At 40.6% G+C, this 243,793-nt stretch overlaps 2 protein-coding genes and 2 long non-coding RNA genes across 6 annotated transcripts; 1 reads left to right on the top strand and 3 right to left on the bottom strand.

The window, feature by feature from the left end:
• Positions 1 to 397: 397 nt before the first annotated feature.
• Positions 398 to 167,850, top strand: stab1 (stabilin 1). 3 transcript variants are annotated; one of them, XM_062544711.1, is made up of 69 exons: positions 398 to 635; positions 6,725 to 6,858; positions 10,488 to 10,603; positions 10,920 to 11,005; positions 11,734 to 11,803; positions 11,965 to 12,060; positions 12,159 to 12,269; positions 12,582 to 12,769; positions 14,020 to 14,150; positions 14,735 to 14,850; positions 15,027 to 15,103; positions 15,207 to 15,329; positions 15,428 to 15,562; positions 15,724 to 15,795; positions 16,436 to 16,549; positions 16,687 to 16,740; positions 17,017 to 17,097; positions 17,178 to 17,336; positions 26,650 to 26,712; positions 26,831 to 26,926; positions 27,013 to 27,099; positions 27,199 to 27,310; positions 28,963 to 29,149; positions 30,909 to 31,002; positions 31,180 to 31,338; positions 50,198 to 50,293; positions 50,497 to 50,592; positions 50,697 to 50,744; positions 50,863 to 50,987; positions 51,253 to 51,364; positions 52,677 to 52,754; positions 54,217 to 54,318; positions 54,423 to 54,527; positions 54,607 to 54,741; positions 54,844 to 54,972; positions 55,259 to 55,312; positions 55,612 to 55,725; positions 67,262 to 67,457; positions 76,411 to 76,512; positions 77,981 to 78,026; positions 86,094 to 86,170; positions 89,136 to 89,261; positions 89,507 to 89,580; positions 100,351 to 100,422; positions 101,564 to 101,683; positions 101,789 to 101,836; positions 102,180 to 102,260; positions 109,662 to 109,814; positions 110,754 to 110,885; positions 110,967 to 111,026; positions 111,696 to 111,872; positions 118,832 to 118,918; positions 119,043 to 119,189; positions 119,307 to 119,363; positions 119,462 to 119,642; positions 121,785 to 121,934; positions 126,228 to 126,332; positions 126,495 to 126,602; positions 142,662 to 142,852; positions 144,139 to 144,283; positions 145,067 to 145,200; positions 146,496 to 146,661; positions 147,152 to 147,258; positions 152,084 to 152,203; positions 152,309 to 152,458; positions 153,442 to 153,555; positions 153,861 to 154,004; positions 157,123 to 157,227; positions 167,660 to 167,850. In XM_062544711.1, exons 1-69 carry the CDS (start codon positions 582 to 584, stop codon positions 167,705 to 167,707), a joined length of 7,632 nt encoding a protein of 2,543 aa, XP_062400695.1. In that variant the 5' UTR covers positions 398 to 581; the 3' UTR covers positions 167,708 to 167,850. The 3 variants fall into 3 exon arrangements, with proteins under 3 accessions (XP_062400695.1, XP_062400694.1, XP_062400696.1); XM_062544710.1 differs by having other exon boundaries at positions 153,439 to 153,555; XM_062544712.1 differs by lacking the exons at positions 398 to 635; positions 6,725 to 6,858 and having other exon boundaries at positions 10,490 to 10,603; positions 11,736 to 11,803; positions 153,439 to 153,555.
• Positions 167,851 to 185,786: 17,936 nt separating this feature from the next.
• On the bottom strand, positions 185,787 to 219,021 carry ccdc71 (coiled-coil domain containing 71). The gene is made up of 2 exons (XM_062544706.1): positions 218,884 to 219,021; positions 185,787 to 188,247 (listed from the first exon to the last, which is right to left on the bottom strand). The coding sequence occupies exon 2, from the start codon at positions 188,192 to 188,194 to the stop codon at positions 187,178 to 187,180; it is 1,017 nt and encodes a 338-aa protein (XP_062400690.1). The 5' UTR covers positions 188,195 to 188,247; positions 218,884 to 219,021; the 3' UTR covers positions 185,787 to 187,177.
• Positions 219,022 to 240,035: 21,014 nt separating this feature from the next.
• Positions 240,036 to 240,423, bottom strand: LOC134092317 (uncharacterized). Its single transcript, XR_009940200.1, has 2 exons — positions 240,367 to 240,423; positions 240,036 to 240,153 (listed from the first exon to the last, which is right to left on the bottom strand). It is a non-coding gene; the product is annotated as an uncharacterized LOC134092317 (long non-coding RNA).
• Positions 240,424 to 240,653: 230 nt separating this feature from the next.
• Positions 240,654 to 242,580, bottom strand: LOC134092315 (uncharacterized). The gene is made up of 4 exons (XR_009940199.1): positions 242,455 to 242,580; positions 241,227 to 241,278; positions 240,937 to 241,007; positions 240,654 to 240,722 (listed from the first exon to the last, which is right to left on the bottom strand). It is a non-coding gene; the product is annotated as an uncharacterized LOC134092315 (long non-coding RNA).
• Positions 242,581 to 243,793: the final 1,213 nt, after the last annotated feature.

Raw genomic sequence — 243,793 nt, 5'->3', positions numbered from 1 at the left:
TATGACTGTAATCTGAAAGAAGCAAGTAAAGTAAGTAATAAAAAATAACTTTCACCTCCTGTCACACAATCCAGTTACTCATGCAATAAAAGATTCTTGAAGTTTAGTTGAAAGTTTGATGATTGTTAGCTTATTACAGAACTACTAAATGGAAAGGACATACTGTATGTAGCCTATAAGCACTTATAATTTCAACAAAGTTCAACAAAATATGGTGCTAAATGCATGTTTATTTTCTATTAAATTGTGCTGAATATCAAAATTCAGTCAGCTGATCAACCAGGATATCCTCTCCAATCATGGAGGTGCTTCTAAAGAGGAAATCCGTTGACTTTCCTGTCAGGAAAACATGTTATTTCTCACAGTCATTCTCTCCCTAAACTCTTGTGTGGTGAGTTCTACCACACGTCTCAATGTAGTGATATTAAGTCTGTTAGCTTAAAAAAGAGAGAGAGACATGAAATGAAGACAGAAGACGCATTTTGGAGAATTTGGATGATTTTAGTAGATCTGTAGGGAAAAGTGAAGAAGGTCTTATAGAAACTCCTATCGGAATTAGACAAGCTCTTCGCTTTCCAAACATGCTTTATCTTCTCGTTCTAGGAATAGTGGTGCCATGCAGTTTCCAACAAGAGGTAATGATTTGAATATATCTGGTGTGCCACTGTGTAGCTCTTGAATTTAACTGGCATGGTGTCTTGAGTTACAATAATTGTTTCACATTTTTATTATTTGTTAGTTGATGTTTAGATAAATATCATTAAAAGCATTAGGCCTACTGTAATTACAGTAACATTTATAGTCATTTCTGTCAAGATTGCATTTTCAAAACAGCTGTGATATCAGAAGAGGTAGACAGTTATATTAAATATACTGTAGCGTAAATATGTGAGGTTTTGAGTCTGAGGAGGACATCCCAAATCTCTCTCAATCCGGCCCACAGCCATAGCCTACCATTTTGATCCTCCCAGGCGTGTGAGAAATGAGGGACAACATTTATCTGGTGTGAAGCAGCGTGCAGTGGCCGTACGTTTTGGTGGGGCAGAAACATACAATAAAATTACATAGGCCTATTTTACAGGAGTTTGTTGTATGCTTAAATCATGTCACAGCCAGAAATGTAAGTGGAATATTTTGTAGATTAGTAGCCCAGTTGATAAAGTCTGCAGTGCACCATTCTCATCACGTTTAAACCAGCAAAGCTACCTTTGTTGCTATGGGTAGCCTAAGCAAAACTAGTTTTATAGGCTTCTTCCACTTCTTCTTCTTCTAATGCGTGCAATTCAGTTGAAATCCTTATTGAAGCCGCCAGGATTATGCCATAAATATACAGAGGAATTTGGATGTCGAGGTGCCCTTCTACTCAACTAGAATCGCCACGCCACCATTCTCCAAAAGTTGATGTCAACAGACAACGATATTTGGAAAGCCTTAACTATAGATAGTTAATATGACAATCATATTACTAAAAATAGACTTGGAGATGTGATTTACTGAGGAACTAGTTTTTGTGGAGGATGCTTTAGGTACTGTAGGTCGCTGCCCCACCTGCCCATATGGCCCGCACACGCCTGAGCAGTGGAGGAGACAGAGTTGGTCAGGTGTCTTCAGCCCTACGACAGGGTGGGGGAAAAAACGTTTCTAGGCCTACTCTTTTCAAAATGTCACTCATCAATTTAAAGCCAACTTAAAGGTTCACACACTTTAAAATAGCAAACAGGAAGAACAATTTGGAGGTATTGCATGATATTATTATATTTGAAGGTTCACTATTAAGATTCATGTCGTTGAAAGGGATTTCCACTCGCTGTTTGCGGGAGGCGCTTTCACTCCTTCAATGACTACGCTGTGAAACCTTATTGCGTAACCTAGATTGAGTTTGCATCTGGGTTTTTTTTTAGTTATTGGTAGGCCTACTTAGGCTATATGAAACATAAAAGGTGAATTCTCATTTGACCATGCTATGCAGTTAACCGAAATGGTTAGTCTCCACAGTAAGCCCCTTCTTCAAATTGAGCCTGGTTGCTGCATTGATGAGTTATTATGCATACAGCCGGGCCATCTCGCGACAACATTGCGAATGCGTTGTTATCGCAAACCATTTGAGAGTTTAGAGCTGTAGGTTAAAGGAGTCCTAGAATTCAAAACCACATTCACCTTGTTCCTGTTGAATTTAGGCTGCGAGCAGTGTCCAAAGGACAACACCAAAGACTTTACCGCGTCCCCCGCCTGCTTTCGTATGCAAATTGGGAAATAGAAACAGCCGTGTTGAAATGCTCCAATCTGAACAGAGCTCAGATAACACGTAATAGGCGCCCATCCCCCTTTAGATACACCCCCTCTCATTTGCATACCTTCGATTAATAATTCTTGTTAAACTGCACGATGCTAGTATCTAGATATAGGGTCTATGGCAGAGACGTTGTAATGCTAGCGTTATTACAGCTAACTTTGGAGAGTTACTATACTAAGAAATGTACTGATAAAACTTACCAATCTAACACATTCATTCTGTTGGGGAATCTGCTGCACTTCATCTTCGTCAGAACCTTCTTCTGACTCGGTTTATACATGTACGGCTGTATTCCTTATTTAAATCCATTGTTGATAGCTTTATCAAAGACTTTGGCTTTATTTACTAGCAGTAGTAGTTTCACTTTGCTCTAGCTTCAGACCGGTGGATTGAGCCAATCAACTTTCAGGACATATCGGCCAATAGACCAATCAGCGCGCATCTCATTTGAATATTCATGAACTTGCTGAGTGGGCGGGAAAAACAAACTGTTTCATTGCAAGGCTTATTTATGACCTTGTATTAGGCGATCTAGCAGTGCTCCTGGGGCGTTTTCAGCCCCACAAATTTACATATGACATTATTTAGGCTCAAAGATCAATTTGTAATGTTCAAAAAATGCGTTCTATGACTCCTTTAACATCAGAAACGGCAATATTATATATAAAAACGAATGTTATTACTTAGTAATATGATTTGAAAACGTCTGCCCCTATCCGACACACTAACATGCATTTCACTGGCATTAAAGACAGTTGTGACATTTTGTAGCCTACACCGCACACATGCATTTTGCCTGGTTAGGCCTGTTTAGGCAGACAAAATACGCTAGTCTAGGCTAGTCTTACCCACATCGATTCGTAAAGGCTGGAATGCGCACGGAGCTATGGAATGTGGGTGTAGAGCCCAGCATAGTTTGTCCATAGTTGGGCTGAAGTGTGGCGATTAATAGGATTATTTTTGCTCCTCCGTGTAATTAGGGCCCGAGCACCAAGGTGCGGCCACTGAAGTGGCTGCACCGTAGGTGCAAGGCCCTATTGTTTTTGCTCAGATTAAATTTCTTCTGGGCCACGTTTTGCCTTTTTTCACCAACTTGGCATGCTCTAAAACTCTTGAAATTTGGCAGCTATGTGTGGAATTGGTAACGCTACTCAGCGACAGAGCTCTGGCCTAGGGCGTGGCTCAGGGACTCTATAGCGCCACCTAGCGCGTTGTCTGTTGTGGTTGACACATACATGCATGGAAATGAACCAAATTTGGTAGGCATGTGTGTTGTATTAATCTGAACAACTTCTACATTTAAACTACATAGTGAATCTTAGAGGAATTTGAGTTATGATTATGATTATGAATTTTGCACATCATCTATTTTGAAACACTTCTTCTAGACGGTTTATCGAAATCATGTCATATCAGCACTAAAATGATCTTGAGGGGTTGCTCAAGAGGAATTGGAACCAGATTATTGAATTTTCGAAGTATATTGAAATGGCGAAGGTTTGAATTGTGGCGTCTTATTAAGAAACAGGAAGTTGGTGTTATAGGCAGAAAAAAGGCTATAAATTGGATGTAATTTAGCAGCTACATGTGGAATTGCTTCTGCTAGTCAGAGACAGACCTCTGGCCTAAGGTGTGGCTTCGGGACTCTACAGCGCCAACTAGCAGCACGTTGTGGTTGACACAAACATGCATGAAAATGAACCAAATTTGATGGGCTTGTGTGTTATTGCTATTGCTAGTCAGAGACAGAGCTCTAGCCTAGGGTGTGGCTTATGGACTCTATAGCACCTCCTAGCGCATTGTCTGTTGTGGTTGACACAAACATTCACGAAAATTAACCAAATTTGGTGGGCTTGTGTGTTACTGCTGCCGCTAGTCAAAGACAGAGCTCTGGCCTCAGGTGTGGCTTGGGGACTCTATAGCGCCACCTAGCACATTGTCTGTTGTGGTTGACACGTACATTCACAAAAATGAACCAAATTTGGTGGGCATGTGTTTGCTATAGCTATTCAGAGACAGAGCTCAGCCCGAGGGTGTGGCTTAGGGACTCTACAGCGCCACCTAGTGTGTTACCTGTTGTGGTTGACAGACATATTCATTCACGAAAATGAATCAAATTTGATGAGCCTGTGTGTTATTACTGCCGCTAGTCAGAAACAGAGCTCTGGCCTAGGGTGTGGCTTAGGTACTCTATAGCGCCACCTAGCACATTGTCTGTTGTATTTGATACATTCAAGGAAATTAACCACATTTGGTAGGCTTGTGTGTTATTGCTGCCGCTAGTCAGAGACAGAGCTCTGGCCTAGGGTGTGGCTTAGGGACTCTATAGCGCCACCTAGCCTGTTGTCTGTTATGGTTGACACATACACCTCTGTCCAAAAGTATCAGAACACATGCTTGAAGTTAAATATAAAATCATCTTTTGGAAATGTATCTTAATGCTTTAAATGAAATAATGAGTAACTATGCAACCTTTAAGGACATTCATTTTCTTTGTGAATGAATAATGTATTGTAAATAAATAAATGTTTTCCTTAAATACAGGGGGTCATAAGTATTGGAACGCCCATGTTAAATTCCCATAGAGGATTTTTATTTTTATTTTTAAAGGCCAGTTATTTAATGGATCCAGGACACTATGCACCCTGATAAAGTCCCCTTGGCCTTTGGAATTCAAATAACCCCATGTCAACACTATACCCTTAACATACTAAGAGTTTGGCATGCTTTATGTCAGTTATTAGCTGTTAGCTAATTAGCTGGTTTCATTCTCATTGAGCTCAATGCAATTCAAACCAGCTAATTAGCTAACAGCTAATAACTGACATAAAGCATACCAAACTCTTAGTATGTTAAGTGTATAGTGTTGACATGGGGTTATTTGAATTCCAAAGGCCAAGGGGACTTTATCAGGGTGCATAGTGTCCTGGATCCATGAAATAACTGGCCTTAAAAATAAAAATAAAAATCCTCCATGGGAATTTAACATGGGCGTTCCAATACTTATGACCCCCTGTATTTAAGGAAAACATTTATTTATTTACAATACATTATTCATTCACAAAGAAAATGAATGTCCTTGAAGGTTGCATAGTTACTCATTATTTCATTTAAAGCATTAAGATACATTTCCAAAAGATGATTTTATATTTAACTTTAAGCATGCGTTCTAATACTTTTGGACAGAGGTGTACATTGATGAAAATTAGCCAAATTTGGTAGGCATGTGTGCTGCTCATGCACATGCCCACCAACAAGTATGTGTTGCTTTGTTAGATTCCGAAATGTCATGGGTCCGCACCGCAGGTGCTCTGGCCCACCATCGCCGCTTGCGGCTATATTGTTCTATTTAATTCGTGACAATTGATTGATTGACTGATTTAATGTTATAAATAGCATAGGCCTACTCAATAAGATGAGGGCAGATTCAGATTTCCACAAAAGTAGCCTAGACTATTTCATGATATATTTCAACATTATTTGCGTTTTATTAAAATGTAGGCTACTTTACATTTCCAACGTTTTTTAGCACTTAGAGTGCATTTAGCCACAAGAGTCATAAAAAGTATCCCGTCAAAATCCTGAAATGCGTTAAGACTGTTACGACTGCATCTGCTGGGGTAACACTCGAATCTGATTCTACATCATCGCCAATCTAACATGATCTACCTGCATCAACGTAATTGGGCAACAAGTTTCTTGGAAAAAGTTGTTTGTACGGGCACTGCACTAGTATTGTTATATTCTAGAAGACCTCAACAATAATGATATGAGACTAAAGTGGATGTAATGAAATTTGTTTTTATTATAATTCAGTGATGAGCATGGTCGCAAGACTGCAAAACTTTCTGTTTGTCAGTGCCACCGACCCGCGCACGCACACACACACACACACACACACACACACACACACACACACACACACACACACACACACACACACACACACACACACACACACACACACACACACACACACACACACACACACGAGTATTGAAGTAGAATTATTTGGCTCTCAGTCTCCGCTCTCATTCATCCCAAAAGTGTTCTATCGGGTTGATGTCAGGACTCTGTGCAGGCCAGTGCAGTTCATCGACACCAAACTCTGTCATCCATGTCTTTATGGACCTTGCTTTGTGCAGTGGTGCACAATCATGTTGGAACCAGAAGGGGCTAACCCTGAGCTAGGCTTGGCCCTGTATAGTTCCAAATGAACATTCGAATCGTGCAGAGAGCACATATGGCGTACTGACAGACCTGTTTCATTCAGCAAAATCCTAGTGTCTTATATCCACTATCGACTATCTCACTTTTCTAATGACATCAAAATGGAATGCAACAGGAAGTGATAGATTAATTTGTGCTTCACCAATCTTGCCTTATTTAGGTTGTTTTGGTAATGAATTGCTCTTTCAAACTGCATTTCAGAGCCCTAGCCGCTGTGATGAGCACAGCATTATTCAGTATTCCACTCCCTGCACTGCCTGTGCTGCAGCCTCTACAGTGACATGTCCAAGGGGCTTCAGGAAGATCACCACAGACACGGGGAATGCAAACTGCAGGTATTTTTTTAAGACAATCTACTGACCATTGTATTTTTGAGTGATTTTAGTGTTTTAAATGTTATTTTTAAACATGCAAGGTTAATCCCATTTAAAACAAAATACAGGGTTATGGGTTAGTAGCCTAGTAGGACAGATTTGATGGTCTGTTTATGGTACCGATAATCATTCTTTACAAATGTAACATTAAGAAATGACAAGGACCCAAGCTGCAAGCTGTACAATTAAGTTACATTTATTATAAATAAATCAGTTATTCAAACTTACATATATTCAGAATGGGGAGGTATATCAGGTAAATCTTAATAGACTGTAAGAGTTAGTACCTCAATGACAAGAAACTGGTGATTGGTTGATTCTATGGAGTTCTTTGCTTTGTGTCTGTAGAACAGGACACACAATACAACCCCAAATCGGAAAAAGTTATGACGTAAGGGTAGTTGACATCTGGCCAAGAAAAAGTACTTTTTTGGGAAAACATAACTTTTTAAGGAAAAAAAAAACATATTTATGTAGTATGGAAACTGTAATTTCAGAAAATAACAGTGATCACTCCTTTTGTCAATGACTTCACATATTGTTGTCCACGTTTTCACTCGACTGTTCTGTGTATGAGTCCTATGGTGTGACATTTAAAAAGTACTAAGAAATGATATTGAATAACATAAACTTGAAACAAAATTGTTCACATTTATTAAATCATTATTTAAAAAAATATATATTTATGTCACATAGAAATACTAATTAGAAACATTTTCACCATGAATAGATGATCTTGATTAACTTTTTCCTATGAATGTCGATAAAAGAAATTCCACCAACCTTTGTACCTATCTAAGAGGAAATTGGAGCTCCCCTAATACCAAACCTGACTTTTTTTATGTTTGTCACACCATAGGACAAAATGTCACACTGAAGGACAAATATAGTTATTGCATAAAGAGAGTCAGAATATATGTAGTGTTTAAAATTGATAAAGGAGGACATTTGCGTCGCTTCTATCAGGCTATTTTCTTTTTGTCAGTCAATAGTAATAGTACTTAACTGTGTTGAACTGTTTTGTCGACTATGAGACCACGGTGAAGTTTCAGTTTATCTATGAGTTCTAATAATAGGTGAGTGCAGATGCATCTATGCTATATTCTGCTAGTCACAAACAGGTTTTGGTAAAGCAAGGCCTCTGTGGAGAAATACTATTTAAATATGTACAGAATTCATTGTTTTCCTGAAATATTGAAAGTCTTCTCTGGAAAGGACATTGCCTAGATGTCAGTATATGTTGCTCAAAATCTGTATACATAATTCAGAATTGATTGTGCTTTGCCAAATGTGCAAGATGCCCATTCTGTAGGCACCGTCACAGATGTTGGGTTTCAAACTGAGCACTAAAACAAGTTGGATAGGTTGGATACTTGGATAGGAGTCCATGGTTTCCAAAAAGAGTGGCACATTTTGATTTGTCTAACCACAGGACCTTTTTCCATGTTACCTCAGTCCATTTTAGGCACAGATAAGACAGTGGAAGACGGCCCAGATAAGACGGTGGAAGACCTTTCCTGTGTCATGTCTCAATACAATTTTGGCTGTTTTAGCTATAGCAGGGTGTCCGCGTGGTAGTAAAAGGTAGTAAAAAGAATCTACCAAAATGAAGGTAGTAAAAGGTAGCAAACACAATTTGATTTTGTGTTAAATTTTTCATCACCACCCCAATATACAGTATTAATTTATATGATAGTTTCCATTTTTTGCTTGATATTTGTGTCTACATCTTTGAACTTAGTTTAACCTAGTTTAACTACAGGACCTGAGTGAGGCGGAGTTGATAGCAATGGTTCTGTGTTTTTTGCCTTTTTGCCTTTTTGCCTCAGTTGATATTAGCCACTTGCCACTTGCCACTTGCTTCTATTTTCTAGCAAATTTACAGTTTGAAATGGGAATTGTAAGTTTTTGCAAACCAGTAATTTAAAGCCTGGCTTAATAGGCCAGTCAATCTAGCGTTTGACCCATAACTAATTGCAATAGTAATCATTCAAAGTTTTTTGTGATCCCTAGGTATATGTGATTAACATATAAAAAATCTACCCATTTATATTTAGTGGAACATACTTTTTTTCAAGGTCAAAGGTAGCAATTTCCAATGCATTTTTCCATTGGGATTTACTACTGGTGAAATGGGTAAAATTTTAAACTATAGATATCAAATTGAAACTTTCACAGTTGTTTACTCACATTAAGGCAAAGATTTTTTGTATTGCAAGTTTTCTGAAATGTGATGTTTAGATATGCAAATGAGACCAGTTTTACCTAAATATGCAATAATTTGCATATATTTCTAGAAAACTAAATCTGAACAATAGGTACAGTCAGCTTCAAAATAATTGCTGCAATTTGCTTCTATATTGGATACCAAAAGCTTATGCAAAGGGAATATTAGATATTACTTCATATCACCTCAGAAATGAGGAAATCAAGTCAAGTCAAAATCAATGCGTTTCAATGGAAGTACATTATAGAACAAATGATTGTCAATGATATGGTATGATGGAAGTATCTCAGTGCATGCCAACTCACTTGATATGTTGTCTAATGGTCAATATCTTCCTTATGTGACTTGGCATGCATTGAGATACTTTCATCATACCATATCACTGACAATCATTTGTTCTATAATGTACTTCCATTGAAACACATTGATTTTGACTTGACTTGATTTCCTCATTTCTGAGGTGAAATGAAGTAATATCTAATATTCCCTTTGCATAGGCTTTTGGTATCCAATATAGAAGCAAAATGCAGCAATTATATTGAAGCTGACTGTACCTATTGTTCAGATTTAGTTTTCTAGAAATATATGCAAATTATTGCATATTTAGGTAAAACTGGTCTCATTTGCATATCTAAACATCACATTTCAGAAAACTTGCAATACAAAAAATATTTGCCTTAATGTGAGTAAACAACTGTGACATTTTCAATTTGATATCTATAGTTTAAAATTTTACCCATTTCACCTGTAGTAAATCTCAATGGCAAAATGCATTGGAAATTGCTACCTTTGACCTTGAATAAAAGTATGTTCCACTAAATATAAATGGGTAGATTTTTAATATGTGATGCAGGAGGGTTTAAGGATCAATAAAAAGTATGAACCATTACTATTGCAATTAGTTACAGGTTTGGCCCTTTTTTGAGCTAGATTGACTGGCCTATAAGCCCATCATGGGGTCATAGTGTGCCTGCTTTAGCAAGCACCAGAGGTGGACATTCCTTGTTCCAGAGAGTAAAAGTCCTGCCATATATTCTTTCTACCTGTGCACTTAAAACAGGTGATATCACTAATTATCTGATCTACCTGGCAGCTAATTAGGATGAGCTGATTTACTAAATGGTTGGATCGAAGACTTTTACTCTCTGAACCCGGGCCTCTGGCAAGTGCATTATTCACAACAAAAAAAACAAAAAGCAAATGTAAGAAACAAAATGCAAAATTGACATGTGGGCTGAATCTCATTACAAATGTCTCACGGGATAGATTTGGTTCATGAGCACGAGTTCATGTTAAGGAGTTAAATCTAAGTTGAATACAGTACTGTATGCCCTCATACTGATGTTTCTCCTTTGCTTCACAGTTATAATGTGCAGATTGGACAGCGCACATTTAACCTACCCGGCTGCTCCCACACCTGCATAAAAACGGTCACAGAACGTAGATGCTGCCCAAATTTCTGGGGCCCTCGGTGTCTGCGTAAGTATTACAGTTTTAGTTTTTATTCTTCAGTCAATGAGTCTCAAAGGTCTCAGTGAGTACAATGTTGAGAACTGTGCTTCAGTGGACAGACATCTTTTATTACAGTAAAAGAGAAGTGTAAATGTCCATTCACAGTAAAATGTTTCACATACATTATGTGCTACCAGACTATATTTAATTTGTCGTAAGTGGATCATATACTGTAGCTTTCAGATAGTCAAAAAGCGTAAATGTTGTCCTCAATTCACTTAGAAATTAAAATATGATTAATTAAGTGACCTATGCTATCATAAATGCTTGTGTATTTTCTTAGCCTGTCCTAGTTGGTCAGGCAAGGCATGTAACTGGCATGGCACCTGTTTGGATGGAACCACAGGAAATGGTACCTGTGTATGCAAGGTGAGGCCTATATTTTCACAATTACACATCATTTCTTGTATTGGGTTGAAGGCAAGACATAAATGGTTTGCACTGGCTAAGAAACTGCATATCAGTTATACCTGCCACATTAATTTTGTGCCTCTCTGGACACATTTACACATCCCTGACCCTGTGAACATGTGGAGGCATTTTGTGGGATTTCGGTGGGCCTAGTGTTTTAGGGCAAACTGAAACATGTGGCCTCTGTGATTTATTGTGGACAGACCCACAAAGGCTAGTTGCAGTTAAAAACCAGGGTCACTCTGTGACCCTTGTCACATTGAAACATCCAATGGAAATAGTGCAGTTGTGGTGAAACTGGAAAAAGGAATATTTAAAAATCATGTACATTTCATATCGCCCTCTTAATCTCCATGCAATATACTGTGGAAGTGGGGATTGTAGGTTCACTTGGGGTCCATGTTCAAGTTCACCTATACCAACCTATTCATGGGTTTCATCAGGTCCTTTTCCACAGGTGTATAAAATCAAGCACCTAAGGTGTATACTGTAAAATCAAGCACCTATGAATGCAGACTGCATGGTGCTTGATTAACACACCTGTGGAAAGGGACCTGATGAAACCCATGGCTATCACCTCACCAGCAATGTGTAATATCATTAGGCTACATGTGAAATGGTATATAGTCAGTGTAAAACTGATTGTATACAGTACACGCATTGTCATTAACCATGCTTGTTTTTAGAGTGGGTTCAGTGGTTTGGCATGTCAAGAATGCACAAACAAAAATGCTTATGGAGAACACTGCAATTCAGGTACACCTTTTTTTCTAACAGTACATTTGAATTCAAAGATCTTTGACTCTTGACCAATTTGTTTACTGCTGTATCCTGCACCCTTTCATTTTTAGTAATGCAATCCATCTTGATATGAAGTCATTCTGTCCAACTAGTCTTAATCTGTAATGATTTAATAGGATGTATCTGTGTGAATGGAGACTGTAACTCTGGACCAGATGGTGATGGAGAGTGCTATTGTCAACCACCATTTTCAGGACCCAAGTGTGACATTGGTAAGATGTGTTGGACTGTGTAGGCCATGTGTTTGTGCATTATCATGCATATGTGCATTGTGGATAATGAGGTGATTATGTATATTTTTTCCTTATAGTATCTGAATCATGTAAAAACTGCACTGACTATCATTACTGCAAAGGAGAGGGTGCAGGTGCTGTATGTGAATGTCGTCCAGGCTTTAAGAGGATTGGTCGCATTTGTGCACGTAAGAGGCTGTATCTTTGTCATCTTGAAGATTATGTAGGTTCATGTTGGTTTATTTAGGAGATGCTTGACCAGGAATGACCAAAATAACAACGAAATAGAGGAAGATCGAGTCTTCTAACAGCGAGTCAGAAAATATTTGTGGATCTACCCTATACCCTTCCCCTTTCAAGTTTCATGAAAATGAATCAAGCAGTTTGTTGATTTTATCTTCCTGACAAACAAATCCAACCAAAAAAATGACAGAGGTAATTACTAAGACCTCAGTTAAAATAATGTGGGACCAACATTTGATTTTTATGTTTGCCAACAGTTGTATGTGTTCCTGGCTCCTGTGATAAGAATGCAGAGTGCTTAGTCAAAGCTGGACGCTTTGAGTGTAAATGCAAACAGGGTTATGAGGGTGATGGCAAAGTATGTGTCCCTGTGGATCCCTGTGCACTAAACCATGGGGGCTGCCCGGCCGACTCCACCATCTGTGACTATAAAGGTCCAGGCCAGGTGAGATATCGTCAATAATAAAACTTATTTCCATGTTGAGTCAGATAATTGAGCTTCCCAGACACCAAAAGCTGCAGGGAGAGGCCTAGCCTACTCTGATGGTGGCCTCCAGTGTTGCTGTATGTCTTTTCCTAGCCTTGGTCTTAGTTGTGGCCACAATTGAGAATCCTGATTCACACAAATATGAAATACTTCTAGAAAGAGCCCAGGTCTATGTTGGCCCACTACAATTTCAAGATGCTGACAGCCTATTATTATTTTGTTCACTATTCACTTTACTACGATAAAAGAGCTCAAATGTGTTTTATTCGCAATTCCGCGGGAAAGGACTTCACTACCCAAAATCATGTAAAAGCTGGTTAAAGCAGAGATTGGTTGAAATCACCGTTGCCATGGAAATGTTTATACCTTAAAGGCCAGTTCAAACACAAGATCCGCGACGAGACGAGCTGCAACATTCTAAAAACCAGCAACTTTCTGCAACAATGTGTTCTAAAACTGGGGCGTTCAGACCAAAGATTCTAGAACTTAGGATTCTAGGCTTGAAACTGCTTGCAACTGCTTGCAACTTTTGATTCACACCGCCGCAACTGCTCTCCACAACCGTCTCAGACCGTCGCAAATCTTCGGTTTGAACTGGCCTTTACTCTCACCACTGTTACTCTTACTCACTCAAACTGCTCAAACCAAGATGGAGGAAGAGACAGTCAGACGCGATGCATGGCCACCCGATTAAACCTGTTTATCTCAACTTTGAAAGTTGAATTTACTCAATGTAAATAGTAGGAAGTTAGTAATCTTGTTGTCTTACAATCAAAGGAAAGCATGTTAAACTATCATTAGGCTGGAAAATGTTCTAAATGTATTTCACAATGTCTGATTGGTCTCATCTAAATTCTTAACATGTTGGGATTTTTAACATTTGCTTTCTTCATTAAGGCTACGGAAAATACTTAAGTTGTGATTAAAACCAGGCTGTATGGATCAATGGTTGAAATGTCTCCTTTCTAACAGATTGAAATTGGCTTAAGGAATGGTCTTCAATATGTGGTAGTCGAATAGTAAGAGGGAGCCGTCTTCAAATTGGACTTGGGCTATGTTCAAAATAACCCTCCTCTTGTCTCAGCCAAGTCTAGTTCAATGATAATTCACTGTATCTATCTTTCAGCACACACATACAGTACATGCATGCTAAGACGTTTTTCACCAACCCAAAAACTAAAGCCCTGGATGCTCTGTTTTCTTTACAGGTTGTATGTTCTTGTTTGAGTGGAATGGAGAGCTCTAACCCTTCTGCTGGCTGTGTTATGAAGTCTGCCTGTACTGACAGCACTTGTCACAGTAGTTCCCTGTGCCAGACTGGACAGGATGGGATTGCCAGGTTGGTATAGGTATTGTAGTGTGCAAGGTAGAAGGATGAACCAATAAAGTCATTCTTGCTGTCTATTACAGTTTTTTACAATCACTTTGCTATTATTTTCAGAACCTTGATGTCATTTTTCACACAACCAATGATCAAAATGCACATTTTTTAAAACTCTTACCCTTTTCTCAATTGCTTGGATACTATACACATACAACTTAATTTGTTCATTCAACAAAAACCGCCTGTTCAACCCCCTAGTGCACCTTTTGGTCTTTAAAACTATGCTACCTAGGCTCTATGGAAACATAAAGCTTATGTTCATATCTTTATCAGGATAATCAGGGTAGCCATTGCAATTTCAGTCATTTTCAGCCTTGAATTGTTGGATTTTTGAGGGTCTCTGAGAGGGGTCCCAGAACTCCATAACAAAAAAGCTGGAGGGTTTTTAATTATGTGGCTGTTCATAGTTCCACATACATGTACTTATCACGTATACAAAGTATGAGACGATTTGGCCGACCCCATGTTCCGACCTCTGCCTGGTTTTCTCATGCAATGACTCCTAACTGTTTTATGGTGAGCAAATGCTTTCTCTACAGGTGCATATGCAGTGCCCAGCAAGTTGGTGATGGATATCGTTGCTTTGGCACAATCATGGAGAGGATTGTGGAATTGAACCATGCTGGGAACTTTACTGGTGCCATCCAATTATTTAGTAGGATATGAATTACTGTTACTGTCACTCCTGCTATATTGCTTAATTGTCATTTTGGTTTACAGATTTCAGATTTAACAATTAACTTAAAATCATTCCATAAATCCAATCTATAAATAAACACAAAAGATTCTACTGACTGAATGTGAAAAATTAATTATTCTTTCTGCTCTCAGGGAAAGGATGTGAATTAAGCTTGAGCCAGCGGGGGCCATTTACAGCTCTTGTGCCTTATCTGCGCTTTTCATTACCAGTGAGTAAAGTGGCCTAACCAGTAAGATATTTGCTGTAGTTAAGTTCAATCTTACACTTTGTTTTGCCGATACTTTTGTTTTGAATATACTTTTGGTATCTAGGGAGTGTCTGAGTCCTCCCTGTGCAAACACCACCTCATATTGGGCCAGTATCTCTCCAGTGAGCTTAAGGGCAAAGACATATGGACATATAGTGGAGAGACAATCAGGTTCAAAACTGAAAAGGTACATTTGCTTAAATATTGTCATTTAGTCATGGAATTCAATGAAATTTGCGAAGGCTCATCCTGACGTATCTGATCTTTCCCTCAACTTAACTACAGGAATTTATCTTCATGAGGGACCCAGACACTTTGTTTACAATAAAGGAAAGTAATATTGTTGCATCTAATGGAATAATTCATATAATCGACAAGCCCATCACAAATCTTCCAGCTGATGCTTCAAACAACATCCAGGTATATTTAGTGAACAAATCTTGATTTTATGAACATCATAATTAGCCATTCCTATGACTGAATAAACCAGAAAAGGATACCTGTTTTTTAAATGTTGTCGCATTTGTTAAAATGTCCACATTGTGTGTGGTGTTGTATCCCTTTATGTTTCATGTTTATAGTTTGCCAGCAAGACTATTGGAGACATCCTTGCAGAAGACACTAAATTTAATCGATTTGTATCTCTAATTGACGTAAGTAAACAAAAAAATATAAGATGATCAAAAAACATCATCAAACGTCATTGGAAATATATCAAAGATGCCATATGTGATTTATTCAGACAGACAGACAGACAGACAGACAGACAGAATTCATCCTCAAAGTTAAATGACATTGTTCCTGCAGCCATACAAACACAGTACTGACAAATATAGACATATAATTATATAATCCACAACTACAACCTGAATAATCTTAAAAAGATGATTCTGAAAATGTATACATTCTGATGGACAGTATTCTTTCTCCCTCTACTTATGAGGGAGTCCTTAAAGTGATGATGTAGTTGTTTGAGCTCAAGATCCAATCAAATTATTTTCCTCACAGGATCATATATGCAGTATACTTATACTTGAAGCAACATTTTGATTAGTGATTGAATAGATCAAAAGCAGTCATCCAAGATTTAAATGGATAACGGCACTCCTATGAGAGATAAAGTGTAGCAGGTTTGTGAAAAGAAGGCAGCCTGGAATATTCGAATATTCGAAAACTCTGGATTTCCAGGGTAAAAAGAAGGGCCTGTTGCTTTTGATTATTTGTCTGTAAATAAAGACATGAGATTGAAACATATGCCTTTGAGATTGACAAGTATTTATGTGCCCTTGCTAGAATTGTGGCGCATCCATGCCCCTAAGAGGTCCTGGACCATTAACAGTGTTTGTTCCCACAAATAATGCAATCGACAGATTCAGGGATGGCAGTGTCTTGTACATGCTAACAGATGTGAGTACCTAGGCTTCTTTATTTCCGTAGTATTTACCCTTTATCCTTATTTAAAAGATTTTCAATGGGGTAATTACTCTTGGTTCCCTTCCTTTATGTCACAAATATTCAACAAAAAAACCTGACATATCCTGAAGGCCAGACACAAGCTGCAAGAACTTCTAAAGCACCACATGTTCTCAGAGGCAGCGGTAATATCTTGTCATCTTTGTAACTATATCATCCTACTGCATATTTCATATGGAATGTGTATGTGAGAGTTTTGTAGATATCATGTATTATTACTGTTCATTTTGTGAGTATGAAAAGACTGGTTATTGATCGGCCACTGAAATTGAACGAGTCTGGCATTCCAAAGAGATTGGTTAAGCTGAATCACCTTGTCTGTCAGACTGCCCATGCCATTGTGCTGTGTGCTTCTTTGGTTATGCTGTGCTCTTTTAATTTGTCCTGCTTTTGTTCTACAGCTCACAGTGGACCAACTGGCAAGTATGCCTGCGATTCATACCATGGCCAAGCAAGTGATCAACATCAAAATCACCAATGATGTATGTGAGAGACACTTAATTACTGCAATATTCTAATATTTAGTGTTGTGTTCTCCCATCACCTCTGTTTTGTTTTACAGGGAAGAATTTTGTTAGGTGAAAAAGAAGCACCCCTTGAGACAAGGGATATTATTGCATCCAATGGGGTCATCCATCTCATTGATGGAGTCCTTGTCCCATCCTCCATTGTCCCTATATTGCCACATAGATGTGATGTCAATGAAAGCAAGATCATTCAAGTGAGTGTTTGGTTTGAAGTACATCTGACACACATAACCATTGTTTGAGTTCACTCTCACCCTCTTTCAATATGCTGAACCCACATAGAAATTGGAAGATAACCTCCAAATATCCCCATCTTCCAATTTTATGTGGGCTCAGCTTTTTGGAGGAGAGTGATGGTCGTGGTCACAAACATACACACACACACACTAGGGCTGTTGGAACTAGTGTTGCTTTCGTCAACGAAAATTATGACTAAATATTGTCGTCAACAAACTTTTTTCACGTGACGATAACGAGACGAGACGCAACGTAAATGCTGGCCATGTGACGATGACTATAATTAAATGTATAAGGCAATATCGTTGACGAATAAAAACGAGACTAAATGTGGTTTACAAAATGAAAACTATGCTAACATGTCTCTTCATTTTCGAAGACCTGAAGGACAGGAATGTTATAACATTATTTTGTGTCGTTTAGTCGTGTTATTATTTTGCAGTATTTCTGTTTCCTGCGTCTCACTTCAGGGGCGCATCAGGTTGAATGGTCTGATTATCATACCAGAGGACCAGCGTTTCTCGCGTGAGCCTGTTGGTCATATCCGGTGCTTCTGTCACTCATCTGATAATATTTGATCATGTAGCAAAGGAGCGGTAGATGTATAGCCTATCGTTATCGCTAATAGAAGCTAAGAAATATAGGCTACGTTCAGTCCGTTAGATTGGCAACTCTCTCAGTTCAACTTTGCACTAGGCTTCTTATCTCACCTCCGCATGTAGATCTAGTTCAGATGAAAATGTTAACAGGCAACTGCAGATTTGATTAGTGTGTAAGCTTCTGTCCAGCTGATGCTGGCGCTGTCATATAGCCTACAATAATAACATTATTCCACCGATCAGCAACGAAGTGCCTGTGTCGTTTATTTAAACGGTAGAAAAACTGAATCAAAGACGGCGCTGTTCATCAACAAAATCAGCATGGAGTTAAAACGTAATTTAAAGTCCCACGCATTTAAAGGGGCAGCGATCACTCAAGGCATAGGCCTGTAGCCTACCAAAACTGAGTGATGAACGTGAAATGCGTTTTATAGGCTGCAAAACACTGCATTAAGATGACAACTGTGTGTAACCACGCTTATAGGCTACCTAGTTAATGGTGAAATAGCATCCACATCTACAGCATTCAATAGCCTATGGACAACTTGATCTTCAGTTAAATTGTTCTCAGAAAAGGAACAGCAGGTCTACAGAATATTCCAAATAGTCCTTTCATGGTGACAGGGGGAGACCAAACTCTGTGTAACATACCTGATTCCACTGTCAATGTTCAGTGCCTATGTAACCTGTAATATTTGTCATTTTTTAATCCATGACAATTAACCAAAATGTATCATTTCCTATTAAAGGGGTAGTTCAGAATTTTGGAGATAGGACCTCATTTCCAGGTTAGCCAGTGTGATATTTATCAGTGGAGACCGTTATCTGCACATTTCATCCAGTTTCAGAGTTCGCCGGTGCTATAGTGCCTGCCACTAAAAACAGTCTTACCCTATGGAGGAACAACCCCTTTAAATAGAATTGCATTAATAAAAAGATGCTAAAATCCAATTTTCATTGACTAAAACAAGACTAAAAGTCATTCGTTTTCGTCAACTAAAACTAGACGAAAATAATGCTCATACTTTTAGTCGACTAAAACTTGACTAGACTAAAAGAGTATGAACGTGACTAAAACTGATAAAAACTAAAATGACAGCTTGACACAAAGACTAGACCAAAACTAAAACCAAAACAGGCCGCCAAAAACAACACTAGTTGTAACGAATTTCGGTATTCGAATATAATTCGAATTTGAAAAAAATTAATACTATTCGAATGTTAAAATTAAAATTCGAATGTGTTTTCTTTTTTTTTTTTTTTAAGTGTTGACTATATTTAGCAAACGACAGCTTTAGGTGCTGCTGAGAGCTTGTGAGAGCTCCCTCCTCCTTTTCTCAGTGCTTCGGTCAAGTGTTTATTGTTGCTATGTTACCAAAACCGTCTGACAGTAAGGCCAGCACGTCTTTTTGGAATGTTTGCCTAATGCTAGCTAACTAGCCAACTAGCCAACGAGCTAACTGAAATGGCAGCAGTCGTTCAGCAGTCGGCCTCAGACAACCTGGGACCAAAACACGTCTACCTTTCACACTGCGAAATCCCCCTGAGCCCGTTATTTCTGTAACGTGAATGTAATGTTTCTCAGTCAGAAAAGGGCTATAATTTACTTAGCAAGACAGCTATCACGTAAAACAAGTCAACTACGATGTCATATTGGCAGTGGCATAGGCTAAGCCAGTTTTTACAGTGTGAGTAGATAGAAAAATAGTAAATATTAATAAATCAAAATTGACCATTAAATATTTGAAAATAATTCGAATTTAGAAAAATAATAATGAATGAAATTCGAATGGGATACTAGAGGAAGATTGACAGCCCTAACACACACATACACACACACACACACACACACACACACACACACTAAACACACACACACATATACACACACACACACACACACACACACACACACACACATATAGATGCTGTCTAACTGAGTGCAAATCACAGGCCATACATCAGTGGTCCCCAAATGGCGGCACAGCATTTTTTTGGCCCGCGATGTCTGAACAAGGTAAACAGACATACACTATCTATAGCCATGCGTTAGCGATCTCTTCACTTCAGTGTAACATACAGTAGGTGTTGAAATGTGATGGCCGTTTCTCTCTGCGTGATCCACGCCCTGCGTGAAATGTATTACAACTTACCGCCATGAGGTGGCAGTACAGTCCGCGGTAGCACTTTAGCGTTTTAGGACTCTTCATTTTTTTCACTTAAAGTAATTCACGAGGCATAGCCTAGGACAGCTTAAAATAATTTGAGAAGACTCCTAACTCACTAAGACATATTTACAAACTGCTTTTGGTGGCATCTCACGTTGCGATGTATAGTGAAATGTAGGCCTACGTGCTGTTACAGCTGTCATGCGAGGGAATAATTGCATTGCAACTAAGGGATACAATAACGCCACCGACAATCAAAACCACCACTGCATGTAAACTAAATGTAACGTCTCATTGTAGGCCTAAATTAAATTAAATTGTTTCTGCTCTTTACGAATGTAGGCTACGTGCTTTCATATACAGATTCATTCAAAGCATCTGGCAAAGAAACTGCACCTTTTCGTGTCTGCAATTGAGTAGCTCAATGGGTAGCGTTGCGCTCTTTGACATGAGGATTCGAGGTTCGCGTCTCACTTGAAGCGCTCTTGCACGGTGTAGTGCAATGCAAGAGAAACATAACGTTATTTGTCATCATCAAACAGTGAGAGAAAACGCCAATGAGGAATACTAAAGCCAATTTATGTAGCCTATTTATCTAAGCATTCAGCATTCACTGTTCTGGGCTGCGTTTCTAGCCTGGCACGTCCTCCCAGAGCCTTTGAAAGTCGATGGCAATCAGGCTACTGCATTTCTGGAAAGCCTCGTATGCTAACTTGCATCGCAACCTTGAAAGTTCCCTGGATTTTGTGTTTCTAGAAAAAGTCTCAAACTCTCAATCGCAAACAAGGACTGGGCAGGCACACCTGTGGCGTAGGCTACCTTGGGAGTTGCGGTTGGTGATGTCGTCAGTGTCAGGAGCGCCTGACCAAAAATCACAAGCGCCCAACCAAAAATCACTAAGTTGATGTTTTTCTTGTGACTCAATGATTGCGCTTTACTGCAGGCTAATAGGCCTATAAATTAAAAGACCGACTCCCCTGTTGGGCTCATTCTTGCTACTTGTGTTACCTTACGTTAATTTGCGTGTTGGTTTGAGTCTTGGTGAGCTTCTATTATGGAATGTACAAACCCACATTTCATGCATACCAGCAGGGCTCCGAACCGGTTCAAGGAACAAAAACGAAAACCGAAAACGGACGGAATTTTACGAGGAACGGAAACGGAAACGAAAACGAAAACGAAATGGTCTTCAACTGTTCCGGAACAGAAACGTTATTCTGAAATCCATAAAACCGGTTAATAACGTTTTTTTTTCGTTCTCTAGGCCCTATATATTTTATAAAATTTCACAAAAGCATAGCCTATGTCAGGGGGAAAAAGACTATTTCCGGTTGTGCGTTCACTTCGCCACCCGCTAGGCTCAATCCAGGCAGCTGTCACGATTTCCTATTTCCACCACAATCCTGGCCAGAGGCGATTTGGAAGCAACTGAGCTATCCGCTGAGCTATATCAAACGTCAACAAAGGTAACTGAGTTGAATTAACCGAGTCCACAATAATACTGTTAACTTAGCAACTCACTAAGAAATTATTTATCATAGAATAGGCCAGTAAGCTGTAGGCTATGTGGGATGGATAGCCCATCTGAATGTTTTTAGATGCCGTCTGTGATTTATTATTTTTGACTAGCTGCGGTGTAAATCAAGGGCAAATAGTAATCGAAATAGTAATAGAAAGTTTGTCTATTCTAAGGTATAGACCACAAAAATAGACTTAATAGGCCCGCCAAACACTGCCGGAACGATAAGAACGAACGATATTTTACTTTCCGAACCGGTTCAGGAACGATATGTCGGTGACGGAAAGCAAGAACGAAAACGTTAAACATAGCTGAACCATTTGGAACGGAACGATTGAAAAATAATTTCGTTTTCAAGCCCTGCATACCAGTCCTTAGTGCAGTGGCTAAAGCAGGTGACTTGTTATCGAATCATTGCAGGTTCTAATACCGTATGCAATCAACATGATGTTGTTTCTGACTACAGTGAAACGTGGAAATAACCTTGTAATGCCGTGGAGCTATTTTAAACTGATATTGTGTTCCTGGCCACTCGATGTAAAGTAGCCTAATTAAATATATTTAGGGTCTAATCCATTGTTATGTGTGGTATGCCTCCTTTTACTCAAAAGTGACATGGAAGGCTGAGATGCGAACCTAGGCCGCGCACGCAATGTACTGACGCGAAACAGCTGAACCACTGTGCTTTCGTTTCCGTGGTCTACCGAAGGGAGCTATCTTTCCCCAAATCAGTAAGAGCTGCAGGCTGCACTCTCCCAAATCAACACGAACTTAGGGCTGTGGAGCAATAACTTGTCTTCAACTGATCGCAGAAATAAGGTTCGTTTTTGTAAATTGTACTATGGACACGTCAATATAATATTATGTTCGCGCAGACTTCTGTATCGCGCAGAAGTAGGCTTGTGGTTTTATGATTGACTATTTGTCGAATCAGAGTCACATCTGCAGTAAATTAGATAAAACTGCCTGCTCGTGATGACGTGCTATTTGTTTATCTATGGTTTATCCTTGAATTTTCAATAAAGTCTCTATCTATCTATCTATCCTCAGTTAACATGATCATCCCATCTAGATCCGTAACACCGACATTCCTAACCCTGCTCACAAGTGCCACCTGGTGGTTGTTTGGGTCATTGCAGCTTCACTAGGGAATAAGGTGCTGTGTCCACCAAACACGTTTTTTACAGCCAGAGCGTCCACACCTCCTCCTCTCGGCGCTTCGATAAGTGTTTATTGTTGCTAAGTTACCAAAACCAGAGACGGTTTATAACGAGAAGTGCCATTGACGTAGCCTGACTCTCGCCAGACCCTTGTAGTTCCGCCATGCTCCACTAGAGGCGTTTCGCTGAGCTCCACACAAGGGTCTGGACGCGAGGGCAATCCAAACCCCTGGCGGTTGCTCAAAAAATGAGCAACCAATCAGGAGCGCCGAAGCGAGTGTTTGATTCAAATAACAATGGCGGCACGCAGCGAGGAGTCTTGTGCTGACATTGATTCTGCTATTTCAACCGTTTTGTCGGATCTATCGAGTATTCATTCTTTAAAAGATTAACAGAGAATAGTTTTGAAGACGTTTATTGGTGGCAAGGATGTTTTTACTCTTCTTCCGACCGGGTTTGGCAAGAGCTTGAAGAAGCCGAGCACGTCATTCAAGATAACAGGCAAGTGGATGTTTTCACATGCGAGGATGTTTTACAAGGACCCGCCTTCAGAAATACATACCCTATCGAGAAGTCCCAGATCCTTGTGTGAAGCAGACAGCGAACTACAGGATCTGGCGAAAGTCAGGTTACCATTGACGAGCCCGGCGCTGTTCTAAAAGTTGAACAGATTTCAACTTTGAGCGCTCTGAGCGCTGCGACAAAAAAGGTCGGCGCCGACAGTTTTTTTCCGCCGAGGGCGCTCAGCGCTGTGAGCACTGAGCTACATAGACTTTACATTGAAAACTGTCGCCGTCGGCGCAAAAAACGTGTTTGGTGGACACAGCACCTAATCAATAAAATAAGCGTGATTCACACGTGAGGTCTCGTGAGGATCTCACGTGAAGCCGGCCAATTAAATCCAACACCTATTGTACATCTCTGATAGTCATTCACATTGAGTTAAATGTTATCTACAACAGTCTCATAACAGCCTACAAAAAAATGTAACGTTGATAGCCGTTTTAAAACTGTTCGCAATATCTCCAACGTCCAAGTCAAATCCATTCCACTGGATTACAAATGCTACAATGAAACACCCTCTCATTCTCGGGGTTTCATTGCTACCTGCTCCTCACAACATGCATAGCCTATGCGCACACACACACACAGATAAATGATCGGTCAAGCTGAGGTAACCGCTAGAAGAGTCTACAAATAGGACTAACTCAAAACACTCACAAAATCCTTCTCGTTTTGGTTATGTTAAATAAAACACTGCTAATATAAATGAACAGTTTTTGTGAGCGCTACGATACTTTATTGATATTTGTGAAACTGATAAAGGGTGACTGTAGGCCTACTGCTGAGGTGTCACGACGGCACAGCAAATGAGCTTCAGAAACAATCTTGAAACTCACGACATTCAGACTAGCCCAAAACGTTAACGGAATCCGAAGCCTGCATTCAAAACATTCAAGAAGTTAATTTAACCGATATTGCAACTGCATGCAAGATTAGGCCAATCATGAGGTTATTAAAGCTGGTTCCAAATTAGTCATTGAAACAAAAGCTTTACTTTGTTAGATAGAAGTAGCCTATCTAACAACCTGTTAAGATGTACCAGAATCAAGGAAATTGTGTCTAGCTCATGACTTTTTTTCAGGGAGAGAGCCCCTATGACCCCCACTGATCTGTTACACCCACTTTCAAAAAGCTTTGATAAATGTGTGGCAGCTGATAATGCTTAATGAGTTTGATTTAGCAAATTTGTACAATTTGTTTTTTATTTTTTTGCTATTAGGGGTGGTTGTTGGCCCTCAGCCTCACTTGCTGTACATAATTTGGCCCTTGTGGAAGAATAATTGGGGACCACTGCCATACATCATATCGTAACACTTGACTGGCTTAACCCCTTCAGACCCGCATTTTTTCTGTTGGGCAAAAAAAATATTATTCAGCTGATTCTTACTCCTATCCAATGTAGAAATAAATGTGAAAAAAAAAAATTAGAAAAATTATTTCTTTCTAAGATTATTTTAATGTCCATTACAATGGACATCTCGACTAAACGGGTGTGAAAATGACGTGAGAACTTGACGGGGAAAAACACTATGTTTTTAACATAGTAGTCTTGAAACAAATACTCCCACATGACTTATGCATTTAGAACTGAATGTTTTCATGTGTCTAAATGTTTTTATATGTCTGAGAGCAGGTCAAAACATGCACATTAAGTAAAATAATGTATGATTGTGTTTAAACTCTTATGCATATGCCCCATTTTTTGCCCGGCATTGCACATCATCTACTTATTGCTCCTACATACTTTGGCCCATCAAATTACCTCTTTGGAAAGCTGAGTCCTTGTAGTTTCTTAGGAAACAATCAGGATAGCTGTGTGATCAAGTATGTGTGTTTCTGTGTGTGTGTGTGTGTGTGTGTGTGTGTGTGTGTGTGTGTGTGTGTGTGTGTGTTTATGCGTGGTTCTGTATCTGTGTGTGTGTGTGTGTGTGTGTGTGTGTGTGTGTGTGTGCCTACATGTGTGTGCATGTATCTTTATGTGTGTTTGTGTGTATGCGTGTGTGTGTAATGTACAGTCGCTACATGCACACTACATGGTCCCCCGTGAACCAAATTGCACCAAACTTGGCATACATTCAGAGGGTCTCATAATGATCCTACACTTAAAATTGCATGCTGTTTGGAACCTGTCAACCAAAGATACCTGCGATTACAATGCCTCGCTTTACTTTCTCAATTTTGACTAGGTGGCGCTATACATGAAATTAGTTGTTATGGGATGGGTTGACATGGCCCCTAGGCCCTATGGCTTTGGAGATATTCACAGAAAACTGTGTCTGGCCATATACAGGCCAGTTGGTGTACAGTCACTAAATGTACACATAAATTCATTTATTACATGGCCCCCCATGAACGGAGTTCCATGAACCTTGGCATGCATTCAGATTCAACATCTCAATTTTGCTTCATCATTTTTAATTAGGTTGCCCTATACATGAAATGAGTGGTTATGGGATGGTTTGACATGACCTCTTAAGACCAAAATGTAAAAAAGTATGGTCCTCCTACATCCTACGGGGCTCAAGATATTCGCAGAAAACCATGTCCGCCCTACCCTCCTTTTGGGGGGTCCAGTCCGGCAGGGGGGTCACGCATCAAAACAAAAAACTATGGTTCCATGCTATCCTTGTGGGCCTACTGTACATGCCCACCAAGTTTAGTGCACCCTGGTCTTTCAGTGTCCCAGGAATCCTTGACAGAAAATTACCCATATGAAAACAACTAGGTGTTGGCTAACATCTCCGAGTACCTGATGGCCATTGCAATGGACATTCAACTTTAAAAAAATCCTGTACTACACTGTTATGAAATATTTTCAAATTTACTTCATATATCATCACTTAACATGGTTAAAAGTATAATGAGTCCAAAATTATTAGGCTAGCATACACATAAATTCATAATTATGAGGGTTAAAACACGCTTACCCCTCCTCCTGTCAAGCTTCAGTGCCATGCTTGTCTTATCTGATGTCTGAAGTGCTCTTAGATCAAGTTACAGGTCAAAACTGCATTCTGATTGGATCATCAGTATCCAATCAGTAACACATAATTTTTCAAATGGTGAAATGACAGATTTTTATTGGTTTAGACCCAATTAAACATCATGTCCATTACAATGGACGTGGGGTCCGAAGTTAAACAGACTATCGAGCGGGTTTTAAGAGATTAAATACAACCTGAAACTAAAAAAAAAAACAGAGACAAAAATGAGACATCACATCATCAGACTTGTTTTAAATTATTATTATGGTTTTGCAGGGTCCATGTGTGCGGTGTAGTTATCTTTTCAGCACTGAATGCCCTTCTGGAAGCACAGAGCTGGTAAGAAGCACTTCACAAGAATTATAATATCTGTTGTTTATAATTGCAGTCATGTCAGTTTCGTCCAAGATGTTTGCATAGATTTTGTAGACACATTTTATTCCTCCCACTGCTACAGGAAAAACATTTGAAGGGTTGTGAAGCTCCCCCTGTACCTCCGTTTTCTACCACCAAGATCATGGGATGTGCCAAATATTGTACTGTTACCAAAACGGTGGGTTGTCATATGAAATGTCAATACTTCCCAGGCCCTAGCATGTTTTGATTCTTTAAAACCTATGTGTGGTATGGGTTTTCCAGAGACCAGAATGCTGTAAAGGATTCTATGGGCCAGACTGCAAACCTTGTATTGGAGGCTTCACTCATCCCTGTTATGATAAAGGAATTGTAAGTACAGCTCTCAAAATGCTCTTTATGCCATGTTCCATAGATCAGCTCTACTTACAACATATTTTCCTTTGCATCCATTTTTTTGTATGTTTGTAGTGCCTTGATGGTATCCAAGGCAATGGCAGCTGCCAGTGTAACCCAGGCTTCACAGGGATAGCCTGCCACATCTGCTCAGATCCCAACAAACATGGAGAAAATTGTGATGAAGGTTTGGCTCAGATACATGTACAAATGTTGTAGTAGCATTTTTGATAATCATATGGTCTGTGAATGCCCTCTCTCTTGGTCTCTGTGAGCACTTTGTAAAGAATTGACTTATATTGGCAAAAATGAAGCTTATGGGTCATTCTGTGCCAAATCAGCCAAAATCCAGAAAAATGGTTTCTGCACAGTCTCAGATTTTGCTCAAAATTTGTCTGCCTAATATTTAGGTCCCAAAACTAAGACATATTATTTTTATTATATTTTTGTTTTAATTCCAATATTTTCATAAATTTCAATTTACACTTTTAGAAATGCCTTACCTCGGAGGCCATTTGGGCATTAATATCTTAAATACTATTCCTAGCCTGCCCAAACTTTGTAAGGTGGAAGACAGATTTTTTGTATTCACAAGTCACCAATTCTTATAGTTTCAGTGTTCAGCATTCTCTACTCAAAAATATAAATCACGCTAGTCAATTTGTCTCCATCTCCTATTCCATCCCTAGACCCTTACTCCTGCAATTCATGCTATGTGTATGTGTATGTGTGTGTGTTTGATTCTGTATGTATGTGTGCTTCTATGTGTGTGTGTGTGTGTTTGTGTCTGTTTGCTCATGAGCGTGGGGTGATGGGCTCAATGGTGTTTTTTTCCCCCAACGGCACCTTCCAGGCAGCACAGCCTAAAAGGGACTACCTTTACCCTATTCCTAACCCTAACCCCCTCAACCCTCATCCTACCCCTAAACTGAGGGGAGTAGTGCCTTGAAGGCAGCGCTGCCTGGAAGGCACCGTTGAGAGCAAATAATACCAAAGACCGGGTGATGGTGTATGGGTGTGTGTTAGGGTGTACCTGTGTTTGCGCTACTATGTGAGTGTGTTCATGTGTTCAAATGTATGTGTGTGTGTGTGTGTGTGTGTGTGTGTGTGTGTGTGTGTGTGTGTGTGTGTGTGTGTGTATGTAATTTCTCACCATACCCCTCGCTCAACAGCACCATTTACAGGCCAATGAGTTGTACAGTCACTAAATGTACTCATAAGTTAATTTATTGTATGGTCTCCCTATGGATGGAATTCCACAAAACTAGGCATACCCCCAGAAGCTGTCAGAGTTATCATACACATGCAATTTGGTTCTGGTCTGAACATCTCAACCGAAGATAGTGGCAAATCTGGCAATGAAAGTGGAATGTTATTGCATTTTCAATTTTTACTGAGGGGGTGGAAATCACAGATAATGGTTATGGGCTAGGTTGATGTGGGCCCTTGAGACTAATATGTCATAAAGATTTTGTCATCTTGCAGCAACGGTTCAGGTACAGTAGTTATTTAGCAAAAACAGCATTTTTTAGGTTTCGAGGGGCCCTGCAGGGAGTGGGGAGTGGCCCCTGGGACCAAACACTTTGCTGTTAAAGGCTAATGGGGCTACATGCTGGAATTCCATGCTGCTAGTAGTATCACCACAATCCCTAGTTTTGTATTATAGTTTTTGTGCTTTTTAAAAAAAGATTTTGCACAGCAAAACCATGCTTATAAACAGTGCTTATAAATGCCAATTGCACCAAAGTCATCATATCAGTTATTTGGCGATTGTGATTTATAATTGTGTTATAGTGTACAATTTCCATAATGCTCACTTTGACCCATCTACTTTTGCAGACTGCCATTGTGTGCATGGTGAATGTGACAACAGACCAAACAGCCAGGGGATCTGTATAAGCGGCTCCTGTCTGGAAGGGTACTCAGGGGATCTCTGTGATAAGGTGGCCACTCCCTGCAACTCTGATGGTGTTTTTGAACACTGTCACATCAATGCCTACTGCAGTTACAGTGGCAGTAACACTATGTGGGTGATCATAAATATGCATGATTTTACTCCAAATTATTTAACTTTTTCTTTTTCCATTTACGTTTATGCTCTTTACCCAAATCTGCTCTCGCAATCTGCATGGTGCACTGAATTTCCCATCCCACTTTGATCATACACTGAAGGTATACCCAGTGCCGGTTCAGACCTCCATGGGGCCCTAGGCAAAATCCTGCTAAGGGGCTCTCCTTACTACCTGAACTCTGAGGGCCAAAATATAACCATTTTTTTTAAATATATATATTATACTGTATATATATTTAATATATATTATGTGACATAACAGTGCTACTAATACAATCATTCCAAAACAGAAATGACCAAATATAATGTTTTTCCCCATAAAGGACCTTCACAGCAAATGTAAATATAATGTATAAATAGCCAATAAAACTACGGTTTTGATACTCAGAAATTTGTGGTTTGACACGTGAAGTGATGCAGTTCTTTTTTGTAAGGGTCTAGACCGTTCTTCACCTGTGTGTCTGCAGTAGGCTATGAGCCAAAGACATAGCTACTGAACTGGCTCCCCTGATTCCCTTCAATATTTTGTTAAACGTAGACTATTTTAAACAATAATTGTAATACTTCATATGTCTAATGTACGATATGTATCTATTGCCCATGCGGCACAGCAAATCAAAGTTAATAGGCCTAAAGGCTACTTTCCATTTTGCATACGTTCAGTATGCAACTAAAGCTCGACTAAAATAGTGTAAACCCATTTATTTAAAATGTATGGGAAGAGTGAAATCACAGATTTGTTTCGACCTGTTCTCGCATGTGTCTGCTGAAAAACTGTTTCATCCCAAGCTGCACGTAATTATGAGCGCATTTAAAGAAGCGGGTCTTTTTTTTCTTTTAATGTAGCCAGTCGCTCCATTCAAAAACGGAACATGGGATTATACATTATCACAACTTTGCCATGACTGGTAAAGGCTGGCAAGCAAGCCGCAGACAGATTCACTTCAGATTCAGGGGATTCACTTCCTTGTGTGGTCGACCTAAGCTAGGTCAGCAACACGCGCTGGAGAGATGTGTATAGACATCAAACCATGAGACGAACGCAAGTTTACCCGACTGCTGTTCCTGCTTTTCATTCTCGTTAAGTTTCTTCTTTTTTCGGATTCACGTTCATCTTCTTGTAATGTAGCTTATGAAACACTGTCGCTGTGTCTGCCTGTCTGTCACTAACTTGGCTCAAGGGAAGACAGAGGAGGGGGCCTTCATTTACTTGCGGGGCCCTACGCAACTTGCATAGTGTGCGTATAGGGAGAACTGGCCCTGGGTATACCCTTTTATCAGGGGGTTCATGATTTAAAGACTAAAGCCCTATTCGGACTGGATTAGTTTCACGTGGGGACGTGGGGTAAAGTAATTATTAGTCCTGTCCAAATGTGCCATGTCAGCAATGTCAGTAGAAATTACAGCGACTTTTACCTTTTGTAAAACGGTATGGGAAAAAATACCCAAAATCCTGTGCGAATGCAAAAATGTGTGTAGATATTCCATCATATCCTGTTTTAAACATATTCTGTGTTCTTTTTAAGCACAGAGGTGTTTGTAGAAGTACTTGGTAATAAATAATGCAAGGCAACTGGGTGATGATAAATCTGTATTTTGATCATATTCTGATAAATAATATCTTGAAACCCCTGGAAAATGTAGAACATTTGGTAACTTGTAATTTGCCATGTATCATTTTTAAGTGACTCTCTGGATGACTTTTATGTTTCAGATGTTTGTGTAGACCAGGTTATGAGGGTGATGGACACTCCTGCACTCCTGTTAACCTCTGCTTGAAGCCTGCCAGAGGAGGCTGTGACTCAAATGTATGTTTCATCACTCGATCCCTATTACACATCCAATTTGCCATTAAATTAAATATAGAGAGCAGATGTTAAATGTGTTGGATTTGTGTGTATAAAATCCAGTATCCAGCCCAACTCAGCCATTTCTACTGTAGCTACTGTGCCTTTGTAAATTTGTCTCATGTGCCTTTACTGCAGGCCCAGTGTATGTATAATGGCCCAGGCAACATATCATGTATATGCAATGAGGGTTGGACGGGAGATGGTGCGGTCTGTGTTGAAATCAATAACTGCCTGCTGGAAAGTCGAGGAGGCTGCCATAAAAATGCAGAATGTGTGTCCACTGGCCCTGCACAGGTATTGCCATAAAGTTTAACTTTAAGTTCTGAGCAATTTGGTTTTATTTTGTTCACATCTGTTGCCCCATATATTATAGGAAATATTTATTGTGTTGATTACCAGTTTGTTTATGCATTAAGTACTGTAATTTCCAGCAAGACACATCGTGTATAAACCACATTGACAGTGAAGGCATTAGCTGCAGTTTATTAAACATTAAACTTATTTGCAACCAATACATGAAAACCATATCACAGTGAGACTCTCAGAATACCTGTAAAGACATTTTCAGATTACTTTGTTTGTATGAAGTTTTCAATGGATTCACAATGCCTGATGTGATGGGGAAGGTACAGTAATTCCAGAGCTTTGAGGTTCATGTTTGGTATTTTGAGTAAACCTGCTGAGGAGGATCGCAGTGACCAAGCAGGGGTTTAATTCTCCAACAGGTCAGTGACCCAAGTGGGAGCATGATTATGTAGGGCCTTACATGTGGACAAATTAAATAATGTGTCTTCAAGAAGCACGCTTGCTACAGTAAGTGCAATCAATCATGCAGTTGTTGTATTAGCCAACCATGATCCACCAATGAAGCATTAGAAGTAGGGTCAGGATAATTGAGTTCCTCTGGCTAAACCTTTTTGATATTGAGATATGACAAATCAGTTGCTGATTTTTTGTTGCATGATAGGCAAGTAATTGTAAAATAGCACAACTTTGTGATCTGAGATGGTTAGTCCAGCAGTACTGAAACTGCAAGGTGTAATACCAGAGCAACAAGATCAAATGGTTAAAATATCAACATATTGGGTGATGCCAAAGCAAACAAGATTGCCCATGCTGTTGTAGCCCACATGATTTGCCAAATCCATTATAATGTACCAATAATTCTCTGATAGCCCCTAGAGTACGCATGAGACAAGTGTCAAACAATCAAATCAAAATGAACAACTACCACTTGAAATTAGAGTTAGAATATCGGAACTATCAACTAGAGATAGATGTAGAGATGCTCCGATCAGCATTTTTGGGGCCGATCACAGATTACTGATCACCAAAATCATGATCTGCCGATTGCCGATCACTGCCGATCACAGAATGGCAGGGGAATGTGATTCTTTTAACAATAATCTACTGTAGCAGAGTTTGCATCATTTGTAGAAATTAAATTAACTATGAATTAATGTAAGTGGCATAAAAAACAGTATAGGCTAGTCAAGATGTTGAAGAACCACCATTTATCTCTTTTTATTTAGAAAATGAAATAGCTTTGGCCATTTTTTCCAAATAGGCAGAGTGACATAAAATTATTCGGTAACACTTTATAATAACTACACACAATTCATCATCTATTAAGCATTTGTTAACTATTAGTTAATGGTTTGTTCATCATTAGTAATTAATTGTTCATGCATAATTTATAATCACTTAAGCATTTGTTCACGAAGTTATGATTGGTTTGTTCATAGTGAATTCTCCTATTTCTAAAATATGTTTAAATTGTTGCTAATACTTCATATAACATGCAATAACATTTTGTTAATGAAATACTATTAATTATTTAGCAGTTGTTACATATGCACTAATGATTAGTAAGGATGTGAATACATGTTTTATAAACCACTTCCTAATACTATAATTCATGATTAACTCAGGAGTTACAAGTGGTTAGTTAATGATTTTTGTGAGCTCATCTAAAGTGAGGACTTGTTATGCCTTGCTACACATTTGCAAATAAGTTGTACTACATTCACATTCATTCATTAAGCTGACAATTTTATCCAGAGCGACATACACATGTCAATTAAATTAAACACAACCGCAGAAGGTGGGATTCGAACCCCCAACTGAACAGGCATCAGAATGCTAGCCCTGCTCCTTAACCACTACACTACCTCTGCTACTATTCTGAAAATAGATGGGATCTACTTTTACTTGTTTTCAAAGGACTACTTTCCTGTTATGCGTATGACTACATTTGATGTAGCACTAAGCAGCGCATTGATACAATAGTTAGAGAGTTAAAGCATACAAGTAAATAATTGACTGACGTATACTGAAGTGAAGTTAACCAAGTAAAAACATTGTCACTTTACTCTGGTATTTATTGATTGTTTGTTGTGAAGTGAAGAACATAACATCCGCTCAGTTAAAAACACATAAAACTATGCAAGAGTGTCTTCTACTACACACTGTTAAGCATGTTATTAAATGCTGTGTTCTTAATTTTGAAGCAGAATTCCTAAATTAACTCTCATCTGTAAATCCTATACACAATTATAAATGTTTGTTCATAGCAAACCCGCGCGTCTGTTTTATATTTTTACATTTATAGCCACGACATCCATGGGCAGGGGTAGTGTAGTGGTTAAGGCATTGGGCTAGCATGCTGTAAGCCTAAGGATTGGGGGTTCAATTCCCGGGTGCCACCATTGTGGCTTTGCTCTTTAATTTCATTGATAGCGTAAGTCTCTTTGGATGAAAGTGTCTGCTAAATGAATAAATGCAACTGTAACCTTTATAACTCATTTGTAAATATGTAGCAATGCATATACAGTCCTCACTTTAGATGAGCTCACAAAAATCATTAACTAACCACTTGTAACTCTTGAGTAAATCATGAATTACAGTATGAGAATTAACATAGGAGTAATACTTAACAAATGATGATCAAAGCATTTACTAATAGTTTGTAACTGGTTCATAATAGGGAGATGATTTCATTTATAAATGGTTGTTTCATTATTTATAAGGTATAAACCATGTATTTACAAACATGTGTTTTATTTACTATGAACAGGGATGGGCACAAATACATCAAAATGTATTTCCAAATAAAATACCAAATACCCACCTTTAAAATGTATCAAAATAAGATACAAAATACAGCAGCCAAAAAATGTATCAAAATAAGATACAAAATACAGCAGCCAAAAAATTTATCAAAATAAAATACTGTATTTTTGTATTTTCAAAATACTACAAAATACTTATTTCTAAAAGCCTTTACTATAGGCTTTTAGAAACTATACTATAAAACAGAAAAAAGAAAGGAAAATTGCAAACTCAAGTGTTGCGATATAAGCTTGTGAACTCAAGTCTTTGTGCTGTCCTTGTGTGAGCTAGTGGTGTCTCCTCAGTTGATGCCTTTAAGCACAACTAACTTCTCAAACAGTGTTGCATTCAGACGACACCTATTGGGCCTGGCCTGATGATGGTATTGAAATTGTGTTGTGAGTGCAATATGCCTAAAGTGGCATCACAGGGGCTTGACTATGCGAAGGTGCCACAAACAGAGACAGAGACTTGGTGCTACTGTAACCTGCATTGTGTTGAACCACTGCTGTTCAGACCTGCACACGCCCAGACTCGAACCCGCAAAACAGCAGCACTTTGGATCAGGACTCGAGCATGCTAAGGCTATATCTTTCATACCAGCAGCACTTTTGAGGCGTCGGGGAGTGAGTTTTACCAATGTTCCTTCCACACGTACAGCTAAGCAAGCTGGCATCCGTTACACCACACTATATTGGTGCACAGTCATGTTGGAATAGCTGGGCTTAGCCCCTTAGTTCCAGTGAAAGGATGTCTGAATTCTCTGAAAACAGTCTAACAGTCAGTTTTTGAGACAGTTTGGGGATGGCCCCTTCCTGTTCCAACATGACTGTGCACCAGTGCACAACGCAAGGTCCGTAAAGACAGAGTTTGGTGTGGATGAACTTGACTGGCCTGCATAGAGTGCAGTACATCAACCCAATAGAACACATTTGGGCTGAATTAAAGCGCAGACTGAGAGCCAGTCTCCTCGACCAACATCAGTGTGTGACTCCTCACAAATGCGGTTCTTGAAGAATGGCCAAAAAATCCCATAAACTCTCCTAAACCTTCCCAGAGGAGTTGAAGCTGTTATAGCGGTAAAGAGTGGACTGACCATATTAAACCCAATGGATTAAGAATGGGAGGTCATGTGAGTCAAGGCAAGTGACCCAATACTTTTGGCTATATAGTGTATATTGATAGTTAGATAGATGTCATCACATCGTCTCACAGAAAGTATTTTACAGTATTTTGAAAATACAAAAATACACAACGGCGAAGTATTTTGATACAAAATACAAAGGCATTTTCATCATCTCAATAAAATACAAATTACAAAATAGTATTTTGTATTTGAAATACGTATTTCAAATACATGTATTAGAAATACTGCCCATCCCTGACTATGAACAAACCATTCATAACTTTGTGAACAAATGCTTTACTGATGATGAATTATGTATGAACAATAAATTACTAATGATTAACAAACCATTAACTAATAGGTATTAAATGCTTAATAAATGATGAATTGTGTGTAGTTATTATAAAGTGTTACCAATTATTCCATACAAGGAGAGGGTCAGGCAGACCAACACACATTGGATCACCTAAACGGGATGGGATCAAATTACACATTGACTACTGTAAAGTAGCCTATTCGGTTATTAAGTGATGATGTAATAATGGGATAATAACGGCTTTCAAACTCACATGTTATTCTCCATAGACAGTAAAATAAACTAATATTTTCCGCTATTCTGACTAGCCTTTAAAAAAAATGTCATCTTATACGGACTTGTTGCCTCAACCTAATCAAATCTATATTTTTCGCGGAAGCCTGGACATTACCCATTCATATATCATCTGGCTGCATAGCTACAGTGATTACTTTGTTAAAGTTTAGCAATTTTGTTTTAAAACGGCTAAAACGAAGGTGGTGATGACAAAGTTTACAAGTAGCAAAACCTGTCTGGCTGCGCTAATAAACGTCTTTTCACAAAATAGCTGCTGGGTCCGTGACGTCGGACTTAACAACCGAATAGCCTCTTACACTGACTACATTAAATGTAAAACCTGTTACACCAAACTGGCTACTGCCACAAAGTGCAAAACTATGGCTTTTTCTCTGTTCCAAATAAAAAATAAAAAAACAATGTAAGCTACTGTAAGCAAAAAATTGCATGGCTTTTTTCTCTTGGAATCCCCCATGACTGAAACATGCCGCTAAATGCCACCAAAGTCTTCACAGAATGCGACCCCGTCTTTCAAAGTTTGAGTCAATAAAGTGCGCTGTTAAGCTAGCAGGGACATTGGACCCGTTTGTGCTTGGGAAGCTAATATCTACTGTTATGTACCCTATTCTTCAGCTTGTCAATGTGTGCGCAGCGCACATAGTAGGCTACACTGTTTAGTAATGCGGGGAGATACACATCAGTTAGCCTAGTTCATGCCTGCGGGGTCATATGGTGGATCAAGGCAGGTTAAGGCCGACTTACATTGTACGATAATGGCATGTTTTTACAGTCGGCGACTAAATATCCAAAGTCGGTACAGAAATCATGGGAGTTGTACTGGAATCGTAGCGCGCTCCTGTCAACTAGATTGTTTAAAGGGATATTCCGCCATTTTTGGAAATAAGCTCATTTCCCACCTCCCCTCGAGCAAAACAATCGATATTTACCTTTTTCCCGTTCATCCAGCCATTCTTTGAGTCTGACGATACAACTTTTAGCTTCAGCCTAGCATAGATCATTGAATCGGATTAAACCGTTAGCTTCTCGCCTGCTATCATCATGCTTACAAGTGACTAAGATTTCTGGTAATTTTCCCATTTAAAACGTGTCTCTTTTCAAGTTAGAAAGTGCAATAAGACCAACTGAAAATGAAACCTGCCGTTTTTCTAGGCTGATTTGACACGGAACTATACACTCTCATCTGGCGTAATAATCAAGGCAAGTGATATCACGCACTACTTCCTGCTTGTTGCCTATGGGGACTATTTTCAGATATCACTGCGCCCATGGTACGGTTGCAACTTGCCATTTTTGCCACTTTGACATTTGAAAACAAAAACACCATGAATGTGGACTGGACACACCCTAAACCTGGATATCCCAGGTTCCAAAAATTGCAACAAAAACAACTTGGTCCAACCTGAACAATAAAAAAAAGTGTTCCAGCCAATCACTGATGTGTGTTTAGGAGAGTTTCAATAGACCTCTGAAGTTCGCCTACAAAAAAGCTACCATCTTTGCCCAAATAAGGAGATCCGGTATCTTGAGATTTTTTAAATGGGAAAATAACATGAGGATTTCTCTCACGGGGACGAAGAAATCATGCAGATGTTGAGCTCTACATAGTTTTGTCCTTTGCCTTAGAGTGGATACTGTGATCTTCAGAATGTCAAGACAGCACACTTTGATCTTTGCTATCCCAGAGCTAACTTACAATACAACTTGCCATAGCTAGTTAGCTTCAATTATGGGTAAAGATGGCATCTTTGGCTCCTTTTTGTAGGCGAACTTCAGAGGTCTATTGCACGGGAGGGCCGGGGAGGGAGTAGCCATTACGTACAGGGCCGATGGTCTACACCCAAATAGAGCTGGGAAAACAAAATAACTGATTCAAAATATCACAAATTGCATCAGTTTCAGCTCGCCATCGCTATCAGACTGACTAGGCCCATGTCATACCTCAGCATTTCAGCCAAACCTCTCCCTTTCCCCTCCGACACCACAAACCCCCAAAGTTCAAACACGGCCGCTAGGCTTGTTTCCCATTGCTGTCAGAATAAGTGACAGGTGTCCCTGGCCTGCGCTCAGACCAAATAGACCAAGAATGCTTCGCTCACTGGACCAGCAGCCTGCGTCATTGTTGCTGCCATCGAGAGGAGATGTCAAACCAGTCAACAGCAGCGCTCACCTCCGTCCCCTCTTGTCCCAGCTCAGTGCCCACCGAAGCTCTAAAGTTTGCACTTCTGAACATTAGATCGCTGTCCAGCAAAACAGTTTATATAAATTATCTTATTGCTCAGCATAACTTTTTCATCCTCACTGAATGCTGGCTTACCACTACTGCCCAGACAGTCCTCATAGAAGCTTCGCCCCCAGACTACAATTTCTTTTTCTCTGTAAGACAGGAAAAGAGAGGGGGTGGTATTGCGGTTATACCAAAGATCATAGCGCTCTATGATCTTTGGTTATACTATCTAACCGCTTTTGGTAGTGACCAGAAAGTGCCAGTGCGAATTCTACGTGATACGGGAGCATCTGAATCATTCATTTTGCAATCTCTTTTGCCTCTCTCACAGGTGTCTGACACGGGGACATGTGTCCTTATCCGGGGTATCGGAATGTATACAATTTCTGTTCCGTTACATCGGCTGGTTTTGGAGTCAGAACTTGTAAGCGGAGAAGTGGTTTTGGCTGTACGCCCATCTCTACCTATAGAGGGCGTCGATGTGATCATAGGTAATAACTTGGTAGGTGGGCGTGTGTGGCCTGAGCGCTTACCGCCTCCTATAGGAAATACAACATCTGTTTTGCCTGTTGAGTCTAATTCATGCTCTGATGATTTTCCTGAAGTGCTCACCTCCTGTGCAGTGACTTATGCTAGTTGCACCCAGGGAGGGGAACAGGGACTAGAGTCTGAAGATTGTGCTAGTTTGAATTTGCCTTGGTCACAACCTACTCCTTCCTGTGAGGAGGTTGTGGCAGCACCGAATGAAGTCTGTAGTCCTTTGTTTCTGTTAAAGGACTGGTTAGAGGAGGTTAAGGCTCAAGTGAGTGTACTGAACTGTACCTACTCTGTTGCTTGGCGAGTGTCTGACTATGACTACCTGTTAGATACCCCTGATTGGAATAGGTCAAACCAATTGTGCCACATTAATTTGCTAAGGCCTTACTATTGGCAAAACCCTAGTCCTGCTCAAGGAGGTGGGGAGGTGTTGCCTGTCATTGACACGGGGCCCTCGTCAACCTTTGGTGGCAGCAGGGGTTGGGGAGTGTGGCCCTGATGACTGTGCCGCAGCCAAGGCTTGATAAGTCTGCAGTGTTGGTTAACTTGGATACCTTGACAGACCATCTTCCAATAGATCAAGTTGAGGCTCTCAAGGCTCTGATTTTGACTCTCTCTGTTCTGTTAGACACGCTGAGGTGCACGGATCTCATCAAACATGGTGGTGAGGCTTTGCTGTTTCGCCAGCATTTCAATCGCGTGGGGCCAGATAAATGTAAGGTTTTGGGTGCTGAGGTACCTTTGGTTTGTCTGCTCACAAACCTCCTGGAAGGGGGGGGTAAGATTGGGTTGGGCTGTTAAATGGAAACCATTTTTTGTCATTAAATCACTCCTCAGCAATGCACCTGTGCCGGCAGCCCTGGCTGGACAGGCCATTCCAACTTCAGATGGGTGCTGGGGCAGTGCTGCAGCAGGCTGATGGTAACATGCAGCGTCCGCTTTGTTGCTTCTCAAAGAAGTTTTGTGAACGCCAGCATTGTTTAACTCCTGGATCACCAGTGTTGGAAGTAACAGCGTTTAAGTATAACGGCGTTACTAACGGCGTTAATTTGTCAGTAACGAAGTAATCGAATTAATTACTTTTCTCATCGTTGGAACGCCGTTATCGTTACTGAGAATTTGAAGCGTTGCGTTACTACAATTTGGCTGAATGAAGCGCGTTCACTGGATAGGATCATATAGGATGGAATACCCTCCCCTGAGCTAATAAATAAATGTATATTAGCCTAATCACCCTTGACAGACTAGGCATAGCTACCAAGATACTGTACATCAGAGTGGAATCTGGAAATAATTTCATTATAGGCCCACTTCCAACGTCAGGAGGGGAAAAAAGACTTGAATAGGCTAGGCTTCTCACCAAATCCAAGCCATTTCATTTGCACATATGTAGCGAACTTGCCACGATAGCTTATAGGCATAATGACAAGTAAATGTGCACTTTCTCTGTCTGTCGGATTTCTATAGTTTCTCACAGGGCTATACTTCACTGAAACTGAACGTTATCTTCAAAGGTGGACCCTGTACATTTTAAAGATGGCCTATTTTATTTTTGAGGGCTTTTGATATCGGGGGTTACCTTACAGTATAATTAATTATTAGCCTATTACATGTCTCTGCTGCATAGCCTACATTTCGTCAGGGCCGTTCAACTGGAGAAGGGGTTGTTCATTTACTCCTGTAGATTGCAAATATAGACTTGGTTGCGACTTCCAAACAGTTTTGTGAGTGCTACTTTGTTAATATTTGGGAAACTGCGAGTAAGGGGCCGCGAACGCACAGCCCTGGCTGCTGAAGTGCCGCAAGAGCGCAGCAAATCGTCAGAAACAATATATTTAAACTCACAATAATCAGACCGGCCCAAAACGTTAACGGCCCACCGGGAATCCTCCCGCATCTCCCGATAGCCACCCCGGGCCTGGGCTGGGTGGGCGGATGCCATGCGCACGTTCTGACTTCCACCCACTAGTTGTACCGAATAATTGTTTTTATTCTTCAATCAGTTAGGCTATAATAAATATGTTTGACGTTAAAGATGTTATAGAATGTAATAGCGTTATAGAACATAAAAATTCACGTCAGTTACTTTGCTGAGTAACTAATTACTTTTATGGTTATGGTTATGGTTATGGTTATGGTTATTTAGCAGACGCCTTTGTCCAAAGCGACATACAAATAAATAACAATACAAATTAAATAACAGTGAACAATTACAAAAAGGGAGAATAGCAATATTATCAATAAAACAATCAATTAAGCACTAACCTAATGAGAAATAAAACAAAGAAATGAGAATAGCAATCAAATAAGTCACTCAGTTAATTATATAATAACAATAACTATAGACCGGTTTCAGCCCCCTACCAACCGTCGTCAAGAACGAACTCAGAGGACAAGCGAACTCAGAGCCGCACGGTCACGCACGGTCCGTGCGGCAGGACAGCACAAAGCAAGCGTGCTGAACTTAGTTGATGAAACTCATCGACTGATCATACGGGTCTAGTGACCACTTTTTATCAGGTAGGCTAAAGTAAACACTATTCTAGGCTATAACTAATGGCTAATAGTGTTCTCATTTTAATCTAAACCAGTCCGATCCTATGCTCTACTGGGACGAGGAGCACTGCACACCGGACCCCACCCCCCTTCTAAAAAAAAAAAAAAAAAAAACCCAGACTTGCATGCACGACCATCATAGCACCCACACTCACAAAGCGGTCAACCAAACAGCTGAGTGTGTAGGCCAGCAGAAAAGACCAATTCAAAATAATGTGAGACGACATAAACAAGCAATCATGCCACAGCGGGCTATTGTAAAGTCCTCCTTATCTTACCTTAAACCTGAAGCCTGTGTTAGCACTTGTGGTGGATGCGCTAGCATCATTGCTATCAGCCTCAGTATCTGCCCGAACATTAATCCAGAAATCGTAGGCTTATTTGCGATTTTTTGTATTATCTACCTTACGTTTCGTTTGTGTTCTTTGTTTGTGTGTGGCCACCAGATTTGTATTTGGTATTGTATTATTTGATGAGGATTCATTAATAGACCACTGAGGCCAATTTCTCATGACCAACACTTTTCTAGATGTCATCACGAACTCATGTTTACACTCTAATATACACTAATCCAGCGCGAACTTTATGGGCGCTGCCATCTTGAATATCGCCATTACTGCGTGCCTGCGAGTGTGACGAGTGACACTTGTCTGTGCTTTTCAATGAAAGCATCCTGTCAGAGAATGTCTAACGAGAGGACTGCTAATGAATGAAAATGTCAGGTGAAAGGGAACATTGGATCAATGATGTCAGACTGTACCAAAACTTACCAATGAAGGTAATTTATTAACACCATAAGGTATTAAGACGTGTATTAATGACAGCTAACTTCTGCAACAGCCGCCTATGGAACCAACGAGCTAATTTCTTAGCAGCCAGGCACGCAGTAATGGCGGTTTTGTGTTACTTCCGTGTTTCGCTGGATTAGTGTATACAAGACTCAGGTCCGAACTAATGAGGACGCCACCAACAGGCAAGGAGTGTTTATTACAACTAACTACAATTTAGGCCTACATCTCTTCTTACAGTAAGATAGAGTTCTATCCTATCACTTAGGTTAGGTCCTATGTTCACTGACTTTGCAAAACGTATAATTTCTTGTAGCCTACTAAATAAAACATTCTTACTTCCTTGTTTTTAACCTTACAAATACATGTGACTTTGCAATATTTCTTTTTTTTCTATCACCTCAAATTCACAACTTAAACAATGCTTTACTGTCACAGAAGTTGCAACGTTTTTTTCCACAATAAACTCAAGTTCATAACGTGCACTTACAGCAGAATCAGCACAAATTGGGACGTATAACATTTGTGGTGTACAGAAAGATAGCATAGAAAGACACCGTAGACTGCAGCAAAGAGTCGACAAACGGGTCAGGAGTGAAAGTGCTTTGCTATTGGAGATGCACACTCGTGTGAATGTCTGTACGGGAGATGTTGCTGTTACAGGGGTTTCTTGTCAGACTGAAATGACAATGAAACATTGTGAACAGATACAAAACGAAGTGAATGGGTTGCATGAGGAACTGAGTAAAAACTGAACATAGCTGGATTTATTGGAAATTATGAGAAAACTCTTCACTTCACTGGCCTTCCCAACTGGCAGTTACCGTTTTCCCTGTATGAATACCTCAAAGGGCACCTTGAAACAAGAGTTCCGTCTTCATCAGCTTTGCATGCATTCCAAAAACGTATTCTCACTATCATGCAAATTAAACTTCATCTTTATGGAAAAGACTTAGCCTATAGATTTGAGAGGGATCAGTAAAGCAACTGTATCAAGAACTTTTAATCATGTTTTACATGTCATGTGCTTGCCTCAAACCCTTGATCATGTGGGCAGAGAGAGATGATTTCATGAAAACAATGCCAATGGACTTTCGAAAACACTCTCCAAACTGTGTGGTGTGATCATTGACTGCTTTAAAATTTTCTTGGAACGAGCCACACATCCACTAGCCAGGGCCCAAACTCATCATACAAACATCAATCAGGTGCCCTTTGAGGTATTCAAATGTTATACGTCCCAATTTGTGCTGATTCTGCTGTAAGTGCACGTTATGAACTTGAGTTTATTGTGGAAAAAAACAAAGTTTATGTAACTTCTGTGACTGTAAAGCATTGTTCAAGTTGAGAGTTTGAGGTGATAGAAAAAAAAGAAATATTGCAAAGTCACATGTACTGTATCTGTAAGGTTAAAACAAGGAAGTAAGAATGTTTTATTTAGTAGGCTACAAGAAATGATACGTTTTGCAAAGTCAGTGAACATAGGACCTAACCTAAGTGATAGGATAGAACTCTATATTACTGTAAGAAGAGATGTGGGCCTAAATTGTAGTTAGTTGTAATAAACACTCCTTGCCTGTTGGTGGCGTCCTCATTAGTTCGGACCTGAGTCTTGTATATTAGAGTGTAAACATGAGTTCGTGATGACATCTAGAAAAGTGTTGGTCATGAGAAATTGGCCTCAGTGGTCTATTAATGAATCCTCATCAAATAATACAATACCAAATACAAATCTGGTGGCCACACACAAACAAAGAACACAAACGAAACGTAAGGTAGATAATACAAAAAATCGCAAATAAGCCTACGATTTCTGGATTAATGTTCGGGCAGATACTGAGGCTGATAGCAATGATGCTAGCGCATCCACCACAAGTGCTAACACAGACGCTTCAGGTTTAAGGTAAGATAAGGAGGACTTTACAATAGCCCGCTGTGGCATGATTGCTTGTTTATGTCGTGTCACATTATTTTGAATTGGTCGTGTCTGCTGGCCTACACACTCAGCTGTTTGGTTGACCGCTTTATGAGTGTGGGTGCTATGATGGTCGTGCATGCAAGTCTGGGTTTTGAAAAAAAAAAAAAATTAGAAGGGGGGTGGGGTCCGGTGTGCACAGTGCTCCCCGTCCCAGTAGAGCATATCGGACTGGTTTAGATTAAAATGAGAACACTATTAGCCATTAGTTATAGCCTAGAATAGTGTCTACTTTAGCCTACCTGATAAAAAGTGGTCACTAGACCCGTATGATCGGTCGATGATAAGTTTCATCAACTAAGTTCAGCACGCTTGCTTTGTGCTGTCCGTGCGTGTCCGTGCGGCTCTGAGTTCGCTTGTCCTCTGAGTTCGTTCTTGACGACGGTTGTTAGGGGGCTGAAACCGGTCTATAGCATGGTAAGGCTAAATTTAAGGACAATAGCAGAATAAATGTCAAATTCAAACAATGGACAAATTATAACAAAACAATACTATTATACAAACCATAACACATAACAAACGCTCAAAAGACTAAGTGCATATTAAACAAATATGCCTTAAGACCCCTCTTGAAAGATCCAAAACTGTTGCTGGAACGGAGAGCACTGGGCAACTCATTCCACCAACACGGAACCACTGAAGAATAGGATCTACAGTTTGACCTAGCATGAATGGTTTGTCGACATAACAGACGCTCCTCAGAAGATCGCAATGGGCGGTTGGGAATGTACATCTTGATCAAAGAACTGAAGTAGCCAGGAGCAGATCCAGTCAGTGTCCTATAGGCCAGAGTGAGAGATTTAAATTTAATTCTGGCTACTATAGGGAGCCAGTGGAGAGTAACTAGGAGAGGGGTTACATGTGTCCTCTTTGGCTGATTGAAGACCAGTCGTGCTGCAGCATTCTGAATCAACTGTAGTGGTCTTAATACGCAAGCAGGTAGGCCAGCTAACAGGGAATTGCAGTAGTCCAGCTTGGAGATAACCATTGCCTGTACAAGAAGCTGAGTGGAATCTTGTGTCAGATAAGGTCTGATCTTCCTAATGTTGTACAGGGTATACCGACATGACTTTGCAATTGAGGCAACATGCTCAGAGAAAGTAAGTTGGTCATCAATTATGACACCCAAGTTACGTGCCGATCTAGTTGGAGTCAATGAGGATGAATCAAGCTGGATGTTCATCTGTTGGGGAATGGCTGTTTTTGCTGGAAACACCAAGAGCTCAGTTTTTGAAAGATTAAGCTGAAGGTGCTGATCCTTCATCCAGATTGAAATATCCTTCAGGCATGCAGAGATCCGATGGGAAACACTAGAGTCCTCAGGTGGGAAGGATAGGAAAAGTTGAGTGTCGTCCGCATAGCAATGATATTCAAATCCATGAGAGCGAATAATCCCACCTAAAGAAGTGGTGTAAATAGAGAAAAGGAGGGGCCCTAATACTGATCCTTGAGGGACTCCTGTAGTGAGGTCATGAGACTTCTGAGATATCTGTCCCTGCCAAGACACGCTGAAAGAACGCCCTTTAAGGTAAGATTTGAACCAGTCAAGAGCTTTCCCAGAAATTCCCAGTTCATATAGTGTAGAAAGGAGAATGTCATGGTTAACCGTATCAAAGGCTGCAGATAAATCTAACAGAATTAACACTGATGACTGAGCAGAGGACTTAGCTACTCTCAATGCTTCAGTCACAGATAGAAGAGCAGTTTCAGTAGAATGACCACTCTTGAAACCAGACTGCATAGGGTCTAGTAGGTTATTCTGATAGAGGAAGTCACACATTTGCTTGAAGACCACTTTCTCCAAAACCTTTGACAAGAAAGGAAGAAGGGAGACAGGTCTGTAGTTCTTCACATCAGTTGAATTAAGTGTACTTTTCTTCAGCAAAGGTGTAATTCTTGCCTGTTTAAAAGAAGAAGGAACTATTCCAGAACTGAGTGAAGTATTAAATACATGTGTGACTGCCGGTATAATAGCGGGTGCTATAGACTGCAGGAGAGTAGACGGGACAGGATCCAAAGGGCATGTTGTTGGACGGCTTCGCTGAAGCAGTTGAGAGACCGCTTCCTCATCAAGAGGAGAGAAAAAGTCCAATGATGGCATCATGTTGACACCAGGCAGAGTCCTTCTTACAGGGTCATCAAACTGAGCACTTATCTTAGCAACTTTCTCAGTGAAAAATGTTGCAAAGTCATCTGCTGACAGTGAAGTAGCTGATGGCGGTGGTGGAGGATTGAGAAGAGACTTGAACGTAGAAAAAAGTTTTCTGCTGTCAGTGGCGTTCTCAATCTTACTCTGATAGTATGTCCTTTTTGCAAGTGTGACAGTGGATGAAAGCATAGACTGGTATTTACTAAGATCATTTCTATCTCCAGATTTATGCCATTTCCTTTCAGCAGCTCTAAGTTCCTTGCGAACTGAGCGTATACTGTTTGTCAGCCACTTTTACTTTTACTAACTCAATTACTTTTTGGCAGAAGTAATTTGTAACGGTAACTAATTACTTTTTAAAAGTAAGATGACCAACACTGTGGATCACTGAGTAATGTTCTGTCTTGATTTCCTCTGTTCTTTTTCTTCCCTGTTCTCCTGTTATCTATTCCTTAAATATGCTTTCCAAGGTACCAGTGGAGCAGGAGTGGAGGTTTGGGAGGGGTGGTGGGGAAATTGAGATGGGGCATTTTCACTTGGTGGTGGTTGGTGTGATTGGACATATAACAACAGTCCATAAGACCTATGGCTGGATGAGTGTTGTGTTTGGTGGTTTGCACACTGCGGTGAAATAGGGTTTGTGGGTTAATTAAGCAATATAGCACGAGTGGGAGTGGGTTGTTGCTGGATATTCCCACGGGTGTTGTTCGGCCGTAGCCTCGAGGCCGGAGGCCGAGTGGCGCAGGCAACAACACCCGTGGGAATATCCAGCAACAACCCACGACCACGAGTGCTATATTGCTTTTATACAACAATTCTACCACTTGTTTTTTGCGCTAATTTCCCATTATAATGTAAACGTTTAAATCGCTAAAACTGTCTCGTTTGTGGAACTACTTCTCTCCGCCACAAATTTCTATTACTTGCAGGACAAACTGCCGTTACTAGTTCTAAATGGATGGTTGCTATGGCCAAAGGCCAGTCGTTAGTTCTAAAAGCACGTTGCTATGGCCAAAAGCCAGTCGTTAGTTCTATCTCCCCCGTTGTCAAGCAATGTAGCCTAATAAACGTTAGCTCGCATTGCGTCTGGTTAGGACATGCTTTTAGCTTTGAAACATCACTATTTTACTTAGCCTATATGCCATCCAACTAGCTAATATCCACCTCTGTCATATTCTATGTTCTGAGCGTCTGTATTTCAGCTTGGATGCAACGTTTTACACTTCACAACTTGACATTGTATCGCGGAGTGATTTGTTATTAGCTGTGAAAAGTCCGAGTGGATTATCGTGGGATATTTCAACTCATGGAACGTCTCTCGGCCAATCAGAAACAAAGAAACCAATTGTTGTATAAATCAAAATTATTCCACTGCTCGGTTGAGTTCCCCATTGTCCTGCGTTCTATAAGGGTGTGCATTAACTTTAGATACACGCACGGCTATGAAGTAGTTCCAATTTGTTGGCCGTATCACACTTGAATGTTAATTCGCCAAACTCGTTGTGAAGTTTAATGCACTGTCACGTTACATACAAGCTGTAAAATACAGACGTTCAGATCATAGTAACGTTTAGCATATGACAGAGGTGTCATTTAGCTAGTTAGGTGGCAGTAGGCTAAGAAAAATAGCAATCTTTCAAAGTTAACATTCATCAGAATCCTGGGATATGCCAGCTTGACAACGGGAGATTAGAACTAACGACTGGTTTTTGGCCATAGCGACCATCCATTTAGAACCAGTAACCGCAGTTTGAGAAATTGGTTGAAATGTGTCTGGGGAAAAGTAGTTCTACAAACAATACCGTTCTAGCGATTAAAACATTTAAATTAGCACAGGAAACGAACACAACGCAAGTGGCAACAGTGGAATAAGCGGGATAATGGACTTCACGCCGTGCGGTTATTCAAAGTTGATCCGCTTCGCGTCGGGCCGTATCACCGTCTAGAACGTGCATTAACTTTGAATAACCGCACGGCGTGTCGTCCATTATCCCGTACTTATGCCTATTCAAATGTTGGTAAATGGTTATGCCTTCCAATTTATTATGCCAGTCATGAAGTAGTGTGCTATAAGAATGCGGATTTTAATAGGCTTTGAAATAAAATGCTGAATTTTAGAAATATTTCGTAAATGTGAGGTTTAACTGTGTTGGGTGGCGCAGGACAGTTGTGCCAGTTAACATGGTATGGTTGACTTGGGTGTTTTGTAGTACCTTACAGAGTCCCACTTGGTCTCTGTCTTTAAGGGAGGGGGAATGTTAAAGAGACCCTATGCAACTTTTTCATAGTCATTTAATCGCTTAGAAATCTTTGTTTTGCTTGACTGACCAGTTTTATTGAAAACAGTCACATTTCCTCCCGCCCCTAGTGTCCCTCTCCACTATTACAACCTTGCAACTTTCTGATAAACGATCGTCTGCTGTTTACATCTGGAAGTCAGAGACGCGAAAGAAACAAGAAGAACCACACTTGCAATTTACATATTTATATATAGCCTATATATGTATAAATATACACGCTAAAGCTGTCGGGGAAGCTCTGCAGAGAAATGCAAGCATAAAACGAGCGAAAACGAAAGACGAAACCGAAACCAGAGATGAAATCGCCAATCCTGCATTATTCCTCTTTAAGACCCTGCTGGTCAGTCCTGGGGTTGCGCCCTCTGGTCTAATGCCTGTGTGGGCTCTGCCCCTTGAATCTGTTTCCCTGATTTGCAGAGCAAGGACCCCATTGGTGTTATTATGGGTAATGGGTAATGGGTGGTGCTATATAACGACCAGGATGAATGGACGCGTTCTCTCTGGTCTTGGCTCTGCTCTCTGCTCTTCGCTTGGGCCTGCTCTCTGTGCCCGATGGCTGCTCCTCTGGGGAGAGCCACAACCCGTTGCCAGCTTGCACATAGACTTTGCGTTTTTACACTCTTTGTTTGATCACCCCTAGACACTTTGCATTTACACTTTCCTATATACTGACTTTACCTTTTTAATTTTTCAATAAATATTATATTTTAAACCTTTAGCTACAGTGTGGTCCCCATCCTTAATGTCACGGCTACCTTGAGCCCGGTGGTTGCGACACTGCCCTGAACGTAATTTTTGCGAATTTGTGACGTTTGAATACCTGGCCTTTACTATCGAAGCCCAACAACACATGCTTGTTGTGTCAATATACAGACCTCCTAAGCCTAACTCTGCTTTCCTTTCAGAACTTTCTGAATTATTGTCCATAGTAATAATCAAGTATACGAAAGTGCTCCTTCTTGCCGATTATAATTTCCATATCAATGACAGCTCTGATGTAAAAGCTTGTGATTTCCTTGACCTTGTCACTAGCCTCAACTTTGTCCAGCATGTTACGACCCCAACTCACAACCACGGGAATATGCTTGATCTAGTGTTTTCCATGGGAGAAAATGTTGATCACATGTCTGTCGAACCAACGCCTGTTTCAGATCATTTATATATTTTAATATTTATTTCCATGTTTCTGAGTCCTCTGATTCCATCACCTACTCATATCGTTGTATTGACAATGCAGCAAAATCAGTGATCAGTGATCAATATTTTTAAAAGCAAACTAAAAACCTTCCCTCTTTTCAAAGCACCATGGCCTACCCTATAACCCATACATTGGTTATTTTTACGATGGTTTTACACTTGTTTTATATTTGTTTTACATTTGTTTTTATTTGTTTTACGTTTGTTTTATATTTGTTTTACTGAAACTTTTATTTATTGTTTTATTCTTCTTCATTTTAATTGTATTACTCATAACTCATTACTCATAACTCCACATATTACTCTCATGTGGTTGCTCATGAGCTCATCTGAGTACAGTGTTTTGAGACCACGCTTATGGTGATACTGCACTTTAAATATCAATAAACTTGAAACTTGAAATCCCCTATGTACCGCACAAGGAATTGAACACCTGTTCTGTGAATACCTGAATTTACAGGCACAGAACTGTGGAGTAGACACAAGATATCATTGGAAAGGGTAAAAGGTGATTCTCAGAAAATGGATAGCTTTTCATTGGAAAAGCAGTGTGTCACAGGTTTGTGTTGTTTTGCAGAATGATTGCTCCTGCAAGAAGGGATACATGGGAGATGGAATTTTGTGCATCATGGCAAATCCCTGTCTAAAGAACAATGGAGGTTGCCATGAACTGGTATGCAAATTTCACTCACGAAATACTCTTTGCTCAAAACTTTAAGATAAGAAGGCAGCGAGGAAAGCCAAAATTATACAATATCAAATCCTCAGAAAACATCACCTTAGTCATTATTGTAAATTATTGTGTGTATTAAGCAGAACATTATTTAACTATGCCTATTCAGCAATGAATCTTTGATGTATTGTATTTCATTATAGGCAACATGCAAGCAGAATGGTAGTGGATTACGTACTTGTGTTTGCCCAGAAAACTACCAGGGTGATGGGATCTCATGCTTTGGTAGCATGCTGATGGTACAGTATATGCATTTTTTGTTTTAATTGCAAAACACTCCACTGATTGCTGTTTCAAGGAACTATTAAATGTGTTCTAATCTTTTCCATCTTTGTATATGCAGGAACTGGATGGGAATTTTGAATTCTATAATTTCAATCGTTTAATTCAGGTTTGGAAAAACAACTTTATTAGAAGTGGACTTACATTTATATAATGCTCTGTTTCAATTTGAAATGTTATTTAGTGTCTTGTAGGATTATTTAAGTGTTTGTTTTTATTTGTTGTAGACATCCCATTTATATCTTGATGGAAATATCACAGCTTTGGTGCCCTCCAGAAGTGCTTTCAAAAATTTAAGCAGTGCTGAAGGGACTTTTTGGTTTGACTATTACAGACTTCCACACCTTCTAAAGTACGGATTTGTATATGGCCTCTAGTTCAGCTATCTAGATGAACAGTACATGTAGCTGCAATATTCTATGACAATAATGTGAAAAGTATAATTTATTTGACTATAGTGACTGTATCCCATATAGTGTGTCATATTTCAGTCATCTTTTTTTTATTTTAGTTATCTAATTTCAGAATTGTAAGATGTACAATATATATATCAAAATGTTTCATTAGGTGGTAGCATATTGGACAAAAACGGCAATATGTTATCTGTCATTTTTCAGAGCACACTTTTTAGATGGTGTGTTTTCCTATGAGGATTTACAACAGCATGTCAACAAGCAACTACCAACTCTTCAGACAAACACAAAATGGGACATCAAAAACATGAGTGGAGTGCGTTCACTGTATATATTTACACTTTATAACAAATATCATATTTCATTCACTGTGAAATGATTATACCCCTCAAGGAATTCAAGGAAGAGACTCATTGATTTCAAGTGAAGATCTTTATGGTGGAATACACTCAATGATAAAGCTTAAAAGCCTAGCATAATGACTTAAAAACGTAGTTAACTTTGTGGAAGCATCCACACGTTAAGCTTTATTCAGTTATACTTTCTTATTCTGGTTAACATGAGTGTAACTGGAAAGTTTTCAGTCCCTTTCAATTTTTCCACATTTTATTTCAGACTTAAAGAGTCTGAAGGGAGTTTTAAATGCATTGAAAGAGTCTTAAAGTGCTCTCAGTTTTTTTTTTTTATCAATCTACACACAATACCTCAATGTGCCAAAAAAGCAGGTGTTTGGAGTGTTTTGTAAATTTGCAAAAAGCAAAAGAATGAAATATCCGATTTATATAAGTATTCAAACCCTTTGGTATGACGCTTGCAATCGAGCACTGGTGCATCCTACTTCTATCAATGGTCCTTGAGATGCTTTTACAACTCCCATCAAGTCGCATGGTTTTCACTCTGACATACACCATTAACTGTGAAACCCTATATGATGTGTGCCTGTCCAATAATGTCCAATTAGTTCATTTAGGCACAGGACTCCAATCAAGTTCTAGAGAGCAGTAGGGTGCACCAGAGGTCAACTGCAAGCGTCATAACAAAGGGACTGAATACTTATGTAAATGAGATATTTCAGTCTTATTTCTTTTTCATAAATTTGCAAAACACTCCTAACACCAGCTTTCTGTGGAGTATTTAGGTATTTTGTGTAGATTGATGAGGGAAAGAAATGAATTCCATTTTAAGAGTCTGAAGCGTAACAAAATGTGGAAAACTTGAAAGGGTCCGAAAACATTCTGGTTACACTGTGCTTCTGCCTCTAGCCACCACTATCAACTAGTGAGGTTTTTGGTCTGAATATACTGTGTGTCCTTTTCAAACAACACAGAATTTCATACTTAATTCACAACTTCATCATGCTATTATAATAGTCTTTAAACTTTATTTGAAAGTTTGGGTGTCACTTACTAAATTAACTGTTTTTGAATATGTAAACATTAAATTGTGACTAACTTGCCCTTTTATTCATAGTTAGGAGCATCGTCAGTGACATCAGTTTCACTGATGATGTTACTACGCAAATCCCACAGTTTTGCTATCTATTTATGTTTACCCTCTATCAGAAATACTTTTTATTATAAACATTTCATCATGTTTCGGTATTTTCATATGTTTTCCTCTCGCTCCAGGAGATTGTGGTAGGAAATGCGACCATTCTTGTTCCTGACATGCCAGCAGTGAACGGATACATCCATATCATCAACACAGTATTTATTCATTATTTATTCTGGTAACACTTTATATTAGCACACACATATTCACCAGTAATTAGCTGCTTACTAACATGTATATTAGTAGCATACTAGCCATTTGTTAGTCATTATAAGTCACTAATTAATACCTTATTCAGCAAGACCTTATTCTACCCTTACTAGACCCTTAATTAAGAATTTCCCCTATGTAAGCTCCTAATTACCCCTTATTCATAGTTATTAAATAAGTTGCTGCATATGAATTATGACCTAAATATGCATGGCTCAGTATGGGGCTTGTAAGGTGGTAGTATCACAAGAACAGTTATTCGCACCGAATAGTACTTATCAAAGATGGTCTATTCAAATGGAACTAGACACTAAACCACCAGTGCTAATAGTGTACAAATAACTAATAATTAAGTCTTTGTAATGCCAAATATGTTCCCTATTCTAAAGTTGTGTCTTTGTTCACATTTAATTCACAATTCATTTGGCACTATTAACCCCCATGTGTTCCCTAAACTAAAGTTGCCTCCTATTCACACTTATTAACTGTATTACAACACATAGTAGGCTACACAAGAAGCAGACAGCTAAGTTAGCACAAATACAAAATATATAATGAATACGAGATAGCGAGAAAGGCGAACCTGGATATATTTGTATGCTAACTTTCTTGGCTCCTGAGTACTCAAAAGTCTCAAACTCAAAACTATTTTTTTAAGTGTGAAGGGTCACATAAATAAGACTTCCGGTGTGAATAAGTTGTGGGTTTGCTATTTGGTCTACTGTATGTTGTATCAAATTCTCTGTTCTTTTCCTTACGGACAGCATCTTATTCTTCCCTACTGACCTCAAACAGCAGAGCTAAGGATTGAATCACACCAGATTTCTCCTTTAGTATGAGGCAGTATACATACATGGGGGTTAATAGTGCCAAATTATTTGTGAATTAATAGTGAACAAAGATCCAACTTTAGAATAGGGAACATATTTGGCATTACAAAGACTTAATTATTAGTTGTTTGTACACTATTAGCACATGTGGTTTAGTGTCTAGTTCAGTTTGAATAGACCATCATTGATAAGTATTATTAGGGGTGAATAACTGTTCTTGTTGTACTACCACCTTACAAGCCCCATACTGAGCCATGTATATTTAAGTCATAATTCATATGCAACAACTTATTTCATAACTATGAATAAGGGGTAATTAGGAGCTTACATAGGGGAAATTCTTAATTAAGGGTCTAGTAAGGGTAGAATAAGGTCTTGCTGAATAAGGTATTAATTAGTGACTTATAATGACTAACAAATGGCTAGTATGCTACTAATATACATGTTAGTAAGCAGCTAATTACTGGTGAATATGTGTGTGCTAATATAAAGTGTTACCTTTATTCTTTACTTGTTCTCACCAAAGTAAATTGTAATAGCAGGACTATGCCAATTGTTTATGAACCATTTATTTTAGGTACTGAGACCTCCAATTTCAGCTCTTCCTCCTGTGCCACCTGACCTCATGGACTTTCTGAACAAGACACCTATGTTTAGCCTTTTTAGAAAAGCTGCACTAGTAAGACATACACACAATTGCCTAGATTACCTGTTTTCTTTGCAATTCAGTTGAATTATGTTGAAAGCTGGATGTGTTATGCCCTTATTTTCATTGTTCCTCAGCATTTAAACTTAACAGATAACATATCAAAAGAAGGCCACACTCTTCTCATTCCATTTGATAGTGCCATTGAGGAATTCTTGAAAAAGACCAACTCTACAGAATTGGTGAGTTACATTTAATGACTTTAATATTTGGAGGCAAATTGATGACTTAATTTACCAAAACTATTCCCAATCCTTACAGGGTGAAGATGTATTCAAATATCACATCATACCCGATGAGCAGATTTTCCCTGATCACATAAGGGATGGGACTTTAAAAAGCACACTACTTGGAAAATCATATCACATCATGTTCCATATTAATGGTACAAATCAGGTATGCTATTATGATAGCAGCTTTTACTTACCACATCATAGTAGAAATGTTTGGGGATATAATAAAGCACAGTTACATAATGATGTCAGTTCTGTGACCTAGACACTGGCAAATGAAGTTCCTCTGGATGGAACATTTAATGAAACTAGACGGGGAGTCGTCATTGGAATCCCACAAGTTCTTGAGATTCATAAGAACCGCTGTAGCAAGGATGTGTTTCTGGAAGTTTCGGTAAATTTCATTGATTAATATCTTTCCCCTCATTCATCCATATCTCTTCTGTTATTTTTATGTTGCTAATGTAAGGCGACTAGATGTCCCAGACCAAAACCGGGGACATAATCTCAAAAATGTGGAAAAAAACATGACACAGACATTTTCAGTTTGACTATCAATCAAAAAACGGGGACATAGGTAGTTTTTCTGTATTTTCCTGGGGACAGGCAACCAAAAACGGGGACTGTCCCCTGAAACCGGGGACGTCTGGTCACATGTACATATATCTCCCACTATTTAGGGGCGATGTGTGGCTTGTGATTCAACACCTAAGTGCTACAGTGGTGCCAATCCAGTAAGGCTTTCACTTTGTTCTCCTAGTAAACCTACACAAAAGTCATCATAACTTCTGATGTTGTTCTGCTAACATTGTGATGATTTAAGAACAGAAATCTTGTGTTTTACTTGTGTGGAACTAGTAGCTTAGTTAAACGTTAACAAACCATGGTTCAACTGCTAAACACTAAGATCATCGGGTTAATTCAGGGAGCACACATGCTGATTAAAAGAATAACCTTCATGGTTATTCTTTTAAGCAGCATGTGTGCTCCCTGAATTACATGCTAACAATACGATTATTTGCCCTTTTTCTAGTTGAAAGAAAAGTTCCCACCTAATATGAAGTCGAACTGTAAATACAGAAAGAAGGTGGGAACCAAAAGGAAATCTGTGAAAGGCTGTTCGATTAAGTGCTTGAAAAAAACATCAGTAAGTATTCTTTGACATTGTATTGAAGTACCGTATGCAATTTTCCCATGCACTTTTGTATGATTGCGTGTGTGAGTGTGTTTATACATGTGGGTGCGTGTGTGTGCTTATGTGTGTGTGTCTGTGTGCGTGCGTGCGAATGTGCGAGTAATTGTGTCTTAGGACCCACTAAACACTAAACTATTTTGCACTTCAGAATGTTAGGTGGAATATGATACTGAAATAAGTTTACAACCACAAAACAAATTTGCTGAATTTCACAGTTTAGAAATGGTTGAAAATAGTGTACATTTCAGCGCTCCATGAAATTATGCAGCAGTGGTCACCTGTGTTGTTCAGCTAGTTAATCTAATAGTTGTTATCTAATAGACCTCTGAAGTTCGCCTACAAAAAGGATCCAAAGCTGCCATCTTTGCCCATATAAGGAGTTCCGGGAGTTAATAAAGAGCGGGGAGCCTCGATGGCAAGTTGCATTGTAAGTTAGCTCTGGGGTAGTAAAGATCAAAGTGTGGCGTCTTCATCTACTGAAAGTCACAGTATCCACTAGACGGCAGTGGACAAAACTGTAGCGAAAAACGTCAGAGTTGAACAGTTGTATTTCCAATGTCATCATCCCTGTGAGAGTTTAATAGGTGCGATAATTGAAAATCCCCATGTTATTTAGAAAAAAATATCAAGATAACGGATCTCCTTATTTGGGCATAGATGTTTTTTTGTGGGAGTTAATAAAGAGCGGGGAGCCTAGATGGCAAGTTGCATTGTAAGTTAGCTCTGGGGTAGTAAAGATCAAAGTGTGGCGTCTTCATCTACTGAAGGTCACAGTATCCACTAGACGGCAGTGGACAAAACTGTAGCGAAAAACGTCAGAGTTGAACAGTTGTATTTCCAATGTCATCATCCCTGTGAGAGTTTAATAGGTGCGATAATTGAAAATCCCCATGTTATTTAGAAAAAAATATCAAGATAACGGATCTCCTTATTTGGGCATAGATGTTTTTTTGTAGGCGAACTTCAGATTTCTATGGTGCTAGGGGCACTAAACATTGTTGTTATGTATGTGTTATCACCAACATATATTATATCCCCCAGTAAATGACCTCTGTGTGACTGATCAGCAACTGTAGTAGGACAGTCACTGTATAAAATTAGTAAACAGCTAGGTTGATCTACAACAAATATGCCTAAAATTAGATCACTGACCTCAAGCTCATATTAGGTGCAGACATGTTGGTCACCATCTTAGCAAGAAGATCAGTTGTGCATATTTCACGAGAGCCAGATTTTGGAAATGAGACAGAGACTGTCCAGTATATTCATCGTTTGTCTTCTTGTTATATTAGTAAATATGGATTGGTCTCACAGTCCTCATGTGAAGTAGTTTATGCAGTTTGTTACTCACCTGTGTGGACTCTTGATATTCAAGACTGGACCATGTGCTCTTTGTGGGATACAGTCAGGCAGGCTTCAGGCCCATACTCTACTGCTTCCTGGGTACATTCTTCCCATCACTCTCAATTCATGGCTTTTCCAGTCGCTGTTCTCCATGTAAAACAATGAGAAATACATATAAAATAATGAAATGAAGGCTACATTTGTAAGTGCATGCAATCAATGTATTTTATTTGAGTGTAATGTGACAGTGGTCAATGGGATAATAAGACACTATTATAATTATAACAATCTAACATGTGCATGATGTATTGGTAAACTAGGCCTAGCACAAGTATATCACATAATCCAAAAGACTAAATAGGCAGTGGGTTTCCATTCAGCTCATATGCATATTATACATTTACTTGCCTGTTCATGAAAATGTTATGCTAAAATATGCACATCGTCATGTTTCTATCCACAGTGTTACAAATTAACATTATTCAAATTCTAACTTGGAATCAAAACGTAACATTAGTTAACAATAGCCTAACAACTAAACTTAAACAACCATTCTGGGGTGCGTTTCTAGATGAGTTAGCAACGGCGTTGCTAAACCACTGTGGTGTGACGCAACTTGCGACCAAACAACGACAGTGTTACACCTGGGGCCTATTGCACAAAACTAGGATAAGGGATTAAGCCGGGATATCTTGGTTATCCTGGCTCAATTTATCCGTGATCCAGTTGCACAAAAGCGGGATAGAGGGCAGCAGGATATGTTATGGTATAAGTTACCATGGCGATTTATTCTGTGGAGCTAGCCTGCTCCAGACCAGGCTAAGAGCCAAGCTAAGTTGATTCTAATGGTAATTACATTATCTGATTGCTTCAGCTAGCTGTCATTCAAATCAGACCTCCATGTGATTTTTATAAAGAGCTGTATTCCATATCATATATTATTTGCTACTTGCATCTAGCCTACTCGCAAAACACAGCAGAATGTCTGCCTAATACCATATGGATGTCATTTAAATTATGGTGGCCTTATAATTAATAACATGGCTTACTCGTTGTTTGCTTCTTTTTTGACGGATGTTTGATGAATAGCCTGCTCCAGTAGTTGATTGGAAGTGGAGGGGACATTTTTCTAAGGTGTTTTCAACTAATTCGGCTTCTAAGACATACTTTGTGCATCTTTGCGGTGGCAAAGCGCTTTCTTATGACGTTGCGTGCCGAGACAAGCAAGCTCTCACACGTGGGTGCATACGTAAATTTGCATTCAGTTGATCTGCCACACCTACTCCCGCTATGTAACAGAAATAATCACGATCCCCCATCCAAAAAAAGTAAAACTTTACCTCGTTGTTAGTCTATATCAAAAGTGGTTGTTCACTTTGTGTGCAAGACGCTATTTTTTGCATCTTTTTTATTCCAACTCTGAGTTATTTGGGGGAGAACGCGCACACATACGAATAACTTACACCTGGCTTGATGAATCCGTGTCTGCTCATCCTGGATTGGTCTTTGTGCAACTAATTAAGCCGGTATGCTCTTGTTTTGGATTCATTGAGCGCAGCTCAGTAACTTATCCCGGATGTCTTAATTCTGCTTTTGTGCAACGGGCCCCTGTTTCGACAAAGCATCGTACCTTTGTCGCAATTCGCTACCTCCGATGTTTGAACACGTTGTTCCAACAACGTTGTTGAGGACGCAGCGGCATATTTCATTGGTGGAAAAAGTGGCAACGTATAATACCCCACCCACTAGAAATTCTCTGTCACTGGGTGCCTATCATTTGTCTTTTATACACTAATCCAGCACAAACTTTATGGGCGCTGCCATCTTGAATATCGCCATTACTGCGTGCCTGCGAGTGTGACGAGTGACACTTGCCTGTGCTTTTCAATGAAAGCATCCTGTCAGAGAATGTCTAACAAGAGATCCCGCTCATGAAAGAAAATGTCAGGTGAAAGGGAAAATTGGATCAATGATGTCAGACTGTGCCAAAACTTACCGATGAAGGTAATTTATTAACAACATAAGGTATTAAAGGGATATTCCGCCATTTTTGGAAATACGCTCATTTTCCACCTCCCCTCGAGCAAAACAATCGATATTTACCTTGTTCTCGTTCATCCAGCCATTCTGTGAGTCTGGCGATACAACTTTTAGCTTCAGCCTAGCATAGATCATTGAATCGGATTAGACCATTAGCTTCTCGCCTGCTAGCTTCATGTTTAAAAGTGACTACGATTTCTGGTAATTTTCCCATTTAAAACGTGTCTCCTCTCAAGTTAGAAAGTGCAATAAGACCAACTGAAAATGAAACCTGGCGTTTTTCTAGGCTGATTTGACATGGAACTACACTCTCATCTGGCGTAATAATCGAGGCAACTTGCAAACGTACCATAGGTGCAGTGATATCGTACGCAGCATCTGAAAATAGTCCCCATAGACAACAAGTAGTAGTAGTGCCAGTAGTGTGCAAGTTGCCTTGATATATTACGCCAGATGGAAAATGAGCGTATTTCCAAAAATGGCGGAATATCTCTTTAAGACGTGTATTAATGACAGCTAACCTCTGCAACAGCCGCCTATGGAACCAAGGGGCTAATTAGTGTATAGATCCTCCTTCCTCGATCCTCGTCCTCACTGAATGATGATGCGGCAACAATGGGATAGTCTACCCTGTGTTCATTATAGATCAGTGGGAACGAGTCTGGAGGACTGAGCATCGAGGATCAAGGAGGGATATTGAGAGGCACCCACTATGACCATGTCCACACGTAGCAAAACGATCCCCCCCCCCCCCCCCCCTCCGTTTTACCTGGCAGCGTTTCAAGAGTATTTGCGTCCAAACGGATCCATCTCAATACGACTCAACACGCTACTTCATATTCCAGGCCTATACTGTATGTGCCGCTGTTTCAGTTCACCAAATCACCAAAAACGGAGAGAAAGAAGTTTAAATGAGACGTCGAGGTGAAAACAATTTTTACAGTTTAGGAGTGGAAGGCTAGAGCATACCTGCCAAAAACTCCCGTTTCCCCCTTGTTTCTCTCCTATCTTAAGGTCATCTCCTGCCGCCCTCCCGTTTTGTTGTTTCTCCCGAAAAACTCAATTTGCATGGCCATCATACTTCATTCGAAAATCACTGATCCATTCATTTTCTGACAACAGGTTGCCATACACCCGACACATAGCCTACGCAATCACTTACTTTCAATTTATTTCAACCGCTCTGTCATAGGCTAACACCTGAGGTGCGTTCAAGTTCACCGAACATAGGCGAACATGTTCATCACGAACGTTTGGTGCGTTCAAATTCGCAAACATAGGCGAACGTTCGAGGTGAGCATGTTTTCTTTGAACTGTTAAATTTTAACGATTTGGTGTTAACCTTCCATTCTAACAGTAATTGCATTGTTGCGTTCGTCAAACTCACGTCCAGTTCCACTGTAAGTTCGCGGCGCACCACCTTCTCAGACTGGTAGCGATTGTTAGCAAACGTTCGCCAAAAACTCAAGGCTAACGGAATACTGTTTGCGAACGTTCGCAAACGTTCGCCTATGTTCGGTGAACTTGAACGCACCTCTGGCAACCCAAATAAGGAAACCGGTGCAGTTCACAGCTGAGTCTCGCAAGCAAGCGGGCTAGTTAGCCTAGGCTACTCTAGAATTAGCTGTTGTGAAATGGTTCGAAATTGAATTGATTAACACATCACAAACTGTTCTTGAGTGTTGGTAGCCTAACTTGTGTCCTCGGAGCAAAATCTGACAGCAGCTTTGGAGTTTTGAGAGTAGGCTGCAGGCAGCAGTTGGATAGGCTGCATATAGGCTCTAGGTAAGGTTACAACATTGCATTACATTACATTTCATTTGGCTGACGCTTTTTAACCAAAGCGACTTACAACATGGAAAAAAACCAATTCGTTTTTTTAAGAGCATTTCTAACAACAATAAAACAGCCACAGTAAGTGCATCAGTGGGTGTAATAAGTGCATAAATGAGTGCGATTGTCTGAAGTAGTGCTATGAGAGGAGATGTTCTTTGAAGAGCTGGGTTTTCAGACCTTTTTTGAAGATGGCTAGGGATGTCCCTGCCCTAGTAGGAACAGATAATGCGTGGTGCATTCCACCGACGAGGGACGACAGATGAGAAAAGTTTGGATTGGCCTGCGCGTGCTGGCGGAAGAGCTAGACGTCGCTCAGCTGAGGAGCGCAGCGGTCATGTGGTAGCATATGCCTGTATTTGGGCATTCAGATAGGTGGGGCAGAGCCGGAGAGTACTTTGTAGGCAAGCGTTAGAGTCTTGAATTTGATGCGGGCGGCCAGTGTAGTTGGATGAGCAGTGGGGTGACATGCGCCCTTCTGGCGTGCTGCTGCATTCTGGATCATTTGAAGGGGTTTTACAGCACAGGCTGGGAGACCTGTCAGGAGGGCGTTACAGTAGTCAAGTCGAGAGATGACTATTGCCTGTACCAGGAGTTGGGTAGCATCTTGAGTCAAGTAGGTCCTGATTTTCCGTATGTTGTATAGCGCGTCGCGGCATGACCTGGCTACTGAGGCTACATGATCGGAGAAGGTCAGTTGGTTGTCAAGAACGACTCCTAAGTTTCTTGCAGTCTTGGTGGGTGCAACACACAAGGAGTCGATTTTGATGTTGATGTTGATGTTGTGATGTAATGTAGGTTTGGAGGCTGAAGGTGGTGTGCCCACATCCATGTTGATATGTCTGAGAGGCAGTTTGAGATTCGTGTGGAGACCAAGGGGTCATCCGGTGGAAAGGACAGATAAAGCTGTGTGTCATCAGCATAGCAGTGGTATGAGAAGCCATGCGAGCGGATGATCTGTCCCAAGGAGGTGGTATAGATAGCAAAGAGCAGGGGGCCCAGCACTGAGCCCTGGGGGACCCCTGTGGAGAGGAAGTGAGGTGCAGGAAGTTGTCCAAGCCATGATACTTTAAATGAGCGGCCTGTGAGGTAGGATTCAAACCAGGAAAGAGCTGAACCAGAGATGCCCATGTCTGAGAGTATAGAGAGAAGGATGCTGTGATTTACCGTGTCAAAGGCAGCCGATAAGTCAAGCAGAATGAGCACTGATGACTGAGCGTTCGCCCTGGCCTCTGTTAAGGCTTCTGTTACAGCCAGCAGAGCTGTTTCGGTGGAGTGGCCGGTCTTGAATCCAGATTGATTTGGATCCAGAAGATTATTCTGAGACTTGTTTAGAAACTGCTCGCTCTATACCTTTGGATAGAAAAGGCAGTAGCAAAACAGGACGGTAGTTCTCGACTTGAGCCGCGTCGAGTGAAGGTTTCTTAAGTAGAGGCGTAACCTGGGCCGCCTTGAACGCTGCTGGGAACGTGCCGGATGTTAGGGAGGCATTGATCACATGTGTGATGGCTGGTGTGACGGTCGGGCCGATGGACTGAAGCAGGTTCGTCGGTATAGGGTCCAACGCACACGTGGTAGGACGGCTGCATGTCAGGAGTCTAGCTACATCACTCTCGGAGAGGGGCGCAAATGTTGAAAGGGATGTTCCAGAAGCCGTCAGAGATTGAGAGGTTTTAGCAACTGCGCCTGGTGAAGAGAATTGAAGAGAGTTATCTGACGAAGAGAATTGACTGCTGATTGCCGCCACTTTGTTTATAAATCACCAAATGCACTAAAATTGTTTTTAAAAAAGCATCGATAAAGTATCGAAATCACAATTCTTGACTTAGTATCGGGATCGAAACAATAATTTTGCTAATTTTGGACAAACTTTTGGTCACCCCCGACAGAATCTCACTCCAAGGTTTTTTGAAAAGTTGGCAGCTCTGCATTGGTAAGTCACCGGCCTTAACCACTGTACTAATGATCGATGTGCTTGAATTGAGGGTTTATAAATACCATAATACTAGCCTACCAAAATGCAAACCAACACACAAATTAACGCAAAGTAACACAAGTAGCAAGAATGAGCCCAATATGAGAGTCAGTCTTTTAATTTATATGCCTACAGCATAGCGCAATCTTTGAGTCACGAGAAAAACAATAACTTCGTGAATTTTGGTTAGGCGCTTGTGATTTTTGGTTAGGCGCTCCTGACACTGACGACATCACCAGGTCAAGGTCAAGGTAACTTTATTGTCCCCAAGGGGCAACCGGAAATCTCAAGGTACGCCATAGGTGCAACTGCCCAGGAGCAGTCGTTCAAATGACCAGTCGATCAAATGACCAAACTTTGCGTCCTTGTTTGCGATTGAGAGGTTGAACTACCTTTTCTAGAAACACCAAATTCAAGAACAACGGAGCGAACTCCCAAGGTTGCGACTCCAGTTTTTTCAGGTGTCTGATTGCTGTAGTAAAAACATAATTGAAAATCTATCAAATCTATCTTTTTATTAACCGTTATTAATTCATCATCTTTTCCTTCATATTTTGCTGTTGGTAGGCTATAAGCCAGGTTGATTGTTGTGCTACTAGCAAACGAAACTGAACGTTTGGTTGTGCTGGCTCTCGTCTCGTCGAGGCTTCTTTATTGTCCTACAGCGCCATGAGTGGGTTGCTTCCTGTAATGCGTGTGATTGATAGCTCGACGTGTTTTTAAATGTAACATTTACTGACTTGTAATGTGAGCTACCATTGGAGTGGGGTGTTCATTAGCTAAGCTAAGCTATCTGTTGCTGGAGCAAAAGGCCTATTTCCCTCAAATATTGTTCACAAATTAGATTAGAAGTCTTTATTGTCCACTACTGTGGAAATTCATCTTTGGCCCCACAACATACACGTATAGCACACACAGGCAAGACTACACAACAAGTACAACATAAAGCAAACACAGACAGAGACTACACATCAAGTACAACATAAGGCAGACATACACAGAGACTACACAGCAAGTACAACAAATCTGTCTGTCTCAGTGCTAGTGAGCACTGCACAAAATGTGCAGTTCCATCACACAGCAAAATGCCACAATTGCCATGTTTACATGATGTTTTTTAATTCTGAATTAATTATTCGGAATGAAATAGTTCGTAATTGAAATATTATCCTTCGATTTTACATGGAAATAGTAATTCCGAATTGAAGTTTACATGGAAAATGGAAATTCAACCTTATTTTATTCCGCTCAACGTCTGGGGGTTGGGAAGGGTTCTGATCGGGCAGGCGGCGCACAAACGTAGCCTAATTAAGGTCTACTGGAAGAAAACAAACTCTAGCTGGCTACCGGCTTTTTTGTCAACTTGGGTTAATGCTATAGCATGGACACAAACATAATAAAAACTGTTTTCGCAGTCATTCTGATAATAGCAGCAGCTTAATATTATTACTGTATATTATCACTGTACTGTATGTCAGCTGAGGAGGTGAAGAGAAGAGTGTCGGAGAAGGGAAATTCTAATTCTGTTGTGTTATATTAGGCACATACTGTTGAAAAAGTACTTCCGGGATTTCGAAAATCCCTGATAACAGATGTACTTCGCTGCTAAACTTGCTATAGAAGATCATTGAAGACCAGTAACCACTCGGTGAGCTGCACACGAACGTTTAGGGGTGTTTTAAGGACAGAATAGAGCATGCACAAAGCGAGCAATGTTAAAGCCATACAGAGCTCCATTCTAAATCTGACAAATTCCACAAACGGGCTCAATCGTCGAGATTTCGGTCTCAAACACTCGTTTTCATGCTTGGCAATACAGAAAACGGACTTAAAGTGTAAAATACCGAAATATTCCTTTAAGCACCTTTCCAGTTACGCACTCCGGAGTAGGGATGGCGAAAACTACAAATTTTCTTGACCGACCACCGAGCCTCATTAGCCGGTTGAAACCGGTTAACTGATTCGTTTAAAATATGCAACGCTATTTGAAACAGCCACGCAATTTCGCAACTCTGTCGCATCTCTCAGTCCCCCGCTCACACACACAGCCCCGGCGCCGTCCTTTCACTCACGTCACTTTTTTTTAAAGTCCCCTACAGCGCGAATCATGAGTCCCGCAAACCAAGGAGCTTGCAAGTAAGTGGAGGACAAATGGCTCCTTCGTTTCGAAATGGTTTGGGTACAAGGTGATCGCGTTGCAAATAAAGGCTTTTGTCTAGCGTTAGAAGCTAATTGGAAAAAGAAATGGCCGATTAGAAGATTAGAAAATGACAGCTCCGAAGAGACGCAGCTTAGTTTGAGGAAGTGCTAACAATAATAAAGAAATATGATTACCTTATTTGTTACCATTGATGACCCTTCCTGAAATGTATATGTAATGTATTTCCAAATCTAAGCCCATCTTATGCGGAAAGTTGCCTAATAGACTGCAACACGAGCAAACCAATGGATAAACAGGCACCTCCAGATTGCAAAAGACGCGTCAGCCAAGGCAGAGCGCTCAAACCTCGTGCCAAATGTTTTTATTGGTTTATTAAGTAGCCTAGCCTACAAGCAGGCGAGTTATGACAAATTGAGTGTGAGGTATAATTTGCTAACACACAAAAAAGATATTGGAATGAGATGGCTAGCTGTAGTAGCACTTAGTCCACTGTCTATAATAGCCTAATTTAGAGATCGTTTTTTTTTCTTTTTAATCGACTAGCGAAAACTTTGATCGGTTAACGTGGATACGGTCAACCATCGGTCAAACAGTCACCGGTTAACATCCCTACTCCGGAGGGCTGTATTAGATTGAGTGCCACTACAAGGTGAAACAGCTCGATGTCGGCAGTATGCCTAGTTCTAAATACAAGTAGGCAACACGAAATGTTACAAATTGACATGACCGTATCAAATATGATGCTTAATAAGCTAATACGGCTTCATGTTTTCCGCTTTACAGTGACACACGGTGGCATGTTTTCCGCATTACAGTGTCACACGGTGGCATATTTCCCTATCCATGAGGCTACATTTTTAAATAGTGGAAACTATATATAATCACCCACTTTGAGTATGGAGCTTACCAATTGTGCATCTTCAGTATTAATTTGACTTGAAGTCATAATCCCAGAGCATACTTCGTTCGAATCTGTCCGTATCTTTCCAACTTGAAGTCATCCATACATTTGCACAGACGTCTGCACTATTGCCGAGCAGCATAGTTTATATTCTCCTGTCTCTTGATTCGTTGGAGATTGACGTTGTTAAGCCAGTACAAAAGGTGTCAGTCTACAAAATCGTTACCATAAATTGATATTATCAGAAGCAGCTGCCAGCGAAACTTTCCACATCAAGCATGTCTTGACTCTTTATAAACAAACTTCAAAGCAAAAGTGACATTTTGTGAAGTAATTTTTTTGTCAAGCTATGTGATGACACACCATTTTACTGTAGGCCGTTCTTTATTCGGTTCCCCTTGCTTACGTTTTCAAAATGAAAGACTGGTTGGTGTTTTTTCTGGATTTAAATGGCATTCAGAAGGTCAATGAGAAAGTCCATGTTCCACGTTTTCACATCAACCTAAATTAAGGAGGTGGTGGATTAGTCTGGTTCTTTTTTAAATAAATCATGCCTCTTTCATAAGGCCGCCTTGATTTCGAACTTGTGCAATGTGGGTGTGTCAGAAGCTGGGAAGTCAGAATATGCATGAAATAGAAGTGCGCAACTGAAATGCATTAAAAAAAAAAAAGCTTACGTGCTGTTTACCTTCGAAAGGGAGAATTCCCTCCTGTGTGTTTACATGGTATTTTTTAAAGCGGAATTCATTTTTATTCAGAATTAAGTTTGTTTTATTCAGAATTAAAGCTCTCATGTAAACGCAGCAATTTGTATTTCCATCCAACTCTCTCATGCTCATGTGAACTATTCACATAGATGCACATATTTGGGTAACACTTTACATTACAGATCAGTAATAAGTGGGTAATGTTATGGTAATATATATGCAATTTCATGGTAATCATATTTTTAAACAACATATTACAAATAATGAATGTGTAATTTCTAGACAATTACTGTGCAATTACATACAACAGCATTGCAATGCAAATAACTTGGTTTAAGGGTAAAATAAGTAAGGGATAATGTATAGATCGCCGGTCATTATCGGAAAATAATTCCCGACAGGATGAACAGAACCCCAACGCGCAGTCGGTACATGTAAATGTACAACACTTATGATAGATTTGTGATAGATTTATTTTGATCATATTTGTACACTGCAAACCTGATACCTTTTTTCTTTACACACAGGATCACTCATGTTGTCCAGGCTATTATGGACATGAATGTTTTAAATGCCCAGGAAAGATAGACAATTGGTGCTCTAACAATGGATTGTGTATGGATGGTGTGCAAGGCACTGGAGAATGTAAATGTAATGAGGGATTTCATGGGACTTCTTGTGAAAAGTGTCAGGTAGGACGATATGGAAGTGATTGCAAGTCAGGTAAGATTGATTTCCTTCTCATTCACACCAATGAATTAGCTTATTCATGTTTTTATACTAATGTTTGCATCACCCCAGCAGTTACAGATGGTACGGGTTGAGAATGCTCCTTTCGTTGAAAGCAGTTCTGTATAGACATTGCAAGTTTTCATGGTGATCATCGGCGCAGCTGTAGCTGATTGTGAAAGCCGATTGGAAATACATAAGTGTTGAGCGAACGTTTCAACTATGTTTGCCATGGTAGACAAAAACACTCAAATAAAACAGTAGCCTAAAAAATAACTGTAGTGCGTAATGGACACGGCTCTATATCCTAAATAATTTTCGAGGTTGGCCATTCGTTTTGGGCACGAATGAATGGGTTTGCCCTTAGTTTAAATGGAGGCCGGGGAGAGCGCACGGCAGCTATTGCTATGTATGGAGCTGGCTTAACAAAGTTTCGTGCGTTATATATATATATATATAGATTCCTGCATGCTGCATTACCGTGATCCTTAGCCTACCTTGCCTTTTATCTAACAAACGCAAAAGCTGAGATTGTTGGAAGGACTAGGCTACTCAACAAACTTGTTTTTCGTTTTTGGGAGATGTCGTTATCGTTTTGGATTGTCGGATTTTTATACTTATTGTTTGGACTTATGGACAATGAACTTTGAGGGGTGGTTGTTAGTGCTTTACAAAGCTTTGTGTTAATAAGTATCGATCCTCCTTCAGCTCACTGCGCGATGCAGTTGCGCACTAGTGGCCACAAACTCATTATCTGTTTACGACACAATACAGTGTGATATTTGTGTTTTTCGTTTCTTAGATTTAATGCATGTTTGACATGTAAACAGGCCTTCTGCCCGTTAACTTAAGGCCTCCTTTTGCATGGGGTTGCTCGCATCCGCCCGTAACCTTATATTATGTGCGTAGTGGCAGTATACTCTTGATTATAATAAGAGGCAAATTGTTACAGGACAACCTAAACTGACTTCCCCAATGCTTCCCCGCAGCACATTTCATTTTAAAAGCATATAATATAGAATGAATAAAGTCTATGGACTTGCTATATTAAATCCAGTAGCCTAATAATTAGGCTATGTGCCACGTCCGATTTCGCAAGTGATGTAGTAGGCTACATTTAAAAATCGACAGCCGTCTGTGAGACTATCCATTAAAGCATCATGAAGAGCAATTGTCTTGTGCGATCATTCCCCCTCCCCCACACTCGTCTAACCAGTTCACTTAGACATTAAAGCAATAGTTCGGAATTTTGGACATAGGACCTCATTTCCAACTTAGTCGGGATGATATAGGTCGGTGAAGACCATTTTCAGTGAATTTCTGCCCTTCCTTGAGTTGCAGCGTTCATCTCGTGCTAACCTAGGTGCTGAGATAACGCAAGTCAACGGTAACATCCAGCCTGCCACTGAAAACACTCCACCGCACACCCGAGACAAGTCAATTAAAACGTCAGACTATCAATGCACATGCCTGTGTTGATAGAACAATGTTAAAAATAAAACTAACCTTGCATCGCATTGCAATAGCCTACTTTGTTCCCTGTATGGCAGTGGCGGATTGATATTGAGAAACTAGTCCCTCAAAATGTAATAAATCATTGAGTTGCAAGGTTAGTTTTATTTCTAAAATTATTCTATCAACACGGACATGTATATCGATAGTCTGACGTTTTAATTGACTTGTCTCGGGTGTGCGGTGGAGTGAGCAAGACTGTTGTTGATGTCAGACTGATGTTACCGTAGAAATGCTTTAGCTCAAAACCAGCGTTAGCAAAGGGGGACGCTGCAACTGAAGGAAGGGGCTAAACGCGATAAAAACGGTCTCCACCGACCTATATCACCTCGGTAAAGTTGGAAATGAGGTCCTATGTCCAAAATTCCGAACTATTCCTTTAAAGCCTATCTATATGCGGCATTGAGGACGACTGCCTCCCCCCCCCCCTCTCTCTCGACAGACACTTGAGCCTGACACTAATTGTGGTGTTCTACACACAGAGATATTGCTTTAATAGTTTTTGCCATCCTGATTGGTAATGAGATAGTGGAGGTCTCTGATTGGTCTGTTCTTATAAGTATAAATACGAGTATCCGCCTACTGGGGTGCTCTCTTGAAACTGCCATGTTGGCTAGTGATATAGTGATGTGTTAAATAAAAGATACTTATTCTTCGAGCTGCTCTACTATTCCAGTTGTCTGCTTAAACAGTTACTTTATTACTTTATTAGTGTTCAATACACGACACTAATTATGTAAATGTAGAAATGTGTGTGTGTGTGCGCTGAACCACGAATTCACATATTAACTTTTCTTTTCAGCAGATATTGCAAACATAAAAAAATTCGCCAAACTGAGAAAATCTTTCATTTTGGGTGGGTTTTGAACATTCTAACACAAGATTCCATTCCGCAACAATTCAACGTTCTAAAATTCTATGTGGAATTCAATGAACCCAGACATTCTTTAGAATGTTAATTTTCCAACACTCCAAACACACCGGTGTGACCATAGATATATATAGGTAGATACCGCATTGTCCGCTGAGTTCTATTAGAACGAACGTGGAATACGGCCGCCATATTGGTAGGGGCAACATTCCCCCGTAAATGAATGGAGACCTATGGTGAGCTGAAGGAGTTTTGGGCTATAAAGTCCTCATAACTCATAAATATTTCAATCGATGGGCATAAATTATATGTCATGGTTACAAGTAGCTAAACTAAGTTAAGAAAACAAAAAAATAATACTATTTACGTGGAGAAAAAATAAACATTTTGATGAGATCAATTCAAAAGACACACAAACTCATTAAAATATATTGTCGGATTTATTTAAATATTTGACATATAATCGTTTCATTAAAAAACTATGACTTTTAGCCGTTTTGATGGTTTAAAATAGGAGATGCCGTCAGTTCTGCCACTTCGAACGTTACCATTTCACTACTACTGCAAGCTGTCTGACAACCAACATACAAATGACGGCATTTGACAACAGTAACAGGACACAGATCATACGGATATCGTTTGACAAGTGGAAACGTTTACCTTTACATTACCCCAGAAAATGGAAGGTTTAACAATTCAATAGGGCAAAGAAATTGACACTTTTCTGAAGTTATCCGGTCCTGGACCGGCTTACGTTACGTTATGCTATGGCAGCAATGAGCTAACAGGTAGGCTAACTTACTTTCATAAAATTAGACAGGTTAAGGCTGTATGAATACTATTATAATAAAGTGACTACATGAGTAACGTTACGTTTCAGAATTAATTTGCCTTCAATTCACAACAAAACCATAGTTAACTGACGTGAAATTAGCCTTGCCACACTAGTCAGTACTATTAGCCAACTCAAAACCTGTTCTCTACAAGCCTTTATAAGACTGTCAAATGCAACAACAGAAAACATAAACGTGCGATTTTACATGTACAAGGCCATTCCCATATGGTTAGAAGGCGCTACGATTTGTACAAAGCCCACAGGGTCTGTTATCCTATCATTTCCACTCAGAGACACCTGTTTCTCCATAGGCTTCCATTGATCTATCGGTCGACATTGCCCCTAGCAATATGGCGGCGCTCTTGCCGTACGTTCTAGAGTCCAATGCGGTGTCTATGTATATATGTCTATGGGTGTGACGGTACACTCATAAAGGTGCACTATGAGATCCTTTTTGACGTCACTTCTGTTGACGTTCCATAAACACCAAAACAAAACAAACGCAAGGTGCACAGGATTTTAGAATGTTCCTTGTGGAGTCGGAATAAATTGTTGCAAATCCGACATCAGCGTTCTATAATTCCCCCTTCCGTCGGACTGACTGTCAGCTGAGTTATAGCCAGCCTCTGTAACTTGCTAACTTTAAGACCGTTCATTTGGATAACAACGAGATACACTTACTCACGTAACCTTCGGCTGTAGGATAGATTATTGAAACACGTTCTGCACAAACATTTCGTTTTCCATGAACTTGTTCCATTAAGTCTAAGTAGTCAGTCTTTTTAAAACACTGCTAGCTGGTATAAAACGAGTGGAAAAGCCAGGCCACAGGCAGCCCTAGGCAAACATACCAATGATTTCCATGCAAACTGAAAATCGGACGAGGAGTTGTGTTGGATTAATCCATTTACAGTTAGCGATTACAGTGGCAACTGGAAATTATGCATTCATTCATCATGTCACGGGCAGACATTTTTTGGGGGGTGTGAGGTCTCTGTTAAACGATTTCCCCCCTCTTAACCCCCCATAAATACCAGTGGCCTAGGTCTAGTGAGGGAAATTAGCTTTATTTGTTAAAATATGACGAGGAGGATCCCAACGAATTTCCTTCCACAACATCGGAAATCCTTAAATAAACAGTCTGATAGTATATGGCGCTGCCATATCCTACTAAACATGCCTTAAACTTCGTCAAACTATTTTAAGTCCCGACTCGACTGTATGTGGCCTCGACACTTTGCGCACAGTATACTACTGTAGGCCTAGAGATAATGAAAGGGCGATGAGCGAAATCTTTAGCCTACTGTCTATGAACGACACAGCACAGCAGCCAATTATGAAAAAGACGGATACCGTAAGACCAAGTTAAGGATACGCTAGGCTGTCGTGGTTAGTAGGCTAGGCTGTCTGTCAATGTTGCAGTTGAGAGAAATAATATGGGCTACAATGAACCTATTCTCTCAAGTCAGTCGACAACGAAAGATAGGTAGGCTACAATATGATGCAATCGGATCGGTCTTAAATTAAGCTTCTTGCAAACGACCGCTACAGGCATCAAGCTTGTGTTTTTTTTGTGCTTTCACAGACTGCACAACAAGCTTTCACTGGAGGCAGCATGCGGCGTGTTTTACGATTATGATTATGATCTGCTTCTTCATTACTCACAACACTTGTTCGGTCCTGTTCTGGACTCCCGTTTGAAAAGTAGGCTTATACTGCGTTCATGCACCTCGGACCTTCGGAAATTGCTGACCTCCGATAGCGGAAAAATGACATGAACGCTGGGTCGGGTTGGATTTTTTGCTCGGAGACTCGTGCGGAAGTTTTGTGCCCCGAGGTGTCCGACTTGACGTCACTATCATATTCTCCAACCACGACGGCCTCCCTTGCAACAACACAAGAGGTGAATTTCACTGTCATTACCAATAGGCAAGGTAATTTGTCACTAAATTAACAACACAGATAGAAACACTCGCCCAAGACATTTTCCTTCTTGCTCAACCATACTAAGCACTTAGTAAGCAGTTGTAATAACGTATTTATGCGTTTCCTGTATTTATTTTCCGAACTGATCTCATGAACACAATTTTTTCGGAGGTCGGGACTTTTTAAAGGCGGGTCCTCCGAGGTTCCGGGCTGCATGAACGCAGTATTATAGCCTAGTGGTTGTCGTACCATGTTACTTGACTTAGCCTAGGCCATAGTGATTGGTAATGCGCCAATGGCCGTAAACAAAGGTTACTTAGCCTAGAAAATAAGAAAAAAGATGATAAGATAACGTAGCTAAGTTAGTTTGCCTGCTAGCTAGCTTAACAGAATCTCCCAATGGGAATTGATGTGATCTATTCACCAGCGCACATTATCTGACTAAGTAAAGGCCTATGCTATTACCTCCTTATTCAGTGGAAAGTTGAAAAATAATAAATCGTGCCTTTCACACGGCCAGATCTTGCAGTTCATTACCGTGTAAACAAAAAAAAAACAGCTGACAACGGCAAAAACAGCTGTTTAGGTGTTATGATTGAACTGTGTCTGAAATGTTGCGCTGAGCTTACCACAGTGGCGCGCCTGACGTCGAACTCAGAGCTTCATTCTTTTGACGTAGGCTAATAACTGATCAATCTGGCTCTGTTCTAGAATCTTTGGTTTGTTATTGTTTTGGTGCACATCCTGTGCCCCTATTGTTGTTACGTTTGTTTTGAGGATCACAGCCCCTGTGTTGCCTTTTGATATTGGGTTTTTTCACATCGTATTCAGTGGACAGACAGCAAGCTGATCAAGGGGAGAAACATACGATTTGAGATACAAATGAAATCTCGCTAAGATCAAGCAGGATCTCATAGTGCACCTTTAAGGGTTAATAAAACAATGCCTTTTGCCTTGATGGGTTCCGGAGAGGTTCATGGAGTGGGTTTTGAACCCCGGTCGCCGGCGTGCGGTACAGATGCCTCAACCAGTTGCGTCACAGCTCGAGTCTTGTTACCTTCACGCTTAGCCTACATTTTAACACTTGCCAACAAATATAAGGGGGGCATGTATGTGGGTATGTGGGGCAGCCGTGGTGTACTGGATAGGGCAGCCGTGGTGTACTGGATAGGGCTTCGGGCTTGTAACTGGAGGGTTGCCGGTTCGATCCCCGACCAGTCCACCACGGCTGAAGTGCCCTTGAGCAAGGCACCTAACCCCTCACTGCTCCCCGAGCGCCGCTGGTTGGGCAGGCAGCTCACTGCTCTGGTTGTGTGATTCACCTCACTGTGTGTTCACTGTGTGCTGTGTGTTCACTAATTCAGTTAAATTGGGTTGCAGAGAACTGAATTTCCCTCACGGGATCAAAAAAGTATACAAAAAAATAATAATGATAAATAAAAAAATTAAAAAATAAGGGATTCAGTCAGTCGAGTTTATTTATTCGCGGCATGCACTTGAAACACCGATCAAAAGTTCTGACATGTTAAACTGACGTTAGTCATTAATTCACCACATGATAAAATGCTGTCATATAGCTTGACGCACAGTAGCCTACGGTAGTTTATGCCTATCTCTGAATCAACATGAACATGCATACCGAGATCTATATAAGTTGCTAGAAATTTATTTTGCGGAGCTAGGCCTACTTGTCGATGGTTACAATGAATCACCCTCACTGCCCTATCGCATATCTGACCATCCATACAATGTTACAAAATGCGCGATCTTCTCCATGCATGTAGCCTACGGTTATAAGTAAAGTGACAAGCATAGGCATGTATTAAAGTGATTTCTGTTTCTTATTTTCAGTTGTCAAAAGTTGTGGGAACAAAATCTGTGATAACAAGTGCTGGGTACATGTACCCAGCGTCGCCTGTTAAAATGAACATGCCTCCGTTGTAAAATAGCCTATAGGCCTACACATTTCTAAGAATTCCTAGCATATAAATGTTGCCTAATGTCCATCTTGTCCATCTCTTTCGTTTTCAACTTGACAATAATAGCCTATTCACGGAAAAGCGGTCTTGTAACCGTAATGAATTAATGAATTAATCTAAGGTTGCCTATCGAGTCTTTCAGACTATTTCCTTCTGATAGGCCTATAGGCGATTTTCTAAAACCATTTTCATTCATTTCAACAATGGTTTATTGAAACGTCGTTTGATTAATTTCGCCAGTCATCACCTTAATTTCAATGATTAAATGAGACGGATATGCGGTCTTCATCATTAAGGGGGGGGAATTCTCCCATGCGCGTAGGGTGCGTAAGTCCAAAAAAACGCTTAACTACGCGCATTTCCCTCTAAGCGGATTCTGCCATCCACTTAAATCGGTCATTAACGCGTGGTAGAGAGAGTTGCGCGTTTTGGGTGGAGCAACCCCAAAATCTGGGCGTTTCTTATATATACAACTCTTGCGCGCATTCTGCCATGGCTTAAGCACTTTTCCAGCTTACGCACTCTGGAGGGCTGGAATAAGGTTGAGCGCCACTACAAGGTGAAACAACATATTGCTCATGTCGGCAGAAGGCCTAGTTCTAAATTCATGTAGGCAACACGGAATTTACAAATTGACATTACAGTATCAAATGTGATGCTTATAAGCTGATACAGCTTCATGTTTTCCGCATTACAGTGTCACACGGTGGCATATTTCGCGCCATTACCGTCACTGGCTTCATAGGTTGCATTGTTAAATAGTGAAAACCCCGTTATAATCACCCACTTTCAGTATTGGATCTTACCGATTATGTATCTTCAGTTTTAACTTGACGAGAAGTCATAATCCCATAGCATACATACTTCGTTCGACTGTCCGTTTCTTTCCAACTTCACTGAAGACATCCATACATTTGCACAGACGTCTGCACTATAGTGGAGCAGCATAGTTTAGGCCTATTTTCTCGTCTTTTAATTCGTTTGTAATGGAGATTGAACTCGTTATGTCAGTCTCTCTACTGTGTTCGAAGCTGCAGATGTCAGTCTACATATGTCTTAGCATAGATAAATTGATATTATGCGAGGCAGCTGCCAGCGAAACCTTTTTGACAACTGTGAGTTTTTGAATGATAAATCTACACACCTCAAACACGTCTTGACTCTTTGTAAACAAACGTCAAAGCAAAAGTGAAATTTCGTGAAGTAATTTCTTTGTTAAGCTATGTGATGACACCATTTTACTGTAGGCAGTTCTTTATTCAGTTCACCTTGCATACGTTTTCAAAATCAAAGACTGGTTGGTGTTCTTTCTGGATTTAAATGGCATTCAGAAGGTCAATGAGAAAGTCCACATTCCACGTTTTCATATCAACCTAAATTAAGGAGGTGGTAGATTAGTCTGGTTCTTTTTTAAAATAAATCACGCCTCTTTCATAAGCCCGCCTTGATTCCGAATTTTCGCGGTGTGGGTGTGACAGAAGCGGAGATGGGAGAATCCGCTTAACAGAGAGGCGCGCAACAGAACCGCGTAAAAAAAAGCTTACGCGCAAATGGGAGAATTCCCCCCTTAATGCAGTTGAAATGCGGGTTGAAACTTTCTGCCACCCGGAGTCCCGCGGCAAAAAGTGCATTCTCAACCCGTACTCACTGTGTATAACTAACCAAACTCTAGGGTAAACACTCCATACACATTTGTTTATCCAGGGCATCAAAGCTGATTTGATGATTTGAACTTTGTAAACAGTAGTTTGATCTGGTTATGTCCCTCTTGGATTTCAACACTTAGTTTGTGTTTTTATTGTGTTTTTGCTGTTACCCCTACAGAGTGTAAATGCAACCTGGCAAATGGCAAATGTATGGATGGAATAGATGGTGATGGGACATGTGTCTGTCTTAAACACTGGAAAGGAGAAAATTGCACTATTGGTTTGTATAACTATGACTAAATTTCATATGTAAGGAAAGTGTCTAGTTGTAATAGACCTCTGCAGTTTGCCTACAAAAACGAACCAAAACTGCCATCTATGCCCATATAAGGAGATCCGGGTGTTTATTAAAACTAGCTACCTATGGCAAGTTGCATTGTAAGTTAGCTCTGGGGTAGCAAAGATCAAAGTGTGACGACACAGTATCGACTCAGAGGACAAAATTATGTCGAAAATGTCTTCATTTCCAATTTCTTTGTCCCCGCGAGAGTTTAACTGGTGTGATAATTCAAAAACCCCATGTTATTTGGGTATCTCAAGATACCTGATCTCCTTATTTGGGCAAAGATGGTAACTTTTATGTTGGCAAACTTCGGAGGTCTTAGAAATGTGTGGCGTCAAGTTAACCTCAACATATTATATCTTTCAATTATAAGATGATTTGATATGTAGATGCATAAGCTATGACTCTTTTCAGAAACAAACAATATTATGCAATGTGATGTAATAAGGCCCCAAAATGCAATACCGTTATTAACATCTGGGAAAACCCTTAACATGGTGCAATTTTACCAACGTATGATTATGATACCATACTAGCAACATCGAAGATTTTGGAGGATGGTATCCAGGATTTTGCTAGGGGACAGTAGCCCCTTTTCCATTAAAAAGTTATATCGCTTAAAAATGATGCGCATCGAAAAGTTAATGCGACACAGTGCATCCAGAATGTTGCAGGGATGGTATCAGAATCTTAAAGGTGAACTAGATGCAAGTTTTTTTTAGCTTAATTTGCCTTAACTGATCAGCTTCGGAATCATTGGAATGTTTTTTTTTACTTATTTTGGGTTGAGCGATGGCTGTCTTGCCTCCCCCTACCGCCTATGAGTGGAAAAACCATGCTTGCAAGTTTGTGCCACCGAGTTGGCACTGACCAACAGAGAGTCTCCAGCTTCGCGGTCATGCTCATGAAAAGACAGATTGACCGATTGAGAAGTGTTAAATATACACGCTAAAGCTAAGTCTGCAGAGAAACCTGCAAGCGTAAAACAAGCAGAAACAGCAAAGAAATCACCAACCCTGCATATTTCCTCTTTAAGTTGGTGAAATTTCACCAATTGAACAAACATCAAGGATGTTTTGAGTGCACCATGTGAAGGGTTTTCCTAGAGCGCATCACATTTGTTTAATTTCAAATTTGATTTCCCATTCTAAATTTTGTATTCCAATCTATCCTATTCTAGAAATTAAGATCGAATAGGTAGGCTGTAAAAGACTGGGGAGTTACTGGGGGATTATTTCAAAGAATTGGGTTGACACAAGGATTTGATTGATCTGTTTGTGTACTGTACGTAAATGTAATGGCCACAACTGTAACATGCATGTGTAACTAGGCATCCTAAAAGTCCATGCAATTAAGTGGGTTAAATGTTTAGAATGATTTTTCTTCTTTCATTTTTGTCTTGAAGACATTGGGCAAGATAAGTGTGAAGGAAAATGTAATGACAACGCCAAGTGAGTAATAAAACACTCAGGAATCGGCAAACAGTGAGTGTGTTTACATGGACATTAATATTCCGATATTAACCCGGTTAAGACAATATTCAGAATAAGATACTCCCATGTAAACATCGGTAACACGGCTCGCTAATAAGGTGGTAATTGTATGGTAATTTCCATGTAATTTCATGGTAACAATCCCTTGTTACCACTTGTTACCACTTATTACCAGTCATTTCTATGCAGTTTCTAGTGCAATTACTTTGCTGTTTCTAGGTAATAGCAATGCAAACATCATTAATTAAGGTGGTAATTTCTATGGTATTTTGATATCATTTTATGAACAATCCTTTGTAGCCACTTATTACAAGTTATTTCCATGCAGTTTCCAGTGCAATAACTCTGCAGTTTTTAGGTACTAGCGATGCAAAGTTTCATTTTAAGTATAATAAAATGGTAATTATTTGAAACTTTACTTGTTACTCGTTAATTGTTTTTGTTTAGTTACATGACAAACAAGGAGGTAATTTCCAGGAAAATACACAGCATCAGGGCCGTAAAATACATTATCACTTATTTCCACCCAATTACTTAGTTATTAGCCTACTAAGAAAGAGACAAACCAAGTCATTGTCGTAGTAAGCTGGTAAAGAAGACGTTATGTGCCTGTAACTAAACTGGAACAAGTGAAGTAATTTTATGGAAACTATGGTATCAGAGCTGTAAAATGCACTATTGCCTCTTCCTATTTAATTACCTAGCTGTTGTTAGAAGAAAATGCTTTTCTTCAGCGTGTTGGTTCAGGGAGAGAGACGGACACAAGGATTGTGTTAAGAAAGACGGTTTACTGGTTGTAAGACAGAGAGTACAGCAATCACAATGGGCTGCTGGGGAAGGCGTTCCTCCAGCTCACAGTTACAGCTAAGGTTTTATACTTAGCTGTTATCAGTCTCTGGCCTATAGGGCCAGTGCATACATTGTTGCTACTCTGGGCTGGTTCCCAGAGTATCAGCGTTTCAGAGTTAGTGACATTCTGTTAGGACATAATGTTAACTCATATTATTCTAACACTGTGTTGATAAACCCATCAATTATCCTTATTTTTTAGTGTTGTTTTTGTTTAATTACCTGAAAAACAAGGAGGTAATTACCAGGAAAATACACAGCATCAGGGCCGGAAAATACATTATCACCTATTTCCACTCAATTACTTAGTTATTACCATATCTGATCTGAAATAGGCTATTTGGTAGCCTACTGACATTCAACACACAAACACATGTTGAGTACGACCTTTATTACTTTATTCTGCAAAAAAAAAGAAAGTTAACATTTAACATGCAACATTTAAAGTAGCCTATTAGTCAACGAAATATTATAATATTTTCATCTGTAACAAACACGTCACCTCTGTAGCCTACCTGTATGAATGTTTTGGTAGGTTTAGGGTGCACTGCAAATAAAATATTTAGCCTACTGTTTCAGAATTTGATTATGTTGTTAACAAAGTTAAGGTTGTGCTCAACATGTGGTTGTGTGTTGAATGTCAGTACACGGTAACCTATTTCAGATCAGAGATGGTAATAACCAAGTAACTGAGTGGAAATAAGTGATAGTGTATTTTACGGCCCTGATGCTGTGTATTTTCCTGGAAATTACCTCCTCGTTTTTCAGTTAATTAAACAAAAACAATAAGTAAATCCTGGACTATCATTTCAAGAGCTAGATTCATTTTAAATCATTACCATTTTATTAAACTTAAAATGAAAGCTGTTTGCATCACTATTACTTAGAAACTGCAGAGTAATTGTACTGGAAATTGCATAGAAATGACTAGTAATAAGGGGCTACAAAATATTATTACCATGAAATTACATAAAAATACCATAGAAATTACCACCTTAATTAATGCTGTTTGCATTGCTATTACCTAGAAACTGCGGAGTAATTGCACTAGAAACTGCATGGAAATTACTTGTAATAAGTGGTAACAAGGGATTGTTACCATGAAATTACACAGAAATGACCATAAAATTACCACCTTATTAGCGAGCCGTAATGTAAAGTGTTATCTAAACATCATTTTCCGATTACCTTAACCGGAATAAGGTCATTTTCGGGAATAAGCACAACCGGAAAAAAATAGGTGGAGTATTCCGATCATATTCTGGTTATTTAGGTCCATTCTAGACCTTGTAAAGACCTTATTCGGAATAATGACGTTCTTTTGGAATCTTCACGGTATTTCCCGACAATTTGCATTATGGCAAATAACAACAAACTGTTTGACGGCCCATGGTATTTCTTCTGTCGCGACAGTTAAAGAAAAGAAAAAGACCTTCTGGCGGCAAACTTTTCAAAGTTATTTATAAGCGAAGCCTCAGAAAAGATGTCGAGAATGAAGAAGAAGGTAGGCTACACTTTGAACAAGGGAAAGAAACACACGTTAGACAGCATAGTAGTGACATATGTGGTAGCTTAGTAGTGATAAAGTTACTATGGAAACATTCAGGGAAGGAGCGTTAGAACTTTAACTAGAAATGCAATTCCAAGGAATTACCAGTGCATGAAAATGTAAAAAAAGGTAGATATGGTTACTAAGGTGTAGCTAGGGTAAACATGGTGGTTGCATCGTTTACAGAGAGTTGATAGTGTGAAGGTAGACAGTTTAAAGCTGAAACATTCCAGTTCTAACTTAACTAATGATTTCTATTCATGTTAAAATGTTGATTAGCTAACTTAGCTAATGATTTCTAGCAGTTGTGCTAAAAATGCTAATTATGTTAGCAATGCTAACTTTACTAACAATGCTAACCAGGTTGATTAGCTAACTTAACCGATGATTTCTAGCAGTAATGCTAAAAATGCTAACTATGTTAACAATGCTAGATTTGCTAACAATGCTAACCAGGTTGATTAGCTAACTTAGTTGATGATTTTTTGCAGTTATGCTAAAAATGCTAGCTATGCTAACAAAGCTAACCATGCTAACTAGATAACTTGCTAGTGAGGACTTTTATTTTGAAACATTTGTTGTTAGGGTATCCATGGTGGCCACTATCAGGAAACAAGAAGTTACTGCAGTATAATCATGTTGGTTGCTATGGAAACGGTCATAAACGCTTAATTTTAATGGTTGCTATGTTGGTTGCTAGGTACATGGAGGTTTCATGTAGTTGACTGGAGGCATAGTTGATGATAACTGACAGTTGGAATGGTTGAACAGTTAAATAGTTGAGTAGTTTCAATGGTCAAATGATTTAATAGTGTATTATTGCAGTGAGGACTTTTATTTTGAAACAGTTGTGGACAGAGGAAACAGTTAACAGGATCTGTAGTCTTAATGAGATTGTATGCTTAAAGCCTGAGACAGAAGGTGCCTCTCATATAGCGTTTACGCGTCCTCTCTCGCTCCTCACTGATCTACATAAAGAATGATGGAGCGGCAACAATGGGATAGTCTAGCCCTTCTTCTATCTTTCTTTATGTAGATCATTGAGGATCGAGGAGCGAGGGAGGACATATAAACGCTGCTTGAGAGGGACCCACAGTAAATACTTTAAAAGTTGTATGTAGATAGTCTAATTAATGTTGATAGACAGAATGTTTAATGGATGTTGATAGGCAGATTGTTTAATAGATATTGATTGACAGTTTAATGGGTGGATGAGTGAATGGTCTGAAGAAGATGAATGGATAGAAGGTTGGATGGAATGTGCCTTATATTCTTGTTAAGAGAGACACTGATACAGCTATCTGAGAGTAGTTGATACAGGTGTAATCAATTTAACTGGCTAGTCTTAAGAGAGCCAGAGTGTACTCTTAAAGCCTGAGACAGAGTAAATAATTTAAAAGTTGAATGTAGATAGTCTAATTAATGTTGATAGACAGAGAGTTTAATGGATGTTGATAGACAGGTTGTTTAATAAATGTTGATAGACAGTTTAATGGGTGGATGAGTGAATGGTCTGAAGAAAATGAATGGATAGAATGTTGGATGGAATGTGCCTTATATTATTGTAGAATGGAGAGACAGCTCTCTACTGAGAGTAGTGGATACAGATACAGGTGTAATCAATTTAACTGGCTAGTCTTATGAGAGCCAGCCTGAGACAGAGTAGATTGTTTAAAAGTTGAATGTAGAGCGTCTAATTGATGTTGATAGGCAGACTGTTTAGAATGGGTGGATGAGTGAATGGTTTGAAGAAGATGAATGGATATAAAGTTGGATGGAATTAGGAGGACTTATTTTGATACTGTTGTGCGCAGAGGATACAGGGGAACAGAATATGTAGTCTTCAGAGAGATTGTAAAGCCTGAGAGAAACTGACAGTTGGTGCCCAGGTGGCTGACCAGCTGGAGTAAGATTCTAATTGCTGCCGTGATGTCATAATGAGCAATGTTAAGTCTATGGGGGAAATTGTAATAGTTTTTAACTAATAGTTTAAAAAGTATAAAAGTTACAAAGTTGAAAAATATAAAGCAGGCATGGCATAAGCAAGACCTACGCAACAACGTTTGAATGAAGTTTCTACGTTAAACGGTTGAAGCTGAATTGGCTGCGTTAGAAGAAGAAGTTTAATAACTAGAAATGCAATTCCAAGGAATTACCAGTGCATGAAAATGCAAAAATAGATAGATAATGTAGATATGGTTACTAAGGTGTAGCTAGGGTAAACATGGTGGTTGCATAGTTTACAGAGAGTTGATAGTGTGAAGGTAGACGTTTTAAAGATGAAACGTTCCAGTTCTAACTTAAGTAATGATTTCTATTCATGTTAAAATGTTGATTAGCTAACTTAGCTAATGATTTCTAGCAGTTACGCTAAAAATGCTTATTATGCTAGCAATGCAAACTTTACTAACAATGCTAACCAGGTTGATTAGCTAACTTAACCGATGATTTCTAGCAGTAATGCTAAAAATGCTAACTATGCTAACAATGCTAAATTTGCTAACAATGCTAACCAGGTTGATTAGCTAACTTAGTTGATGATTTTTTGCAGTTATACTAAAAATGTTAACTATGCTAACAATGCTAACCATGCTAACTAGCTAACTTGCTAGTGAGGACTTTTATTTTGAAACATTTGTTGCTAGGGTATCCATGGTGGCCACTATCAGGAAACAAGAAGTTACTGCAGTATAATCATGTTGGTTGCTATGGAAACAGTCATAAACACTTAATTTTAATGGTTGCTATGTTGGTTGCTAGGTACATGGAGGTTTCATGTAGTTGACTGGAGGCATAGTGGATGATAACTGACAGTTGGAATGGTTGAACAGTTCAATAGTTGAGTAGTTTCAATGGTTAAATGATTTAATAGTGTATTATTGCAGTGAGGACCTTTATTTTGAAACAGTTGTGGACAGAGGACGTAGTGAAACAGGATCTGTAGTCTTAATGAGATTGTATGCTTAAAGCCTAAGACAGAAGGTGCCTCTCATATAGCGTTTACGCGTCCTCTCTCGCTCCTCACTGATCTACATAAAGAATAATGGAGCGGCAACAATGGGATAGTCTAGCCCTTCTTCTATATTTCTTTATGTAGATCATTGAGGATCGAGGAGCGAGGGAGGACATATAAACGCTGCTTGAGAGGGACCCACAGTAAATACTTTAAAAGTTGTATGTAGATAGTCTAATTAATGTTGATAGACAGAATGTTTAATGGATGTTGATAGGCAGATTGTTTAATAGATATTGATTGACAGTTTAATGGGTGGATGAGTGAATGGTCTGAAGAAGATGAATGGATAGAAGGTTGGATGGAATGTGCCTTATATTCTTGTTAAGAGAGACACTGATACAGCTCTCTGAGAGTAGTTGACACAGGTGTAATCAATTTAACTGGCTAGTCTTAAGAGAGCCAGAGTAGCCTACTCTTAAAGCCTGAGACAGAGTAAATAATTTAAAAGTTGAATGTAGATAGTCTAATTAATGTTGATAGACAGAGAGTTTAATGGATGTTGATAGACAGATTGTTTAATAGATGTTGATACACAGTTTAATGGGTGGATGAGTGAATGGTCTGAAGAAGATGAATGGATAGAATGTTGGATGGAATGTGCCTTATATTCTTGTAGAATGGAGAGACACAGCTCTCTACTGAGAGTAGTGGATACAGATACAGGTGTAATCAATTTAACTGGCTAGTCAGCCTGAGACAGAGTAGATTGTTTAAAAGTTGAATGTAGAGCGTCTAATTGATGTTGATAGGCAGACTGTTTAGAATGGGTGGATGAGTGAATGGTTTGAAGAAGATGAATGGATATAAAGTTGAATGGAATTAGGAGGACTTATTTTGATACTGTTGTGTGCAGAGGATACAGGGGAACAGAACAGAAGTCTTCAGAGAGATTGTAAAGCCTGAGAGAAACTGACAGTTGGTGCCCAGGTGGCTGACCAGCTGGGGTAACATTCTAATTGCTGCCGTGATGTCATAATGAGCCATGTTAAGTCTATGGGGGAAATTGTAATAGTTTTTAACTAATAGTTTAAAAAGTATAAAAGTTACAAAGTTGAAAAATACAAAGCAGGCATGGCATAAGCAAGACCTACGCAACAACGTTTGAATGAAGTTTCTACGTTAAACGGTTGAAGCTGAATTGGCTGCGTTAGAAGAAGAAGTTTAATAACTAGAAATGCAATTCCAAGGAATTACCAGTGCATGAAAATGCAGAAATAGATAGATAATGTAGATATGGTTACTAAGGTGTAGCTAGGGTAAACATGGTGGTTGCATAGTTTACAGAGAGTTGATAGTGTGAAGGTAGACTGTTTAAAGATGAAACATTCCAGTTCTAACTTAACTAATGATTTCTATTCATGTTAAAATGTTGATTAGCTAACTTAGCTAATGATTTCTAGCAGTTACGCTAAAAATGTTAATTATGCTAGCAATGCTAACTTTACTAACAATGCTAACCAGGTTGATTAGCTAACTTAACCAATGATTTCTAGCAGCAATGCTAAAAATGCTAACTATGCTAACAATGCTAAATTTGCTAACAATGCTAACCAGGTTGATTAGCTAACTTAGTTGATGATTTTTTGCAGTTATGCTAAAAATGCTAACTATGCTAACAATGTTAACCATGCTAACTAGCTAACTTGCTAGTGAGGACTTTTATTTTGAAACATTTGTTGCTAGGGTATCCATGGTGGCCACTATCAGGAAACTAGAAGTTACTGCAGTATAATCATGTTGGTTGCTATGGAAACGGTCATAAACGCTTAATTTTAATGGTTGCTATGTTGGTTGCTAGGTACATGGAGGTTTCATGTAGTTGACTGGAGGCATAGTGGATGATAACTGACAGTTGGAATGGTTGAACAGTTCAATAGTTGAGTAGTTTCAATGGTTAAATGATTTAATAGTGTATTATTGCAGTGAGGACTTTTATTTTGAAACAGTTGTGGACAGAGTAAACAGTTAACAGGATATGTAGTCTTCTGAGAGACTGTAGGCTTAAAGCCAGAGAAACTGACAGTTGGTGCCCAGGTGGCCGGCCACCTGGCCTAAGATTCTAATTGCTGCCGTGATGTCATAATGAGCAATGTTAAGTCTATGGGGGAAATTGTAATAGTTTTTAACTAATAGTTTAAAAAGTATAAAAGTTACAAAGTTGAAAAATACAAAGCAGGCATGGCATAATCAAGACCTACGCAACAACGTTTGAATGAAGTTTCTACGTTAAACGGTTGAAGCTGAATTGCGTGCGTTAGAAGAAGAATAATAATAATAAGAAGAAGAAGAAGACCGAGGAAGAACAGTACAGTGCATTTTCATGCACTGTAATAATAAGAAGACTTGGAATAACAGTACAGTGCATTTTCATGCACTGTAATTAATCAGAGTATGCTGCGTGTCATGTAAACGGGAATATGAACAGAGTATTCTTTTAATAACTCATGTAAACACCTTACTCAGAATATTGTCAATATTCAGAATAAGGTCCATATTCGGAATAGTAATGTCCATGTTAGCGCACTCAATGAGTGACATAATATATACCATAATGTTATATATTGTCTGTGTAGTTCAGATATTCTAAAGATAATAATGTAACTTCTTGTAGTTGTATTTCAAATGATGGAGGAAGACCAACGTGTTCTTGTGTAGCTGGCTACAAAGGAAATGGATCATTTTGTGAAGGTATGATCTCTTCTCTTATAGCCTGGTTTTGCTGCCAGAATGTAGCTTTGCACTGTTATTCTACGTGTTTTTGCAGGTTCCATTAGAGGTCCATCAATTGCATAAAATATGTAGCCTACACAGCAGCCATGGATAGATCAGGGGCATTAATCCACATAGGATATATTCCCAGGGGCTTAAAGGGGTGGAGGTGGTGCATCAGGGGAACTGCTGTAGATACTGTTCTGTGTTGTTTGTATTTTTATAACATTGAGCGCTATATTGTTTTGAGATGTATGTCGATGTTGCCCATCCTGTGCCCACATTGCTTAACATGCAAACTTCTGAATTGGTTGATTATCCATGTGATCATGTTATTAGGGCTGGACTGTCATACTTTTATGGCACCGATCGAAAAGCTCTGATACTATCGATTTATAGTTTCCAAAGTAGTGTACATCTTTTTCTAACATATTCCTAATAGTAGAGACTTGCCTCAATGCTAGCCAAGCCAATTAATATATTTTTAGAAGAGACTAAGTATTTGACCCCATGCTAAAGTTGACTAAAAAGAGGAATATAAAATCATCTTTTGACAATTGATCTTAATGCCTTAAAGGGATATTCCGCCATTTTTGGAAATGCGCTCATTTTCCACCTCCCCTCGAGCAAAACAATCGATATTTACCTTGTTCCCGTTCATCCAGCCATTCTGTGAGTCTGGCGATACAACTTTTAGCTTCAGCCTAGCATAGATCATTGAATCGGATTAGACCATTAGCTTCTCGCCTGCTAGCTTCATGTTTAAAAGTGACTAGGATTTCTGGTAATTTTCCCATTTAAAACGTGTCTCCTCTCAAGTTAGAAAGTGCAATAAGACCAACTGAAAATGAAACCTGCCGTTTTTCTAGGCTGATTTGACATGGAACTACACTCTCATCTGGCGTAATAATCAAGGCAACTTGCAAACTACTGGCACTACTACTGCTTGTTGTCTATGGGGACTATTTTCAGATGCTGCGTACGATATCACTGCACCTATGGTACGTTTGCAAGTTGGAATATCCCTTTAATAAAAAATAGTAAAAAAATGAGTAAAAAGCCTATATAGCTTCAGTGAAGTGGGGGAGTTAGGTTAAGGTGGGGTAGGAGGGCAATCAGGTGTGTGTGTGTGTGTGTGTGTGTATAGCCACTTTCCCACATGACTTCTAGAAGTCACCCGGGTAGAGGCACGACACGGACAGTTCCCACATGAGCCTTATGTCCGAGTGAAATACGGGTAACACTAGACCCGAGTAGGTGCCGCGAGGGGTGGGGCAATGTCAGCACTTGCAGGGGGTGGGAGATGACGCTAAATAAATGCGTTGTTGTGCTGTGTTGCTGTCAGTACAGTTGCCTTGATGATGCAAACTTTGCATCAGATCCGAAACATCGATGAAACATAACAGAACAAGTAGTTAGCTCGCTAGTTAGCGGGAGCTAGCATAAAGGAAAAAATAGCTAACGCCAGGACCACACAACAAATTAATAGAAAATAATGACGTGGAAAATATAAACAGCACACAGCTGGGTCTGAGGCTCCTTCCCAACACCTTCAAAAAGCAACAACAATGCTACATTTAACAGCGATGCTAACTATTAGCTGTTAATCGCTAACCAATGTAATAACTACAGTATACAGTAATAAACAGCTAGTTGCAAGCTAATCGACAACACTTCAAGCTATTCACGTAGCAAAAGCCAATTTGAGAGGCCATCGATAGCATACTAGCCTATTCATCAATGACCAAAGCCATCGAACTATTCAATTCCTTTAGGCTATTCATGTTGCTTTAGGCTTTTCATGTTCATGTGACGATGTTTGCAAGGATAATCCTGCCTGTCCTGCAACAAGCACAACAACGTCATTGCAGTTTAAAATTTTATTGTACACACAACAAAACGTCACTGTTTTCTGTAGGCCTACTCCGATGTTCAATGTTTATCGTTACCATGGCAATTTGTACTTTAAGCCTTGCGCCCGCTCGCGCCGCAAGGGCGCATTTCTATACGTCATCGGTACGCCCCCCTCACTCTACTCGGAACTGTGCCGGCTGTGTTCCCACCTAAGCGCACCCGGGTAATATCTAGAAGTAGTACTAGGGCTAGTAGGGTGAGTTCCGGGTAAGAAAATACTCGAGTTTTGCGTTCCCACGTACAGCCACCCGTTTGATATCTGTTTGACATCCGGATGTCTAGCTCATGTGGGAAAGGGGCTTGTTTGTGTGTGTGAAAAGTATTGTGATTGTTGTGGAGTGCATGGAGAAGTGTGGTATGTATGAAGTGCTGCAGTCAGGTGTGTGTGTGTAAAAACATATACTGTAGAAAAAATCCTCCTGCTCCTATGGGAATTTAACATAGGGGTCAAATACTTATGCCCCCTGTATTTAAGGAAGACTGTATTTACTGTATTTATGATGCATTCTTCAATCACAAATAAAATTGGTGTCCTTAAAGGTTGGATTTTTACTCACTAATTAAGACACACAATTAAGATGTTTATATTCCTCTTTTTAGTCAACTTTAGGATGGGGTCAAATACTTAGTCTCCCCACTGTATATGAAATAACATTTAATTCAGAAGCTTTGAAACCAGTCCAGATAGATGGATAGATGGATAGATGGATAGATAGATAGATAGATAGATAGATAGATACTTTAGAGGGAAATTGTAGGTCCGTCATTACAACATCATTGCAATGTTTCAATTCTGCTATATTTTGCTCATTCAGTTTCTCTATAGCCAAAGCCGAAATGACCTTGTTGCAACAGTGCTTGTTTAGGTATGGAGATGTACTAGTTTATGCACTGACATGCTGAATGCAAGAGAACTGGGTAGATGTAAAGTAAGCATCAGTACTGAACCATGCATTTGCATATGGTTGTAGATTTACGTATGAATGTATTTTCCCAGTAAAAAAAGTATTAAACGAGGCTCTCTCTACAGCAATCAACTTGTGTGAGTCTCATAATGGTGGCTGTTCACCATATGCAAATTGCAAAAATATCAGTGCTGGGGAAAGGGAATGCACTTGCAAGGAAGGTTACTATGGAGATGGAGATGTATGTTTGGGTAAGTGAGAAACTGTCTAGTATTCTAAAATGAGTTGAGAGTTATGGACTTCAATACTTATATTGTGACTTCTCTGTGTACTCTCTGGATTTAAATTCTAAATCTCAATGAATGACACAGATTGGACAAGTTAAAATTGTCAAAATAACTAATTTGTTTCAGTTGCTTTTACTTGCTCAATAAACATAATCTGGCTCGTAATTGTATCTCTGTAACTTAATTTTAAAATAATTCAACTTACTCAGAAACAGACCCCTGTCTAAAAAGCAATGGTGGTTGTGACACTAATGCTCTCTGCATCAAAACTGGGCCTGATTTGGTGAGTTCATACACATTCTTTAAACATTTTTTCCTCTACTACTATGTATATCATATTTAACCTGTTTGAAAATGTTGGTATTTGTAATATATTTTTTGTGCTACTACAATAATCAGAAAAACTCATAAAGCAACAGTAGCCAGTGGTAACGTTGATGAAATCTCACTCTCAGCTGGAAAAGTCCTTAAGCCATGGCAGAATGCGCACAAGAGTTGTATATATAAGAAACGCCCAGATTTTGGGGTTGCTCCACCCAAAACGCGCAACTCTCTCTACCACGCGTAAATGACCGATTTAAGTGGATGGCAGAATCCGCTTAGAGGGAGATGTGCGTAGTTAGACGTTTTTTTTGGACTTATGCACTCTTATGCGCATGGGAGAATTCCCCCCATTGTGCATGGTCTATTCTGTCCTTAAAACACCCATAAACGTTCGTTTTTAAAAGTGTGCAGCTCACCGAGTGGTTACTGGTCCTCAATGATCTTCTATAGCAAGTTTAGCAGCGAAATACAGCTTCTGTCATCTGTTATCAGGGATTTTCGAAATCCCGGAAGTACTTTTTCAACCGTGTGTGCCTAATATAACACAACTGAATTTGAATTTCACTCACCTGCTGAGTGTGTGTGTGTGTGTGTGTGTGTGTGTGTGTGTGTGTGTGTAAACACAATTTCACTGTAAGATAATGCAAATAATACATTTTTGTGACTACTCAGGTGACTTCAAACAGAGGATGTTCATTTAAACTATTGTACATTTAAACTATTGTCCATTGTCCAGTTTCTGTACCTCCAAGGTGTATGTGAGTGAGTGTGTGTTAGTCTGTAGAGAGGTGTAGCTAAACAGTCCCGTTTCTGTACCTCCAAGGTGTGTGTGAGAGTGTGTGTGTGTATGTGTGTGTGTGTGTGTGTGTGTGTGTGTGTTAGTCTGTAGAGAGGTGTAGCTAAACAGTCAATTTTCTGTACCTCCAAGGTGTGTGTGAGTGTGTGTGTGTGTGTGTTAGTCTGTAGAGAGGTGTAGTTAAACAGTCCAGTGTCTGTACCTCAAATGTGTGTGTGTGTGTGTGTGTGTGTGTGTGTGTGTGTGTGTGTGTGTGTGTGTGTGTGTGTGTGTGTGTGTGTGTGTGTGTGTGTGTGTGTGTGTGTGTGTGTGTGTGTGTGTCTGTGTCTGTGTATGTGTCTGTGTCTGTGTCTGTGTCTGTCTTTGGAGGAGCATATCTTCCAGGGGAAAGATGTTCCAATAGTTCCAGGGATTCCAATGCACTACCACCTTATGTGATGAGAAGACTTCTCATGAGTCCACTCTTCTCTGCAACCTCGTCAATGATTCCATCAGTGTCCAGGTCCTTCAAAATGTCTTTTTTCATTAGCCATGAGCATGAACGCCTCCAGGTGCTCCTTAACCTGGAGCTGTAGTGGAGTAGTGCTCCATAACCTATAGTGCTCCATAACCTATTCTTAATGAATTTCAATGTGGAGAAACTGCGTTCACATGCCACTTGGGTTACAGACAAGGTGAGAAGGAATTTATATCCCAGTCCAATAAGGTGGTAAGCATCAGTTAACAAATTATAACGAGAAAGGATGTGGTAGCAGCATACTGCACAGTTTTTGCATGATGTACAGGCCTTAGTCAACACCTCCCATTCCCCTATTTCTTGGTCCTGTCCATGTCCATCATCATCATCATCATCCTCAGTGCTGGTGCTCACCATATACTCCTCCAAAACAGATAACTTTAGCCTGTCCCGATGACAGGCCAGACTTTCTAGTTCCACCTTTAGGGCTTCTGTGGTGGCACTGCTGTCATATCTGGTAAGCTGTTTGCTCAGCTCTTGAAGCTGAGATGCATGTATATCTTTACTTTGTATTTCACCAAAGGAGCGAGGGTCAAGAAGACATAATTCAGCATAAAGTTTACCATTCTTTTCAAACCGCCGGCTTATGCTCTCACTCACTGTGTCCAGGATGACATTTTGAACTTTGTTTTTGTAACTTGTATTTCCGTCAGCAACAGTGTCATCCTCAGCCATCTCGTCAAACATTCTCTTCTTCTTTATTGGTCTTTTCCATGGCAGTGCATCCGAAACTATTGCTTCACAGTCCTCATTTTGCAGCTTGTCATTTGCCCATGAAACGAAGGCATCTGCTGACCTCTGAACAGATTCAAAATCCCTTGAATATTTTCTGAGGTTCTCCTGTGTGCCAGTGACAAGGCGATGAGCTGTCACTAGATTCATTCCAGTGGTCTGCAGGTATTTGGACAAAGGCGATGTCTGTTCAAAGATGCGCAGGAAAATGTGAGCCGTCAAGATAGTCTCATATTTAAGCAAACCCCTTTGCCTTTGTGCGCACCTGTGATGCCATGTGGGTATTCTCTGTGATGACACTGAGGGTTAATACAAGGCTAACATAGGCACAGTTGCCAGGGACCCCAAAAGCTCCAAATATCTTGGTCAGCGCAACATCTTTGGCCCACCACCTTGTCTGCCCGATGACTGTTTGGGAAGAGGTAGCTGATACAACTCTAAAGCGACTCACACCCATTCTCTGGTGGGATTCTCTCAGGAACACAGCAATGTCATTTAACAGAGAGAACAGAGATGCACTCTCAATCACCACACCTGTTGTGTCTGCAAGCACCAGGTTTAAAATGTGTGCATAGCACCACACACACATGCACTTGCTCTGGGGCATGAGCAGACAAAAGAGCAGAAAATCCTCTGTACTCCCCCTGCATGTTTGCGGCCCCATCAGTAGCGTTACCTGCACATTGCCGGATGCCCATTTTGCTGAGTAGGTTATTTGTCAAATCAGCAAAATAACGGCCAGTAGCCTTGCATTTAACCACAGCTAGCAGGCTTTCATGGATTGTGTCAGTCACCTATCTGATAACGATGGAGCACTGATCATAGGAGGATATGTCCTGTGTGGTATCAAGTTGAATTGAAAACATTCCTGCTTCTTTGATCTCAGTCGCAACATGATCTTGAATGAGGCGTCCAATAACCTCCATCACTGTGTTTACTGTTGTTTTGGACAAGAAAGTGACATATGACCCTCTACCCCTTACTGTGCCTGAGCCATGTAGCTGTTTGCTTGCTTCGATGCATTCATTTACATGTTTCTGCAAACAGGTATCAAACTTACTCAGTAACAGAATCAGTTCCAGGAAAGTCCCATGATCCCTGGTGGCATCCTCCAGGCTGTATGCAGCCTCTGATGTCCCTCCTCCTCGGTAGCTGAGCCCACGCTTGCCAATGACTTTAACTATGTCAATTACACGTTCCATCACCTGCCGTCACTGTTTAATCTGCTCACGCCTTGCAGACATCTGTTGATCAGAGAGTAAGCACCTGATGTCCCTCTTGCTGATCCAGAATACATAGGCATCAGCGCATTCCCAGTGCTGCCCACTTCTCATGCTCCTCTATGCGGTATTTATGCCGCCAGTCCAGGGGTGGGCAATTATTTTCCCCAAGGGGCCGCATGAGAAACTAGGACTGTTGAGGAGGGCCGAACTCAAAACACCGAACTCAAGTCTGAACTCAATTCTGTTCAATTATATTCTGTTCTTGTATAACATTAAGTAAATCATATGGTTTTGGTTACTACTACTAGTAAGAACAGATGAAAATGTGAGGGAGACATGGTAAAAACAGCAATATTTCCAGTAGGCCTATTTAATCCTCATTCTCAAAAAAATTTTTGACATTGACATGTTTTTTATTTTCAGTTTACAAAGACTGTTACAAAAAAGTAGTATTATTAGGCCATGAAAATGTGTACAAATCAGTACAAACATACTGTAGGCCTGTGCCTCCATTTGATCAACACTCAATTTGTCAAAGACCATCATTAAATTAACTTTACATAATCAGACTATAAAAATCTGGAGCAGACAATAGTAGGCTATGTCAGAAGCCTAGTTAAGTTAAAGCAAAAACATAACCTACATTCGCAAAAACGTTTTATTTGTAAATGTTGATTATGTTTTTGCTTTAACTTAATACACAAGACTGTGATTGGTCAACTCGCCCTGCTATGTGTTGAGCCGCGGCTGCTTCAAGCAACCTGTGGATAACGTCATACTAGTAACATAAGCTGTGCAAATGAACTCAGACATATTTTGGTTACAATGACAGGATTATCCGATTGTAAACTGTCTGTCAGTAACGTTTTGAAATCAACTCTTTGTATCGCCACCAAGCAGCAGTAGGAGTTCAACATTCTGGCTACCGTTGCGGTGATAAGCGACGCAAACAAAACTTTGACAGGTTTACGCCGCCGATGCAACTGCATTGTGACGATGTGAAACTCTACTCACCAGCACATTAGTGAGGGTGTCGTATGCATCCACGCACAAACGTATGGATGTAAAGAAACCAGTCTCTTTCAAAACAAAAGCAGCGATGTTGATTTGCGTGCATTATCTCTATGCTAGGCTCTTGACTACTGTTTTTTCACGGACCTTACGCGGGCCGGTCTGGGAAAGGGCCGGATGTGGCCCGCGGGCCGTACTTTGCCCAGGTCTGCGCCAGTCCCTCATACCATTGGTAAATGCGTTATTCGGCTTAGAAAACGCTAGCAGATCGAACAAAATGCACCATTTATGAGGTCATTAAAGGTCAGCCAGGAATGCAAATTTCCGTTACCGCAAAACAACCACTTGTTCAAAGCATGTTTCATGTTAGTAGTAGGGTGTTGTTTTAAAAAAAGTTCAGTTCGTTTGGGTGCGGGCAGGTGAAATAGTCCATAGGTGGCTCAGTCGGAATCCCCTCTGCTTCACTAGATGCGCTAGCATGAACAGGTCCTTGTTGTACTGTAATGTCCTCCTCCTGCCGCGTCTCCTTTCCCCTGACCTCATCGGCTCTTTTCTGAATCTCATCGTCGTCGGACTCGGTAGTAACGTTACCCTCCGACCCGACATATTCCTCTCTACCGGTATTTCTGCAGTTGGTCCTCCGGTGTAGCTGTCGCTAGCTGAACTTCCATCAGCACTAGGGGCACTACTAGTAGAACCGAACAAATGGTCAATTTTCAAGGATTTGGCAGCGTTGGCCTGAAGGGCTTTTTGTTTTTTTATACGCTTCCGCTGCCCCTTTCCTCTTTTTTGAGCTTTTGTATCCATAATTATCTTACGTGCAAGACTGATGCATTGCTCTAAGGCTGTATATTTAGCCACCTAGCAGTTGCTTGGACAAATCCAAAGCCATCGATATCTCAAAGTTGCGACAGCCGTTGACTTCCATGTTAAAGCCAGATTAGAGCGGTCACGTGGTTAGTGGGTAGACTCAGTAGTTCCCTCGGTCCCTGGTTTACTACGGGATTGACAGCAGCGATCGCATTAATATTTACAGTAAATACTCGATGAAAATTGCTACAAACTGCAGTCAGGTAGAAAAGTCTTATTATTATTATTATAACACCTGAGATATTCATTAATTCTCAATGGAATAGTTCCTTTCAACGACCCTTACATACCGGATGTGCCGCCATTGTTTGTACACGGGAGTCAATGGAAGTGTCGCAACTTTGATATATCGAAGGCTTTGGACAAATCCACTTGAGGGGTGGGGCAGGGGGGCGTGATCGTAAAACACAGACTGAACCTGAAGAAGGCCCTATTATTTAAGCCATTTTGTATAGTAGATGTAGTGTCCGCTAAATTAATTAATGTAAGTGCATATAGCATCCAGTGTCTTAGAGAATCACCTCAAGTGACCACAACAGTTTGGCACCATGGCTCAGTATTTTCTGATCATATTTCAGCACAAGCTAAATAAATATTTCTCACAGTAGTCACTATGAAACAAAACCCTTTGTTTTCACCCCTTATAAATGCCTTACTTTCTATCTTAAAACCCTTCTATAATTAAGTAATTAATTTTAAGTAGAAATATCATGCATATTACACATGCTTACATATTATTGTATACACTGCAATTTTTTTATTATTATTACAATTAGGCTATAAATATCGGGGTAAGTTACAGATGACAATAACGACAGATATTTACTTAATACTTTTGAGTTTATAAGATATAAATCCACAATGATCATGCTTATCTTGCCCTTGATATTGACGAGATGAAGCTCCTTTACAACATTAGGAAGATCAGACCTTATCTGACGCAAGATTCCACATAGCCTCTTGTTCAGGCCATGGTTCTCTCCAAGCTTGACTATTGTAATTCGCTGTTAGCTGGCCTACCTGCTTATGTATCGTTACAACTAATTCTGAAGACTAGACATGCTGCAGCATTCTATCAGCCAAAGAGGACACATGTAACTCCTCTGTTAATTACTCTCCACTGGCTCCCTATAGTGGCCAGAATTAAATTCAAATCTCTTAGTTTAGCCTATAGGACATTGATTGGATCTGCCCCCTCCTACTTTAAGTCAATGATCAAGGTTTATATTCCCAACCGCCCCCTACGGTCTTCTGACGAGCATCTGCTGTGTCGACCAGCTATAAACACTGGGTCAAATTCATGATTTTTCACATCAGTGGTTCCCTGTTGGTGGAATAGGTTGCCCAGTGCTCTTCGTTCCAATAGTAGTTTTGAGTCTTTTAAGAGGTGTCTTAAAAGGTGTTTATTCAATATGCACTTAGTCTATTAGCATTTCTTATGATTATGGTTTGGTTTTTATAGCGTTGCTTTGTTTCCATTAGGCCATTGATTAAATTGACATTGTTTTTATTATTGGTCATTATGCCATAGTAATTGTTATTATAGTTGATTGAATGACTTGTTTATTTACTTTTCTCCTATTTAGTCGTTGTTTATAGCCATATTAAATAGCTTTGCTTATATTGATACTGTTTATTGTTTGTTATGGTAAGTTATTACATATGCGGGGGTTGCGTTTTTTTTTCTTTTCCAAATGTAACAATTGGTGCATTATGTAGTAACCAACCAAAATTGACATTTTCATTGATTAAAAACAGCATGATAATGTGTATTTTACTCAAAAATGCTAAGTAAGAGGACAGTATGCCAACTATTGCTCAGCTTACATTGTAACAATCCACCTTTTTACTTTGGTTGTGCTCATTTAAGCGCACAAGGGGTTCTTTTCGATTAATATTTGCAGTCATATTAGTCATGAGATCATGTTTGGAGGTAAGTGCTTCTGATAGTTAACCAATTTATTGTCAACTGGATGATGAATGACAGCAATTCTGTAGGCAAGATGGGTGTGCTATGCATTCTGTTTTCTGTTGTCAGATATTATTATATTATTGGCTAAGTTAGCTGGTGTTGACATAGCCAACCATAAGCTAAGCTAACACATATTAGCATAAAACTTTTCAAGTTCATTGAGGACACAGTATCTCAGTCTAAATCCTGCTTAGTTTGTAGTACAACAAAACAAAATAAATAATAATAAATATAGCCGCAAGCGGTGATGGCGAGCCAGGACATTTCAGAATCTATAAAAGCAATAGTTACTTGTTGGTGGGCATGTGCATTAGCAACACACATGCCCACCAAATTTGGTTAATTTTCATCAATGTATGTGTCAACCACAACAGACCACACCCTAGGCCAGAGCTCTGTCTCTGACTAAGGCTTAGTTCACACTGGCAGTCGAAATCCGATTTTTTGCATATCTGGATTGTATCTAGCTTGAATTTTGGGTAGTCTGAACTGCACAAAACCGCATGAAATGCGGTGAAATGATTCGCACCATGGTTCGTGGTTTCAACTATCGGATATGACTCAATCTGAACAGTCGAACCACTTGAATAGGATTTCACCGTATCCCTTTCGTCATTTGCACTGCAACAAACAATTGCAAAGTAATTCTGAGTGACGGAAGTGATTAATTGATTGATTCAGCGCGTGCGCCAGGCCATGAGAACAGTCAGTCAGAAAGATCAGATTCTGATCGGATATGCAAGACATCGGATTTCGACTGCCAGTGTGAACTAAGCCTAACTGCAGCAATAACACACAAGCCTACCTAATTGTCGTGAATTAATGTGTCAACCATAATAGACAATGTGCTAGGTGGCGCGATAGAGTCCCTAAGCCACACCCTAGACCAGAGCTCTATCCCTGGCTAGCTGTAGCAATAACACACATGCCCACCAATAGGGCTCGGGGACACGCCTTGCATTCTAGGAATATAGCCGCCATGTTGGTGGGGCACCGAACATAATATCCATTCATTCAGATGCAGAAGACAAGAAGCAGAAATATAGTATTAGCGATTCTTTTTCTCTTGCGATCGTGGCTTGCGCTGTTACACCACACTACACAGCAACATACGACCAAGAAGGCAAAAACTAAGTAACAGGAACACACTAATAGGTGGGAGTAAATCCATAGTAATCCATAGTAAACTAAGGAGTGAGGCTGCCAATATGGCTGTGCCCGCGAAGTTTTCACGTCATGATCCCGAGCCCTATTGTGGCTCATTTTTGTAAATGTATCAACCACAACAGACAATGCGCTAGGTGGCGCTATAGAGTCCCTAAGCCACACCCTAGGCCAGAGCTCTGTTTCTGACTAGCGGCAGTAATAACACACAAGCTCACCAAATTTGATTCATTTTCATGAATGTATATGTCAACCACAACAGGTAACACACTAGGTGGCGCTATAGAGTCCCTAAGCCACACCCTCGGCCAGAGCTCTGTCTCTGAATAGCTATAGCAAAACACATGCCCACCAAATTTGGTTCATTTTCGTGAATGTATGTGTCAACCACAACAGACAATGGGCTAGGTGGCGCTATAGAGTCCCTAAGCCACACCCGAGGCCGGAGTTCTGTCTTTGACTAGCGGCAGCAATAACACACAAGCCCATCAAATTTGGTTAATTTTGTGAATGTATGTGTCAACCACAACAGACAACACGCTAGGTGGCGTTATAGAGTCCCTAAGCCACACCCTAGGCTAGAGCTCTGTCTCTGACTAGCGATAGCAATAACACATGTGCCCACCAAATTTGGTTCATTTTCGTGAATGTATGTGTCAACCACAACAGATAACGTGCTGCTAGGTGGCGCTATAGAGTCCCTAAGCCACACCCTAGGCCAAAGCTCTGTCTCTGATTAGCGATAGCAATAACACACAAGTCCACCAAATTTGGTTTATTTTCGTGAATGTTTGTGTCAACCACAACAGATAACGTGCTGCTAGGTGGCGCTATAGAGTCCCTAAGCCACACCCTAGGCCAAAGCTCTGTCTCTGATTAGCGATAGCAATAACACACAAGTCCACCAAATTTGGTTTATTTTCGTGAATGTTTGTGTCAACCACAACAGATAACGTGCTGCTAGGTGGCGCTATAGAGTCCCGAAGCCACACCTCTTAGGCCAGAGCTCTGTCTCTGATTAGCAGAAGCAATTCCACATGTAGCTGCCAGATTACATCCAATTTAAAACCTTTTTTCTGCCTATAACACCAACTTCCTGTTTCTTAATAAGATGCCATAATTCAAAATTTCGCCAAATCTGGTCGCAATTCCTCTTGAGAAACCCCTCAAGATCATTTTAGAGCTTATATGACGTGATTTCGATAAACCGTCTAGGAGAAGTGTTTCAAAATATGTGATGTGCAAAAATCATAATCATAACTCAAATTCTTCCTCAAAAGATTCACTATTAAGTTTAAATGTAAAATTGAATTTAATAGAACACACATATCCACCAAATCTGGTCCATTTCCGTGAATGTATGTGTCAACCACAACAGACAACACGTTAGGTGGCGCTATAGAGTCCCTGAGCCACATCCTTGGCCAGAGCTCTGTCACTTAGTAGTGTTACCAATTCCACACATAGCTGCCAAATTTCAAAAGTTTCAGAGCATGCCAAGTTGGTGAAAAAAAGGCAAAACGTGGCCTGGAAGAAATTTAATCTGAGCAAAAACAATGAGGCCTTGCACCTACGGTGCAGCCGCTTCAGCGGCCGCACCTCGGTGCTCAGGCCCTAATAACTTACCTTTAAACATTGCCATACACTAGCAGGCCTTGCCTAGCCAGTAATAGACACCATGAGTCCCAATCAGTACCTTGCAGGAGGAGCAATATCAAGTAGGGGCTTAGCCTAAGTGCCTGAACAGCATAAATCAAATGGAATTCTGATAGGCAGTACCCTACTGATAGTTTGGCTACATGTGTCTGAAATGTGAGTCATGGCCTGTTTTACTGTAGGTAAAGAACATTGTTAAAATTCACTTATTATTCTGCAGTTCCATTGTGTGATCAGTGTGTTAGGCTGTATGTTGCAGCTGAATTGTTTTTCATTTAGTTGCTTAAATACTTAATTGCATCGTTAAATTAATACTTATTTGTAAGCATTAATTTTGAGTAAAATACACATTATTAAGCTGTTTTTATTCAATGAAAATGTCAATTTCGGTTGGTTATTACATAATGCACCAATTGTTACATTTGGCAACAAAAAAAAACGCAACACCCGCATTATGTAGTAACAACCGCAATGTGTAATAACTTATTACATAATGCAGCAAAATGTATTACATATTGCGTTCAAGAAGTTAATTTCATAATGCGGCAGATTATTACAGAATGCGGCAATATTACAAAATGGCATGCACATTTATTACATAATGCGGTGTTATTACATAATGCGGTGCTACAGCCCTATTCCCCAGAGAGTTCATGCATAAGTCCTAATTCTTCATGTCCTAAACTATGTTTAGGACTACTACTATCTGCTATGTGCCAGTCTTGTTGGCTTGACTTGAGAATGTTGTATCTCAATACTGTTGGTTTAAATATGTAAATTTTTTACAGCATGCATGTCTTTGTAAAGTTGGCTACAGTGGAGATGGAGTCATGTGTGCCCCACTCAACCTCTGCTGGAAGGTCAGAACTTTAACCTCTTCTCTTCAATGATAATAACAAGAGAGAACGCTGTCTGCATATATTTAAGATAAAGATGAAATTCTATAGCTACAACCACTAACAATAACACTAAGAACCTTAGAAGTTATTTGCCTAATGACCAACAATTGGTGTAGATCAGGGCCCTTCAGAATCATTGGCACCCCTGGTAAATTGACTAAAAACAAGTATCACTTATTGTAATCTCATAATGGAAACAAGGAGTCAAAATCTTTTCTTAAAGGAAACCAAATCTAGACAAAGGAAAATCTGATAAATAAACTAGAAAATCACTCAAAGAGCACAGACCTCTGCCAAGCGAAAACATAACCGTCTCCTGGATCCAGACGGTGATACGGATCACTCCCAAAATGTTATCATCCTTGGGTAATTTCAGACCTTCCCTGAAAATTGAATCGAAATCCATCTGCAACTTTTTGAGTTATCTTGCAAACAAACAAACAAACAAACAGACAGACAGACAGACAGACAGACAAACAAACCCTAATGAAAACATAACCTCCTTGGCAGAGGTAATGAAACTCTTGCTGAATAAGAAATGTTTAAAAGTGTGATGTAAAAATATCATCGTTCCAAAATGATTTTGTCACTAACAAATGGGGTGTTTGTAAAGCAACCCGCATACCATTTACAATTTCTGGAATGCATATTTCTATGAAGTGTTTCATTAAAGGGATATTCCACCATTTGGGGGATTGAGCTAATTTTCCACCTACCCTCGAACAAAACAATTGATATTTACCGTTTTCACCTTCATCCAGCCGTTCTGTGAGTCTGGTGATGACTTTTAGCTCCAGCCTAGCATATCACTGCGCCCATGGTATATTTGCAACTTTCCTTGATTATTATGCCAGAATGAGAGTGTAGTTCCATGTCAAATCAGCCTAGAATATCACCAGGCTTAATTTTCAGTCTGTCTTATTGCACTTTCTAACTTGAGAAGAGACGGTGATAGGCGATATGCTAGTGCCCTAAACTGATTCAATGATCTATGCTAGGCTGGAGCTAAAAGTTCTATCGCCAGACTCACTGAACGGCTGGATGAACAGGAAAAAGGTAAATATTAATGGTGTTGCACAATTGTGGTTTATTGCACTTAAAGGAAAACGGAGGCTGTAGCATTAATGCCAAGTGTAGGCAGACTGGTCCAGGAGAACGCAACTGCACTTGTTACCATGGTTACAGGGGAGATGGTTTCAATTGTGCAGGCAGCATTTCCCGTGTGAGTATCTGTCTATAGCTCACTGTGAATGTTTAACAATGTCAACTTTCTTGTAGCTATTGCCTGCCTATTTTTGTTTGATTTTCCCGAGGAATCATTTTGCAGGAGCTATCACGCCATCCAGGTGCCAGATGGTACCGCAGCACATTGATTGTGAGTCCACATTTAAATCACATCAAATAACAGACAACTGAGGTGAAATTGAAATTGTTTTATAAAGCTATTAAATGAGCATTTCACCCATTTGCATTAAGCTTTATATTGTTAGAAACCCAGTCATACGTTTGAATGGTTGTGCATTATTCCCTAATTTTCATCTGAGATGGGACTCCTAGAACTCCCAGAATTCCGCGCTTTCACTGCTCTTCTCCCGTCTCAGGGCAAACTGAGGGAATGATTCGCATAACCATTCAAAAACATGACTGGTTTTCTAAAGATACAAAGCTTAATGCTAATCGGTGAAGTGTCCTTTTAACTCCTCTTGCCTTTTTTTCAGACTGCCAAGATCAGAGATATTTACTCAAAAGGACCTCTAACAGTCTTTGTGCCACACAGTGATTACGTTGAAAACTCAACAGTAAGGCTACTTGTTTTTATTTAACAAGCTTAAAGACTTGATATTGGTGATTTATACCTACCTATTTTCCTTACTCAGGAATACCCTATGTAGTGATATCAGCCTACAGTATTTCTTGGTAATTAACCCATTATGAGATTGTTTTTTGAATTCTGGTCAGAATGCGAGTCTGAAACGAATCCATTGGGCTGTGATTATGGGTCATGTTTCAACCAATACAGGGCCGGGGGGATGGCTCTGCACTCATTGGATAGAGCTTATATCTTCTGGTCTTTTTTGAAAGTTATTGCGCTGTCAGTATCTTGTACAACACCCGATAGCAAAATCTAAGACAAACTAAATATATGCAGGGTAGGCTATTTGGAAAACATATCCCCTCCATTTTTAAAAAGAATTCCTTCAAACCGTACTACAAATATGCAATGAACAGTTGGGGAAGGGTGTCGCATAGCCAATGAGCAAACAGACATTTCAAACAAACAGGAAAAACATCATGCAAACATGCTGTTTTACCTTGATGAAAGTGTGAGTTTTCCCACATATCCATGTTGGTCTTTTTCAGAATAATCATGTGATAATCGTGTTTTCATGTAGGCTAAATGAAAGCCCACACAGCATGGAAATAATGTGCATTTATAGCCACAGCGTTTCTGTTCCTATTTACCAATCCTGAAATTTGTTGGGTAATCTGCGCCTTTCTCCGCCCCCTAACGCAATTAACGAAGGTTAACAACTGAACGACACTTGAATCAGAAGCTCAGTTGAATGAAGTTAACTGATGACAACATTAAAAGGAATCCAACGTTTAGTGATTATGAAATAATACAATGCATAATGTCAACAAGCAGGAAGATAATGAAGAGCAGTAGTTCTACTCAAACTAGCACGTAGGCTATGGAAGATTGATCAAATCTAGCAAGTAGGAAAGTTTAAGCGGATGGCGTGAAAGTGAAAATAAGACGTTCGAAAGGCCAACGAAAGTTAAAGGAATATTTCGGTATTTTACACTTTAAGCCCGTTTTCTGTATTGCCTTGCATGAAAACGAGTGTTTGACACCGAAATCTCGACGATTGAGCCTGTTTGTGGAATTTGTCTAGCCTGGATGCCAGACCGAAGTTTAGCCCCGCCTACATTCTTTTTCTGCAGGGAACTTCGGTCTGGCACATGGAGGTATTATAAGAACTGGAGAGAGGGACTAAGTCCCGCCCCCATTCATTTCAATGGCCCATGCTAGGCTAGCTACTTCAGCCAAAAAAGTTTGAAATTGGCCGCAGCCATCTTTGAGAAAATGGTGTTCCATGGGTGTTTATTTCCATCACCAGCTAGAATGAGCCAATTAGGTTCCACGTTACAACGAGACAACATAAGGTACATCGTTGATGAAGATTGGAGAGTGAGAGAAGGTGTTCGTGAACGCGCTCCTATCGTTACAGGCGCAAATGTATTTAATTATTTGAGTTGGGATGGTGGTCGAGAAGTTTGCCCCTTGTCTCGAAATCCTATAATGTGATATTCATATGTCATGATATAATAAACATGGCGAGTCAATATTGAGCAAGAATTCACTTAGCATACATATAAATATGATCCCCACAGTAAATGCTTTTAAGTGACTGTAGCCTAGGATGTTATGTGCGCAATAGGCTGTCTACCCGACGAAAATGACTCTTAATAAGTAGACATGGGATGTAAGAAACGTGTGGATACCTGATATGCTATTTGTGCTGCACCCAGTATGAATTTGCAGCTTAAACCTACATTTGTAGACAGACGAAATGAAGCCAACGCATATTATAGGCTTACCGGTAGAAGCGCGCATCCATGTGTTGTGTTTCGAGCAGCATGCATTTTAAGTCTGCTGTCACTGTCGGAAACTTTTGCCGTTATGTAGGTTATGTGACCCCACAACGCTGCGTTGTTATGAACTACAGGTAGGAACTGCAGCTGAGCGTTTTAAAATAGTCCTCATAGCCTACACGACAGTGAGTAGGTTAATAATTGGGTTTAGAGAACTGCTTCACATTTTCTAAAATATCATATAATACCTTGCCAACTCAAGTATCGGTAACTTAATTCAAGTCGTCAGTCATTTTATTTATGTCTTCTGCGTAATCAACATGGACGCGCGACGACGCTCGTGCCCAACTCGAAACTCGTGCATGAGCTGTCTCGTGCATGAGCTAGTGCCGGATATGTTGCAACCTTGGAACGCCATTTTTTCAAAGATGTTGGCGGCCAAATGACATGCTAACTGGCTGAAGCTAACCCTCCAAATCCTGACTCCCTGGTCTGGCACTGCTCCGTTCAGCTGCTACTATTCGAGATACAGAGCTGTTCGGACCAATCACATTGTCAGGGCGGGCTTTACGTGATGATTGACAGATGAACAGCAGTGACAGACCGTGTTGGCTTAGGTTGATTTTGATTGCAACAGAAATGCTATGGCTATGAATGCATAATTTGTTCATGCAGTTTGGCCTTTCGTTTATCTTAGCTATTGAAACGGAGGTTTTATCACGGATTCACACAACTATTTCTGAACACTTAGACCAACATGGATATGTGGGAAAACTTCAGTTTCACTTTCACCAAGTTAAAACAGCATGTTTGGATGATGTTGTTCCCGTTTGTTTAAAAATGTCTGTTTGCTCGTTGGGTTAACGACATACTTCCCCAGCTGTTCATTGCATACAATTTGAAGGAATTATTTTTAAAAACGAGGGAGGATGTTTTCCATATAGCCTACCCTGCTACATATTTCGTTGTCTTAGATTTCGCAGATACTGACAGCCAATAACTTGTTCTGTTTGGTTTGGGCTATCCAATGAGTGCAGAGCTATCCCCCCCCGCCCTATATCAGTTGAATCATGCCCCATAATCGCAGCTGAATGGAGCAGTTTCAGACTCATATTCTGACAAGAATTGAGTATGACGTCGTCAGGCTAGAATTTGTCAGCTTCAGAATGGAGTTCTATATGGCTTTAACATTGCTCGCTTTGTGCATGGACTATTCTGTCCTTAAAACACCCCTAAACGTTTGTTTTTAAAAATGTGCAGCTCACCGAGCGGTTACTAGTCTTCAACGAACTTCTATAGCAAGTTTCGCAGTGAAATTCAAATTCTGTTGTGTTATATTAGGCGCACACGGTTGTCGGGTATTTAAATTTATTTATTTTAAAAAATGAACGTTTAGGGGTGTTTTAAGGACAGAATGGACCATGCACAAAGCGAGCAATGTTAAACCCATATAGAGCTCCATTCTAAAGCTGCCAAATTCCACAAACAGGCTCAATCGTCGAGATTTCGGTGTTATGCTAGGCAATACAGAAAACGGGCTTAAAGTGTAAAATACCGAAATATTCCTTTAAGGTTGCTTTTGATATAGTTCAAAGACGCAAAACTGGTGGTCTAATTAGCGATTCTGTTGACTTTGAAAGATTCTCTTAGGCTGCGTTTACACTGCCAGTTTGAAGTGACCCAAATCCGATTTTTTGCTCTCATGTGGCACGTATCCGATCTGTGCCACGACAGTGTAAACAGAAAAAAAACACATGAATTCCGATCTCCTCAGATCGGATACAGGCCCCTTTCGTAGCCTATGTGGTTTTAAATCAGATATGGATCGGATTTGTGTGCATGTGTCTACAGTCTAAACAGACAAATCGGATATTCCAGTGCAATGCGTCCCACACGTCATTAATCTGTGACAATTTTGCGCCTGGTGACGTTAGGTTACAATTCCAAGTGGGCGCGCTGGCGGACTCGGAGCGTGTTAAAAGTTGCCCTATTTGATACTTTGATAGACTATTACGTTTCCGTAGACCATGTATTGAGAATAAAACATTTGTAGCCTACCTAATTATCTACAATCGTAGGCCTATAGCCATCCAAATATGAATGGTCTACTGTAAATAGCCTACAACCCAGGCGCGTTGGAACCGCGGGGGTCGGGACACCGAAAGAAAAACGCTGCAAAGTACAGATGTTGTTGATTACTTAGCTCAATTATATCCTCCTGAGTTACGGCCCCATAACTATAGCTATCGCTGCGCATCGGAGGTCTTTTACATTGTGTTTTAAGAATGTTTCCCGAAACGAAGCCCGTCTCAATAATGCAGCATGGAGCACTTCCTCGCCTTGAGTGTCTGAAAGCTAATGTAGGCTCCTCTCTCAGTCCAAATATTTAGTGTACGGCCTTCTTTCATTCTTTTCGAAATAGTTAAGAGGATAGCCTATTGTGGGTGAATACAGTAGTCTACGATAGCCTAAATATAGTCTTATGGCTGTCGCTTTTAAATGTAGGCTTATCACTTGCGAAATCGGACGTGGCACATAGCCTAATTATCTGGTTACCTGGATTTAGCAAGTCCATACACTTTATTCATCCGATTATAGGCTATGCTTTTAAAATTAAATATGTAACAATTTGCCCCTTATTATAATCTACACACTGTCACGACGCACATAAGGTTACGGGCGGATATGAGCAACCGAAGGCCTCGGTTGACTTAAGATAAACGGGCAGAATGCCTGTTTACAAACTACGTCAAACATGCAACATTATCTAACAAATGAAAAAACACAAATGAAAGATGAATAGGCTACTCACTGTATTTTGTCACAAATTAAGCAATGAGTTCGTTCGTGGCCACCTAGCGCGCAACTTACGCGCTGAGGTGAAGGCCCGACAAATAGTAATTAACACAAAGCTTCATAATGCACAAACAAACACCCCCTCAAAGTTCAGTGTCCATACGTCCAAACAATAAACATAAGAAGCCGACAGTCAAAAACAACAACGAGATCTCCCAGACACGAAAAACAATGTTTATCTCACAGTTTGTTGAGTATCGTTCCAACACTGATGCGCAAGGCAATCTCAGCTTTCGTGTTCGTTAGCTGTATTCCAATGAGAAACATCCACAAGGAAATGGTCACGGCAATGCAGCATACAGGAATCTTCTAACCACGTTACTTTGTTGAGCTGGCTGCATACAGGTAACAATAGCCACAGCGCGCTCTCCCTGCGTCTCCATTTAAACTAAGGGCAAACCCATTCATTGTGCCCAAAACGCGCATCCATCGGTCAGCTGACATAAAATTTACTTAGATGGCATATGAAAAGTCAAGAAGAAGAAACATATTTTCATTTAAGCAACGTTTATGCAACCACGTAAAGGGAAGCATTGGGGGAGTCAGTTGTCCTACAGACTAGCTGTGTGCGTTTTCAGGGAAGAAATGTGTTCTGAACAGCCTATGTGCAGATGTTCTTCCCAGTTCCAAATAGGTTAAGAAAAAGACTGAAATACATATTCTCAAAGCGGCATCTTACAGAGGGCCATTAAAACTTCAGCAACAGGTTTTGTTTATCTATTATGTGACTTATAATTCGCCCCCTTTATTTATTAATATAAAAAAATTGCGCGCGCAACGGAACTCATTCTTGTCCCCCCCAATGCTTAGGTCTACTACGTTCCTACGCGCCTGCCAACCAGAGATATTAAGCAAAAAAGTGCCAATTTCAAGCATCGCGATTTGTAGGCTATTAACCTATTTTTTTAAACTGCAACTGCAGTTCTGTTTGTTAAACTTTGCTTCGTGAAATTTGAATGTGTAGACTTCAATCACATGTCGTTCATTTCGTCAGTCCCTCGATCTGTTTCAAGTTAACATGAGTGCCATTTGATTTATAGTCACAGCAAATGCAATTAAATGAAAATAAAAAACCTGTGACCTAGACCTGTGCGGGTTAGTTGCATAGACAGTAAAAGAGTTAGTTGTAACACCCGTCACTGGCAAAATTAACTGATTTTATCGCGCATGTTGCGAGCAATTATGATTGCGAGTTATGGATTATTTTTATGTGCCGCGATCACACCCAATGAAAGTTAACACAGCAACTTCAAATATCAGTGTTGGACCAATTGCTTCAGACATGTAAGAAATAAGCAGTTCATCAACTATATTAACAGGTTTTATCAAGTCGATAGGACCAAAATAAGCCTATTTAAAGGTTATTGTGAGCTAGCATAATACCGTATGGTTTGCAATGGCTTATCACTCATACAACTAGCTTTTAACAGTCATACATTTGGACCTTTTTTTGTTGATTATATATGAAAACAGATGTTCTTTGTTTAAGCCAGCAGTGTTTTGTGTTAAAATATGTTATAGGATTCACGATTTTAGCACTGTTACAACCATGACGCTATACTGTTACAACTGTAGCATACCGCACTTTTTAATGGCTGCGTAGGTTGGAACAAAGGTACATGTCACTGTTAAGTTAAGTTATTAACAAACTGCAACATATTTGTTACATTCTGTTTCAACTTTCATGGAGTAGAGATGTATGACTCTGTTCTGGTCAAGTTTTACTGCTCTCAAGGCTATCGTCTTTGTGTAAAGCTAGTTTGAACTGAGAAAATAAAAAAGTGTTACGATTGTGCTGGTTCTCCCCTACAAGAAACTTTTAGCCCATGCGCATGCGGGCCATTTCAAGTGTCTGGCAAATGTAAACACACATGATCGGATTTGGGTCACTGGCGAAAGTAGATGTAAACATGCAGTCAAAAAAATCGGATATGAGCACAAAATCGGAATTGAGCATATCCGATCTGCAGTCTAAACGCAGCCTTATAGATGCATTTAATGGCAAACCGCATTTAACACCTGCTTTTACAAGGAGGAAATATCTAGGCGCAGAGTAGACGTGTGCTTTCATGGACGGTTTTAGTACACACAGGGGAATAACAAGGCGCATTTTACGCTTCTCCTCCCATCTTTTTACATGAACCTCCTACTATCACCTGACACTCCCATAAATTCATATGCATGAGACGGAAAAGTGCAATTTGACATTCTTAGCTACCGTGACAGGCAGTCTGCATGTTCACTTCATTGCGGCCTGTTTGTACCTCGCCATCTTTTTATGCGCACGTTGTGAAACAAATACGTCTGAAATGGCCGCAAAAGCGTTTATACATCTGCCCCTCTGTTTGCTATCTAATTAGTAAACAATTATTAATACAAAAAGTAATACATTACTGTAATGGTGTTACTTTTAGAATGCATCACTCCCAACACTAGGAGTGACTACACTATAGTTATGGCCAAATTTTTTGGTACCCTTACAGCTCTTTGAGAGAATGCGCCATTTCTCCCTGAAAAGTGAAACATTTCTCATGTATAGATGCATCTCTTTGATATATAAGAGTAAAGTAAAGAATGTTTGAAAGAGATAATGTCCTGTTTACTGTCTATTAAAGGTATTTTAAAAGGGCTCAGACAAATGTAATGGTACCTCTAAAATGTGATGTTGATTGCCTTTTATTACACCAAAATTTGATGTTGATTGCCTTTTATTACACCTCATCTATTATTGTAAATTACTCTGGCAGATTACTCTGGCATCATGGTTCAATGCAAGTCGAGCTTCTGACTTGTTGAGGTACCATATTGTGGGCTGTGAGGAGCTAACTCTGACTGATTTGAAGTCCATAGATACAGTAGTGTCTGTATCTGGACATGAACTGAAGTTCAGTGTTAAAGAGGTACATTTTCCAGCTGTCATCTTTCAACATTAAAACGTACTTAACGTATCAATCATCTAGAGAAACTGTTGAGAGTTTAATGACAATCCGTATTGTAGTCTACATGAAATGTTACAATGAGCAGGGACGTGCACAGGAATTTTGAGGGGCAGTTGAGCCCCCCACACCCCCCCTAAAAAAGTAAAAATAAAAAACTTATCACTAGGCCTATCTGCCCTATGTGCCTCCTCCTGGTCCACATTTTCCGTGGTCTGGAGGCTTGTGGCTGCTCCTCATCCTAGATGTAACGTAGCCTGTAAACGAGCTATCAGCAGAGCAGACATGCCTTCCAAAAAATAGTAGCCTGCTATGTGACAAGGGGCTGCTTGTCTGCTTGCAAGCTATCTGTCTTATTATTTAGGCTAAACGTAGCAAACAGCCTGGATTTATGAATTATGATTTGAATTAATGTCATACAACTTGATACAACTCACCTTTTCCGACAACGTTGAGGAGGCAGTCTGTCTCACCAGACAACCGCGACAATATCTTTCGTTTAGGGCCGTGATAGACTGTCATGCAGGCTCAGCTCAGGTGCCGGTCGCATGCAGTGCTGCAGCTACGTAAACAGAATTTGCCCTCCCTCTACTTTCACTCTCGGTGCCCCAATGGAATGCTACCTTTACTTTGCGATTTTTAAAAAAAAAAAAAAACCTAGGTCCACGTGAAATTCTACATCCATTGTAGCCTACGATTTTCTTTTTTTTTTTTTGCCCTCGGAAGGGCAACGTGAGTCGAGAAAGGCATATGGGCAGTTGCCCGAGCAACCTGTGCGCGTCCCTGACAATGAGAGCTTTTCAGGTGTGTTGTTAGGACAATATGTATTACTGTAGTATTATTGAATAAACTCAGAACTAGTTGTGCTTTGATCCAGCTTCATCTGATTTATAATTATTGCAGGGTGTCTTGTACCTTAATGAGGATGCAAAAATAGTCCAGAGTGACCATTTGAGCTCAAATGGAGTTATACATTTCTTAGACAAAATCCTAACCCCATACGATTTGAGCTCAAAAGCAGTGATATCACCAAAGGTATGTGAGCTTATCTATAATTAATTACTATAGTTTACCAAATTACATTTCTCCTGGTAACGTTGATTTCATTTAATTTAGTTGAACGTGACCGCAGCAGCAGAGGCATATGGTTACAGCCAATTTAGTAAACTGCTAAAGGTGAGTGAGAGTGTACGTGTTTAGATTTGGATTTCAATCCAATTCTGTCTCTAAATCTCAATGAATTCTGTCTCTATTGCCCTTATTGTCCTTTGACACATAATAAACATTACTGATTCTTCAGATAAGGTACAAAACCTGTCCCCCATCTTTAATTTGTAGTTTTGTACTAAAAATGTCACAATGTGAAACTGCAAAAACAAGTGTTTAAAGGTGCAACAAATGTGTAAATATAACTATCGAACGAATTTAGTGGTTAGATAAAATGTCTCATAATACATGAAGTGAACGTTTCATCATTATTATACATAACATTTGCTAATCAAAGTTCATGTCAACTCCGTCAAACATTTTTTTTTTTGTATAATGATACCTGTAACCATAATAATATACATACACATGCTTACTAGTCAGGCACATAGAAACACAATTTGCCAGTTATTTGGTTAAGAACATCTGCTGAATTTTACACTTAAATTTGAAGATTGTAGCTGACATGAAGAAATCGAGTGTAGTAACAATTAAGTTGTTCTAGTGTTTAGACAGTTAAAAAGTAGTCAATTTCAATGATATTTTGGTTTATGGAAGTATGTTTGCTATTTTAAATCAAAGTCTACTAAGAGAAGTCTCTTACACAAGTTACTAACAATTTTGTGTGTGGTGTTTGAGGACACAAACCTTGTCACATTGGTGGAGAACAAAAGGCTCCAGCCCTTCACAATGTTCTGGCCCTCGGATGAGGCCTTAAACTCCCTGTCTGCTGAAAGAAAGACTTGGCTCTACAGTGAGGAACATCGTGATAAACTGGAGGCCTTCATCAAAGCACACATGGTTCGAGAAACTAATGTAAGTGACAGAATCATTCTGCTCTTGTTGTCATAGTTGCTTCTGTCCTTATCACATGCCATATAATATTATTATTCCACAGGGGCCGTATTTATTTTGTAGACTATTGCGTTAGCTGCATTTTAGCTCCCCAAATGAATGTGTTGGCTAATCTTGAATGGCCTCCATTCTTTTTAATGTACTGTAGGCCTACAAGGGGTCCCATACAAAAGCAACAGAAAAAACGTATCTGTTTTTTTTTTTTTTTTTTAAAGAACCCTATGCTTGGAGCAGCCGTTAGGGCTTCGAGCTGGTAACCGAAGGGTTGCCAGTTCAATCCCCAATCAGTAGAAAAGATGTGGACGGGGGGAGTGGTTGAGCATTGCTCTCCCACGCCCACATCCACGGCTTAAGTGCTCTTGAGCAAGGCACCTAACCCCTCACTGCTCCCTGAGCGCTGCTGTTGAGCAGGCAGCTCAGCTCCGGGTTAGTGTGTGCTTCACCTCACTGTGGGCCAGATGTACGTACATTTGCGAACGTAAAGTTAGCCGCGCCATGGCCAACCCGCAGAAACCGCACACTGTGATACTTCAGCGTACCTCCTATTTACCAAACCTGAAATTCATTGGGTAATCTGCGCCTTTCTCCGCCCCCTAATGTTATTAAGGTTAACAACTGAACGACACTTCAATCAGAAGCGCAGCTGAATGAAGTTAACAGATGACAACATTAACAGATGACAACATTAAAAGGAATCAAACGTTTAGCGATCATGAAATAATACAATGCATGATGTCAAAAAGCAGGAAGATAATGAAGAGCAGTAGTTCTACTCTAACTAGGCCTACTTGTGCAGGTAGGCTATGGAAGATTGATCAAATCTAGCAAGTAGGAAGGTTTAACACTAGAAGCGCCAAGAGCCGGTCATTTGACCGCGGAGACGTATTACTTGAAGTGCCATGTTGGTTTGACCTAGATATGCCTAGAACTGCCGGGCTGCGGTCTTTTCCTAAATACGCGTGTTTTATCACCCAGTATTTTTACATGATCAAAAGCACACCGGTACAAGCTAGTTTAGAGCTATTTTGCTCTTACTTATGTGACAACACTGCCAGTCTCACGTTCGGCCATGTTTTTCAGGCTGCGGTTCTCTTTTGGTTATGGTTGGTTATGGTTATGGTTATTTAGCAGACGCCTTTGTCCAAAGCGACATACAAATAAATAATAACAATACAAATTAAATTAACAGTGAACAATTACAAAATAGGGAGAACAATCAATCAATAAAACAATCATTTTAACTCATTAACTGCCATTGACGTCTATAGACGTCAATTGCCGTTTTCAATGGGGAGGGCTCCTGGGTGGGCTTGGGAACGATCTGGCAGAGTTTCAGGCTTGTAAACAGACTGCACTAGCGATCCGAACCTCTAGATGGCAACAGTGCCATTTGGATCATTAGTATCTGCCTAGAGTGCACAAGTCATGCAGAGACAACTAGCAAACACACTGAAGATCGACCACAGTGGATCTAGTTTGCACGCGATGCAGGGCATAAATATGCTTACTTCTTACATCAAGGATGGAAAACACGTGAACGGTATGATCCATTTACATTGGATATTGCGATATAGACTAACAACAACCTTGCTAGTGCTAGCTTGCTAAGTCTAGCATCCTGTTCAGAGTCTATAGCGACCATCAGAGTCCCTAGCAACCTTGACGAGACTGACGAGATAACAGTGCAATCGTGGTTGACATACTACTGAAACGCTAACGTTAAAAAGTTGATTTTCACAAAAAGATCGTTTTCTCCATGTTTTGGTCAAAAACAGGTGTTTTTAGCAAAACTAACCCATGTTCTACTGACGATTACTAAAGAACGGAAAACGATAGAAACAAGCCGTTTTTTCCTGGTGAAAGAAGAGAGTCTACTCTTTCATTTGGTACCTTCGGTGTTTACATAGTCATAAAGCTCACCGTTCGGTGGATCTTGGAAAAACAGTCAAAATGCTGTAAAACGTCTGGCAGTATGGAGCGCTCTGCACTGAAAATCGCTGGCAGCCAATGAGTTAAGCACTAACCTAATGAGAAATAAAACAATGAAATGAGAATAGCAATCAAATAAGTCACTCAATTAATTATATGATAACAATAACTATAGCATGGTATGGCTAAATCTAAGGACGATAGCAAAATAAATGTCAAATTCTATCAATGGACGAATTATAACAAAACAATACTATTATACAAACCATAACACATAACAAACGCTCAAAAAACTAAGTGCATATTAAACAAATATGCCTTAAGACCCCTCTTAAAAGATCCAAAACTGTTGCTGGAACGGAGAGCACTGGGCAACTCATTCCACCAACACGAAACCACTGAAGAATAGGATCTACACTTTGACCTAGCATGTATGGTTGGTCGACATAACAGACGCTCCTCAGAAGATCGCAATGGGCGGTTGGGAATGTACATTGTGATAAGATTGATGAAGAGTACTGTTTGTCACTCATTAAGTCCATGCCTCAGAGACTGTAAGCTGTTATAAAAGCCAGAGGTGGTGCAACAAAGTACTAGTGGTGCGATGAAGTGTTCTTTTGTCAATTTGTTTTTCATGATTCCATATTTTTTTCCTTGGAATTGAGTGATTCCATATTTTTTTCCCCTCTGGTTGGTCTAAAATAAGCAACTGTTACTGATTAATTAATTTTTTTCTTGATTTCCTTTAATGTTTCCTAAAGCCAGAAAGTTGCCATTTGAAATGAACTTAGTTTTGTGTCATGTCTGTGATCTGGCTTTTTTCTAAAAAATTAAACAACTGGATTAACATCCTCCAAGACTGGTGTTTCCATAATTTATGCCAGGGGTTGTATTACGCACATGCGCAGAACAGATCACAATCCCAGAATGCACTTGTCCTTGATGTCGGCGGGGCTTGATATCAGCGATCTGTACTTGATTGAACGATACCCCTGCATCTGTCCATTCCCATGCAGTTCCTCCTGCACGAAGGCTATCACATTGTCGATGTCTGACTGATTTCGCCTCCTGCACAATCCAAGTTCACGACACCGCCTCTTCAAGGTCCGGATAGAAATCACAATACTGTTTACCATTAACGAAAAATATTTGTTCGTCGTCGTTGAAAAACGGTCAATGAATTCAGTCAATGTAAGCTATGAGCGGGGATTGAATCCGGGTCTATTGAGTACCAGACGAGAAAGCTAGCGCTGCGCCACTCGACGCTGAACGCTCATAGGAACATAGGAAATAAGTCTCTGACGCGATGTAACTCAGTCAGTCCAGCAGAGATGCCAGGGCAATGTTTTGGTCAATGGAGAGGGAGATAAATGCTTATTACCCTCTTTCAATGAAACAGCAGTCTGCTCAACTTACCACGGATATGCTTCATAAGTCACAAAAACGAACACAATGTTTAGGACAGTTTGCCATTTTGACAAAATGACAAAATTATTATTATTATTATTAGCCTATTATTATTGTTTAGTCTCCATCGGATTCGGAGAGGCACAAAGACGCTTAAAGACGGTATAGACGGCTGATGATCGGCGCAGCACTTTAGGCCTACATAACACACTATCCATTGCAAACATAGCCTATTTGAAACCTTCGCACATGGAATCGCTTCATTCAATAGAAGAGCAATTAGCATTGTGCGATCATTCCCCTTCCCCCATACACTCGTCTAACCAGTTCACTTAAGGCCTGAACACACCAACCCGATAATCGGCCGTCAGGCATTCGGCGGCGGTCGGGGACTCGAGTCTGTTTGGTGTGTCCCGTGCCGAGACACACTATATAATTATATTTAGATTTTCTTATTGCTTAATCAGAGAAGTCCGAAAACTTGTGGCAATTAGTTCCGCGAATCCTGCATGATATCTACTCGGCTCGGCTGACTCTGAAGCCTGCAGTTATGGGTAATGTATCACAGTTCACGCACGCACAGAATGTATAATCGGCGTCGCTTCGGTGTGTTCAGTGTCACTTTTTTGACCGACCAGGGGAGACGAGAGCCCGATTGATAGTCCAACTGCTTTTCTGCCAACGGTCGGCCGGTCGGGTTGGTGTGTTCAGGTCTTTAGGCTACAGACATCACCTATGCGGCATTGAGGACAATGCCCCACCAGTGAGAGAAGATTTGTGTGTGAATGCTGAACCACGAATTCACATAGAAGTTAACTTTAAATGTAGAAAAAATATAGCTCTTTTCAGCAGACATCGCAAAAACAACAATAGCAAAACAGAGAACATCTTGACTTTCACTCATCATTTTTAATTACTTTTCGCGCCTATGCCTGCTCAGCATAGCCTATTGCTTTTTCCTCCCTCTGAGGTAGCCTACAAGATGTTTCTCCCTAAATGAATGAAAATTGTTTTAGAAAGTAGCCGCGGTAGCCTGTAAAATGCGGCATAAAATCCTGGCTACTATGTTATTGAAACCAAACTAGGTTAGGCGTAAAAGTCCTGCCATATATTCTTTCCACCTGTGCACTTAACACAGGTGATATCACTAATTATCTGATCTACCTGGCAGCTAATTAGGATGATCTGGTTTCCAAAATGGTTGGATCAAATACTTGGCAGGACTTTTACTTTCTGAACCCGGGATGTCCGCCTCTGCTAATTCGCGATTCTGTGGTCTTTGAAAGGTTCTCTTATAGATGCATTTAACAGCAAATCACATTTAACACTTGCTTTTACAAGGCAGAAATATTTAGGCGCAAAATAGACTTGTGCATTCGTGGGCAGTTTTAGTACATACAGGGGAATCAAGGCCGTAGTCACCATAGACATTGAGGGGGACGTGTCCCCCCCAATATTCAGATACGACCAAAATGTCCCCCCCAATATTCGGACATAGAAAAATAAATAAATAAAAGACACTACAGGAAACCAACGGTAACGACCGCGATCTGAATTGTCACTGGCAAATGCAATCAAATGCACAAAATAGCTCAATAGTAGCACCTTCATTAGTAGCCTAGTAGGCTACCTGGCGTGACGCATGCTTTCAACATCAATCTCACGCTCTCACACACATGCAAGAAATGTCACGCCAAATTCATTCTTCTTTTTCATCAATCTGTTCACTTTCAGTCAACAGTTGGTGACTCGACTAGTCCACAGCATATTGTTTAGACAGGAGACAAATTTAAGGCATAGGGCTCTTTAGATCAACTACAGGTATATAATATCTGTCTCTACTGTACAATGTTTTCAGCGCAGAGAAATGATCTGAGACGCAAAATGTAAAATGCTCACCCATTCTTCTCTCGGATTGCTCACGAAGTTCTACATGTAGTTACACTGATATGCATGTCACTTGACAGAGCACGAGCTTTCTGGTGGTATCAATGTAAATTTAGCCTACAAGAAATATGATTATATATTCTTCTATCTACAACTCGTGAAATAATCAAATTGCGGACCAATTATTATCTGATGGATTGCTCACGAAGTTTAGGCTAATCACAAGCTTTCTGATGGTAGGCTATTAGGCTACACTAGTTGCTGTAATAAACGGTTCGCAAGAAAATCAACGTGAATACACAAAATTAAATCATATTACATTCCATCTCCACACCAGGCCCATCGCGGTGGAATAACTCCCAAACCATTCCCAGTAGCCTAATCCAGTTTTTAAATTGCAATACATTTCTACTTGTTCTCCATCTTCAGGCTGTGGCACAATCAAAATAATGAACTACTGCTTGAATATTGTGTTCTTCCACTTGTTTTTTTTTTTTTTTGAACATTTAGATAAACTACATAGAACATAAGCATTGCTTTCATATTCCTAGGCATAATTCTAGACTAGTTGAAAATATGACTGAAGTCAAATTATTCTCACGTTCTTAAAGTGACAGGCACTCAATTTGACTTGACATTAAAGATAAATGTAGGCTAAATCAATTTCCTTCCCAAATCAAACTTATCAAAAATATCAAACTTCTTGACCTATTATCAATTTCAAAACAATTTTGACACCAATATTCTTATTGTGTATTTTTAATTGGCTATGGCTTCTGACTGATGAATAAGATAGATAGATAGATAGATAGATACAGAACATCTATGATTCTGTAATTAGGTTAACTATTATTGTATTGAATGTGACTTGTATCAGTCTACAACACCACTACAAATGACACTGGGAAACCCATTCTATTTTATTCATCTGGCTGAACAACTACCGTGTTTATATAGCCTATATAGTCTATATGGTCTACAGAAGGCTATGGGCCTCCCTGATAGAGAGCATGAGCATGCAGACCTGGAGGTGTGTGAGGAGAAAAACAATTCTGAAATATTTGATCATTTGAAAAAAAAAAATATGGAAAATTATGGTTAAGAATGAAATGTGTTGACATTTTGTCAGACACCGCCACAAATTTGGTCCCCCCCCCCCAATGTTGACATCATGGCTACGGCCTTGAGGGGAATACATAATTAGGCGCATTTTACGCTTCTCCTCCCATCTTTTTGCACAAAACTCCCACTCACGCCTGACATCGATATGCATGAGACGGAAAAGCACAATTTGACATTCTCAGCTCCGGCGACAGGCAGTCTGCGTCTTCACCTCAGTGCGGCCTGTTTGTTCATACCTCACCATCTTTTTACGTGCACGTTGTAAAACAAATACGCCTGAAGTGAGCGCAAAAGCATTAGTACATCTGGCCCTGTGTGTTCCCTGTGTGTTGTATGTGTTCACTAATTCATGGATTGGGATAAATGCAGAGACCGAATTTCCCTCACAGGATGAAAAGAGTATATATACTTATATACTTATACTTAAATGCTGCTGATAAACTAACATAGTAATCATTACATCATATCTGTGCACATTTTTCTTGTATCTGTGCACATTTTTCTTGAGTGGTTTCATAGAAATCAAAACCATCTGCCATAGTCTTTCAAAGCTGATCTTTTGTGTACCTCCGCAGACGGCGGCAATTGAGTTACCCACACTTTTAATTTTGCGCTCTATGTATGGGACATCTATATCCATCAGCTGTGACAAGAGTAAAATAGTGAGTTTTGTTGGAATTTTATTTTAGTTCATATTTTTGTTCTTAATGTTAATTATTATTAATTTTAAGGCCTACATCTTAATACAATACAGTTAATCACATTAACATACATTTTATCCTAAAGGGAAAATTACTGATCAATGATAACGAAGCCAAAATTATGGAACGCCACCTGGTTTTTGATGTGGGTATTGCTTACGGGATTGACCAACTTCTTGAGCCACCAAATCTGGGATCTCGCTGTGACGGCTTAGATGACAGGATAATAAATGTAAGATATTTTCAACTGTAAGAGAAGACACAGACACAAAAATGTGTTTATAACATACTAATATATATATATATATATATAGAATATCTGAATGCACAGATAATACTTTTCACCTAGGGACGTTGTGGGAGCTGTTTCAGACCACCTGATTGCCCATTCCTCTCAGAAGACACGGTGAGTTTATCGTCACAGTTTCATTAGTGATGGTGGGTCCAAATCTAGGCTCTAAATCTAGACTAAGATTTAATTTATTTCTATTTTTATTCAAACAGGGGAAAAAAACATCATGCTACAGACACCATTCATTCTCTTCGTATCCAAGGATTGGTTACAGATCCTTCCATTTCTTTGACAGTTACGATGGTATTTCCAGGTTTGGCTGTAGAAAGGAATGCAAGGTGACAGAATGGACAAGTCGCTGCTGTAAAAATCACTATGGAAGGAGCTGCCAGGGTGAGAAAAACCTTTAGTTATATGGTTATGAATTTAGTTGTGCAAAATTGTTGCATATTAGGCCATTGAAAAAAAAAACCTTTTAATTTAAAAAATATCTAAAATTGTCTATATCAGAGGTTCTCAACCTTTTTGGGGCTAAAGCACACCAAAGCACAAATCAAAGCAAAACACCAGGTTATTGTTACTGATTTGGCACACACATTATTAAGTAGGCAATAATAAGTAGGTGTTCATTCTCATGCCCATATGTATCTCTATACAGTGTGTTCACGAGCTTAGACCACAGTGATAGATATAGTGTATGATGTTGATTGAGCTTTTTAATCAAGTCATTTATGTTTTTAAAATAGCCCTCCAGCCTATTTAATGAGTCTGTTTAATTGTAAAATTCCATGGCACCCCTTTTGTTTCACGACACACCAGTTGAGAACCATTGATCTAGATTTATGTATGCATGTATGTGTTGTATTTATTAGGCTTCACAGTTGTGTCCCGACTGTTTGTCAACACTGTAAGACATTCAAAATGTAAGAAAATGTGGTAGTATCTAGGGAAGTTGTCTCATTGAAGGATCCTTTGGCAAATTTAAATTCTGTCAGAATAGTATTGTAAGAAAATAATAAAATGAAAGATAAAAAAGAGTAAGGTTAAAAATAAACATTGTCACCCTTAGTCATTAATCTATGCACTGAGATAGTCAAAAGAGCCAGGTTGGAGGATCTGGGGACCCTAGCAGGACCGTAAAACGAGTCCCTGATATTTTCAAGTACCAGACAATATACAGTATTGCTATACACTGTAGGTATTTAAAGGAGTGCTAAAAATCAACTTTAAAATTCACTGGCAATCAATATGACAAGAATTGGAGTGATGTAACCTCTTTTGTGGGTCAAAGAAAAGCACTTTTGTTTTGTCTGAATTTAACTGTAAAGACATCCCTTCTGAGACATCCAGTCCTTCACATCAACTAAGCAGCCGGTAGCGTCAAATCAGTGGGCGTGTTCAACTTCTTCCGGCATTGTGTAGGTCTGGTAGCCTGGCTAGTGCCACCACTTCTCAATGAGACGTGGTCTGGGAACCCAATGTTAATTTTCTCGTATTTGAAAAAATGGCCAGATACATTTATTGGGCGCCATGGATGTCGGATGTGAGCCTGCACACCTTGATAGATTATGCTGCCAGTGCAGCTATTTTGCAAAAGCAATTAAGAAAAGCATGCAGTGTTGCACTTTTCTTTTGTCCCTCTCATCAGCCTAACAGTGCAAAGAGATATTGTTATAGCACATTTTGTGACCTAGAGGTAACGTGTAACGAAAACAACATTGGTCCCAGGATTGACTCTTGAGGAACACCATTTCAATCCCACCCCATCTCTCTCTCCCACTTGCTTCCTGTCATTCTTCACCATCATATCAGATTAAAAGCTATAAAAGGCCAAACAATATATTAAAAAGCTTTCTTTGCTAAAACATGCTTGCGTGCAGTGACTTAAAGGGATAGTTCGGATTTTAAGACACGAAGTTGTATGGGTTCCCTGTCAGCAACGTAGTGCATCAGCACTGACTTACCCCCGACAGCGTCCTGTGAGCCGAGATCCAGCCGGTTTTAGATCGTTTTTGATGCTGAAGAAAGTAGTCCGGCAAGTTTCTGGGGTCACGAAAGTAAAGTGTTTTTCTTCTCAAAACCATATGCGTTCAACAGAGTGATATATTTGCACCACAAAAACGTTGTCCAGGAAAAATTCAAACCTCGTTATCACTTACTTATTTTTCGCGATTCCTATCACTGCGCGCTACTGACAGCTGGACAACGTTTTTGTGGTGCAAATATATCACTCTGTTGAACGCATATGGTTTTGAGAAGAAAAACACTTTACTTTCGTGACCCCAGAAACTTGCTGAAGAAAATAGTCCGGCATCAAAAACGATCAAAAACCGGCTGGATCTCGGCTCACAGGACGCTGTCGGGGGTAAGTCAGTGCTGATGCACTACGTTGCTGACAGGGAACCCATACAACTTCGTGTCTTAAAATCCGAACTATCCCTTTAAGGAAATCAGACAGAATCTAATGATACTGTATACTATAAGCTTTTTGCATTAGATATGCAGTTACAGTATGTGGTGATTTGTGTCTTGCAGTTTGCCCTGGGGGTCTGGAGGCTCCCTGTGGTGTGCATGGGGACTGTCATGATGGACGTTCAGGCACAGGCACATGCCAGTGCCACCCTGGTTTCAAAGGTTCATCCTGTGAACTCTGTGTCGACAAGCACTATGGCTCTAACTGTACAGGTATTTTCCTCCTGTAGATGTATTTGTGGAAGTAGATGATAAGGTGATGTTTAAGTACAGTCACTGGCCCTCATTTATCAACCAAGCGTAGAAACCAGCGTACATCTGAGTGCAGAAATCATCTTTCAACGGGGCTCACGTGTGATTCATCAAACTTTCGTATCACTCCAATTCCAGCGTAAGAATAAAAGTGTGTTGGTATTGGTAAATGTCCAATGGAAACAAGTGTGATTTTAATATCGCGCCCCTATATATGCTCGTTTTAATGGCCTCGCCCCTAGAATTTACGACATGAAGGTGGATTATATGGGTGCCTTCCATGTAACGATTTATATGGCTTCCTTCCTCCCTCGATCCTCGCCCCGGTCATAGCCCCTCCTACTAATGAATTTTGCAAAGGAAACGACGAAGGAATGAGCGGAGGATGGAGGAGCGAAGCTTGATGAACTGCGCAAATGAGACGTCCTCGACTGCATACACACCATTTAGCACGTGCGACGTCAGTGTAATAGGGCGGATCCAAAAGACGCGCCGACATCTGTGTGCATGCAACTGGTCAGCTCTTCTGCTGATAAAAAAGGACATTTACAACATTGTGTTTTGAACTCAACACATAACGCATAATTTAAAATCACTAGGTCCGACATGATGCTTTTTTGTGCAGATACACAAAATGTTTCAATGGCAAATGTTGATAAGGACGTTCAAATAATGAACTTATTGTTCGTTAGGCTACATTTATGTTTCTTCATGAGCCCCTAACATAATCCCACTATAGCTTTTAGCATCAACTTCACACGCCATAAATAACAGACAACATTTCTATATTTCTATATTTTTAAACGTTATACAGGATACGTCATCCATGCGTAGCCACAGAACGCCCATCTCCGAAATAACACTTCCGCGTGGGATGGTCTTATGTTTCCTCTCGTATCGGGATTGCCACCTCCCTCCTCTGTCCTCGGTCTTGCCTCCTCTGGTTGCAATTACATGAATGAGATGTCCTCGTGCCCTCGACTGTGAGCGATTTCCGGTGAACGAGGATCGAGGGAGGAAGGAAGCCATATAAATCGTTACATGGAAGGCACCCCATGTCCAAAAGAGATCATTAGTGATCTCGAGCCACAGTGACGTCCAGCTTAGCCTTGTTAATTTTGAAGCTGTCATCAAGGAAGGCGGGAAACTAGAGCGACTTAAGCGCAACAGACTTTATTTTCACAGAGCGAACGCATCATACTATAAATACATTCACCACAAAACCATACAACACTGACATTTGCCCTTTGAAAGTAATTGAAAATATATAATTCATGAATGTTGCGTTCGCCAAACAGAAAGTAATCATCTCCTACATGTATATGGCTATCCTAAGCCATCAAATGTGTCAATATAATATGCTACATTACAGCAAATAGGTTGCACATGTACAGGTCAGGAAAGGTGTTATGTCCGAGATAGTCCATGAATTCAACTCTTCAACTTTCTAATCCACCGCTGATTTTCGCTGCACGGTGCTATGCCGCCTGAAAAACTTGCGTACGCGAGTTCAGACTAGACGTGAGATTTGAGCGTATAGCACCGATCACGTTCGCATTGATAAATGCCATACTTTGCGTGGAAAGAAGCGTACGCCTGTTGTACGCCTGTTTTTGGTCATACGCACGTTTCATAAATGAGGGCCATTGAGTGTAAATGTAACTCTTTTGGATTTCAACAGACACAGCGTGTCTCTGCAGGAGTCATATCCATGTTGTCTGCCTTACATTTATGTTAATGATGCAGCATTCTAATGCAGTACTGGCACGATTTTGATGGTTTTAGTCCCTACTGAAATACCTGATCTATGAACAGAGACCAGGCTCTCCTTTAAGAATACTGGGGGCATGTAACTGTTATCTCCTTCTACCACTTCCTCCTCCTACCACACTTTGATTAGTACTTAGTGGGCCCGATTATGCAGACCGCACAATGAGCTTTCGCGACTTGCGCAACCTATAATTACTATTCTCTGCGAGTGCATCCTTCATTTTTCCAGCGCAAATGTACGTTATCTAGATAGGAGATTATATTGCGCCCTAACGGGCATGTCAGTGAAGAGAAGAGGTGTGGTCCGGCGCAAAGTTCACCAGTCGCTAATATATGGATGCAGAAAGTAAGTGCGCCACTGACCAGGAGAAACCTAGTCAGGAAGCATTTGCGCATAGCTGAAAGGCTACTTTATGAGCGCATGAGGCTTGGGGATCTGGAAGAGTGCACAGTGCGTGCACACACCCTACTTCTTTCATCAGCAGGAGCGCGCAGCCCGAATATAATTAAATAATATTTGTCCGTTTCTCGTTTTAGGTTCATGTATTGGTCAACAAAAAGTAGCCTACACCTTACATAGCATAACAACATCCACATGCAATAATACAACAACAACGTCTAACAGTGACCTGCTCATTTAGTCAACATTACACAGCCCTATGGCTAAGTTTCCTTTAGTTTTGTTCTAGCATACCTTTAACGTCTGCCATTAAACAGCTGTAGTGTTCTGACAATTGTCTACCTTCTTATTGCTCATCTGGAATAACTCCTCTAGCTGCCTCCATCCTCCATCCTTTCTGTTTTGTTTGTTTAACAGAACTTGCGATATCCATGATGAGTAGGCTATTGAGTTAGTGAATTAGCTTCACATTTTGTGCTGATAGCCGAGTAAAAGAAAACAACAAGTAGCCTAGTTGCACGTCTGCGTGCGTAATCTCTCCAGTTCAAACGAAATGTGTGCGCGTGGATATAGCACTGCATTTAGTTCATTTTGATAAATGTTGCCTGACTTTTTCTTAAAATAGAAAATTGTAAATAGCCTGATGGCAGATAGCTAATGGAATGCTGTGCATATTGGGAGGGTACGATATGGCATGCCAATTTGGTGTGAATACACAGACACACACACAAGGGAAATTTAATCAATAGTCAATAGTGAAAACTGGCTTCTGGCTACTGCTGCGGCTGCTGCGTTCATTCTGAAATCATCTATTTCATGAGCCCCGAGAGACCCTAGGCTAAAACCCCCCCCTTAGCTTGCTTCTCTAAAACGGTAACTATACGTCGATTTGATTTCATGAAACAAAGGCACAGCAACGACAAATGTAACGATGTATTCATAGATAATCATTCTTCCGCCAAGAAATATTTCCTCCATATGAATGGTTGCCATGCAACATAGAGACGCAGCCACTTTAACTTTTGTGCAAGTTGTGGTAGTGCATTAACGAAATGCGGTCAAGATGTTTGTGTTGGATTTTATAACAGCATCGAACGCGATTCAGCCAATCATCATCAAGGACCGGAACTATCCGTGTTAGAAAATGATATTCAAACATCATGTACATTATTTTCACAATTTTCCAGAATAAAATTTGGGAAGGCTTAGCCTTCCCAAGCCTCCATTACGCGCCGCCCATGCCTCACGCACGAGCAAATGGAGTAGACGCCCAGGTAAATCCACCAGGATACGTCATGGAACAATGCGCCAGGCTTTTAAAGGGAATGAGAGTGTGAAATCTAATTGGTTTATTGCATGCTACGCCCAAAAGACACCCACGACTAATTAACTAAATTAAGACAACCCCTTTTGACTTTGCGGCGATGTTCACTTGCAATGTTCACTTTTCACGCAGTCATTATAGCCTTTTGCGCTAGGACCGCCCCCAAAGAAACTTGCGCGAATGACTTGCGACAATGCCCATTTGATCCTGAGAATAGAGCCCATAATGTCTTTCCTCTTACCCTGTTGTACTAGTATTGACTGATGTAGTAGAAAGTCGCCTTGGGTAAAAGCATCTGCTGAATGAATACATGTGTAAACAAATGTAAACCCACTCTCATCTGCCTCATGACACATCCAATGAAGTTGATATTGTGATGGATAAATTGATAGGCTAGGATGACTAATAGTTCAGTATTGGAGAGACAAGCCATGATCCACACCATGGAGTCATATAATGGGTATGGCTGGGCTTTTTCTGCATAACAGTGGAGTGAAAAGCCATGTGAGTGGATCACTGAACCCAAGGGTGTGGCATGCATTGCAAAGAAGGGACCCAGCAAAGAGCCTGTGAAGAGGCAGTGAGATATGGATGATTGTAACATTTTACAAACTAAAACAGGGTGTTACCTGTTACATGATTTATAACACAGACAGAGGGTACATTGCCTACGATAATTTGGGATTTGTATTTTCTATTCTTTGCAATGGAGTTTGCAATTTGACTACTATGATGATTTAATTGACTGTGTATTCTGCAGCATGCAATTGCACAGTGCATGGCAAGTGTGATGATGGTATGGATGGCAGTGGAAACTGTTTCTGTGAAGAGGGCTGGACTGGAAACTACTGTGAATCAAAACTGGGTAATGGATTATTAAAAGTGGACTATCAGTGCATGCTCCAGACGTTATGTTACCTTAGATTAAATGAGGTTGATTTTCTACAGTGTTATTTTTTCTCAAACTGGCCTAACCCCTTTAAACCCCCTTGATTTAACACATTATTTTTGTTGTACTTCCTAATAGAAAGCAAGCCAGTTTGCACCCCTGGTTGCCATCCAAATGCTGTGTGCCTTCTTGACAACCAGTGTGAATGTCAGGATCCATTTGTGGGTGATGGTCTGAACTGCACAGGTTAGTATACAATATTAAATTATCATGCAGTGCCCTCCAAAAGTATACATACATTTCCTGTTTACTAACAAAACTAGATGCGCGCGCACCCATGGGGCAGAAGACTCCGAATGGCCGGTCATAACGTTATAAAGTTAACCTAATAACCAGCTGCTGTAAGCTATAATCAGCATTTTTTGTATGCCACTGTTGTCTAAATGATGATAACATCTTATTTATGAGCGTATTTCAGAGTTTGTCGTTTGTTTTCATTATTTATAAAACATCGTCTTTTTGGCGGTTTTGGTGGTTTCTGGCAAATATATGCATTACTTTACATTCCTGAACATTCTCTAACCATCGTCATTTCGAATAGTGCTGTTTTCGGCACTAAAATTCATTTTAATCTTGTCACGGAGAGCAGCTGTTTAATGCTGTTCATGGTGCTTTCTGCCCCTTGTGTGCGCGCGCATGTTTTCGAGAAATCTATGTATTGGAACACATGCTTAAAGTTAAATATAAAATCATCTTTTTAAAATGTATCTTAATGCCTTAAATGAAACAATGAGGAAATATTCAACCTTTAAGGACATACATTTTCTTTGTGAATTTTGAACATCTCCATTACATACATTTTCTAAAGCATGCAATGTTGCGTGGGAATGAGCATATGCTGTTTTGTGGTCGTGTCTTAAACGAGGGCCTTTTTACCCGTGTTGCCTTGAATGAAGATTTTGAAGTTGGTCCGCTAAAATGAAAAGTTTGGGAATCGCTGCTAGGCTAGGCTTAGACTATAGCCTAGCCTGTCACCCTGAGCAGTGGCATGTACTTTATACTTTGTGTTGAAGCTTTTATTTTTGTACCATTTTATTCTATTTATTTTGGTACCAACTTTCACCTCCATCGGATTCGGAGACGCACAAAGACGCTTAAAGACGGTACAGACGGCCGATGTCGGCACAGCACTTAGGCCTACATAACACACTATCCATTGCAAACATACAGCCTAGTAGTTGAAACCTTCGCACAGGGAGGCATCGAACTGCTATAGCTAAGCCTACAAAGAATCGCCCGTCTTAACAGCTTCATGAAGAGCAATTAGCATAGTTGTCTTGTGCGAATCAGTGCGATCATTCCCCTCCCCCATACACTCGTCTAACCAGTTCACTTACAGACATCACCTATGCAGGATTGAGGACAACTGCCTTCCCCCGCTCTCTCTCGACACACACTTGGTCTGACTGAGCCTTACACTATTTAGGCCTATACACATTATTCACACCAACCAACCGCCGTTCACACAGATTTTTTTTTTGCCTATCAAAATAAACTTAACCATAAACTTAACCATAACCGTGCTCTTTTCCTCCTACGTCCCTCTGACGTAAGGGGATTTCCCTCCTACATAATTCATTCATTCAATTTACTCTGCTTTCTGCTATAGGCCTACGAGCAGTGTTCGAATTACCACGAGATTTGGTACTGCCCGGCCCCCGTAGTTCTGGCCATGGCAGTTGTGCAGTCGGGCCAACATGTAGGCTATCGCTGTCAGTTTACTTCAACTTGAACAGACCCAGCTCCAAGCTTGTTAAAGCCGTGGGAGCAGCTCGTGGAAGAATGTGCATCATGTTTGATCGCTATGCGCCTTTCTGAATGTTCGAATTCGCCTGCGTGCGTGTAGGTACGCCTAGTTGTGTGTGAGAAAATGTGTGTGTGAATGCTGAACCACAAATTCACATAGAAGTTATAACTTAACATTTAGAAAAAAATAGCTCTTTTCAGCTGACATCGCAAACAAAATTTGCAAAACTGAGAACATCTTTCTTATCATTTTTAATTACTTCTCGCGCCCATAGCATAGCCTATTGCTCTCTCTCTCTCTCTCTCTCTCTCTCTCTCTCTCCCTCCAAGGTAGCCTACAAGATGCTTCTCCCTCCCAAGGTATAAATGAATGAAAATTGTTTTAGAAAGTAGCAGCTGTAGCCTGTAAAATGCAGCATTAAATCCTGGCTACTGTTGGCATGTTATTGAAACCAGATTAGTAAGTAAGTAAGTAAGTAATATTTATTTATAAAGCACGTTTACAACAGTTCACACTGACCAAAGTGCTGTACATAGTGTAATAAAAGGTAAAGAAATCAAATGAAATATACAATGAAGTACAATAAAATAAGATAATAATAAGTAAAATAAAATAAATAAATAACAATACTAAATAAAAGTACACATAAAACACAAAAACCATCAAATTAAGGGGGAGGGAAAGCAAGGGTGTAAAGGTGAGTTTTGAGCCTTGATTTAAAAGTAGAGATAGAGGGGGCTTCACGTATGTGTGGTGGCAATTGGTTCCACAAACGTGGAGCCGCAACAGCAAAGGCCCTGTCACCTTTTTGTTTTAGACGGGAGTAGCGGATACTGTATGTAGAAGACCCTGATTGCAATATCTCAGGGACCTAGTGGCTGAGTGGGGGATTAGGAGGTCTGAATTGTAAGTTGGAGCCTGGCCGTTGAGGGCTTTGAACACCATCAGTAGGATTTTAAAGTGAATCCTATGATGCACTGGCAGCCAATGAAGGGATGCAAGGACAGGTGTGATATGATCCCACTTTTTTGACCCAGTTAAGAGTCTTGCTGCTGCATTCTGGACCATTTGTAGGCGTTGTATGAGGGACTGGGAGAGACAAAAGGTAGAGGAAGTTACAATAATCCAGCCGTGATGTTATAAACTAAAGGCATGAATAATTGTTTCCAGATTATTATATGACAGGGAGCGTTTTATTTTAGCTATAATTCTGAGCTGGTGGAAGCTGCTTTTTACCACAGCAGAGATTTGCTTATGAAAGCAGAGCTCAGAATCAAAAATGACACCCAGATTTCTAGCAGATGGTTTTACGAAAGATGTCAGACTACCCAGGTCAGTCACTGTGGGTTTTTTGGATTTGGAGGGGTTAAAAATTATTACTTCTGTTTTGTCCTTGTTTAAATGAAGGACATTTTCTCCCATCCAGACATTAATCTCCTTCAGACACTCTAGGAGAGTCTGAAGGGAGTCACTGGATCTCAATGGGAGATATAGTTGGGAGTCGTCAGCATAAAAGTGGAAAGAAAGGTTGTATCTTCTAATTATATTAGGTAGGCTTCGTCTTTGTTCCAGGTCCATGATCTTTTTCGGCTGCACGCCGAAAAATGTTCAACATATTAAATGAATTAATAGAAGTGAATTTGCAGAGTGAATTAGAACTAGCCACCCATTCATTTTAGAACTTAGATTCTCTGCCCAAACCCGAACTGCGGGCCGGTGTTACAGATCTCGATGGGATCCTGTTACCTGGATAAACAATTAGTAGGCTACTTCATCACGAGCAGGCAGTTTTGCCTAATTTACTGCAGATGTGACTCCGATTCTAGAAATGGTAAACGTTAACCACACTAACTTTGCATTGAGCCAATTGAACCTACTTCTGTGCAATGAAGATGTAGCCTATAAATTTGTTTCCATGACAAAATATATTTCTCCTAACTAATCATTTTTGATCATGTTGCTTTTATATGATTTGACTGTCCATATAAAAGCAACATGAGCCTTTGGCAAAAAAAAGACCACTCTATAGATTAGAACCTGCGCCTCTGCGATATGTGGGATGGGGAGACTAGCGCGCTTCCAATATGCTACCAATCAAATGCAATCCCGCACACATAACAACGCTGCATTCCATTATCTTGATGGTGTAAGAAGGGAGAGTCCAACTCTTCCAAAGTCTAAAATTGCCAAAGTTAGGCTACTGCATTGCACACATTTTAACGATGTAGCCAACAGCAAGTTGGTATTGGTCTAATTTTTTCATGCACTTTATAGGCTACCTGTGGTGGCGCTCCTGGTAAGCTGTCCGTCTCGCACGCGTAGGCCTATCTGTGATCCACGTGGCGTTGGTTCTACTCCGGTTGATAACTTTGATGTTTTTCCCAGAACTTCTGTTTATTGTCATTTGAACCTTTCCTTAACAACACACTTTAACGCAACCATTCAAAATTAGAAGTATAGGCCTACCGAAGCAAGCTATCTCTCTCCCCAAGTCTGTATGAGCTGCAGGCTGCACTCTACCATATATTCGCGCAGACTTCTGTATCGCGCAGAAGTAGGCTTGGTTTTATGATTGACTATTTGTCGAATCAGAGTCGAATCAGTAAATAAGGTAAAACGCCTGCTCGTATTGACGTGCTTATTGTTTATCCAGTTAACATGGATCCCATCGAGATCCAACAACACCGGTGTTGGGCCGAGATTTTGGGACATTCTAAAACGCTTAAAGGGACACTTCCCCGATTAGCATTAAGCTTTGTATCTTTAGAAAACCAGTCATATTTTTGAATGGTCGTGCATCATTCCCTCAGTTTGCCTTGAGATGGGAGAAATACGGATTTCAATGAAACCCATGAATAGGACTTCCTGCTTTCAATGATGTAAAATGATTTTTACATCATTGAAAGCAGGAAGTCCAACATTGAAATCCGTATTTCTCCCATCTCAAGACAAATTGAGGGAATGATGCACGACAATTCAAAAACATGACTGGTTTTCTAAAGATACAAAGCTTAATGCTAATCGGTGAAATGTCCCTTTAAGGTGAAAAAGCTTAAATAGACCCTATGCAACTTTTTCATAGTCATAAAATTGCTCAGAAATCGTTGTTTTGCTTGACTGACCAGTTTCATCGAAAACAGTAATATTTCCTCCCGCCCCCAGTGTCCCTATAAATCCGCTATTGCAACCTTGCAGTTTCTGCAGGAGACGTATCGTCTCCTGTTTACATCTGGAAGTCTGAGACGCGTAAAGAACAAGAAGAACCACGCTTGCAATTTATATATTTATATATAGACCCCTGCTGAGCCTACGTCACTACGTTCGCTGGCGGCAAAACAACCATCAACTGCCATCAGCGACAACGCTAAACTCATCCGATATGTCATTGTATTGTAAATCTTAGACATGACCATTTGGGACATAGTTATATATCCAATGATCTATACACCCGCCACTTCTCCTTACTGTATACGCTCGGTTTTTCAATAGCGTAATTATAAATATCTGGCCATTCAACGGAGGGCAATCTTGCTACGTCTTCTTTCCATTCACTTAGAATGGGGATCTGTCAGAATGATCCCACCTGATAACGTACGTTTTTTCAAAGTTTTTTCAAATAATCCTCCCAATCCCATACACTGAGTGTATGTACATACTGTTTTATATCGTTAGCCATTTCATCAAAGGTTAATTACGGACTAATTTTAGCCGCATTACTAGTGCTTTTCAATAGCCGTCTAACTTTTCTGCCGCCACTGACGTCACGCCACTCCGAATGTTTATCCGTTGTGAAGGGGTCTATAGCCTATGTATAAATATACGCGCTAAAGCTGTCGGGGAAGCTCTACAGAGAAATATGCAAGCATAAAACGAGCGAAAACGAAAACCGAAACCAGAGATGAAATCGCCAATCCTGCATAGTTCCTCTTTAACGTGAAAATGTCAGATAACGTCCATAATTATTGGAATTTGAGAGTTTTATGTGCTCATGAGAAATAATATAAGAGAGAATTTTGGTGATCTCTGGTCGTTGTTTTCCAACCTTATTTCGCGTTAAGTAATGGATAACGTCCGACGAGGTGACCGGTTTGATGGAAATAATGGCACAGCGGAGTTAACTCCGTCTCCGTGCTTCGCACGTCGCCGGAGTTCTAGACCTCCACCTAGCCATTATTTCCATCGAACCGGTCGACCTCGAAGGCCGTTATCCAGCTTATCTCCCGTTTGTATTCATCTCATGTATATTTATTCCACCGTTGCCACTTGTGTAGTGTTAATTTCCTATTACAATGTAAACGTTTACATCGCTAAAACTGTCTTGGTTGTGGAACTACTTTCCGCCACATATCAACTTTCTACTTGCAGGACAAAACTGCCGTTACTAGTTCTAAATGGATGGTTGCTATGGCCAAAGGCCAGTCGTTAGTTCTAAATGGCTGGTTACTACGGCCAAAAGCCAGTCGTTAGTTCTATCTCTCCCGTTGTCAAGCGGGCATACCCTAGGATTCTGATGAACGTTAACTTTGAAAGATCGCTAATTTTCTTAGCCTGCTGCCACCCAAGTTAGCTCAGTCATATGCTACAATGTTACTATGTTCTGCACGTCTGTACAGTCATTGTTAAAATTGTTGGCACCCCATGCTAAAGTTGACTAAAAAGAGGAATATAGGCCCCAGCCGTGGCGCAACTGGCTGGGGCACCTGCACCGCACGCCGGCGACCCGGGTTCGATTCCCGCCCCGAGGTCCTTTCCGGATCACACCCCGACTCTCTCACCCATTCGCTTCCTGTCTCTCTCTACTGTCCTGTCAAAATTAAAGGCACAAAAAAAGCCAAAAAAAATATACTTTAAAAAAAAGAGGAATATAAAATCATCTTTTGGAAATTGATTTTAATGGCTTAAAGGTAGGGTATGGAATTAGCTTTTTTGGTCATTTTTGCAAAATCACTTGAAATCCTATAGTAAGTATTCACACCCATGCTAAAGTTGACTAAAAAGAGGAATATAAAATCATCTTTTGAGAATTGATTGTAATGCCTTACATCAAAAAAGCTATTTTATGGATCCAGGATATTATGCATCCTGATAAAGTTCCCTTGGCCTTTGAAATTAAAATAGCCCCACATCATCACATACCCTTCACCATAGCTAGAGATTGGCATGGTGCTTTTTCCAGTTAGCCTATTAGCCTGTTTGATGCTCATTGAGCTCAATGCAAATCAAACAGGCTAATAGGCTAACTGGAAAAAGCACCATGCCAATCTCTAGCTATGGTGAAGGGTATGTGATGATGTGGGGCTATTTTAATTTCAAAGGCCAAGGGAACTTTATCAGGATGCATAATATCCTGGATCCATAAAATAGCTGGCCTTTAAAAATAAAAACATATAAAAAATCCTCCTGCTCCTATGGGAATTTAACATAGGGTTCAATTACTTATGCAACCTGTATTTAAGGAAGAACATTTATCTATTTACGATACATTCTTCAATCACAAAGAAAATTAGTGTCCTTAGCGGTTTGATTTTTACTCATTTTTTGAATTAAAGGTACATTATGTAGGATTTTAAGTGTTTTAGTACCTCAAGTCAACGTCTTCATTCATAAATAGATCCTCTTTGGTGTAAAATAACACATGCCAATGATCTGACTCGTCCTGCTGGCCGAAGAATTACTTCCCGGCATTTACATTGAAAGGGACGTTCACAGGAAGTCTTCCATGTCTTTCCGGTGTATAGAAAAATATGAACTGCCGAGAGGGACATAAAACACTACCGCTACCGCTAAACACTACCGCTAGGGGAAAACGCGTTTTTGCATTTCGCGTTACACAGAGAAGCAGCGTGAAGACGGTCATACTTAACCTACAGACAAGCACTGCACTTAGTGACATAGTTCATGCCTTTAGAGCAATACAAGCATTAGCCTATACTGTCATGTCAAGTTGTTAGCTGCTGCTATGCTAATATTCCGATAGTAAGCTAATGCAAAAACAATATAAGCATGACAACGTAAGTCACTATGTTGCTCGAGGAGTAATTACTCATACATGATCATACAAATTATTCAAAGAACTTTAGAATAGCTTACATCATCACTGGAAAGAAAACTCGATGAAGTGGTAGAAGACATCTTGAATGAATCTCGACCCATTCAACTTCCCGTAGTTCTAGCCATCTTGCAACGCACATTTAAAAACGTGTGGCGCTAGAGCGTGCATGCAAAATCAAATTTAACCACTAGATGGGAGCAAAAACTACATAGTGTACGTTTAAGGCATTACAATCAATTCTCAAAAGATGATTTTATATTCCTCTTTTTAGTCAACTTTAGCATGGGTGTGAATACTTACTATACCCACTGTATAACCCACTTACAGCCACTGAGTTGGAAGCACTGAAATGGAAATTAACTTGTCAATCATCTGCGGAACGGGCAGGGCTCGAAAAACTCCAGCCAATAGTATTCTAAACCCCATACCATCATTTCACAGCTCATTTGTCAATCTAATGGTCTTCCTCTTCCTCCTCCCCCTCCCCCTCCCCCCCGCACGCGCGACCCGTTCGTGCACATAGCACGAAAGCTGTTGACCGCGAGTCAGTGCTGAAACGAAACGAAACTAACTAAAGGGGCTTACATACTCAACGCATTGCTACGCATACGCGGCCGCAAGGCTACGCATCGCTACGCTTCGGCCGCCATTACGGTGCAGTCAGACGCTTGCGTCCGCCAACGTATGCCTCATTTTGTCACATTTCCATAAACGCGAACTGATTGGTTTGTCAGTGTTCGAAAATTTGCATACACGGAATTTCATTGGCTGGCGCTTGCGCGATCCGTCAAAAGTTGAACATTTCTCAACTTTTTAGCGGAGGCAACGTATCCCAGGCAACGCATTGGACCCACAATTCAGTGCGGCATGAAATGAAGTCCAGCCAATGTAAAGTGAATGGGAAAATAACGGACGAACGTTGGCGGAAGCAAGCGTCTGACTGCACCGTTATCCGTCGATGCGTAGCAAAATGTGTCATCCCAGTTTTTGATACGCGACGCACCGAAGCATGCAATACCATGCGTTGTGGGTGGGGGCGATACTCCAATAATTGTTCAGTATTTCAACTATATGTCATATTTACAGAAGAAGCTTTGAATGCAATTGCCGGCAAAGAGTAAAAACTATGTGAAACTATGGTGAAACTACGAAAATGTCCATATTTGTACCCAGCTACCGATAAATACTGGCAGTTAGGATGGTTGAGTGAGTTCGTGAAGCACAGGATTACCGAGTGAAAATGTTCGGTAGGCAATAATAATCAACGTTGTGTGTACGTGTGTAATATGTTGTGTGACCTCCTCGAGAGGCTGAAATGGGAGAGAGAGATTATTGTCCAGTGTTTTTAACAATACCAGTGGTGTTAAATTGTTCAGGGTGTTGATGATTATCGCCTATATATTATGTGAATGTGGTTAATACAGTGCTACCCCCTGTTGCGTGAGCGGTGTATTGCGTTTTGCTATTGCCCGCGTTGCTTGCGTTCGCTGTGTACACTATGACGGTGCAGTCAGACGCCTCCGTCCGCCAACGTATGCCTCATTTTGTCACATTTCCATAAACGCGAACTGATTGGTTTGTCAGTGTTCGAAAATTTGCATACACGGAATTTCATTGGCTGGCGCTTGCGCGATCCGTCAAAAGTTGAACATTTCTCAACTTTTTAGCGGAGGCAACGTATCTCAGGCAACGCATCGGACCCACAATTCAGTGCGGCATGAAATGAAGTCCAGCCAATGTAAAGTGAATGGGAAAACAACGGACGAACGTTGGCGGACGCAAGCGTCTGACTGCACCGTGACGGTGCAGTCAGACGCCTCCGTCCGCCAACGTATGCCTCATTTTGTCACATTTCCATAAACACTAACTGATTGGTTTGTCAGTGTTCGAAAATGTGCATACACGGAATTTCATTGGCTGGCGCTTGCGCGATCCGTCAAAAGTTGAACATTTCTCAACTTTTTAGCGGAGGCAACGTATCTCAGGCAACGCATCGGACCCACAATTCAGTGCGGCATGAAATGAAGTCCAGCCAATGTAAAGTGAATGGGAAAACAACGGACGAACGTTGGCCGACGCAAGCGTGTGACTGCCCCGTGAAAGGGAGCCCGTCACTCGCGTAGCTAACGTTGCTTGCTTGCGTTGCTCGCGTTGACTATGTAAGCGCCCTAAGCCTGCTACATGTCCCATAATGTTCCCCTCAAGTTGTATGTGTCACTTCATTTCTATACATACTAAGGCAGCGGATACCTACGGAAACTCAATCACCCACGCAATAAATAAGCTATGTAGCAAAAAATTACATTTTACCGTGACTCGAAGAGTGTTGTAAACATGAAATCGAAACTTAACCGCTTAGAGCTACAGTGGAATAGGCGAACCAGCGGGCCAGCACTAAACTCGGATATTTCAGAAGATAAACGCCCTGGTAAGAACCAAACCAGATTCTGTTCAAATATACACACCTATGGCTACTGAAAGATGTAAGGTAGCCTATATCAAACGTTATTTTGGTGTATTAAAATGCATCGTTGTTTTAGAATTTCCGAACGAAAGGGCTGGTAGACTAAGGTGCTTTTACCATAATGTAGGCCAGGGGTCGGCAATTAAGTTTGGCCTCGGGCCAGATATTTTCCGAGCCATTACATAGCGGGCCACAAGTTCACAACCAAAACAATGGCTAATTTAATTAATTAATATCGGAGGAGGTAAAAATGATAGGCGCTCTTGAAATGACAGAGCAGAGACATTCAAGCAGGCTGATGTAGGTTAAATTTGTCGACTGGTCATTGGGGGCGCTATTATATGCCTGTGTCTTTAAAAAATAATAATAAAAAACACCAGAAAAACATTTCCACGCGTTGCTGTTAGCTGTCAAAAAATGGCACTATGAAAAAATCTGAAGAGAAAAGTTAACAGCGAAAACAGGATCTTTAATGATGAATGGACAGAGAACTATGCCTTCATCCTCCCTAATTGTATTAATGCAAAGCCCACATGCCTGATCTGTAACAACTAACGAGGGTTTCTCTGCATGCAAAGAGTAGGCTACAAGACGGCACCATGAAAGTAAGCATGCTAATTTAAAGGTTGCGTTCCTAAATAACACGCACGCTATTAATGTTTGAAACTCGTGTTTTACTTTTCACAGTTCTATGTGCGTAAATTGCCTGTTTGATGTCAGGCCTGTTTAAAAGAAGTCGTGTTTTAATTATCACCATAAGCCTATGTCCGTTGTTTGAATGACAACATGTGTTTTAGGGACTAGCTTGGAATTTGAGAACCAGCGCTGTCCACTGACTTCATTTGATTTTGCATGTTGTGCGTTCACGCTGCACCTCGCTGCGTGCTTCACTCGTATTCAGATGAAACAAATATCTAAGCATTTAGATTGATTGAAATTCTTCTGTTCTGGAAAGTTACGTTTCAAAATAAAGAGCATGTTTGAGACTGGCAGTCCGATTTTTAAAAAGTTTTTTTTTTTTTTCATTCTCTGGTTCAAAAGATCTCACGGGCCATATGTTTTTTGCTTGCGGGCCGCATCTGGCCCGCGGGCCGCCTATTGCCGACCACTGATGTAGGCTATAAAATCATCTACCTTGTCTGATTTGTGGAACTATTACCTACAACCCTTTGGAGGTGAATAAAGAATGTAATTGGGGAAGTTGATGTGGGCGATTGTAGACTAGAGCTCATAGTGCTGTAGACGCCAGGCTGGCATTTCATTTAGCCTGGCTTGCGCTCGCGCATAATTTTCGTTGGTGCATGGAGGGCGGGGGTTACATGCTGCCACTCAGACATGCCACCACTACGACATGCTTCCATTTAGACATGCCTCTATTTCGACATGCTGCTATTTAGACATGCTGCCAATCCGACACATTTTAGTACCCCCATTCCGACAATTTACAAATCCTATTTTTTTCCAAGACAATTTAACGGACCCTATGAGCCCGACGGACGCAAAGTGCGTCAAAAAACACACCCATTTTTCTCTGTACATTGCTCCGCGATTATTAGTCATAGCGAGATGAGACCTATATTGCATGAAAGAGCAGAACCGGGGCTTTAACGAGACTAGACAGTGTCTGTACGATCAAGTATGAAAATAAAATAAAATCATGAATTTAAATCAAAGTATAGGCCTATCATATTTACAGTCTATATTGCTCCACGCAGCCACTGCTCTCGCTTGGATTACTCCGGGACCAGGCATCGCAGGCAACAGACACGCATATCAAATGAAAGAGGAGAAACAGAGCTTTCCATTGATACCAGACACATCGATCCTTTTGTGTTATAAAAACAGACGAAGTGACAAACAAATAAGAATGTCATATAGCTTCGGCTACCGCTACTTTAGTTTGATTTAGGCTACTCGTGAAACCATGGTAAAAAATATATGGCTTGCATGTCAGATAAAAGAGGAGAGCTAGAGCTATCCACAGATGCCAAATACAACCTTCTAGGTCATAAAACAGACGAAGTGACAGGAAAATAATAACTGTAACATTAATAGCCTATTAATTACCTCATGTCGGAATGGCACGTTGTTTGAAAAAAAAAAGTTAAATACCGCCACTGCGACCATGAAAAAAAAATATGTCGGAGTGGTGGGACTTTTTCCCATAAGGAGACATGCCTCCACTACGACAATTGGACGTCAATGTCGGAGTGCTGGTATGTCGGAATGAACAGCGGATACCGAGGGCGGGACTTGAGGTTGTAGGCTATGTATTCAAAATCTGCCGGCCGTTTTGCGAATTCCGTACCCAACCTTTAAGTAATAAAATTAGGAAAAATCCAACCTTTAAGGACACACCAATTTTCTTTGTGAATGAATAATGTATCATAAATAAATAAATGTTCTTCCCAAAATACTGGGGTCAAAAATATTGGCACCCCTATGTAACCCTATGGGAATTTAACACATAGGGTTAACATAGGGGCAGGCAGTTTTAGCCTGTTTGATGCTCATTGAACTCAATGCAAATCAAACAAGCTAATAGGCTAACTGAACAAAACTGAACAAAACACCATGCCTATCTCTAGGTATGGTGAAGGGTGTGTGATGATGTGGGTCAATTTTAGTTCTAAAGACCAAGGGAACTTTATCAGGATGCATAGTATCCTGGATCCATGAAATAAGTAGCCTTTAAAAATAAAACACTGCCTGCCCCTATGTTAACCCTATGTGTTAAATTCCCATAGGGTTACATAGGGGTGCCAATATTTTTGACCCCAGTATTTTGGGAAGAACATTTATTTATTTATGATACATTATTCATTCACATAGAAAATTGGTGTGTCCTTAAAGGTTGGATTTTTCCTTATTTTATTACTTAAGCCATTAAAATCAATTTCCAAAAGATGATTTTATATTCCTCTTTTTAGTCAACTTTAGCATAGGGTGCCAACAATTTTGACAATGACTGTATTTCAGCTTGGATGCAAGGTGACAGTTCATTTAAACTTCGCAACGAGTTTGGTGAATTAATATTCAAGTGTGATACGGGCAACACATTGGAACTACTTCGAAGGTAGCAGGTTATACGAAGTTAATGGCCACCCCATCAGCCAATCAGAGAAGAGAATTCCATTTCTGAGGGAGATAAGCCTTTTTATAGGCGGCAATAGGCTTATATGCTCAACGTCAGATAACGTCCATAATTATTGGAGTTTGGGTCCAAATTTTTGAGAGTTTAATGTGCTTATGAGAAGTAATATGAGATTTGGTGATCAATGATCGTTGTTTAGGTGCATTAAACCACGTTAAGCTTTTTCCTTCCAATATGCTTTAATGGGGCAGAAATGCTTAACTCATTGGCTGCCAGCGATTTTCAGTGCAGAGCGCTCCATACTGCCAGACGTTTTACAGCATTTTGACTGTTTTTCCAAGATCCACCGAACGGTGAGCTTTATGACTATGTAAACACCGAAGGTACCAAATGAAAGAGTAGACTCTCTTCTTTCACCAGGAAAAAACGGCTTGTTTCTATCGTTTTCCGTTCTTTAGTAATCGTCAGTAGAACATGGGTTAGTTTTGCTAAAAACACCTGTTTTTTACCAAAACATGGAGAAAACGATCTTTTTGTGAAAATCAACTTTTTAACGTTAGCGTTTCAGTAGTATGTCAACCACGATTGCACTGTTATCTCGTCAGTCTCGTCAAGGTTGCTAGGGACTCTGATGGTCGCTAAAGACTCTGAACAGGATGCTAGACTTAGCAAGTTAGCACTAGCAAGGTTGTTGTTAGTCTATATCACAATATCCAATGTAAATGGATCATACCGTTCACGTGTTTTCCATCCTTGATGTAAGAAGTAAGCATATTTATTCCCTGCATCGCGTGCAAACTAGATCCACTGTGGTCGATCTTCAGTGTGTTTGCTAGTTGTCTCTGCATGACTTGTGCACTCTAGGCAGATACTAATGATCCAAATGGCACTGTTGCCATCTAGAGGTTCGGATCGCTAGTGCAGTCTGTTTACAAGCCTGAAACTCTGCCAGATCGTTCCCAAGCCCACCCAGGAGCCCTCCCCATTGAAAACGGCAATTGACGTCTATAGACGTCAATGGCAGTCAACGTATGTGTCTAAATTGACTTTTAAAGACGTCAATGGCAGTTAATGAGTTAATGACAGATACGTCTAGCCTGGAAAACCAGCGCCAACTGCTGGACGGCAAAATGTTTTGCCTGCATTTGGGTCTGGCCTCGAACCACTGTACATTTTGAAAACACTGCCCTGAATCTGGCAGATGGCAACTAAACCAATCACAACGCAGAGATGTGTCTTGAATCAACGCGGGCGGGGCAGAGGGCTCTGGGGCGGGGTTTTGAGGGAGCGTTGGCCTATAGGCACAGACACGGTTTGAAAGACAACGGGTTGTGCTCATCAACAATGTTCCGTTGTATCCATTCATCGGAGCCAGACTAAATTAGACATCCAATCCATTTAGGCTGGTTTATCAGGCTAAGATACGTCCATAATAATTTGAGTTTGAGTTCGATGTATAGTTTAAAGGGATATTCCGCCATTTGTGGAAATACGCTCATTTTCCACCTTCCCTCGAGCAAAACAATCGATATTTACCTTGTTCCCGTTCATCCAGCCATTCTGTGAGTCTGGCGATACAACTTTTAGCTTCAGCCTAGCATAGATCATTGAATCGTATTAGACCACTAGCTTCTCGCCTGCTAGCTTCATGTTTAAAAGTGACTAATATTTCTGGTAATTTTTCCATTTAAAACGTGTCTCCTCTCAAGTTAGAAAGTGCAATAAGACCAGCTGAAAATGAAACCTAGCGTTTTTCTAGGCTGATTTGACATGGAACTACATTCTCATCTGGCGTAATAATCAAGGCAACTTGCAGCTACTGGCACTACTACTGCTTGATGTCTATGGGGACTATTTTCAGATGCTGCGTACGATATCACTGCGCCTATGGTACGTTTGCAAGTTGCCTTGATTATTACGCCAGATGAGAGTGTAGTTCCATGTCATATCAGCCTAGAAAAACGCCAGGTTTCATTTTCAGTTGGTCTTATTGCACTTTCTAACTTGAGAGGAGACACGTTTTAAATGGAAAAATTATCAGAAATCTTAGTCACTTTTAAACATGAAGCTAGCAGGCGAGAAGCTAATGGTCTAATCCGATTCAGTGATCTATGCTAGGCTGAAGCTAAAAGTTGTATCGCCAGACTCACAGAATGGCTGGATGAACGGGAACAAGGTAAATATCGATTGTTTTGCTCGAGGGGAGGTGGAAAATGAGCGTATTTCCAAAAATGGCGGAATATCCCTTTAAAGTGATTATGATGAGCAATATGAGAGAGAAATTTGGTGGTCATTGATACATTAAACCACGTTAAGCCTTTTTCTCGCCATAGGCGCCAATGAAGAAGAAAATGTAAATGTGAGATCTCTTCTATAATCGTTGGATTACGGCTTGTTTTTTTTTTTTGACAGGTTGAAGTGTCCATGACTCCCCTCGGTTCGGTCGGGTCAGGCTCCTAATCACAGAACGCATGCCTCCGTTTTAAAATAGCCTATAAATAACATTTCTAAGTAGTTGAAACTTTCTGCCACCTAGTGGTTGTTTGGCTACATTGCCGTAGCCTCGAAAAATGTTGGCTTGACAGCCTACGGGATCTCTGCGGGATTGCCGCGGCAAAAGGTGCATTCTCAACCCGTACCCACTGTACATGCAGACTAATACTCCGCAAACAGCCTGACAGAGACATACTGTAGCCTATGCAAAAGCTCATGTTATAAGAGCATGTTTATAAGCCTATACTGCTCTGATGTGGTGACTTTATATCATCTTTCTCGTATCCCACCCTGTTCATTTGTGGGGCAGTGCTGTAAGATAATATTGATTCAAAGGTTTGCTTGAATGTGCAAATTCAGCAAATTCAGTGTTAGTCCCTGTGCTGTCTTTTCAGCTCCTGATTTCTGCAGTGAATACAATGGAGGCTGCCATCAGCATGCAGATTGTCAGCAGGATGGCATCAATGTTACTTGCTCATGCAAAACAGGCTACTCTGGTGATGGCAATGACTGCTCCCCCATTGACAGATGCACTGAGGAAAACGGTGGTTGCAGCGATTTTGCAACCTGCATGTTCACAGGACCGGTGAGTAACTTTGGCTTAAAGATACACTGTGCAAGATGTTCACCTTACGAAGCCAATTTGATGGTAAACAAACTTGTAACAAGCAATTCGTTCAACTAGCATAGCTATACAGCAGACGAAGCGAGTCGCTACACAGAAAAACAGCCATTCATGCATCTTTTGGGGTTCTGATGCGTTAGCGACTTATGATGTTCCAGACTAGTATCTTCCTGAAAGGACATCTAGGTTGGTGTGGCCAGGCCAGTAAAATGTACTCCTTTACTACACACTTCGTGTTCAGGTAGCCTCAAATCAGTGGGCGCATTCGACTTCCAGCGATGTGTAGATCTGGCTGAACGTAAGGCATGTTTGTATTGTAAGATTCAGCCAGATCTGCGCAGTGCTGCAAGATCGAACGCGCCCGCTGATTTGACACTACCGGAACATGAAACCAGGCAATTTGCTTCCTTCAGATACAGGTCATGTTATACTCTCTCTGCACACTTTCAGAGTTTGCAATACTTCGGTTTGTCTGTAGGCTATGGACTCTCACCACAGAAGTGTAATTACATTTTTAGCATTGTCAGTGGTATAAAATGATATGGTATAATGGTAATATAATTTATTTCCTTATTTCATGGACACGCTGGCGACTACACTGCTCCATCTAGCATCTTTTGTCTTATGTTTCTTGTTTGTCTGTTTGTTTATTTTTACAGCACTTTGGTCAACTGTTGTTGTTTTTTACCGATGGTCGTAGCCATTTTTGTAGTAAAGGCTTTTTACTTAATAGGAGTGCCTCAATTTTTCTGTTTTTTCATAACTTTGGAACTATTGTAGCAGTCAGAAAATGTGATTAGTAAAAACAAAAAAAGTACTTATTTACAGCAATCTCAGCAATATCCAGCTGCCCATATGCAACATTAGCACAACCCTGATGACTGAACTATTGTTTTGTAACATTTAAAAGTACAGTATGCACCATTCTGGCCTGGGTGCCAACCTGCACGGCTTGCCTTTGCTATTTTTATTTTCTTTTTTGTTTGTTCTTTTGTTCTAGGCTGCCTCGTTAAGAACTGGCTGGCTGACAGCTGATGAAAATTAGCACACGCAGCTAACTGGCTTATTTACAGCATTTTGTCACATTACCAGTGCCAGATAATAATAATAATAAAAAAAATTGATACTACCTACATATTGACATGATTCTACACGCATATTACCAGCCTGTAAAGAGCTACTGTAATTGTCACATGGATTAGGAGTTGTGAGTGACTGTATTTTTATTTTAAATGTGGAATTTACAGAATGAGAGACAATGCCAGTGCAATGATGGTTATGTAGGAGATGGACTGCAGTGCCTGGAGAAGGTGATACCACCTATTGACCGATGCCTGGAGAACAATGGAGGATGTGATCCTCAAGCTTCCTGCAAGGACTTGCATTTCCATAGTAAGACCTACAGTATAGTCAGAGCAAGTTGCTTTGGCCGAGAGATAGTCATATTTCTGTTTTCTGTCATGACTCCAATGTGGCACTCTACATACAGTTCTGTAGTCCTCACAAATGTGACCTTGGAGGCAAACTAGAAAGACTCTTTCTCAATGAGCTGGAGAATGTTGTACTTAAAGGGATAGTTCGGGTTTTAAGACACGAAGTTATATGGGTTCCCTGTCAGCAACGTTGTGCATCAGCACTGACTGAGCGTCCTGTGAGCCGAGATCCAGCCGGTTTTTGATCGTTTTTGATGCTGAAGAAAGTAGTCCGGCAAGTTTCTGGGGTCACGAAAGTAAAGTGTTTTTCTTCTCAAAACCATATGTGTTCAAAAGAGTGATATATTTGCACCACAAAAACGTTGTCCAGCTGTCAGTAGCGCACAGTGATAGGAATCGAGAAAATAGTGCCAGTGATAACGAGGTTTGAATTTTTCCTGGACAACGTTTTTGTGGTGCAAATATATCACTCTTTTGAACACGTATGGTTTTGAGAAGAAAAACACTTTACTTTCGTGACCCCAGAAACTTGCCGGACTACTTTCTTCAGCATCAAAAACCGGCTAGATCTCGGCTCACAGGACGCTGTCGGGGGGTAAGTCATTGCTGATGCACAACGTTGCTGACAGGGAACCCATATAACTTTGTGTCTTAAAACCCGAACTATCCCTTTAAACAATGAGCCAATATTCCACTGCATTTAAGTGCTCAGTGATTTGAATAACCTTTATGTTGATCACAGCAAAAACAGCTGGGGTATTTCATTTGAGATCTCCAGCAGGAAAGTACAAGATGAACTACACCTCTGCAGAAGCAGCCTGTGAGGCTGATGGGGCCATGCTTGTCACATTCAGTCAGCTGTCTGATGCCCAGCAGGTGAACTTATAATATAATTGCAACACAGAGATAAATTAAAGCGCATAGTTTTAATCACTCCAGTCCAGTGCAGGTGGAAAATAAACAAACAGGGTAGATCATTCAAGATAGGTAGTTTAGAAAGATAATCATTGGTAGCTATTTTAGAAAATATACAGTCAACAAGTCATTGTACACATATTGTGGCTATTTAATGCCTTGAAAGACCGCTGCAAAATACTGTATTTTGTATTTTGAAAATACTCTAAATCATACTCTTAGCAAACCTTCCATGTAGGCTATCAGCATTTTCATCTCAAACATTTGGTAACACTTTATAATAAGGTGTGTTAACAAACCATTTACTAAATGGTTAGTTAACTCCTTACTATCATTAGATAACATTAATAAATGCTTAATATACACACAAGTGTACACACCCTGTTTTAATGTTGTACGTTATGATACATAATCAATTATGGCTATAGAGTTATACTATAGTTACTAGTGTATTAGTGTTATCTGATGGCTACTGAGTGTATAACTAATAATTTAGTAATTATTTGTAAATGGTTTAGTAAGCATTTACAATATGTTTTAACTTTTAATAAAGGGACACTTCACCGATCAGCATTAAGCTTTGTATCTTTAGAAAACCAGTGATGTTTTTGAATGGTCGTGCATCATTCCCTCAGTTTGCCTTGAGATGGGAGAAATATGGATTTCAATGAAACCCTTGAATAGAACTTCCTGCTTTCAATGATGTAAAATGATGATTTTTACATCATTGAAAGCAGGAAGTCCAACATTGAAATCCGTATTTCTCCCATCTCAAGGCAAACTGAGGGAATGATGCACGACCATTCAAAAACATGACTGGTTTTCTAAAGATAAAAAGCTTAATGCTAATCGGTGAAGTGTCCCTTTAATAAGCCAAACATTCAAGGATATGTAAACTTTTGATCAGGGCCATTGAGGCAATTTCAGTTACTATTAGTATTTGAAAAAGGCAGAGACAATTAAATGATAAAACATTTAAACCTGACCACTATGCCTACAAAAATCCCTGTTTTGTTTGTTTTGTGTTTTGCATGATTTTCTAATTTCACAAATTCTGCCAGAACCCAACTGTAGTACTGGTTCTATACTATACTATTCACTATACAGGCACATTTTAGGTAACAGTACAGCAATACATTTTCAGAAGATATCTTGGAAAGTCTTACTTTCATAACATTTCTGCAGACATATTATAAAAGCTACTTGACATTTAACCTGACATGATGACATAATCTCCTCATTATCTTTGTCACCAGCTGGGTATGCACTTGTGTGTTGCGGGCTGGATAGATGGGAAGAAAGTTGGCTATCCAATAAGATTTCCATCTGCCAAATGTGGTGACAACCGTGTCGGCGTCATTCTATACAAAGACCCAGTAGACACAAACCGGACATATGATGCGTATTGTTACAGAATGCAAGGTACCGGTATACAGTAGTGTGGGTAATGGTGCTGTTCCACTATATGGACAAAAGTATTAGGACACTAATACCTTGAATTCCTGAATTCATGTGTTCCATTCAGAGCTCACTGTCATAGGGTGCACCAAGCATGGTCCATAAGGACAGGGTTGGGTTAGTTTGGTGTGGAGAAACTTTACCCATACAAATACCTTTGGGATGAGCTAAAAAAATATGTGAAGGAGGTCTTCTCCTTCAACACCAGCGCCTGACCTCACAGATGCTCTTCATGATGAATGGGGGGAAATCCCACAGACATTCTTCAAAATCTTGCCTACTGTGTACATTTAGAATGGGACATCATAAAAGTTCCTATAGGTGTGATGGCCGAGTGTCCCAATATTTTTGTCCATATAGTGTAGTCAACCATCAACTTTAATGTCATTCAGAATATGAGATGCAAAGATAAAGTGATACATTGAGGTAAATATGTAGTATGTGTCTTTTCCAGATGTTGAATGTGTCTGTAAAGAAGAGTATATTGGAGATGGAAGTTTTTGCAATGGAAATCTGGCCAATGTGCTAGCCATGAATGATAAACTCTCCGCTTTTTACACTGTAAGTATATTGTTCTATATACGGTTAGGAACAAGATGATTCATACCCTTGGCAAATTTGATTTAATGTTGATTTTCTCTTTTGACCAGTATGTTTGTTCTGACTGAAAATGACATTGCCAAAAGGTTGTTATACAATGTGATCAATGTGATGAACCATAGAATAAGAAAAAGATCTTCATCTTTTTAACACTAGAAGCGCCGCGCCGTTCTGACCCACTTATACCTAGAAGCGCCGCGCCCCGGTCATTTGACCGCTTTGACGACCTACTAGAAGCGCCGTGCTGTTGTGAACTACTTAAAGCGCGGCGAGGCGGTCAAATGACTGCTGAGTCCTTAGACTGGGAGGCTTTTACTTACACATAATGATCGCTAGATGGCGCTTCGTGCACGAATGAAATCGTTTGGTCATAAATTCAGTTTGCACTAAGCCATGTGTCATTCGTGTCAGACCGTGTTGTTGATAATCTGTGGTTGTTTGTTTCATTATGACATACAGCACGTTTGAGTTATCTGTTCATGTATTTGTGTTGATTTGTGTTGTTTGAGGTAAAAACTTTGGAAGAGTTCTTGAACAAACCTTGAGCAAACTTGACTTTCAACTAAAATGCTCTAAAAGTGAATGTGGCTAGTTCTAATTCACTCCCCAAATTCACTTCTATTCATTTAGCCTATATATGTTCGCGCCGCCGAAAATGATCGGACCTGGTCACCTGGAACAAAGAGCCTAACAGTCTGGTTTCAATTACACAGTAGCCAGGATTTCATGCCGCATTTTACAGGCTACCGTGGCTACTTTCTAAAACAACTTTCATTCATTTAGGGAGAAGCATCTTATAGGGTCTAGGCTAGCCACCTCGGAGGGAGGGAGATAGAGAGAGCTATGCTGAGCAGGCATAGGCGTGAGAAGTAGCATAATTTAAAATAATGAGTGAATGATATTCTCCGTTTTGCGAATGTGTAGGCTATGTTTGCGATGTCTGCTGAAAAAAAGCTAGCCTATTGTTTCTACAATTTAAGCTAACTTCTATGTGAATTCGAGATTCAGCATTGAGACACACATTTTCACTTCATTGATAAGCAAGACTGTAGCTCACTGGTTAGAGCTTCGGCTTGAGGACCTAAGGGGTGTTGGTTCGATTCCCAATCTATTCAAGACGGAAGTCCTTTTGAACAAGGCATCAATAAAGTAGGCTATATTCTATTCTTTTCTATTCACATAACTACACGCACGCTGGCGAATTCGAACATTCTGAAACGCGCATATGCGATGAAACATTGCGCATTCTTCCACGAGTTGCCTAAACAGTCAGCCTACAGACTAGTAGGCCTATGCAGGGACAGATAGATGGGGTGGGGGTGGGGATCGAGGCAGTTAATTGTCCTCATGCCTCGGTGATGTCTGTAGCCTAGCCTAGACGAGTGTATGGGGGAGGGGGGATGATCGGTTTCAAATAGGCTGCAATGGATAGTGTTATGTATAGACCCCGAAGCCATTTGCTTTGAGAACGGCTGGCTGATGAAGTTGTTGGCTGGCTAGCTGGCTCAGCCAAAACCTTAATGCAGCCGCCACAGTTTTCATGACTGATAATGGCTTTAGTTGCCACTTCATGTCTACAGATGTGTATATTGTATTAGATATCAACACACAATGTTATTGTATTGTTTTGGACAACGTTCTGCACGTTTCACTTCAATGTAGACTGCATGCGTTCATTGCGTTGTGAACGCGCAGCAATCTCTGGAAAGGAAACAGCAGTAGCCTAATAGCCTATCACGTTCAATGCTGTAAATCCATCTGTTCCAGAATATTTGGTTCATATCATCAATCTTTGGTTTTGGTGTTTGTGCAACCGGGCCCTGATGATTTAACAAAAGTCTGAGTAACATAGGAATTAGGAAAGTATGTAGGCCTAAGGTGAGATCAAAATCAGGCTACTTTGTTTCCTTCTTTTCCCCATGTCATTTTCATTGGTCGTCAACTCACTGTGAGTCCTGTGTATCGTAGCAACGAGCACAATACTGATGTGGTGTGTCCAGTGGGAAAATCTCATGCAGGCCTAGTTTCAAAGCTATCGTTTATTTTTTCGCGTGTCACTATGATATAATTATTTTTAGATGCAAAAAGTCTAACTGGCTTAGTCAAAGTTTGTCAGATGGCGGCAGAAAATGATTGGCTGGCGAAATTATTTTTCGTTAATGGTAGGCCTAAACATATTGTGATTCATCCGTTTACCATTCACAAAAAATAATTGTTCATCGACGTTGAAAAACGGTCAGTAAATTCAATCGATATAAGATTCTGCATTTCGCTCCTGCCAAGATGTGAACACGGGTCCCCGGCGTTGCAGTCAGGAGTGTTAACGCTGCGCCACTTGACATTTTCTATAAATGGCGTTGGGATAGGTCTTTGACTTGACTTAACTCAGTCAGTCCAGCAAATATGTAAGAAAATGCGTATACATTAGTCTGAGCTTTAAAAGATAGCCTACAAATAGAGGATAAGATATACAACTATGAATGTACGTAGGCATACGCGCCCTACGTACATAAATAGGCTACGACGAAAATATGTTTTACACATGTAGCTGCTAGGCCTGTCGCAACGTTTTCAAAACAAACTCGCATTTTACCACTGTAAATCGCCTCCATAGACTATGCCATGTAAATGAAAAATAGTTATTAAAATAAAGCACATATATAATACATATTGCACATATATAAACGATATGTTTTATGGTAAAATATTATTCTAATGCCCGACTGACAGGAAATCCTTGCGACATCTGCTGTGAGAAAAGAGAATAGCAGCCTGGACAAAAATGGCCGAACGCGAGACAACAGTGTTGTCACATAAGTGAGCGCAAAATAGCTCTAAACTAGCTTGTACCGGTGTGCTTTTGATCATGTAAAAATTCTGGGTGACAAAACACGCGTATTTAGGAAAAGTCGTGAACGTAGGGTCCTGGAATTTAATCGAGTGAAAAGATTTTTTTTTTTTTGTAATCGCTGCGGTCAAATGACCGCAGCCCGGCAGTTCTAGGTATATCTAGGTCAAACCCACACGGCGCTTCTAGGAATACGTGTCAGCGGTCAAATGACCGGCGCTTGGCGCTTCTAGTGTTAAACATTTGTATGAAAAAACAGTATCAGGGGATGTTCTGAATAGAATTCACACCCAATTTCTGTCATAGCTCATATTTTTAAAAGAAATCAGTGAGACGATGTTCGCAAACGCAGCAAATGCGCTTCAGAAAAAGAAACGCATTTAAGCTGCGCTCCGTTGAACGATTGTGGGCTTTGTCATCAATGTCAGTCTGGGGGGAAATTGTCTACGTTTCCTCGTTAGTTGCAATAATGTGTAGCCTATCATACAATGCTTTCACACTGGACAGCACTCCGGCAATTTGCCGTCTTTTTTGCGGTTAGGTCTGAGGTTTTATAGCCTTTGGTGGCCAATTTTAGGCCGAGAATAGGCTATTCCTCCTGTTGGGGTACGCTTATTGCCGCCTCCGTTGCAGTGTAAATCCGAGCAGGAATAGCAGAGACGACACTTAATGACAATCTTTAAATCCACAAAGCTTGCAGTCATCTAACGTTAATTGTAGCACGGAATGCAATCGGTTGCCATAGGCTATCCTCCAGCGAAAAACAAGCCATGCACTCATGAGCGTCTGCCCTATCAAACTTTTACATCAGTGGTTCTCAAACTTTTCACAATGAGTACCATGTATGACAACCTTGGAAGAACAATGCAGCCCCTCCCCCATATATGCTTCCCCTGGGCTCCATTTTTGATCAACACAATATTCATTAACACTGCTATGCAGATGATACCCAATCTTACGGTGGGCCCTGAAAATAAATTCCTGCTCATTGAGCAACCTTTCTGTCACAATGACATTAAGAATTGGATGGCTAACATTTTTTTTAGCTAAATGAAAATAAAATAGTTATCATTTTTGGACCACCAAACTCTGTCAACACTGTAAACAAGGCTTTTGGCCCTCTGTCTGTTAACCACCACAGTGTTGTCAAGAATCTAGGTGTTTTCCTGGACTCTTCTTTGACATTTACTAAACAAGTTAACAGCGTTGTCAAGGGAAGTTTTTTCCTTCATTTCATCAAGACTTGATTGCTGCAGCTCACTGTATGTAGGTTTAACTAAATCAACCCTAAACAGACTTAGCCAGATTGCTAACTGGATATAAGAAACATGACCACATTTCACCAGTTTTAGCTAAACTGCACTGGCTTCCTGTAGAACACAAAATTCATTTTTAAATTCTGCTCTTTGTTTATAAAGCCCTACATGGTGTAGCACCTCAATATATCTGTGATCTTTTAATTCCTTACTGTCCTCTTAGACCTCTTCGATCATTCTTTCAATGTCTTCTTTGTGTTCCTTCTGCTTCACTTAATTCTAAAATTTCATTAATATTATCACAACGGCCATTTTGTAGTATTCTTTGAAATGTTACATTTGTCAGTTTTCTTTATTTAGCCTATTCATATTTTATTCTAATTATTATTATTGTTAGTCTTCTTATTCTATATACACATATAATGTGTTTTATTTATTTATTTATTTATTTATTTATTTATTTACTTACTTACTTATTTGTAAGGCACTTTGGCGCAATGTTGTTGTTTTTAAATGTAACTACCACTGCCCTACAATTATTAATGTATTTTTAATAGTAAAGGAAGAGCCTCAACTCTGAGCTGTTGGCCCATTGGTATTAGAAGACACCTTCAATTCAGACTTGAAAAGAGAGTATGTACTGTAGCAACCGATATAACAAAACATTTTTATTATCAAATAGGCCATGTTGACATATGCAAACACAGCTGAGGAAGGACAGAATCTGATGAACTTCTTGTCTGCAAGATCATCTTTTGCCACCCTGTTTGTACCACATAATGAAGGATTCTCTGTCAATGAGGTAACTGTTTTTCCTACAGAATAACCATATCTCAGAAAGGTGATGTGTGTATGTACAATATTTTTGATTGGTCCTATGTTTTTAAGTGTTTTGTGTAATTTACAGACGCTGTCTCAAAGAGATATGGAGTATCACGTCTCAATTAATAACAGCTTCCACTTCTTTGATAATTTGACACACAACTTGGTCATTCCTTCACGACTGGGGTACAATCTCACTATTGTGTTTCCAGCAGATGATGCAACACTGTCTGATGTGAGTTAATTTGAGTTTGGGTATACAATTAGCTTCATTGTCAATTTAGATAAATGATGGAATCTCTCACACGTGGGATGCAAAGTAAGGAAATCAGGTGGTGGTTTGGCAGTGTTGACTTGAAAATATACAATATAGTGGACATAATGTGTATACCGTAACTACTTTGTATGTGCAACAAAGTAAGATGTTTCTGTGCGCAGTTACAGTAGTACAGTAGCGCTTCAATATACAGTATAAACTATTGAGTGTTTTGATATACATGTGTTTTGATAGTATAGTCTAGACACAGATCCTGTTTGATAATGAGTTGCATATGCTCATTTCGATATAGAATGTTTTAGTTTTAAAACAGGCTGGAATGTTTCCCCAAACAAAACCTGTTATCAACTCTTTTGTTACTTAATTAACAACTATAGGCTGGTATGTTTCCCCATACAAAACCTGTTACTAACTCTTGTTACTTCAGTTTAGTAAATCACTGTCAAATATGAAAAACAAAACAGATAAAACAAAAATTATATAATAACAGTTTGAATCATTAAAGTGTAACTCCGGCCAGCATAAACTGTTTTAAACTCTGGGTTCACGAACTACATTGTTGGTGCTTCGTTTTATGTGTAGGGATCCAGAGCAATCTACTGACAAAGTTTGGTGCTGTTTTGAGCAACATTTTACTGGTTAAAATGTTTTATTTTGAAAGCGTTTGGCTCACCGCTCTTAGCTAATCCACTGTTTGCGATTTTGGGCTGTAGCTTATGTGCTAGCTCTGTAATGCTTGATCAATGAAAAATACTGTTTCCACGGCTGAAAATTATTTTCATTCCGAAAAACATTTTTTGGTCTATTTTCGAGTTCCACTTTAAGAAACTGTGTATAGGTATCAGTTGTGATGATGGGATCATTTGAAAGATTACACAATCTCGACTCACTCTTACTCTATTATACACACGTTGTATGTGTTGTGTTCCTATATCCAGCAGAATTCCAAACCTCGTAAACTTGTCAACAAGAGAACCATTGTCGACTGGGACATTCCAGCCATCAATGGTATTATCCACATTATTGAAGGACCATTAAAAGCACCCCCCGAACCTGTAAGTGATTACGTATTACCAAGATGATATTCACACAAAGAATGTGTATTTTACTGTTGTTAATGCAACTTTCCAAATTTCCAGACAAAATAGTAAACAGAGACAGTGGTAAACACACTAACATTAGACATGTCTATTCATTTTGTCGGCAGCATGACCTTTCTGCTATTTGTTAGACCTGTTTAGTCTAACAGGGAAATACACTGCATGAGGACTCAAAGAACACCTTTTTTGAAGACAAATTCTCCAAGTTAATGATTATACTGGCTCAATTACTTATTAATGATAATAATAATTTTGTGCAGGTGAAACCATCTCCTCATCCCCAGTCTGGGGGGGTCTCTGGTGTTCCCATTATGATAACACTCTTTATACTCCTTGCTGCTACTGGTATGGCATACTATGTGTTCAGGTACAAAAATGATGCTTTCCGTTTCCAGTATTTCAAGGTAAGTTATGACTAATGGCAGAGGTGTAAAACTCCAACATCAAAAAGTAAAGATCCTGCCACGTATTTGCATCAACCATTCACTAAACTGATTCTAATTGCCACAACTCCCCAGCCAGGTATATGAGTTAAGTTGGGACACTGTCAAATTTGAGTGAAAACAGAATACTATGATTTACAAATCACATTATACCTATATCAATTGAGAATAGTTCAAAGACAGCTGTTGAATGAGAGAAATGTTATTCCCTTTTTGGAAAATATCTGCTCATTTTGAATTTGATGCTAGCGACACATCTCAAAAAAGTTAATATAGGGGACTTCATTCAGAATGAATTGTGGCTTGTCTAACTATAGGACCTTTTTCCCACTTTACCTCAGATCATGTGGGTATGTTAGAGGCAGTGATATTTTAAAAAGAAATGAATTAAGTGGATTCCTGTAACTGTCCATTAAACCACATAACATTGCAGCAACTGCATAGAAATCACAACTTTTTGTAGGCCTAGCTGGAGTGAATTTAACAATGAACAATTACAAAAAAGGGAGAATATCAATATTATCAATAAACAATATAATTGCAAGCCTTACAGTATGAGAAATAAACAATGAATATATAGGGGAATAGCAATTAAACAATAAGTCATTCAATCAATGGACTAATTATAACAAAACCAATACAATATTATACAAACCATAACACATAAGAAACGCTCAATAGACTAAGTGCATATTGAACAAATAAGAGAAAGATCCGAAACTGTTGGTGGAAAGGAGAGTAGCCTACTGGGCAACTCATTCCACCAACATAGAACCACTGATGAAAAGAATCTAGAAATTGACCTTGCGTTTCTGGTGAGTCGACACAACCGTCAGTGTCCTATAGGCCAAAGTGAGAGATTTAAATGTAATTCTCGCCACTATAGGGAGCCAGTGGAGAGTAACTAGGAGAGGAGTTGCATGTGTCCTCTTTAGTCCTTTTCAGACTGAGAAACGGTACATTAGCGTTACAGTAATAGCGGGTTCAGGGGGAGTTCGCTGTGTGAAAGGTAGACGTGTTTTGGTCCCGGGTTGCCTGAAGCCGAGTTCAGAGGCGAGTTTTGGGAGGCGTTGCCTAGCAGCACGTCACACGCAATTTGGGAGTTAACAATGACGTTAACCATGCCTCGGACCTCAGAGATAAACTGATAAACACAACTGCTACGTGGTTTAGTAACTGCTACGTGGTTTAGTTTCCAAATGATGGCGGGCCACTTGTTATGTTATTTGAATGCCAAATGAGGTCCTTTTGTCTTAGCATGTCATAGCAATGATATTCAAATCCAAAGGCATAAGAAACGCTTAATAAACTAAGTGCATTAATAAATAAATTTAGCCCTATATAATCCATGATATTAAGCAAAATGGTAACAATAACAATGTCCAAAAAAATCCCCCCATAAAATATACAAATCATAACTCTTAAGAATGAATTTATTATTTAAATGTAAGCTGAATGGATAAATCAGGTCAGTAAATGAACGGACACCCCTCTTGAAAGATCCAAAACTATCACTGAAACGCAGAAAAAAAGCCAACACTCATGACATAAAAGGCACACATATTTTAAGTGGACTGCCAGCAGGGAATGTGTCTGGCCAATCATGGTGGTTGTGGGCCGCCCGGGCCAAAAATGCCGGGGCTGGTTTTTTTTGTCCCAATTCAGACCTGTGGGGTGTCCTACGAAGCTCGATTAGTGGCTTAGCGAGGTATGTTGTGCTGAAAGCCAGGGTATGCTGTCATACGAAAGTGGATTTGTTTTAGCGTCACTGTATCACCATGGTATCTTATGCTCGCAACCAAACCTGGTCGGGAGCAGGTTATGTGCTAAGTTGTAGCTCACCGCCCTCTGACTAATCCTACTAACTACTGACCAATCAATTATCTTGAAAAACGAAGTCATCTCACGTGTGAGAATCTGTCATACATCTACTCCGCCTCTTCAAACATTGAATTCGCTGAATATTTTAATGAACATTATTCTTCTATTTATTCATTATTTGCCCATATGTTGCTGGCATCAAATTCAAAATGTGCTTATATTTTCAATGAAATAGCCAAATTTATGTTATTTTTAACATTTATTGTGCTGTCTATTAGTAGCAAAGAGTGCACGCACATCCAACTTAAACAGGTGCAAGGTAAAAGGAAGTCAAGGAATAGAAAAAAGTACCCGCGCACTGTTGCTGCTGCGCCCGAAGTGAGTATAATACACAACGTTTCGACCAATATGGTCTTCGTCAGGCGTTAACAGAACAACAGGACTGGAGGGAATACACATGACAATGAGTATTGTTCTCAACTAGCCAATCAAGGCGTAAGTGACGTAATGCAGAGCAAGTGCTGTCTATTAGCCTAGAAATCTAGACGCACCCTAGCGGCAAAAAAACTTTTTTTTTTGCCTAGCAGGATGGTCTAGCGTCACACCGTTAAGGCCAATCCTGCGTCCGACACCGGGTCAGTCGGTCCAGTCAGAACGCTCTATCTGTGCACCACTGTGTGACACCTTGAGCCCGCCTTACCACGGTGATGACAGAGCTGCGCGACAGCGAGATAGCAGAACAACCATAGAGAACAATGAAGATGGATGAGGCTAACGAAGCACTGATTGGTCACATCTGCTGGCCGATTACGTGCAGAGGCAGTTTGAAAGACAACGGTTCATCCCACCCACAGGCTTCAGCTCTGTGAATGGTCCGACTACAGACTATACATTTAATGTATAGTTTGGCTTGCCAGGTTAGCTGTCTATGACTTTTTGCTAAATATGGGTTTTGGAGATTTGCAGATTATCACATTATGTTTTTATTAACATGTCCCATCTTATTTGGAATTGGGGTTGTAAAAACAATATATGGTAGGACATTTACTTTCTGAAGCTGGACATTCACACCTAATTATTTATTTTCTACTATATACTGTATATTGAGTGTTAACTGTGATCAAATAATGATGTAAGAATATTTACTCTCGATTGATATGCAAATCAAACTTTCCATTCAAGAACTGTACTTGGTCTACAAAATGATGTGTTTCACATGATCTTAATTTCCATGGCGTTTTTCCATGTCAACTCACAGAATGAAGATGACGGTGGTCCTACACCGGAGGGCACTAACCCTGCTTTGGTTTCTATTCCCAACCCCTGCTATAGTGGCTATACAGCCTTTGCAGAACCCTTTGAAGTAAGTTTTTATAGACAGGTCATCAGCCTATTTTCCTGTCAAAGTGTTCTCTTCAGATTCCTTTGCTACCACACAGCACCCACTGATTGGGAGTTGAGTGTGCTAGCTAGTCAGTGTCGTAAAACCCTAAAAGGTGCTAGTTCACTCACTCATCTTAAGGCATTCAGAGGGACTCACACTTCTATACACTCACACAGCTTTGCCAGCTGTCGTGCATAATCATGCAACAAAATCAAAATAATATGTCCCCTTTTTCCTTTCAAAATATAATTTATATAGGGAAACTTAGTCAGTGACTACCATTTTACAAAGTTGGTTCTGATAGGCAGTATCTGTCAAGAAGACCAAGATGTACAGTAGCTCACGGCTTTGTACCATAAGGTAGAAACAAATTTGGACAAGTTAATGACTAGATTTAATTTGGAAATGTAAAGAGACCGACTGATAATATTTATCCTATATTCATCTTTAGTTTATTTGCATAGCACTTAATTTATGTTGCCTTTAAAACCCAGTGGGAGCTATTGCAAAGTTATTGTTGTAGATGATTTTATAAAGGTTCGTTCCATTAACATTTCTGTTGAAGTTAAATGTACATTTATTGTGTAGGAAGCTGTCTTTTTAACTCAGTGTAAACTTGTCTTCTGTTATTTTTGGAAACACCTTTCAGCCTTGAAAATGAATAATCTTAAATCTTATCGATGCCTCCGGTGTGTTATTTATTGATGATTAAAGGATAAAAGGACTGATGATTGAAGGACAAAAATCCTATCCAATCACTAGCTTTTGAGCCTATTCAGAAGAATGTTGATTGATTGATAAAGATTGATTGCCATCATCACTCACTTCTTGTTCATGCAGCTTTTTCCGAGCTTTACTGACTATAGCTCTTTTCTCTTTAGCCTATTTAACACTAGAAGCGCCAAGCGCCGGTCATTTGACCGCTGACACCTATTATCACTCATCATTTTTAATTACTTCTCGCGCCTATGCCTGCTCAGCATAGCCTATTGCTCTCTCTATCTCCCTCCCTCCGAGGTAGCCTACAAGATGCTTCTCCCTCCCAAGGTATAAATGAATGAAAATTATTTTAGAAAGTAGCCGCGGTAGCCTGTAAAATGCGGCATAAAATCCTATGTTATTGAAACCAGACTAGGGTAGGCTTCGTCTTTTTCGGCTGCGCGAACCTATTAAATTAATTTATGTGAATTTGGGGAGTGAATAAGAACTAGCCACCCATTCATTTTAGAGCTTAGATTATCTGCCCAAACCCGAACTGCGGGCCGGTGTTACGGATCTCGAGATCCAACAACACTGGTGTTGGCCCGAAATTGTTCATCCCTCCCCTCGGCTCCGTCGGGTCAGGCTCCTAATCACAGAACGCATGCCTCCGTTTTAAAATAGCCTATAAATAATATTTCTAGGTAGCATACAAAATATAAAAAATAAAATACTATGAAAAAGTTGAAAGTCGAGTTTGCTTAAGGTTTGTTCAAGAACTCAAGAACGATTTGATTCGTGCGCGAAGTGCCATCTAGCTATCATTGTGTGTAAGTAACAGCGTCCCAGTCTGAGGACTCAGCGGTCTTTTTGCCACCTCAGCCGCCTTTTAGGTAGTTCACACCTGCACGGCGCTTCTAGTAGGATGTCAAAGCGGTCTGATGACCAGGGCGCGGCACTTCTAGGTATAAGTGGGTCAGAACGGCACGGCGCTTCTAGTGTTGATAAATAAATGACACATACTGTATGTGTTTACAAAGTTTTGCCTTAAAGTTTGGGAGAGCCTTGATCCTTGAGCCTTGGTGCATCACAAAATGCCTTGCAAGGTTGTTGTACACTAACGATCTTGTGAAGTTTTGACCAGAGGGCAGCATTATTCTGAATAGTCTCAGATGTAACTTAGATCTATTAGATCCTCTACAACAATAACTTTGTAATAGCTCCCACATAGTTTCCACTGGATTTTAAAGGCAGCATAATTGAAGTGCTATGCAAATAAACTAAAGATGAATATATGATCAGTATTTTCAGTCAGCTTCTCTTTATATTTACAAACCAAATCTAGACATCTAAGGTATCAAGGAGTGAGGTTTGCTAACATTCCACATACACAGCTATGCTAGCTAGTATTCGTTACACATCTCAGAATCAACTTTGTAAAATGGTAGTCACACTGAATAAGTTTCCCTATAAACAATAGGGTAATTTTGAGAAAACCTGAGAATATTTCAACTTGCTTTTACAATTAGCTTTAACTGTCGCTAAAATGAGAAGTTTATTTCCAAAGGAACCACCATGTCTTTTGCCATGTCTGATGCAATCTGAAAAAATATCCATAAAGGGATACTCCGGAGTAAAACCGGAACAGAAATGAGTGGCAATGTGTGTTGCCCTCCTTGTTATAGCCTCTCTGTTCACTTTAAAAGTTTGCAATACTTCAATTTATCTGTAGGATACACATGGGATACTACCATCTACGTGTAAGGCTATTTTGAACTTTGTCAGTGGTTTGAAAATATCGATTCATTTTGGCATGGCTGTATGCAACGCGCTGTAAACCAACAGTCTCGCTCTAAACTCCTCTGATAGATGTAATTTTTCTCCCAAACTAAAGTTTTAACCCATTATCAACCACAAGTAAATGACAGGTTGTTTTAACTCCACAGTACCTCTTTACAAGGGGGAAATAATACGCTGTGCAAGTGTATAGAAGTCCCTCTCAATGTTAGAACTGGCACCTTTGAGTGTTAGGACACTGCATAGGCGTATCTAGGTCCATTTTGGGTGGGCTTCAGCCCCCCCAAAATATTCCCAAGCCCCCCTATAATTTTGGGTCGGATTTAAAAGAAAAAAAAAGTGCAGATATGTGTCATGATATGTATAAACTTAAAATGAGCCAGCAAGAAAGCGAGTCAAAGTATAAATACAAGTCTGTTTATTGAATGGAAGTATCGTTATGATTCCCATGTCTCAGAACCTATAGCGCTCTGGCTAGCGCGGTAGGCAGGCGAGCGTGGTTAACGTTCCTGTGCTGTGGGCGGAAGAGAGGACAAAATTCACAGTGAACGACATAGTGAGATTGTAAGTTGATATCAGTAATTGTTAATTGCTCAACGTTGCGTACATTTAGCTATGGGGAAGGAAAGGTGATATTGCAGCCTGGCGATAGGCTATTTGTCTATTTCATTTGATTTTGGCAGCTAAATGGAACGTTATGGAAAATCGAACAACCAAACTGCGAGTGAAAACTAAATGGCATTAGCATTCGTTTTTGGCATGGGAACATTTAACCTGTCTTCAATTCATTGGCTAGATGATACGAAGATGTTTCAAGAATTAGTGAGGAGCAGGAGAGAGACAAAGGAGCTGATGCTGAGGTGGTCTGCGTGATTGAACTAAAGATGATTAAACGTTGCAAATGTCACATAAGCCGAATGGGAACCAGAGGAAAAGTTTCAAAACGTTGTGGCCGCTGAACCTGGCTTTTGCAACAGGCTTTTGACTGAGTTCATTTTATTTTGTATGATGGGTGTGTCAGAATCAGAAATGTCACCCTATCGGCAAAATGTGTGTAGCCTCATTAGACAACAGTGTAGGCTTTAGGCTGTGTAGACAACATGCACAGCAATATGTGTAGCCTGTGTAGAGACAACATGCACAGCATTCAACTCAGTTGATTGGCATAATAACAATGAAAAGGCGAAAATAAAGTAATCTCCACATTTATATGCATGTTATCAAAGTTGGGTTAAAAACACAAAACAAATAGTGATGATCCATGTGTAGGCCTAATGCATCATCAAACTCAACCTAGGCATTCCAAACCCCTCCTAAGGAGTTGTCTTATTCATGCCCTTTGTGCCCTTATTTCATATAATTCTGGCCAACTGAGTTGCTCTCACTGTGTAGGCTTAGCCTAAAACCTAAATTAGGGATGTAAAAAACAGGCATAGGCTACCTTTATGCATTTATTTTAGTATTAGTAGGCCTACCCCATTCCCAACATCATCTAGAAATGTTGGTTCTGATAAATGTTCTTCAAACAATGACCAAGCCTTTGTAGGAACGATGAAAACTTTTTGGTGCGTGCTTTGCGCGCGCGCATTATAAAAGACACTCCTGGGGCTAAGCACCCCTAACCTCTCAATCCTAGATACGCCCCTGGGACACTGGCTTGACTCCTAGTCTGTGGGTACTGATTGGAGAGTTTATAGTAGTGCTGTCAATCGATTGAAAAATTGAATCGCGATTAATCTCACAAATGTCCTAGTTAACTCGCGATTAATCGCATATTAATTGCACATTTTTATCTGTTCAAAATGTCCCTTGATTTATCATTTTAATGCTCATATCAAAGTAAAGTGGATAGGCTTGCTTTATGCAAATGTTTTTATTATTATTATTATTGCAAACCACAGTATAGTGTTACAGCCATTCATGTCTTGTAGTAATACTGTCAATAAGTAGGCTACTGGGACAGATGACACAATGCTGGCAGCACCACTGAGCAAGAAACACACATCTCTCCTCCTAGAAGTTCAGATACTGCAATAACATAAAAAAAAGCTCTTAATTGTTGGAGCCTAATTCAAGCCTAATTCAAACATTGTTATTTTCTCTCTCACACACTCACACACACACACACACACACACACACACACACCGAATGTGCACGAATGCACACACACACACACACACACACACACCGAATGTGCACGAATGCACACACACTCACTCACACACACACAAACACACACACCGAATGTGCATGAACACGCAAGCACGCACGCACGCACGCACGCACGCACGCACGCACGCAGGCACAAGACAGATAACGTTAGCCTAAAGTTACAGTAGGAAGGGGAGAGAAGCGCCAGAGGGATGTCGCACACAGACACACGCATATACTCACATTAACATTACCCCGAGATAGTTATCATTACCGAGTCGGCTAATCTCCTGTTAGCGCAACTGCGTCTGCCCCAACGCCTGCTCTACCTTATAGACTTCTCTGATTGTGCAAATTCGATGCGGCTAATAATAACTAGTCATGCTACGATGGTAACGAAGTTCACATCGACAGTACATGCAGATAACCTTGCTCTTATCAACTGACCCTGGCAATGTTTTAAAACTAAACTTTCCATTCATTAGTTTGTTAGCAGCGTCCATTTTAACGTCTTCAGCTGGACATCTAAAGTAAACAACCATGGCATTGTGGGGCACGCTTACTGCTTTGCTTCTGGTTTACAGCCGGGTCCTGTAGTTTTTCTAACGGGGCCACAGCAGTTTATGAAAAAAATGTCAATGTCACAGGTCAGAAAGAGCATTAAATCTCGAGATAAAACAAATAACACCGTTAAAATTGTTTTGAGTTAACGCGTTATAACGTGATATTTTTGACAGCACTAGTTTATAGGTTTCATGAAACTCGGACCCGAAAAAATATTTGTCAGGGTCTGTGATGACTGTTAATAGTTGTATGTTTGGATTTTCATTGAAGGAAATTATTGTTTTGTTGTTGGCCTGTGAAAAAAAAAAACACGCCTGGAAACAAGCGTGATTTAAATATCACGCCCCTATATGCTCTTTTTAATGGCCTCGCCCCTAGAATTTACGACATGAAGGTGCATTATACGTAGGGATGTAACGGTATGAAAATTTAACCCCACGGTTATAGTGACCAAAATTATCACGGTTTTCGGTATTATCGCAGTATTTTAAAAATTGTGTGTACAATATGTTAAGAAAGCGCTGATGGGTGTAGACAAGCTGAAATATTTTAGGTTAAAAAAGTGTGACAGTGTTTATTACATTAAAACTATAGGCAAACCCTTATTGCCTTCAGCAGGATACCGATCATTCACAGCAGTGGCAATCCTAGTCTCTGCTCAACCTTCCACACACACAGAAAATGGCTTGTCTTGTTTCTATTGCATATTTTGAATTCATGAACTTTATATATTTTGCTAATAATTTATAATATGTTAGGATCTGCATAATTACTTATAGCTAAAAATATTCAGTAATTTGAATACTTCATATTGATTTTTAAACTATTACACTTGTCTTTAATGACATTAGGCCTAGGGGTGTTCGGTAGGTCTAATTGAGTGCCTGTCACTTTAAGAGATACGTGAAGTAATTATATTAACCTTAATTCGGTTTTAGGAGTCACGCATAGTTCAAGGATATCCGTTTTCATTGAATAAAATGAATGTTCAAAAAATTAACAAGTCAAAGAAAATATTGCTGGGATCATAGAAAAGATAAGTGTCTTGCAATGTTAACTTCTATGCTTTTGGTGAGCACTAGGCTACTGTACATGACATGACGCGTGAGCTAACGGGATAGTTACCTTGATGGAACTCTCAATATTTGCCAATAGGCTGTGTAGCTTTTTTCGGAAATTGAATTAAACACTACAGTAGGCCTAAATTAACTAAATCCCATAGCCTACTATAGGTAGGTTACCGTGGCATTGTGCTCACTTTTTCCTTGGTTGGAAATGTTGGCTGCTTATTGCTTAACTTATGATTTGGAGTTTGGTATATCTGATATATCCAATGAGTGACACCCAGCGCTCAACATAAAACTTCACGGCATTCTCCTGATAACGTTGGTGGAATAGCCTAGATTTAATGTGAACGTGTAGGCCTACATAAAAAGACGCAGAGTGGCTACATGAAACTGCGCACGTTTTGGGGTGGAAATGTTGCGCCCTTTAAAAGCAGGTGTAGCCTTATCCGAATCATGGTTAAATCCATCAATTAGACAACAGAATTAGTAAGGTAAAGTTTTGTTTCATAGTAGCCTTCCAGTTTGTGTCAAAATCAGGCTCGGATGAAGCTGGGAGGAATTAAACACGCGGTTACCACACCGTAGTATCAACCGTGATAATAATGATATTCGAAATGAACACGGTAATTGTTATTGTCAACATTTTTATCATGGTTTACCGTCACACCGGTAATCGTTACATCCCTAATTATAAGTCCAAAAGAGATCATTAGTGATCTCGAGCCACAGTGACGTCCAGCTGAACCTTGTTAATTTTGACAGCTAGAAGCTGTCATCACGGAAGGCGTGAAACTAGAGGGTCCGTGTATGCTTCGTTCATTTGATATTCAATTGAGAATCCAAAATAAAACAAAAATATTTCATTTGTTTATGAATGTGATACGAAGAAGCAAATAACGCTTTGTTTTTCAGACTTTCGATTTCGTGGTCAGATCAAAAGTAGAACATTTAAAAAAATGACTTAGGGCCAAAATTGATTTTGATATTTATTTTATTCCGATTGCTGTGACCCCGGAAATTATTTATTGACTTCCATTGCCAGCTGCTGCTTCTGTCAGACCAGTCCGAATAACTTCACCATAGGCTATACATAATTTAACCTAAAGACTATGGTTAGCCAAGGCTATAGGCTATTTAAACGTCCCCTTAGCTGACAATCTAGTGTTTTCTAATTTGAATTGTTTGCTCTGCTTGTGAATGAAGTTGTGGTCCACTTTTTGCTAAAATAGCCTATAGCCGATATTTCACATGTCTTTCGTCCGAGTGGTTGTGTAGTGTAGTGATGGCATATAAAATGCAGCCTGAAAACCGTGAAAACTCCTGCAGCTGTTGTGAGCAGTGCGAGCATGCGCAAAGAAAAGAAACCTGTAGGTGGCAGACATACAAACATAACACCGGCAAACATAACACCAGGGCAATGCTACAGCGGACTTAAACGGCCACCTCGTGGCGATAAGTTGTAATACAATTCAATGTCCGTGAATTAAGTGGCCATGTCTAAGGGTATACCCACTGTAGCATAACATGGACTGATATCCTACTACAGACTAATCATTAGGCTACTTTTATAATCATGGAGCAAGGATTTGGGCGAATGCAATGATCAAGATGAAGATGATGATTTTCTGACGATTCAACAATGAAACTGAGTTGCGCAAGTCGCCCAGTTTCTCGCTTGCCAGACAATATTTTCTGTCGCTAAAATTGCCAAAAGTCGCGAAAGCTAGCAACAAATAAGTCACTAAATTGGCAACACTGAGCACTGAAAAACCAAGAAAGTGACTTCCAGGTCACAGCAATCGGAAAACATCAAAATCAGTTAGCCCTGAGTCTGTTTTTTAAATGTACTACTTTTGATCTGACCACGAAATCAAAAGTCTTATTTGCGTTATTTGCTTCTTCGTATCACATTCATAAACAAATAATGAAATAACAAGTCATTTTTTTTTTTTGGATTCTCTATTGAATATCAAATGAACGAAGCATACACGGACCCTAGAACGATTTAAGCGCAACAGACTTTATTTTTGCAGAGAGAATGCATCATACTATAAATACATTCATTACAAAACCATACGACACTGAAATTTGCCCTTTGAAAAAGATTTAAAATATCTAATTCATGAATGTTGCGTTTGCCAAAGAGAAAGTAATCATCTCCTATATGGGTATCCTAATCCATCAAATGTGTCAATATAATATGCTACATTACAGCAAATAGGCTGCACATGTACAGGAAAGGTGTTATGTCCGAGATAGTCCATGAGTTCAACTCTTCAACTTTCTAATCCACCGCCAATTTACTGCTGCACGGTGCTATGCCGCCTGAAAAACTTGCGTACGCGAGTTCAGACTAGACGTGAGATTTGAGCGTATAGCACCGATCAGGTTCACATTGATAAATGCCATACTTTGCGTATAAACAAGCGTACGCCTGTTGTACGCCTGTTTTTGGTCGTACGCACGTTTTATAATTAAGGGCCACTATGTGTAAAACTTCAGTCCTTAAATTCAAATAAATGTGACCCTGCAAAGCGAAACCAGTCGCTTCGGTAAAATGTACTAAATTAAGTTATTGTGCTCACATGAACGTCCATAAACTAAGCTTTCCAACGATATGTACTGTATATCGAGGGTATCACACAAACTATCGGTAAGATAACCACATCCAAAGTGGACATGGTTCTCCCGTCCGTCACAATAAAAAATCTACTTTTTAAGCAGCGTGGACAACAGGAATGACTGCAAATGTGTTGAATCTTCACTGGGTTTGACAGTCAAAACTCATGTTTTTCCGTGAAATTAGTTCACGATATGAAACTGTAGACTGCGAAAACGTGAAATTCAACATTTTAACCCGGAAGTTTGTTTATGTGGATTTTCTCAAAATAACTATATTAGTTATATATACTATACTATATACTATACTATATCTCGCCTCAGGTTGCCGTTATTCACTCCTCCATCTTCATTAACTTTCCTGGTAGAATTCTCAATTTTTTGGCCTCTGTGTCCAGTTACATAGTCTATGTCTGATCTTGGATTTTGTGAAATAAATTTCTAAGCTTATAGTCCGGTGCAACTTATAGTCCGGAAAATATGGTAATGTTATTCTTGTGAAGGAGGTTCTGTTGGACACAAGCATCAACAGAAAAATAAAATGGCTGCTACATAAACACCATTTGTTTTGAGAAAGTGAGATCATTATGACACACACATTGTCACATTAAGGGCGATCGGAGACAGATGGTCAGAGCGCAAAGTTTATAGACATTAAAGGCATGGCCGGTCCATATTCACCAATTTGATTGTGTGATTTTGTGATCAAACACTGCCTCTCTCTTTGTCTCTCTTCTGCGCTTTGTCTCTCTTCAGCGCAAGTGTAGTAAGTAAAGTTATGTCTGCTAAGGTCATCCTTGCATATAACATGGTGTTGGTGGATTTTGACATTGCAAATGTTATTGAGGAAGAGTGAAACGCGGTTTGCAGTAAAACAACTATTTATTGGCTATATTTGGGTGCCCTACTACGCAGAGTGCGTGATATGCATGGTGGGAGTGGCGGCACTTCTCACAGGCGAAGTGGAACTTCACTGTGGTCTCATAGTCACTGACAAAACGGTTCTACACAGTTAATTACTTGGGGCAGCCGTGGCCTACTGGTTAGGGCATCGGGCTTGTAACCTGAGGGTTGCCAGTTCGATCCCCGACCAGTCCACGGCTGAAGTGCCCTTGAGGCACCTAACCCCTCACTGCTCCCTGAGCGCCGCTGGTTGGGCAGGCAGCTCACTGCTCTGGGTTGTGTGATTCACCTCACTGTGTGTTCACTAATTCAGTTAAATTGGGTTAAATGCAGAGAACTGAATTTCCCTCACAAGATCAAAAAAGTATTTATTCTATTCTATAGGCTGACAAGGGGTTACCATCAAAAACATAGCCTGAGGAAAAGTAACACTTATATGCCACACCCCTAGGCACAAGATTTAATAAAGTGGAGTGCATGGCAAAAAATGCATCACTTTATTGAGTGTAAGATAAGAATAAGCCTTGTGTCACATATAGCCTCCATAGTGTGAACCAGTATGTAATTATTTGCCAACGTCATTGACAGTAGCATTAAATTGTATTTTCAGGATTCAACCAAGACGGAGCATGCTGGGGCACAAAACCTCCTTGAATAATTCAGAATCAGCCACACCATTTCTGCAAAAGAAGACTTCAGAAACAAACATGTTTTATAGAATGCTACAGTAAATGAGTGAAAAACGTGGAATGGTGGAACATTCATCAATAAAGCTTGAATATTCCTACTGCAAGAGTATAATTCGCTCTGATGTCATGTGTGTTTTATTTCATTACCATAATGCACAGTCATAATGTTGAATATTCATAAAATTGTTTGACTGATTCACAGGTATTGTGAAGAACTCTTCAAAGTTTGAGGAGTTGAAGTTGAAGAACTCCTCAAAGCATTTTTAGCTCACCCTAAAGCTTCTAGTATTCCTAAATCCACAATCACTAAAATTGGTTGGGAGATAATTATTGCATTTCTCTTGTATTCAAATTCATACAAATTTCACTTAGTTAAATATCTAGTTGTGGCTAGGTAGCCAGATGCTTATGCTTTAGGTAGCTAAATGAATATGCTATATACCATTTTTATGCAAAAAAAGAACCTGTACACGTGCAACATCTGTTTTCAGGAACTTGTAAGTGAAGACCAAGGCAAAACACCCACTCTGGCCATGATTGAATATACAGTATATTACTGATTCTTGAGATAAGGGACAAAAGACGTCCCCCCATCAACATGTTGAGATTTTCCTTAAAAAACAATAAATAATTTAATTTAAAAAGGCTTTAAAAGTTGGATACGAAAGATTTGTGTATGTTCAGACCCTTAGTTTTGTATATATTTATATTATGTCATAGTAAATTCATAAAATACCGGCACTGTACTATGAAAACCCATGCAAATGAACTCGTCCTCTGTAAAGGTGACAGTATCAAACTACAAAAATAAAGTGTTTAAAATACCCAGAATGCACAATTATGACTGAGGTTAATTGGATGACTTAGTATAATATCACAAAATACTTAAAGTGAACATTGCGTTATTTTAACAACAGCCCTTCAAAATCTGTCCTCAATTTACAGTGCCTATAGAAAGTCATCATACCCTTTTGAAATAGTTACTTTTTTTGTCTTACAGCCTGAAATCAAAACCCATTTTAAAAAAAATCTTTTCCAGTTTTATTAACAAATTTAGCTGTACAACATCAAAATAATGAAAAAAAAGTAAACAGTTCTGAAAATTAATAAAAAATGAAAAACTAGAATAACAGGGTTGGAAAAGTCATCATACCCCTGACTAAATACTTTGTAAAACTTCCTTTTGCTTTCATTACAGCCATCAATCTGTTTGGACATGTCTCTATTATAGCTTTGCACACCTAGATAGTGGAATATTTGCCCAATTTTCCGTACAGAAATGTTCAAATTTAGTCAAATTCTGTAGGGAACGGCGATGGACTGCTCTCTTCAAGTCAATCCACATATTTTCTATAAGATTTAAGTCAGGGCTCTGACTTTGCCACTCAAGGATATTCACCATCCTATCCTTAAGCCACTGCTTTGTTCTTTTGGCAGTATGTTTAGGATTATTGTCGTGTTGGAAGGCGAATGACCTCCCCATCCTCAGCTGTCTAGGAGAGTGACGCAGGTTTTCCTTAAGAATGTGGGTGTACTTGGCAGCATCCATTTTCCCTTCTATCCTGACCAATTGCCCAGTTCCCGCTGAAAAGAAACATCCCCACAACATAATGTTGCCCCCACCATGCTTCACACTAGGTATGGTGTGTTTTGGGTGGTGTACTGTGTTGGTTTTCGCCAAACATTGCGCTTGGAGTTCAGTGCAAAAACACATCTGGAATATTCTGCTACCATGTGGAAAAAGCTTATATGGTCAGATGAGACTAAGATCAAACTTTTTGGAGACTAAGATTGAAGTTTTTGGACTGAGCTCCAGGCGCTAACCAAACACAGTATACACACCCAAACACACCCAAAACACACCATACCTACTTTGAAGCATGGTGGGGGCAACATTATGTTTTGGGGATGTTTCTCTTCAGCGGGGACTGGGCAATTGGTCAGGATAGAAGGGAAAATGGATGCTGCCAAGTACACCAAAATTCTTGAGGAAAACTTGCGTCCCTCTCCTAAACAGCTGAGGATGGGGAGGTCATTCGCCTTCCAACACAACAAAAATCCTAAACATACTGCCAAAAGAACAAAGCAGTGGCTTAAGGATAGGATGGTGAATATCCTTGAGTGGCAAACTCAGAGCCCTGACTTAAATCCTATAGAAAATATGTGGATTGACTTGAAGAGAGCAGTCCATGGCCATTCCCTACAGAATTTGACGAAATTTTTACATTTCTGCACGGAAAATTGGGCAAATATTCCCCTATCTAGGTGTGCAAAGCTGTAATAGACATATCCAAACAGATTGATGGCTGTAATGAAAGCAAAAGGAAGCTTTACAAAGTAATAAGTCAGGGGTATGATGACTTTTCCAACCCTGCTATTCTAGTTTTTAATTTTTTATTAATTTTCAGAACTGTTGACTTTTTTTTCATTATTTTGATGTTGTACAGCTACATTTGTAAATAAAACTGGAAAAGATTTTTTTTAAAATGGGTTTTGATTTCAGGCTGTAAGACAAAAAAAATAACTATTTCAAAAGGGTATGATAACTTTCTATAGGCACTGTATGTCAACTCCGTCAGATATTTCTCAAATTCAAAATATATCAGGCATATTTTGGTCAGCTTTAACCCTGAGGATCCCCTTAGACTTGTTCCTGTTGATGGATGCAGCAGTCCAACACATGGTCTCACTAGTTTTAAGAGTCATTGCATGAGAAAACCAGGCAGAGGTGGGAAGATGGGGGTCGGCCAAATCGGCTCATACTTTGTATATGTATATGTGATAAGTATGTGGAACTATGAACAGCCATATACTTAAAACCCTCCAGCTGTTTTTTGTTATGGAGTTCTGGGACCCCTCTCAGAGACCCTCAAAAATCCAACAATTCATGGCTGAAAATGACTGAAATTGCCATTTCTACCCTGATTATCCTGATAAAGATATGAACATAAGCTTTATATTTCCATAGAGCCTAGGTAGCATAGTTTTAAAGACCAAAAGGTGCACCGAGGGGTTATCTACACCACTGAAAACACAAGTTGTTTGGGAGGCATGCAGGGAAAAAACCTTTCTCACTCAAAATCATAAGCACAAACGTCTGGAGCGGTACTGGGCCTTCAACTGGGACCGTGTGCTTTGGTCAGATGAGACAAAGTTAGAGCTTTTTGGCAACAAACACTCTAAGTGGGTCTGGCGTAACAAAAAGATGAATATGCCGAACAGCACTTCATGCCCACTGTGAAGTATGGGGGAGGATCGGGGATGCTGTGGGCCTGTTTCTCTTCCAAAGGGCCTGCATGGCATCATGAATGCTTTGAAATACCAGGACATTTTAAATCAGAATCCGGTGGCCTCTGCCCGAAAGCTGAAGATGGGTCGTCACTGGGTCTTTCAGCAAGATAATGACCCTAAACATATGGCCAAGTCTACACAGAAATGGTTCACCAGACACCGTATCAAGCTCCTACCATGGCCATCTCAGTTCCCAGACCTCAACCCCATTGAAAACCTGTGGGGTGAGTTGAAGAGGAGAGTGCAGAGGAGAGAACCCAGGTCGTTGGATGATTTGGAGATTTTGTGCAAAGAGGAATAGTCGAAGATCCCTCTTTCTGTTTTCTCTAATCTTGTGAAACATTATAAGACAAGATTAGGTGCTGTTTTATTAGCAAAAAGGGGTTGTACAAAGCATTAACATCAGGGGTGCCAATAATTGTGGCACACATGATTTGATGTAAAATAATTATTTCTTAATGTGGGATTTTTTTCCTTCTAAATAAATGCACTTGTATTAAAAGTTGGATTTTACGCTTTTTTTCATTGTGGTCCTATATTATTTGGAAAAAAAAATAATTTATTAGAAGCTAAAGAACACATCTTAACCAGGGGTGCCAATAATTATGGAGGGCACTGTATGTAAATGTGTGTGTGTGCATGTGTTGCTTTTGTGTATGTGTGCTTCTCTGTCTGTGAGTTTTCGTATGTGTGGGTGTGTGTGTGTGTGTGTGTCTGCTTGCCTGCATGTGTGTGTGTGTGTGTATGTTCACTTGTGAGTGTGGGTAATGGGGTGTGTGTATGTGTGTGTGTACGTACGGGTGTGTTTGTGCATGCGTGCGTGTACGTGTTTACGTGTGCGCGTGCAGGTCCGTGTGTGCGTTCGTACGCCTGCCTGTCTACTGTGTGTGTGTGTGTGTGTGTGTGTGTACATGCATGTTTGTGAGTGTGTGCGTACCTGTGTGTATGTATGTGTGTGTGTCTGTGCTTGTGTGTGTGTTTATGTGTGTGTTTGTGTCTGCCTGTCTCTGTGTGTGTGTGTGTGTGTGTGTGTGTGTGTGTGTGTGTGTGTGTGTGTGTGTGTGTGCCTGCATGTATCTTTCTTTATATGTGTGTGTGTGTGTGTATGCGTGTGCATAGTGTACAGTCACTAAATGTACGTATGAACCAAATGACACAAAACTTGGCATACATTCAGAGGGTGTCATCATGATCCTACACTTCAAATCTCATGCAGTTTTGACTAGGTGGCGCTAAACATTAAATGAGTGGTTATTGGATGGGTTAACATGACCCCTAGGCCCTGCAGTTCTCAAGATATTCACAGAAAACTGTGCAGGCCATCTACAGGCCAATTTTCACCCTAAATATGGGAGGAGAGATGTCTGTTTCCATCCAGTAAAAGACTCTGAAACTGACGTGGACAGCTTGGCCCCTCCAAGCAAGCCTGACCAAGGAGCTCCTGATATGCCATAGCCCCTGATGTTATGGACTTCATAGAGCATAGCCATGTTCAACATCTATTGTCCAAGTCCCGCAGGTTAGACAAACTATCAATGATGGGAAGTGGCTTCACTACCTGTAGCTGAAATACATTTCTCAGTAGCTTGATGGCGTAACTATTTTCTGAAGCAGATAGTTTTTCAATAGATTAGCTATTTTGTTTTACTGTGTAATGCAGTAGCTTTTACAGAAGCTACATTTTCCAGAGCATCTGTGGAGCTCACTGTAGAGCTTCATTCTGGCCACTGTATCATGTATCATTTAGGCTATATTCTGTATAAACTTGAAAGACAAACTAATTTTCCAAGCCAGAGATGAAGCAACAAAATTGTACTTGAAAGGATGTTGGTGGTAGTGTACTGTGTGGTTTTGTTAAGCAAAGTCTATGAAACAGGCTGTCAAAATTGGTTGCATTAGTTTTAACTTGCTCATGGTAAAGATAAACTGAATGGGTAATTGTACTTTTAAATGTAGCACCAACATTTCAGCCAGCACTTGTAGAATGAAACTGGGGTAATCAAGAGGTGAAGCTTAGAGTTAAGAGCTTGAGTTGTAGTAAAAAGTTTGCTTGCTGTTTATCCTGCAAACTTAAGAAATGGCAAAATCTCGTTTGGGCTACATATGCACACTCTCTTACTAGGCCCTACCTTCTTTTCACTATTACGTGGAGCCTGTTTATCTCAAATTGGTTTTGGTTATTGTTTTTGAACTAAACATCTGTAGCCCACATGTGAAAATCAAGGTAATTACTAAGTTACTGTATTTGTTATGCTGATTATGTTGGCTAGGTGACTGACTTGGTTTACTTTTTTGGTTGATGTTCATTGTTTTGTAAATAACATAGCTTCTGTAAATTACATCAATTACGTAGTTTCTGATGTAGTAAACTACTTTTGCAAAAGTTATAACTTACCTTGCATTTACTATAGAGTAACTGGTAGCTTAGCCCACTACATCTTCTAAGTAGCTTGCCCATCACTGCAAACTATTATATAAAAATATCTAATACTTGGCTCTACATTGAAGGCAGTAATGGCCGATAAAACTATCTATGTATTTACTTACTTGCTGAAAGAAATAGAAGCAAATCAAAGAACTTACCTGCCTGAGGCCCTGTAGATACCCTTTCCCTGCATGGCCCTTTGCCATGTCAAAACTAGGTAAATATCTTTAATTAGTTTGATTCTCAATTAGTTTGTCAACACCGTCAATTGTGTGTCAACACCGTAAGATGGAGGTTTTTCATTTATATACAGTATATATAAAAAATGTATGTTTCTTTTCTTCAATTGAGTGTGTTCATACATTAAAACACCAATGTATCTACATCCACAAAACCACTGACTGTATTAAAAATTTAAAAAAAATAGTCAACTAAATTAAGATAATTTAAAAAGGCTCACTCCAAAACAATGTAAAATTATATTAAAAGTGTATGCAATGCAATTTCTCACTAAACCTTGCTAAGGCACACCATGTCTACACACTTAAAGACTTTACAGTGTTGTTGAATTGATCAAACACACAAACATATTTTCATGTGTCTGACGGAGTTGACAATTGTTAAGTTCCTAAGTGAGTAAATGTCCATTTTTATAAAAAATGGTTTCATAAAAAACCTGTGCCTTTTCATGGTATGATAGATGAGACCTGTGTTTATGAAGATATCCAATTCAAATTAATTGTTGGTCACTTTTCAAAAGCACTTTTGTCCCTAATCTCAAGAATCAGTGATATATATATATATTGTATGATGGTGGTCCACCCTTTGCAGTTTTAACTCTTCTGGGAAGGCTTTCCACAAGGTTTAGGAGTGTGTTTGGGATATTTGACCATTCTTCCAGAATCGTATTTGTCAGGTCACACACTGATGTTGGACGAGGAGACTGGCTCTAACTGACTGGAGGAGATTCCACTCTAATTCATCCCAAAGGTGTTCTATTGGGTTGAGGTCAAGACTCTGTGTAGGCCTGTCAAATTCATCCACACCAAACTCTGTCATCCATGTCTCCGTGGACCTTGCTTCAGTCATGCAGTCATGTTGGAACAGGAAGTGGCCAACCCAAACTGTTCTCAAAAGGTTGGGAGCATGGAAATGTCCAAAATATCTTGGTTAATTCTGAAGCATTCAGAGTTCCTTTCACTGGAACTAAGAGGCCAATCCCAGTTCGGGGATGGCACCTCCCTGTTCCAACATGACCGTAAAGGCCAATGTTTCTAAATGCAATTCTGTGATGACGTAACCGTGGGGAAACATGAAAGTGTGGGTACCTGATCTGCCAATGGATTAATCCAACGCAACTCCTCCAATTTTCAGTTTGCATGGAAATCATTGGTACAAGGATACAAACAAGGATACAAGGAGGTTTATTTGTCACATGCATATGATTACTAAAGTAAAGAATGCAGTGAAATTGTCATTATGTTTGCCTAGGACTATTGTGGCTAGCCTGGCTCTTCCACTCGGTTTATACCCTATGGAAGTTGCGGGTACAGTTTCAACATAAATGTACTCTACACTTTATTACAACTACCCTAAGGTCTGCCTAAGATAACATTGTTGTCCGATAACAGTTTCATGCATTTTTCTGGATTTGACAGGTCATTATAACGGTATATTCACTGCATTTAAATGACAATGACATGCTAATCATGATGAGCATTTCAACGCTTATAAAGATGGTTATATTTAGTAATACTACTACTATAATTAGTAATACTAATTATAATTGTTGTCAGGAATTGCTGAGAATTGATGGAATCTCAGCTGAGTTGCTGGGGTAACATATGCTTCTGAACTAACCTGGTCGGTGGCAGGCTAACTGCCGAGCTAAATTAATCTGTGTTGCAAATAAAAAACACCAGTCGGAAAACGAGTCCCAAACCGTTGGTTCCGTCAACCTGTGCTTTCGTCACCTGTAGCCTACAACTTAAAAAATAGAAGGAGAAACTTTTTTCCGACAGTGTTGCAAGCATTGATTAAGGCTACCTATCCGCTAATTTAAATGAATTTCTGAAAATTATGCAACTTACATTGTTTGAACTTGATATGTGTGTGGTCCAAGGAATCTTGCGGCTCTGCGTATCGTAGCCTACGTCTTTCGTGGTGTCATGCGCAGCGTGACGGGAGAACAACCGACGCATGTTTTGCGTGTTCTCGGGTTCGGTTCCCATGCGATGAATTTACATAGACTATGTTAACACATTAATATTGCCATGTTTAGTTATACTCTTTAATGAAAGGCATCATTATTAAGGGTCATATACAGTAGCTTCAGTGACAGTAGGCAGGCTGTCAGTGTGCTATACGATGCAAGGCAAGCCAGCCTATAGCCTAATTCTGTAAAGGCTATAATAATTAAAACCGCTTCATATAGTCTAATTAATTATGCATGTAGTTCGGATATCAAACCAACTGTATTACAGAAATTAAATATGAAATGACATATTGAAAGCCAATATTGCATTTCAGATAGGCTAATTATATTTCACAAACACTTTGGCAGAACTATAGGCCTATGCTTATGGGAGACAATAGGCTAGGTTTTCTCCCAATACTCCCAGGACAATATATAGGCTACCAATTTATTTTATGACCACCGAAAAAATATTTCAGAGTGAACCCTTTTAATTTACAAACGTAGGTTATCTTTATTGTTGAATAGCCTATGCCAAAGTTGTTTTGAGTTTAAATAGCCTGCTTATTCACTCGTTTTGTTCAGAGTGAAGACAATCAAAGTCCCAATTCAAACCATCAATTAGGCTACTGTTTAGCGATTTACAGTAGGCCTACGATTTCGTTATTCTCCTTTTTAGGCAACTACTGTAGGCCTATCTATTTTTTTCTCTCGTGTTCAATTTGATTACTTCCGATGAAAATCCTGTAGATGGCGCTTGTAAATCGAACTGAAATCTTCTAGTTTGCCTTAATTTTACGACATGCATCCTCTTTTCGTCAATCTATGGTTTTGGTCTACTTTTCTACCTCGTGCACGAGCAGACATGGGGTGCATTCCATGTAACGATTTATATGGCTTCCTTCCTCCCTCGATCCTCGCCCCGGTCATAGCCCCTCCTACTAATGAATTTTGCGAAGGAAACGACGAAGGAATGAGCGGAGGATGGAGGAACGAAGCTTGATGAACTGCGCAAATGAGACGTCCTCGACTGCATACACACCATTTAGCACGTGCGACGTCAGTGTAATAGGGCGGATCCAAAAGACGCACCGACATCTGTGTGCATGCAACTGGTCAGCTCTTCTGCTGATAAAAAAGGACATTTACAACATTGTGTTTTGAACTCAACACATAACGCATAATTTAAAATCACTAGCTCCGACATGATGCTTTTTTGTGCAGATACACAAAATGTTTCAATGGCAAATGTTGATAAGGACGTTCAAATAATGAACTTATTGTTCGTTAGGCTACATTTATGTTTCTTCATGAGCCCCTAACATAATCCCACTATAGCTTTTAGCATCAACTTCACACGCCATAAATAACAGACAACATTTCTATATTTCTATGTTTTTAAACGTTATACAGGATACGTCATCCATGCGTAGTCACAGAACGCCCATCTCCGAAATAACACTTCCGCGTGGGATGGTCTTATGTTTCCTCTCGTATCGGGATTGCCACTTCCCTCCTCTGTCCTCGGTCTCGCCTCCTCTGGTTGCAATAACATGAATGAGATGTCCTCGTGCCCTCGACTGTGAGCGATTTCCGGTGATCGAGGATCGAGGGAGGAAGGAAGCCATATAAATCGTTACATGGAATGCACCCATGAAGCTGATTTTAGCCTCGTTTGAATAAACGAGGGCAAGATGCAGCTAACTTGAGTTAATGGAACGGCTTTAGCTTCAAGTGGAAGTCTACACTAGTTCAAGCCAGGCTATTTCTGTTGAGCGCCGCCTTGTTTAGCGAGGTTGATGGAATACCCCCCTGGTGGAACAATGAACTGCCCCCACCTGTTTTCCCCAAAATAGTTTAAGCTTGCGACGTAGTTGAAGGAAGATGGATTTTATGGTAATTTAATCAATTTAATCATTTAGTCAATTAAATAGTGTTTATAGGTTTAAGAGGTTATTTTGCAGGATATCAGTTATCTATGACATGTGAACAGTAAAGCCAGTAGTTAAAGACCATATCGTATACGTGAAATCTAGTTATAATTTCATAAGGACCTACCTTTTTGTAAGTCATAGCTTGCCGGGTAAAACGCCCCTTGTTCTACGTTGTAAAACGCCCCCAGGGGGGAATAGCTTCTTTCTATGGTAATACTGTATTGAAAATCTTCTGAACATGAAATTCATTGTTTACATAAAGTCTAACTAAGTGATTGAATGAAAACATTTCAACTTAAAAAGCTAGCAAGCATAGGCTAGTTAGGCTATAATGTTGGTTGCTGGTAGGCCTATTATGGATTAATTATAGTAGCTTTACATTGTATGTAAAGGCTTTAAGATTTGTTTTGTTTGACTAGTGGTGTAAGTCTATTAACTATTAATGTTATTAATAATCAATTAATTAGGCCCATGTTGAACAAAAAAAAGACATGAATTTTCCGTTTTCTTTAATAAATGTGCGCTTACAGTACAAGAGAACAAGCAGTCGCTGTTCATACAGCGAGCAGGCACTGAAGGAAGCACTGAATAGTGTGGAGGGAGCACCTCTGAAGGCAGCGGCACGTAGGTTTGGGATACCCCCAAAGACCCTTAGGGGGCAGGGGCACCAGGCAAAGTAAAGGGAGTGTTGAAGCCTGGAAACCTGTCTTTACAGTCTTTTGAACAGCAGCTCACCAAACATATCCAGGACGTGGAAAGAGCATTGTTTGGTCTCACTACCAGGGATGTCTAGCCTGGCTAGCGCCTACCACTTCTCAAATGAGACGTGGTCTGGCAACCAGACGTTCATTTTCTCATATTTGGAAAAAATGCCCAGATCCGTTCATTGGTCTATCAAATGCGTCTGTGCATAGCTCATCATGGTTTTGCTTTCTCCCCTCTTCTGTGATTGGTCGCCAACATCAGGCGAAAATTTGGGTGTTAGTTTCCAGACTGCCTTAGCTGCGTGATTGAAATTACCGCGCAAGGCAGGATGGGAACACCCAGGCTAAGGGATGTCAGGAAGCTGGCATATGACCTAGCCGAGAAGTGCAACATTAAACATGTTTTTAACAGGGAGACTAAACTTGCTGGCAACGACTGGATGTCTTCATAAGGCACCAAGGCAGTGTAGTCTACCTTTTTTGTTCTGTGTCAGCATTCATCCAAAAATTAGGCTATTTGACTCAACATTGAAAATAATTAGCCTAGAGATTTTCCTATACAAATTCTGTTTCAGCTGTTCCTCACATGAAGGCCTTGAAGCTCTCCCAAGCATGAAGTACAGGTATAGAATATCCAGCTCATCCCGGACACTCCACCTGAGATGCCATGTGACTGAATCCTGGGATTTTGTATTAAATATAGTATAACTTTCATTTTTACTCATTAAAATGAGCATGATGACTGACGAAATAAATTGATATGATGTGTTTAAATAAACCGCTGTTGTCATACAGTTAACAGGCCTGCATTGTAGGACATTAATTAAATATCAAGTGTTTTCCGTGTGTATATATTTAACCAACAGCATAAAATAGCAGAATATCCTCACGTTTTAAGTAGGCTAGCCTACCGCTGTTCCAAAAATCACAAATAAGAAGGTATCCCTTCGATTTCTGTTCATTTTAGCACATTCTAACGTAAGGAGCAAAGATTCTACAACAGAGCAAGATGGATCACAGGGATAAGCTGCAGCGTCGTCCCAGACGCTGATTTTAGTGCTGTTGAACTGATCCGTCTTGGTCCGCTCTAGAGTATTTGGTAAGGAGGCAGAACGAGACACCTGTCATACTCGTCATGGGGAGATTCCTTCCAAACGGCCCTATCACGACTTTGAACTGACGTCATTGGGGTGGGTTTTAGCCAGCGCAGTTGCTCAAAAACCAACTGCGCTGGCTGAGCTAAGACGCAGTCTCCCGAGATCTTGGACATGTGACATGATGTCACGGTGGTAAGAAGTCGGACATGATTTCTAACCAGTTTGCATTTCGTCTGTCCCAGTATGCACTGTGTTTAACCCAGCATGCATCACATCAAGTCAGATCTGCGCAGATTTTCGTCAAGTCAAACGCACCTAATGTCTAATAAGGGGAGAACGACCACTCGCTGAATTCTTCCACATGGTACTGCAACTAGAGGGTGATCACGAGCAAGTGGAGAATGAATGGAGGTGAATGGAGTTTCTCCTAAAATCCACTTTTCTCTGGATATAATTTTTTGTGTAGAAATCGGAATATTGCATCTGAAAGGGGGGTCAAGGAAAATACACACGGCTGAGTATTAGATTTTTTAAGTCCCTTAATTGCTCTAAAAAGCCTTTCAAACATGTCAATGACATCATTCATTAGCAGGGTGCTAGTATGTTATGGGCAACAACGACCAAGCCTGTGAGAAACCAAAGGGCCATAAGTAATTGTCATTAAAAAATCGAAAGTTGAATGAACAATCAGGTGAAACAGACCAATTTAGCCGTCTAGCCCCATAGACCCCTAGCCTGGATGCCAGACCGAAGTTTAGCCCCGCCTCCATTCTTTTTCTGCAGGGAACTTCGGTCTGGCACTGCTCCGTTCAGCTGCTACTATTCGAGATACAGATCTGTTCGGACCAATCACATTTCACAGGGCGGGCTTTACGTGATGATTGCATGCGTCCTCGTTCAACGAGTTGGGTGTGAGACCATGTTCACTTAGGTTGATTTTGATTGCAACAGAAACGCTATGGCTATGAATGCATAATTTGTTCATGCAGTTTGGCCTTTCGTTTATCTTAGCTATTGAAACGGAGGTTTTATCACGGATTCGCACAACTATTTCTGAACACTTAGACCAACGAGGATATGTGGGAAAACTTCAGTTTCACTTTCACCCAGTTAAAACAGCATGTTTGGGTGATGTTGTTCCCGTTTGTTTAAAAATGTCTGTTTGCTCGTTGGGTTAACGACACACTTCCCCAGCTGTTCATTGCATATACAGTTTGAAGGAATTATTTTTAAAAACGAAGGAGGATGTTTTCCATAGCCTACCCTGCTACATATTTCTGTCTTAGATTTCGCAGATACTGACAGCCAATAACTTGTTCTGTTTGGTTTGGTCTATCCAATGAGTGCAGAGCTATCCCCCCCGCACTGTATCGGTTGAATCACGCCCCATAATCGCAGCTGAATGGAGCAGTTTCAGACTCATATTCTGATAAGAATTGAGTATGACGTCGTCAGGCTAATAGACCCCCATTGTTTGATCACTTGCTCGTGATCGCCCCTAGTGGAACTGCAACAGGAACTGCAGGTACAATGCAGGTACAATGGAGTTAATAGCGAGTGGACCGGCTCTCCATAAATGGGCTCTGACGTGCACGACCGACGCACCAAACGACCGCAAAATACGCGAGGCAGCCATGAAACGAACACGAACGTGTTGTCTGCAGCAAGTCTAAACCTGCCTTTACACGTTTGCTTGTGTTGCTCATTCCATGGGAGCCCAATGCTTACAAGCTGTACATCATTGTAAAGGTGACTAATAAACGATGAAAATGACATAAAACACTTTAGTGATTGGTATTATTATAATGGAGATATAATGGGCCAAAGTCAAGTTTCCTTACTTTTTGTGAGCGGTTTACTTAAAAAAAAAAGACCTCCAAATCAGCAGCTGCTCTCCATATAAGAAAGGTTTGGAAGAAAAGGCTGCAACAAACCAAACGAAAGGAAAGGCCAAAAATAAAACTCCTGCAAAGAAGAAAACACCTCAGACATTAGCCAATGATGTTACATTGTAGTGAGCTCTTCTCCATTAATGGGGGAGAGTGGATTAGATGCGAAGGCTTCCAGAAGTGGGCCGATGATGGGCTCATCATTATTTGGATTAAAAGCAGTTTGTCTGTTGATTGGAGATTAATGTATGAAGCAAATTGTTTTCTCTGGATGGGGGCATTTTGCCCTACCACGGGGGTAAAACACCCCCTTTGTATACATTTTCTTTTTGTTAAAAATCTAATAAAATATAAATCCAAATCATTTTCACAGTTGGCTTAGTTATAACCATGATAATAACTCAGAACACATTGAGCTTTTGTTTCACAGCAATGTCACATTTTCCTTAAGGGGGGATGTTTCCCCCCACTCTACCCAGAATGGTTACCAACGCCGGTGCTGGTGCCTCTGCCTCGCAAGTGGATAATAGCTCTACGGATCTGTGTTCCGTTGATGAGCCTGCAATTCAACAAGTGCTAAAGTATCGGGTCACAGTGATAGGTGACAAAGCAAGGAGTCTCTCCACAAACTGGTGCAGCAGAAGCAATTTCTTTGAGTACAGCATTAGGAAGGATGCAGTCTTCTGTAAGATGTGCAGGCACTTTAAGTGAGTGGGGCAGGGAGGAGAAGATTAACCAGACTGGATATCAGGACTGGAGGCACCTCAATCACGCTTGTTTAAAGCACCAAAATAGCAAATCACACAAGTTTACACTGGATAAATGTAACAATTACAGGCTGTGAATGTCTGAGCATGAGCTGCATCAACTCAACATCTCAGATGTTCCAATTTAATTATTTTGAATAATTCCCATTTTTGATGATTTTTGGTGAAATATCAACTGTAATTTGTTTTCCAGTTACATGCATGGGGGGGGGGGGGGGGGGGTGTGCTGTGTATGTGGGGCAGTGTCTTATGATACATTGGGTTGGTGGGCTGTATGTTGTCTGTAAGGAGTGTGGCTTTCTATGATGCAGTGAAGTGGGGGAGTTAGGACAAAGATCCTTAAGGCGGAGCAAGATACGTCATCGTAGTTTAGGGCTGTGTCCAGAAGTCAAGCGTGCACGCTGGGTAGTACCCTCTTCCCAGTAGCGTTTTAGTTAGCTTGCTCCTCAGTATGCGTCCCTACCTACATTTGGACAGCACTAACTAGTTGGCGTCACCTGACTCGGGGAGGGGGGTGTGTTGACGATTTGCATGACGTGTGGAGCTTGACCTGCGCTGCGCAATGGATTATGGGATACCTGAGGGCAAAAAAGCTGCATCGATGCACTCTTGGAAATCACGCCAAACTAAGTACCCAACTAGTGAGAGCGCTTGACTTTCGGACAGTCTATTCTGACGTAACTTCCGGAAAATGCACACTGCCCAGAGTGCGCACTGATGTTTCAGACACAGCCCATGTCTATGGGCGCAAAACGGGGATCACTTCCTCCGCATAAAGGGGTGTGTCATGTCCATAGACTTCAATGGAACAGCTCTGCCTAAAGGGGGATTTTGCCCCCCTCCCTCTTGCGATTCTGGTTCCAGGAAGTGGCTTCTCATGAAGTATCTTGCTCCGCCCTCAATGATCTTTGGTTAGGATAAGGTAGAGTAGGAGAGAAGTCAGGTGCGTGTGTGTGTGTGTGTGTGAAAGTTAAGAAGTCTGAGTGTTGGAGTGCATGAAGAAGTGTGGGATACATAAAGTTCTGCGGTCAGGTGTGTGTGTGTGTGTGTGTGTGTGTGTGTGCGCGCGCGCATTAGCATTGCATTAAAGGTTTCATGATACCTTTAGACCTATGTAGATACATTCAAGTATTACTTTGAGTCATTACAGTGAGATCATTTTCTTTTTTTAAAGAAAACATGCTAACGTGCTAATCAGTAAATTAAAGGTGACCTATGCAAGTTTTTTAGCTTAATTTACCATAACTGATCAGATGAGTCACTGGAATGGTTATTTGACTTAATCCGGAGTTGGGTTAGGTTTTGGGACACATGTGCTCAACTGAGTGTTGCATGCTAAGCAACATGGTGCTAGGCTTTGAGTCAAGGCCAAGAGAGGATTGAACAGAACAGGTTTGGAAAATTAGCATGGCAATTCATAATAATAGTTATAATTTCCTATCTTTGGGGGATGAGGCTCTCTAAATGCTTAATTAAAACATGCTTTGATCTGTATTCAACCATTAAGGCATTTGCATGTAACTGAAAAACAACACACAGCTGACCAAAAATTGGCATTACTCAAAAATTCTAAATGGGAAGACAAATGATAATGGGTTTGAAATGTGTACTTGATAGAGGACTACATAATTGTAATAATCTGACATTGTTTTCAATGTCAATAACCCTACAGTACAGCCAACATTTTGGATACGGCGGCCATATTGAATTTTTGGCCAAAATTTAACATGCCCCGAGTCTTAGGCCCTTTCCGAAACGTGCCCCTAAACCCTAGCCCTACACACTTCCACTTCGTTTGCGCGTTCACGCGGGAGTCCGCCACATTGAGGATCATCCGAAACGAATTTTGAGTCGAGTGAAGTGCCTAGGGAGAGGGGCTACCACGGCTCCAGGAGCAAGTCAGCATGGATGCTGTCTTGAAACGCAGGTGCAACCGTTCTCAAGTGTTCGTGCAGCTCGTGTATCTCCCTGCCAGTTGTTTTTTGGTCCGTATGACAGCATTTACAGACAAAAGCGTGACTTAAGCTACATTGTAACAAATGTTAAGTTTGATATTCAGTAAAATGTGCAAGATCGTACAGAAGTAGGCTGTAATATTTAAACACATGTGCAGGTTGCATTTACAGCACTTTTATAATTTGATGTTAAATAAAGCATAAAATGCAACTCCTCACTCATAATGAAAGGAGAGAAGAGGGATGTATATCCTAATACACAGGGGTGTCCAGAACATCTTAATTGGCGATTTAATATTGCCTTCGTAATTTCTATGAAAACTAATACGACGTCAATTTCCTTCTCCCTTCAAGCGCATCCGAAATGTAGCGCTGTTTTAACCCCATAGGCCTAACCCTTCAATGCGAGTGTTCTCCGCACCCACGAGTGGACTTGAAAAGGAAGTTCACTCACTAACCGAGTCAAAGTGAGTAGGGACTCCGTTTCGGATAGGGCCTATATTAGTTCCAATAGGGGTTCTGACCAGGAATCCATTGAGAAAACTTTGAGGTCAAGAGTGAATTGAACACAACAGGTTTGGAAAATTAGCATGGCAATTAATAGCAATAATAATAATTTCCTTATTTTTTGTCTGATGTTTTTTTTTTTTGGAGGGGGGGGGGCTCTCTGAATGCTTAATCAAAGCATGTTTTAATCTGTATTCAACGTAAGGCATGTGCATGTAACTGGAAAACAAATCACAATTGATATTTCACAAAAAAATCATCAAAAATGGGCATTATTAAAATAAAAATTGGAAAATTTATTATTATGGGTTTAAAATATGTACTTGAGAGAGGACTACATACTTTTAATAATATCATATTTTTTTCAATGTCAATACATTGACAGTACAGCCAAAATTGATGGAAAAACTGCCATTTTGAGATACGGTGGCCATATTGAATTTTTGGCCAACATTTAACATGCCTCAAGTCTTAATCTGTTCCAATAGGGGTTCTGACCAGGAATCCATTGAGAAAACTTTGACCAAAAACTAGGCCCAAAAGTTCTAGCAAATTACTAGCCTGATAAACCAGCCTAAATGGATTGGATGTCTAATTTAGTCTGGCTCCGATGAATGGATACAACGGAACATTGTTGATGAGCACAACCCGTTGTCTTTCAAACCGTGTCTGTGCCTATAGGCCAACGCTCCCTCAAAACACGCCCCAGAGCCCTCTGCCCCGCCCGCGTTGATTCAAAACACATCTCTGCATTGTGATTGGTTTAGTTGCCATCTGCCAGATTCAGGGCAGTGTTTTCAAAATGTACAGTGGTCCGAGGCCAGACCCAAATGCAGGCAAAACATTTTGCCGTCCAGCAGTTGGCGCTGGTTTTCCAGGCTAGCAAATTACCGGTCTATATCAGGGATCACTTCCATAGTGATCAGGATGATAAAGATTCTTTTAGACATACATTAATGTGCACATTTAACCACACAACTTGCAATGCATTACAGTACCTAACATAGATCAATCTGATTTTTAGGTTGTGGTCATAAGTGGCAATTGTTTTTCCAACCCCAATTATGAGAGCCAACGTAAAGCCAGTTAAAATCATACAGCCTGAAGCATATCTATTCACTAATTAGATATTCCCCCACAAAGCTACCCATCTTTATGACTGATGATGTATTACAATATCTGTGATGTCATAAACTGAGGTTGTCCATAATTGCTCTGCAGCAAGAAATTACTAATTACTTACTTAATAGAATGAACATGTCATCTGCAGTAATTTCCCCATACCAACATTTTCATATGAATTTTAATTAGTCTCTGAACACTTAAAACAAATACAACACTGACAAGTTCATCATAATGTTCTCACAGACTCAACTATGAGACTGTGTGGGAGATGAGCAGAAACGATCAATAGGGAAGAATTAAGATTCTTTTTCAGAAATGTACTATTCAATAATACACTGTTAAAGAGCTTTGAGCAAATTTAATGTTTCACCAGTGTCAAATGTTCATACATGTCCTTCCTAGAAATAAATAGCTACAGAAAATAACTAAAACGAGTTCATCCCTGGCAAAAAAAGGTCTGAACCATTCTGTGGTGTTTGCGTACGTAGACATACACTGCCAATTAAAAACTCATAACAAGTGTTCGTCTTCAGCCACAGAAAAGCAAATACAAGATCGTATAAGCCAAATTAACTGAGCATGAATGTTTTTGTCTCCACAAGTTCCCGAATGTGTCTTATAGTAATTCCAAGTAATTTATTGGTGAAAATGCTTTTTGTAGACATGCCATTTTCAACAAAGGGTTTCCTTTTCCTTGCAGAAGACCCTAGACTCCTCCTATTCTAAACTGTGTATATACATAAGTTAAGCAGATGTTCAAATTATTCAGCAATGATGCTGCCATTTAACTCTACTACAATCTTTAAATGCATCATAGACCAAATAACCAATGAAAGAAACTGAATTATTAACAATTAAGAGCATGTTGGCACAAAAAAAAGAAAAATCACATTTAATTTGTTGTTGTAAGCTGTAAGAGGACAGTCGTCACACTTTGCATCTACATGATTATAGACACAAACAAGATCACATCTGTGGGAGACAAAGGGTGGTGTCAACTGAAACAGACCAAAAACAACAAAAAAACAGGCCTCTTTTCTAACTCTATAATGCAGATGAAAATTTAGGCTTAAAAAAATAAAGTTTTTCCAAATCAAAACTGTAAGGCAGTTAAAGATGAGCTAAAATCAACTTAATATGAAAGTGCTTCCAATCAACAAACCAATAGGAAGATTATGTATAAATAGCCAAATATCATACAAAATGGAGTGGCCTACAGGGCAATTGAGTGGCATAGAACAGCTAAGAAGAACTCCCTTTGACACAAAAGAAACAAAAGTATATCACTTTTTGTCAGTAGTACACACCAAACCCTCTCAAACCTTATTGACTTCATATTAACAGTCATCCATTTTTACAAGGGAATGAGGGAATCAAGGATGCTCTGCACACTGCCTGGCAAAAAATCTTCAATCCCTCCTTGAATTCTTATCAGCAGTAGAGCTCACCAGAGTACATGCCTTTTCTTTGCAATGTCACTTTATAATGTATTTTCACAATGATGGCCATGAGCACAGCCAAGAAAACAAAATAGATGCTATAGTTACTGTTCTATACAGGATGGACAATGAGCGGTTGAATCTGTATAACTGGTGACAAATTAACTTGAAAAATTTGTTGTGCCTTCCTCCTGACCTCTTCATCTGTGAATGAGTCATCCACTTTGATAACTTTCCAGAGGAGACTATTATCAGTCTGCCCAAGTTCACAATTGTTTGTCAACAAAGAGTGGGACCCAGGCACACACTCATGACATCCGATGATCTTCACAGACTTCTTGGTCCTCCAATCTAGGTCATTACTGACCGTTTTGCAATTATGGTTTTCTTTCAAATGAATGCCATTCTGAACAATGAAGGGAGCAGAATCTCCAATGAGAGTCATGTCAGTCCTCATAGGTCGGGATTGCACATGTCTGTTGTTCAAAGCTACAACTGTTGTGGGTTGGCCTGTTGTCCTCAAAGGCTGACAAGGAATGCCTGACAAACTAGGGGGACAAATAGTAGATCGAGCCATTGTGTAAGTGTCCAGGTGGATCTGCAGTCTGGCAGTGGGGCCTCCTGACAACCCCTGTATATTTGTCAGCTTTAGGCATTGAGTCTGAGAAGGTATTCCCATCCGAAGATGTTCTCTGCAGTTCACTGTGTGCTTAAGAGCATCGACTGAAAGGTTTGTTAGCAAGATCTTGGGTTGGTTTTTCAGAATGACCTTGGCCGCTGAGCTTAGCAGCGCATAGTTTACTTCTTTCTTTTTTACTAGAGGTTTGCGGCCTCTCTTTTTAGACGGCTTTGACATCTTGCACTGAGCTCTAGCAATAGCTTCTGATGTGAGAGGCTCTGTCGTGCAGGATCTGTACCCATACACATCCTTGCTTTTCAGAACTGTGGGTTTGTGACCTTCCTCACGGAGTTCCTGCAGAAAAGACACCATCTGTTGCTCAGTGTCAGACATATCCTTTGATATAGGGTTAAACACTCGCAATGCTTCTATAAGGGCAGTCTGTCCCGCTGAGGCAAACCTGGCCCAGGACAAAACTGCCCGTTCAGCAGTTTGTTCTTCATGACTCATGGCATATACCCACAGAGGAAATCCTAGCTTGAAGGTTCCCTGCAGAAATGAACCTGTGAAAAGAATGTTAAACACCTTTAGAAAGTTTACATATTTCAAGCAGACATACAACAGCTATATGTAAGTTTGAAATCCTTCAGACTATGGTTTCAGCAAAACATTTGGAGCTAAATATGAGGACAGGGTTCAACAATAACTCAAGAACAAGATCCCTAGAATAACACCCCCCCCCCCCCCCCCCCCCAAAAAAAGCATGTATTCGTGCTGCACGGTGCACCAATACTACAAAAGTATTGCTATACCCTGAAATTAAAAACGTTACAATACCTTATTTTATTAGTAGCAATATGTTTATGATAGGGCTGTCAATCGATTAAAAATGTTAATCTAATTAATTACATACTCTGTGATTAATTAATCTAAATTAATCGCATATAAAATGTAATCGCAAAATCGCAATGTCAACACTATTTCTTTGCAGTAATGTGGTACTTAAGAGTTGACGAACTCCGGTGATATGCAAATTCTGTGCTGCAGACATTGCAGAGGATTGTTTTAATCAACACTTTATTTTTAACACCGTCAGGCCGTTTTTTTAAAAGTAAATGTTCCAATCAATTAAAAAATTCCAGGCAGCACATTCTCGTCTCCCCATTTTACGGTCTAATGGTTACTGACTAGAATGGCTCCGGGTCAAAGGTCATCGATTAATCTGCGTTAATTTTTTTAATCAGTTATTTTATCTCAAATTAATTAATCTAAATTAATCAGTTATTTTGACAGCCCTAGTTTATGAATGACTGTTGTTTTGCAGTAAGATACGTGGCAGTGTTTACATCCAGAGAGAGCTCCTAGCTAAAATTAGCTCACATTCCTGTAGTGCTGCTCACCAAAATGATAGAAATGAACATTGCAAGACACTTTTCTCTTCTATGATTCCAGAAAGATTTTCTTTGAAGTTAATATTAGGCTGCAGCCAGTCACAAAAAATGGACATCAACCGACCAAAATCGAAACCCCTCATGCTACTCAGAAATAACTAGGGTTGGGTATCGTTTGGGTTTTATCCGATACCGGTGCCAAATCGATACTTTTAAAACGGTGCCGGTGCCAAAACGGTGCCTGAACCGGTACTTTTTTTCTTTTTTTTTTACAATGAAATGGTCTAGCATGAATAGGCTATATGCACGGCTGTTCAAGTACATCATTTGTTTCCAGCATTAGCTGTGTTGTATCTGCATCTTATCTTATATTTAGCTCCTTATATGTTCACTCCAACAAGATATGGTGACCCCGTAACCCCATTATAAAAATGTTGTTATAATTAATTATAAATTAATTACATTATATAATTAATAAATTGTTATACTCAATTTACTATCAATATCTCATTGCTTCTATGCATAATATATCTAAATGTTAAAACAGCTTGCAATGGGTGCACAGTGCACACACAATGGTAAGCTCTGCTTTCATGTTCATCCAATATAGGCCTAGGTGGCTTGCTTTAAGGTAGGCTAAGTTAAAATGGCTTGCCATAGAACTGCCAGGTCAAACGCATTTCTAAGTAACGTTGAGGGACTTTCAAGTTCGTTCAGTGTGTTCCCAAATGCTTCTCGAAATATGTCTTCCCTCATAACACGGAATAGTTTTAAACATGTTACATGTGCTGATGTTGAAGTGTTTTGATACCCAGCACAGGGATTAAAAAAAAAGAGCAACTATAGTAGCCAATGCGCTAACATTGGCTACCCCTGTATGAGCAGCTTAATTAGCGATACCTACGCCGGAGATGGTTAGCCTGTTTGACAGCTCAGGGATATCAACGCAGAGGTATGTTTGTAACCTGCATATTTATGGTTTTGCAAGCTAACATTTAGCGTGATCTTCATATTCATTGTGATACTAGCCTACATTGGCCTCATGCATATGAAAAAATAATGTAGCCTAATGTAATTATGTTGTAAAAGGAACACACGTGAAACAACGTTTTCACATTACAGTTTGCTGATAACATTTCAAATGGATCCCAGTTAGCTCATTAGCAAGGTTATTGAGTAAAGTAGGCTATACTGTTGTGTAGTGTACTGTTGTGAGCTCGTGTAGCCTTTTGTGTACTGCGAGATTTTGACAAGAGCTACCTGACATGGGCTCACGTGAGCTCTCAAACACTGTCCACTAATCTACGGTAGTGTTGCATCCCTCTGCTTTAAGCATCTAGTGTTTATGTTGGCTAGCTGTATCTGGATGTGGTGCTATCAGAGCAAGAAGTTAGATATGGCGCATCGCATGACGTGCAGTGATGCATCGTATTTAAAAAAAAAAAAAAAAAAAAAGCGCCATTTAACTCATTGGCTGCCAGCGATTGTCAGTGCAGAGCGCTCCATACTGCCAGACGTTTTACAGCATTTTGACTGTTTTTCCAAGATCCACCGAACAGTGAGCTTTATGACTATGTAAACACCGAAGGTACCAAATGAAAGAGTAGACTCTCTTCTTTCACCAGGAAAAAACGGCTTGTTTCTATCGTTTTCCGTTCTTTAGTAAACGTCAGTAGAACATGGGTTAGTTTTGCTAAAAACACCTGTTTTTGACCAAAACATGGAGAAAACGATCGTTTTGTGAAAATCAACTTTTTAACATCAGCGTTTCAGTAGTATGTCAACCACGATTGCACTGTTATCTCGTCAGTCTCGTCAAGGTTGGTAGGGACTCTGATGGTCGCTAAAGACTCTGAACAGGATGCTAGACTTAGCAAGCTAGCACTAGCAAGGTTGTTGTTAGTCTATATCGCAATATCCAATGTAAATGGATCATACCGTTCACGTGTTTTCCATCTTTGATGTAAGAAGTAAGCATATTTATTCCCTGCATCGCGTGCAAACTAGATCCACTGTGGTCGATCTTCAGTGTGTTTGCTAGTTGTCTCTACATGACTTGTTCACTCTAGGCAGATACTAATGATCCAAATGGCACTGTTGCCATCTAGAGGTTCGGATCACTAGTGCAGTCTGTTTACAAGCCTGAAACTCTGCCAGATCGTTCCCAAGCCCACCCAGGAGCCCTCCCCATTGAAAACGGCAATTGACGTCTATAGACGTATGTGTCTAAATTGACGTTTAAAGACGTCAATGGCAGTTAATGAGTTAAATGAAGCACCGAAATGAGGCACCGAAATTCACGTTGTCATTCGGTATGGTTACTACCGTTTGCGTCGGCACCGGTTCCATACTAGACCCGTGTTTCGGTACCCAACCCTAGAAATAACTGGTGTGTAAGTATTTTGCCGTTCATTCACGTCAATTAACACGAACTTAGCCTACTTAACTTAACAAGTGAAAAGATGATCTTACGGTCCAAAATTAGCCTACTTTAGAGCTTAAAATGCACATTGATAAATACATATTCCATGAACACTAACCTTGAGTCTCTTCTGAGTGTGCTGAAACAATCAAATTGTATCAAATAATTCAATCAAATAATAGCACTGAAAGAGCCTAATAATGCAAGCTTGTGTTATTTTGTGCGATTGCAGTGCCATCGGCATGTTTACTTTCATTTCAGTGACCAAATTTCCTCTGCCATGGCTTCTCAAGCACATTAGTGAATCATACATAGGCCTGTCGTGATATTCAATAAATCAATTAATCACACAATAAAAAAAAAGAGCTCTAACTTCTATTTGCATGCTTGATTGTTTTTCCCGCCTCTCTCTCATCTCTCTCTCCACCAAAAAGACTGGATAACCACTCTGGTGCATCGGCGACCCCTCTCGGTTCCTTAGCGCAGCCTAACGAGGAGTGAACCCTCCTGTCAGTCACTTGTCAGCCACATGGTCTCTGTGTGGGGAGGCGGGACTCCCTGCGAACCACAGAGTGCAGCAAAAGAGCCGAGTGAGGAATATAGCCAGAAATAACTCGATTTAGGTTACTTGTCTTCGCAATAAGCAGCACACGCTCAATATATGAGTAGGGGTCACACTGGACAGCACTCGGCTAATTTGCCCGTCTTTTTCGCGGCTCGGTCCGAGGTTTCATATTGGGAGGTCTATTTTTTCTATCTTTCAATAACATGACGGACAATTTATTTTCTTACATTCATTTTATTAACAGGCTGGACTAGGCTATGGCGATTAGCCTAAGCACACTGAAGAGGTTTTCTGTTGTAGCTTGCTTATCACATTTTATTTTTAGTCGTTGACATGTATGGGGGTAAAATTAATGATAATGCCCAGTTCAGAAAATCATGCTTAGGCTACATTGTTCACCATCTAAAAAAGACGCGCAGTCAGCTCTCCGCTGAGAGCTCAAGAAGTAGTCGAAACAGCCAGCAGTTCCGTTTAAAATGTCGTAAGCTAATTGTCAGCTGTAATGAAATGTGTTCGTAATCAACGTTATACGTCATAAACGTAGTATGCCTATGAAAAGGCTTTGCAGTAGGATTATCTGATGACCAACTTATTACTTCAATTTGTGTATGTGACGCGCCGATGCTGGGTTCGTGCCGTTTTGCGCAAGTTTCAAATGTTTATGACTGCGTAATTTATCAGTTATGATGACATTTAGTTCCGTGCATAAGGCTTAGCAACTGTCACTCTACACGCCCCCTGTTGAATGTCACATTTTAATTTGTTCACTGGTCCTGCCTCCTGGCCCTCAAATCCCACCTCATGGAACAGACACAACACAGTCTTAGCTGAGAATGAGAGTCCATTGTATTTATTGTTTTTGGTTGTTTTGTTCACTTATTGTGGATATTTAAAAATGTCTTCCCATTCCAGTTCCATTTTCTTTAGAAATACAAGTTAGTGATCTTTGAAAAGGTGTACTGCATTATTATGCCATTATCATTAAATTAGATTTAAAAAAAAAAGTCTCAGAGCGGCAATTATATCGTTTATCGCAATAATTTCTGGGACAATTTATCGTCCAGCAAAATTTGTTATCGTGACAGGCCTAATCATACACACAGATTTCTGACATGGGCCTCTTTGAAACATTGACTTAAAGAGGCAGTCAACAAAACAGATAGTTAAAAATCAGAACTGTACATCAAGCCAGTATACAGCCCAAGAGAGGTGGACAAACTGATAACAATGTATTAGGGCTGTGTATCTTGGCAAGAATCTGGCGATATAACACAAATCACGATACAGGGGTAACGATTGAATATATTTCAATACTGTGCATGAGGAAATATGTTGTCATTGTGATGCACCAATAGATTGACTGATGACCAGAATCAGCCGATTTTCACAAGATCGGCCACGACAAGTTTGAAGCAGCTAGCAAAGACCAACACTCTGGATGTGCAAAGAAAGTGCTAAGTTTTTATAGGCAGAAGACGCTATGCTTTGCCATATTGCGCATAATTTACCAAGCTGTCACTTCATTAGGCTACATAACAGTGCTCATCACCGCCTGTGCGTGCCCACAGCTGAACCACAAGCACAGCTGAACAGAGATAACCGATTGCGACATTAAAAAGAATGAAAGTTTAGCCATAGGCTACATGATAATAAAATGTCAACAAGTAGTGACATACAGTAGCCTAAGCCTAGTAGTTCTACTCCACTTAAAGGAACACTTCACCATTTTTTCATATTAAACTACGTTATTCCCCTAATTAAGATGAGTTGATACATACCTCTCACGTTTCAATGCGTGCACTCACTGTCTCTGGCACGTGGCGCAACTTTGATAGCAGTTAGCTAGCCCAATGCATTCATTAGGATCCAAACAGAGATGAAGTTTGAAGCGACCGAACGCCTCCATGTTTTCCCTATTAAAATACAGTTACAGTAGTCACACGACCAAGTATGGTGAGACAAAATAAAACGTGGTGCATTTGTAAGCAGGTAAGAGGGATAACTACATTGTGCGGCGCAGTAATATCCTGACTCTTGCACTTTCAGTTTCATTTTGGAGTGAGGATATTACTGCGCAGTCTAAGTGCTCCCAATGTTATTCCACCACACAATATAGTTATCCCTTTTGCCTGCTTAGAAATGCACCACGTTTTATTTTGTCTCACCATACTTGGTCGTGACTCGTGTGACTACTCGTGTAACTTCATTTTAATAGGGAAAACATGGAGGTGTTTGGTCGCTTCTAACTTCATCTCTGTTTGGATGAACTCTAATGAATTCATTGGGCTATAGCTAAATGCTATCAAAGTTGCGCTGCGCGCCAGAGCCAGTGAGTGCAAGCATTGACACGTGAGAGGTATGTATCAACTCGTCTTACTTAAGGGAATAACATAGTTAATATGAACAAATGGTGAAGTGTTCCTTTAAAAAAGAAAACAAATTAAAAAAAAACCCACTCAAACAATTTACTGCACGTAGACTAGGGCTATGCCTTAATACCCTAGTCTAGCAGATTCAGAAGTGGATGTTGTGAAAGTGAACATACGATAGCCTATTAGATATGGGGTGCCTTTCGTAAAATAATTTGCATATTGTTTTATCCAGTACACACGTATACAAAAAAGCACTACAATTTGAAACTATCTGTTAGAAAAATTGGTGTAAAAATGACAATATCTTTTTCTAGGATATAGCCCAGCTAGCAATTACACGCGGGCCGCTTCCGTAAAACCTCCGGCGCTGTCGGCTGAGTTGCGGCATCGGCGCCCTTCTAGAAATTAGGAGCGGGCCGCTTCCATAAAACCTGCAGCGCTGTCAGCTGAGACGCATCCTCGGCTGAGTCGTGGCAACCACAATTGGGCCAGATCATTTTGCCACCTGCAGGGTGCTGCGCGACAGCTGTTAACTGGGCGCTCGGCTCAGACCCTTTTTACCAGTATGAAGCCGATTTCAACGGCTAATGCGGCAATCGTCAAGCACGCAGCAGTTCAAATCACTGGAGTGTGCAACTTTGGATGAGAGAAGACGCCTGACTTCTGCTGATTCTGCGAAATTACGGTGAATTTGAGGTAAGTCTTGTTTAACATTTCCTAAAAAGCATCAACAATTGAGTTCCCTTAACATTTTACATGAACTCTACATTCGAGTTATTACTAATGAAATGTTGACAAACTTTGTTCGCGAAGTTCCTTCGTCCTATCCCTCCAGATGAAACGAAAAGAATCTTTCTTCATTCAGAAATGTAATTCAATTAACAATCATTATTTAAGTCAAGACAACAACCGGAAATTCTTTATCAAGCCTGATTAAGTAGCCTATAGTGCAAGGTGGGGATCAATAAGGTGTAACGATAGCTATAGCTCAAAGGTAAACATTGGCTAAGGGGCTAAAACTAGTGTTAGCTCATGGTTTCTTTTGCAGTTTGGATGCAATTTATGGGTAGGCTAGGCCTATTATTTACGAGCTCAGTCTTCGACTTGTGGAAGAAAATAATTTGGAACAAAATCTTGGGCTATTTCATTTTTATTCTGTAAACTGGTATGTCTCGTGTCTCTTTCCCATACTTTAGTACTGGTCCAGTAGGCTAGCATATTACGGTTACGAGACGTGCTACACTGAGTCGACTGACATGCTGCCTTCTTCTTGTGTTTTTTTCTCAGGTGCAGTCCGCCGGAATTCCCTGACAAAAGACTCCACAGAAAAGCTCTTCATCACACAGGTGGATACAGCTGACCTCCGACAGAGATGGTGAAGCCAGAGCAAACCGGTAGACATCGTAGATAAGTTTCAAACTCAAATGCAGTGGACTAAAGTTAAATGTTTATTTGAAACCCTTGTTGGTTTTACATGAATGCTGTGATGTCTGGTCGAATAAAAATGCTTTAAACTTGAAAACTGCCTATGATTTATATGCAGATTAGGCCGATATCTTAAAGAACTGCTTAGCAATTCTAGTATTGACTTGACACGAATGGAAATCAATAAAACCCAGGCAATGAACTGGACGGGGGCTTTATATCGGGGTTCCACAATAGGGCCGCATTACAACCGAGCGCTCGGAGAGCAATCGGACCTAGATTCATGCCGAGGATTGGCCGAGTGTTTTCGCCTTAATCGGGCCGCGTTACAGCCGAGCGCTCGGCGAGCAATCGGACCTAGATTCACGCCCAAGGATTGGCCGAGTGTTTTCGTTTTTAATCGGGCCGCGTTCGGCCCGCACAACTTTTGCTAGCTGGGAGGGATTTAAACGGTTAGTCGACTGCCGATTAATTGTTGTTAAGAATTTATTCGACCAAATTAAATGAATTATCGGTTAATTGAACATTGCAATCCAAGACCGTTTTCCACAGGACATACAAACATGTCACGAGATTCTCACGGGAAGCGAGAGACCGACACAAACTTGAGGTGGCAAAAAACTAACAAATATGAGGCAGTCAAAACAGAATGGAGTATGGGAGCATTTCAAATTAATTAATGATGACAAAGACGGCCAATGCAAACTCTACAGTACTATGTTTCAGTCCAACAGCTCTACGAGTTTGAGATACCACCTACATAAGTTGCATGTAGCCATGCAGAGAGGAAGTCTGTCGCCTTCACAACCTGGCCTACAATCGCTGCTGTGGTGGGAAGGCGAGTAAGTAAGTTTGCCCCTCTCCGCTTTCTCCAGTAATGAACACACTGCCTCTCCTCTATATGTGCATTTAAAGGGATATTCCGCCATTTTTGGAAATACGCTCATTTTCCACCTCCCCTCGAGCAAAACAATCGATATTTACCTTGTTCCCGTTCATCCAGCCATTCTGTGAGTCTGGCGATACAACTTTTAGCTTCAGCCTAGCATAGATCATTGAATCGGATTAGACCATTAGCTTCTCGCCTGCTAGCTTCATGTTTAAAAGTGACTAAGATTTCTGGTAATTTTCCCATTTAAAACGTGTCTCCTCTCAAGTTAAAAAGTGCAGTAAGACCAACTGAAAATGAAACCTGCCGTTTTTCTAGGCTGATTTGACATGGAACTACACTTTCATCTGGCGTAATAATCAAGGCAACTTGCAGACTACTGGCACTACTACTGCTTGTTGTCTATGGGGACTATTTTCAGGTGCTGCGTACGATATTACTGCGCCTATGGTACGTTTGCAAGTTGCCTTGATTATTACGCCAGATGAGAGTGTAGTTCCATGTCAAATCAGCCTAGAAAAACGCCAGGTTTCATTTTCAGTTGGTCTTATTGCACTTTCTAACTTGAGAGGAGACACATTTTAAATGGGAAAATTACCAGAAATCTTTGTCACTTTTAAACATGAAGCTAGCAGGCGAGAAGCTAATGGTCTAATCCGATTCAATGATCTATGCTAGGCTGAAGCTAAAAGTTGTATCGCCAGACTCACAGAATGGCTGGATGAACGGGAACAAGGTAAATATCGATTGTTTTGCTCGAGGGAAGGTGGAAAATGAGCGTATTTCCAAAAATGGCGGAATATCCCTTTAACAAAACATTAACGATTGTTGCCACTAGGGTTGGGTATCGTTTGGGTTTTATTGGTTTTACCGGTGCTAAATCGATACTTTTAAAACGCTACCGGTGCCAAAACGTTACCTGAACCGGTACTTTGCCTATTGCTTTTTAATTATTATTATTTTATTGTTTTTAATATTATTTTTTTTATTATTATTTCATTGATGAGACAAATTTGAATACTACAAAACTGTTATAGTCAATTTACTATGAATATCTCATTGCCTCTATGCATAATACATTTAAATATTAAAACAGCTTGCCAACAGCTTGCACACACAATGGCTTGCTACAGAGTATGTTAAAATGGCTGGCCATGGAACTGCAGTGCCAGCAGGTCATGAACAATGGCATTGTAACCTAATCTAACGTTAAGCTTTCAAGTTCATCCAGTGTCCAAATGCTTCAAGAAATGTGATGTCTTCCCTCATAACACACAATAGTTTTAAACATGTTACATATGCCGAAGTTGAAGTGTTTCGATTCCCAGTGCTAGTAGGCATTTTAACCGCATGTACTAGTCAATGCGCCAACGCTACCCCTTTATGAGCAGCTTAATTAGCGATAACATACGGAGATGGTTAGCCTCTTTAGGCCTATTCGGACGGGATTAGTTCTATGGGGTGACATCAGGTAAAGTAATAATTACCAGGGAATTTAGTCCCGTCCGGACGCGCCATGTCAGTTAACATAACGGAGTATGTCGGTGAAATTTATCTAATATTTAGTCACATCCTGATTTAAAAACAATTCCACCATAGTCTGAATGAAAACAAAACATGCTGTGCAGCTTCTAATAGGATGTTAGCTAGATTGTCTAATGGCTTGATGTTGTTAGCAATTTCAAACTACTGACATAACATAAAGCTAACGTTCGCTAGTTTAACCAATGTGTGTAGTATTTTCAATCTGAAAATGCCGCATGCAACTGACGCAAAGTATCACGTGCACGGGGACGAAGATGTGACGGCAGAACGTAAAAGTAGTTACTCCTCCCATGTTAAAGAAAATTACAGAGATTTTTAGTTCGGTCCGAATTGTACATTTACATTACAGAGGTGTGATAAACCTGCATTACTCTACATCCCCCTGTAAAATAAGTCCCGTCCGAATAGGCCTTCTGACTAGGGTTGTGCCGATGATCGTGATGGTTGACAGACACTTTTCCTTTCTGGGAGATCTCGTTATCGTTTTGGACTGTCGGATTCTTATGCTTATTGTTTGGACTTGCGGACACTGAACTTTGGGGGGTGGTTGTTAGTGCTTGACGAAGCTTTGTGTTAATAAGCAGTGTCGGGCCTTCAGCTCACCGCGTGATGCAGTTGCGCGCTAGGTGGCCACAAACTCATTAACTGTTTACGACACAATACAGTGTGGTATTTGTGTTTTTCATTTGTTAGATGAATGCATGTTTACAAACAGGCCTTCTGTCCGTTAACTTAAGGCCTTCTTTTGTATACATCCGCCCAACCTTAGGCTTATATTATGTGCGTAGTGGCAGTAGGCTATACTCTTGATAAGAGACAAATTGTTACAGTACAACCTAAACTGACTTCCCCAATGCTTCCCTGCAGCACATTTAATTTTAAAAGCATATAATATAGGATGAACAAAGTCTATGGACTGTTAGGCTATATTTCGCAAGTGATGTAGGCTACATTTAAAAATTGACAGCCGTATAAAACTAAGGCCAAAACTTATTCATCGTAGCCTAGGCTACTGTATTCACCCACAATAGGCTATCCACTTTTTCGAAAATAATGAAAGAAGGCAGTAGACTAAAGATATGGACTGCGAGAGTAGTATGGCAGCTTTCAGACACTCAAGGTGAGGAAGTGCTCCATATCAGTGTGCTGCATTATTGTGACAGGCTTCCTTTCAGGAAACATTCTCCAACACTCTGTGAAAGACCTCCGATGCGCACTGATAGCTATAGTTATGGGGCCGTAACTCAGGAAGATATAATTGAGCCTAATGAAATCAACAACATCTGTACGTTTTTTGGGGGGGGGGGATTTGTAGACTGTTGGAATGGGGGTACTAAAATGTGTCGGATTAGCAGAATGTCTAAATGGAAGCATGTCGTAGTGGTGGCAAGTGGCGGCAAGCATTAGGGATGCACCGATCCGATACTTGGATCGGATATCGGCCCCAATATGAACAAAATAGCTGGATCGGGAATCGGAAAAAATAAGCAGATCCATCCGAATTTCATTTAGGCCATCCTTAAAAATATTCTTGTTTGCCGTAACCCGACCGACCCTGTCAATATAGGGCCGACCCAAACATTTATTTTTTTCCCCCTCTAGTCCGACCGACTTGCCGGTTGCAAATTGCGTTAAGACCGACCGATTTTTTTTTAATTAGGCCTATTATTCTTCAAACACCCAATACAAATGCAATACAATAATATAATATTTTCTTAAGTATTGTGAATACAAATTGCCTACATACAAACGTAGGCTGCGTTCTTTCTTCCAAATAAAAACCTGTGGCGTCATATGTTTATGTTTGTCATGCGCTACAGGCTATGCTTCCAGTCTCATTCACTGCAGTGGTTCGCGCTTGACTGTAGCCTAATGGCTGCGGCTGTAGCCAAGAAAATGTTTGTGGTTGACGTCAAAACTATTTCGGGCACTATTATCCACCTGAAAACGCATTAAACACTTGAACATTTAGATGACTTGGCACGAAGTTATGTCCAGATATTTTCCCGGACCCATCCCTTCTCCCCATCCGTGTAACGGTGACCGTGGCTTAAGGTTTTGGTGGAAGAAACTCAAAAAATTGAGGACGTGCCAGCATTAAGTGGTTTCTTTTGGATTGAAACATTTAAGTGACCCGTTAAGGGATCGTTCTACTACAGGCTAGCAAGGACAGCTATTCTTCAAGTGGTTAAGAACTAGCCACTGGTGGAGAAAAGAAAGCAACGTAATGTCTCTGATTTGTAGGTTGCATTGACACGTCGTAGCGGTGGATGCAAGTAAACCGTATAATCTAGTTACCAATAAAATCATTGAAATTAACATATTATTTTTTTCATAATATATTTTCATATGATATATTTTTTGTTTACTTCTCTGGCAGTAGGCTACAGCATATTTAAAGCTATAGCCTACATTTTAGTCAAGTCAAGTTTATTTGAATAGGCCTAGCACATTTTATACACAGAGGTCATTCAATGTGCTTTAGACACAAAGCAAATAGTAACAAATAAAAGCAGAGAAGGGCAATATAGTCAAAGAATAATTCAAAAGGTAAAGATCATTATAAAGCAAGAATTTAAGCAAGAGTGTTTGTGTGTTGTTACAACTAATTGGATCTAGTCATAGTTGTGCAGATAACATACGGTTAATGCACCCTCTATAAAGTATGCTGATTTTTGTTAAGTCACGTTCAGAAATATTACTATATTGCCAAAAGTATTGGGTCACCTGCCTTGACCCCCATATGAACTTCAGTCACATCCTATTCTTAATCCATAGGGTTTAATATGACATTGGTCCACCTTTTGCAGCTATAAGAGCTTCGACTCTTCTGGGAAGGCTTTCCAAGGTTTAGGAGTGTTTATGGGCATTTTTGACCATTCTTTCAGAAACGCATTTGTGAGTCACACACTGATGTTGGACGAGGAGACTGGCTCTCAGTCCCCTTTAATTCATCCCAACGGTGTTCTATTGGGTTGAGGTCAGGTGCAGGCCAGTCAAGTTCTTCCACACCAAACTCTGTCATCCATGTCTGTATGGACCTTGCTTGGTGCACGGGTACACAGTCATGCATATACCTTGTGGAAAGCCTTCCTAGAAGAGTTGAAGCTGTTATAGCTGCAAAGACTGGACCAACGTCATATTAAACCCTATGGATTAAGAATAGGATGTGACTGAAGTTCATATGGGGGTCAAGGCCGGTGACCCAATACTTTTGGCAATATAGTGTGTGTCGTGTGTGTGTGTGTAATGTATGTACATATAACATGCAAATATTTTTTCATTATTACCAACAAAATCGCCGTGACCAAAAATGTACTTTTATTTTTTTACCTTGAATCTTGAAAAAAAAAATATTTGCCTACCTACCGACCCAATTTTTTTGGGGGGGGCTGTTACTGCAAACAAACATATTTTTAAGGATGGCCTTAGTTTCAAAAAAAGGCTGAGCCATGACGCGCAACCAGCCATTTAGCACCGCTGTAGCAGTAGCTCACTGCTGCAGGTTAGAGTGTGCCTCACCTCACTGTGTGCTCTGAGTGTCTAAATTGGTGGATGGGATGGGATAAATACAGATACCAAATTTATGTCATAGGATCAAAAGAATATCTATACTAACCACCATTTGTCATAGATTAATTACGATCTTCATCAGTTTTGTTGCATTTAGGCAACACGTTTAATGTGTGACAGTCAACACAAAATATGCTACTCAAACTAAACACATTGTCATTTTCATCTCATCTGTGTAAACTGTTCTTGGTATCAAGACATGCAAATGTTCAAATTGGCTGTTAAAAACGTCTCGTTTATTAGATAAAACTTCTACCGTTTACCACCATTCAAACTCTGTGTGAACTAATTAGTTTATCGTGGGGAAACTGAGGGACCGTACCACTATAAGTAAATAGAGACAATCTTTTTGGGATCATAGAAGAGATAAGTGTCTTCCAATGTTCATTAATGATTTTAGTGACCACCACACGAATGACAGACATGACGTGCTAGCGGCATAGCAAGGAGCTCGCTCCAGATTTGCCATGGTTGCGTAGCCTAATTTCTAAATGACGTTAAACACAGTAGGCCTAAATTACCTAAATCCCATAGCCTAGATAGTTAAGCAACACACATTTTAGAGATGCACGTGAGCAAATCAACTTGATATTATTAGCCTATTTACTATAGCATCACTTAAACTAGCAGCCATGTTGCGCTGTTTATGGCACTGCTGCATATATGTTATGTTAAAGACGCACAGCCACAGGCTAGATTCTAGGGGAGGGGATGCCTTGTGCACGTACGCATGTTAGGCTACCTCTTTGAACTTGAACAACTACAGTTTCCATAAAAGTGATGTTTACAATGACACGTTCTTGACAGAACATGACAAATACACGCACTAGACATCTGTAACTCTGCATGCGCATCATTAATTGCACGTCACCTTATCGGCCAGGTATTTTTTAATATCTGCAGATGCCGATAATGAAGTTTTAAAGCTTTTATCGGCCGATACCAATGCCGTGGCAATATTATTGTGTATCCACGCATAACTCTCGAACCACTTATCCGACTGACCTAAAATATGTCACGGGTCTTGCTAATGGCATGCGTGAGTGCAGTGCAAAGTTTGGTCGTTTTTGGACAAAAAATGACAACGATATTGTTAAATTAAGCAAAATACAATTCTACCGCTCTCACTCTAACTCTAGCCACTCCCCTTCTCCCTTCACTTACTCAAGTATAGAAAAAAAGCTCATGTCGCTGACAAACTCACGTGTTGCCAACTTGCCATTCATGGAAATAAGGATGTCTCTCAAAAAAAAAGCCCATTTTGCCGACAAACTCATGTTGCCATTCATGGAAATTACGATGCCTCACTAAAACAACGGACCGTTTCAAGATTGTTCATCTTGGATAAACATGCCAACACAATATGCATCCATGTTGGTAAGCAGGCTGTTATAACGTAACATTGCATACTAGACAACAACCGCAGTTGCCTTCCGCCCTAGCGGTTCTGTTGCCTGCTCAGGTTGCTAATCTTGCAACAATATGCCGACACATGTCGGTTGCATTCTGTTAAAATTTGCATTTAAAACAGCCGCTTCTATGCGGACATCGGCTATGGACAGAACATTAATTCAAACATCACTTCCGAGTTTCTTATTATGGGCTTATTGGTGTCTAACCTCTTTTGGAGGAATAGGCCTAATATGGTCACTACGGTCAATGTAGGGGGTCATGATATACATTACCTTTATCCTCAGTGTTTCCCATACATTGACTTATTTGTGGCGGCCCACCACAACATCAACACTGACCACCACACAATGATTTCATGTTGTACTACTTAAACTAGATGAACTCCTTTCATTGCAGAGCTATGCACACCTTTGTGCAGCCTCTCTGTCCCTCAACAAACATGCATGCCCGTTTAAAGAATACATTTTAAAAAATCCAGCAAGGATTGTTGTTGTTGACGACAATGACGCTAAATCGCAATTAAATCCAGTTAGCATCATAAGTACGTTGCGCAAATTTGCGCACAAACACACTACCACCACAAATGGAATTAAATTCTGTGGGAAACACTGATCCTGTTTCAAAGTTGCTGCACAACCATCATCTTGGTAAACTATCCTACCTTGAGCATGACACTGTATGCCATAGCCACTGTATTGATGTTCTTACTGCATCTTGAAATGTCTTGAAAGTACACACAGTGTAACCCTCTTTTTGTTCAAAATAAATTGCAAAATCTCTCTAAACCAGCTGTTTAGATACTCAGTAGCCCATATGCCTTTTAAAGTTTTGGTGAATTATTGGCACACCAATAATAACGTAGACAAAACAATGGCTGCTGCCAAGTACAAACAAATGCTGGGAATACCATTTTTAAATATAGGCTATTTATTATGTCCAACCAGCTCTTATATAAGACGACAGCTCATGTCAACACATTATTTGTGTAGGCCTATATTCTACTAGGCCTACTGTAGCACTTCTGGCAAGTACCATTGCCTAATAGATTCCTACCGTAATTTCCCGACTATTAGCCACGGCTTATACATTGATTTTGCTAAATTTCTTCAGCTATGAGGTTAATACAGGGGGGCAGTTAATATGGTGTTAATATGGTTTTGTTTCTTTTAGTTAACTTGCATAAAACACTGTCCTGCGGCTTATGCAATGTGGGTTATATAAGCCACATTGCATAAGCCACAGGACAGTGTTTTATATATATATGCAGGAAATTACTGTAGTTTTTTGTCAAGGCAAGTTGCTGCACTGCCAGCTACATCTAATCCAAACATAGAAGGCCAATAAAATATAGGATCTAGTTGGTTGGTAATCCAAATGCAATAAAGTATAAAGGCTAAACCAAAATTATGCTAATTGCGATTAGCCACATTGCTAATAACTACAATGAAAACGGTGCTGACAGCTACTGCAATAAGGCCATAATTTCCTATACAGTTACATAAACAACAGAACATTACTTGAAATTAACTTTACTCACGTAATTGTCTTGCCATAATGGGCAAAGTAGGCTAGTCATTGAAACTTCTGTTATGCTCCACACAGCAGACAGATGTGTACTCTTTCCGACACATTTAAGACTATTATATAGAGAATATTTTTGGACATGTTGCGGGACTCGGGAGACTTAGCGAGCCGATTGATCTGACTTTAATCTTGATTTTATTGATGATGTCAGCAGAGCCAGCTTCTATAAGCCATCGAGTGGTGTGCATGACGAACTAAACTTATCCATACAGGGCTCCAGAGTGCGACCAATTTGGTCGCATATGCGCCCAAAATTTTCAAGAGTGCGCCTGAAAAAAATTCTAGGTCGCACTGGTGCGCCTGACGCGGCTCGGGTGAAAGCATATAATATTATTTCTTTCACAAGTTGCCATGTAAACGTGGCTAGACTATGCGTGCAACTTTACCAAACTGTATAGGAGTAAACCCCCTCTCCTAGGACCGCTTTCTCTCGCTCTCCCTCTCTCTCTCGTGTGCGCTTAATGAACACCCGCCCCTCGACATGTACACTCACAATCGTGAAATCAATGACGTAGGCCTATAGAAGACGACTAGCGAAATTATAATTAAAATCCGGTTAGCATCATAGCATACGGCACTAATTTTATACTCTTGCATTCAAGTTGACTGATCATCTCAATGTTTTCCAACTCCAAGACTCAAAAGGGCCTGCGCCTGTCCCAAGGAGAAAAAGTATTGGCCTACCTTGAAACTTAACACACGTGGGGAAACTGAACAGTCCATAGACTATAATAAGCTAGCCAACTAATGCTATGCTACTTTGTTTACAATATTTTGAGGCTTCAAACCAACATCTGAATTAAAGAGGCGGAGTTGTAATATGAATAGTCATGAATGTCATGAATATCCGGAATTTCAGTAGGCCTATGTAGAAAGCATTATACAGTGTATGTGTATATGTGTATATGTATGTGTGTGTATATATACATATATATAATTCTTTATAAAGAATATGCATATTCCTTATATATTGTGTTTCAAATAAAGACAAGCTTTTTCTACGCCTTATTGTTAAAAACATCATTCACATTATATGAAAGGAGTGCGATAAAAGGTGTCCTTTTGGCGTTAACGGCGATTCAATGAAAAATGTGGGTGCACCTAAATTTTGTGCTGGTGCACCTAAAAAAAAAAAGCTAGGCGCACCGGTGCAACCAACGCAAAAAGTTAGTCTGGAGCCCTGCCATATGCCAAGAGGTGGACATGCGTAATAGGGATGTCACGAGAACCGATACTTGCGATACCTCTCGATTCTAAAATGAAAAAACACCGGCGATGCCTATTTTTTTGAAGCACCGTAAGCACCGACGCCAGCATAAGCATCGGTGCTGCGACTCTTCCGGAACTGATGGGGGCAATACAGTGTTTCCCACATATAGACTAATTTGTGGCGATGCGCCACAGATTCAGCACCGGCCGCCACATATTGCGTTTCGTTATTTATTTATATATTTTTTAACGCTATTGAAAAACACGCAACATTCGTTAAACTGAATTTCCTTTCCCTGCTCTCCCTCTCTGTCACTCACGCGTCTGTCACTCATGCACATGCACACACAGCCTCTACCCTCCGTGCACACTAGGGGTGTAAATATTAATCGATTTGTATCGATGCATCGATTCTACAGCCGACGATACGTCTGCAAGATAATCGATTAATGCATTTATTTTAGTATTTTTCCGTCTGTTTATTTTCAGCATACGCTCGTATGCGTAGCCTACTGCCTAATCCTAATCTGCGGGTAGCGCTATCCTCATTATTGTCTTCTACTTTATAGCCTAGTAGGGGTTGGCAACCCCTTTTGGCACCCTCTGCCACTCGCCAAATGTGAGTGAAAATCTGCATTGGCGAGTAGAATTAAAAGGTCATTCTCAATTGGCGGGTTGACATGCTTCACTGTAAACTTTCAGCACTGCAACAAAGCGTTTATAGGCTGCGAATTTTGTCATCATCGCATAAGTTGGTGGACTACGTTTTGCATTTAGTGACCCTCACTGTTGCACTGATGCACACGTTTTTCTCCCTGTGGAAAACAGCTGATGGATTCGTCAGATCAAGTGAGCACGCTAACAGTGACGCTAGTCATTCATTATTATACGCAATGCCATTTGGCCAATGCATTCTAGAGACCTCAATCTTGATTTCAATCATGTTTTAGTTACTGTGTCGTTTTACAAGTTAGGCTAATAACAGTTATTAGGACGAAGTGGAATTGGAGAAACGAGTGTGTTTGAGAATGTTTATCCTGTTAGTTAAACATGCTTCAGATTATGATTTGTGTTCGTTTCCCATACTGTCTTGGCTGAGCATGTTCCTTAGATTCAAAAAGTCCTTGTGGACTGATTTATTTTTAACAGTGACATCTATTGCAACTATCATAGCCTGTACCGCTCGGGCCGCGCTACAAAATAGGCTACCACGACGACACGGCCAGGAAATGTTTCCAATTTCAGAATGTTGCCTATGACTTAAATTACCTAAAGTTAAACGTTTAGCTAATTAATCTTCTAATATTGATTACACACAAAATGCATGCAATAGCAGATATATTGGGCCTACAATTTGTATTAGGTTCTCTCACAGTCAGCAGGTAGCCTATGACATCGTGTGGAGGAAGAAACTGCACTAAAAGTTTTGTGGCTAGTAGAAAGATAATTTGGCCCTGTTTATACTGTAACATACACATCATGTGAATAGAATAGGCTACTGTTTCTGTATTCTCAATAAAAGGCAAATGATTTGTATTTTTCTAGATTTTTTAAACTTAATAGATATAATGTAAAAAATCGAATCGAATCGTATCGGTGGGAATTCTAAATAACCGGAAAGAATCAAATCGCTGGCCTAGGAAATAGATATCGTATCGAATCGGCATGAAGGCTCCGATTTCCACCCCTAGTGCACACAGCGTCTGTCTCCATGAAAACCAACCAGATCATTCCTGGAAGTGGTCGTACTGATGCACCTGACCATAGACATAGAATGCACCTGACGCTGCCCGGGTGAAAGCACATAGTTCTTCCGCAACTTTTGTAGACTATACGTGCAACTTTACCAAACAGTAGAAGTAAACTCATTCTCCTTGGCCCGCTCTCGTGCGTGCTCAATGGACACCCGCCCACGACATGCACATTTAATCCAAATAAAACATTCACAATCGTGAACGCAATGACGCACAGAAGACGACTAGCTAAATTGCTGTTTAAAATCCGGTTAGCATCATTAGTAGGCTATGCTGCAGACATTTGATTAAAACTCTTGCATTCAAGTTGACTGACCATCTCAATACCAATGTTTTTCAACTCCAAGACTTAAAAGGGCCTGTCCCAAGGAGAAAAAGTAGCTTACCTTGAAACTTAAAACACATGTGGGGAAACTGAACAGTCCAACCAGTATGATAAGCTTAGCCTGGTACTTTGTTTACAATATTTTGAGGCTTCAACCAGCTGAATTTAAGAGGTGGAGTTGTAATATGAATAGTAGGCTATAATCTGCTATAATCAGAAATTTCACTTTATAGAATGTATAAATAGTTAGTGTGTGTGTGTTTCAAAGACTTTACATCTTGTAAAAAAAAATCATTCACATTAGGCCTATATGAAAGCAGAGTGATAAAACGGCGATGCAAGTTGTTGGTTTTTATACAATCCATTAGAAAAGTGATTTAATTAATTATGTGTAAGCCTATGAGATATGCTCGCAATTGGATACTGTATTCTGTTATGCTCTGTATGTTATAGAAATTATATTTCAGTATTCTGCAAATATTTCAATAAAGAAATTCATTAAGTACATAGGATTTTAGAAAATCCTTTTTTTTAACGATAGTATCGAATTTGGCATCGAGAATCGTGTAATTTTACTGGTATTGGCACCGACTACTGATTTTTGGTATCGTCAGAGAATGTCTAATAAGGGGAGAACTGCCACTGTGGCACGCATCCGATCTGTGCCACGACAGTGTAAACAGAAAAAAAACACATGAATTCCGATCTCCTCAGATCGGATACAGGCCCCTTTCGTATGTGGTTTTAAATCAGATATGGATCGGATTTGTGTGCATGTGTCTGCAGTCTAAACAGACAAATCGGATATTCCAGTGCAATGTGTCCCACACGTCATTAATCTGTGACAATTTTGCGCCTGGTGACGTTAGGTTACAATTCCAAATGGGCGCGCTGGCGGAGCGTGTTAAAAGTTGCCCTATTGGTAGACTATTACGTTTCCGTAGACCATTTATTGAGAATAAAACATTTGTAGCCTACCTAATTATGTACAATCGTAGGCCTATAGCCATCCAAATATGAATGGTCTACTGTAAATAGCCTACAACCAGAGCAGTGATGCGCGGGCTGATCCAAATCGAGCGGGTTATGGGTCAAGAAAAAATATTTTTAATGATATGCGGGTCATGTTTGGTCGGGTCGGTAAAAGAAAATATGCCGTTCATTTTTTGTCATTTATATCGTACATAATTGTCTTTAGAAGAGAAATAAATAATTTGCAGCATTCCCACTGAAACGCGATTCTATCCCCCACATTTTGTCACGAACATGTAGAAAAATGCACTTGTTGTTTCTGCGAAGACAGACCCTCGGCTACACTTGACATGCAGTTGTGTTCTGTTCTCAGAGCATATGCTTTCTCTGTCTATGATCTGCAGTTTTTTTCTGAAACTGCTGCCTCTTCGACAGAAAATTTGGCTACTGAGCAGTGAAGTTGCCGATGCAATGCGTGCTTCTCAAGTCTGATAATTTGCAGCAAGATCGAATGGTATTATGGAAAGAAAAATAAACTAGAAGTTTCCCAAATCAGGAAATACTTCTTAATTTAATGTCATAGCCTACAATTGGTATGATCATGCAATGTGCGTCCTTGCGCAACTTATAAAGTGTCTCGTTGGAAAGCCCCACGTCTGCTCTTTCGTGCAATAAAGGTTTAATCTCGTTTCAATTTATAATCAAGGAGCAACGCACTCAATCGGGCTCTTTTGGTTTTTGTTTTGGTCCATTGATGAAGACGTTAATAAAGAGTTTCTTAATAATATTCTATGCCTGCATTTCATGCTTGGGAGAGCTTCAAGGCATTCAGAATTTGTATAGGAAAATCCTTAGGCTATTATGTTCAATGCTGAGTCAAATAGCCTAATTTTTGGATGAATGCTGACACGGAAGAAAGAAAAGGTAGACTAAATGCATGTTTCCCAAATTCTGAGCAATTATAGGCTATATACAATTAGGCAATATATATATATATTATTGTTTTAGGCTACATGCATATGAGATACCAATTTTAGCTCAATGACGCTACGACTAAGTTAGACTACTTTTTACAATAAGCGGGTCGGGAAGCGGGTCGGGTCCAGTATTTCAATAAATAGCCTATTTTTTGCGGTCCGAGTTGCGGTCGGGTTAGTTGTAAACGGCGGGGCGGGGCGGGTCGTTCAGACACGTACCCGCGCATCACTGAACCAGAGATATTAAGCAAAGTTGTTTAACTTTGCTTCGTGAAATTTGAATGTGTAGACTTCAGTCACATGTCATTCATTTCGTCAGTCCCTCGATCTGTTTCAAGTTAACATGAGTGCCATTATTTATATAGTCACTCACAGCAAATGCAATTAAATAAAAAAAAAAACATGACCTAGACCTGTGCGGGTTAGTTGCATAGACAGTAAAAGAGTTGTAACACCCGTCTCTGGCAAAATGAACTGATTTTATAGCGCATGCACGAGCAATTATGATTGCAAGCTATGGATTATTTTTATGTGCCGCGATCACACCCAAAGAAAGTTAACACAGCAACTTCAAATATCAGTGTTGGACCAATTGCTTCAGACATGTAAGAAATAAGCAGTTCATCAACTATATTAACAGGTTTTATCAAGTCGATATGACCAAAATAAGCCTATTTAAAGGTTATTGTGAGCTAGCATAATACCGTATGGTCTGCAATGGCTAATCACAAAATATGTTATAGGATTCACGATTTTAGCACTGTTACAACCATGACGCTATACTGTTACAACTGTAGCCTACCACACTTTTTTATGGCTGCGTAGGTTGGAACAAAGGTAGCCTAAATGTCACTGTTAAGTTAAGTTATTAACAAACTGCAACATATTTGTTACATTCTGTTTCAACTTTCATGGAGTAGAGATGTAGGCTATGACTCTGTTCTGGTCAAGTTTCACTGCTCTCAAGTCTATCGTCTTTGTGTAAAGCTAGTTTGAACTGAAAAATTAAAAAAAAAATTACGATTGTGCTGGTTCTCTTCTACAAGAAACTTGTAGCCCATGCGCATGCGGGCCATTTCAAGTGTCTGGCAAATGTAAACACACATGATCGGATTTGGGTCACTGGCGAAAGTAGATGTAAACATGCAATCAAAAAAATCGGATATGAGCACAAAATCGGAATTGAGCATATCCGATCTGTAGTCTAAATGCAGCCTTAGAGGCGCTCACATTTGGAGTGCAGAATGCATGGAGGTCTATGGAGCAATACCCCTCAAAATCCACTTTTCTCAAAATATACATTTTTGTCAATTAATTTGAATGTTGTTTTCGAAAGGGGATGCAAAGAAATTACGTATTGCGTGGTGTTCAATTTTTTAGAGTCACTTGTTTTCTTTAAAACGTCTTTTAAACTGTAAATGACGTCATACACTCAAGCTTCATTAACAGAATGCTAGCGTGGTATGGGCAACAACAACTCAACCTGTAAGAAATCGGAAGGACATAAGTACTCGTTCATTCAACTTTTGACCTATAACCTATGTTGAACTTGCAAAAACTACAATCAAATCTGAGATCTCTCAACGACAATTGGGTGAAAGAGCCAAATTTAGCCGTCTAGCTCCATGGGCTCCCAATCATTCTGCACTCAGGCGACCGCCCCCAGTGGAAATTTGGTGGAACTGCAACCAAAAGTCGTTACAATGGGACTTAATAGCGAGTGGCAAGGCTCTCCGTAGACGGGCTCTGGTATCGTGACACCCCTAATGCGTAAGGCGTGTGCAAAATATCCCTTTCAGTGCATGCAATTCAGTAAGCAGTAGGCTATGGTGCGCGCGCGCTGCTCCATTGGCTTTGCATGCGCAGCTTTCTCATACGGTCTACACTACAGGCTACTGTCTCATAGACCGTACATTTACTTATTCAGTAATTTCCATACAGAATTATCTTTGATGAAATTATAATCAGACCCTCCAACGGACCCCCCCACCTTAAAAAAAACCTCATCGGATCTACACGATTCACCCAAGTCCCCCAGACAGCCGTGAAAAAGGCGGCATTCGCCAAAAGGCGCGCCGTTTGCATCCCTGAATATTGCCATTAGCTGCAACTCAAACGCCTTTCCCCTTCACTCTTTTACTTTGCAAAGTGAGTAAAAAGCTCTACTAACTGCACGGGCCTGATTCTACATCCTCGCCAATCAAACATGATATACCTGCATCAACGTAATTGGGCAACAAGTTTCTTGGAAAACATTGTTTGTACAGGCACTGCACTAAATGCAACCAGCTGCAGGTCTTTCACAAGGTTAAATCTAGGGTCCGAAACCATTTTAGTTCCCCAAACCGGTACGAGTATTTACATTTGTGTACTTGCCGATACAGAAAACCGATACCAATATGTCTACCACAAAATAACTAGCATAACATTGCAGTGCATTTTCATTCTGCTTATTGTTACAATAAGCCTAAAATACATAAAAAAGAGTTTAAAAAAAATATATAACAGGCTATTTCAAACAAAAATAAACTAACAATTATGTCTAAAACAAGCCTCCACACTGCCACTGATCTTAATTAACAAATGATTAACTAGTCAAGTCAAGTCTATTTATATTATGTTGTAGCACATTTCATACACAGAGGTTATTCAATGTGCTTTACATAAACAAAAACCAAACAGTAATAGACTACTAGTAACTACAAAAACCAAACAGTAGTCGACTTCTAGTAAATAGACTATTTTTACACTGTCTCCCTCAGTAAAATCTGACAGAGAAACAAAACATGATCCCACGTGACCCTACTTTGGAGACCTTTGTAAAATTGGCATGGCTCCTTTCAGAGCTTGGACTATTTGCCACTTAACGAGCGACGAAAAGAGAGAAGAAGCTCCTGCCGTCTGCTGATTGCTGCCAAAGCAGAGTTAATGAAGGAGACTTATGCATTGTTTGAATTTCTCATACAATATGTGTCTTGCATCTGCCTGTTGCTCAAGACGAAGGTAGGCTACAGTAGAAGTGATTTGGGCACTGACTTCGGTCTTGGAGTATATAATGATCCGACTAAAGCCTACCTTACACTGACAGACTTTGACAAAATTTGGGAAAGATCCTTGAAAGATTGGATTGGTCTTTTGAGTAAAGCTTGAATGAGGGGCATTAGTTAAAAGACTACAATCTTTCAAGAATCTTTCCCAAAATCTTATCAAAGTCCGTCAGTGTAAGGTAGGCTTAACGTGACAATCTGGAGTAAAGGCAGGGAAAGGTAAAATTTTTCATTACAAAAAGACAAAATGTGTGCCAACACTAGGCAAATAAGATTTATCTACTGTTTTGTATGCTAGGCTTATTCCCAACTAGCACAAAGTACATAGCTACACTAACACACCAACGACGCACAACAACTAGGCTACACTCAACTAAGTGCATGCCACATGCATAGTTTAGTTGCATGTGGCATAGTTTAGGTGATCTATAGTTTAAGGCGAGACACTACAATTTTTAACTTAAAGATATCTTCATGAAACTTTACCAGTTGAATACTCACATAAATAGGAGAAAAAAATGTATTGCAAGTTTTATGTAATTTTATGTTTAAAAATGATAATTTGGCTATATCTAATTAAATATGCGCTCATTTGCATATATTTTGATGCGAAGGATCTGACCATTGGAAAAAGCCAGGTTGAAAATGATTTTTTTTTGTTGTGTTAATATATCAAATGAAAAAACATTCACAGAGGGGATTATGAATATCTTCTTTTGTTATCCAGTAAATCAGAAAATACTGCCAATGGTCTTTTTTAAAAAAAAAATGGATTTTCGCCCTATTTTAAAGGTACATTATGTAGGATTTTAAGTGTTTTAGTACCTCAAGTCAACGTCTTCATTCATAAATAGATCCTCTTTAGTGTAAAATAACACATGCCAATGATCTGACTCGTCCTGCTGGCCGAAGAATTACTTCCCGGCATTTACATTGAAAGGGACGTTCACAGGAAGTCTTCCATGTCTTTCCGGTGTATAGAAAAATATGAACTGCCGAGAGGGACATAAAACACTACCGCTACCGCTAAACACTACCGCTAGGGAAAAACGCGTTTTTGCATTTCGCGTTATACAGAGAAGCAGCGTGAAGACGGTCATACTTAACCTACAGACAAGCACTGCACTTAGTGACATAGTTCATGCCTTTAGAGCAATACAAGCATTAGCCTATACTGTCATGTCAAGTTGTTAGCTGCTGCTATGCTAATATTACGATAGTAAGCTAATGTAAAAACAATATAAGCATGACAACGTAAGTCACTATGTTGCTCGAGGAGTAATTACTCATACATGATCATACAAATTATTCAAAGAACTTTAGAATAGCTTACATCATCACTGGAAAGAAAACTCGATGAAGTGGTAGAAGACATCTTGAATGAATCTCGACCCATTCAACTTCCCGTAGTTCTAGCCATCTTGCAACGCACATAAAAACGTGTGGTGCTAGAGCGTGCATGCAAAATCAAATTTAACCACTAGATGGGAGCAAAAACTACATAGTGTACGTTTAAGGCATAATAAGTCATATCAGGCCAAGAACACTAGATCAACAAATCTAGAGATGCACCGATTGCCGATACCGATTTTAGCCGATTCCGATTTCATTTATTCTAACCACTTTACAGCACACACAAAGAGTTATTTTCTATCTTTTCTTTAATACAACATGTTAATATACTTATCAATGGCTGGCCTAATAGAAATGCACTGTGGGAACACCTATGTTTTTCTTCTCACATCCAATATCCACTGAAAATATCTTCAGAATAGGCTACTGATAAGTGTATAACTGGATAATTTGGTATGTAGGTGCTACATAGGCTGAGATGTTGGAAAATGACAAAAAACTGATTTTGAGAAAACAGCCTTGAAACAAAGCCAATAGCCGGCTTCAGACCATCGGGCCAGCTTGGGCCAGGCTAACTTCGGGCCAAACTGGTGCTAATAGCCCGGGTCCACAAGCCTCACCTTTGCGTTCAGACTGTCAGGCCATTAGCCTCTCCGCATTACACCTCGACACACCCTCGCTTGTGAAAACGTCACCATTACCACACCTTTTCAAGCAGGATAAGTAGAAAGTCGCGTAGGCTTTCCTATGCTGTGCTATAGAAGTCAGTCACCATTTATTGTCCGTTTGTATGTCACTTAGGCTAATATTCATTTCTATACAAACCAAGACGGTGGATTCCTAAAGAAACGCATGGCACAGACGTGTATCTAAATGAGTTAACATAAATTACATTTTACCTGACTCGAAGAACAGTAAACATTTGTAAGGCTGTGTGTACAATCCATAGACAGTAAAATCCGCATGGAGCTCCAGTGGAATTTTAGTTTCACGACGATGCCACGAGTTCACAGCCTAGCACCAAGCAGAGTAGGCTAAAGAAAATATTTTGAAGCTAGTAGTAGACGCTCCTGCTAAGAACCAAACGGGACTTTGTTAAAATCCACAACTCTATGGCTACTGGAAAATGTAAGGTTCATTTAATAAATGTTATTTTGAAGCATTAACAAACAGAGTTACGAACGAAAGGGGCTGGAGTGCTTGAGTGAAAATGTCAGGTTGTCCCGGCAACGCGATTTCCTGTTCTAAACAAACGACCTGCAATGGCATTTTCTATTGCCTCACCATGTTTCTTTCAAAATGAAAATAAATGAATTTTAAGCGGTGAAAATCACTATTTTGTCCAGGCGTTTATGTATTCTTCTGGTGTACTAAAAGGAGAAGTTCGCGCTAGCATGAAAAACAAAGTTTATAATGTAACGTCAAGCTGGGCTAATCTAGGCTACTATTTAAGGATCTTTGGTCGTATCAATAGCAGAAAACACACAGGCAGGAATAGCCTAAATTAGTGGGACGCTATGTTAGTTAGTTATATTAGTTCACTTTTTACTGTGCTACATGGTGATCTCTGGACGGAGTTAGCCTACTGACAGGCAAATATCTATGTGGATGTAACGTTATGTCTAAATTCCATGTGCAATGTTTGTGGACTCCACACACAGCAACGGGTTGACTCCGCCTTCACCTTGACCCCGCCTCTGGCCCGACTGTGGGGCCAGAAATCAGGGGCTAGTAGCCCCGATTTGGCCCGCAGTTAGCACCCGCCAAGAGGTGTGAAAGCAATTAGCCCTGGCACGGCCTGGCTAGCTCGGCTTTGGCCCGACGGTCTGAAAGGGGCTAATGACATGCAATTCTCAGTCTACACTCTTCTTTGAACTTTCGCGAATGCTTGCGGATACAAAGGAAGTGTCCATATTTGGATGCCATAACGTCATGCAGGAGAAACACAGCTTTCCAACGACACCACACATGATATGTTTTGTTGTTGTAGTAGTGCGAAAGAATACATGCTAAGGTGGCAAACCGAATCAAAATGTTTATTCCTGCCGTGTCTCACCTTAAGCGCAGTATAACTATGGGCTATGTCGCTGCTTGTTGACAGCGCTTGTGGTTCAGCTGTGGGCACGCAATTAGCGGCAGGGGCGGGCGGAGATTAGCGCTGTAACCTGAAGTGACAGCTTAGTAAATTCCACGCAATAAGGCACAGCTTTCGCTGCATAGAAAAACTCAGTATTAGCGCTTTATCCAGCCCTGACTGTTGGCCTTTGCTAGCTTCATCAAACTTTGCTAAGTCAGCTAATATAAGTGATGTTGTTACAAGAACGTGCGGACCGTACATTTGACTGGCATAAGTCGCCGGTCATGGCCGATCACGTGGTCACCAGCTATCGGTGCATCTCTAAACAAATCCCTTGGCAAATATCTTCCAAATATAGTTAGGAATAAGACTGGGAAGTTTGGTGTATGTAGGTGCTGCCGAAGTGGAGATCCTTTGCATGGAATGTGGGGAAAAACAAATCATTTTGAGAAAACAGCCTTGAAACACAGCCAATGGGATACCTTTCTAAGCCTAGACTGGCCTTTGACCTTTCGCGATTGGTTGCTAATACAAAGGAAGTGCCCATATTTGGACTGCATAGAGTCATGTAGGAGAAACAGGGCTTTCCAACGGTGTCACACACGATATGATTTGGATCACGGTCGCGGTAGTACATAACACTTTAGAATGGGAACTTTTGGTGAAATTAGGAGAAATATATAGGCGCGAGTAGACAAAATGTCATGAAATAAACACCTAAATGTGCACTTTGTTGTTGTAGTAGGGTGGTAGAATACATGCTAAAGTAGCAAACTAGCACAAAATCTCGAAATTGACCGCTGCTCAAAAAAACGATCTCGCCTTAAACGGAAAACCATTCGTGGGAGAATATTAGCTGCATAGAGTCAACGCAGACACATGAATCTAGCTAGTTGTATGTTTTTCAAGTGCAAGACTGAAATAAGCGTTGCAAGTGGGCTTCAAGAAAGAGTAACGGCTGTTTCTTAAGAGCGGCAGCTAAGATTAGAGGCGGTATCAGGGAATTTTTATGAACTATGGGCCCAGTATCGACCAATCCCCGATGCCAGTATCGGTATCGGGCCATCACTAGTTAAATCCATGGTCAACATGGCTCCTTTTGAGTTTTGGGCTTTAAGAAGGGAAAGAAGAATATATGCCCTCTCAAATGTTGCTGTCCAATTTGTAGCCTTCATAGGGTCAGCGTAGATTGGAAATTTGTCAGACAAAATGTCAGTTAGCCAGAAGGCAAGTATTATCAGCCTGCTGATTGGTCAAATTGCTTATCAGTCCAATTCTCTGTGAAGGGAGCTAAACTCCACCTTCGAAAACATTACCGTTACTTAACATTTATTAGATCAATTGCAATGTATAATGACTAACCACATGAGCAATGTGGTTTGTTTTGAGTTCTTTCATCAGATTTGGTGGAGCAAAATTATTTCCATATATTTTATTTGCAGGCCTATTAGTGATTAACTTACCCAACATGGGGAACAGGCAGCACGGTTCTTAGCAATTGGTCAACAATTGGTCTACAACTACTACAATCGATACTAATACTTCTGAAAGTGGGTGTTTTTTCTGTTCCAACTTAAAGTTGGCCTTCTTAGCTAAGAGTGGCAAGTAAGCTAACGCTACGTAGTCATCTTAGAAAATCTGTTACCGTCAACTACATATCGCTAAACGGATGATGAGAAGGACCGTCAGCCTCTAGGCTTGCTAGCTAACAACTGTTCGCCAACTAACGTTAACGTTTACGTTAGTGCTACACACATTTCGGTTGTGGACATAGCGTCGAAACATTAGCTAACGTCGTTATATTATCACTTAGACGACAAAATACCTCTCACCTGACAGAATGACCATTATAACCGTCTACATTTTACACATATTAACAATACTGTGTAAATATACCCTTCACGTTACAGTTACATTAGCTGCTACCGTTGTCACAACTAGCTAACATTGGCTAAATTTAATAAGTAACGATGGTGGTGTGCTAGCCGGCGATGTAACAAAGACCAAAGGCGCTTGAGCCAAACATCTCTTGAGCTGAACGAAGGACAAAAAATCCATGACAAACAACAAACAGGTTGTTCGTCGGTGAAAATGAATTCAAATTAAACAGCCCGACTAGTCTTATACATGGAACTAACTTGCACTTAAGCGTGATCCGTGTGAGGGAAATACCTCACCCAGCATTCACGGGAAAGTTACCATTCAAAACAAACATAACGTTACCATCTCGTGTATTTAGCTAGTAACGTTGCACTCAAAATTCTCTAACATTAATCGTCTCATCGACAGGTTTCTTTATACCTTACCGTGACGTTAATTCGCAGATTCCATCAATAACTCTGCGGAAACAAGCGTTGAGCTGGCTTAGTCTACATAAAAATGGCCACGACTTTTTTCACATGGGAGGAGGGGTAAAACTCAAATGACACTCAGTAAGAAAGGGCGGAGTTCACGTTAACACAATATTACGAACGGATGTATTGCTAAACCACGTCAAAAAAATGAGCTATGGTAACACGTTGCTTATAGACAGATTTCCTGTTTACTAACAAAACTAGATGCGCGCGCACCCATGGGGCAGAAGACGCCGAATGGCCGGTCTTAACGTTATAAAGTTAACCTAATAACCAGCTGCTGTAAGCTATAATCGGCATTTTTTGTATGCCACTGTTGTCTAAATGATGATAACATCTCATTTATGAGCTTATTTCAGAGTTTGTCGTTCGTTTTCATTATTTATAAAACATCGTCTTTTTGGCGGTTTTGGTGGTTTCTGGCAAATATATGCATTACTTTACATTCCTGAACATTCTCTAACCATCGTCATTTCGAATAGTGCTGTTTTCGGCACTAAAATTCATTTTAATCTTTTCACGGAGAGCAGCTGCTTAATGCTGTTCATGGTGCTTTCTGCCCCTTGTGTGCGTGCGCATATTTTCGAGAAATCTATGTATAGCCGTGTTCACGTGATAAGACAACGACTCCAAGAAAGCAAAACAGCAAACTTGATTATGTATTTTTCTCAACGGATAGATACTGTCGGCATAAAGGTTACAGAAAGGGGTAGGTATAACACACAATGGAAGTCAATGGGCAAAATGGGTAGCAGTTCGTTTTAAATTCAGCCTTGTTCTTGAACACAATGGTTTCAAGGGAATTGCGTTTACTTAAATGTTCAATGTCTGATAGGCCTATACATTTAATTCACCCTTTATGAATTAAATCATACATTGACTTTATATCATCAATTTAACCAACTAGCACACTTGTTAAAAAACGATAGGCCTAGACATTCTAATGAAGGTGCAAGTTATTATGCTGCATTCCAGACCTCATCCAAACGAGTGGGAGGTGGGACCTACCCTACCTGAAAGGTTCTACCTCCCACTTCAAAGCGTTCCAAGCATTTTGGAGTGGGAGGTTTAGAAAACAAGGGTGACCGCCGTAACGTTAGCATACCGTCGTAACGTTAGCATATTAGGCTAGGCTAACTGTATAACGTTATAACGTTACTTTCACAATACGTTGTATTCTGTTGACACAATTTTAAGTCATAATATGAAGAACAAGTTAATTACCGTGTCTAAAACAACCCTACCCTAAAGTTTATAGCGTATTCCTTGAAGTTACCCCTCACAGCTGTCTCCATGGGCGCCGCCATAATCCTCCCACTTCATTTTGTTGAGGTCGGGGCAGGTTGAGCTCATACGAGTTCGCGAGTAGGAGCTCCCACTTCGACAGGCGTTCCAGTGCATCTTTTGTAGTTGGAGGTAGGATAAATCCCACATCCCACTAGTTTAAATGCTGTCTGGAATGCACCACTAGTATGTGGTGTTATACCATACATTTTTGCTAAGGTTGCTAAACTGAGTTTAAAGGTACTCTAGAGATGTTCCGTAAAAACAAAACCGAGAGCTAGCTTGCTTCTCCCTTCCATATATAACCTCATCGCCACTGTTGTGTTCCTTGACTTGGCGGAGTGGATGGGATTTTTTTTTAAAATGTGGCCCACTTTAGCCCCTTTCAGACCGTAGGGCCAAAGCCGAGCTAGCCAGGCCGTGCCAGGGCTAATTGCTTTCACACCTCTTGGCGCGGTGCTAACTGCGGGCCAAATCGGGGCTACTTCCCTAATTTCTGGCCCAACAAAAATGTAGGGCCAGTTGACCTACAGCTGGCCGGGCCAGAGGCGGCGTCAAGGTGAAGACGGAGTCAACCCGTTGCTGTGTAGTCGAGAACTGAATTTAGAGATAGCGGTTACGTCCATGCTAAAGATATTAGCCTGTCAGAAGGCTAAGATTTGTAGCACAGTAAAAAGTGAACTAACATAACTAACTAACATAGACAAGCGTCCCACTAACAGTGATGGGCAGTAACGCGGATTACTTTTTTCAAGTAACGAGTAAAGTGGGGATTACAATTGCAAAAACAGTAATTAGATTACTGTTACTTTCCTGCAAGCAGGCTCCGTTACTAAACCGTGTGATTTTCATTGCTTTGTGAGACTGTCTGCTGACGTGTATAACGTGCAACACATTGCGAGAGATGTAGGCTAAACAACTACGTGTCAGCAAGACAATTGAGTGCGGGAGAGAGCATGACCATGCTGCATTTAGTAGCGCAGAATATGCGGCCGCTGTCACAGGGCTTACTGTTTTTGTTTTACCACCGACAGCTCACCCGTTTCTAATGTTGTTGCAACAATGCAGCAGCATACATGTATTCTGTTACATCCGCAGCATCGGTGAAAGATTGGAGCGTGACATACAGGCAATTCGAGCAGATTAACTGCGTAACGTTTAATTGGAACTCAGCAGTGACGCTCGTTGTTCATTTAACATAATCTGAACGAATTCACGTTCAAGTTCTTTATTTACAAATGTGTACAAATGCAGTTCATAGTTCACAGAACTTGTTTATGCACAACACTGCATTTGATTCTAGGCTATTTTATATGATGGAATATGCAGAAAGAAAAGAATTAGGCTGAAAGGTGTATTGCTGAATAGCATATCTGGTTGTGTAGCCTAGCTAGTGTGTTTTCGAAAAGTAACTTAGTAAAGTAACTAATTACTTTTGGGAAAAAGTAATCAGTAAAGTAACAGGATTACTTTCTTGGATAGTTACTTTTCCCAAGTAACTTGACCAACACTGCCCACTAAATTAGGCTATTATATTCCTGCTAGCGTGTTTTCTGCTCTAAAATAACTATGTTTTTTAATACCTTATGTAACCGTAGCAGGTTTAACTTTTATTTGACCCTTGGATACACAACAATACAACGACAATTGTATAGTAAAATGTTTCTTTTTATTAACAGCTCAAATTAATGACACAGTTCAGTATTAAAAAGAGGCCACAGAAGGGAATAAATAATTGATCAATTCACAGGTTAGTAAGTTCACAAAACTGGCATGACTCCGACAGTGACAATATAATTATGTGCAAATCTGCAGAAATAGGTGGGGACTAGACTGGGACAATGTCAACGCAGTAAGCCTAGTGGCAGTTCTCAGTATGTGCAAATTGTTAGCAATAAATTACAAATCACTATGTGCAAGTATCCAACAGTGGTTAGGTCAGTATGTGCAAAATACAAGCATATGGCAACCCGTAGTCAGTATGTGCAAAATACAAGCAATAGACGATCCTCACACAGTGTGCAAAAATACAATAGCTTAGAGGGTTGCAAATAGTAAAATAGAGATCATAAACTCGCAACCGTTTACGAATCAGTATGTGCAAAATACAAACAATTACCAGTACCAAAGTCAATACATTCACACAGTCAATTGGTGATTTGCCAGATAAATATACAAAACTACCACAGTCAGTAATTACTACGCAGAGTGTCTGACCAATCTAATTAACTATTATTTGGCGCCCCCTAGTGGCAACAAGGGCTGCGCTCGGACATTATCACAAGTCCTATAATAAACACTGTGAGCGATACAAAAGACTCAAGTTGCACACCACTTTAGTATCACGGCAACACACAGCACACAGGAGAAGCTAAGGACACCACAGCAAACGTAAGAGTGAATATAGTTAATCACTAATGACTCTGGCTTAATACAGGATTGTAGTAGCACCCACAGCATCAAACGCACCCGACCTTACAAGCAGTCAATAACATAACCCTTCGGGCAGCCAGTTGGGGAACCTAAGCTCTAGAGAGTCAACACAAGAGTCACTCGCTCAACAACAACGTGAGCAGGAATGCAACACAGTCCGATCCTACTCACGGCCCAACCCACGGCTTGTCAACAGGCGCAGACGTCCAGAACGAGAGGCAATAGACAGAGTCCTTTGGGTCACGCCCACTCGCAGGTTGACAGCGGGAGCTGCAGCTTGGGCTATAGGAACAAGGAAGTACAATCAGTGCACGTATAGTTCAGGCCGTGGACCATTCACACTAAGTTGAGTTAGTTGAATAACTTTCCTTAAGGCAGGAGATTGCGTGCGTAGAGCGATCTTTGATATTCGGCCAGCTGTAGCGATGGTCTCCGGAGACTGTGAAGAGGTAAAGAGGCAGACTCTTAAAACCAGGCTAATCAGATCAGAGTTCTCGCTTACCCACACACACACACGCTGGAGGCGAGGGCAGAATCACTTCCCTTCAGTAAGGCGTTTGAGAGCGTTGAGTAGAGTCTTGCGTCGGGCTGCAGTCTTGGTGGCCGGTGCGTTCGTTCGCCTCACGTCTCCGTAGGTACCCGTCTGCTGGAAGGAAACTTCGGTTTGCTTTTATGCACCATCGCCACCAATCCTGTGAGCTGTTAATCAGCCCGTATATTTGGAACACCTGCGGAGGGACGTACTGCAGATACACACGCACAGACACAGACAAGCCATCACTGCCCCCCAAGAGTTCAGTCAATGTGTGAGGCTTTGTTTACACCCGTTACAATTCCCCCCCTCTTTAATAGTGGTCGTCCCGAACACTGGCATCATACACTTAGTCTATGTGGACGTTCACTGCTATAACACCCCCCCCTTCCATTATAGTGGTCGTCCCGATCACTACCGTCCATCTCAGCCATTAAGAACGGTATCGTGCTGGGGGTTGTCCCCGATTGTGCCGAGGTGGGTACCTTGTAGTTTGCTGGTTTGCTTCTGGGGTTGGGCCGTGATCTACAAGTTCACTTGAGGGGGCTACCGAGTCCTGCACAGGTCCGAAAGATGGAGGCGCTGGGCCAGGGGCTTCATGTGGCAGAGGGTCTAGAGCAAGGAGGGGAGCTGGAGCCGCAGTAGAGGTAGGTGGCACCATGGCTGGCACTGATGTTGCAGGGGTTCCTTGCTGGGGGGGTATGGCCCGTGGGTGCTGTGTTGTCGGGATATATGGCCATGCTGGTCCCGGTTGCCAGACCCCTTCTCCATGTGGCCGTCCTGTACGAGTGCCGTCAGCTGCTGGTGGGTCGACGGGGCAGGACCTCAGGTTGTTGCGATGGATTGTTAGAATAGGGCCATCTTTGCCCTCTGGCCGTATTGCGAACACTGGTCGGTCTTGGTAAGGCTGCGAGACAACAACAAAAGGTGAGGGAAGCCACTGAGGGGCCAGCTTACCTTGAGCCCGACGACGAAAATTCCTTACCAACACCCTCTCCCCAGGCAGTAATGGTAGGTTGCGGGCGTTGCGGTCATATCGCTTTTGATTCCAGTTCACACGTCGCTCCACGTTGGTACGGACTGTGTCGTAGGCTTGCCAAAGTGCCTGATGATGGTCTTTCACCCACCCCTCCAAGTTGTTTCTTTGTTGAGGTGGTGCGACCTCATATAGCATGTCCACTGGCAGTCTGGCGTGGCGGCCAAAAACGACGTAGTGCGGAGTCATCCCAGTGCTAGCGTGGGTAGAGTTGTTAAAGGCTTGCAGTAGGGCTGGCAAGTGGACAGGCCACTGAGCCTGGTGCTGCACCTGTAGCGTGCTTAACAGGGATAGAAGGGTGCGGTTAAATCTTTCACAGGCCCCGTTTCCCTGCGGGTGGTACGGCGTTGTATGGACCTTCTTGCACCCATATACAGTGCATAGTTGTTGCATTAAGGCCGATTCGAAGGCTCCTCCCCGATCGGTTAGAATTCGTTCCGGACAGCCGAACGGGAGGATGAGGGTGGTCCACAGGGCTTTCACAGTCGTTGCTGCTGTTTGATCCTTGGTAGGGACAGCCAGTGCATAGCGTGAGAACAGGTCCGTGATGACTAAGATGTATTGATATGGGTCAGCAGGTCGGCCAAGCGATAGAAAGTCTAGAGCCACCGTTTCGAAAGGGAAGCTGGATGGAACAGGACACAAAGGGGCTTTTGGTTGCTGTCCCAACTTCCCAACCATACAAGTAGCACATTCGGCAGACCAAGTCCGGGCATTCGAACTCATCCCTATCCAAAAGAATCTTCTCTGGAGTAAGGAAATCATCTTGTCACCGTGGGCATGGCCTGCTGCTTGGTGGTAGTCTTCCCACAGTGGTCGAGCCTGGGCCGCAGGGACGATGATCTGCTTAACAGGAGCACCAGTGTCCGGCTCGGTGACGTGCCTCACTAGGACTCCGCCTTGCAACTCCAGATGGTCCCATTCCTGCAGGAGGCGACGAAGCTGTGGAGACACGGTTTGAAGGTCGCTTGTGGGCGGGGGTCTTACTTCTAACCTCCAGGCCTGGAGGAGCCTCAAGTCTGGATCTTCTGCCTGTCGTTTCACCCAAGGCTCCGAATTGGGTGGGGGCTCTACGGAAGTAGCACAAGCAGTAGCTGAAGTGGTGGCTGGAGTGGTGGCGTCCATGGCCTCCCCAGGAAGTCTTGACAAAACATCAGCATTTCGGTTGGCTGTTCCTGGTCTGTAGCGCACCTCATAAGAATAGTTGGCCAGTTGAGCCACCCACCGTTGTTCTGTTGCCCCCAGTCGAGCGGTCTCCAAGTGGACTAAAGGGTTGGTGTCCGTGTAAACGGTCACTTGCGCCCCCCACAGAACATCTTTAAATTTCTCTGTGATAGCCCACTTCAGGGCTAAAAGCTCAAGCTTAAAAGAGCTATAATTTTTGTCGTTGCGCTCGGTGGGGTGCAGGCTACGGCTCGCATAAGCGATCACTCTTTCTTTCCCATCTTGGACTTGAGACAGGACAGCACCCAACCCATCCAAGCTGGCGTCTGTATATAACTTGAAGGGTAGGCTGAAGTCTGCATATGCTAGTATGGGGGCGCTGAGGAGGGACTGCTTCAGGTGGTCAAAAGAGGCCTGACACTCAGGTGTCCACTGGATTGGGGCAGAAGGTCGGTTAGCTTGGCCCTGTAGGAGCTGGTGAAGTGGAGCGGCGATCTTGGAGAAGGCTGGGATGAAGCGTCTGTAGTACCCGGTAAAGCCTAGGAACGACCTCACCTGCTTGACGGTTGTTGGCGTAGCCCAGCCCCGAACTACTGCCGTCTTTTCAGGGTCTGTTTCCACGCCCTGGCCGCTCACTATGTGTCCCAAATAGGCCACTTTCCTCTGGAACAACCGGCACTTGCGGGGTTGCAGCTTAAGGCCATGTTCATGAAGGCGGCTGAATACCCGTTCGAGGTGCTGTAGGTGGGAGCGAAAGTCAGGGGAGTAGACTATTATATCGTCCAGGTAAATGAGGAGATGGTCGTACACTTGAGCGCCCAGGCAGCGTTGCATTAGCCGCTGGAACGTGGCCGGGGCATTACAAAGTCCGACCGGCTTACGCTCGAATTGGTACAGACCAAACGGGGTGGTGAAGGCCATCTTCTCTTGGTCCTCGGGGGCAACGTCCACTTGCCAGTATCCACTCGCCAGGTCGAGTGTGGAGTACCACTGGGATTGGGTCAGGCTCGTGAGGGACTCCTCGATGCGCGGCAGAGGGAATGAGTCTTTGTGGGTTACCGCATTCAATTTGCGATAATCCACGCAGAACCTCCATGACCCATCCTTCTTCTTTGCCAAAACCACTGGAGCTGCCCACGGGCTCGAACGTTCTCTCACCACGCCGCTGTCCAGCATGCTCTGTAGTAAGGCCCGCAGTTCTGGGTAGAGGCTTGGAGGAACGGGCCGGTATCGTTCCCTTATTGGGGGCGCTGTACCTGTTGGTATCTGGTGGGTGACGACAGACGTCCTTCCAAAATCCTCATCATGGGCAGCAAAGATGTACGACCATTTCTGTAAGAGGGCCTTCAGTTGTGCTTGCTGGTTGTCGTCTAAATCCTCTCCGCGTAGTGCCAGTGCTGGGTGCTCATCACCTGGGGCCTGCTCTATGTGTTGTACGTCGACTTCAACGGTTCGGGGACCTGTGCTGCGCAGCACCAACTGTGAGCGTCCCTGTGTCACGGGTGAATTTATGTGGTATAGGAGACGTAACTGTGCGATCTGGTGAGGGCTGTCAATGTCTGGTGCGATTGAGAATTTTGGTGGTGGGTGTGCGTGTGTGTGACGTGCATGTAATGCGACCTGTAGACACAGGTGTGGTGATTTGGGGGTAATTGGGGAAGCAGCATTGTGGCTAACAAAAAGAGAACAACTCATTGAGGGAAGACACAGCGAGGGGGAATAGTATAGAGCTTGGTGCACGGTGCGTGGAGTGTTGGGCTGTGGCAACGTGTTAGAAGAAATCCATCGGACCCGGAGTTTCCTGTGTTTCTACCCTTTGATCGGTGCCGAGGAGTGCACGGAGTTCGCTGCTTACTATATCATCTGGAGGTGCGACATCGGTCGCCCTCCACTAAGTTAAGTGTTTGTATTCCTCAACCTGTGCTGCAGTGCTTCCGCGTACAGATGCCTATTAGCCTTCCTGCCATGATCGCCGTGGGATTGTGGACAACAGTTTTTACATGTTGATGGACTTTTCGTGACAACGTGTCTCGTGTGCCGTGCTGTGTTTGTGTATTGAAAAGACTGTGTGCCTCGTCTTATGTTGCTGTGCTATTTTTGGGACGTTGCAGTGACTCTTATTTAGTAAATTGCCATCGGAAGACTATTGACTGTTAGAATTGTAATGTTCACACTTATTGCAGTTGTGGCCGTCTGGTATTAGTTCTTCTCTTCTTCCAGCAGTGCGCGTGTGCAGCGAAGTGTGGCCTGGATTGTTTTGGATTGCCTGGACGCCCGCTCGACTATTGGCCGCCCCCCTCCCTTGGAACTGTGTGTGTGTGTAGCTGCGCACGGCCTTCTCCCTCGCTTCCTGGATCAGACGTGCTTCTCTCCCCCCACCACTCGGATTGGTCCACTGCTTGTGAACTGGTGCCTTCTCTGCTTAACGGACTGTGTCTTTTAAAGTATTGTGTTAAATAAATATATTTGATTTTCATAAGTAGTCGTCATCCTTGGTTTGTTGAACACCCATAGCATAGCTCCCCAGCAAAACGAGTTACACCTTGGTTACATTTTACATCCCTGGAATCAACTTGGGTGACTGTAGCCAGTGGACATCGTTGGGGTAGCTCTACCGGGAATGGGTAGGGATTGCACACCCGTAGCGGAACCCTTGAGTTGCGAACCCAGCTCAGCGACCTGGCCACTCTCCATTCACGGCCATGGTCCTCTAGGTCTTCGATCAGGACAAGGCAGTCTGGTAGGCCCGTGGCTTGTGGAACTTGGGCCCAAACAATGGTTTCTGTGGATGGCGGAAGCTGCACCGGGGGCTGTCGCTGAAGTCTAGCCACACCGCACAACTCCATCTGGCTGGTTGAGGCCTCGGCCCTCTGACAGGCAGCAAATGCGGCATCCCAAGCTTTCTCTGAACGGGGGGAAAACACAGATTTAAAGGCTGCAATTCCTGGATGTCCCCCCCTGAAGACTTCTGCCCAACAATCCGCTATTACATTCATCCCCAAGAGCCCACATTCAGTGTTGATGCATTCGTCGCGCACAATCACTACCCCCTTCTGTTTAATGTCTACCCCCCCAATGTTAAAATCTAAAACCGCATAGCCCACATATGGGATCTGAAGCCCATTGGCTGCTTTCAAAGTTAGCCATGGTATGTTGCTCGGGTCTTGTATGCACTCACCCCCAAAGTGACACTGGAACAAAGTTTGGCTAAACATGGTGACCTGAGAGCCAGTGTCGAGTATGCATGGGACATGTTGCCCTTGGACGAGAACTATGACTTCAGGGCATCTGCCCACCATTGAGGGCCTTTCTGGGGGTGTGGTTGAGGGCCCCTCCCGGTTCACTCGCCCTGCTGTGACCGGGGATACCGAAAACCCGATTGGGCGGGGCGTCGTCGTGGGCAAAACCTCTGGATGTGTCCAGCTTCTCCGCAGTCACGGCAAATGGCCCTCCCTTGGGCATCCCATTGGTAGGAAGACTGACCTGGGGGGGCAGATCCCAAGCGTTGTCGACGTGGGCCACTCACCGACGGACGCCAGGGCTGCTGAGGATCAGTACCTGCAGGTGGTAGTGTAACAGCTGGAACAGGTGACGTGGCACTCAGGCGCCCCTGCAGTTCATCAATGATCGACTTGCTTAGGCGGTCCACCTGTTCCGTCAGCTCCTGTCGCAGTTCGGCTCGCAGGGCTTCTTTCAATTGCTGCCAGTCAGGGGTCGCAGTGGAGGTCGGTTTGGTTGTTGTGGCAATGGTTGGGCAGACCTGGGCTTCTTCAGCACGGCCTAATTCACGCTCCAGGGCTCTTGCTTCGTCACAGGCTTGGGCAAAGGTGAGGGTTGTGGCCCTTCGGAGTTGCCTCTGCAATTCTTGTTTTACTGACCCCAGCCTGAGGCCCATGGCAAACTGAGTCCGCAGCAACTCATCGTCGGTCCCCGCTGCTAGGGGCTCCCTCGCTCTCCATCCATGATGCAGTTCTCGCAGCCGGAGCACGAATGCGGCCACGTCCTCCCCAGGCTCTTGCTTGCAGTTGAAGAATTGCACACGTAGCAAGGCTACCGGTTTCTGGCCTCCATACAGCGTCCCCAGGGCCTCTAGAATCTTGTCATCCGTGTCCCGTTCAGTTGCAGCCAACAGAGCCACCTCTCTTTTTGCGTTCCCCTCCAATGTGCTCCGAAGAAAGTCGACCCGCTGTTCACCATTTAGCCCCTGGGCCCGTATGAAGGCTTCAATTTGGGTTCTCCACTCTGAAAATTTTGATGGTCCCCCTTCTCCACTATACTGAGGGGCCCATGGCCCACTCATGAACCATGGCATCATTTGAGGTTGTGGCCCTATTGCTATTGGCTGCCCGTTGTCATCCATATTGCTGTGTACGTCAAGGGTCCTGCCAATAACTACGCCAAACTGTAACCGTAGCAGGTTTAACTTTTATTTGACCCTTGGATACACAACAATACAACGACAATTGTATAGTAAAATGTTTCTTTTTATTAACAGCTCAAATTAATGACACAGTTCAGTATTAAAAAGAGGCCACAGAAGGGAATAAATAATTGATCAATTCACAGGTTAGTAAGTTCACAAAACTGGCATGACTCCGACAGTGACAATATAATTATGTGCAAATCTGCAGAAATAGGTGGGGACTAGACTGGGACAATGTCAACGCAGTAAGCCTAGTGGCAGTTCTCAGTATGTGCAAATTGTTAGCAATAAATTACAAATCACTATGTGCAAGTATCCAACAGTGGTTAGGTCAGTATGTGCAAAATACAAGCATATGGCAACCCGTAGTCAGTATGTGCAAAATACAAGCAATAGACGATCCTCACACAGTGTGCAAAAATACAATAGCTTAGAGGGTTGCAAATAGTAAAATAGAGATCATAAACTCGCAACCGTTTACGAATCAGTATGTGCAAAATACAAACAATTACCAGTACCAAAGTCAATACATTCACACAGTCAATTGGTGATTTGCCAGATAAATATACAAAACTACCACAGTCAGTAATTACTACGCAGAGTGTCTGACCAATCTAATTAACTATTATTTGGCGCCCCCTAGTGGCAACAAGGGCTACGCTCGGACATTATCACAAGTCCTATAATAAACACTGTGAGCGATACAAAAGACTCAAGTTGCACACCACTTTAGTATCACGGCAACACACAGCACACAGGAGAAGCTAAGGACACCACAGCAAACGTAAGAGTGAATATAGTTAATCACGAATGACTCTGGCTTAATACAGGATTGTAGTAGCACCCACAGCATCAAACGCACCCGACCTTACAAGCAGTCAATAACATAACCCTGCGGGCAGCCAGTTGGGGAACCTAAGCTCTAGAGAGTCAACACAAGAGTCACTCGCTCAACAACAACGTGAGCAGGAATGCAACACAGTCCGATCCTACTCACGGCCCAACCCACGGCTTGTCAACAGGCGCAGACGTCCAGAACGAGAGGCAATAGACAGAGTCCTTTGGGTCACGCCCACTCGCAGGTTGACAGCGGGAGCTGCAGCTTGGGCTATAGGAACAAGGAAGTACAATCAGTGCACGTATAGTTCAGGCCGTGGACCATTCACACTAAGTTGAGTTAGTTGAATAACTTTCCTTAAGGCAGGAGATTGCGTGCGTAGAGCGATCTTTGATATTCGGCCAGCTGTAGCGATGGTCTCCGGAGACTGTGAAGAGGTAAAGAGGCAGACTCTTAAAACCAGGCTAATCAGATCAGAGTTCTCGCTCACCCACACACACACACGCTGGTGGCGAGGGCAGAATCACTTCCCTTTAGTAAGGCGTTTGAGAGCGTTGAGTAGAGTCTTGCGTCGGGCTGCAGTCTTGGTGGCCGGTGCGTTCGTTCGCCTCACGTCTCCGTAGGTACCCGTCTGCTGGAAGGAAACTTCGGTTTGCTTTTATGCACCATCGCCACCAATCCTGTGAGCTGTTAATCAGCCCGTATATTTGGAACACCTGCGGAGGGACGTACTGCAGATACACACGCACAGACACAGACAAGCCATCACTGCCCCCCAAGAGTTCAGTCAATGTGTGAGGCTTTGTTTACACCCGTTACACTTACATTTAATTTTCCAGTAGCCATAGATTTGTGGATTTGAACAAAGTTAGCAGGAGCGTCTACTGCCTTCAAAATATTTTCTTTAGCCTACTCTGCGCTTGGAGTTTGGTGCTGGCTGTAAACTCACGTGGCATCGTCGTGAAACTAACCACTGGAGCTCCATGCGGATTTTAGCCTACTGTCTGATTGTAGGCCTACACACAGCCTTATAAATGTTTACTGCTCTTCGAGTCACGGTAAAATGTAATTTATGTTACATAATTAATTTAGATACACGTATGTTGTCTGTGCCATGCATTTCTTATCCACAGTCTTGGTTTGTATAGAATTTAGTGGTGGGCCGTTATCGGTGTTAACATGCGACTCTTATCGGGCGATAAAAAAAAATATCGGCGTTAATCTATTCTCAAAGTTGGGTTGGGAGCTGGGTCTATACCACGCAAGCTATGATCACTTTCACCTTGATATTTTAGCACGAATGCCAAAAATGTTTCAGAGTGCGTCTGAAAAAATTCTAGGTCGCACTGGTGCACCTGATGCTACTCGGCTGCTTTCTTTCACAAGTTTTCATTGTAGACTATGCAACTTTACCAAACACAGGGTCCCTGCGGGGTAGTAAAAAGTAGTAAAAAAAAAATTCAAAATGAAGGCCCTTGAAGGTTATAAATGTACTTTTACTTGGTAGTAAAAAAAATGTCACCACCTCCATATATGAGTTTCCATTGTTCCAGTGCGTAATATATGTACTTAAAAAGAAAAAAATAGAAAAATTATAGCTGAAAAATATATACGAGTATACGATGCTTACAGGACCTCAACTAAGTAGCCGTCAGCGTTCAATGGTTGCCATAGCAACACCGGACCACACGGAGTACACAGTCGAAACGTCATTTCTGTGCTAAAAGAAAATAAAACCAAAAATAAGGATTTCAAGTGTGTGAATTTTTTTCCATTTTTCACGAATTACTCTTGTTCTGCACCTTGACCTGGGATGTGCACAATCTTTTTACTATAACACTAGGTAGTCGAAATGGGTAAATGTAAGTTCTCGCAAACGTGGATTGACGAACCGGCTTATACAGGACTGTGGGTCAGTTCACTCCAAATTTGCACTAGAATCAATCTGTAATCATTTTGAACTCTACTCAATACTCCCCAGCCCCCAAACCCCCCGGCCGTGTCGTATTGGTAGTAAAAATATAGCCGCAAGTGCGTGACGATGCGGGCCTCGCACCTGCGGTCCGGACTCGTGACATTCCAGAATCTAACTAAGCCACACCCTAGGCCAGAGCTTTGTCTCTGACTAGCGGTAGCAATAACACACATGCCCACAAATTTTGGTTCATTGTTGTGAATGTATGTGTTAACCATAATAGACAACTTGCTAGGTGGCGCTTTAGGGTCCCTTAGCCACACCCTATAGGCCAGAGCTCGGTCTCTGACTAGCGGCAGCAATAACACACAAGCCCACCAAATTTGGTTCATTTTTGTTAATGTATATGTCAACCACAACAGACAATGCGCTAGGTGGCGCTATAGAGTCCCTAAGCTCTGTCTCTGAGTAGCGATAGCAATAACACAAGAGCCCACCAAATGTGGTTCATTTTCGTTAATGTGTGTGTCAACCACAACAGACAAAGCCCTAGGTGGCGTTATAGAGTCCCTAAGCCACACCCTAGGCCAGAGCTCTGTCTCTGACTAGTGGTAGTGATAACACACAAGCCCACCATATTTGGTTCATTTTCATGAATGTATGTGTCTATTACAACAGACAATGTGCTAGGTGGCGCTATAGAGTCCCTAAGCCACATCCTAGGCTAGAGCTCTTTCCCTGACTAACGATAACATATGTGCCCAGTCTGCCCACCAAAATTTGGTTAATTTTCATGAATGTGTGTCAGGTGGTATAATGTTTTGAGGCTTTTAAGCCTGAAAATAATAGCTGACTACGCCACTGAGGGACTTTCACCCAAAGAATTGGTTGATTCACACTATTCTTCAAATAGGACACTCAGGTTCGTACATGGACAGGCCAGAGACGTGATTCAATACAAAAATACAGTTTATTTATTATTCACATTGTCAATTGCACACACTTCATAAAAACAACCATCACACAGAGGTCAGGTTAGATTTCGCACAGCAAGCGTTAGATCAAATGCACACAAATTAGCTGCACACCAAGTACAAAATGTAGGCACATGCACCAAACCACTAACTGTGTGTTCACACCTATGACGCGGTTCAGCGACCAAACGACTTTCAACGAACATAGAATGCTACTACGTCAGAGCGGCCAGGAGCGGCCAAAGCTTCCCAGCTTCCCACGGCGTCCTTTACAGGGCGTCCTGGGCGATTTTGGAAGCTCAAGTCGCTCTTGGTCTGAACACACAGTAAGGGTTATAATGACAGTAATTAAACAAGTACGTATAAGATGGAATTGCACACACACCGACACACATCAACACACATCAACACACAAACACACATCAACACACATACAGGGAAAAGGCCAGGGCTGAGGCTTACCGGTGAGAGGTCAGCAGATCCTTCAATGAACCAGAGAATACACCACAATCACACGTGCTTTTTGGTCACTCCAACCCACGAGAAGGGCAAAGGTCACGCTCAGTGAGGGTCAAGCAGCCACACCAAGATGAATCATAAAGGGGGTTTTCAATGGAATGAAATGGTGTCCACTTCCGCCTCCTATCTGGGCGTGATCAGTGACGGGTAATCGGTTTAGACCAGTGTAGAAGCAGCAGAAGCAGTGTGCCGTTGATAACAGGTGGCCTGCGCAATTAGTGGGGACAGGTCGTGAACAAAGTTATTTTTCTATGTATTTATCACGCTGGAAAATACGATTTCAATGTGGGAATGTTAGAAAGACGTGTGCTTTGTAGAATATGGGTTCGTTACTTGCATTGCTGAATGTAGGGCTAAGGGAATGGTCATAATCCGAGATAAGGTTTATTTCTTCCGTTTGCCTCCTAAATGGGAGTGGCACTACGTCACAGGGAAACCGGAATTGACCCTCATATGAGTCGTCTCGCTTTATAAACCGTCTCTGGCCACACCACACACAGCTGGAAACCCGTCACCACAAGGCTGCCCCCCACTGGCAGCTCTCAGCACCTAAGCAGAGGGAGAGAGACAAGAGTTACAAACAGGGCGGACTCATACACACAACTTAAGGAAAATAACCAAACAATAAATAAAGGAAACAAACTGCCACTCTGGGGATCAGCAAACTCACAGTCTCCCCCCCAGCGATAGCAAAACAAATGTACAAAATGGAGTACTTGCAATCAACAACTGCAGGAAAAAGCCTCCAGTCAAGGCTGCAGAAGACAAAGACACACACAGATAACAGGACCACACTAAAGCCGCATGAAAACGGCCAAACAAAGTGTTGTTGGTAAGTCACGTACAGGTCAAATTCACAGTCATTCACAAAAGGACAGATAGAACACAAAGCAAAGTGTATAGCCTGCAATGTTAACCCAAGCCTCCCTCAGCAACCTCGCTAGCGGACAGCAAGCTAGCTCTGCAGCATTAGGCTAACCCGAAGAGGCGGGCACGGTGAGGCAGTCGTGGGCTAAGCGCAGCACAAGCAAAGCAGCAGCGTTCAAAGACTGATGTAGCCAATTGGTGGCTGCTCCCCTGTTAAATGGCGATCCCTGGAATACACAGAGTACCAGCTTAAAACACCTATTTATGTTAGATAAGAAACCCGTGCAATGAATGTAACATACCCATGATGCAGAGTCTTGATTCACGGAGTCACAGCACTGACCGGCGTGAGTTCCTAGAGTCAAAGGTTCAGTTTACTACGGGAATGAAGCTGGTTGGCATGATCTAGAAAACGTAGCGGCCAAAGTAACCTACCAAGGAATTACACTGAACGTGCACTCAGCTGGTGGAAGGCTGATACGGCACAGGGGGATTCTATGACGAGCATTCCTGGAAATAAACAAACAGTTTCGCACAGTAACTAGTAACACTTAAACACAGAGCATCAGTCCTACCTGCGGCCACTGATCTATAAGAATACCTGGATATACTATCTCATTGTTGCTGACCCATCAACAATGAAGCCAATGGAACTGTCCCGAGTGGTCCCATAATGGCGGCGTGGTGTTCCAATTCCATTGTTGCAGAACGGCAACATTCTTTTACTGTCTTTTAGGGCTCGTTTACACGTATCTAGATATTTGAACAAACGCATATGTTTGTATGCGTTTGGGCCTTTCGTTTACACGTAGACAGAGTTCTAACCCCCCCCCCAAACGGATATCTTTACAAACGCACTTCAAAGTGAAGATGTATCAAAACGATGACGCGTTCGATTGTGTCGTGTGTCAATTCCATTTCACGTGTGTGCAGCATCATGCTACACCAGTCTGATATGCGATTCATTTTCAAATATTTCGTATACTATTTCGAGCTCACCTCACGCAGATTGAGAGTTGCTTCTGATTGGTTTATATTGCGTTTTGCCTTCCGTGGTTTGTTAGATTTAGGCACAAAGGACTGATGATTGCATGGTTATTGCGTTCAGAGTTGCTCGAACCACGTACGGCAAGGCAAGACAAGGACCAAAGTTTATTATCCTGAAAATAATATAGCCTATACTGAAAGAGGAAAATAAGTGTGAGAAATGTCAAGTATGGCGTGTTGTAGGCTATGAGAATTGGGTCAAATTGCGTGACTGTCACGCTCAGCCCTGATAACCTGACCGTTCATCTCCATCTCATATTGTAGTAGTTCTATCATACTGTGTCGTCCATTCCAACATGTTGTCAATTTGGCCAAACTGATTAACTAATACACCGGTAAACTAGCGTCTTTCCTCACCTGCCAGTAGCGCGCAGTGATAGTAATCGAGAAAAATTGTGCCAAGTGATAACGAGGTTTGAATTTTTCCTGGACAACGTTTTTGTGGTGCAAATATATCACTCTTTTGAACGCATATGGTTTTGAGAAGAAAAACACTTTACTTTCGTGACCCCAGCAACTTGCCGGACTACTTTCTTCAGCATCAAAAACCGGCTAGATCTCGGCTCACAGGACGCTGTCGGGGGGTAAGTCATTGCTGATGCACAACGTTGCTGACAGGGAACCCATATAACTTCGTGTCTTAAAACCCGAACTATCCCTTTAATTAAAAAAATGAGTAAAAATCAAACCGCTAAGGACACTCATTTTCTTTGTGATTGAAGAATGTATCGTAAATAGATAAATGTTTGATTTGCATTGAGCTCAATGAGCATCAAACAGGCTAATAGGCTAACTGGAAAAAGCATCATGCCAATCTCTAGCTATGGTGAAGGGTATGCAGTAGAGATGCGCGGATGGACTATTATTCTATCCGAAACCGCATCATACAACTCATCATCCGTCCGCCATCCATTCGCACCTACGTTTTTTATGTTTTTTTCAGAGCCGCACCCGCCCGCCATCCGCTATTTGTTTAAAAGGTCTATGGGTGATCCAAGACGCTGATGCGACGCGAGAAAGCTCTTGTTCTAGAAAGATGCAGCTATTTAGTCTAATTAATGGCGATTACACTTTATTCTTTATACAAAAAGAAAGAAAGTCCGAATAGAATAACAACAAGCCATTCGCATTACAGGCCAATTAACTCTATGCAGCTTGTCAGGGTGATGACTAGGACGAGCCTGTTCTGAAGACTCCCGTTAATTTTGATTGCACGAGTAGGGGAGCGCCTGGACGGATGAAACAATTTTCGGTTAAACGTTGTTTTCAAAGACGACGTTACAAAAATAAACATTTTTTTTGTGTGATCAGCAACTCACATGTGTGGTCTCTTAAAATCTTGTGATATTTGGTAGGATATGTATGACGATTGTGGTGTAATTTAAGTTTGAACAGAAGTGGTCATTTGTTTCAAATGTCCCGAGTGGCAGGGACAGTTTAAACGCTGGGGTAGGACAAATGAAACATTATCAAATCTAAAGAAACTGTAAACATTATTCACGTTTTCATGTAATATACCTGTCAAGGGACATGTTTTGTAAGTGCTGTTAAATTTTTAGGAGAATTCTCGCAATATTTAAGTAATTATCAAATAATATTTGCTGCATTCAAATGCACATTTGGACTAATGAGGTCGGTGGGAGTCATAGCTATATCTATGTAGCTATATCATTAATATACTGATTTAACTTCATTATTTCACAGATTTAAGTCATGTTGAGTGACGAGCACTTGATCAGCCTAACATATTTGTTTAAAAATACAAGGTCAACCGGAAGACGACGTCATGTTACATTTGTCCCGACAGTGACTTCTCGCAGCAAAACCCGTTTTTCTCCTAAACTAACTAACTTTGACATTGAATACAGTAGGATAAGTTACACTACCAATTCATCTATTGTTTGAACATGATAACATTACATGACGCCATAAATACAACTTGATATTTGAAAAAATCGGCGTAATAGAACATTTACTTGGCGCACGTCAAAATGCTTTGTCGGGTCTAACTCAAGATCAGCGTGACATATCAACATGATTTTTGTCTGGTCTGGCAAGGCTTGCGTGCTGTGCTTGGTGACAAATTTTGACGTTTCAATTTTGAACGGCTTAGGAGAAAATCGCAATGTTTCATTTGTCCTCCGTTTCATTCGTCCAGGCGCTCCCCTACACGTCTTTTCCAGGCAGACAGTGCAATCCATATCAGCAGGCCTTACATACAAGTTATAAACTTCTACTTTCTTATTGCACACTGCAGACGAAAACATAGGCAACTTAATTTAAACTTGTTGTTACCTTTGAGTTTGTCACGCACATTCACTGGCGGCGTTGCCATCTCTGATAGTAGGCCTAAACAAAGCAGCATGCACTGCATAGACACAACTAGACCAAATTACTGCCTGATAAGAAAAGTGTGCATGGTTTTATCGGATGTAAGTAACAGTATTTAACAACGTAGCTTATATATATTTTTTTCATTTGATCGGTTCAACCGCCACCCGCCCGAATCTAATTAAAATATTATTTTTCGTAAGGTCATCCGCCCGATCCGCGGTTTAACCGCGGAGTCCGCGGCTGTAACCGCTATCCGCGCATCTCTAGTATGCAGTGATGGGAATAACGGCGTTATTAATAACGGCGTTACTAACGGCGTTTGTTTTTTCAGTAACGAGTAATCCAATTGATTACTTTACCCATCTTGATAACGCCGTTACCGTTACTGCCAAAAAGTGCGGTGCGTTACTATAGGCTATATTATTATTTTTCTCTCCATCAGACCAACTACATTTCAGAGCCGAGGGCGAGGCAGATTAACTTAACTGTTCTTCCTTGGGTAGGGAGCACGAGACAAGCGCATACATACTGACGATTGGCTGAGGTTGAGTAAAATGTCATGGTAAGCCAATCAGAGGTAGAGTTGGGCGGGTGTTCCTAAACTTGCATAGTAGACTAGTTCGACACACAGCGCGCCGCATCACAAGCGAGTTGGTCAAAGTGAAATCGGTATGGCGAACGCAAATAGGCTACTCCAAAACCAGCATTCGCTAAATGGAAGTACAGTCATTATTTTTTCTTCCATGAAATGAAAAGAACGAATGTTATCGTCAAATGCACATTATGCCCTAGTCAAAAGTGCCATGTAAACATCAGTGTCGAGTAGCCTAATTCAAACTCACTCAAACATCTCTCAACATCGCATGCCTCCACAAAATTAGTGGCCAAGACTGCCGAAAGCGAAGGAGACGGCTACAAAACCAAAGCAACAGAAGCTTAACAATTAAGAATAAGCCACAAACTTTTGTGCTGGTTGTGGTAGCGCATTAGCCTACTAACGAAATGCGGCCAGGGTGAGGTTATGGTGGAATAAACAACAGCATCGGACGCGATTCAGCCAATCATAATCAAGGACTGGAACCATCCGTTTTAGAGGCATAGCCTACTTTAATTCTGCCCAGTTCTGGCCTGTTGAGGGGCAATAAATATCAAAAAAGTTCCAAAACATCTATTGTGTTATTTGTATCGATCCACTATCCAAACATAATATCTACATACATGCCATTTGATTGGAGTCTCACTCCCTCAGCAACAGTGGGCATTTGATATCAATTTGACATCAATATGACATCGAACATTGATGTCAAAATTACGTCACGAAATAGGTCTAGAATGAAAGTCATATTGACGTCAATGTACTGATGTCAATTTGATGTCAAGATTTTGACCTCTGCTGATGTCATTTTGATGTTATTTTGATGTCATGTTTTGTCGGGATTTGATGTCAATTCAACATGTATTTGATGTCATGATGGTTGATTACGTTTTGATGCTATTTTGATATCATTCAATATCAGGCTTTGATGTCAATTCAACATTTATTTGACATCAAGATGTCATGATGTTGATGTCATTTCCATGTCAAGTTTTGTTGGCATTTCATGTCAATTCAACATTTATTTGATGTCAAGATGTCATGATGTTGATGCATAGGAAGACAATGTTTTAATGCTATTTTGCTATCATTCAATATCAAGCTTCGCTGTCAATTCAACATAAATCCGAAATCAAACATTAATGACAAAAGTATGAACATTTATTGACAAATTTTGATATAATTTCAATGTCAAGAATCACTCAGGACAGGATGAGAAAGCGTAGACCCCCAAACCAGACTGGAGCCACTAGTGAATAACCTGTAACACAGATACATAAATGTACATTTCATTAGAGAGCTTTTCGGTAGAGGGTAGGTTTTATTACAGCAGACAAAGGCATTTAAGCATGTTGACATTTACCTTCACTTCGTCCTGAACTAGTAACACCAGTTACAGAGGCATATGATTATTTTTATTATTAATGTTTAGACCAAAAGTCAAATAAATCAAATGTAAAACTGTATAGCTTACTTCACTTGGGTGGCAGGACAGGATGAGAAAGCGTAGACCCCCAAACCAAACTGGAGCCACTTGTGAATAACCTGTAACGCAGATACATAAATGTACATTTCATTAGAGAGCTTTTGAGGTAGAGGGTAGGTTTTATTACAGCAGACAAAGGCATTTAAGCATGTTGACATTTACCTTCACTTCGTCCTGAACTAGTAACACCAGTTACAGAGGCATATGGTTATTTTTATTATTAATGTTTAGACCAAAAGTCAAATAAATCAAATGTAAAACTGTATAGCTTACTTCACTTGGGTGGCAGGACAGGATGAGAAAGCGTAGACCCCCAAACCAGACTGGAGCCACTTGTGAATAACCTGTAACGCAGATACATAAATGTACATTTCATTAGAGAGCTTTTGAGGTAGAGGGTAGGTTTTATTACAGCAGACAAAGGCATTTAAGCATGTTGACATTTACCTTCACTTCGTCCTGAACTAGTAACACCAGTTACAGAGGCATATGGTTATTTTTATTATTAATGTTTAGACCAAAAGTCAAATAAATCAAATGTAAAACTGTATAGCTTACTTCACTTGGGTGGCAGGACAGGATGAGAAAGCGTAGACCCCCAAACCAGACTGGAGCCACTTGTGAATAACCTGTAACGCAGAAATGTACATAAATGTACATTTCATTAGAGAGCTTTTGAGGTAGAGGGTGGGTTTTATTACAGCAGACAAAGGCATTTAAGCATGTTGACATTTACCTTCACTTCGTCCTGAACTAGTAACACCAGTTACAGAGGCATATGGTTATTTTTTATTATCAATGTTTAGACCAAAAGTCAAATAAATCAAATGTAAAACTGTAAAGCTTACTTTACTTGGATGGCAGAACCACCAAACCAGACTGGAGCCACTTGTGAATGACCTGCAACACAGATACATAAATATGCATTACGTTTATCATCAGAAAGAAATGGCCAAATATTTATCATAACCAATAATACACCCCATTAAAAAATGCATTATATTGGGATCCACAGAATATGGTGCTGATCATTTTAGCTCCTCTTCCCATATATTCTAAACATTCACAACAAAGTGTCTGGTCTGTGCCAAGGCAAAGCAAGGACATACATGAAGTCAACAACTGCCTCTTGGCCTCTTCTCAGTTAAATCTTACTCCAAGGAACGTTCAATGTCATTAAATGAACTCGTAGACGACAGTATTTCTACATGAAAATTTAAAACAAATAGCCTCGTGCCCTTTGTGCATTTATATTTCGTAAAAGTTAGAGTAATCTCTAGCAGCTACAGTTCAATCTAAAAAGTCACCAGGAAACACGTCTGGAAACCGGACTTTTTAGATTGAATAGTAGGCCTGTTTGCTGGTTTCTAACGTGTACAAAATATAAGCACGAGTCCCAAAGCTATTTGTTGCTGCCAGCAGAGAATGTCGAGCTATGACGTATGTGTTTGAGCATGCGGCAGCTGGTTAGCGCTACCTTATTAGAACTAGCAGGCTACTGCTAACGTCATTCATAATTTAAAACCATTAGCTAGCAGCTAACGTTATCCCGGATTGGTGAACAATGTGAAATCAGCCTCCCTCCCAGAAAGAAATGATGTTTAGACACATCCGAATTGGCCTACGTTTTCTTAAAGACTCCCGAGTCCAACATCTAAGCTTTCATAACGTTAACAAAAACTAGTTTTCCTGTAACTTTAATGCTATCGTTAGCTAACAAGCTAACGCTAGCTAACGCAAGCCAACTTTTGTTGTTCACAAACACAAAGTTAGCGTTAAACCAAATTAACCGTTGCTCATTTTAAACTCAGTTCTGAGTTTAGCTTTAATTAAAAGGGTAACAAAGCCCTAGTTGGACAGGATTTAGCCCTGTCTAAAGTGGGCTAAATTAGCTTGCGAAAGCTAGCAGCTAGACCGTAGCTGGTGTGTAAATATGAGCAATATCTGCAGACCAGCAAATCTTCGGATAATATCAGCAAATAAAGCTAGATAAGTAGGTTACTTGTGTTATGGAAGTACTTTTTCAGTGGATAGACTCGGTAGCTGCATAAATAAAGCATATAGGAGCATACTTACAGTCAGCCTTCAGACGCCGCTGTTTCGTCTTCCACTTCATCAACGAGAAATTTGAAAACTGAAGGAGCCGTTAGGACTGGAAAGTGCGCGTTCGATGTGTGTATCCGCACGGAGTCCACCGCAGAGGGTCCGTTTTGGAACCCTCTGCTGTGTGGGTCAGGATGTTGAAGAACTCGCGTCGATTTACAATGAGTAGGCTAATAATATACCTTTTCAGACATTTTAACAAACGTTGTTTTGACATAAATTTCACATCAATTTGACGTCTTATTTCCTGACATCAAATCAACGTTGATTTAATGTCAATAATATAGACCTGAGATGTAGGGACCAGAAAAAACATGTTAGATTGATACCTTTGTTGGGCCTCTTTACAACCACAAGGAAATCATTACAAAATATAATGAAATTATGCATATTTATGCACGTCATACATGTTGGTCAAAATCTTGACTACTTGTTGATGTCAAATTGACGTCAGGATGCCAGCTGGGTTAGAAAGATGTGTGTACATTGTTTCTCTTAATAATGTATTGTGTTAAATGTCCATTTGCCCATTTCATTACAATATTGAGATTTATTATTAACAATTGAACATACACCTGTATTTTTAGTTCCGTTCAAGAGGTGGGTTCGCATTTAAAAATTTACTTGGAAGTAACGCACCAGTTACTTTCTGAAGTAACTAGTTACTTGTATAATTTGTAACTGAGTAACTAATTTAGTTACTTTTTGAAAGTAGTAACTAGTAACTGTAACTAGTTACTTTTTCAAAGTAACTTTCCCAACACTGAGGGTATGTGATGATGTGGGGCTATTTTAAAAGGCCAAGGGAACTTTATCAGGGTGCATAATATCCTGGATCCATGAAATAGCTGGCCTTTAAAAATAAAAACATAAAAAACATTAAAAAAATCCTCCTGCTCCTATGGGAATCTAACATAGGGGTCCAATACTTATGCCCCCTGTATTTAAGGAAGAAAATTTATCTATTTACAACACATTCTTCAATCACAAAGAAAATGAGTGTCCTTAGCGGTTTGAATTTTACTCATTTTTTAAATTAAGGCATTACAATCAATTCTCAAAAGATGATTTTACATTCCCCTTTTTAGTCAACTTTAGCATGGGTGTGAATACTTACTATACTCACCCCCCCCCCCCCCCCCCCCCCCCTGGTGTCATTCGTACTAGCCAAGAGGAACCAGCGAAACAACACGTACCTTCGATTTTTGCTTAGATAACTCATGAACGGTTTTGTTCAGAGTTGTTCTGAAAATGCAACTGTATTTGACAGAGGAGGACATATGTAGGTGGCTAGTGACAAAATATGAGCTTT

Source organism: Sardina pilchardus, chromosome 9 (genome assembly GCF_963854185.1).
Source record: "Sardina pilchardus chromosome 9, fSarPil1.1, whole genome shotgun sequence".
NCBI lineage: Eukaryota > Metazoa > Chordata > Actinopteri > Clupeiformes > Clupeidae > Sardina > Sardina pilchardus.
Note: the sequence above shows the minus strand (reverse complement) of the source record. Positions and strands in the feature narration are given on the sequence as shown.

Excerpts from the sequence above, each read along its gene's own strand:
- ccdc71 (XM_062544706.1), bottom strand. The coding sequence starts at position 188,194 with ATGAGTCATGAAGAACAAACTGCTGAACGGGCAGTTTTGTCCTGGGCC.
- stab1 (XM_062544710.1), top strand. The coding sequence starts at position 582 with ATGCTTTATCTTCTCGTTCTAGGAATAGTGGTGCCATGCAGTTTCCAA. Across the intron at positions 26,713-26,830 it reads CTTCTGGAAGCACAGAGCTG|GAAAAACATTTGAAGGGTTG; the intron begins GTAAGAAGCACT and ends CCACTGCTACAG. Across the intron at positions 86,171-89,135 it reads AAATGGATCATTTTGTGAAG|CAATCAACTTGTGTGAGTCT; the intron begins GTATGATCTCTT and ends CTCTCTCTACAG.